At 39.1% G+C, this 288,358-nt stretch overlaps 1 protein-coding gene and 1 long non-coding RNA gene across 6 annotated transcripts; one reads left to right on the top strand and one right to left on the bottom strand.

The window, feature by feature from the left end:
* Positions 1-74,611: 74,611 nt before the first annotated feature.
* Positions 74,612-155,464, bottom strand: LOC129560684 (uncharacterized). 4 transcript variants are annotated; one of them, XR_016038393.1, is made up of 4 exons: positions 155,114-155,464; positions 144,717-144,770; positions 103,919-104,014; positions 103,256-103,350 (listed from the first exon to the last, which is right to left on the bottom strand). It is a non-coding gene; the product is annotated as an uncharacterized LOC129560684 (long non-coding RNA). The 4 variants fall into 4 exon arrangements; XR_016038395.1 differs by lacking the exon at positions 155,114-155,464 and adding an exon at positions 154,769-155,038; XR_016038392.1 differs by lacking the exons at positions 103,256-103,350; positions 103,919-104,014 and adding an exon at positions 74,612-83,270.
* Positions 153,879-250,762, top strand: RSPO3 (R-spondin 3). 2 transcript variants are annotated; one of them, XM_055432783.2, is made up of 6 exons: positions 153,879-154,341; positions 192,503-192,694; positions 194,440-194,586; positions 200,431-200,628; positions 247,654-247,817; positions 249,238-250,762. In XM_055432783.2, the coding sequence occupies exons 1-6, from the start codon at positions 154,245-154,247 to the stop codon at positions 249,349-249,351; spliced, it is 912 nt and encodes a 303-aa protein (XP_055288758.1). In that variant the 5' UTR covers positions 153,879-154,244; the 3' UTR covers positions 249,352-250,762. The 2 variants fall into 2 exon arrangements, with proteins under 2 accessions (XP_055288758.1, XP_055288759.1); XM_055432784.2 differs by lacking the exon at positions 249,238-250,762 and having other exon boundaries at positions 153,880-154,341; positions 247,654-249,212.
* Positions 250,763-288,358: the final 37,596 nt, after the last annotated feature.

The following is a 288,358-nucleotide window of genomic DNA, read 5'->3' as shown; positions in this document are numbered from 1 at the left end:
TTGGGATACAAATTTTTTGGTTTTAGTTTTTCTGTGTATAAAATACACCCACTTTTTACATAAACAAGATCATGATGTGTATATTGATTTATAACTGACTCTTCACGCTTCTGGAAGAGCCAGGAGCTCAGGTGTGGGGCTTGTGCATGTTGAAGATTATAACCAAAAGAAGTAACATCTTTGAGAGGTCTGCCTGGATTCTTTTTTCCGACCAGGAGGCAGAACAGGACTTCAGTTTGAAAAGTCACTTGTCTAGGTGGTTTCTCTGGTGGCTCAGATGGTTAAGAATATGACTGCAATGTGGGAGATCTGGGTTCGCTCCCTGGATTGAGAAGATCCGCTGGAGAAGGGAATGGCAACCCACTCCAGTATTCTTGTCTGGAGGATTCCATGGACAGAGGAGCCTGGAGGGCTACAGTCCATGGGGTCGCACAGAGTCGGACATGACTGAGCGACTAACACATTAACACACCAACACACCTTCAGTTATTAATATATTATGAATATTTCTTATATGATTAAATTTGAGCTTTGAGTATATGAAGTCATATGTAATGACCACATGGGGTTTTTAATTTCACTTCAAATTGTGAAAGGACACTGGACCACAACTCAAACTTAAATGAAGAAATAAAGAGTACAAGCAAACTAGTGAACATAGCAACAACTAAAAAGGATTATGCAACATGACCAAACTGGATCTACCCTAGGGATGCAAGGCTAGTTCATATAATGAAAATCATTCAGTGTAATATGCCATGTGACTAGAATAAAAGTAGAAAAACCATGGTCATCTCAAGAGGTAGTTTGACAAAACGCAATACTCTTTGATGATTTTTTTTAAAAAGTTCATTAAGATACACATAGTGTATAAGTTTTGAATTTCTTTTTTTTAAATTTATTCATAGAAAAGCTATAAAACGTTGTTGAAAGAAATTAAAGAAGATCTAAATACATGGAACAACATTCTGTGCTCTTAAATTGGGAAGCTTAACATTGTTAAGGCCATGACACTCTCCAAATCAGTTTTCAGATTCAAAGACCCCTTTCAAAATGTCACTGCTTTTCTAGAATTCACGTTACTGAGTCCAAGCTTGCTCTGCTCACTGCACCACAGGCCCATGACTCCAAGAGACAAGGTGTTGAGGCAAGGAATACAACTTTACTTGAAAAGCTGGCTGACTGAGAAAATGGTAAAGTCTCAAAGTAACCATCTTTTTGGGGCCTGGATGCCAGGGATTTTTTATAGCATCAGAAAGAGAGAGAGAGGCAATGAGGAACAGAAGTCAAAACGCAGAATAGAGAGGGAGAGGCAGTGAGGAAGTAAAGTAAAATAGGGTCTTCAGTCTTTCAAAACATCTCCTGGAAGGGTCATCTCTGGAAGGAGTGTGTTAATCTCGTCTGTTCACAGGTGAGCGGAGTCAGATCCCCTGGTTGCTCAGACAGTAAAGAATCTGCCTGCAATGCGGGAGACCTGGATTTGATCCATGGGTTGGGAAGATCCCCTGGAAGAGGGCATGGCAACCCACTCCAGTATTCTTGCCTGGAGAATCCCCACGGATAGTGGTGCCTGGTGGGCTACAGTCTGTGGAGTTGCAGAGTTGGACAAGATTGAATGACTAAGCACAGTTATGAGCTGAACAAAGGTACTTTGTATTAGTTTACAATCAGACAGAGGGACAGGGTCCTCTGAGGCAGGCTATTATGTATGATTATAATAACAAAACCAATGAAATGCAAGTCAAAGAAACAGTTTCCAACATGGAGTCAGGATTGGCTTCTTCTCTGCAACGTTCATACAGAAATACACGGTACCCAGAATAGACAAAATAATCTTGGAAATGAACAAAACTGAAGAACCCACAATTCCTAATTTCAAACTATTAAAAATCTATAGCAATCAAGAAAGTGTGATACTGGCATAAAGCTGAACAATATAGGTCAATGTTATAGAATTGAGAGACCAGAAATAAACCTGCTGTCTATGGTCAAATGATTTTCAATGAGGGTACCAAGATTATTTGGGGGCAGAGGGAGAATCATCTTTCAACAAATGGTACTGTGACAACTGCATGTCCCCATGAAAAAGTAATAAATTTCAACCCTTAACTCATATCATATATAAAAATTAACTCAAAATTAATCAAAGGCTTAAATGTAAAAGTTAAAACATAAAACTCTTAGAAAAAGGCAGATACAAATCTTTGCAACCTAGGATTAGGAAATGAATTCTTAGATATGACATCAATAAAGCTTTCCAAATATAAAATAGATAAGCTAGACTTCACCAAAACTAAAAACTCTTTGTGTTAAAGGATGAGATATGATAAGGAAAGTGAAAATACAACCCACAAATTAGAAGCTTGTAATTGCTAATCATATATCTGATAAAGAATTATTAGCCAGAATATATAAAGAACTTTAGAATTCAACAACAAAATGTCAAACAGCCGAATTAAAAAACAGGCAAATGATTTAAATAGATATTTCTCCAAAGATATACAAAAGACCAATAAGCACACACACACAAAAAAATGGTCAACATCATTAGTCATTAGAGAAATGCAAAGCAAAATTATGAGATACACTTCACACTCACTAGGATGACAATTTTTCAAAAGGAAGGAAGGAAAGAAGAAAGGAGGGAAGGAAGAGAAACCTTGACAAGAATGCGAAGAAACTGAAACTTTTATACACTGCTAGTAAAAATGTAAAATGTTGCGCTTGTAGTAGAAAACAATTTAGCATTTATTCAAAAGTTAAATGTAGAATTACCACGTTGTTTTTGTTTAGTCACTCAGTTGCATCCAACTTTTTGTGACCCCCGTGGACTGCAGCACACCAGGTTTCCCTGTCCTTCACTATCTCCCAGTGTTTGCTCAAACTCATGTCCATTGAGTCAATGGAGTCATCCAACCATCTCTGATCAGCAATTCTTCTAGGTACATACCTAAGAAAACTTAAAACTTAAGTTCATATAAAAACTGGCACACAAATATTGAAAGTAGCATTATTCATAATAGCTAAAAAATGAAACAACCCAAATGTCCAACTAGTGAATAACTGAAATGGATAAACACAATGTGGTATATCCATATAATGAAACATTGCATACATGCATGCTAAGTCACTTCAGTTGTGTCCGACTCTTTGCATCCCTCCGGACTATAGCCCGCTAGGCTCTTCTGTCCACGGGATTCTCCAGGCAAGAATACTGGAGGGGGTTACCATTTCCTTCTCCAGGGGATTTTCCTCACCTAGGGATCTAACCCAAGCCTCTTAAGTGTCCTGCATTGGTCCGTTGGTTCTTTACCGCGAGTGCCACCTGGGAAGCCCAGAGAAATATTATTCACCCATTAAAAGGAATGAAGTAGTGATAAATGCTACAAAATGGATGAACCTTGAAAACAGTATGTTAATTGAAAAAGGCCAGACACAAAGGCCACATACTGTATGATTACATTTATATGAAGTGTTCAGGATAGGCAAATCCACAGCATCAGAGAGGAGATTAACGGTTGCCAGGGCCTGGTTGCTAACGTGTTCATGATTTCTTTCTGGATAATGAAAATGCCCTTGAATTAAATAGTGGTAATGGTTGCACAACTTTGCAAATATTCTAAAAGCCAATGAGTTATATGCTTAAAAGCAGTAAATTTTGTTGCATATGAATTATATCTAAATTATTAAAAATTGAGATTAGAAGACATTTGTAAACATCTTAGAAGTACATGGCTTACTGCAACAAGGTAGAAAGCAGAAGAATGTGTGGAAATACCATAAAGACAGGAAAATAAAATGCATGAAACAATACATTTTCTTAAAGAAAAAAGATCACAGATAATAATGAGGTAACACTTTGGCCACCTTATGCAAAGAGCTGACCCATTGGAAAAGACCCTGATGCTGGGAAGGATTGAAAACAAGAGGAGAAGGGGGCTGCAGAGGATGGGATGATTAAATAGCATCACTGACCAACCTAGACAGCATATTAAAAAGCAGAGACATTACTTTGCCAACAAAGGTCCATCTAGTCAAGGCTATGGTTTTTCCCGTGGTCATGTATGGATGTGAGAGTTGGACTGTGAAGAAAGCTGATCACCGAAGAATTGATGCTTTTGAACTGTGGTGTTGGAGAAGACTCTTGAGAGTCCCTTGGACTGCAAGGAGATCCAACCAGTCCATTCTAAAGGAGATCAATCCTGGGTGTTCATTGGAAGGACTGATGCTGAGGCTGAAACTGCAATCCTTTGGCCACCTCATGCGACGAGTTGACTCATTGGAAAAGACTCTGATGCTGGGAGGGATTGAGGGCGGGAGGAGAAGGGGACAACAGAGAATGAGCTGGCTGGATGGCATCACCAACTCAATGGACATGAGTTTGAGTGAACTCCAGGAGTTGGTGATGGACAGGGAGGCCTGGCGTACTGTGATTCATGGGATCTCAAAGAGTCGGACACAACTGAGTGACTGAACTGAACTGAACTGAACTCAATGGACTTGAAATTTGAGCAAACTCTGGGAGATAGTAAAGGACAGGGAAGCCTGGTGTGCTGTAGTCCAGGGGGTCACAAAGAGTTGGACATGACTTAATGACCAAGCAGCAACACAATTAAGCCAAATGGAAAAAAATCCTTTGTGTTGTCAATGCATTTTGCCCACTGACAGAATATACCTGCGAGGGTATCCATTTGTGTGTGTGAGTATTAGCAAAACATAAGGCATGAATACACATTGTTTTTTGTTTTGTTTTGGTGACTTTCACTTTTTATAGGTAGGGAAACTGAGGCACCAAAAGTTTAATGTTGACATCACACATCTAGTAAGTGATAGAGCCAGGCTCAACCCTAGAGCCTCTGCCTCTAGAGCCCCTCCTCTGAACCCCACATAACAGCACCACTCAAACCTATCTTTGAAGGCTAGACAGTCTCTGAAGGCTATACAATCCACTCTGTGTATTGTTACTTTCTGATTAAGCTCACAATGTTTCTCTGCAAAAGTAATAAAGTGATAACTTGGGAATATTGAGGGACCAATTGCTTAAGTAGTAAATGAACTGCTACGTATGCCACAGCAAGAGCATTTTGAATAGCTTTAAAATTTGCTCCTCCATCTAGTCTGCTGAAGTTTCTGATCAGGGTAAGGAACTCCACTATTTGTACATGATTTTACCACAGGACACAGAACAGTGTCCCTATTTTGGAAAATTAAGGATACTGCAAGGAGATCCAACCAGTCCATTCTAAGGGAGATCAATCCTGGATGTTCATTGGAGGGACTGATGCTAAAGCTGAAACTGCAATACTTTGGCCACCTCATGCGACGAGTTGACTCACTGGAAAAGACTCTGATGCTGGGAAAGGTTGGGGGCGGGAGGAGAAGGGGACAACGGAGAATGAGATGGCTGGATGGCATCACCGACTCTGTGGACATGAGTTTGAGTGTACTCCGGGAGTTGGTGATGTACAGGGAGGCCTGGCGTGCTGTGATTCATGGGGTCGTGGAGAGTCGGACACGACTGAGCGACTGAACTGAACTGAACTGAACTGAACTGAAGGATAGCTATATCCATAGTTATTAAATATTAGACACATCTTCTATACTCACTTCTCTCTCCCTGACATTTTGTTTAAGTCCTTGAACTATGAGGATATACACAGTGCTTCCATTTAAGGTTCTCTGTTGCCAGGAATATTATTCATTTCTGTTGCACTTCAGTAACTTGTGACAAAATTTAACACACAGCAGAATTATAGTACACATTAAATACAAGAAAAAAGGAAGGAGAAAGTAATGGAGAGGAGGGAAGGAAGAAGAGTAAGAGATGGAAAAGAGAGAAAGAAAAAGAAAGTTTAGTTGGTTTATAGACTGAGTAGTAGTACATTGAGGTCTTTACTCTCTGCAGAGTTTAGGGCAGTGGTCCTCAAACCTATAATGCCCCCTTTAAAAAGTAAATGTGTAGTATCATAGTATCCTCTTTTCTACCCTGAAAAGTAATTCTGAGATACTATAACATTTAAACAAATATCTTCAGGAAAATATAATATGAAATCTTATTTTAAAAGGAATTTTAGCAAATGAATGTAGGGTTCAATATGCAGCAAATGCTCAGGCATAACTATACTACAAGGCAAAATGAGTTCATCAGGTGCTTCACCTGCTTGTAATGAATATGTTTGTACTTAAAGAACAAGAGAGATCAGAAGTCATTCCATAAAAGAAGTAAAGGAAAATGAAATGCTGATGCTATTGGTGACATTAGATTAAAAATCAGTGTTAGGAAAAGTATTGACAAACCAGACTTGTGCATTTATAAGAAAGAGGAAGAAATGCTAAACAGGTAGCATTGCTACCTAGTTGCTAAATGGGAGGAATTGCTAATAGACCAAATTACATCTTGTGAAAATAGAAAAAGAAGGAGATCCAACCAGTCCATTCTAAAGGAGATCAATCCTGGGTGTTCATTGGAAGGACTGATGCTAAAGCTGAAACTCCAATACCTTGGCCACCTCATGCGACGAGTTGACTCACTGGAAAAGACTCTGATGCTGGGAGGGATTGGGAGCAGGAGGAGAAGGGCACGACAGAGAATGAGATGGCTGGATGGCATCACCGACTCGATGGAAGTGAGTTTGAATGAACTCCGGGAGTTGCTGATGGACAGGGAGGCCTGGCGTGCTGTGATTCATTGGGTCGCAGAGTCGGACACGACTGAGCGACTGAACTGAACTGAACTGAGTACAATATACCTTCGTTAACTTGCCACTGTCTTTCTTTGTAAAATGTTCATTTGGTTCTCTTGGTTTTACTACTTGCTTCTACTTTTCAACTGTGAGCATAATTATAAAGCTCAATTACAAATATTCAACTGAATGTTCTCAGTATTTTTCTTTTGTCATAAAAAAAAAAAACTCTAAGTAAATGTGTGTCTGTATGTGTGTGCATGCACATGCGTAACTATGAGAATTACCATGAATGTGAGAAAAACTGATAAGAATATGTGGTACCAAAAACTCAAATACCAAAGTGGCACTGCCATTGGTGATTTGATTTTCCAAATTAAATAAATTTTAAATTTGATAAATTTTTTAAAAATCTTATTCCAATTTATATTTTTGGATTTCTGAGAAAATTCAGTGCATGTAAATATGTTCCAAACTTCTTGTAGTTATATACTAGATAACTGTATTAAGGCTCGGATATTTGCAAACTGGTTTTTCAGTCATGTGTTTGTCTCCTAGAGTTCTCAAAATCCACGCAGGATGGGAGCCAATTCTCTTTTGTGTGGGATTGCCCCACTTATTGAAAGACATCAAACATCCCTGTCTCCTGTTAAGTAAATGTAAATGGCAATAAATACAAAGATGTGGTTTGTATTTGTTTGCCGGCTTCTTGAGGAGATCAATGAAATATGATTCTGGAAACACAGTTTCTAGCATAAATTGATCTGAAACATTTGTAGGGCTGCTGATGTCTCAGATTAAAATCTCATTAACTTAAGATAAAAAGGCTTAAACACAGGATTTTAAATTTAATAGCGCACTGTTATTGATGAGTAGTAGCTGAAGAATAACAGCTGCTTACCAATACTAACTTAATTACAATTTATTGTAATCAGTTCTGGCACTAGTGGCTTATGAAACCTTCTATTGACAACTTTTAAGAACAATGAAAATCCCAAAGGGCCTCATTTCTCCTTAAATCAAATTGGCGAAGGTGAAAACTGGACTAGAGTGAAAGGTATACCTAATATGGAAATGCTTTATTTCTTCCCACAACTATTTTACTTTTCCCCCCAAACTATTTGAAAGGTAAATAAAAATCTGTAGCCAGCATTATGGTTTCCCAGTGTTCTTTAAAATATTAGGAGAGTCGATGTTGGCTTGGAGGAGATTGGAACCCAGTAATGGAATTTACTGTATTTTAATTTTTGGAAAGAATGTTTCTTGTTATTTGGAAAAGACAATATTAGTGCAGTTCTTAACATTGACAAAGAAATCGCAATTCTTTTGGTGTCAACATCTTAATAGAAAAATCTACCAAAAACATTTGAGTGAAATAACCCATTGACTCATAGGAAGATTTACCTGTTTTAAATCAACGATACAAGAACTATCAGAAGGCCTTATATCTACTTGATTTCTACTCAAACTGTGACGTAATAAGAGGAGCATGACTGTGAAGGGAATCTGATAATCAGGAAAAAATTTTACTCAGTATAGGGATTGAGCCTAATGCAGATGACTCAGAAAACTTTAGGGGGTGATGGAAATGTTATGAATCTTTTTTGCATGTTGCTCACACAACTATACACATCTGGAAAAATCATAAAACTACATATACTTCTAAAAAGGGGAAGATTCTGTTGTTGTTTGTTTTACACATAATTTATTTTATTAAAATAACATAATAGAGAAACAATTGCATAACTGTATTTTGTCAGGCACAATGAAAACAAAAGTAACACTCAAATCATCCAGAAAACTTCTGTTCCTAGTTTCCTTTCATACATAAGATATGATGTAGAGGCAAAATAATCCTGTGGACCCACCCCATAGGGGCAGCTATAAAAAGAAGGAGTTTTACTTTACACAATTCTAACTTTAAAAAATAATTTGGGGGAAGGATGTAGTTACTGGTGTTTGTTCAGCGACTCAACACTATCAGGACCAGTGTTGTGTTATGATTTCATTTTGTTATCATTCAATAGAAGTTCCATACAATTTATGAGATGCATCTAAAGCAATGTTTTGGGAGAAATATAAAGCCCCAAATGTGTCCTTAAAAGAAGAAATACTGAAAATTAACTTAGCAAGAAATTGAAAAAATAATAGCAAAATAAATGTAAAACTAGTAGAAAGAAATAGTAAAGAGAGTGATCAAAAGAATTAGCAGAGCCAAAAGTTGGTTATTTGAAAACAAAAATAAAACTGATAAACTACTATTGAGATTAATTTTGTTTAGAAAATGATGGTGCAAATACCTAATATTAGATTCTCCAAACATTATAAACAACTTTAGGCCAGCAATTTTGAAAGTTTAGAAGAAATGGATAAATTCCTAAACCTATCAAAACTGATAGAAGATGAAACAGAAAAACTGAAAAGGCTTAAAGAAATTTTTAGTAATTGTTATTAAATCTTTACAATTTTACTGAAACAATCTGAGTATTTAAAACATTCCCACAAGGAGACCTCTGAGCCCATATAGATAAAATCCTACCAAACAAAAAAGAATTAATGTCAATACTATGCAAATTTTTATAGAGATTAACAAAAGTGAGAATATTAGCTCTATCAATCAGGAAGGCTAGTTCCTGACTAAGTTGTTGACAATAAACAACCTCAGAAATTTCAGTAAAATATATAGCATTATTTTATACATACCATATATACATATAATATTTATACATATACATGTTTTATATGCTACCATATTATATTATACATACTATAATTATATTATGTTATATTATATTATTAATATGGGACTTTCCAGGTGGCTCAATGGGTAAAGAATCCAACTGCAATGCAGGAGATACAGGAGACACGGGTTCAGTTCCTGGGTTGGGAAAATCCCCTGGAGGAGGGCACGGCCACCACTCCAGCATTCTTTCCTGGAGAATCCCATGGACAAGAAGAGCCTGGCAGATGATAGTCCATAGGGTTGCAAAGAGTCAGACATGACTAAAGCAACTGAGCACATATGCACGCATACTATAATAATATGTGAACCACAGAAATCCAAATATATAGTACCATCAATACTATATACTATATACACTGTATGTTGTTCAGTCGCCCAGTCATGTCTGACTCTTTGAGACCCCATGGACTGCAGCATGCCAGGCTTCTCTGTCCCTCACCATCTCCCAAAGTTTGCCCAAGTTCATGTCCATTGATTGCATTGGCGATGCCATCCAGTCATCTTATCCTCAGATGCCCTCTTCTCCTTCTGCGCTCAATCTTTCCCAGCATCAGGGAATTTTCCAATGAGTCAGCTGTTCACATCAGATGACCATATATATACTATAAGCTACTATTCAAAAAGTATTATTAATATATTGTAGTATAATAAAACATATATTAAGTATTTTTTAAGAATACTTAATATACAAATAAGTGAAATTTATAAGTAACACAAGTAAGTGAAAATTATAAGAGATGCACCAAGATTATTCTATAAAAATTTCTTGTATACAATATGTGTTAGAGTATATTACTGTTACTCAGTATTTTTTTTCCTTATTTGGGAAAGATTACATTTTCCTGCATAATTGAAGTTAGGCTTTACTTCAATTCAACAGTGATTTGTGTTGGCTAATAAAAAAAATGGGTTATAATGTTCCCTGTGACTTCCAGGCTGAAGCCTTACTCTCTTCTCCCTCTACCACTGATAGGAAGTCCTCTAGCTAGAAGCTACTTTTCCAGCCTGGGTTCTAGACTGAGGACAATGGCAATGTAAGTTGCAATGGACTTGAAACATGAACAAGAAATAAACCTTTGGTGTTTTAACCCAGAGAGAATGTGGTTGCCATTACAGCATTACTTAATTTGTTCTACACAGCACGTTAAAATGATAGACTACCCAAGTCCTTGGGCATTCAGAGACACAAACAGGGATTTGATTTAGAAGGCTGTATATTGTCACCCCGCTTATTGAACTTATATGCAGAGTACATCATGAGAAATGCTGGGCTGGATGAAGCACAAGCTGGAATCAAGATTGCCAAGAGAAATATCAATAACCTCAGACATGCAGATGACACCACCCTTATGGCAGAAAGTGAAGAAGAACTAAAGAAACTCTTGATGAAAGTGAAAGAGGAGAGTGGAAAAAGTTGGCTTAAAACTCAACATTCAAAAAACTAAGATTATGGCATCTGGTCCCATCACTTCATGGCAAATAGATGTGGAAACAGTGACCAACTTTATCTTTTTAGGCTCGAAAATCACAGCACATGGTAACTGCAGCCATGACATTAAAAGACGCTGCTCCTTGGAAGAAAAATGATGACCAACCTAGACAGCATATTAAAAAGCAGAGACGTTAGTTTGCTGACAAAGCTATGGTTTTTCCAGTAGTCATGTATGGATGTGAGAGTTGGACTATAAAGAAAGCTGAGTGCCGCAGAATTAATGCTTTTGAACTGTGGTGTTGGAGAAGACTTTTGAGAGTCCCTTGGACTCAACATCTGACTGATGTTGAAGCTGAAACTCCAATACTTTGGCCACCTGATGCGAAGAACTGACTCATTTGAAAAGACCCTGATGCTGGGAAAGATTGAAGGCAGGAGGAGAAGGGGATGACAGAGGATGAGATGGTTGGATCGCATCACCGACTCAATGGACACGAATTTGAGTAAACTCCGGGAGTTGGCGATGGACAGGGGGGCCTGGCGTGCTGCAGTCCATGGGGTCACAAAGAGATGGACACAACTGAGTGACTGAACTGAACTGATACCTCCTCATAGTTTAACCATCCAATTGCTGTTTCCTTTCATCCTTTCAGAAGTCTATACAGATTGTTATCAAAGAACTTATATTAAACATTTCTCATATTGGCTTCCTCGACTGGGTCATGAGCTTCCTGAGCTCAAGGATTCTGTCCCTTCCATCTTTGTATCCACAATGCCTGTTGCTCAGCAGGTCTTCAATTATCAAGAACCAAATCATCACACATGAATGGATGTGTGGATATTAGAAGGGCAGACGAGTGGAAAAACAAATATTTAAGTGCTAAAGCAATCTAGGTTCATAATCTCCCTCTAAATTTGGGTAAACAAATTTCTTAAGTAATTTAAATTAAAATTTCTCTTTTGACAGTAAATACACATTTCCTAAAATTATTTACCTTATTACTGATATAAGACATTGACTAGGTCTTAATTTGCTACAAGCTAAATTTTGCCATTAACCTCAAAGCACAGATAAAAGAGGGCCTTAAAGGAAATATAAATGGGAAACAAAGACTAAAGCATACTACCATCCTCCCTCACCCCAGAAAGAGGAGCTGGGGTAAGAATAAAAGCAGTTGGGTGGAAAAGCCCACGGACAGCATCTGCCAGTAGGGTTTCAAAGAGTGAAGAGGGCACTTACTGTGTGTGCTATTGCCAAAGCCCCCCAAAACACATCAATGGAGTGCTGTTTGTTTTTTTCTATAGTCAATAGATCAAAAGCCTGAGCGGTGGTGCGATCTGCTCTTTGTAAGGAAAAAAGGTCTATGCAGAGAAATGGGGGAAAACATCTGGAAATATCTGTCTATGAAGCTGCTTGAAAAATCACCATCTAGCAGCAATAGGAGAAACATCTGTGCAGTGTACACCAGCCTGGCATAGGAGGGGAGCTGCTGGGAAGAGAACCATATAATCAAGACAAAGATCAGGGTGGAGACAGGCACCTCTTGAATGACAGAGCTTCCCAGATCTCATTTGTAGCCACATGTAATCAATAAGAACAGTTTTCCCTTCCAAAGAATTTAGATTAGCAGCACCTGCTCCAGGCATAGCTGGGCAAAGGCACAATACAATATGTTAAGGCAATTTCTCAAAGACATTGTCAAATGTCATTAAAGAGCAGGATCTGTGTGTTATGTGTTCACTGTGAAGTTCTAAACAATAATGAATTATTTTAGAATGATGTTTTGAAGCAGCTCATAAGCACGAATGTTGAACCCCAGGTACCTTCAACACAGTTTTCTTACACAAATTATGTGCATCAGTTTTTTAATAGAAGGTATTTTGAAAACACTATTTTTCATCAAAGCTAATACAAATTCAACAATTTTCTTAAAACAAATGTTTGCTTTGTTACATTTTGAACTAATACCATCACGTAAGTTTTTAAAAATAAATATGCAAGTAATAAATACTCAGTTACATGCTCTTTAAAATACAAATTCATGAAATTGTTTCCTATATACCTGGGGGTATCTCTATCATCTTTTGATAAATTAAATTATCTCTGTTATTCAATTAAAATATAAAGTTAGAGAAAATCTCTAGAGATGAAAACTTAATTTACATCTACATTTTAAAAATACTGTACAGCTGTGAAACTAAAGTACATTCAATGTTTTTGTTATTTATAAAATTTGGTCTGCAAACGTGGTGTTCCCAATATTGGTGTTACTTAGCAAGTTGTCACTTTGTATTAAACTGGAGTTGTGTAATGCTTTTGTTGCATCTTGAAACGGTGTTTACATGCCCCATGAAATTATTTCGTTAGAATACTGTTCAATTCTTTTCATTTTTCTCAGTCCATGCTCCCATAATTTATTAGCATAGCCCTCACAGTCAACAAAAGAGTCTGAAATGCAATACTTGGGTGCAATCTCAAAAACGACAGAATTATCTCTGTTCATTTCCAGGGCAAACCATTCAGTGTCACAGTAATCCAAGTCTATGGGCCAAGCACTAATGCTGAAAAAAAGATGAAGCTGACTGGTTTCATGAAGACCTACAAGACCTTCTAGAGCTAACACCAAAAACAAAGATGTCCTTTACATCATAGGGGACTGGAATGCAAAAGTAGGAAGTCAAGAGATACAGTAATAGGCAAGTCAAGTAATAGGCAAGTTTGGCCTTGGAGTACAAAATGAAGCAGGGCAAAGGCAAACAGAATTCTACCAAGAGAATACACTGATCATAGAAACACCGTTTTTCAATAATACAAGAGATGACTTTATACATGGACATCACCAAATGGTCAATACCAAAATCAGATTTATTACATTCTTTATAGGCAAAGATGGAGAAACTGTAAGCAGTCAGCAAAAACAAGACCTGGAACTGATTGTGACTCAGATCATCAGCTCTCGAAGCAAAATTCAGGCTTAAACTAAAAAGAGCAGGGAAAACCACTAGGCCAGCAAGGTATGACTTAAATCAAATCCCTTATGAATATATAGTAGAGGTGATGAATAGATTCAAGGGATTAGAGCTAATAAACAGAATGCGTGAAGAACTATGGACAGAGGTCTGTAATATTGTACGGGAGGCAGTCACCAAAACCATCCCAAAGAAAAATAAAGGCAAGAAGGCAAGGTGGTTGCCTGAGGAGGCTTTACAAATATCTGAAGAAAGAAGAGACGCAAAAAGCAGGGGAGAAAAGAAAAGATACACCCAACTAAATGTAGAGTTCAGAGAATAACAAAGAGAGACAAGAAGGCCTTCTTCAATGAAGAATGCAAAGAAATAAAAGGAAAGCAACTGAAAGGGAAAGACTAGAGATCTCTTCAAGAAAACTGGAAATATCAAAGGAATATTTCACCCAAAGATGGGCGCAATAGAGGACAGAAATGGTAAAGACCTAATAGAAGCAGAAGAGATCACAAAAGAGACGGAAAGAATACACAGAACTGTACAAAAAGATCTTCATGACCCAGATAACCACAATGCTGTGGTCACTTACCCAGAGCCAGACATTCTGGAGTGTGAAGTCAAGTGGGCCTTAGGAAGAACTGCTTTCAATAAAGCTCACGGAGGTGATGGAATTCTAGCTGGGCTATTTCAAATCCTAAAAAATGATGCTACCAAAGTGCTGGACTCAATATGTCAGCAAATTTGAAAAACCAAGCAGTGACTACAGGACTGGAAAATGTCAATCCTCATCCCAATTGTCAAGAAGGGCAGTACTAAAGAATGTTCAAGCCACTAGACAATTGCACTCATCTCCTATGCTAGTAAGGTTATGCTCAAAATCCTGCATGCTAGGCTTCAGCATTTTGTGAACCAAGAACTTCTAGATGTCCAAGCTAGTTTTAAAATAGAGGAACCAGAAACCAAATTTCCGACATTTGCTGGATCATAGAGAAAGCAAGAGAATTCCAGAAAACCTTATACTTCTGTTTCATTGATTATGGTAAAGCCTTTGACTGTGTGGATCACAACAAACTGTGGAAAACTCTTAAAGAGATGGGAATACAAGACTATCTTACCTGTCTCCTGAGAAACCTGCATGCTGGTTAAGAAGCAACAGTTATACCCGGGGCAGATTCATGTCAATGTATGGCAAAACCAATACAATATTGTAAAGTAATTAGCCTCTAGTTAAAATAAATAAATTTTTAAAAAAGAAAAAAAAAGAATAAAGGAAAAAAGAAGCAACAGTTAGAACCTTGTATGAAACAACTGACTGGTTCAGGATTGAGAAAGGAGTATGACAAGGCTGTTTATTGTCACCTGTTTATTTAACTTATACCCAGAACACATCATGAGGAATGCCAGGCTCGATGAGTTACAAGCTAGAATCAAGATTGCTGGGAGAAATATCAACAACCTCAGTTATGCAGATGATACCACTCTAATGGCTGAAAGCAAAGAGGAACTAAAGAACCTCTTGATGCAGGTGAAAGAGGAGAGTGAAAAAGTCGGTTTAAAACTCGATATTAAAAAACCAATATCATGGCATCCAGTTTCATCACTTCATGGTAAATAGAAGGGGAAAAGATAGAAGTAGTGTCAGATTTCCTCTCTTCTTGGGCTCTAAAATCACTGAGGATGATAACTGTAGCCATGAAATTAGAAGATGAGTGCTTCTTGGCAGGAAAGCTATGACAAACCTAGACAGTGTTTTAAAAGCAAAGACATCACTTTGCTGACAAAGGTCCATATAGTCATGGCTATTGTCTTTCCAATAGTCGTGTATGGATGTGAGAGCTGAATCAAAAAGAAGGCAGAGCACCAAAGAATTGATGCCTTCAAACTGTGGTGCTGGAGGAAACTCTTGAGAGTCCCTTGGACTGCAAAGAGATCAAACCAGTCAGTCTTAAAGGAAATCAACCCTGAATACTCATTGGAAGGCCTGATGCTGAAGCTCCAATCTTCTGGCCACCTGATGCAAACAGCTGACTCATTGGAAAAGACTCTGCTGCTGGGAAAGACTGAAGGCAGGAGAAGAGGGCAACAGAGCATGAGATGGTTGGATGACATCACCAATGCAATGGACATGAACTTGGACAAACTCTGGGAAATGGATGTTTATAATAACTTGATTCACAATTGCCAAAACTTGGAAGCAACAAGGTGTTCCTTAGTAGGTGAATGAATAAATTATGGCAATACAGACAATGTAATATTATTAAGCCATGAAAAGACATTGAGGAACCTTAAATGCACATTACTAAGTGAAAGAAGCCAATCTAAAAAGGCTGCATACTATATGATTCCAATTATTAATACATGAAATTCTGGAAAAGATAAAACTATGGGAGAGAAGAAGGGATGAATCAGCAGAGCATAGAGAATTTTTAGAGCAGTGAAAACATTCTGTCTGATCCTGTAATGGTATATATATAATATTATGCATTTGTCAAAAACCATACAAAGAAGTACACAAAGTATGAACCATAAAGTAAATATGCATTCAGTTAATTATAATGTATTAATATTATTTCATCAGTTCTAAAAAATTCACTACTCTAATGCAAGATGTTAATATTATGGAAGACTATATGTCAAGAAGGAGTGAGTACATGTGACCTCTGTCTTTTCTGCTTAATTTTTTTGTAAACCTGAAACTACTCTAAAAAATAAATCCTGTTAATAGTGTTTTAAAATGCTATCAGAGCTCAGGGGGAAAAATTGTTTCCAGTCAGAAAAAGCAGGGAAAATAAAACTACTCAGAAGAGATGATATTCCAAATAGACATTGACAGATGACTGAGATTTAGATAATACTATATCCTTGTATAGGATAAGGACATTCTGGTAGGAAAAAAAAGAGAATGGGTAAAGACAGAGGTAACATTCTCAACACAGCAATTAAGTAAATGTGCAAATCAATTCATTTGTGGCTCCTCAGTTCATTATAAACCAGTAACCTTTACTTCTTAACCTATGTGAGCTTCCATTTCTTTACTACTAACGTAGGGATAGTTGTATATCACAAGTTTGTTCTTATCATTGTATTATATAATATGCATACAGTCACTATATAACATGAGCATGGCATAGCCCTATCCTCACTACTATTCCCATTATTAGTAGGAAAATATTCAGTGGGTATAGGTTACAGTGGATACTGTGATGTCCATCCCTCTGAGATGGACTTAGAGGGATTATAAGAACAGTTGAGAGAAAGGATTGATAAAATTTTGTAAAAACAATTGTCAGAACATTTGAATTAGACTTTGGACAATATTCTATTTTTCAGGAAGAGAATGGAGATTCTACTTTGGTCAATATCATAACATTTGCGATGCATCTAGCTCTGTACCTGTCACATAGTAGATGTTAAGGATGACAGAATGTTAAGGGAGCCTATAAAGGAAAGAATTCCAATGACATGATATTTTCAACATTATCAAATACTCAGAGGTGTTGAGGAATCTGAGGAAGAGTCAAAGCCATTGGATCTGTCAACCAGTTGATTATATGTGACTTTTGAGAAAATGATTTTTACAGAGCGGTTGGAGCAATAGACCAAACAATGGTTTTTAAGATGTAGAAAAGAACTAGAAAAAGCAATGAAAACAACTTTTTCTAGAAGTTTAGTTGGAAAAGGAAGGCGAGACCTAGGAGAATAACTCAACAGGGTAGCAAAAAAGAAAAGCCTGTTTTTAGGATGCAGAATATTTCAACATGCACACTAGTATAGAATTTTTCAATATTAAAGATGCAAAAGAAAGGATAGATAGAGGGTATACAATCAAAGCACATAGGATAGGTAGATAGAGAATCATGGTGGTGGTGGTGGTGGTTTTGTCGCTAAGTTTTGTCTGATTCTTGCGACATCATAGACTGTAACCCGCCAGGCTCCTCTGTCCATGGGATTTCCCAGGCAAGAATACTGGAGTGGGTTGCCGTTTCCTTCTCCAGGGAGACAGAGAGTAGTAGGGAGAAAAGACTCATTTTGAAGGAAAGGAAGAACGAAGGAAAGAGGAGTAACTGAAGAAACAGAGATATTTTGAAGTTTAGAGGGTAGAAGTTGAAGCACCTCCTTCATTCAACAAATATTTTTCTGCATCAAAGTTTCTAACATGGGCAAGGGAGCAAGAACAGATGCATAAAAGGCATATAATTCCAGGATGGAACAGGAAATTCTGTGATAGAAGGGCATGTGAAATGTCACTGGAGTCAGGGGAGACTCCACAAGATAAGGCAATATTTCAACAATGTCTTTTAAGTTACAAGTAGAGCAGTCAGGGAAAGGCATTTCAGACAGAAGAGACAATGTGTAAAATTTAATACTATAGAGCAAATTAAGAAAATCATATTAGATAGTCCTTTGTAGGTAATAAAGTCTTGTTTCCTGGCTACTATAATAACTGACGGGACTTTGTTTCCTTCTAAGCAAATGTGTGTAGACAGTGGAGATCATAGTACATAATTCCAATGTCATTCCTTCAACCTCACAGAGAAGATGGCTATTTTACTGGTCCGTAAGTACATACAATAAGCAGAGGCTGGACAGGGAGGCACCAGTTGCATCATCGGTCCTTAGGGTAAGGACCAGGCCTGAATGCCCTGAGGACTATCTAAGGGAGCTAACTTGAGATAGCAACCCAAACTGTGGGATCGCCAGAGAGAAAAAAAAAAAGAGAACTTTCCTGCGAAAGGCAAAAAAAAAAAAGCAGATAAGCACAAAACAAATTCTCCCTTTGCTTATAATTAGTAATACCATTTTCCCTACACCCACTTCAGCTTTTTTTTTTTTTTGGTCTCTTCACTCTGTCGCTAATAGAGTGTATCACTCTATTAGCGAAAAATACTCTAAATTAATTCTTCATAGAGTTTTTCATTTTTTTAAGTTTCTACATCCACTGACCAGGTTTTAATCGAAGCCATCATTAGATCACACCTAAATTCTTACAACAACTTTCTTAGTTTATATCTATAATTCCTTACTTTTCAAAACTATCCTTTACCCAGCTGCCAAGCACTTATCTTACCAAGCACTACCTTCCCTAGGCTGTCTGCTAGATCAGACCCCTAGGTGATCCCCGGCTACTGAAGATGGAACCTCTAGCCACATAGAGGTTCCTTCACAACCTAATCAGTACTCAGTTTTTACCACTTAGCTTCTGCCTGCCACACTAAATGCTAGCAAGTATATGGAGCAAGCAGAACTCTCACACATTTTTAATGGAAACTGAGAAGAGATATGTCAATTTCTAAGAAAAAGGCAAAACAAATCTATGGTCAAGAAACATCAGACCAGTGGGGCAGCAGCTACAAAAACTAACCAACAACAGAAACAAGATAATGGTTTGAAATGATGGTAATATTTTGTATCTTGGTAAGAGATCTACTTGACCATTTTCATTTTTTCTCACCTCTTGTACCTTTAACCTACAAATACCTCCTTTACCGTCCTTCATACTCAAACCCAAACATCCAATCTATAGGCCGTCCTCTACAAAACTTTTGGTGACTGAGTCCATCTAAAATGACATCTCTCTCTTAAAATGAAGTTTAATTAATTCAATGCTTTTCACTGTACTTAAAATATAAACTGTGATAAATATTCTATCAGAGTGTTATAGCATAGGCCAGACTCTAGAGAAAAAACACCTAGTTTTAATCCCAGCTCCATAATTTATTAAAACATGTAGTCTTGAGATATCTCACTCCTAAAACCAGAAAACTTTTATCTCTCTTAGATATTATTGTGAGGAAAAGATATTTTAGTGTTAGTATCTTCTGCCTGATACATAAAGCTTAATGTATTTTAACAAGTATTGTCTGTTTGACATAGACACACTGTTTTCACTGCGTTCTTCTGCAAAAAGGTACCATATAATAAAGGTAAAGCCACTAAGAAAAATATCTTATTAATGAATGAGTGACAAAATTTCAAAAATTAGTCTGTTTTACTAGGGTGCTATGCTGTCTCCATCTGACCATCCTTTCCAGAATTATAGCTTTAACTGATCTCTTCCAAGCAGCATGTAACAAAATTACTAACAAATGAAAGACTGTTTGTTAATTTAATGCATATTCTTCACTGTTGTTTTAGAAGTACATCTATGTTTTGACTGCTTTTAGAATCATGAAAAGAAATATTTGGTATGGACTGCTACTTTGCTAGTGTTTTCTTACATACTAAGATCCAATTAGCCATTCATCTTCTAGAATTCTGGAGTTCCGGAGATGCTCAACTTTGAAAGCTTGTAACACAGAACAGAATCAAACAAACATGAGCTTTATGTCTTTGCTGTTTCTTTAGAGAAATATTAAAACATTGCTGGAAACTAATTTTATGACTTCAAAAAGCTAAAGGAAACCAAACATCTTACAGGATCATAGTAAGACTAAGCCTTATTCATCAGTACCACAGCAATGATAACATAATTATTTTTCTGGGATATAGAAGTATAAAAACTTATGAACAACTGAGAGAGAAAATTAGCAAGTTGGAAGGTCATCAGTTCAGTTCAGTCACTCAGTGGTGTCCGACTCTTTGCGACCCCATGAATCACAGCACGCCAGGCCTCCCTGTCTATCACCAACTCCCAGAGGTCACTCAAACTCATGTCCATCGAGTCAGTGATGCCATCCAGCCATCTCATCCTCTGTCGTCCCCTTCTCCTCCCGGCCCCAATCCCTCCCAGTATCATCAGTTCAGTTCAGTTCAGTTCAGTTCAGTCGCTCAGTCGTGTCCGACTCTCTGCGACCCCATGAATCACAGCACGCCAGGCCTCCCTGTCCATCACCAACTCCCAGAGTTCACTCAAACTCATGTCCACAGAGTCAGTGATGCCATCCAGCCATCTCATTCTCTGTCGTCCCCTTCTCCTCCCGCCCCCAACCTTTCCTAGCATCAGAGTCTTTTCCAGTGAGTCAGCTTGTCGCATGAGGTAGCCAAAGTATTGCAGTTACAGTTTTAGCATCAGTCCTTCCAATGAACACCCAGGACTGATCTCCTTTAAAATGGACTGGTTGGATCTCCTTGCAGTCCAAGGGACTCTCAAGAGTCTTCTCCAGCACCACAGTTCAAAAGCATCAATTCTTCGGCGATCAGCTTTCTTCACAGTCCAACTCTCACATCCATACATGACCACGGGAAAAACCATAGCCTTGACTAGATGGACCTTGGTTGACAAAGTAATGTCTCTGCTTTTCAATATACTATCTAGGTTGGTCATAACTTTCCTTCCAAGGAGCAGGCGTCTTTTAATTTCATGGCTGCAATCAGCATCTGCAGTGATTTTGGAGCCCCAAAAAATAAAGTCTGACACTGTTTCCACTGTTTTTCCATCTATTTCCCATGAAGCGATGGGACCAGATGCCATGATCTTTGTTTTCTGAATGTTGAGCTTCAGGCCAACCTTTTCACTCTCCTCTTTCACTTTCATCAAGAGGCTTTTGAGTTCCTCTTCACTTTCTGCCATGAGGGTAGTGTCATCTGCATATCTGAGGTTATTGATATTTCTCCCGGCTATCTTGATTCCAGCTTGTGCTTCTTCCAGCCCAGCGTTCCTCATGATGTACTCTGCATATAAGTTAAATAAGCAAGGTGACAATATACAGCCTTGACGTACTCCTTTTCCTGTTTGGAACCAGTCTGTTGCTCCATGTACAGTTCTTACTCTTGCTTCCTGACCTGCATACATATCTTACCACAAATGCAGAGAGTCCTGATAGAAATTATATGCAAATATAAAGACTTCAGGAAGTCTATCACATGATGAGTTTCCATCTCAAAAACTTTTCTCAGAATTCCAGAACTATGGAGTAATTGGAAATCATAAATGCCTATGTGTGAACAGTCTACTTTTTATATGCCATAATGAGAATTCAAAGCTTATGCACAGATGGCTTTAAAATGTCAATATAATTATTATGTTCTTTCTACTACCTGGAACTTCTAGAGGAGCTCTCACATCTATACTTTATACAGAAATCCTGGCTAGAACTGGATTCTAAAGAAAGTCCAGTGTCTTTGTTTTGATTTAAGGCTAAGGCCAGGTACTCCAGACCGGCCTCTTGGAAAGAATGTTCTGAGTCATGGAAAAAAACTCATAAGAATGTAGAGGTATCCACAAACATACCACTGGAATAGCTCAAATTAAAGAGATTACAAAGGCCTGTGGGCAAGTAAAAGGATGTATTTGGTGGGGAGGGGTTCTCTTCTGGTGCTCATAAACTAACTGGGCACATCTAGCAAGCAGCAGAAATTTCTTGTTCTTCCATCAGAGGAAGAAGGCAGGCCTGAGTTGAAGTGAGGTCTCCAAGGGTTGATGCTTCAAGGTTCACCAACACAGAGGTTCTCCATCCAGGGGAGTCTTTTGCTATTAACAAGTGCCTCCTACACGGGGTCCTGGTTTTCATGGGTATTTACCAGTTATTTACCTATGTGAGGCAAGCACAGCTCATTGCATGCAAAGACTGGATGGCTTGCATAGGAAGTTAATACCAACATTAGCATTAACTTATAATTATCATATTTCACTTAACAGGTAAGCTCCCTAGTCCACTTCCCCATCACCCCAGTCACACCTAATTGCCTAACCACACTAAGAAGTCTGTTCCCTGAATAATCCCAATTATTTGCCCTCAATTTCATTGTTTGCCCTCAGAGTGATACACTCAAACTCAATCTCATCCTTTCATCTCTCAACTTTTACAGGCTGGAGTTGTTCTTTATGGTGATTTGGCCTTTCAAAAGTTTCTCTCTGATTTCCCTGGTGGCTTAGTGGTAAAGAATCTGCCTGCTAATGCAGGAGACACGGGTTCAATCCCTGATCCGGGAAAATCCCACATGCAGCAGAGCAGCTAAGCCCGTGTGCCACAAATATTGAGCCTGCGCTCTGGAGCCCAGGAGTCACAACTGCTGAGCCCACGTGCCACCACTACTGAAGTCCAAGTACCTGGAGCCCATGGTGCCCAAGACAAACCATCACAAGGAGAAGCCTGTGCACCGCAACCAGAGCACAGCCCCAGTCACCAACTAGAAAAAAGCCCGAGCAGCAATGAGGACCCAGCACAGCCAAAAAGAAATTTTAAAAATTATATTTAAAAAATTCCTCTCATCCCTTAAGGTTTATAAAACCCCTGCAGATTTCAACCACAGGAAATAGCTGGTAATCCTGATAGAAACCCAGAAACACTTGGCAATGAGCAGTTTTAAGAACATCAAATACCAAATCTTAAAAGGGTACATTTCCCTTTTTGTTTCCTGTGGCTACTGTAGCAACCTATGACAAACATGGTGGCTTTGAACAATGAAAATGGATTCTGTCACAGTTCTAGGAGCCAGAACTCCAACATCAGTGTCACTGTGCCAAGATCAAAGGCTCATCAGCTCTGCCTTCCCTCTGAAGGCTCTAGGGGAGAACGGGCCTCTCCCAGTTTCTGGTGGTGCTGGGTGTGTTTCTTCTTCTGTGTGTATATCTCCCCTGTGTGTATCTTCTTCTTCATTATCTGCATCAAACCCCGCTCTGCTTCTCTCTTATAAGATATTACATTTAGTGTCCATCCTGATTATTCAGGATAATCTGCCTAACTCAAAATTCTCAACTTAATCACATCTATTGTACATAGATCTTTTCTTTCCCATTATAAGGCAACACTTACAAGTTTCAGAGACCAGGAACTGATATCTCTGGGGGGCATTATTCAGCTTGTCCCACCCTCCAATGACCCCTCCCCCCATTCTGGGTGCTTTCTATAAATATCAGGGGATCATTTTGCTACTATTACTCTATAAATGGAGAAGGAAATGGCAACCCACTCCAGTATTCCTACCTGGAAAATTCCATGGACAAAGGAGCCTGGCGGGCTACGGTTCATGATATTGCAAAGAGTTGGGCATTACTAAATGTTTGAGCATGCAAGCACTCTGTAAATACCATTCTTATTATAATGAATTGTATTTAAATATGTTTATATACTCAGGTGTAAGAGCCAAGCTCATCCACTATGTATGGGGAAAGGGCTAATCAGATAGATGAAGTCATTTCTAGTACTACTTAGACAAAGCAAACATGCAAATTTTTTTAAAAAAAAAAGAACAACTCAGAAACCAAAGTGCAGTCTTCCAGAAACTGAGGAAACGCATCAGAGTACCTTTGCCTCAATCATGGGCATATTAGGTCACCATAGAGAAGAGTATTTAAGCCATCCCCTAGGGTAGTTTTAAGAGGGTACTAAGTGAAACCATCTAAGAAGTAAGTCATAAGAGCCCAGGCAAAGTTGTGAGGGCCCCTTGGGGTCACCTGACTCAAACTGGAGAATGAGATGAGTCAAGTTCATGAGCCCAGCGGCAGGACTGCCAACACAACTCTAGAAACTATTTACTTCTTTGATTGCACTGTTTTTACATCTCCTGAACTATCTATGCTTTCCCCATTCAGCTATTCCTTTTCCCTATTATTCACAGTCCACAAATATTGATTGAATGCCCAATATATGCCAGGCACAGCATAATGACCCCACAATGCAACCCTTAACAAAACAGACCCAGTCTCTATCCTTCTCGGGCTCACAGTGTGTGAGTGTAGCTCCTTGGTGTGCAGTAGCAGAAGATCCCTGCCTTAGTTCTGTGAAGAGAAGCCCAGGGCCAGTGGCTTAATAGGAGTACATCATGAAGGTGGGAGGGCTTCCCCTAGACGTAGGTTTGATCCCTGGATGGGGAAGAGCCCCTGGAGAAGGAAATGGCAACCCACTCCAGTATACTTACCAGGATAATCCCATTGACAGAGGAGCCTGGCGGGCTAGGGTCCATAGGGTCGTGAAAGAGTCAGACATGATTGAACATGCACACACACATATGAAGCTGAAATGAGGCTAAATTGAATGTGAAACTGAAGGAAGCAGAGACAGAGAAACTCAATAAGCTGTGCTTCTTCATCTGGAGATTCCCCTTCCAGGGAAAACCCACGGTGTTCCAGAATTTTATTTTAATAAGAAAGTCTGAATTGATATAGAGCAAAGGGCTTCAGAGCGCTCGGAGAAGTGAGACAGCAATGGGATGAGCCCCCTCAAGCGCCTTCTTCAAACAGAGCAGCTCTGTTTTCATCTGGTTTACATTTTAGGCGTTTAAACAAAGGGTTCTGCAACCAGAACAATGAAGATTGAAAACTCCTGCTTCGAGGAGCAGGCCCCACAGTGACCAACGAACTGCATTGTGGCATGCATGGGAAACAGCTCAAAACGTATGCACCGGGAATGGTGCGTCAGGCATCGGCTTCTCTTATGAAGGATATGCTATTTAACCAGTGACAGGAACCAGTGTAGATGACAATAACCTGACTTTTCCTGGTGTTTCATTTTCCCTTTATGTGACGGGAAAAATAACCAGGAAGGGAATGAAAAAAGGCAAATTTGTTCTCACAGTGCTTGCCACCTATCAAGTGATAATTTCCCTGCTCATGTTCCAAACATTCTCTATCTCGTTTGAAGGACTTTACATCTTTATGAATTTCTGAAGAGCTGGATCTTGGAATTACATGAGTTACTTTTTTAAAAAGGAATTGAGTTAACATCTGAAAGTTTGATGAAAATCTCCCCTTATCGATTATTTATGTATCATTTTTATTACCTTATAAATTTTTGGAAAGATGTGTGTGTGTGCTAAGTCACTTCAGTCTTGTCCGACTCTGCAACCCTGTGGCCTGTTGCCTGCCAGGCTCCTCTGTCCATGCGATTTAGAAAGAAGAGTGAAACATATTTCACAGACTACACTAGCCTCTGAGTGAGATAAGGCAATAACAACAATAATCATCAATTTGGTCTGGCTCTCCTGCTGCCTGATCTAGCCTGCAAAAAATTCTTCCCAAATGGTTCTGAGTTTTCTTAGGTGGAATCTTACACTTGGCACCTAATATTACCAGGCTCTTTCATTCTTGCTTGCAGTCACAATTTCTTTAGTCACCTTTAATGTCAAAAGTGGCATCATATCATAACGATCACAGTCACTTAAAATGAACTGGTTTAGAGTTCTAGCACTTTAACGAGTCCTGATCAAATCTCAGGTGTGCCAGAATCTGAAGGCACCCTACAGACAGAAGCGAAGATAGTTCAGAGATGTCTGTAAGCTCTAAGGGCCAGATGGGACAGTGGGTTCAGGGTTGCATAAATAGACAAACACTAAGAACCAGATTGCTGAATCCTCCTTTGCAGTCTGAGCTCCACCTGCTCCAATGTTTCAGAATGCAAATATAACCTGGGGAACAGATATAGAGTGTATTGAGAATATTGTCTCTACCACCACAGGAATCATGTTCAGGTAGACAATAAAGTTTTATGTTCTAATCACCCAAATTCATTAACTGATAGCTCTTTCCCTTTATGTAAAATGATTAATCATGCTCAATTAATTATTCATTAAATCTAAATATGAAATTATAATACATTATAATAATAAAGTTAATGTTATGCATAATATCTTTAAAATACTAATAACATATATAACTGAATTTTATGTTTTCCTATGCTATTCTTTTGGAATAGTTGCTTAACCAATATTCCCCCAAATATTTTTTCCAATTTTTCAGCATTTGATGCTTTATAAATTGTTTATTAAGCCAACTGGGCCCCTACACTTGATATTTTTGGAGAAAGAACTTATATTCTGTTCCTACGAGCCAAGAACACCAGGGCCTCAGTAAGAAGAGTCTCAGATGTGCACATAACTTGAAAACTGCCCTTTCTTATGCATTCTCCTATTTTACTCAAAGAAGTTTCTTGCAAATCCCTTTATATATAACTGTAAATCATATCTTCGTTTGCTAAGTTTCCGTTAGGGAACTTAAAATTGTATTACTATTTAATGGAACTAGGACAGCACCCTTCCACCTCTCCAACAATCATTGTACCTGAAAATTCCAGCCAGGTAGGGGAGAATGAGCAAAAGAGTATTGTTTTAAGAGAACAATAGATCTTATAGATTCACTGGAGACATGAGCAACAAAGCAACTACTGAAAAGTCTGGTAAATCTTTGCATGCATCTGGAATTGATAGGAGGAAATGACATAGGACAATTATTTGTCTTCTGTGAACTCAAAAAGTCAGCTTGTTGAGCACTGTATTTTTTTTTTCCTAAGAATATTTGTACTTCAACATAGTATAGTCTTTCTTGTACACAGATGTACATGATGGATGAATAGAACAAGGCCCATGGTTTCAATGTTCTCACCCTCCAAAACTGAATTATACCAAGATGCTGCTAATTACACAATAGTTCTAAATGAAAGCTCACAGCAACAAAACTCACAGTGGGGGGTTTTAATGGATAGTATTGAATAATTGAATCTTTAGCCCCTGAAGAGGTCCTCAGCTTTTAAAGTTAAAGGCAACCAGGTCTGGCATGGGAGGGAGCCGTATAATTAATACAGAGAAAAAAATAGTACTAGGAACCAAAATAATTTCCTCTTTACCACATTTCCTCCTCTACACATATTTTGTACATTTATTACCAAAGAGCATTACTTGTTTACCATCTCATCAAGACAAGTATTATTGTCCCCTTTTATAATGTCTGTTTTATAAAAGACATTGAATAGAATATCAATTGGATGCAGATAATTGAGTTTCTTTATTCTTACTCTGAATAATTACATTATTATTAACATTAATAATAATAATTATTATTATTATTTAGCTATTATTTTTCATGCACCAAGATGCTGTGGTAAGACTTATGCATTAAACTAATTTTTCAACAACCTATGTAATACAGTAACACTCCTTCTACAGATAGAAAACTCTAGGTTCAGGAGTAAGCACATTGGCTAAGATTATACGGACTATAAGTGCTGCAGAGGAATTCAAAGACAGGGCTTTCTAAATCTTTTATGATATGGGGGATTTTCACTAAATGGTTGTTGTTGGTGGTGGTGTCCAACTTTTCACAACCCCATGGACTGCAGCATGCCAGGCTTCCCTCCCTCACCGTCTCTGGGGGTTTGCCCAAGTTAATATCCATTGAATTAATGATGCCATCCACCCATTTCACCCTTTGTCATCCTCTTCTTCTGCCTTCAGTTTTTCCCAGCATCAGGTTCTTTTCCAGAGTCGATTCTGCATCAGGTGGCCAAAGTATTCAGTTTCAGTAGTGGTCCTTCCAAGGTTGACTTTCTTTAGGATTGATTGGTTTGATCTCCTTGCAGTCCAAGGGACTCTCAAGAGTCTTCTCCAACACACAGTTCGAAAGCATCAATTCTTCGGTGCTCTGCCTTCTTTATGGTCCAGCTCTCACAGTCATACATGACTACTGGAAAGACCATAGCCTTAACTATATGGACCTTTGTCAGCAAAGTGATGTCTTTGCTTTTTAATACACTGTATAGGTTTGTCATAGCTTTCGGGCCAAGAAGTAATTGTCTTCTAATTTCATGGCTGAAAGAAAGTGAAAGTGAAGTCGCCCAGTCATGTCCGGCTCTTTGCTACCCCACGGACTGTAGACTACCAAGCTCCTCCATCCATGGGATTTTCCAAACAAGAGTACTGGAGTGGGTTGCCATATCCTTCTCCAGGGGATCTTCCCAACCCAGGAATCGAAGCCAGGTCTCTTGCATTGTAGGCAGATGCCTTACCGTCTGAGCCACTAGGGAAGTCCAATTTCATGGCTAAGTACCACTAAATTGTACTTACCTCTCAAATGCATTCTCTCTCCCCTCGTTGGACTGGGATTGTAAGAAATGCTCAAAGCCCTTAACAGATTCTGGGTCTAGATTTCCTATTAAGATCTTAAGTTCTTAGATAAGATTAATTGTCCCCTTTTATAATGAGGGCCTGGTGTCTCAGGCAAATAATAAAGAGCCATATTTTCTTTCACATACAATCTCTTTGGGCAAAAAGGCATAGTGCCTTTAGATTACTTCCTGGCTATTGAGGCAAACATTGGGGCAGTTCTAAATCTAACTGGCTTTTCAGGTTTGGCTTTGGGGGGTGAAACAAATCTTTGTGATGCTAATTATCTCATATATTAGCAGACATTTGCATCTCTGGCTGCCACCCACCAAATAGCAATGGTGCCACAAGGCCCCCACACCAATCCAAACCCCACTAGGGGTGATACTGCCCCTAGTTAAAAATCACTGAGCACATGCTTGCAATGTTCCGCAGTCAGCAAGCAGCTGCTATATAGATGCAAAAATGAGTCCTGGACTTTCCCTGCAGGGTTACATCATTTTGATCCTAGTCCAAGAATGTTAGGAGCAGATCACATGCTGCCATAGGCAGATTTGTACTAAGCCACTGCTCTAGGACAAAACTGTATTAGATCAAGTGTGCGGGGAGTGCTAGGGAGGCAGATCAGAACGCGTGGAAGTGAAAAGTTGGTCAGTCGCCATCCTGAGTCATCATCCTGAGCAGGAAGGAAAGGAAAGAGAAAACACATTAGGAGGTGCATGTCTCCAGTTTACTGGAAGTAAAGAGCAGTAGTAAAGCCTGGTTTAGTCTCCATCTGACTGGTTGCCAGCTTCCCACACACTACTGGCTCATGACATGAAAATTCTCTGTCTGGAACCCCTTCTGCCTTTACAATCACTCCTCAATCACCTAGTAACTACTTTTAGACCCCATAGAAGACAGGCCAACTGTCTACTTTCATGTCTGCTGTAACTTATTCTGGAAGTATGTCACTCTGAAGACTAAAAAGCTTGTTGCCCCGTTCAGCACATTTTGAGTTGTATTTTTGTAAGAGGATGTTTGGGCAATGACACACAAATTACATGCACAAAGCCAAATTAATTATTTGCAGATATGTAGCATAATTATATGGGTTTATGCTATCCATCTGTGAACCTTAGTCTCCCCGGGTGCAAGTACTGCTTACAATAAAAAGGGTTTAATAGCTTTAAGAAGAATTTATTATGCTTACATTTGCACGAGAGTTAAGTCTTCATTACTGGATGGCATTCATGGGATCCTGTGGGTGGAGAGGACCTTGATGGGCCAACTGGTCCATTTTCCGGCATTCAAGAGACAGCGTTGTTAAATTTGGAAAGACAGTATTGAGGAACTGTCACAGCCACTCGGATGAAACATTTCATTATTTAGTATCTTTTACCCTCAAGACATGTTTCTAGTATTCTATCTACACTTCCTATGGAAATTTACACTATCCCCGCTCATCTGGTGCTCACTGACTCCAGAAAATGCCCAGTTGTGTCCTCTATGTTAAACCACGTTGCAACTAAGAATTGTTATTGAGTGATTTCTACTTCCTATTTAGATTGACTAATATCAGTACAATTAGCCTTTCCTCAGAGGTTTTGTTTTATAAAGAATCATAATTTTCAGTCCATCCCATACAAATTTGCCATACTCATTTTTAACAGTGAAGACAATCAGACAACAAGGTTGGTCAGTGCATAATTGCACAGAAATGAGAAGATCATTTCAGAGGTCCTTTTATGCATTTTTCTTTATTTGTATTGGTATCATGTCAGCTTTTAAGAACATTATATGACTGACTGTGTATCCTCCAAGCCCAAGTGCCTCATTCTTATGACATAGTGACATAACAGCTGGTTTAGCAATTGGACAAGACATTGAAAGAGGTTTTAAAAAGAGAATAGAGTGTTTACCTTTGCCTTGGGTGTCAGGGGGTGCTTTGCAGAAGTGCCCTGCAGTTTCATCTTCTAGAATGAGAAGCAACTCTCCAGCAGGAAAGAGAAAGTTACTCTTAGAGAGAATATTATATGACAAAAATGGCTGGGATCAAAAAAACAGATTCGAGGTATTTCATGCATACCAGCATGCTGACATATAAGGTAAAGGGAATTCAGTGAGTGAAGGAGGAAAGGTGCTGAATGCATCACATACATGGTTCCATTTAATCTTCACCATGGTTATATACACTGACCAATATTTTACCCATGAAACACCCAAAGTCCAGAGAGTTTATTACTTTGCCCACAGACAAACAGACAGTGAGTGGCAGAGCCAGGATGAGAATTTGGGACTGGCTTGATGGTAAAGGACATGCTCTGTGTTTATCATATTACTCTTATTCCAAAACTAGTAGATCAACAGCAGTCAGATCAGGAGGGCTTTGACTGTACCACTGTTAATACAAAATTTGTCATTTCTTTACAGACTCAAAAAGAGTTGGAAGAGTTTTTCTAATTTTATTATATAGAAAAAAATGATAGAGATGATTCTTGTGATAGCGTGGATCTGAAATTTAAAGTAACAGAAATGTTCGTCAGAGGCTGTCAGAGGCTAAGGTAACACCCAGTGAAGACCTAATCTAAGGCAGTAGCAATGAGGATGACATGGAGCAGACAGATTCATGAGCTCCTCCAAAGGTTTTATCTCCAGGGCTTGGTGACTGCTTTGATGTGGAAATGAAGGTCCATGAGGAGTCTGGGATCATTCCCAGGTTACCAGCTCAGCAGAGGGTGCGGTGTGGTGAATAATGGTACAATAAATCAAGATAGTAAATGCCAGAAGAAGTAGTCAGTTTGGAAGCAAAAGATGAAGAGTTCAGCTTTGGGACATGTTGAATTTGAAATAAAGATGTCCTGTAGGTAAGGAGTTCTCTGGGATTTGAGTTCATAATTGCTGAGAGTTGGCAGAGAAAAGAAAACTTATCCTGGGAAAGACATAGAGTCAAGAAAGCATGGACTGAGGAGTAAACCCCAAAGGTCATTAATTTTTTTTTTTTTTTAAGAAGCTGGGTATAGAAGAAGGAATGTGTATCAAAGATTCCAAGGACCAATTCGGGAAGTGGAAAGAGAACCAAGAAGTTTGGTGTCATAGAATCTGAGGCAGGAAAGTATTAAAAATAAATAGTGGTGAGCACAGACACTGCAGAGAAAAAAAGTGATATGGAGACTTAGGAGAGTCTTACCAGTTTGCACAGCTGTCATATTAGTGGTAAAGACTAATGGCGGGGTGTGAGAAATGAAGACGTAGAAATGGTGGAATAAAGTGCATTTTAAGAGCTCGGAGTATAATCAGTGACTTTAATGTGCAGAAATCTTAAGATACATTCATGAAATTAATTTTATTATCTCTTTAAACATCTTCAGTGAGGATAATCCTTCCATGCTGGGGCTGGTGCTCAGTTGCTAAGTCTTTGCGACCCCATGCACTGTAGCCCACCAGGCTTCTTCTCTCCATGGGATTCTCCAGGCAAGAACACTGGAGTTGGTGGCCACTTCCTACGCCAATGGATCTTCCTGGCCCAGGGACTGAATCCACATCTCCTGCATTACAGGTGGATTCTTTACTACTGAACCACCAGGTAAACCCAATCCTTATTTGCCCCTGGATAAAAATTAGGCAGAATCCATGACTCTGCTTTCAGTAAAAATTCTCATAGGTATTTCAAGTCACAATTTCAGCCTCATCTCAATGAGTAAAATTGTCCAGGCAACATAATGAATGAATTTTCAAGGCTTGTTCAAAAATAAATATTTGTTCCTTCTTTCTCCGGGAAGAGAGGCATTTCAGAAAAACACCTCACCTCATCTGCCCCAACTTCATCTTTCCAAGGGCAGCCTTCGAGACCTTCACTCTTGCCTCATCTCCTGATACTGTGTGAGCTTTCTCAGCTTCTTCATATAAGCCATGGGGTAGTTACACCATTCTGCACTTAATCTCATCTAACTGGACCTGTTGAGACACTGACTCTCCTCCCACATCCACGTTCATGGAGAAGTCATGCACTGCAAAGCACAAGGTCTGGCTTTCCTAGCAGCTTTCTAGAGGGGCCTGAAAACACAAACTGGGTCAAGGGTCAAAAGTAAGGAAGTTAATGCCTCAGAAGTTGAACTTGAGATGACAAGGGACAAGAAATAAGAAAACAAAACCAGCAGATCAATGTCTCTCCATTACTTCCACTGAGAGAATATTCTAAAGAATTATGGCTCCACAAAACCTGTGTGGAAGAAGTGACCTGCTTGTGCATGCTCACTCACTTCAGTGTCGTGTCCGACTCGTTGTGACCCTATGGACTTAGCCTGCCAGGTTCCTCTGTCCATGGGGTTTTCCAGGCAAGAATACTGGAGTGGTTGCCATGCCCTCTTCCAGGGGATCTTCTTGACCCAGGGATCAAATCAGCATCTCCTGTGTCTCCTGCATTGCAGGCAGATTCTTTGCCGCTGAGCCACTGGGAAGCCCAAGAGGTGCCCTCAGTTCAGTTCAGTTCAGTTCAGTCGCTCAGTCGTGTCCGACTCTGCGCGACCCCATGAATCACAGCACGCCAGGCCTCCCTGTCCATCACCAACTCCCAGAGTTCACTCAAACTCACTTTCATCGAGTCGGTGATGCCATCCAGCCATCTCATTCTCTGTCGTCCCCGTCTCCTCTCACCCCCAATCCCTCCCAGCATCAGAGTCTTTTCCAGTGAGCCAACTCGTCGCATGAGATGGCCAAAGTATTGGAGTTTCAGCTTTAGCATCAGTCCTTCCAATGAACACCCAGGATTGATCTCCTTTAGAATGGACTGGTTGGATCTCCTTGCAGTCCAAGGGACTCTCAAGAGTCTTCTCCAGCACCACAGTTCAAAAGCATCAATTCTTTGGCGATCAGCTTTCTTCACAGTCCAACTCTCACATCCATACATGACCACGGGAAAAAACCATAGCCTTGACTAGACGGACTTTGGCTGGCAAAGTAATGTCTCTGCTTTTAAATATTCTACCAGAGTTGGTCATAACTTTCCTTCCAAGGAGTAAGCGTCTTTTAATTTCATGGCTGCAATCAGCATCTGCAGTGATTTTGGAGCCCAGAAAAATAAAGTCTGACACTGCTTCCACTGTTTCCCCATCTATTTCCCATGAAGTAATGGGACCAGATGCCATGATCTTTTTTTTCTGAATGTTGAGCTTCAAGCCAATCTTTTCACTCTCCTCTTTCACTTTCATCAAGAGGTTTTTTAGTTCCTCTTCACTTTCTGCCATAAGGGTGGTGTCATCTAGGAACAATCAATTAGCTCTGAGTTCTGGTGAAGCTATTAGCATGCTCAGTGATGTGCCACCTGCTAAAGGCACTCGCTTTTTCCCTGCCTGATTCACTTCCTTTTCCCTTTGACTTTGCATATTGACATGACATTTTGCTATATAGTCTCAGAATATAAGCTTTCAATAGGACTTTCTTCAGGGAAGCAGGCCAAGATAGAAGTGGTTGTCTTCTCTTCTTTCCACTTAACAGCAGTTTTTTTTTCTTCCTAAAGTCTTGAGAGCAGGTCTTGACTGATTCTGCTACACCCTGTATGACTCTATACTCAGTTAACATTGACTCTTTCCCTGGGGGTCTTGGAGAGACTCCTGGGTGGACCCTCTGACAACAACTCCCTTGACCCAGGCAGTGCTCCCTTTTTGGCTGCTTATTGCAAATCCCCCAACTATCTGTCTCCAGTAACACAACTCACAGCCTCTTTCTGCTGGACAACACCACTAGCAGGTCACACTTTCTCAGGTCTGAATCCATCACAAGCTCACAATTTCCCCCAATTTTAGAAAATATACTAATATACACTTACAAATACACTTTTATATTATATATGCATGCATATTATGAATCATTCTTATATATATATACACATATATGCTCAGTTGATCAGTCATGTTCGAGTCTTCAGGACCCCCTGGACTGTAGCCTGCCAGGCTCCTCTGTCCATGGAATTTTCCAGGCAAGAACACTGGAGTGGGTTGCCAATGTCTACTTCAGGAGATCGTCCCGACCCAGGGATGGAACCCACGGCGCTTGCCTCTCCTGCTTTGGTAGGCAGATTATTTACCACTGTGCCACCTAAGGAGCCCACACATATCTATATACATACATATCAGATTCCTTCAGTGGTCCTATTAAGCCCCTTGGAAAAGATGTAAAGTTAAGAAGTTGCTTTGTAGAGACGTGGATGAACCTAGAGACGGTCATACTGAGTGAAGTAAGTCAGAAAGAGAAAAACAAAGGTTATATATTAACACATATAAGTGGAGTCTAGAAAAGTGGTATAGATGTACATTTTTGCAAAATAGAAATAGAGACACCGACATAGAGAACAAATGTATAGACATTCATCACATCCCTCTGGGATGAATTGAGAGATTGGGATTGACATATATACACTATTGATGCTTTGTATAAAATAGGTAACTAATGAAAAACTTTTTTCTATTTTTTTTATTTTTTCTATTTTTTTCTATTGACTATGCAAAAGCCTTTGACTGTGGGGATCACAATAAACTGTGGAAAATTCTGAAAGAGATGGGAATACCAGACCACCTGACCTGCCTCTTGAGAAACCTGTATGCAGGTCAGGAAGCAACAGTTAGAACTGGTCATGGAACAACAGACTGGTTCCAAATAGGAAAAGGAATATGTCAAGGTTGTATATTGTCACCTTACTTATTTAATTTATATGCAGAGTACATCATGAGGAACGCTGGGCTGGAAGAAGCACAAGCTGGAATCAAGATTGCTGGGAGAAATATCAATAACTTCAGATATGCAGATGACACTACCCTCATGGCAGAAAGTGAAGAGGAACTCAAAGGCCTCTTGATGAAAGTGAAAGAGGAGAGTGAAAAGGTTGGCTTGAAGCTCAACATTCAGAGAACAAAGATCGTGGCATCTGGTCCCATCACTTCATGGGAAATAGATGGGGAAACAGTGGAAACCGTGTCAGACTTTATTTTTGGGGGCTCCAAAATCACTGCAGATGCTGATTGCAGCCATGAAATTAAAAGACGCTTACTCCTTGGAAGGAAAGTTATGATCAACCTTGATAGTATATTAAAAAGCAGAGACATTACTTTGCCAACCAAGGTCCGTCTAATCAAGGCTATGGTTTTTCCCGTGGTCATGTATGGATGTGAGAGTTGGACTGTGAAGAAGGCTGATCGCCGAAGAATTGATGCTTTTGAACTGTGGTGTTGGAGAAGACTCTTGAGAGTCCCTTGGACTGCAAGGAGATCCAAACAGTCCATTCTAAAGGAGATCAATCCTGGGTGTTCATTGGAAGGACTGATGCTAAAGCTGAAACTCCAATATTTTGGCCACCTCATGCGACGAGTTGACTCACTGGAAAAGACTCTGATGCTGGGAAAGGTTGGGGGTGGGAGGAGAAGGGGACGACAGAGAATGAGATGGCTGGATGGCATCACCGACTCTGTGGACATGAGTTTGAGTGAACTCCGGGAGTTGGTGATGGACAGGGAGGCCTGGTGTGCTGTGATTCATGGGGTCGTGCAGAGTCGGACACGACTGAGTGACTGAACTGAACTGAACTGAATGAAAACCTACTGTATAGCTCAGGGAACTCTACTCAAATACTCTGTGGTGACCTAAGGAAAAGAAAAGCAAAAAAGAGGGGATATATGTATAGGTATAGCTTATTTATTTTACTGAACAGTAGAAACTAACTCAACATTCAGTTCAGTTCAGTTCAGTCACTCAGTCGTGTCTGACTCTTTGCAACCCCATGAACCGCAGCACACCAGGCCTCCCTGTTCATCACCAACTCCCAGAGTCCACCCAAAACCATGTCCATTGAGTCTGTGGTGCCATCCAACCATCTCATCCTCTGTCGTCCCCTTCTCCTCCTGCCCTCAATCTTTCCCAGCATCAGGGTCTTTTTAAATGAGTCAGCTCTTCACATCAGGTGGCCAAAGTATTGGAGTTTCAGCTTCAACATCAGTCATTCCAATGAACACTCAGGACTGATCTCCTTTAGAATGGACTGGTTGGATCTCCTTGCAGTACAAGGAACTCTCAAGTCTTCTCCAACAACACAGGTCGAAAGCATCAATTCTTTGGCACTCAGCTTTCTTTATAGTCCAAATCTCACATCCATACATGACCATGGGAAAAACCATAGCCTTGACTAGACAGACCTTGGCTGGCAAAGTAATGTCTCTGCTTTTTAATATGCTATCTAGGTTGGTCATAACATTCCTTTCAAGGAGTAAGCGTCTTTTAATGTCATGACAGCAATCACCATCTGCAGTCATTTTGGAGCCCAGAAAAATAAAGTCAGCCACTGTTCCACTGTTCCCCATCTATTTCCCATGAAGTGATGGGACCGGATGCCATGATCTTAGTTTTCTGAATGTTGAGCTTCAAGCCAACTTTTTCACTCTCCTGTTTCACTTTCATCAAGAGGCTCTTTAGTTCTTCACTTTCTGCCATAAGGGTAGTGTCATCTTCATATCTGAGATTATTTATATTTCTCCCAGCAATCTTGATTCCCACTTGTGCTTCCTCCAGTCCAGCATTTCTCATGATGTACTGTGCAAATAAGTTAAATAAGCAGGGTGACAATACACAGACTTGATGTACTCCTTTTCCTATTTGGAACCAGTCTGTTGTTCCATGTCCAGTTCTAACTGTTGCTTCCTGACCAGCATACAGATTTCTCAGGAGGCAGGTCAGGTGGTCTGGGATTCCCATCGCTTTCAGAATTTTCTACAGTTTATGGTGATCCACACAGTCAAAGGCTTTGGCATAGTCAATAAAGCAGAAATAGATGTTTTTTTCTGGAACTCTCTTGCTTTTTCAATGATCCAACGGATGTTGGCAATTTGATCTCTGGTTCCTCTGCCTTTTCTAAAATCAGCTTGAACATCTGGAATTTCACAGTTCACGTATTGCTAAAGCCTGGCTTGGAGAATTTTGAGCATGACTTTACTAGCGTGTGAGATGAGTGCAATTGTGCGGTAGTTTGAGCATTCTTTGGCATTCCCTTTCTTTGGGATTGGAATGAAGACTGACTTTTTCCAGTCCTGTGGCCACTGCTGAGTTTTCCAAATTTGCTGGCATATTGAGTGCAGCACTTTCACAGCATCATCTTTCAGGTTTTTAGATAGCTCAACTGGAATTCCATCACCTCCACTAGCTTTGTTCATAGTGATGCTTCCTAAGGCCCACTTGACTTCACATTCCAGGATGTCTGGCTCTAGGTGAGTGATCACACCATCGTGATTATCTGGGTCGTGAAGATCTTTTTTGTACAGTTCTGCTCTGTATTCTTGCCACCTCTTCTTAATATCTTCTGCTTCAGTTAGGTCCCTACTATTTCTATCATTTATTGAGCCCATCTTTGCATGAAATATTCCCTTGGTATCCCTAATTTTCTTGAAGAGATCTCGTCTTTCCCATTCTATTGTTTTCCTCTACTTCTTTGCATTGATCGCTGAGGAAGGCTTTCTTATCTCTCCTTGCAATTCTTTGGAATTCTGCATTCAAATGGGTATATCTTTCCTTTTCCCCTTTGCTTTTCATTTCCCTTCTTTTCACAGCTATTTGTAAGGACTAGAATTGGTGAATTTAACTCAGATGACCATTATATCTACTACTGTGGGCTGGAATCCCTTAGAAGAAATGGAGTAGCCATCATGGTCAACAAAGAGTCTGAAATGCAGTACTTGGATGCAATCTCAAAAACAACAGAATGGTCTCTGTTTGTTTCCAAGGCAAACCATTCAATATCACTGTAATCCAAGCATATGCCCTGACCAGTAACGCTGAAGAAGCTGAAATTGAAAAGTTCTATGAAGACCTACAAGACTTTCTAGAACTAACACCCCAAAAAATGTCCTTTTCATTATAGGGGACTGGAATGCAAAAGTAGGAAGTCAAGAAACACCTGGAGTGACAGGAAAATTTGGCTTTGGAGTACAGAATGAAGCAAGGCAAAGGCTAATAGAGTTCTTTCAAGAGAACGCACTGGTCATAGCAAACACCCTTTTCTAACAACACAAGAGAAGACTCTAGCTATGGACATCACCAGATGGTCAACACTGAAATCAGATTGATTATATTCTTTGCAGCCAAAGATAGAGAAGCTCTATACAGTCAGCAAAAACAAGACTGGGAGCTGACTGTGGCTTGGATCATGAACTCCCTATTGCCAAATTCAGACTGAAATTGAAGAAAGTGGAGAAAACCACTAGACCATTCAGGTATAACCTAAATCAAACACAACATTATAAGGCAACTATACTCCCCCCAAAATTAATTAATTAATTACAATGAAGTTGCACCCTCATTCCTCTGGGCAGAGGGAAAGGACGAGATAGGCTCACAGTGCTCAAAAAGTTCTCTGAAACATCTGTCTCAAAAAATATTCTCCTTTATTTATAACCCGGATAATTTTATATTCTTAATACATGAGCTGTTCAAAAATCAAGTAACACATCTTTGATTATCTACTTTGAAATTTCACATAAAATCTAGTATCGCCTCTGATTGTTTCGTCTAGACAAAATCCACTCTTACTGTCTTTATAATGAAAATGGTAAGAAGTAATATATAGCTAAAGAGAGTCAAAGAGTTTAAGTAGTACTTTCAAATTATATTTTGTTTTGATGGAAATAGAGAAAGTTTTACTATACAGGTTCAAAATGGACTTAGCAAAGAAGAAAAGATTTTAAATCTACATTAACAAAAGGGTATTATTTTCACTTGGTTAGTTTTCTTACCCACAGAGTGGAGCTAATAATACCTACTAATATAGAGAGATTGTGAATATTAAATGCAATAAAAATGTTAAAGGTGTTAGGTATACCTGGCCTAGAGTAAAAGCATAAAAATCTGGAATCTATTAAGCTGAAAATTTTTTTAGATTTTTCTAGAATCGTGATGTAGATCTCTGTTTTTAAGTCTACTATGAATCTATCAGTTTTCAGTGTTTCAGTAACCTGGTTGAGAGTAATGTGAGAGGATTTATTCTTTATAAATATAAAATATCTCTCTTTTCAAGGGGTCTGTGAAATTGACTTTAGTATAAATCTTTGTCTTTTAGTCCCTATAATTTTCAATATTATTCATATATATATGTGAATACATATTATATTATATGACATTATATAAGTGTGAGTGCTAAGTCACTTCATTTGTGTCTGACTCTTAGCAACCCTATGGACTACAGTCTGCCAGGTTCCTCTGTCCATGGGATTCTCCAAGAAAGAATACTGGATGGAGTTGCCATTTCCTCCTCCAGGGGATCTTCCCAACCCAGGGATGGAACCCACCTCTCTTTCATCTCCTGCACGGGCAGGTGGGTTCTTTACCACTAGTACCACCTGGGAAGCCATTATTATATTAGCCCAAATTTTCTCCCTTTTTAGGAATACTCTGATCTTTTATGTGGTTTTATAATAACTGGTGTCTTTGGACTGATTTGACCTCGTTGTTTTATTAAACTTCAAGAAAGTCATCCAGGTCTGCTCATTTCACTTTTATATTGAGGCAACTTTAATCTTTAACAAATTGATAATAATAGAAAAATTCAGAGAAACTGAGTGCCTCATGTAAGGTACTGTATTAAGGAGGTTACTTGCATTAATACATCAAAGATCTTATGAGACAGATAGTTTTACTATCCCCATTCATGGTTTTTTTTTAAAATGAGGCTTAGAGAAGTTAAGTTTTCAAAATGATTCTAAGATTTGCTAATATCTTAAAAGCAGCACATTTCCCATAAGGATGAGAGTCTTATTAAGGAGATTGAGAGAAGTGACCTTGTACACTGTGGGCTCTAGCTCTTTGCCCAAATATGGTGGCCTCCCATGGGGCAGCCTCTGCCCTCACTTCGACTCTGCCCACCTCAGAAACATACCTCAATCATAATGAATTACCACAAATAGAGTTTTTGTTGAATAATTCATGATACAGAAGAATATCTTCCTTGAAAAATTGCATGAGGTTGGAAGAACAAGATAGCAGAGGAGTAGATGGGTGTGGAGTACATCTCTCTCCACAGATGCATCAGGAATACACCTTCAGACACAGAAGTGCATGCAGAACACCAGCTGAAAGCAGACAGGAGTACCTGACCAGTGGAAAAGAATAATAGAACCATGCAAAACTCAGTAGGATGAAGGAACTAGGGGGGAAAACAGGAGTGTTAGTAGGACTGGACCTGCCCTCAACAGGCAAGGGAACTGAAGCAGGGGTCCAATCCCCAGAACGGGGCAATTTTCTGAGTCAGAGGAGAAACATTTAAGGCTGAGAGTGAAAGAGTTCATCTGTCACAGCCTAAATGGAATGAGAATCAGAAAGTCCTTGCCGCAGCCATACATACCCAGGACAGGAACGCTAGTCTTCTAGAAGGGGCAGCGGCTGGGAGCTGGAGTTTAGGGATTGTGGAGCAATCCCAGGGTGAGGGATGATGCTGACTGCTTAACGATGGATTGAGGGGATATGAGGGATGAGATTGTGGTGGGAAATGCCAGTGGAGGAAAGCCAGGCAGCCATGGAAGCAAGGCAATGCTACTGACTCACACACAGGGGCTGGTGCCATCACCATAGCCTCTCTCTCCCCACACACCAGCATTGGCAGCTGAACAACAGAGAGGCTGGCCCATCAAACGCTTGAGGAACTGAACTACAGAGTAGGACCCTACCCAGTGTGCCCCTTAAAGTGCCTGATGTGCCAGTCTACAGAGTAGGACCCCAGCCAAGGGGTCCTCCTCTATGTGCCTGATGTGCAGAACAACAGAGAAAGACCCCAAGCAAAGGCGCCTGTAAGTGCCTGAAAGGGCAGATTTATGGAGAAAGACTGGCCAAAGAGGCCTTCTGATGGCCAGCTACAAGAGGCTTGAAAAAAGACTCTGATAGGCCATAATTCCTGCAGCAGAAGCAGTTCATGTTCCTGCGCACTTGGTGCTGCCAGGGTCCCCACAAGCCAAGCAGCTGTGCCACCTTCACGCTCAACTCTCACTGGGGAACTTCCACAAGCAAAAAAAGTCTTGCATCTATGCGTGCAGGGTCACTTCAGTCATGTCTGACTCTTTGTGACCCTGTAGACTGTGGTCTGCCAGGCTTCTCTGTCAGGGAGAGGGGTTCTCCAGGCAAGAATACTGGAGTGTATTGGCCAATACTGGTTGCCATACCCTTCTAGAGCACTATATTTCCTTCTGCCCTAGTTGTCAACCCCCCTGAGTACCTGGTGCTGCCAGAACCCCTGCAACACAAGCAGCTGCACCACCTCCACCCCTGGTCCTCACTGGGGAAAACCCAAGCCCTCAAAGGCAGCCTCAAGAGCTAAACCCCAGTGGACGACCAACATGTAGAGGTGGAAATAAAACCACAATTGAAAGCCAGGGGCAGTGTGGCTAAGGAAGAAGACCCAAAACCTTCCCACCAGATGTGCAAGCTGCAGATGAAATCCACATGATCAACTAGGCAGACTCTGTGCCTGTGGGATATATAAAAGGCCATTGAGAGCTCCCACAAAAGAAAATGCACTAGTTCTGATAGCTGTGGACATTGGAGGCAAGAACACAGAGGAGTAGGACCAGATTAGAATCTGAGATGCCCCCAGAGGAGGTCCAGAGATCAGCACAGTGTTAGAGGTCATCTTAGGGAGGTACGGTGGACTGTGACTCCCAGTGAGGGAAAGGACTCTGACGGCAGTGACTCAAGAAAAACGTTTATTATTCTTATTTTTGACTTGTTCTTTAGATTCTTTTGGACTTTTCTTTTCTTTTCTTTTTTTTTTCCTTTTCTCCACCCTCTGTTGTAGATGTCTATTTTATTGGCACTAAGAAATCCAGATAAGCTTTTGAGCTTTTTCTTTTCCTCAGTCACATTTTCTATTGTTGTCATAAACCTCTGCCTCTACATTGGGCTTTTGCAGTTCTGTGAAGTTTTCCTCTTTTTATTTTTTCTTTTCTCTTTATTTAAATTTAAATTTGTAATTTTTTAAAACCTATTATTATTTTTTCTACATTTATTCCTTTGCCTTTCCTACTGTTCTTTCTGCCTTGCAGTTAATCTTTGATGTGTATAAATCTTTTTCATCTACCTCTATTTAACTTTGCATGTCTATTCTTTCTTTTCTTTCCTCTCAACATATTTGTTAGTTTTGTTTTCCTTGCTTCATTCGCCACTTGGCATCTTGTTTAGTTTTCTTTTCTAGTTTGTGCTTAAGTTAGTTTTGATCTTAACTGGTAAATATAATTTTTGATTTCCTTTGATCGCCAGGTCAATCTACTGTATTTTACTTGTGTTGGACTGTTTTCACTTTGCTCATGGGTGTATATGCATAACTGTATATTCCATTATTTTAATTACTATTTGCCTGATATTGTAACTGCCATTTGTCTGGGGTTCTTCTTTGGTTTCTTATTTTGGGATATTTGTTTTAATTTCACTTAATGTCATAACAAACCACTTGTGGAAACTTCATTCCTAACCAGAAATCAAACCCTGAGTCTTTGCAGTGCGAGCACAGACTCCAAGATGGTAGACTACCAGAGAATGAAACCTCAGTTCAGTTCAGTCGCTTAGTAGTGTCCAACTCTTTGTGACCCCATGAACCACAGCACGCCAGGCCTCCCTGTCCATCACCAACTCCAGGAGTTCACTCAAACTCAGGTCCATCAAGTCGGTGATGCCATCCAGCCATCTCATTCTCTGTTGTCCCCGTCTCCTCCTACCCCCAATTCCTCCTAGCATCAGACTCTTTTCCAGTGAGTCAGCTCTTCGCATGATGTGGCCAAAGTATTGGCGTTTCAGCTTTAGCATCAGTCCTTCCAATGAACACCCAGGATTGATCTCCTTTAGAATGGACTGGTTGGATTTCCTTGCAGTCCAAAGGACTCTCAAGAGTCTTCTCCAGCACCACAATTCAAAAGCATCAATTCTTTGGCAATCAGCTTTCTTCACAGTCCAACTCTCACATCCATACATGACCACGGGAAAAACCATAGCCTTAACTAGACGGACCTTGGTCGGCAAAGTAATGTCTCTGCTTTTTAATATGCTATCTAAGTTGGTCATAACTTTCCTTCCAAGGAGTAAGAGTCTTTTAATTTCATGGCTGCAATCAGCATCTGCAGTGATTTTGGAGTCCAAAAAAATAAAGTCTGACACTGTTTCCACTGTTTTTCCATCTATTTCCCATGAAGTGATGGGACCAGATGCCATGATCTTTGTTTTCTGAATGTTGAGCTTCAAGCCAACATTTTCACTCTCCTCTTTCATTTTCATCAAGAGGCCTTTGAGTTCCTCTACACTTTCTGCCATAAGGGTGGTGTCATCTGCATAGCTGAGGTTATTGATATTTCTCCCGTCAATCTTGATTCCAGCTTGTGCTTCTTCCAGCCCAGCATTCCTCATGATGTACTCTGCATATAAGTTAAATAAGCAGGGTGACAATATACAGCCTTGACTTACTCCTTTTCCTATTTGGAACCAGTCTGTTGTTCCATGTCCAGTTCTAACTGTTGCTCCCTGACCTGCATAGAGGTTTCTCAAGAGGCAGGTCAGGTGGGCTGGTATTCCCACCTCTTTCAGAATGTTCCACAATTTATTGTGATCCACACAGTCAAAGGCTTTGGCATAGTCAATGAAGCAGAAATAGATGCTTTTCTGGAACTCTCTTGCTTTCTCCATGATCCAGCGGATGTTGGCAATTTGATCTCTGGTTCCTCTGCCTTTTCTAAAACCTGCTTGAATTTCTGGAAGTTTACGATTCACATATTGCTGAAGCCTAGCTTAGAGAATTTTGAGCATGACTTTACTAGCTTGTGAGATGAGTGCAATTGTGCGGTAGTTTGAGCATTCTTTGGCATTCCCTTTCTTTGGGATTGGAATGAAGACTGACTTTTTCCAGTCCTGTGGCCACTGCTGAGTTTTCCAAATTTGCTGGCATATTGAGTGCAGCACTTTCACAGCATCATCTTTCAAGATTTGAAATAGCTCACCTGGAATTCCATCACCTCCACTAGCTTTGTTAGTAGTGATGCTTTCTAAGGCCCACTTGACTTCACATTCCAAGATGTCTGGTTCTAGGTCAGTGATCACGTTATCGTGACTATCTTGGTTGTGAAGATCTTTTTTGTACAGTTCTTCTGTGTATTCCTGCCACCTCTTCTTAATATCTTCTGCTTCTGTTAGGTCCATACCATTTCTGTCCTTTATCGAGCTCATCTTTGCATGAAATGTTCCCTTGGAATCTCTAATTTTCTTGAAGAGATCTCTTGTTTTTCCTATTCTGTTGTTTTCCTCTATTTCTTGCATTGATTGCTGAGGAAGGCTTTCTTATCTCTCCTTGCTATTCTTTGGAACTCTGCATTCAGATGCTTATATCTTTCCTTTCCTCCTTTGCTTTTCGCTTCTCTTCTTTTCACAGCTATTTGTAAGGCCTCCTCAGACAGCCATTTTGCTTGTTTGCATTTCTTTTCCATGGGGATGGTCTTGGTCCCTGTCTCCTGTACAATGTCACGAACCTCCGTCCAGAGTTCATCAGGCACTCTATCTATCAGATCTAGTCCCTTAAATCTATTTCTTACTTCCACTGTATAATCATAAGGGATTTGATTTAGGTCATATCTGAAAGGTCTAGTGGTTTTCCCTACTTTCTTCAATTTAAGTCTGAATTTGGCAATAAGGAGTTCATGATCGGAGCCACAGTCAGCTCCTGGTCTTGTTTTTGCTGACTGTACAGAGCTTCTCCATCTTTGGCTGCACGGAATATAATCAATCTGATTTCGGTGTTGACCATCTGGTGATGTCCATGTGTAGAGTCTTCTCTTGAGTTGTTGGAAGAGGGTGTTTGCTATGACCAGTGCGTTCTTTTGGCAAAACTCTATTAGCCTTGGCCCTGCTTCATTCCATGCTCCAAGGCCAAATTTGCCTGTTACTCCAGGTGTTTCTTGACTTCCTACTTTTGCATTCCAGTCCCCTCTAATGAAAAAGACATCTTTTTTGGGTGTTAGTTCTAAAAGGTCTTGTAGGTCTTCATAGAACTGTTCAACTTTGGCTTCTTCAGCATTACTGGTTGGGGCATAGACTTGGATTACTGTAATATTGAATGGTTTGCCTTGGAAACGAACAGAAATCATTCTGTCGTTTTTAAGATTGCATCCAAGTACTGCATTTTGGACTCTTTTGTTGACCATGATGGCTACTCCATTTCTTCTAAGGGATTCCTGTCCACAGTAGTAGATATAATGGTCATCTGAGTTAAATTCACCCATTCCACTCCATTTTAGTTCACTGATTCCTAGAATGTCGACGTTCACTCTTGCCATCTCCTGTTTGACCACTTCCAATTTGCCTTGATTCATGTCCAAACCAACCTTAAGAGGGCAGAAATCAAAAGGAAGAAAGAATTTAACCTTCCTCAAAGAAAGAATTCAACTTTCCTTGAAGCCTGAGAAAAGGAGACCTCAAACACAGTAACTTTAAAAAATAATAATGAAAAGGCAGAGAAATACTGCACAAATGAAGGAACAAACTAGAAACACAGAAATCCAAATATATGAAGAGGAAATAGACAAACTACCTGAAAAAAGAATTCAGAATAATGATAGCAAAGATGATCAAGAACATTGAAAACAAAATGGAGAAAATGCAAGAATCAATTAAGAAAGACCTAGAAGATTAAAGAATAAACATGCAGAGACAAACAACACAATTACTGAAATTAAAAATACTCTAGAAGGAATCAATAGCAGACTATCTGAAGCAGAAGAATGAATCAGTAGAAGATAAAATGTTGGAAATAACTTCTGAAGAGCAGAACAAAATAAAAAGAATGAAAAGAGCTGAAGAAAATCTCAGAGACCTCTGGGGCTATATCAAAAGCACCATTTGAATTATAGGGATCCCAGAAGAAGAAGAGAAAAAGAAAGGGTATGAGAAAATTTTTGAAGAGATTATAGTTGAAAATTTCCCCAACATGGAAAAGTAAATTGTCAATCAATTCCAAGAGGCACAAAGAGTCCTATGCAGGATAAACCCAAGAAGAAACACGCCAAGACACATGTTAGTCAAACTAACACAGACTAAGCACAAAGAAAGAATGTTAAAAGTGGCAAGGGAGAAGCAACAAATAATATACAAGGGAAATGCCATAAGCTTAACAGCTGATCTTTCAGCAGAAACTCTGCAGGCCAGAAGGAAATGGCAGGATATCTTTAAAGTACTGAAAGGAAAAATTCTACAAGCAAAATTCAGTTCAGTTCAGTCGCTCAATCGTGTCCGACTCTTTGCGACCCCATGAATCACAGTACGCCAAGCCTCCCTATCCATCATCAACTCCCAGAGTTCACTCAAACTCATGTCCATCGAGTCGGTGATGCCATCCAGCCATCTCACTCTCTGTCATCCCCTTCTCCTCCTGCACCCAATCCTTCCCAGCATCAGAGTCTTTTCCAGTGACTCAACTCTTCGCATGAGGTGGCCAAAGTATTGGAGTTTCAGCTTTAGCATCAGACCTTCCAATGAACAGCCAGCAAAGATCTCATTCAAAACTGATGGAGAAATAAAAAGCTTTTCAGACAAGCAAAAGTTAAAAGAATTCAGTACTACAAAACCAGGTTTACAACAAATATTAAAGGGACTTATATAGTCAAGAAATACAACAGAAGAAAAAAGATCTACAAAATCAACCCTAAACAATTAAGAAAAGGGCAATAGGAATATATAGAACAATAATTACTTTAAATGGATTAAATGCTCCAACCAAAAGACACAGACTGGCTGAATGGATATAAGAACAAGACCCATATATATGCTGTCTATTAGAAACCCACTTCAGACCTCAAGACACATATAGACTGAAAGTGAGAGGATGGAAAAATATATTCCATGCAAATGGGAAGGAAAAGAAAGCTGGAGTAACAATCCTCATATCAGACAAAATAAACCTTAAAATAAAGATGATTTCAAGAGATAAGGAAGGACACTACATAATGATCAAGGGATCAATCCAAGAGAAAGACATAGCAATTATAAATATCTATGCACCAACATAGGAGCACCTCAATACATAAGACAAACACTAAGACATAAAAGAAGAAATTGACAGTAACACAATAATAGTAGGAGATTTTAACACCCCACTCACACCAATGGACAGATCATCAAAACAGAAAATTAATAAGGAAACACAAGTCTTAAATGATACATTAGATGAGATGGATCTCATTTATATCTTCAGGACATTCCATCCAAATGCAGAAAAGTACACCTTATTCTCAACTGCATGGAACATTCTCCAGGATAGACCACATCTTGGGTCACAAATCAAACCTCAATAAATTAAAAAAAATTGAAATCATATCAAGCATCTTCTCTGACCACAATACTATGAGACTAGATATCAATTACAAGAAAAAAAGTGTAAGAAACACAAACACATGGAGATTAAACAACACATTTATAAATAACCAACAGGTTACTGAAGAAATCAAGGGAAATAAAAAAATTTCTAGAAACAAATGACAATGAAAACATGACAACTCAAAACCTATGGGATACAGCAAAAACAGTTCTAAGAGGGAAGTTTATAGCAATACAATCCTACCTCAAGAAACAAGAAAAACATCCAATACACAACCTAACTTTACACCTAAAACAACTGGGAAAAGAAAAGAAAAAAAACCCAACATTAGTAGAAGGAAAGAAATCATAAAGATCCAAGCAGAAATAAATGAAAAAGAAATGAAAGAAATAATAGTAAAGATTAATAAAACTAAAAGCTAGTTCTTTGAGAAGAGAAATAAAACTGACCAACCTTTAGCCAGACTCAGCAAGAAAAAAAGAAGAATCAAATCAACAAAATTAGAAATGAAAAAGAAGAGGTTTCAACAGACAAGGCAGAAATACAAAAGATTATGAGACTATTATGAACAACTATACAGCAATAAAATAGATAACCTGGAAGAAATGAACAGATTCTTGGAAAAGTTCAATCTCGTAAGACTGAACCAGGAAGAAATAGAAATTATGAACAACCCAATTACAAGCACTGAAATTGAAGCTGTGATTTAAAAATAAAAAACCTCCCAAAACACAAAAGCCCAGGACAAGATGGCTTCACAGGAGAATTCTATCAAACATTTAGAGAAAAGCTAACGCCTATCCTTCTAAAACTCTTTCAAAAAATTGCAGAGGAAATAACACTTTCAAACTCATTGTACGAGGCCACCATCCTCCTGAAACCAAAACCAGACACACAAAACATGAAAAGAGAAAACTACAGGCCAATATCATTGATGAACATAGATGCAAACCTCCTCAACAAAATATTAGCAAACAGAATTCAGCAACACATCAAAAAGCTCATATACCATGATCAATTTGGGTTTATTCCAGGGATGCAAAGATTCTTCAATATACAGAAATCAAACAGTGTGATACTCCATATTAACAAATTGAAAGATAAAAACCATATAATCATTTCAATAGATGCAGAAAAAGCCTTTGACAAAATTCAGTACCCATTTATGATTAAAATTCTCCAAAAAATGGGCATAGAAGGAACCTACCTCAACAGAGTAAAGGCCATATGTGATAAACCTACAGCAAATATTATTCTCAATGGTGAAAACTGAAAGCATTCCCCATAAGATCCAGAACAAGACAAGGGTGTCTAGTTTTGCCACTATTATTCAACATAGTTCTGAAAGTCATAGCTACAGCAATCAGAGAAGAAAAAGAATAAAAGGAATCAGGATCAGAAAAGAAGAAGTAAAATTCTGTTTGCAGATGATGTGATACTATACATAGAAAACCCTAAAGATAGTAACAGAAAATTACTAGAGCTAATCAGTGAATTTAGCAAAGTTGCAGGGTACAAAAGCATAGAAATCAGAAAATCAGAAATCACTTGCATTTCTATATACTAACAATGAAAAATCAGAAAGAGAAATTAAGGAATCAAACCCATTCACCATTGCAACAAAAAGAATTAAATATCTAGGAATGAACATACCTAAGGAGACAAAAAACTGTACACAGAAAATTACAAGACGCTAAAGAAAGAAATCAAAGATGACATAAACATATGGAGACATATTCCATGATCCTGAGTAGGAAGAATCAATACTGTGAAAATGACTATACTACCAAACACAATCTACAGATTCAATGTGATCCCTATCAAATTACCAATGGAATTTTTTACAAAACTAAAACACAAAATTTTCACAATTCATGAGGAAAAAGAAAAGACCCCAAATAGTCAAAGCAGTCTTGAGAAAGAAGAATGGAGCTGGAGCAAACAACCTTCTTGACTTCAGATTATGCTACAAAGAAAGCTACAGTCTTCAAGAGAGTATGGTACTGGCACAAAAACAGAAATATAGACCAATGGAACAAGATAGAAAGCCCAGAAATAAACCCATGCACCTATGGGTACCTTATTTTTGACAAAGGACACAAGAATATACAATTGGACAAAGACAGCCTCTTCAATAAATGATGCTGGGAAAACGGGACAGCTACATGTAAAATAATGAAATCAAATTACTTCCTGACACCATCAGTTCAGTTCAGTTCAGTTGCTCAGTCGTGTCCGACTCTTTGCGACCCCATGAATCACAGCATGCCAGGCCACCCTATCCATCACCAACTCCCGGAGTTCACTCAAACTCATGTCCATCGAGTTGGTGATGCCATCCGCCATCTCATTCTCTGTCGTCCCCGTCTCCTCCCACACCCAATTCCTCCTAGCATCAGACTCTTTTCCAGTAGTCAACACGTCGCAGGAGTTGGCCAAAGTATTGGAGTTTCAGCTTTAGCATCTGTCCTTCCAATGAACACCCAGGATCGATCTCCTCTAGAATGGACTGGTTGGATCTCCCTGCAGTCCAAGGGACTCTCAAGAGTCTTCTCCAGCACCACAGTTCAAAAGCATCAATTCTTCGGTGATCAGCTTTCTTCACAGTCCAACTTTCACATCCATACATGACCACGGGAAAAACCACAGCCTTGACTAGACGGACCTTGGTTGGCAGAGTAATGTTTCTCCTTTTTAATATGCTATCTAGGTTGGTCATAACTTTCCTTCCAAGGAGTAAGCCTCTTTTAATTTCATGGCTGCAATCAGCATCTACAGTGATTTTGGAGCCCAAAAAAATACAGTCTGACACTGTTTCCACTGTTTCCCCATCTATTTCCCATGAAGTGATGGGACCAGATGCCATGATCTTTGTTTTCTGAATGTTGAGCTTCAAGCCAACCTTTTCACTCTCCTCTTTCACTTTTATCAAGAGGCTTTTGAGTTCCTCTTCACTTTCTGCCATGAGGGTGGTGTTATCTGCATATCTGAAGTTATTGATATTTCTCCCGGCAATCTTGATTCCAGCTTGTGCTTCTGCCAGCCCAGCGTTCCTCATGATGTACTCTGCATATAAGTTAAATAAGCAGGGTGACAATATACAACCTTGATGTACTCCTTTTCCTATTTGGAACCAGTCTGTTGTTCCATGACCAGTTCTAACTGTTGCTTCCTGACCTGCATACAGGTTTCTCAAGAGGCAGGTCAGGTGGGCTGGTATTCTCATCTCTTGAAGAATGTTCCACAGTTTATTGTGATCCACACAGTCCAAGGCTTTGGCATAGTCAATGAAGCAGAAATAGATGCTCTTCTGGAACTCTCTTGCTTTCTCCATGATCCAGTGGATGTTGGCAATTTGATCTCTGGTGCCTCTGCCTTTTCTAAAACCTGCTGGAACATCTGGAAGTTCACGGTTCACATATTGCTGAAGCCTGGCTTGGAGAATTTTGAGCATGACTTTACTAGCGTGTGAGATGAGTACAACTGTGCGGTAGTTTGAGCATTCTTTGGCATTCCCTTTCTTTGGGATTGGAATGAAGACTGACCTTTTCCAGTCCTGTGGCCACTGCTGAGTTTTCCAAATTTGCTGGCATATTGAGTGCAGCACTTTCACAGCATCATCTTTCAGGATTTGAAATAGCTCAATTGGAATTCCATCACCTCCACTAGCTTTGTTCGTAGTGATGCTCTCTAAGGCCCACTTGACTTCACATTCCAAGTTTTCTGGTTCCAGGTGAGTGATCACGCCATCGTGATTATCTTGGTTGTCAAGATCTTTTTTGTACAGTTCTTCTGTGTATTCTTGCCACCTCTTCTTAATATCTTCTGCTTCTGTTAGGTCCATACCATTTCTGTCCTTTATCGAGCCCATCTTTGCATGAAATGTTCCCTTGATATCTTTAATTTTCTTGAAGAGATCTCTTGTTTTTCCTATTCTGTTGTTTTCCTCTATTTCTTTGCATTGATCGCTGAGGAAGGCTTTCTTATCTCTCCTTGCTATTCTTTGGAACTCTGCATTCAGATGCTTATATCTTTCCTTTTCTCCTTTGCTTTTCACTTCTCTTCTTTTCACAGCTATTTGTAAGGCCTCCTCAGACAGCCATTTTGCTTTTTTGCATTTTTTTTCCATGGGGATGATCTTGGTCCCTGTCTCCTGTACAATGTCACAAACCTCCATCCAGAGTTCATCAGGCACTCTATCTATCAGATCTAGTCCCTTAAATCTATTTCTTACTTCCACTGTATAATCATAAGGGATTTGATTTAGGTCATATCTGAATGGTCTAGTGGTTTTCCCTACTTTCTTCAATTTCAGTCTGAATTTGGCAATAAGGAGTTCATGATTGGAGCCACAGTCAGCTCCTGGTCTTGTTTTTGCTGACTGTATAGAGCTTCTCCATCTTTGGCTGCAAAGAATATAATCAATCTGATTTCGGTGTTGACCATCTGATGATGTCCATGTGTAGAGTCTTCTCTTGAGTTGTTGGAAGAGGGTGTTTGCTATGACCAGTGCGTTCTTTTGGCAAAACTCTATTAGCCTTTGTCCTGCATCATTCCGTGCTCCAAGGCCAAATTTGCCTGTTACTCCAGGTGTTTCTTGACTTCCTACTTTTGCATTCACAAAGATAAACTCAAAATGGACTAAAGACCTAAACGTAAGACTGGAAACTATAAAACTCTTAGAGGAAGACATAGAACACTCGATGACATAAATCAAAGCAAGATCCTCTATGAACCACCTCCTAGAGTAATAGAAATAAAAACAAAATAAACAAGTCGGACTTGATTAAACATAAAAGCTTTTGCACAGCAAAGGAAACTATAAGCAACTTGAAAAGACAAACACTCAGAATGGGAGATAATAATAGCAAATGAAACAAATGACACAGAATTAATTTCCAAAATATACAAGCAGCTCATACAACTCAATACCACAAAAAGAAACAACCCAATCAAAAAGTGGGAAAAAGACCTAAACAGACATTTCCCCAAGGAAGGCATACAGATGGCTAACAAACACACGAAAAGATGCTCAGCATCGCTCATTGTTAGAGAAAAACAAATCAAAACTACAATGAGATAGCACCTCACATCAGTCAGAATGCTGCTGCTGCTAAGTCACTTCAGTCATGTCCGACTCCGTGTGACCCCACAGACGGAAGCCCACCAGGCTCCCCCATCCCTGGGATTCTCCAGGCAAAAACCTTGGAGTGGACTGCCATTTCCCTCTCCAATGTGTGAAAGTGAAAAGTGAAAGTGAAGTCGCTCAGTCATGTCTGACCCTTAGCGACCCCATGGACTGCAGCCTACCAGGCTCCTCCATCCATGGGAGTTTCCAGGCAATAGTACTGGAGTGGCTTGCCATTGCCTTCTCTGTCAGTCAGAATGGCCATCATCAAAAAGTCTACAAAGAATAAATGCTGGACAGGGTGTGGGGAATAGGGAATACTCTTGCACTGTTGATGAGAATGTAAATTAATACAACCACTATGGAAGACAGTACGGAGATTCTTTTAAATACTAGGAATAAAAGCACCATATGACCCAGCAATCCCACTCCTAGTCATATGCCCTGAGGAAACCAAAATTGAAAGAGACACTTGTACCCCATTTTTCATTGCAGCACTATTTACAATAGCTAGGATATGGAAGGAATCTAGATGTCCATTGGCGGATGAATGGATTAAGAAGTTGTGGTACATATGTATAATGGAATATTACTCCGCCATGAAAAAGGAAGACATTTGAGTCAGTTCTGATGAGGTGGATGAACCTAGAACCTAATACACAGAGTGAAGTGAGTCAGAAAGAGAAAGACAAATACCATAATCTAATGCATACATACAGAATTAGAAAAATAGTAATGAAAAATTTATTTACAGGGCAGCAATGGAGAAACAGACATAGAGAATAGACTTACAGACATGGGGAGAGGGGAGGAGAGGGTGAGATGTATGGAAAGAGTAACATTGAAACTTACATTACCATATGTAAAATAGATAGCCAATGGGAATTTGCTGTATGCCCCAGGAAATTCAAACAGGGGCTCCGTATCAACATAGAGGGATGGGATGGGGAGGGAGATGAGTGGGAGGTTCAAAAGGGAGTGGATATATGTATACCTATGGCTGATTCATGTTGAGGCTTGACAGAAAACAACAAAATTCTGTAAAAAAATTATTCTTCAATAGAAAATAAATAAAATTTTTTAAAAAGACAGACACACACACAAAGTTCACATTGTTTCAACTCTACTTCAATTAAAAACACATTACATTGTATACTTTAAATATATAAATTTTCATCAAATATAGTCAAGGCTATGGTTTTTCCTGTGGTCATGTACGGACGTGAGAGTTGGACTGTGAAGAAAGCTGAGCGCCGAAGAATTGGTGTTTTTGAACTGTGGTGCTGGAGAAGACTCTTGAGAGTCCCTTGGATTGCAAGGAGATCCAACCAGTCCATCCTAAAGGAGATCAGTCCTGGGTGTTCATTGGAAGGACTGATGCTAAAGCTGAAGCTCCAATACTTTGGCCACCTCATGCGATGAGCTGACTCACTGGAAAAGAGTCTGATGCTGGGAAGGATTGGGGGCGGGAGGAGAAGGGGATGACAGAGAATGAGATGGCTGGATGACATCACTGACTCAACGGCGGTGAGTGTGAGTGAACTCCGGGAGTTGGTGATGGACAGGGAGGCCTGGCGTGCTATGATTCATGGGGTCGCAAAGACTCAGACATGACTGAGCGACTGAACTGAACTGAACTGAAAGCTGAAAAAACATAATATTTTATGGAAAACAAGCAAATCTTAGTGATCTTAAAAGGCAAATCCAACAAACTAATTTGATCAAACAACCAGAAATTGGAGAAAAAAATACATAAGTTGTAAGTGATTCATAAGTTCTCTAGTGATTGAGCAATACCTCCTCTTTTCTTAATAACACAGGCCAGAAAAAAAAAAATTGTCTAAAATCACTTCCCCTAAACCAGGCATTTCATCTCCCTCCTCTTTCTTCCCTTTATCTCTTAAGGAAGGACATCACTGAACAAGCAAAAGCTACACTGATAATTCAGGGAGAATCAACTGCTACTTAAGCCTGCTCCTTCAATTGGGTGGGGGTAGAGCTATCTCACCTACCCATCCCCAAGAGACCATGCAATTTATTCACTATTTCAGTCAGTTTAGTTGCTCAGTTGTGTCCGACTCTTTGAGATCCCATGGACTGCAGCACACCAGTTTTCCCTTCCATCACCAATTCCCAGAGCTTGCTCAAACTCATGTCCATTGAGTCTGTGATGACATCCAACCATCTTATCCTCTGTCATCCCGTTTTCCTCCTGCCTTCAATCTTTCACAGCATTAGGGTCTTTTGCAGTGAGTCAGCTCTTCACATCAGGTGGCCAAAGATTGGAGTTTCTACTTCAGCATCAGTCCTTCCAATGAATATTCAGGACTGATTTCCTTTAGGATAGACTGGTTGGATCTCCTTGCAGTCCAAGGGACGCTCAAGAGTCTTCTCCAACACCACAGTTCAGAAGCATCAATTCTTTGGCACTCAGCTTTCATTATGGTCCAACTCTCACATTTATACATGACTACTGGGAAAACCGTAGCTTTGACTAGATGGACCTCAGCAAAGTCTCTGCTTTTTAATATGCTGTCTAGGTTGGTCATAGCTTTTCTTCCAAGAAGCAAGCATCTTTTAATTTCGTGGCTGCAATCATCATCTGCAGTGATTTTGGAGCCCAAAAAATAAAGTCTCTCTCTGTTTCCATTGTTTCCCCATCTATTTGCAATGAATTGATGGGACTGGATGCTATAATCGTAGTTTTCAGAATGTTGAGTTTTAAGCCAACTTTTTCACTCTCCTCTTTCACTTTCACCAAGAGGCTCTTTAGTTCTTCACTTTCTGTAATAGGGTGGTGTCATCTGCATATCTGAGGTTATTGACATTTCTCTTGACAATCCTGATTCCAGCTTGTGCTTCTTCCAGCCCAGCGTTTCTCATGATGTACTCTGCATATAAGTTAAACAAGCAGAGTGACAGTATACAGCCTTGACATACTCCTTTCCCGATTTGGAACCATCCTGTTGTTCCATGTCCAGTTCTTACTGTTGCTTCTTGACCTTCATACAGATTTCTCAGGAAGCAGGTCAAGTGATCTGGTATTCCCATCTCTTTAAGAATTTTCCAGTTTGTTTCGATATTCACCATGTAGGTAAAGCTTATTAAAAATGGGAAGTGGCAAGGCAGGTTTTGATACAAAGAAGAGAATTGTCCCATCAGTCCTTTGTGGACTGGGACAGAATCAATTCCCTGACAACAGTGGACCAAAACTTAGAATAGAGAATAGGATGGACACACCCTCTTTAATGATCAGAATAGATGATACCAAACATCTCTGTGAGTGCTATGTGTTATTCAATGTTTTAACTGATCTTTGTGAACCAAATGTAGAATTCTGAAATTTGATAAGTCTTTTAATATCAACCATCACTGACATACTTAGAAATAAGTTACTATAGAAAACTATAGAAACAGGGTAAAAGCAGAGGCAAGGAGAAAAATGATGCTGACCATTTCTGCTATGTTGTCCTGAAGGAGAAACTCAACAGCTTCTTATTCAGGATAAAAGAAGAAAATAAAGGGCATAAAGAAAGAAGAGGCAATGATTAAATAATTTCAGAAATGTAAATTTTTCTTTACCAAATTGTGTTTTCTAGGACACGAACATGTTCAAGTTTTCTTGGTCTTTGACTTAGACAGAGATTTTCCTTACAACAGATATTTTAGAGAGGGTGTGAAAGTAATCTCATTTGGTAAGTTTTACTTTGGTATTAAATTTTGAAAACATAAATGATGTTTTCTCATGTCTAAATATATATCACTATTAACGATGGCATAATCACCAACTTCTCTTCAATTTCCATACAAAGATTCTTTCCCTGTGTTAGAACTTATTGACTTGCAGTTTAAAGCATAAAATCCGTTTTTAAAAAAAGTAGTCAGCATTTCTAAGTATGAACGATATTTTGACCAGGTAAAGCCAACTCCAAAACAAAGAAATGTTTTTTGGTTTGTAAATTTAATCTTTATCTTCCTTTTATAGTAAGGGATATTTTTGTAATTTATACTTATTTCCTTGCAAGTTCAGTTTTATGTGGAATAGTTAAGGTCAATCTATTATATTTCCCTTTTTTGAATTATAAAGACTATATATTATTGCAAACACCCAGAAGAAAAAAATCAACAAGTAATGTCCACAAAAAATATAGATGCTACAGCGTTGAATCAATTTTCACTGAGATATTATAGGATAATGTATTTCAAATCAAAAATTATATATTATGTTTTTTATGACTTTGAGGATAGGCTATAATTAGTTTATTAAATCAACATCCCCTGTTATTTTTTATTCTCTGTTTAAATTTCTCTCATTGTTATCTCCTTATTCAGTATCTCTTATAAGACTATTTTATTTACATCAGTTATAAAAATGCTGTCTTTTTGGCATCACAAAATTTAAATTCTTGGAAAATCCATACAACTTGTATATCCAAACTGCAGTTAATTCTTATCTATTTCACTATAAGTAAAAAAATTCCATTAAAAATCAATACTCTTCAGTAAGTCAACATTCACTGGTGAAAATAGATATAATAATCATCTCCTTTCCCTTTTTTTCTTTATCTGAAAACTAGCATATCCTTCAGATTCCAGATTTATTTCAGGGTTCTAGATCAAATAAGAATCAGTCACAATAATTTGGATGCCAGCAACGAGAATTCACAGTAATCCAATCCACACTTTACCATAGTTAATACCTATAGCACCCTTTGAATACTCAGAGGACAGTCAGGGCACTCCTCAGTCCTGCCTGGGAACTGGCAGTTGCCAAAAGTAAGGCATTTTTCTATCCATTTGACCACACAGTATATTCAATTTTTTACACAAAGATAAATTGCCCTTCTTTTCAAATTATCTGTTTCAATAATTTTGAGAGCTTGAGAGCCTTATTAAGAATTCTTTAATCAGGTTCACTCTGAACCATTTAACAGGAGTTCAGAGCTTAAACTCTGGCAGACCCTCTGTTTCATGCAAGAAGCTGAGAGGTTCTAGGAAAAAAGGGAATGGTGAAACAAGGTTCACCATGCATTCCAAGTTTATTTTACCATGTTTCTCCCAGATTTTAATTCTCTTATTTTCCATCCAGTCTTATTTACTGATTGTTGTTCTGTGCTGATTAATGGGAAAACTTGGGCCAGAACTTACGCTAGGAAGAGATACTTCTGATGTAGAGACCTAAGAAAGAGGTGAGTCCAAGGGATTCAAGATCATGCAGGTATAAAGCACACTGAAGAAAAAAATCTCCAACATGAACCATTTCCTTACTTCTTTTCTTGGAAAACACAAAACTTCATCAGGCTTCAACCCAGAGAACGTAATTAAGAATTAAGACAAAAAGTTTCCATAAATGTGTTCCTAGTTATTATTCCTATCTTAAAAATAATAATAATAACAAAAATAATTTAAAATTTCCTTAATAAAAAGAAATTCCCCATGTTATATAAGATTATTAATAAGACATATTCTTTGGTAAATTAGCAAAAAAAATTACTGGATTATCTACAATAAAATTGATAATATTACAAGTTTGAAGTTCTAAAGTTCATTTTTTTATTTTTTTATTGAAGGATAATTACTGTACAAATTTTGCTGCTTTCTGTCAAACATCAACATGAATCAGCCGTCAGTTCAGTTCATTTCAGTTCAGTCGCTCAGTCGTGTCCGACTCCTTGCGACCCCATGAACCACAGCACACCAGGCCTCCCTGTCCATCACCAACTCCCAGAGTTCACTCAAACTCACCCCCATCGAGTCGGTGATGCCATCCAGCCATCTCATTCTCTGTCGTCCCCATCTCCTCCCGCCCTCAATCCCTCCCAGCATCAGAGTCTTTTCCAGTGAGTCAACTCGTGGCATGAGGTGGCCAAAGTATTGGAGCTTCAGCTTTAACATCAGTCCTTCCAATGAACACCCAGGATTGATCTCCTTTAGAATGGACTGGTTGGATCTCCTTGCAGTCCAAGGGACTCTCAAGAGTCTTCTCCAGCACCACAGTTCAAAAGCATCAATTCTTCGGCGCTCAGCTTTCACAGTCCAACTCTCACATCCATATATGACCACGAGAAAAACCATAGCCTTGACTAGGCAGACCTTGGTTGGTAAAGTAATGTCTCTGGTGTACATATATCTCCTCCCTTTTGAACCTCCCACCCATCTCCCTCTCCATCCCACCCTTCTAGGTTGATACAGAGCCCCTGTTTGTTTCCTGAGACCTACAGCAAATTCCTGTTGGCTATCTATTTTACATATGGTGATGTAAGTTTCCAAGTTACTCTTTCCATACATCCCACCTTCTCCTCTCTCTCCATGTCCATAAGTCTATTCTGTATGTCTGAACATGTAAGATAGCATATATGTGTTAAAATACAATATTTATCTTTCTTTTTCAAACTCACTTCACTCTGTATAATAGATTCTAGATTCATCCACCTCATCAGAACTGACTCAAATGTCTTCCTTTTTCGTGGCTGAGTAACATTCCATTGTGCATATGTACCACAACTTCTTAATCCATTCATCTGTCGATGGACATCTAGGTTCTTTCCATGTTCTAGATATTGTAAATAGGGCTGCAATGAAAAATGGGATACATGTGTCTCTTTCAATTTTGGTTTCCTCAGGGTATATGCCTAGGAGTGGGATTACTGGGTCATATGGTGCTATTATCCCTAGTTTTTAAAGGAATCTCCATACTGTCTTCCAAAGTGGCTGTATTAATTTACATTCCCACCAACAGTGCAAGAGCATTCCCTTTCCTCCACACCCTGTCCAGCACTGTTTGTTTGTAGACTTTTGATGATGGCCATTCTGACCAGTGTGAGGTGTTATCTCTTTGTAGTTTTGATTTGCTTTTTTCTAATAATGAGCGATATTGAGCATCTTTTCATGTGTTTGTTAGCCATCTGTATACCTTCTTTGGAGAAATTTCTGTTTAGGTCTTTTTCCCACTTTTGATTGGGTTGTTTCTTTTTGTGGTATTGAGTTGTATGAGCTGCTTGTATATTTTGGAAATTAATCCTTTGTCAGTTGTTTCATTTGCTATTATTATCTCCCATTCTGAGTGTCTTTTCACATTGCTTATAGTTTACTTTGCTGTGCAAAAGGTTTTACGTTTAATAAGGTCCCATTTGTTTACTTTTGTTTTTATTTCCATTACTCTAGGAGGTGGGTCATAGAGGATCTTGCTTTGATTTATGTCATCGAGTGTTCTCTCTATGTCTTCCTCTAAGAGTTTTATAGTTTCTGGTCTTACATTTACGTCTTTAATCCATTTTGAGTTTATCTTTGTGTATGTTGTCAGGAAGTAATTTGATTTCATTCTTTTACATGTAGCTATCCAGTTTTCCCAGCATCATTTATTGAAGAGGCTGTCTTTGTCCAATTGTATATTCTCGTGTCCTTTGTCAAAAATAAGGTACCCATAGGTGCATGGGTTTATTTCTGGGCTTTCTATCTTGTTCCGTTGGTCTATATTTCTGTTTTTGTGCCAGTACCATACTGTCTTGATGACTGTAGCTTTCTTTGTAGTATAATCTGAAGTCAAGAAGGTTGATTGCCCCAGCTCCATTCTTCTTTCTCAAGACTGCTTTGGCTATTCAGGGTCTTTTGTGTTTCCATATGAATTGTGAAATTTTTTGTTCTAGTTTTGTGAAAAATGACATTGGTAGTTTGATAGGGATCACATTGAATCTGTAGATTGCATTGGGTAAAATTATCATTTTCACAATATTGATTCTTCCTACTCAGGAACATGGAATAAAATCTCTATCTGTTTATGTTGTCTTTGATTTCTTTCACTGGTGTCTTATACATGTGTATAAAGCTTATACATGTGTATAAAGCTATACATGTGTATAAAGCTTATATATGTGTACAAAGCTTATACATGTATATAAAGCTCTAAAGCTCATTGTTTTGATCCAATGAGAGAGAAAAGTGAATCATAGCATATATCTATATAAAAGTATATATGTATATAAGTACATATACTCATACTTTATATATATATATATATATATGTGTGTGTGTGTGTATGTTCCCTGGTGATTCAGATGATAAAGAATGTGCCTGCAATGAGGGACACCTGGGTTCAATCCCTGGGTTAGGAAGATCCCTGGAGAAGGCAACCCACGCCAGTATTTTTGCCTGGAAAAAACCATAGACAGGAGCCTGGTGAGCTACAATTCATGGGGCCACAAAGAGTCAGACAGGACTGAGCAACTAACACTTTCACTTCCATGAGTGTGTTTGTGTGTGTTTATACGTCCTTTTCATTTTTTTTTCATTTTATTAAGGAGGTAGAACCTGTGCCATACTACAGTTGTGCACATACTACTTAGCATAGCTACAGGAATGACATGAGAGCTCAAAAATATTAATCAGTTAGCTTGCCAACCAAGATCTGTCTAGTCAAGGCTATGGTTTTTCCAGTGATCATGTATGGATGTGAGAGTTGGACTGAAGAAAGCTGATCACCGAAGAATTGATGCTTTTGAACTGTGGTGTTGGAGAAGACTCTTGAGAGTCCCTTGGACTGCAAGGAAATCCAAGCAGTCCATTCTAAAGTAGTGGGTGTTCATTGGAAGGACTGATGCTAAAGCTGAAGCTCCAATACTTTGGCCCCCTCATGCGAAGAGTTGACTCACTGGAAAAGATTCTGATGCTGGGAGGGATTGGGGGCGGGAGGAGAAGGGGACAACAGAGAATGAGATGGCTGGATGGCATCACCGACTCGATGGGGGTGAGTTTGAGTGAACTCCGGGAGTTGGTGATGGACAGGGAGGCCTGGCGTGCTGTGATTCATGGGGTCACAAAGAGTTGGACACGACTGAGTGACCGAACTGAACTGAACTGAACCTCTACTGCGGAGAAGGCAATGGCACCCCACTCCAGTACTCTTGCCTGGAAAATCCCATGGATGGAGGAGCCTGGTAGGCTGCAGTCCATGGGGTCGCTAAGGGTTGGACATGACTGAGTGACTCCACTTTCACTTTTCACTTTCATGCATTGGAGAAGGAAATGGCAACCCACTCCAGTGTTCTTGCCTGGCGAATCCCAGGGACAGAGGAGCCTGGTGGGCTGCCGTCTATGGGGTCGCACAGAGTCGGACACGACTGAAGCGACTTAGCAGCAGCAGCAACCTCTACTGCATTCCTAGTCTGTGCCTAAAACTACCCTACACACTGGCAACTAAAATTGAGATATTGCCCATCGTCTTTGAAGGGCTTACAACTAAATAGGAAAGACAAGACCTCCTACACAAAGCTATTAAGAGTCCCATTAGAGAATAAATATCTTGAGATAACAATGCAAGATGATAAATACATGGTTAGGTGTGAACAACTGCACTTAATAGCAGAATCAGACAATGGTGTTATATTTCACAAACTGTAGCATCAGAACAGTTCCCTTCCTCTTGTATCCAAAACAGAGGTGTCCATATTACACAGCTATTAGTGGAGATAGGGCAATTCTAACCTTGAAGTAGAGATGACCAAGCCTCCCCTCCAGCCCAACATGCTTCTTTGCTAATGATACCTAAAGTCTTGATTGAGGCTAACAGGTGTCACAGTACTTATTTAGTGACTGTCTGCTTCATCTATGAGGCTAAAATGCCTTTTGATATCTTTAATACTGACATAATAGCTAATAATATAAGCAAACTGAAAGACTATCCCATTGTCCTTGCATGGTATTGAGCAGAATTTAGTGAGCCATACAACTGGCCATAAAAGCCTTTTTCCAAGAGAGGGGGGAAAGTTCTAGAAAGCAGATAATACAAAAAGAAATTATACAACTTTCATGAGAAGTTTTATGAAAAAAAAATAAAGAACACATTTATTTGAAATTTGGTAAAACCACAAGTAATTAAAGATAAAATAAGCACAGACTAGAGCATGGTGAATATAATTTTTATATTCAAATAAAATTGCTTTCTGTCCAAAGCAGTTCTGTTAAAAGCAGACTGCATTGAAGATTCCCTTTTGTTTAATCTAAACCAGTAGTTTTCCATAGAAGCCTATGGAGAAGCTTCAAGAGTCACACAAATGTTTGATAGAATATAATTTCTAAATATTTTTGACTAATGTGAAGACTAGAAAATGTATAAAACAATATATATCATATTTTAATACATGAGAATCTGTGGTACTCATCTTGACTTCTAGGTTAAATTGCTTTTATGCAGATTTTGGAAATATAGCCTGCTTTGCCATCTCTCTATATATTTAACCTTCTTACAAATGTGAAATTCATGAGGAAGTTTTAACTTTGTACTGGTCTTTTAAGCTCCAGGCCTCTGCATGTCCACTTTTGTAGTATTGCACAAGTGAAGGGAGTACCATGGAGAATTTTGATATTGTACAAAATCAAAATGGTATTCAAATAAATAAGCTGTCAACTTGAAAGAAAACAGTGACCATTCATTTGGACCACAAGTTCAAATTTGAAATTTTTTTATCTTTAAGGTAGCCTTATTCTTCTTGTGTATTTTTTGTGTAAGTTCTATAAATTCAAATTTCTAAAATAAATTTATAGACATATTTGTATCCCTTATTTACAAATGTTATCATTTATGAAATACATTTATACTAGTAAACACACATTAGACTTTTATTTATTTCCCTTTCTAAAGGGCTTTCTTATTGTTGTTAATAATCTTGAGTAGCATAATACTATTAAGCATTTGCCAAAACCAAATCTCATTCTTTATTCATTTCAGTTTCATTATTCACTCCAGTGAAACTGCCGTATACAAGATCAATAATGCCCTTAATAAAATGAGTTGTTTTCACTGAGCGCATGTTCTCTGGCTGCATATACTGTCCCGTCAATATCTTGCTCTTCAGTAGCAGTGTTTGCTAATTTAAATCTGCTCTCTCCAACCATTCTGTTTCTTTCTCTAACACCTGGAGTACTTTTCCATTGACGATTAATACTGGTATCGCTCAACCTCAGTCCTTGCCTTTTGTCTTCTCTAAGCTTCACCCTCAGGAACCTCACTTGTTCACCTGATTTGGTTCTACACCTCCAAGCTTTTAGAGTATCATGCCAAGTGGATGGTATCTGTGACAGAACTCTGCCACTGCATTGTCTACCTACGCCAAAACTACACAACAGCATACAACAACCATTTTGTTTAACTTGTGATTTGGGGCTAAGGTGCCTAAGAAGGACTCAACTTGATGTTCCATCTTGATATTCATGATATCAGTTTGATAGCTAGGGTAGCTGGAGAACAGACAGTCCTCAAAGGGTTCTTCACTGACATTTTGCACCAGTGTGCTCCTTGTGTGTGTTATGTTTCTCTCTCCTTCTCTCAGGGCCTCTCCATGTGGTTTTGACTTCTTAGAGCATGGGTTTCTGGGTAGATGCAGTTCTGACAAGGCAGGCTATTCAAAGGCCTGGCAGAGTATCACTTCCTCCATAAACCAGTGTATTACCACCTCACTGGGAGATCATGTGCTCATTTTTATTCCCCTGACTTAGAATACCTTCCTTCTGCTCCTCCTAGTCATGCCTCTTGCTTCCTTTAGAAAACATTCTCTCATGATTTCCTTCCAGATTAACTCCCTATCTCTGAGTTCCTGTCCCTGAGAACTTAGACACCATCTTCATATATTATGTATAATGGACATTTCTTGCTGGTTGGCTGTTCATTATTGAGCACGTCCCTTCTTATTGGTAATCCAAATTTATTTGAGTAATTACTTTTTGTAGAAATCTATGGAGGTTTTATCCACCTCCTTCAAAATAAGCTGTATTAGTTCTACTCCAAAGAAGTAGAACCAAAAGGCTGTGTGTGAGAGAGAGTGAGAGAGAGGGAGATTTATTTTAAGGAATTGGCTCTCATTATCATGTGGTCTGATGCATCCAAAATCTAATGGAGTAAGCCGGTAGCCTGGAGACACAGGAAAAAGTTCAGTTCAAGTCCAAAGGCTGTCTGCTGGCAGAATTCACTTTTACTGGGAGATCAGTCTTTGTTCTTGAAAGGTCTTCAGTTAATTGCATAAGACTATGGAGGGTAATCTGTGATACTCAAAAGTTCACTGATGTAAATGTTCATCTCACCCCCCCCCAAAAAAGGTCTTCATAAAAGCATACAAAATAGTATTTGTCCAAATATCTGGGCACTGTGGTCTGGCCAAATTGACACATAAAATTAACCATCACCTAAGCCAAACTGCAAGGAGATCCAACCAGTCCATTCTAAAGGAGATCAATCCTGCGGGTGTTCATTGGAGGGACTGATGCTAAAGCTGAAACTGCAATACTTTGGCCACCTCATGCGACGAGTTGACTCACTGGAAAAGACTCTGATGCTGGGAAAGGTTGGGGGCGGGAGGAGAAGGGGATGACGGAGAATGAGATGGCTGGATGGCATCACCGACTCTGTAGACATGAGTTTGAGTGAACTCCGGGAGTTGGTGATGGACAGGGAGGCCTGGTGTGCTGTGATTCACGGGGTCGCGGAGAGTTGGACACGACTGAGCGACTGAACTGAACTGAACTGAAGCCAAACAGCGGAGAAGGCAATGGCACCCCACTCCAGTACTCTTGCCTGGAAAATCCCATGAATGGAGGAGCCTGGTAGGCTGCAGTCCATGGGGTCGCCAAGAGTCGGACATGACTGAGCGACTTCACTTTCACTTTTCACGTTCATGCATTGGAGAAGGAAATGGCAACCCACTCCAGTGTTTTTGCCTGGAGAATCCCAGGGATGGGGGAGGCTGGTGGGCTGCCCTCTATGGGGTCGTACAGAGTCGGACACGACTGAAGTGACTTAGCAGCAAGCCAAACAGACTTGTTCCTCCCTTGCTTCTCCACACCGTGTGCACCTAATGTAAGTTCAATACGTCAGATGCTCTTTTCATGGTTGTTGAATCTTAAGCAATTAACACAATGGTATCAGAAAAGCAGGTGGTCATATTCGTTACAGCAGCAGTAACAGCAATAGCATGTCATCAGATTGCAACAGTATGACTACCACTGTTTCTGCAGTCCAGTGTTCCAGTCAAGAATCCTAATCTGGAGCCTCTAGATACTCCCAATAGATACCCTGTTTTCTGCAGATAAATAGGATTGATTTCTGCTGCTTAGAACAAAGTTGCACTTAATACTATATTATGTTACTTACATTCATAAGTTATACTGAGAATAAATGCATTGTTAAATGAAATGTATACTGAACAAACCTAGCATAGGAGGGTGATCAATAAATTATATTAGTATGCTTTTCATGTTTATTTTATTCTTCCTAACCTTCCTAATTATTATTAATATTATAATAACTATTATTGACTTTTCTATATATGTTTTAAACAAGAAATAAGATTCCTAGCTAAACACTCTGGACAATGCAGCACCCAGCTCAATTCTTTAGACTGATAGGCTCATATCTGACAAGACTAAAATTTTGAGTCTTAAGGAACCTTAGTAGTTCATATAATAAGCTGTACAGTTCAGTGCTGAACTCTCTAAACTCTGCTATATTTTACTACATACTTAAAATATTTTGGTTATCTACAGAAAAGAATCTTAATAGCATGGAAATTGGAGATGAAAAAATATCAAAGTTGATTTTTCAGAACTAAAAATGAACCTTTACTCAAACTGGAAATTAGAAAGAAGGTATCAGTTCTCCAAAATTTCTATCAATAAATCCCACAAAAGACTGCTAATGGGTACAGAATTTCTTTTTGAGGTGATGAAAGTTCTGGGATTAGATAGAAATGATGGTTGCATGTTTTATTAATATATTAAAAACTACCTAAGTTATATAATTTAAAAGTATAAATTTTTGTGGTAAGTGAATTATATATCAATAAAAAAGTTTTAAAGCAGCTAACCATGCTTTAAATATCTGATTAGTGATTTAAATTATAGATGTCTTTTTTTAGAAGTTCATTATTTACTGCACAGCCAGGATTCCTGTATTATTGGAGGAAATTTCTAAATCACTGTTATTTATTTCTTGGGCAGTTTTTAAACCTGTCAACCTATGTTTTCACTTTAAATAAAAACTTCATCATTCAGATTTCAGGTGGAATCTAGTTGTGGAATTCAGTCATTCCTAATGGACACATATTTTATTATATCTGGAGATTTATCTGGCAGCTACTTAGTAAAGTAAGGAGATGGATTGATTCCAACAATATTTGAAGTTGTGTGGTGGGTCAGCACATCCAAAGCATATGAATAAATCAATGACACCTTTCCATTTCTTTGTCATGGCTCAAACATTCAACTATGCTTTGGAGTGCTTACATCTAAACATGTTTAACATGGAACATTCATTGTTCTTTTGTGTTACTTCCAGGCACATAACTGGGGACAAATAAAGGTTACATGATAACACCACTGATGGCTACAAATAGCACAGGAATACACTGCCTCTACATTATTTGCCTAAACTGCTTTGAGAAAGAGAGGGAAATATTTCAAAGTCCTCAAACACAACTTTAAGAAGAAACATTTTATACTAATTCACCTGCTTCCATTCCAGGAGTCTGATGTCTCTCCCTGGACAATTCTTTAAGGGAGGATATATCTTCAGTCTCACTGCAGCATGACAAGAAGGCAGATGAGAGGAGGAGGAGAAGAAGGAAGAGGAAAAGGAAGAAGAAGAAGAAATAGTTGCTAAAACTGGCAGTGTTCCAAGTTTCAGATTCAGTACTCCACTGCATAAAATGGAATCGGGCCATTTTATCTCGTGAGTCTTTCTCTGTCTCTCTGTGGCTGTCTCTGTCTCCCCCTCTCTCAAGCAATCCACTTATCATTGTGCCCAGGCTTGATTAGATTTATAGTTTGTTTATCTGAGAGCTCAATGCTTTATTGCATCCAGAAGCCAAAATATGTGCACCTCCACAACCCAGCTGAATAAAACAAACTCATTTTGATCTTTGTGTACAAAGCCATCAGCACTGGTTCAAAGTGTAGCGCAGCCAGTTCTGGACGGCAGATGCAGAGTTCAGCTCTTCTCCTGGGCCCTTGGTTTCAATTAGGCCGTCTGCCAAGTGGCCCATGTGCCTCTGTGTGCTGAAATATTTCTTTGAGGCAGATTTTTTAAATTAGGAAATAAAGACTTCCCATGTGATTTGCTATATATACAATTTATGACAATTGATTTTTATAGTTAAAATACATACATTTTTAACATATTTCTCTTTCTGCAAAATAGCAGCTTTCTGACAAGAGAAGAAAATTAGCAAAATGTAAATACTGCATTTCATTTACTCTTCCAACTCTAAAATATACTCAAACATGCATAAAAATTATATTAAAGGCCATTAGCTTGCAAAAATAAATAACTTCTTTGTCTTAAAATATTTTTTTTAAAAAAGGGACAGTGGGATCCAAGCGTTTTCTGACTTCTAGGAACTGTAAATTGGGAACAAAATAAATATGAACATAAAAGAAGCTATAATTTCTTGAGATTGGTCAGTTAGTTCCTCAACCTGAGTAGATATTTTCTTTACTTTCACTACCATTTGGGCCTTTTAACTCCTGAACTAACCAACACAACCTTGTGACCTGGCAGCAGATATAACAAATTCCAAAAGCCAACTTCCAATGTCTAGCTGATTCCTAGTAGATCCATAAGGTACATGCACAGCAGATGTCTGTGCTCCACAGCCCTGGATGCACACACATGTGTGTCAATACAGTTCTCACCAAAGACAGCCTCGTGTGGCAAAAAATCTAGAAAATCTTGAAAGCAGTTATCTCATTGTCCCCAAGCTATTAACAATACCCTCCTGTTGCTTCTTAGAGAAAAGGGCAGCCAAGTCCTAAGACACCTCCATGGACAGCAACTATCCCATAAGGAAGGTCCAGGCCGTGTCAAAGCCAGGAAATCGTGATACTTTCAAACTTCTTGAAAGCCTTCAGGTCAACTTTGAAGAAGCACCCACACAGGCCTAGATTATGCCTTACAGTGAATTCAGGGGCATTTAAACCCTAAAAACCTGGGCCCACAAATTGAGCCATCACTTAGATGTGAGCCACTGCCAGAGCCAAGCCAGACTGAAAATAACTGGGCACCAACACTACCAACTAAATGGTAACCAGCTGTCAGTGGTGAGTTTAAGCAGGCCCCATCCCATGATAGGCCACTCACACAGCAGGGACACATAAGTGTGGCATACAGGTTTTTCGTTTTTGTTTTTAGTAACCAGATGGTTTTATTGAGTCATTTGCCTGTTTTCCATAAAGCTGAATTACTACATTCCTAAAAATCTCTATTTCTAAATTAGTACATTGTCTATTGCCATGGTGCTTAATGTTGAAGATACTGAAAATGACAGTGCTATGCTTTCTTGATGCAGGAAATTTCAATAACAGAGAAAGGGACAACTGAAAAACATAAACTTCTTAAGAAATTTTTGGAAAAAAATTTCTTAATCAAAGATATAAATAATATGATTCATGTCAGAGATAAAAATGTTTTTATTTTTTTGCCTTTCTCAGGCAACATGACAATTAGAAGTTTATAAATTATCTATATATATCTTGCTATACTCAACGTAGTACAGAGTAGATGAGATAATCTTTCTAGCACTTATCATAAAACATACACACACAATGCACCTGAATTAACACTTAACAGATACCTACAGTATTTGCCTTTTTTCTTCTACCTTTTGACTCCCTTCACTTATTTCTCTTACATTCAACCCCTCACCTCTGGCAATCATCAGTTTGTTCTCTGTATATCTGAACTTGGTTTTTTGGTTTTGCTTTTTTTTTTAGATTTCACATGTAAGATAGATTATACAGTATTTATCATTCTCTGACTTACTTCACTTAGTATAATGCCCCTAAGCTCCATACATGTTGTCACAAATGGCAAGATTTCATTTTTTATGGCTGAATGACATATATAGTAATATGCGTGTGTGTGTGTGTGTGTGTATCACAATTTCTTTATCCATTCATTTGTCAATCACACTTGATATTTCTATATCTTGGATATTGTAAATAATGCTGCAATGAATATGGGTGTGCATATATCTTTTTGAATTGGTATATTCATTTCTTTAGATAAACATCCAGAGTGGAATTGCTAAATATTGTGGTAGTTCTCTTTCTAGTTTTTTGAAGTGCCTCCATACCTTTTTCCATAGTGGCTGAACCAATTTATATTCCCACAAATAGTGCACAGGGTTTTCCTTTTCAACACATCCTATCTAACAGCTGTTATCTCTTTCCTTCTTCATAAACATTCAAGTGAAGCTTTATTGTGATTTTGATTTGCATTTCTCTAGTCAAGGCTATGGTTTTTCCCGTGGTCATTATGGATGTGAGAGTTGGACTGTGAAGAAAGCTGATCACCGAAGAATTGATGCTTTTGAACTGTGGTGCTGGAGAAGACTCTTGAGGGTCCCTTGGACTGCAAGGAGATCCAATCAGTCCATTCTAAAGGAGATCAGTCCTGGGTGTTCATTGGGGGGACTGATGCTAAAGCTGAAGCTCCAATACTTTGGCCACCTCATGTGACGAGTTGACTCACTGGAAAAGACCCTGATGCTGGGAAGGATTGGGGGCAGGACGAGAAGGGGACGACAGAGAATGAGATGGCTGGATGGCATCACCGACTCGATGGATGTGAGTGTGACTGAACTCCGGGAGTTGGTGATGGACAGGGAGGCCTGGCGTGCTGTGATTCATGGGGTTGCAAAGAGTCGGACACGACTGAGCGACTGAACTGTACTGAACTGAATGATTAATGATACTGAATATCTTTTCATGTACCCATTGGCTATCTGTATGTCTTCTATGAAAAAATGTCTCTTCAGATCTTCAACCCATCCTTTAATTGGCTTGTTTTCCATTGATTTGCAGGAGTTCTTTATATACTTTGTTTATTAGCTCCTTATCAGATGATGCACAAACATTTTCTCTCATACAAAGGTTACTTTTACTTTTGCTAATACTTTCCTTTGTTATGCAGAAGCTTTTTGGTACAGTGCTGACAAATTTATTTATTTTTGCTTTTGTTTCTACTTTTGGTGTCAGCTTCAAAATAGTCACCACCAAGATCTATGTCAAGAAGCTTACCAGTTATGTTTTCTTCTAGGAGTTCTATGGTTTCAAGTCTTACATCCATTTTGAGTTATTTTTGTATGTGGTGTAAGATGGAAGTAGATTTTCTTTTCTCTTTTTTTTTTTTTTGCATCTAGCTATTGCTTCCCCAGTACATTTATTGAAGAGACTGTCCTTTCCCCATTGTATATGCTTGGCTGCTTTGCTATAAATTAATTGAACATATATGCATGTGTTTATTTCTGGGCTCTCTATTCTGTTCTGTTGATCTGTGTCTGCTTTTATGCCAATAGCATACTATTTTGATTACTATAGCTTGTAATGTAGTTTGAAATCAGGAAACATGATAACCTCCAGTTTTGTTGTTCTTTCTCAAGATAATCTTGGCTGTTCAGGATCTTTTGTAGCCCCACACAAATTTGGGGATTATTTGTCCTATTTTTGGGAAAAATGCCATTGGAATTTTGATAAGGACTGCACTGAATCTATAGATTGCTTTGAGTAGTATGGACATCTTAACAATATTGATTCTTCCAATCCATGAGCATGTGCTATCTTTCCATTTATTTGTGTCATCTTCAGTTTTGTTCATTAATGTCATGGTTTCCATGTATAGGACTTTTATTTCCTCAGTTAAATTTTTTCCTAGATATTTTCTTTTTTTGATGCAGTTGTAAACAGGATTGCTTCCTTTCTCTTTCTGGTAGTTCATTATTAGTATATAGAAATGCAACAGATTTTTGTATATTGATTCTGCATCCTTCAACTTTACTGAATTTGTTAGTTCTAAGTTTCTTAATGAAATCCTTAAGATTTTTCTATATGAGTATCATGTTATCTGCAAATAGAGACAGTTCTATGTCTTCCTTTCCAACTTGGATGCTGTTAATTTCTTTCTCCTGTCTAATTGCTCTGGCTAGGACTTCCAAAACTATGTCGCATAAAAGTGACAAGAGAGCACATCCTTTTAGGTCTTTTTATATTTCCTTTATATACTGAGGTACTCCTGTGCTGGATGCATAAAGATTTACAAATGTTATATCCTCTTATTATTGACCTCTTCACTGTTATGTAATGCCTATCTGTGTCTCTTATTACAGTCTTTGTTTTAAAGTCCATTTTGTCTGATATATGTATAGTTACTTCAGTTTTCTTTTGGTTTCCATTTGCGTGGAATATCTTTTTCTATCCTTTTATTTTCAGTTCTTTGTAGGTAACATATTGATGTGTCCATTCTACCACTGTAATGTCTTTGAATCAGTGAATTTAACTAATTTTTATTTAAAGCAATGATAAATAGGTTAATGCTTACTGTTCTTTTGTTCATTTTTTTTATGGTTGTTTTTGTAGTTCTTTTCTGTTCCTTTCTTCTTCTCTTGCTCTTTTTCTTTGTGATTTAAAGACTTTCTTTAGTGATACGCTTATACCCCTTTCTCTATTTTTTGTGTATTTACTATAAGATTTTGCTTTGTGGTTATGATAAGAGTTACATATAACAACTTGTATCTACAATAGTTTAAGTTGATAACAATGTAAGTTTAATCCCATTTTAATTTAAAGTTCAAGATTTTTACTGTCCTCCCCTAATATTTTACATTTTTGATGGCACATTTTACATCTTTTTATCTTATGTATTCATTAAATAATTAATATAATCATAGTTTTTATTACTACTTTTGCCTTTTAACTTTTTACTAGCTTTATAAGTGATTAACCACTAAATTCACTTTTACATTTACCTTCTCAGTGAGATTTACTCTTTGTTTTCTTGTTACTAATTAGTGCCCTTTCTTTTCAACCTAATGAAGTCCCTTTATCATTTCTCATAAGGCTGCTTTAGTGGTAATGATCTCCTTTAGTTTTTGCTTGCCTGGAAACCTCTTTATCTCTCCTTCAATTCTGAATGTTAACTTTACGGGGTAGTACATTCCTGGTTGGAAGCTTTTCTTTTTCCTTTGTGCCACTCTCTTTTAGCCTGCAATGTTTCTGCTGAAAAAATCTGTTAATAGTCTTATGGGGGTTCCTTTGTACATAACAAGTTGCTTTTCTCTTGCTGCTTTTAATATTCTGTTCTTGTCTTTAACTTTGATATTTTAAGTATAATGTGTCTTGATGGTCTCTTTGGAGTCATCTTATTTGGAATTGTCTGGGTTTAACAGATCTGGATGTCTATTTCCTTATCTGGATTGATAAAGGTTTAAGCCATTATTTCTTCAAACAAGATTTCTGCCCCTTTCTTATTCTTTTGGGACCCCAATAATGTGAACATTATTTAGTTTGATGTCCATAAGCCCTTAAGCTATTTTCACTTTTTTTCATTCTTTTCTCTTTTGGCTGCTCTGATTGAATGAATTAGACTGCCTTTTCTTCAAATTGACTAGTTCCTTTCCTATGCTTTATTTTTTTCTACCCCTCTATGTGAACCCCTCTAGTGCATTTTTCTCTTAGTTATTATTTTCTTCAGCTCTGTGACTCCTATTTGTTTCCAGTTCAAGATAGTGACATGGGAATATCCTGAAATTACCTTCTCCCATGGATACTCTGAGTCTACAGCTACATATGGAACAATTTCTTCTTAAAGGAAACCTAAAGCTGGCTGAGTGATGACTTCACTTTGGGAAAACAAGAACAAAACCACACTGAAGTGCATAGAAGACAGTCTGACCATAAACCCCATGCCTACAACCAGGAGAAAACTCAAAAGCCAGAGCTTCTCCCTAAGGAGAAAATAGCTTAAACTCCACATCAGGCACTTCAACTTTTAGAATTTGTACCAAAGAGAAAAGACCCCAAAACATCCAACTATAAAAATTAACAAGGTTTGTGTCCTGAGATCCATAAAATTGCAGCAAACTGAGAGACAGCTCTTAAAGGACCCAAGCTCAGACTTACCCACTTCTGAATCCAGCTCAGACACAGCAAATTTCTCCCATACTTAGAGTAAAGAAGGATAATTTGCTTATAATAAGCATTTCCCTGATGGGCAGGCATCTAATTTAACATATTCTAGAAGCCTCCTGGAGCACTCTCCAGGGACAGAGACTGCAAGGCTCTCTGTTCCTTTGTCATGCTTTACAGTACCAGTATCTTTGAGAAGGGAAATTTTTTTATGTGTCTGGTGCCTTGATCTCTGCAGCTGCTACCCAGGGGACATTTCCTGGCTGCCTGGCTCTGGAGGCCAGGGAAGCTTGTGTTTTTGGTCCCATGAGGCCATAATAATTGGGGTCCCACAAAGGACTTGGGGTCCCACAAAGGACTTCATATCTGTCTGGCACCCTGATTATTGTGGCTCTGGTGACTAGTAGGACCTACACTTGTGGTTCTCATGAGACTATAAACCATGAAGAAAGAATTCTTAAACAAATACCACCCCCAGGTCACAAGAGGCAACAGGCCCAGGATCTCAGTCTTTCTGTGAAAGAGACCTATTAGTTAATCATCAGGGCTGCAGTCTGAAGGTCAGGTTTCTAATTAAGCAGTCCTTAATTAGGAGCTGACAGCAGTCCTTTCCAGGGATCACAGAGAATAGGTGCTGTCTTCATATTCTCCCTCTGCCATGCCCAGACCACCAGTGTCTACCAAAAAGGAGCTTTATATGCAGTTGGTGCCCTGGTTTTCACATCTGATTTTCACCCCAATTTTTGCAGCTATAACCCAAGCCCCTTGATTGCCTAGCTCTTGCACCCAGGTAAACTTGCATGGTTAAGTCCCACAGGACCATGATAATCAGAAAGATGGTTCTTGGCAAGCTGCCACAACTAGGGCCCTGTGCAGACAGCGATTGAGTCACAACCCATAGTCTTTCTGTGAAAGAGACCTCTTTGCTTGTCTCAGTTTGGCTTCAGGTTTGGCACACTTCTAGTGTCAAAACATAAATATAAGAACACCAGTTAAAGGAGTGACTCATTATTAGCTGCTCCCTTTGGCTCAAATATCCACATGGAATCTAACTTAGCTTGTAAGTTAGGCTGAACTACATAGAGCTACATGTCAATTGCTGATCAGTTGCTAAGTCATGTCTGACTCTTTGTGACCCCATGGACTGCAGCACACCAGGCTCCTCTGTCCTCCACTATCTCTCAATTTGCTCACATTCATACCCATTGAGTTAGTAATGCTATCTAATCATCTCATCCTCTGTCGCCCCCCTTCTCCTTTTGCCTTCAATCTTTCCCAGCATCAGGGTCTTTTCTAATGAATCAGCTCTTCACATCAGGTGGCCAAAGGATTGGAGCTTCAGCTTCAGCATCAGTCCTTCCAAAGAATATTCAAGGTTGATTTCCTTTAGGATTGACTGGTTTGATCTCCTTGCAGTCCAAGGGACTCCCAAGAGTCTTCTCCAGCACCACAATTTAAAAGCATCAGTTCTTTGGAGCTCAGCCTTCTTTATGGTTCAACTCTCACATCCATATGACTTCCAAAAAAACTATAGCTTTGACTATATGGACTCTTTGTTGGCAAAGTGCCTCTGCCTTTTAATACACTGTCTAGATTTGTCATAGTTTTCCTTCCAACGAGCAAGTGTCTTAATTTTCTCAAGTATCATGGTTACAGTCACCATCCATATTGATTTTAGAGCCTGAGAAAATAAAATCTATCACTGCTTTCACTTTTTACCCTTCTATTTGCCATGAAGTAATGGGACCAGCTGCCATGATCTTAGTGTTTTTTGAGTTTCAAGCCAGCTTTTTCACTGTCCTCATTTACCTTCATCAAGAGGCTCTTTAGTTTCTCTTTGCTTTCTGCCATTAGAGTGATATCACCTGCATATCTGAGGTTATTGATATTTCTTCTGGAAATCTTGATTCCAGTTTGTGAGTCATCCAGCCTGGCATTTGGCATGATATACCCTGCATAGAAGTTAAATAAGTAAGGGGATAATATATAGCCTTGTTGTACTCAAGTTGTTCCATGTCCAGTTCTAAATATTTCTCCTTGACCTGCATACAGGTTTCTCAGGATGAAAGTAAGGTGGTCTTGTATTCCCATCTATTTAAGAATTTTCCACAGTTTGTTGTGATCCACACAGTCAAAGGCTTTAACGTAGTCAATGAAGAAATAGATGTTTTTCTGTAATTCCCTCACTTTTTCTAAGATCCAGTGAATGTTGGCAATCAGATCTCTGGTTCTTCTGACTTTTCTAAATCCAGTTTGTACATCTTGAATTTCTCAGTTCACGAACTGCTGAAGCCTAGTTTGAAAGATTTTGAGCATAACTTTGCTAGCATGTGATATGAGTGCATTTGTACAGTAGTTTGAACATTCTTTGGTATTACCCTTCTTTGGGACTGGAATGAAAACTGACCTTTTCCAGTCCTGTGGCCACTACATAGGCCTAAAACCAGGACTCCAGCTTTCTCTGTGCCTTTCTACTACTGCCAAGGTCACATCTCTATCTGTTAACATGGGAAATTTAATTCAAGGTGAGGCAAGCAAAGGAAAGGCTATTCTATTCAACCTACCTCAAGCTTCCTACGAGTAGTGCTGTTCCCTTCCAAGAACAACCATAAACCTTTTCTTCACAGCCACACTGGAAGGAGACAACTATCCTAATAGAAAATAACCAAATAAAGGACTTCCCCACCCCATGAAATAGTGTCCTTGTTCTGGATTCATCCATGTCTATGGCCAACACCATAACATGAGGTAGACTGAAAGTATGAAGGACCAGCAGAGTCTGAATCATGGTACATTTGTGGAGATAATTGAATTTAGTTATAGAGGCTTGTTTGTGTATAAAGTTAAGACCATTGTTAATCTGGAATTTCCTAGCAACTGCCAATGGTAGCAGCTGAGTTTCCAGTCTCCATAGACTACAGTACCCATAAAGGAATTTTACACCTGACCCATAAGAATTTCTGGATCCCAGAGAGTCCCTTCTAAGAGGTTCAAAAGGAAAAGATCAGGGACCTGAAGAAACTACATGAAAATCACAGCAAAATGAGTCACAAAGTAGAGTGTGGACACTTAGAAGGGAAGTTGAGTTTTTACTTTCAAAAACGTTTCTGTGGAAAGAAAATGTCAAAGCCCAATAGGATTTAGTTACTTGCCATTATTTATGTGAAGAGAAAATTAAATAATATTAGTGAATACAAACTAAATGTATAACTGCAAAAGCCAAACATACATGACATAACCAAGGATAAATGCAGAGAATAATATGGTGGCAGTTTGTAAAACAAAAGACAAATAACTAGAGATAGTAATGTCTGGACTAATCTAGGTGTTTTAGGAAATCAACTATTAGCTGAACTTTCCAGGTAGCTAAGTGTATTTCTTTCAAAATCCAAAAATATTTCACTTTAATCATTTTCTCTAAATCATTTATGCAATTTCTTGACTTTTTAAGTGATAGTAACTCACATGATGCAATCTTTTATTTTAATTCACTTTACCTAATTCAAAATTACCTAACTCACTTTACCTAATTCAAAATTTACCTAACACAAAATTCCCCTTTAATCTCATCTAGCACACCAGGCTCCTTTGTCCATGGGATTTCCCAGGCAAGAATACTGGAGTGAGTCGCCATTTCCTTCTCCAAGGGATCTTCTTGACCCAGGGATCAAATTCACTTCTTCTGCATTGCAGGCAGATCCTTTACCATTGCACCATCTGGGAAGCCCCTTTAATCTCAGCAATATAATATAATTATTTTTAAAAGTTTTATCAACATATGTAGTAATTTTATGTTCCAGGCATTATTCTTAGTGTTTTTCACATATACTATATGCTTAATCCTTATAAAAGAATACAAAGATAATCTGTCCTTGTTTATCAGATGACTAAACTAAGACACTTGGGTTTAGTTTCATAATTTGCTCAAAGTAGGGCAACTAAAAAGCAACAAATCTGGAACCCAAACTCAGGAAACCTGTTTCCAAGTTTGTGAACATGGCTTCATGGCCTCTATGTTCTGTGTTTCCATTTCTTTTATTTCATTCCAATCTTTATTGACAAATAAGCTTCTTTTAAATAGCAGTGATCAATCAAATGTCTGTGTAATTCTATGATCACTTCTTCACTTAACACTGTTAACATTCCATATCTTTATATAGTTCTCATGAGTATAGTTTAAATGATTCAATAACATTCTATTGGGTTGATAGACCATCTTTCAGTAAACCTTTTCTTATTGTGGGACACAGATTTCTTCAGTTGTTATGGTATCACTTGTATTTGTTTGAAAGATTTTTGTGTCAAATTTCATGAATTTTTTGACCTCAAAGAAGATAATATTTGCCTGAAAAAGTTTTTTGTGTGTGTGTACTCCAAAATGTCATTAAAGAAACAGAAATTAAAATTATTTAACTTATTCTAGAAGACTCAAAGCCATTATTGCAAATTCCAATTATTTAACTATGATGTACCAGTGTTACCTTGGGAACTACTGAAAGGTGCAGGTTATCTTACATATACAAATTAAACAAAACACACACTGCTGTTCAAGTTTTGTCTGTTTTATGTAGATTCATTTTAGTCTCTTCTTTTGATACAAAGCTGACAGGACTCAATTTTATTTTTAGAGCACCTACGGTGGCTCAGAGGTTAAAGCGTCTGCCTCCAATGCGGGAGACCCGGGTTCGATCCCTGGGTCAGGAATATCCCCTGGAGAAGGAAACGGTAACCCACTCCAGTATTCTTGCCTGGAGAATCCCATGGACGGAGAAGCCTGGTAGGCTACAGTCCACGGGGTCACAGAGTCGGACACGACTGAGCGGTGGAACGAACGGATACTTCCTATATATGTTGCACATATAATATTTAATATTGTATAAACAATGACTAAGTGAGATCTGAGTGAAGGTAGTGCTCTTTTAGGATTGCAGTTTTGGATGTTGTCAAAAATATTTCAGCCACTTATAGTCTTTCAACAAATTTCTCTCCTTTGTTTCACACAGGCTAGAGTATTAGACTTCAGATCTACCCAAAGGGAGCTACTACCAAATTTCAGTAGTGGGAGAACAGACAAAATGGCATGGAGATAGGAGAAGATAAAAGAGTGAATTCACCGAGAGCTATGTTGATGTATAAAACATGCAAGTAAATAAAGATCCATTACCTAAAGGGTTTTCTCTTTAGGAATTTATAATTTAACTTTCGTTTGAGACTTGTGGTTAACTCCATAAACTAATGCATAAGAATACCATACTAACTAATAATAGCAACTATATTCAAGATGTACTTAAATATTTTTATTATTAGAATCCATTGTTTGCTGAACTATACAAGGTGGGGATATAAGCATATAGATGATGTATGTAACATGAAACCTGCTTTTGAAAATCCAAGTGTTTAGGTATAGCATGTGAAGCAATGTAAGGAAGCCTACAGATATCAATTAATAACTGTAATGATATGATTTCCAATGAGAAGACAATGTTAGTGACTTAATGTTAGTGATATGCTTATTACTATTATAGTTACATATTTATATTGAAATGTGACTCTCTGTAAGTTACTTTTGCATGTACAGTAGATCCTCTCTGAGGTTAAAAAAAAAGAAAAAAGTATGGAGTTTCTTAAATGTATAGAACACAGAAAATCTCAGTGAAGAAAAGAATGCTCATAATTCTCTGGGAACCCAGCAGATTTTTAAAGTCTGGGCCATGATGGATTACATTAGAATGTGGGGAGAGAAATACCATGCATTGTTGTGTAGTATTTTTCTTTTAACTATTCCTTTCCCATTTCTTTAATGTTCACCTTATATTAATAGTGACTAATATGATATAATCAACAGACTTGTAAATCCAAAGAGAAATTTGCAATGAATTTAAAGATTTGACTTCATCTGTAATTTCAGCAGATAAATAGAAAAGAGCTAGAGAATTGGGATAAAATTAAAGAAATATTGAAGTCAAATTTTATGCATTATGTCTTTACAGTTTTGCTGAAATATGAAAATATATACAAAAATACAAAAAACTTTGCTGTCAGCAAGAATGGATTAGCAAAAGAGAAACAACAAATTATTATAATCATCATCATCAAGATTCATGTGTTAAGTTCATATATTTTTATTGCATTGGTTTGGATGTGTTAAAAGCAAATTAAATAGGCATGGTCCCTATCCTACAGAAACTTGGGATTTAAGACAGGCTCCATTACCAAGACAAATGTAAGAGAAAAATAGACAAGCATATACATCTTAGAGAAAGGCATACATTAAGTAGATGAAAGAATAAATAAACTGAATCCTTCCTTTTGCTTGTAAGTTTGAGAGAAAGGAAAATGACACATTCTCAGATTTGAAGTTTAACCACCAGTTGTCACAGGAGTAACTCTGAGGATATACTTTTGCAGTAATGGCAGAAAATGACCTGAAAATACTGGTCTATGTCAGTCTATTATTCCTGGTCTATTCTGGTCGATTCCAGTCTATATCAGTCTATTTCAGTCTACTCCGGTCTGCTCCACTCTAAACTGGTCTAAACCAACATGGTCTATTCCAATCTAAACCAGTCTATTCTGATAAAAACCAATTTGATACAGTTTAAACTGCCCTGAGCCAGTTGGAACCAATCTGAATCAGATTTAACCATCTCCTCAAAGATGGTTTGAACCAGCCTGAATCTGTTTGAACTAGGCCAAACCAGTTTGAACTGGTCTGAGCTAGTCCAAACCAGTTTGAACCAGTCTAAATTGGTCTGAGCCAGTTTAAACTGGTCAGAACCTGTTTGAACTGGTCTGAGCTAGTTTGAGCCAGTCTGAACCAGTCTGAGCCACTTTGAACCAGTCTAAACCAATTTGAACTGGTCTGAACTGGTTTGAACCGGTCTGAGCAATTTTGTGGGTGTTCATTGGAAGGACTTATGTTGAAGCTGAAACTCCAATACTTTGGCCACCTGATGTGAAGAGCTGACTCATTTGAAAAGACCCTGATGCTGGGAAAGATTGAGGGTAAGAGGAGAAGGGGACGACAGAGGATGAGATGGTTGGATGGCATCACCGACTCAATGGACATCAATTTGGGTAAACTGTGGGAGTTGGTGATGGACCAGGAGGCCTGGTGTGCTGCGGTTCATGGGGTCGCAAAGGGTCGGATATGACTGAGCAACTGAACTGAACTGAGCCGGTTTGAACTGGTTTTGCCCAGTCTGAACTAGTTTAAATCAGTGTTCATTCAAAATCCATACTATTCTGATCCAACCAAGTTAAATTTTCAGAACAGACCATTCTAATAATTAAGTTAAAATTTCAATCATCCTCAAAGTTCCTTTTTTTATTTAAAATGCCTTCAGTAATAAAAAGACTGAATCTGGAAAATACAAGCATTCATAATTTAATATCCTTAAGTCAATTATTTAAAAAGTAGAAAGAAATAGCATAAATAATATGGCTCATTAATATATTAGCAATACAAAAAGTAGTTATAGTAGTTGAACAATGTTAAAATTTTTTAAAACACCCTTGGTGCTATTCACTGCTTCTTAGTGAAACACATTTGTATTGTTTATTTTTTTAATTTGCTTTTCATTCCCTGCTTTACAATTGAACATATGTTTGCAATTGTATTTAGCAAAATTCATGATCTTAACATTGTACACCAAAATCAATGTGCCTTTCTGGCACACAATACCCCATATTCAAACACTTTTCTAATGTTTGGGGTTTCTGTCTCAATTGACAATACTGAAAAATATGTATTAGCCAAGCAAACCCACTATCTCAAAGCCATGCTGAAAATTACCCCATGCTGTCAAAGCCAATTGAAATTCCCTCCTAGCCCAATTCTTAGCTTCACTTTGTATGTGAAATAGGAAAAGTTGGATTTGATTATAACCACATGCAGAAGGAATCAAGGAATCATATATAACTTATATATTTAATACCATAGATGATTTCCCTTTTAAAGAATTTGTCTTTCTTTTTCCATCATTTATCCCATCTCACCTCTTCCAAATAAGTCATTCATCAATACATGAGTAATTTAATCAGAGTTGTATGACACATTTTAAAAATCCTTGCTGCACCACATCATTCTCACCTTGGAGATAGAATAACCCTAATGGAAGAAATCTAAATCTCTTGCAGATCCAGTAATTTGAGGTTTTGCTCAATATCAGCCTATTTTCTATGATTTATTATGTTTATATACCAACTACAGTGGTCTTCTAACTATGGTACACAGTGGCTGTTAATACAGTTCTAACAAAAGGGCATGATTCCATCCTTGAAGTTCACTATAAAAGTAAATTTTCTTCTTTAAGAAAAAAATCAATGTTATTTCACACCAGAATGCAGAAGGGCTAAAACAAGGTTATAGACAAGATGAAGAAACATTACTAAAATATTACCCTGCCCCACTACTGATGGTGAGCACTACAAACTGCTGTTTAAAAGTTAGAGCCCATAAAAATCCCTGGCAAAACTTAAGAGACCAACAAAAAACAAAATAATGGCATTGGGGAAAATAAAGGCAGGTTGCTTGGAATAAACAACATGATTTCCATCTATGAAATCACTCGAGTCCACTGCATTTAACATTTATGAGCATCATCTAAAGGAGAAAACAGACTGTGTTCAAAGACGTCTAAGAGACCAATATAAGCTGTGCATCTCAGTTCACTGTTATTTACTGATGAAATATTCTAGAATTTTCATCAAGGCTTTGATGTAACTATTTCTTCCTAATTTTAGCTAGTGTGATTGAGACTCTGGTAGAATAAATGATGCATTCAGATAAGTCAGCACATTATTGTCAAGGAAGGAAATACATTGGGAGCTAATTTTCAGGCACTAGAATGACTTGAGATACTCAGCCATTCGGGGTGAGTAAAGTTTTGAATTCTAGTTTGAAGTACTTAGGCTTTTCATCATTTATACTTGCTTATTTGGAGAAGGAAATGGCAACCCACTCCAGTGTTCTTGCCTGGAGAATTCCAGAGACGGGGGAGCCTGGTGGGTTGCCATTTATGGGGTTGCATAGAGTCGGACACTACTGAAGCGACTTAGTAGCAGCAGCAGCAGCATGGGTGAAATATAAATTCAAGGGATAAAAGTACCTGTAAGACTGAGCAGACTCTCTCTTCCACTGCCACAACAATTGTGGAAAGAATTGTTAAGGAAGTGCCACATGATCAAGTTAGCCTGTGCTCCCAACCAGGGGGGTGGTTCTATGCTCCCACATGGAAGACAGCTGCCCTGGAAAGCTGCCTGTACCCTCAGCAGACCTTAAGAGAGAGAAAATAAATAAACCATTGTATATCAAGCCACTGGGATTTCAGTTTTTCTTGTTTCCAAACTATAATGTAACCTATCTTGACTGATATATCAACCACAGTTACAAAACTGTTCATACACTTCCATTAGCTTTCCAGTATTATTTTAGATTATATATATATATATATGTATATGTATGTATATATATATATATCATGTTTTCCATGTTATTTTGTAAATTATTCTCTACATATATAATAAATGAACATCTATATAATATATAATGAATATTTTCCAAGTTACTAAATATATTTTCCAAAACACTATTTTCAAGTTACAGAGCACTGAACTAATACCATACCATATTTTATCTAACCTTTCACTAATATTGAACAATTTTGCTAAATAGTGTTTTACTAGCTAACCTATTCCCAGCATTTTGTGTATATTTCTGACTATCTTCCTGGGATAATGTTTCCAAAATGGTAACACTGAATCAAAGCTTATTCATCTTAAAGGCTTTTGATACACATTGCCAAATTGCCCTTCAAAGTTTTTGTATGAATTTATAATTTTTCTGAGTATGCAATATATCATTGTCACTCCGCCCTTGATGACTCTGAAAATTATAGTTTCAAAAGTTGAAAACTTAGTATATAAAAACTATCTCACTTCTTATTTTAATTTGAAGGCAAAGTTATTACAAGTAGCTGATGTCAAAGAGAAGACCAGGAATTCAGGTCTTTTGAGAATGGAAGCATTTAATGCTATATATTTGACTCTCTATGTCTTTTGTCTCATTCTGAAAATGCTACTATGTGACCTTTCATCATCATTATTTTATAAGGGTCCTATAATCAAGATTGCTGGGAGAAATATCAATAACCTCAGATATGCAGATGACACTACCCTTATGGCAGAAAGTGAAGAGGAACTCAAAAGCCTCTTGATGAAAGTGAAAGAGGAGAGTGAAAAGGTTGGCTTGAAGCTCAACATTCAGAAAACAAAGATCATGGCATCTGGTCCCATCACTTCATGGGAAATAGATGGGGAAACAGAGGAAACAGTGTCAGACTTTATTTTTTTGAGTTCCAAAATCACCGCGGATGCTGATTGCAGCCATGAAATTAAAAGACGCTTACTCCTTGGAAGGAAAGTTATGACCAACCTTGATAGTATATTAAAAAGCAGAGACATTACTTTGCCAACAAAGGTCCATCTAGTCAAGGCTATGGTTTTTCCCATGGTCATATATGGATGTGAGAGTTGGACTGTGAAGAAGGCTGATCACCGAAAAATTGATGCTTTTGCACTGTGGTGCTGGAGAAGACTCTTGAGAGTCCCTTGGACTGCAAGGAGATCCAACCAGTCCATTCTAAAGGAGATCAATCCTGGGTGTTCACTGGAAGGACTGATGCTAAGGCCGAAACTCCAAATCTTTGGCCACCTCATGCGATGAGTTGACTCACTGGAAAAGACTCTGATGCTGGGAAGGATTGGGGGCAGGAGGAGACGGGGACGACAGAGAATGAGATGGCTGGATGGCATCACCGTCTCGATGGACATGAGTTTGAGTGAACTCCGGGAGCTGGTGATGGACAGGGAGGCCTGGCGTGCTGTGATTCATGGGGTCACAAAGAGTCGGACACGACTGAGCGACTGAACTGAACTGATAGATTCAATTTCATACTTGATCCCCAAATTTCATAGGACAGTTTCTAATTCTAACCTTTGAGGTTCTTTTTATTTGCTTTGTTGTTGTTGCTCAGGCCTTCAGTTTAGTTCAGTTCAGTTCAGTCGCTCAGTCGAGTCCGACTCTTTGCAACCCATGCTCAGGCCTTAAGTCATGTTCAACTCTCTGCAATCCCATGAACAGCAGCATGCCAGGCTTTCCTGTCCTTCACTATCTCCCAGAATTTGCTCACATTCATATCCATTGAGTGAGTGATGCTATCTAACCACCTTATCCTCTGCCGCCCCCTTCTCCTGCCTTCATTCTTTCTCAGCATCACAGTCTTGTCCAATGAGCCAGCTTTTTGCATCAGGTGGCCAAAAGATTGGAGCTTCAGCTTCAACATCAGTCCTCCAATGAATGTGCAAGGTTGCTTTCCTTTAGAGTTGACTGGTTTGATCTGCTTGCAATCCAAGGGACTCTCAAGCATCTTCTCCAACACCACAATTCAAAGGTATCAATTCTTTGGCTTGTATCCATATTATAGATTACCAGTTTTAGTAATTCATGGTCTGAGACTGATTTGCATAATTCAGTTTAATACTCTTGCCTAGAAAATCCCATGGATGGAGGAGCCTGGTAGGCTGCAGTCCGTGGGGTCGCTAAGGGTCGGACACGACTGAGCGACTTCACTTTCACTTTTCACTTTCACACATTGGAGAAGGAAATGGCAACCCACTCCAGTGTTCTTGCCTGGAGAATCCCAGGGACGGGGGAGCCTGGTGGGCTTCCATCTATGGGGTCACACAGAGTCGGACACGACTGAAGTGACTTAGCAGCAGCAGCAGCATTAATATATATATTTTTTGATTCAAATACACACTCATTATTTTCAAAGTTTTGTTTTCGTCTCACAAATGTGGTAGACATGATCAATCTGGCACAAAGTAGCCATTCTCTCTATTTTCTAAAGAGATTTTTGGAACTACAAAAGCTGGAAAGCTAAAATCCGTATTTCCAAGGTTAACTGGCAATTTCAAATGTAGATGTGAAATAGATCACACTGAAAATGTAAGATCCTTGATCCAAACTTCAAGATTGGGAAGGTGCAGGTAAAGCAGGGGACTTCTTATTTTGTCTCTTGCAGCTGGCAAGTAAGGACAAAGATGGTATTGCCTCGGTGCCAGGTCACTAAGCTTACAAGCACTTGCAATGGAGGCACGAGCAGCAGTCTCCTGACGCTGGATTACAACTCCAGGGTTGTTTTCTTGAACTTGACAGTTCAGGTGGAGTTTGCATTATTACCCACTTCTCTGATCACGGCAAAGGTAGCAGCAACCCTGCAGGTCCATTGAGCAGTGTGATTCTGGGAACCATAGCCCAGTTCCCTTCTCTTTCCAGCATTTTGTGTGAACTAAATTATCTGAGTCAAATGTCTTTTTGCTTTAAATAGCTAGACTTGGGAATTCCCTGGCTGTCCAGTGCCTAGGACACTGGGCTTCCAGTGCAGGAGGCATGGGTTTGATCCATGGTCCAAGAACTAAGATCCTGCATGCTACACCATCAAAAAAATAAATAGATAAATAAAATTAAATAATAATTTTTAAAATAAATAATTCTATATATAGTAATATGTATATGTCAATCCCAGTGTCCCAATTTATCCCTCCCCCTCTGTTTGTTTTCTATATCCGTAATTGTATTTCTGTTTTGTAGATAAATTTATCTGTACTCTCTTTTTAGTTTCACATATAAGTGATATCATGATATTTGTCTTCCTTTGTCTGACTAACTTAACCTATTTGTTTTTAAATAATTAGAAAGTATTGTATTGTATTGAAGTCTTCTTCAACAGTTGCAGGATTTTTTTTTATTTTCTCCTTGATTTATAATGTATTTTCTTTCATGGATTTTGATATTCTACTTGCTTTGTAAAAGTTTCATTTTGTTAGAATTTCATTGTATTTTGGTGTCTTTCACCTACTAAAAAATAACCACTTTGTTCACTTTAATGTTCTTCTTTTTCTTTAAACTCTTTCTCATCTGATACCTCTGGAGAAGGAAATGGCAACCCACTACAGTACTCTTTTTTTTTTTAATTGTAGGTTAATTACTTTACATTATTGGGAGAATCCCATGGGTGGAGGAGCCTGGTGGGCTGCAGTCCATGGGATCACTAAGAGTCGGACACGACTGAGCAACTTCACTTTCACTTTTCACTTTCTTGCATCGGAGAAGGAAATGACAACCCACTCCACTGTTCTTGCCTGGAGAATCCCAGGGACAGAGGAGCCTGGTAGGCTGCCGTCTATGGGCTCGCACAGAGTCGGACATGACTGAAGCTACTTAGCAGCAGCAGCAGCATCTGATACCAATATTTAGACTTGGAGCATCATTTTTATTGCATTTATTTGATATAAATTTGTTCATTTTTAATTTTAACCTCTGTACATGACTTTGATTTTATACATATATCAGTCTATTTCCAATGAAGAATTCATTGACTATCTGAGGTGAGCTGATAATGTATGAAGAAAATAAAAAGCAGGAACTTCAAATGGGTCCAACTTACAACCAGTTTAACTATTACTCAACCTTGAAAATATCAATCTAATCTAAGACAGAATCATTTAAGTAAATTGTCAAAGTATTATTATCAACATGTAACTTCTGTCTTTTGCCATGACATAAAATCTAACTCTGCCTTAAGACACAAAGTGCTGGTCACACTTAGTAAGGAAAAATAATCACGGCCCATGACAGGTAAACTTCCACATAAACAATGACTTTTTATATCAATGCAATTTCATAAAACTAACTTTATGAAGATATTTAAGCAACAATTAAGGACATATTGTGCTCATTTCACATTTTAGTAAAGTTATGCTCAAAATAGTTCAAGATAGGTTTCAGCAATGTGTGAACCAAGAACTTCCAGATATAAAACCTGGATTTAGAAAAGGCAGAGGAATCAGAGATCAAATTGCCAACATTTGCTAGATCATAGAGAAAGCAAGGGAATTCCAGAAAAACATCTACTTCTGCTTCATTGACTATGCCAAAGCCTTTGACTGTGTGGATCACAACTGTGGAAAATTCTTAAAGAGATGGGAATACCAGACCACTTTATCTATCTCCTGAGAAACCTGTATGCGGGTCAAGAAGCAACAGTTAGAACTGGACATGGAACAACAGACCAGTTCCAAATTGGGAAAAGAGTATGTCAAGCCTGTATATTGTCACCCTGCTTATCTAACTTGTATGCAGATTTCATCATGAGAAATATGCTAGGTTGGATGAATCACAAGCTGAAATTAAGATTGCCAGAAGAAATATCAACAACCTCAACTATGCAGATGATACTACTCTCAATAGCATAAAGTGAAGAGGAACCAAGGAGCCTCTTGATGTGGGTGAAAGAGAAGAGTGAAAAAGCTGGCTTGAAACTCAACATTCAGAAAATTAAGATCATGGCATCTGGTTCCATCACTTCACGGCAAATAGAAGGGGACAAAGTGGAAGCAGTGACAGATTTTATTTTCTTGGGCTCCAAAATCACTGCAGATTGTGACTGCAGCCATGAAATTAAAAGATGCTTGCTCCTTGGAAAGAAAGCTATGACAAACCTAGGCAGAGTATTAAAAACTAGAGACTAGAGAAATCAATTTGCTAACAAAGGTCCATACAGTCAAAGTTATGGTTTTTCAGTAGCCACGTATGTTGTGAGAGTTGGACCATAAAGAATGCTGAGAGCTGAAGAACTAATGCTTTTGAGTTGTGATGCTGGAGAAGACTCTAGAGAGTCCCTCAGACTGCAAGAAGACCAAATCAGTCAATCCTAAAGGAAATCAACCCTGAATATTGATTGGAAAGGTTGATGCTGAAGCTCCAATCCTTGCGCCACTTGATGCAAAGAACTGACTCATTGGACAAGACCTTGACGCTGGGAAAGATTGAAGGCAAAAGGAGAAGGAGTTGGCAGAGGATTAGATGGTTAGATAGCATCACCAACGAACATGAGTTTTCACAAACTCTGGGAGTGACAAGGAAGCCTGGTGTGTTGCAGTACATCGGGTAGCATAGTTGGACACAACTTAGCGACAGAACAACAGCAAGGAATTTTTAAAACATTATATCTGAATTTAGAAAATACACACATATAAATGTAGAAGTGACTCTGATAAGCAGCACTTACAGAATGTTGCCTTAACATAAGGTAAATCAGCTTTGATTAGCCAAGTTTCCATTACAATTATTGTCTTAATTGCCCATTTTGAGATTAATCATGTAGGGCACTCTTGCTCCTAGTTAATCTATGCCTGAAAAGGAGTGAAAAGAATATAGAAAAGGAACTCAGATCATGTTAGTTTTCTATTGCTGCAAACAAATTACCACAATCTTAGAGACTTAAGACAACACCCACTTACTGTCTCACAGTATCTGTAGGTCAGAAGTCCAGGCACAATGCAGCTGGGGTCTCTGCTGGGGTCTAACACGGATGTAACCAAGATTTTGGCCTAGGCTGTGTTCCCATCTGGGGCTCAGAGTCCTCTTCCAAGCTCATTCAGGTTGTTGGCAGAACTTGGTCTCTTGCAGCTGTAAGACTGGGGTCCCCAGGGACTGATCTCAGATTTTAGAGGCAACCCTCAGATCCTAGCCACGTGGCCCTGTCACAATACGGCAGCTTCTTTAAAGCCAGCAGGAAAATGTCCCTCCACACAGCACAACCTAATCAAGGGAGTAAAAACCCATCATATTCATAGGTCTTCTCCATTCTCCAGGTCGTGCAGGTTGTGTGTGCCAACAGAAGGAAATTAGGGGGCCACCTTAGATTCTGCCTACCCCACGACGGTTACAGGGAGATTTTTCATGCAGTGTCAAAAGCATGGCCTATTGTGTATCAAATGAATGTGTAGAAGACAAGTCTATGACCTGAAGAACAGGAATTGAGTCCTTAACAAAAATAGATATGAAACAACTCAGGAAAAATACACAAAGGAATCAAGCATTTTAAAGTAGAATTTAGCTACAAGGTAATAGGATAGATTTTTTTTTCTTAAAATTGGGAAATTAGCATTTAAACAATTGTTTTATTATTTTTGAAGTGAAATTGTAATGTTATTGATTATAAATATACCGCTCAGTGATACCACAAACAGTCAATGTGGAATGCTCTGTGACACACCAGATGGGGAATACAATTCAGACCATCTCCTCATCTTCAGGTTCCTATCCTCAACAAAGACCTGAGACTGGTTGAAATGACCTGAAAGACCATAGTTTTAAACTATGCTGCAAAGTGAAATATTAACAGTAATCCACTAACAACTCAACTCAGTAAACAGTAAATATCTTGAGAGAGAAACAACTCATTACACTCAGTTAAATAATTTTAAATGATTGTTTTATAAGTCTAATTTGTTTCCTTTGTTTCACTTGCTTTTTTTTTTTATTTTAAAGTGAATCGAGAGACTGGGATTGACATATATACACTACTGTATATAAAATGGGCTTTCCTAGTGGCTCAGTGGTAGAGAATCCACTTGCCAAAGCCAGACACATGGGTTTGATCCCTGGGGTCAAGAAAATGCCCTGGAGAAGGAAATGGCAACCCACTCCAGTATTCTTGCCTAGGAAATCCTATGGACAGAGGAGCTTGGCAGACTACAGTCCATGGGGTTGCAATAGAGTCAGACATGACTTAGAGACTAAAAGCCAGTAACAACATAGAAAATAAGTAACTAATAAGAACTTACTGTATAGCACTGGGAACTGTACTCAGTACTCTGTGGTGACCTAAATTGGGAAGGAAATCTAAAAAGAGTGGACATATATATATATATATATATATATATATAGGTATAACTGATTCACTTTGCTATTTAGCAGAAACTAACACAACATATGGAGAAGGCACTGGCACCCCACTCCAGTACTCTTGCCTGGAAAATCCCATGGATGGAGGAGCCTGGTGGGCTGCAATCCATGGGGTCGCTAAGAGTCGGACTGAGCGACTTCACTTTCACTTTTCACTTTCATGCATTGGAGAAGGAAATGGCAACCCACTCCAGTGTTCTTGACTGGAGAATCCCAGGGACAGCGAAGCCTGATGGGCTGCCGTCTATGGGGTCGCACACAGTTGGACATGACTGAAGCAACTTAGCAGCCTCAGCAGCAGCAACACAACATATTAAAACACCTATACTACAATAAAATTTAATTTGCAAAGGTAAAATATCATAGGTTGTTACCCTGATTCCTATATTACCATAACGTATTTTCAATAAAACCCTGAAGGTTAAAGATCATTTTGTCTCTTAAACAACATCACAATCTCTTTTTGGATGACATAATCTTTATAATAATTTAAATATTTTCTAGGTAATTATTAATTTCCAATATTTAGACTTTGCTTTCTAATTTCTAGATATGGGAAAGTGTGTTCTAAAGCATAATTTGCTTTAATCGTCTTTTCCCATATACTCTATTTGCTAAAACCATAAAACCAAAATATTTTTAAAAGCTGAAAGAAATTCCCTACATTTGACAGTGTATTAGCATATCAAATGACTTCTGCTTTTATTAAAAGAAAATTAAGACATTGAAATACAGAGTAATATAAAACTGAACATATGCACAAAATTTCCACCAGAAAGGATATAAAACAAAATGTTAAATCTGTATGTATAATATGGTATGTTATGCTTCAGTTTCCATAGCAACTTCTTTGACAGATGTTAACAGGGATATTGCTGTGAAATATAAAATAGCATAAAACAAAGTTATGCACATTTTCAATCAGTGCTTAGCTTACTACACACAGAAGAGCAGAAGCTAAACCACATGATATTACTATTCTAAACAAAGATGGTGACAGGTCTGAGAGGTTTACACTACAGCATTAACAAGCTCTATATTGGAGATAAATCATTCAAATATCCAATTGCATAGCTCTTATAAAGGCATTAATAATCAGGACAAGGAATTTTGATGAAAAAACAATTCTTTCTATAAGCAGAGTATTGTCTACACTGTAGTCCTGTAAGGATATTTTTTCCTATGAGCACAGCATCACTGTCACTGTTAAATGGGTAATTAGCTTAATATCTTGCTCTGTTTGGTACAGATGAACCTATTTCCAGGGCAGGAATAGAGACCCAGAAGTAGAAAACAGACATGTGGACGTGAGTGTGGGGGAAGGGAAGGTGGGATGAATTAGGAGATTAGGATTGAATATATACGCTACCATGTGTAAAATAGACAGCTAGTGGGAACATGCTCTAAAGCACAGGATGCTCAGCTCAGTGCTCTGTGATGACCTAGATGGGTGGGGGAAGGGGGAAGTGGAAGGGAGGCCCAAGAAGAAGGGGATGTTTGTATACACACAGGGGATTCACTTTGCTGTACGGCAGAAACTAACACAACAGTGTAAAGCGATTATACTCCAATAAAAAATTGAGCTCCTTTTGCTATAACAAGATAGAAATCCAATTCAAAACGACTTCAATACAAAGGAATATTTTCTTAACTAGAAAATCTAAAAAACAGGACTGTCTTTAAGTTTCTCTTTTATTTTCTCTTGGACGTTCATTGCTCAACATATCTCACTCTATTAAGGTCACAGACGATCTTCACATTGCAAGCCAATAACAAATTTTTGGCTTTATATTATGTCACGTATCAGCACCATTTGTCCTAATCATTCATTACAGCTTGAATCCCTTTCTTTGCTTATCTGCCTAGATACTGGTACAGCAAATTAGTTTTTTTTTGTTTTGTCTTCCAAAATATTCAGATTATTTAACACATTGGACCAAATCTTCTAAACGTTTTCCATGTCACTCAGAACAAAAGAATGAGCCTTCAAGCCCTCTGTACACATTCAGGTCATTATGACAGAAACAATTTCAGTGTGGATGAAGGCAAAGCGAAGTTCAAGGAAGATTTACTGGGATGAAAGGGAAATAAACTAAATAATGCTTTCAAATAGTTATCATAGAGAAAGAAACAATTTAGGATTTTAAAAATATTTTATGTAATGTTTTTATATACATATAAGATGATGTATAAACATAGCCTAAATAAGTACCCTACATTAAATTTAACTTATTCCTTAAATAGATAATATTTTGTATAATACAAAGCCATAAACCTTTTTAAAAAGCATTCAGTTATACAGAATTTTATTATGCATAATCCTTGGTTTTAGACATATTCTTGCCACTGATCTATTTAATAAATTAGTCCTTTTCCCCTAAATTCTTAAATTTATGAGTGTATTCCCTCATTATGATTTTAATGGCTTCAGGATCTATAGTAAATAACACCCATGTCATTCTTGATATTATTTTCATTTTCTCTCTTTCAATCCTTGTCAGTCTCTCGAGAGGTTTATCAATTATGCTGCTTTTCTTCAGAGTCAGCTTTCTGTTTTATTGACTTTTCTCTGTCATTTTCCTATTTTCAATAGATTTCTGCTCTTTTCTTTATTATTCAGTAATAAAGAGTCAGTATTTCACCATTAAGCATAACATTAAGCTGTAAGTTTTTCATAGATAATCTTTATCAAATTGAAACTGTTCAATTCCAAATTTTTAAGTGCATTATCAGGAATGGATGTTGAACTTTTCAAATACTTTTTATGTCTCTCCTGATATGATCATATTTCTTTTCCTCTTTTGTTTGTTAATGTTGTGCATTACTTTAGCACAAACAAATCAAAACCTCAGGCCTGTCTTCAAACTAGCGTATTCTTTTCAGAGTCTTCAAAATTGAGTGGTGTAAATTTAGATTAGGATCTCCTTTCCCTGTATCATTTCCTCAGAGCATTTAGAGACATTCTCATAAGTGTTTTTTTTTAATTCCTTTAAGTATTTCCATGTATCTGACACTTGGCAAGGTGACACTGGTAGGTAGGAAGGCTATGAAAGGGACCAGTGACGATAAAGAAAGATGGTTCTATTTTGAGTGTCATTTTTCTTAAGCTTTAAAGCACTATTATTTAGTTAGAGCAAAAGGAGTACTGATGAGATTCAAATTAAGTTTGTGAAATAGGCAAAATAACTAAAGCAGTATCACATATGATATAAAAAATACCATCGTATAGATTCATGTGTGTTGAACTTTGGTTTCTCTGAAATGGGTAAATGTTTTTGATGCTGAATATAAGAGTTTTTCAAAAGGAATGATCAGAGGACATAAGCTGCTTCAGGAGTAATTTAGTTTTTCTGATGTGATCTTAATAGTCAAATAATTATATGTTGAAAATGTTAAACAAATTGTCTTTTAGCATGAAAGATCCCACAAAATGGTTATCTTTGATAGACAAATAAGTAAAAGATAAAATTAATTCAATGATATACTTAAATTCCACATATACACACCTACTCAAAAATATCAAATATAATATGATAAACAACTGAAGTGTATATTGTGTGATTTAGGTAGTTTTAAATCTATAACTAGTAGCCAAATAATGTAAGTGTTTTCATTAATCTATATTTCTAAGTTTACTTTGGAATTTGTTTGCCTTTGTTGTTATGTATTTGGGGAGCCAATGAAGTCTTAGAAGAGTATTGATACCTTATCTGTTCTCTTCAGTAGCAATAGACAATTTTTTTCATGCACAAGTGACAGACTGGAATTGCTTCTCTTTAGGTTATTATTGTTCTACTCAGATTTTCTTTTTCAACAAGCCCATATTACCTGCAGAAGAAAGACCAAAATGATGAATTCTATATCTAAGGCCCCTCAGAATCTGCTACTAAACAACATTTCCTATCCTAATTTTCAAGTTTTTTCAGTTAATAACTCAACATTCTAGCCAAATTGGAAGACATTGAATCTTTTGAGAACTTTAAATTTTCACAGCTTGGTGACCTTGATCCTGTGTTCTCTCTTCCTGGAAATCATTTATGCTCATTATTTTATGCCAAAACTCTATCTAGATTGCAGATAATAGCTCAAACAACACATCATCCAAAAACCTTCAAATTGTAGAACCAAATAAAGTCTAATATTTAAAGAAATTCTGAATAACTCTCTGAGTGATAGGTTAATTTTCATACTTAAGTAGGCACTTGAGAAATCTGTATGCAGGTAAGGAAGCAACAGTTAGAAGTGGATATGGTCCACAGTCTGGTTCCAAATAGGAAAAGGAGTACATCAAGGCTGTATATTGGCACCCTCCTTATTGAACTTATATGCAGAGTACATCGTGAGAAACACTGGGCTGGATGAAGCACAAACTGGAATCAAGATTGCCGGGAGAAATATCAATAACCTCAGATATGCAGATAACACCACCTTTACGGTGGAAAGTGAAGAACTAAGGATCCTCTTGATGAAGGTGAAAGAGGAGATTTTGGCTTAAAGCTCAACATTCAGAAAACTAAGATCATGGCATCTGGTCCCATCACTTCATGGCAAATAGATGGGGAAACAATGGAAACGGTGGCAGACTTTATTTGGAGGGGCTCCAAAATCAGTGTAGATGGTGACTGCAGCCATGAAATGAAAAGACACTTGCTCCTTGGAAGGAAAGTTATGACCAACCTAGATAGCATATTAAAAAGCAGAGATATTACTTTGCCAACAAAGGTCCGTCTAATCAAAGCTATGGTTTTTCCAGTAGTCATGTATGGACGTGAGAGTTGGACTATAAAGAAAGCTGAGCACTGAAGAATTGATCCTTTTGAACTGGGTGTTGGAGAAGACTCTTGAGAGTCCCTTGGATAGCAAGGAGATCCAACCAGTCCATCCTAGAGGAAATCAGTCCTGAATATTCATTGGAAGGACTGATGCTGAAACTGAAATGCCAATACTTTGGCCACCTGATGCGAAGAACTGACTTGTTGAAAAAGACCCTGATGCTGGGAAAGATTGAAGGTGGGAAGAGAAGGGGATGACAGAGGATGAGATGGCTGGATGGCATCACCAACTCAATGGACATGAGTTTGAGTAAACTCCGGGAGTTGGTGATGGACAGGGAGGCCTGGCGTGCTGCAGTCTGCGGAGTCTCAAAGAATTGGACACGACTGAGTGACTGAACTGAACTGAACTGACTGATGATTCTGTGTGGTCATGATTATAGTATTAATTGATGAGGCCCTGATTTTGCTATAGTGTGCTTTCTAGTAAAAGATACATACTCAAGCTTTGTCAGGAAGATTACAGACACACACATTGATAGATGTAGAGTGAAAATTTAAATTTTCTCATTTTCAGTATAGTTTAAATGAATAATTAAGAATATATTTTCCTTGCTTATATGATTTTATGTGATATTAGATGGTCTATCTTAGAACATAGGTTTTAGTGTCATTCTTTTGGAGGGTCTAGCAAGAAAGCCTATGTCTACATCTGCAGTATAAATACCTTACTGCCATTTTCACAGCTGATTTTTCCAGATACCATGGACATCACAATTTAGGCAACCAAGCTTTAGAAAAGGCTAAGTTTTACTCTAATTACTCCTGTGTGCCTGTGACAGGCATGGGTTGATTCTGGTGATACTGCACCTTGAAACAACACAGAGGCTTTCACTTTCACCAACATGGGTGATAATATCAACCTTAGTGTTTTCTTGAGACACAAATGTTACAACAATCTTATCACTAATTGGTATTCTAATAGTAAAAATTATATCTGATCTCAGCTTCCCAAATGTAGACTTTCTAAAGCACAAAATATCAAGCTTATTCAAACTTGAAATTCTAAATTTTTTCCATATTAATATGTCTTTGATATATATCACAAAAAAGATGAATTCATTTCATATTCATACAATTTGCTGCATTCTATTATTAAGGACTTTCCAAGTGGCTCAGTGGTAAAAGACTCCATCTGCCAAAGCAGGAGATGCAGGAGGAGCAGGTTTGATCCCTGGTTGGGAAGATCCTCTGGAGAAAGAAATGGCAACCCTCCCCAGTATTCTTGTCTGGAAAATCCCATGGACAGAGGAGCCTGGCAATCTATAGTCCATAGGATCTCCAAGAGTCAGAAACAACTGAGCACATCACACACACAGTTATTATTAAATGAGTCTAGTAATGCTAGTTAGGGCTTCCCAGGTGGCATCAGTGATAAAGATCCTACCTGCCAATGCAGGAGATGCAAGAGAGGCATCTTCGATCCCTGGGTCAGGAAGATCCCCCGGAGGAGGGCATGACAACCCGCTCTAGTATTCTTGCCTGGAGAATCCCATGAAAAAAGGAGCCTGGGGGACACAGCCCATAGGGTAGCAAAGAGTCAGACACAACTGAAGTGACTTAGCATGCAATGCTAATTATGTCATCTGACCAGAATTTCTGAAAGTTTGATTTATATACAGTGAGGAACTATTTAAGTAAAGTTTGGTAGAAAGGATCTTCAGACACATATAGTTCAATAGTCAGGGAGTAGTCAGATACAACTGATTAAAATTTAAGTCACTGTCATCCAAAATAAACCATAATTAGTACTTTGATAATACAAGTATCTTTGATATAGCACTAATTTGTTCTGTACATGATACTGCATCCTATTGCCTACTTGGCAAAGTCTTTGCATCTTGGTATTTTCATACCTAAACTTTTTGTAAGCTTTCCTCGATTATGCATGTATGCACACAGACACACACAAATGCATATACTTCATTTGGGGATATTTCTCTTCAATTTCATATCTGGTATATAACTCTATCCATCCAGTTACTCCACTGACAGATAACCCTAGTTAGATATTTACATCCCACATGCTCCTTTATGCTGCTTATCATTGTGTTGCCAGTATCTTCTACCTCCGTGTCTGATACACAATAGATGATAAACTCTTAGCAAATGAGAGAATCTGTCCCTTTTACGTTATTTTTTTCTTTTTTTAAATAATTCACCATGTCACCACTAGTAACTTACCACCTCGGTGCAAAACGAAAGCCTACTCTAACCACTGAAACCTCAAGTCTTTTGTCCTTTTTCACCTTATTCATACTGGCAAATACTCATTTTAAGTTGACAGTACTAACCACCACCTAGTGGCTAGGATGGGGAACTCTATGGTTTGATGTATGCTACCTGGCACCTTTTAAGAGATTGGGGAGGTCCACAGACTTGGAAATAGAGGTTATCAATGACAGCAAAAACAGCAAGTAAAGCCCAGCAGAATCCAACCTAGGCTCTGGATAGCCTTGCTCCTCGACCCTCTTGTCCTGGGTTTAGACCATTTAATCCTCCTTTACGATGTCTGCATACAACAGTGAGGGACCCAATACCAGACTTCCCAGGTTCAAGTCTTATATCTCCCATTTCCCCTCTGAATGATCTTAGACAGCTATTTAATCTCCCTATGTAATAGTTGTCTTATCTATAAAACTGGGATAATAATATTATTATATGGGTCTTCATGATGGTTCTATCCACACTGAGGTTCTTTGACAAATAGCTACAATAACTCATGTGAAGAAATGAACACAGTGCCTGGCACTTAATTACAGCTCAATATTGAGTATGGCTTTTTTTGAGCTAGTTCATCTTCCTGGCTGGAACTGAAACCACCCTTGATTATACTCATTATACTCAGTGCAGTTTCTCTCCAGTTCAGGTTCTGGTTTCCATTTTCTTCTTTGTCTGCGCTGGTATCTGCTTCTGTCTTCCTGGCCCCATCCCTTTGTAAGTCCAACGCTTGACTCCTCATGGTGATGCTGAAAAACAGGCCCATGCTCAGTCATGTCCGACTCTTTGAGACCCCCATGGACTATAGCCTGCTAGGTTCCTCTGTCCATGGAATTTTCCAGGCAGGAGTACTAGAGTGGGTTGCCATTGCCTTCTCTAGGGGATCTTCCTGACCCAAGAATAGAAACTGTGTCTCCTGCACTGCAGGCAGATTCTTCTCCACTGAGCCAAAGACAAACATCTCCTCCCCAAAATCTACTTCTTTGCTGAGAAGATGTGTGCCTTCAGTGAAGTTGAAGTTCTTCAGTTCTTGTATTTTCATTTATATGACAATAGAGATAATTGCATCTTGGATAACTTTCCTTGTTTGTTAATTTCATTTTGATCACTTTTCCATTTTTATATATCTCCCATTGCATACTCTGTTTCTTCAGAGGGAAAAAAAAATCATCATCTCTTTCTTCTACTCTTTTCTTCTGTGGTATTGTCACGAGGAATAACACAGATGTGGATCTGTGGAACATTACAGGAACCAAGGAAAGAGAAAAGTCAAAAATTTTAAAGCAGACTTTCCTAACAGTCCAGTAATTAAGACTCTGTTCTTCTACTGCAAAGGGTACAGGTTTGATCCCTGGTTGGGGAACTAAGATCCCACATACCACGAGGTACAGTCAAAAAATACCAAAACAAACTTCCTTAAAAAAAAGTTTTTACATAAAATTAGGCTTAAATCATATGAATGCTATTAATCTCTAAAGACCTTGAAAATGTCCATAAATCCACCTAAAAACCTGCACAAACTTGCCATTTTCTAGCTTCTCATCTGACTGAAATACACTTTTCTTCAAGCTCCAATCTATGAAGAAATATTTTTAAACATTTCCTATATAATTTTATTGTGACAAACTGAAAACATTTTCTATAAATGTTTATACTTCAAGCATATGTTTTATTTTATAAAGTGGGCATTTGTACTAATCCTGAAAACCTAACCACCACCATGAATACTGGTATCATAGGATAATGTAGACCAAATGAATTTATGGTACTCAATTCATTTCGAAGTTAGGAACTGGATATAAGAAGAAAGAATATGATATCCAAGTTGAATTATTCTGCTTGGCATGTCCTCCTGTTATCTAAGTTATTGAGTAATTTGATCTTAGTTGTTTTTTTTCTTCTCCTTGGTGAAACAACTATGCTTTGAAATTTAAAATAATCAGAACAGTATAATCAGATACATTTTACTCAGATTCCATCAAATATATCCTAAATATATTACCTGGTGATGACAGTCTTTTGTTCAGTGGGCTGTTAACAGTATGTTGAACAGTGGAAACATCACTCGTGGTGATATTATATTTCTCAGTAACAGGTCAGATGGTGGGAATTTCCTGGTTTGTTACCCTCACTCAAGTAAGATAACTTGTTCTCAAATATTTGGATGAAGGTGCAATCTCTTTTGATAACAGCAGCTGTACAGATATAAGGTCTCATTCAGTTGGTTCCATTCTCAAACTGGACATTCTTCTACAAATTAGGTTAAAAGATGAAAGAATAGATGCCAGTCCCATTTCCTTCTGATTTTGGTCTGTCATGGTTCCCTATTTTCCCCTGGTTTACTCAGAATGCACTGGCAAGTGACCCCAGAGTAGACACAGAGAAATCAGTCAGAGGTCTGCTCAGATTGCAATAGATAAGACTTGCCGACTTACAATCCAGGCTTCTTGGCTTATGACTCTTACTTTTTAATATAATATAGAATCTGAAATTTTTATTTTGTGATTTAGATTTATTTATTATTTGATCCTAGATAAATTGCTAAAATCATGAAAGGAAAGAAATCCTCAATGCTAGAACTAACAGAATCTTTGTATTATACAAGATGGCTATCAGAAATGGGTTTTAGTTATAAGGTTTCTGTGATGTTAGATATTTTTAAGTGTCAGAATTTTGCATCCAAGGTCCATACTGTAGAAATGTAAGAAGGAATCTGACATTTAAGTGACTATTCTTTTAATATCTAGTGTGGGGGGGGGGATCTTTTCTGAAGTGCTGGTTCTAGGTTCTCCAGATTCTATCAGGTCTTATTAATTCACTGCCTAAAATTTGAAGATTTATTAAAAATGTTATTCTTTCCTAAAATTACAAAAGGAAATGAGTTGATTTACCTGGAGATCTCTCATTACTCTTGGGGGAAAAAAATCCATTAAATTTACACCTGCTTTAGAAATATTCAAGTTCATACATTCATGACACATGTGTTCATTCAAAACAATTTTTTTCTAATTGTCTGTCAAACTGTGCAAGTGTTAAAAGTAGGCTGAGTCTCACTCACAAGGAGGGAAATAACACAAAAACATGTGATGGAACCAGACAATTATAAATCAACACAGATGTAAGAATAGGATAATATAAAGCAGTAATCTCAACACAGTATTCATTTCCAGAAAACAAACTACAGAAGGAAAGTTAAGCTGTATCCAGGTCAACATTGGACCATGTGAGAATTTAAGGAAGCTGGCAAAGGGGATATAAGAAAAGGAGGTCATGAATTGTATGACAATGCAACGAGTGCGTGAAATACAAAACCAACATGCTATATGCACGACAAAAATGAAAGAGTAGTTAAAGTAAGAGTCCATTAATTAATACAGAGTCCCTCAAAATGAAGTCCCATTTGTCTCAGAACAACTAGAGATGTTTTCATTATAATCAAGAGAGAAAATATTTCATTACCTTGAATGTTATAGATTACTTCTTACAATATAATATAAAAAAATTTTAATCTGGTGAATGTTCTGAAAAACTTAGGTAGGTGAGGGTTCTTTACTATGCTATATAAAATCTAATACTTAAAAAAAAAGACACAAATAGTTAATCCTGGAGATTAAATTTTAAGACATAAAACTAAATGCAAGAGAAATATTTTAGAACATTGTGAAAGTTAAGGGAGCAATAAAGAGCAATAATGAATCAAACAAATAGAACTCCTACCAAGATGAAGCACACTGCCATTACTTTTTTGGGTGTGATAGTATTAACTGACTAACTTAAAATAGTTCTAAACAGCTGATGAAAAAGTTACTTGGGATTCAGAGTTTTCCAGAACAGAAGTTAGTAAAAACTCTGTTTCAATAGAAAGCGATGTAAACATCCAGAGGAGCCGTTCTCATTAGAGCCCAGGGAAATGCAACATGTCATAGGAAAGTTCCCTAATTCTTCATTTGATTTAAAGTGCCACTATTTAAAATATTGATTTCTCAACAAAAGTTGTTATTTCCATTTATTTTTTTGTAGAAGGCTCCCTTGAAGACATTTAATCCCCATCACCCTCATCATCCAACACCTAAAAGAGCAATTACTTCATCTTTGCTCCACCTTGAATCTATTCCTGTCATAACAATATTACCCATTATTACATAGGAACAACTAACAAATAACACTGGTAACGAATGGGGAGCTCCTTAGGACCAATGTTCATTATATTCCTATAGGCTCTTACACTGCCAGGCGTCTATGAGGGATGTAAAAACTATTCATAAATAAAAGTAGAAGTTTAAACTTTTCTTAGAATTAACATTAGCTGTTTGGAGAAAGTATATTATATTCCTTTGTAGCATTTTGAACTTTTTCTTCTTATCCCTTACTATATTTGTCATGAAATAATTACCAATGAAAATAATTTTTAATGATTGCCTTCTCATCATATTAAGATGCACAAGAGCAGTGATGTAATCTGTCACGTCCATAGGTGTGAATCTCCAGTTTCTAGGACAGCTTAATAGGAGCACAATAAATGAGTGAAGGTTTGAATAAAGGAAAGAACGAAGACACGAATGCACATAATTGTTTAAACTACCTGCTGGCTTCCTTAGTCGACTCTGATATGTATCAGTTCAGTTCAGTTCAGTTCATTTCAGTCGCTCAGTCGTGTCCGACTCTCTGCGACCCCATGAATCACAGCACGCCAGGCCTCCCTGTCCATCACCAACTCCCGGAGTTCACTCAAACTCATGTCCATCGAGTTGGTGATGCCATCCAGCCATCTCATTCTCGGTCGTCCCCTTCTCCTCCCGCCCCCAATCCCTCCCAGCATCAGAGTCTTTTCCAGTGAGTCAACTCGTCGCATGAGGTGGCCAAAGTATTGGAGTTTCAGCTTTAGCATCAGTCCTTCCAATGAACACCCAGGATTGATCTCCTCTAGAATGGACTGGTTGGATCTCCTTGCAGTCCAAGGGACTCTCAAGAGTCTTCTCCAACACCACAGTTCAAAAGCATCAATTCTTCAGTGATCAGCTTTCTTCACAGTCCAACTCTCACATCCATACATGACCACAGGAAAAGCCATAGCCTTGACTAGAAGGACCTTGGTTGGCAAAGTAATGTCTCTGCTTTTTAATATGCTATCTAGGCTGGTCATAACTTTCCTTCCAAGGAGTAAGCGTCTTTTAATTTCATGGCTGCAATCAGCATCTGCAGTGATTTTGGAGCCCAAAAAAATAAAGTCTGACACTGTTTCCACTGTTTTTCCATCTATTTCCCATGAAGTGATGGGACCAGATGCCATGATCTTCGTTTTCTGAATGTTGAGCTTCAAGCCAACATTTTCACTCTCCTCTTTCACTTTCATCAAGAGGCTTTTGAGTTCCTCTTCACTTTCTGCCATAAGGGTGGTGTCATCTGCATATCTGAGGTTATTGATATTTCTCCCGGCAATCTTGATTCCAGCTTGTGCTTCTTCCAGCCCAGCGGTCTTCATGATGTACTCTGCATATAAGTTAAATAAGCAGGGTGACAATATACAACCTGATATGTATACATGTGTATATATAAATAAATAAAATAGATTATGTTGCCTGGGCCAATGACATAATTAGAGGGCTCAGCACAACATGTAAATGTGAAGTCCTTTCTTCATAAAGTGGGGGGAAAATTCCATAAATCATTAAAAGGGAAAGCTTTTTCCTTTCTTCTGAAGTCTCTTAAATTGTCATGGTGTTTTTATTTCCTATTTAATGTCATTCTAAGTAAAGAAACAATTTAAATTAAATTGTTATCCTAAATATTACCGTAATTTTATATTGTGCAGTGTCAGTTTTAAAGGCAAATCTAAAAAAACTAACTCATGCAGAATCATTGAAATTACACAATTTCAGTTTTGTAACTTGTACATGCATATGTATTTTGATGTTGTCAGCACAAAGGATATTCTGCATAAAACTAACTCAACTGTTTTATTTCAGTTTTTGATATACATACTCTTCCATGCTCTCTATTTGTGACTTACCCATGAGCAATGAAGGTCAGAGAAAAAAAGAAATGTGGGTTACCCTACCTTTCCTTTCCCTTCTGTAACAACAACTTTCATTGCATGCTTGTCTTGTATCTGCTGTGTTTCTGAACTCCAACACACTGTGAATCCAATGGAAGTCTGCATGGATGAGACATCAGGTAAGCTTTAAGCAAATGGGATGGTGAGAAGAGTGCCCACACTTATTGCTCACAGCTTCTCTGCTCATGAGCATGCTTTACTGTCCCATCAAACTCCACTTACAAACGCAAGTTCTCAGATAAAAAGAGTAAGAACTGAAGATGCACAAGACGGCATTAATCCAAACACAGGGCATTTCTGATGCCAAAGCCTCGTGTGACCTGCACAGGTCATATGCCCATGAAGCCAGCCCTGTCTGGTATCCCAGTTCACCTTTCGACAGCAACTCAACCATCAAAATTGGCCTAGAATTGTCACTAGCATCAGAAGGCAGGTGACTTAAGTTTTGCTGTATCTGGATAGTTGATTAGTTTGCATCCAAAAACAATGTTATCTTTTAGACTATGAACAGGAAAGCTAATAGAAAGAAAGAAAGTGAAGTTGCTTAGTCATGTCTGACTCTTTGTCACCCCATGGACTGTAGCCTACCAGGCTCCTTTGCCCATGGGATTTTCCAGGCAAGAGTACTGGAGTGGGTTGCCATTTCCTTCTCCAGGGATCTTCCCAACCCAGGGATCGAACCCAGGTCTCCCACATTGCAGGCAGACGCTTTTACCATCTAAGCCACCAGGGAAACCAAAGCTAATAGAGTGATTGACCAAAATTTCATGAATTTTATTTAAACTTACATAGAAACTGTTTGTGGGAATATAGTCAGACAAAAGCCTCTGTTACAGAGATGCTACATATCTGAAGTAAAAAATGATTTTCAAGCCATGAGATGACCCTCCACTAGTGGATCTTAAAATCAAATTACTGGATTTTAAAGACAATTTTTTAAAATAATGAAACAGACTAGACAAGAGTAGAAAAGATTAAACAGCTGCAAATATGGCAAATATATGGATAATTTTATAAAAATTTTATTTCATATATATATAATACATGCTATATATATATACATATATATATGAATGAAAGTAATAGATTGCAAAATAAGTTATTTCTTATTGTGGGTCATCATTAAAAAAAGCCGTTGTCCTAAAATCTGTGTTCTCCAATGAAGTCTATGGTTTCTAAACTCTCCAACCATCTTTCCATATTATAAAAAATTTAATTTCAAAAGAGAAAAAGCAAGCACATAAAAGAAATCTGAAAATTACTTTCTACAAAATGTTGTCTTTTCAAGCTTAGATTTTTGTAAATGATTATGTTCTCAAGGATTTGTTTTTTTTTTATGAGTAGATAATTTCTTATTTTATTTTTTTAATTTCTATATTTTAATTGGAGGCTACTTACTTTACAATATTGTATTGGTTTTGCCATACATTGACATGAATCACGCCGAGTGTACATGTGTCCCCCATATAGACAATGTACCTAGCCATTCTAGCCCTTGCAACATCCATCAAAGACTAGGTGTTCAGAAGTAAAGAAAGAAAAAAACATACTTATTCACTTTAATTATGTGCTTTAATTCTCAGAGTCATCTCTAAAGTGAACACTACCACCCTGTTTTATAGGTGGGGAAGGTGAAACTCTGAGCATTTAAGGAATTTTCCCAGTCACATATCTTATTAGTGGCAAAATGAGACTTGGAACCTAGGCTCTCTATGTCAAAGTCCAGCATTTAAGTCTCCTGAGGTGCTATAATCTTATAAAAAATGTTGAAAAATTCAAATTAAAAAGGGAAATAATGTAACCGATGCACAAAAATCAAGGTTTGATTGTGTCACAGTCTAGTGAAGCATAATTTAATTTTGGACTCTATTTTCCCACTGAACCATACCGTAACTAATAGGTAATATTCTTTTGTGAATCAGAGTCTCAGCATTTGCATTTTCTTGTGGTTACATTATAAGAAATAATGTGCAATGTTTTGATTTCTTTGTACCCACAATCTAAGCTATTCAAAAACAACAAAATTCCACAAAGAAGGAGGAAAAAATAAATTTTAGAGAATTTTGGAAAGAACAGTATCAACTTTTTATAGCAATCATAAGAAAATCATCTACATTCGTATCAAATATCAGATTTCCAGCTCAGGAAAAGAAAACTGCAGTACCTGCCATTTTAAATTACTCCTTGTCATGTTTTTATTTCTCCTCCTCCCCTGGGATGTTAATGTCTTGAAGAAATATGTGTGCACTCTGAAAATATTTCCTGAAGTCAGTGGAATCCATATGTTCCTAAGGAAACAAATTATTCACTCCATGGGTCATTCCTAGTGACATTCAACTCTTCTAATCAGTACATTTAGGCCCTATGTACTTTGTATTTTCAGAGCTCTCTAATGTAGACCTACATAGAACTTAAGAAATATTCTTGACTCAAATACTCCCTTAACCTAAAAGAACACACATGAAACACACACATACACTCTTTTTCATACACTTATACACACAAGCACATATGCAAAGCTGCACAAATATATATTGTCTATAGTTCAACAATAATAGATATTGGAGTTTTTGGATAATGGTTTTTGAAAATTAAAACAGCTATTGGGACTTACCTGGTGGTCCAGGGACTAAGACTTTGCACTCCCAATGCCGGGGTCCCGGGTTCGATCCCCGGTCAGGGAACTGGATCCCATATGCTACAACTAAAGACCCCACATGCTGTAGCTAAGACCAAGTGCAGCCAAATGAATAAATATTTTTTAAAAAACACCTATTAATATTTTGAACTAAAATAAATGATAATCCCAAATGCAAAGTTAGAAATATACAAGAAAATATACTCAATATCTTCAGTTCATAAATAAAATTGATCATAGAGAAGAAGACAAAAATGATGAATTACAAGAGACTAATTTTGTTTGATTTGTGGGACTTTTCAATTTTTTGTTTTGTTTTTTACAAAATAAAGAGCAAGAATTGGAGTGTGACTTTTGCTTTCCTTTGAATGACAACAAGAGGTGTTGTTCTTGAAATACTTTCTTCATTTGGTTTCAGGGCACTGCTATCTTTCTGGTCTCAAAAATCTATGACTGTTCTTTTCTGACTTTAATGTTAGAACTTCCCCAGAGTATTTTATTGGTCCTCTTCTTTGCCATCCCTAGAAAGTTCAATACTATCTCAGGCTTCCACTGTCATCAGTATGCCAAGAACTCCCAAATACATACCTTATTCATTTATTGTGCATATATTTGTTGATTGCTTATATATCCCAGAAAGCTGTATTATTTAGTTGGAACAAAATAGTCATTGCCATCTTGCAACTTAACATCAAGTACTGAAGACATTTATTTAATATGCGAATACCTACAAAATGTAATCAAAGAACCATACATAATACCGGGAAGGAAAAAAAAAGGGCAAAAAGTAAGAGAATAACATAGGAGGAGAAAGGTCATGAGGTAGTCACAATTAAGTTGAGATCTAAAGAAGAAAATCTAGTCTAGCAAAGAGCTAAGAGGAAACTGTTCAAGGGTTTCTGGCGTGGAACCCCTCATATCCTGATTTCTCTCTGAGCTGTGAACACACTCCAAAATTTGCCCAATAAACAAACATTGGCATATGTAACTTCCTTGATTTTAAGATGTATATAAATGAACTCTCTAATTTCCATGCAAATTCAGTTGTTTCTCCTCCCAGCTATTTCTGTCTTGGTTAATGGCACAACCATTCACCCAAGCTGAACACCGCACAAGAATCTTTCTTGTACTTCATGTTTTACATAAATCATTCATCAAATTTTATAAATTTCACTCCACACAGAAGGTGCTTGACAAGTATTTTTTTTGTAAATACATGAATGAATCAGTAAACCAATGACTAAAAATCTTTGGGCTTCTGCCTACTGATGAGAAATTTTAAGTGCCACCACTTAAACTATCTTAATCACCAAGTGCCTGCTTCTTCTTCATTTAGAATGTATACTCTATCTTTCAAAGGAACTTTCAAACTACTTTTTGTTGAACATATCACATTACTGCAACACTGGGGAGAGAAACTAGTTCCTATCTTGCCACTGATCTCACTCAGTCTAAAATCAGTTCTTGATAAAAAGGATTTTCTTTATATTAGGAAGTATTGTTCTTGGGGAAGAGCATCAAAAAAGGGGGAAATAATGCTCATCTTTTGGGGATTCCCTCGTGGCTCAGACAGTAAAGCATCTGCCTGCAATGTGGGAGACCATGGTTCAATCCATGGGTTGGGAATATCCCCTCAAAGAGGAAATGGCAACCCACTCCAGTACTCTTGCCTGGAAAATTCCATGGACTGAGGAGCCTGGTAGGCTGCAGTCCATGGGGTGGCAAAGAGTCAGACACGACTTCACTTCCACTTTCTTTTCTTCATCTTTTACTATTTATACAGACAGCTCACATATTTATATTTCTGCCCATGCCTCTTCTCTGAATTACTCATCCTTAGACATATATTCAACCGCCTACTTGCAATTTCTACTTAGATGTCCAAATAATTTCCTGAACATATATATCTGAAATGAACCCCTGATATTCCTCCTCAAACTCTGCTTCTCCACCAGTCTTCATTATCTGTGTTGATAACAACTCCATCCTTCCAGTTGCTCAAGACAAAAACTTTCTTGACCCATCATTCTTAACCCTCCACTTTTCTAATATCCCACACTCAGTCTTTCTGAAAATCTTGTTGGCTGTACCTTCTAAGCAGATCCAGAATCTGAACATTTATCACCACCCTCACCCGTACAGCTGCCCTAAATCAACACTGTCTCTCTTTGATTATTGCAAATCTTCCCAAAGGGTTTCTCTTCTTACACTTGCTTCCCTACAGTACTTTCTCAAAACAGCAGTCAGAATAATATATTTTGCTCAACACTCTTGAATGGTGCCATCTTACCTGGAAAAAAGAAAAAATGGGGTAGGGGGGGAGATTTTTCCTTTGTCCTAATTTGTGTCTGTTTTCACTATTCTTGATTTGGCTGAAACATTTTAATCTGTTGGTCAACTTCTTCCTGAAACAAACTCCCTTGTTTTTTAAAAGACTGCATCATCTCATTTCTATTCCTTTCCTTCATCATGGTACTTTCTTGATCTCCTTTGGAAGGATCATGATTTGAAGAAAGAGAGGGAGAGAGAAGGGGAAGAAAGAGGCAAGGAAAAGCTTCTAAATCAGAAAACCCTCTTTCAAATAAGACTCTACTTCTTGGTACAAGGCCTTATACCAGTTATTACCTTGTTTTTAACTTTCTTCATCTGTATATTTATACTGAAAATATGGAACTAATAAGATTCTTGTGAGTATTAAATAGATAATATAACTGATTATCTATATCCCCTATGACATGACCAGGTTGAATGTCACAATGTCCTGCATTCTGGTTTAACTCAGTCACCACTGGCAGACCAGCCTCCCTCTACTTCCCTGGCAGCGCTAGACTAGACTTATCAACTAGACTTATCTCCCAATTTGGAACTTTACATCCTTTAAGTCTAACTCAAGCTTCCACATCTTGTCAACACTCTCCACTCTAGCACTGTGCCCCCCAGAATTCATGATTTGTCATCATCAGTGAACCCAGTTCTCAACCTCTTCTATACCAATCCTCTTTATCATCAGATTCAGTCTACCTTGCATATTCCCCCACATTCCTTGCATTTTCTTCCACCCACAGGAATGAGGTAGATGTTCCCTCTGCCTTTTATTGCCACTTCTAACTTCCAAAAAAGCTTCCAGCCACTTCCAAGTACATGCTATCAGACTCTGATCTGTGATACACCTTCCTTGTTTCAGATGCCTATCATCATCCAGATTGCTTCCTCTCCTTCATCTTTCTCCTTACCACCAGCTCTGCATTAATATTCCGGGAGTTTCAATCCCTGTCTAACACGTGGTGACTTGGTTCATTGACATCGCACTCATCCTATGCTGTTCTTCTACCACAGCCTTAAACCAAGCTAAACTATGTAATGTTTCCCAAATATGCCCTGTGTTTTCCAGTCAAGGAATAATTGCCTAAGCTCTTTGTGTCTGCAATGGAGCACTATCCTTTTCTTTTTCTATCTAGAAATTTTCTACTCATCGTTCACTGCCTACTCTTAATGACATTTTCCTCATGCAGCTTTTCTTAATCATTTGGTTGTGAATTCTCTTTTCTTAAAATCTTGTGTCATTTTTATTAAAGTTAGTTTTTAATTATACTCTTTTGTATTCTTGCCTTATCTCCCTATGTCTTATACAGATGTTTGCTTTACAGTAAGCCCTTAGATGGGGCTTCCCAGGCAGTGCTAGTGATAAAGAAGCTGCTTATCAATGCAGGAGACAAGAGATGTGGGTTTGATCCCTGGGTTCAGGAAGAGTCCCTGAAGGAGGGCAGGGCAATCCACTCCAGTATTCTTGCCTGGAGAATTCCATGGACAGAGGAGCCCGATGGGCTACAGCCCACAGAGTCACAAAGAGTCAAATACAACTGAAGCAACTTAGCACACACTCTTGCAAGCCCTTAGATAGCAGGAATTAGTTCTTACCCATGGTGGCATTACTTGATACATCTAATTCAAACATTTTCCTAAGTATATGTTCAAGAACTCTTATTTAATTGGAGAATTACAGTTTATTCATGATATTAATAACTTAAACATTTTTTATCTTAATAAGCTGCTGGTTTATATAAAGAAGATAGTCAAGAAAAGGCTAGAGTAGCATCTTTTTCAGATTCTGGTTGCCTACAACAATGCTTTTATATTAAAACAATTTTTGCTAAATAAATGAATTGTTCTGTTTTCATAGGTCATGTTTTCCCATGCACAATAAGCAAAACAGACCCATGCAAGAGGCAAACAATCTGCAAAAGTCTTGCAAGAAAAACAATAAACCTGAGTGAAAGTAGTGGCAATTCTCTAAAATTATAATTCAAAACTTGATCAGTTACAAGAATCATCTTCAGAATATGTAAATGTCTACCAAAATGTAAATGTCTAAGCCCCAGACATACTAATTAAAATCTTAGCAAGTGAAACCACTGTTCAAATAACTTACAATCTGGGGCTGAGACAATTTGGGAAACATCTCCTGTAGGAGACATGACTGATAGCTGGTTCCATTTCCTACCAGTAGATAAAATCTCTACACTCCATCCAAAGTTATTATATATAACATATTTTTCAAAAACATGAACGTTTGTAATCTGTGCATTGAATAAACATTTAGGAAATACAATTGAGGATTCTCCAGGCCAGAATACTAGAGTGGGTAGCCTTTCCCTCCTCCAGCGGATCTTCCAGACCCAGGAAGTGAACTGGGGTTCTCCTGCATTGCAGGAGGATTCTTTACCAACTGAGCTATGAGAAAAGCCCAATTATATGTAACATCCTTTAAAAAATCTGAGTGTTTGTAATCTGTGCATTAAATAAACATTTAGGAAATACAATTGAGGCAGAAATAATTAAATTTGCAGGTCAGTGATAATTACAAGTAAATAATTCAAAAATGAAAAATTTAATGTGGTTCTGCTTCATTTAAAATAGATTTAGATAATATTTAAAATGCTGGATGTGCCTGGTAGTTCAGAATCTGCCTACCAATGAAGGGGCAAAGCTTTGATTCCTGGTCTGGGAAGATCCCACATGCCATGGAGCAACTAAGCCCATGCATCACAACTACTGAGCCTATGCTCCAGATCCAGCGAGCTGCAACTACTGAGCCCATGTGCCACCACTCCTGAAACCCGAGCACCCCAGAGCCTGTGCTCCACAAAAAGAGACGCCCATGCACCTCAACTAGAGAGTAGCCCCCACTCGCTGCTGCTAGGGAAAGCCAAGCACAGCAACCAAGATCCACTGCAGGCAAAAATAAATAAATATTTTTAAAAATGCAAATTTGGTATATGAGAAAAGATTTCCAACCTAGTGTTTTTCCGGAGGTTTTCTGAATACAAAAAGACTAGGAAATGTTAGTTAGTATGTATTTTACATTGTCTTTTCTTGCCTTGTCACGTATAATTGTGTCATATGAACAAGTCCAAGCCAAGCAGAGATAATTTAGCAATGTCAAAGTAACATGACAGCTAAGGAAGATTATGTACAGTTATGTAAGAGAGCCAGTTGGAATTTCTGTTTTTCATTCGTGGAACTAATCACAGTGGAATAACACTAACTTTTACTTAGCTAATCCACATCTCCTCTATTTTCAGAGAAAACTGAGCACCACACCTTGTTCTCAGAAAAGATTTAATAACTGAGAACTGAAGTGAGGTTGAAATGTCAAGTTGTATTTCTCATATTAAAATTAAAACTGGTTGGCAAGGAGCAAAAACACTGGACATTGTTGACTCAACTGATCTAAGTTCTTGTGCTAATTCTACCCTTGAATTGCCACAGGGAAAATGAAAGCTGTTTCAAATACTGCCGATATATTTTTATTTAAATAGCAATTAATAATGATAATAAAGACAAAAGTAAAACTTTGTTTCATATGTGATAGACATAGGAAACTCTGACCTACAAAGATAGAACAGAAGTCATTCATTCAACAAAAATAATTTGAGCATTAAATGGTTGCAGTAGACACTCAGAAGGCAAATAAAAAATTAAAACGATGGCCCTCCAGCCCTTTGGATTCATGGTCTAACAGAGAAGAGATAAGCAATGAATATTTTATTAAACATCTATTGTACAGTCATCTAACATGGGAGGAGTTGTTGGTAGGCTTTTGTAACCATAAAAAACTTGGAAGGAAGAGAGCAAATTTAGCTAGGTTTGAATATTAAATGAAAAGATAATGAGGTATCAGAAAGTATTACAAAAAATGTTCTGAAGTAATAAACACCATATTTGCAATCATAAGACTTTGAGTTCATTGAAGCCATGTGATTCTTAAAAGCCACTTAGCCTTTCTAAAACTCAGGTTTCTCCTGTTAGAAGTGGAGAAAATAATATCTACCTATCTCTCATGATTATTGGAAGGATTAATAATACCTGCAGAAGTGCTTTGAAAGATGCAAAGAGCCATGAATATGCTTTGGATGCTTTTAGTTGGGGAAATGATGTGACTGGAAAACCCAAATTCCCTGGGAGCCAAATGTTTGGAAGATGGAGACTGATAGTAAGAAACTCAACTTGGTTGAAGTGAAGACTTTTTGGAAGGAATGTAAAGTCAAGTCAGATAGCCAGAATTAGGGTCGAATGATTTTGTTTGCAATCTTGAAAAGCTGTCTGGAGTTGTTTTAGTAAGCAGTATTAAAGCACTCTAAGCTCTTGAAGTTGAGGGGAAAGGGGGCAAGTCCAACCTGAATTATTTTCTGACAAAGCTATGCAGATGGCTCAAAAGAGAGAAAACATATCAAATAGTGAAAAGCTGCCACATTTTAGAAATGATTTCCTAGTAATCTGTGCTAGAACATCACCTCTGATAATGGAAAAGAAGAGCTGTGTGATGACAGAATCAACTTGGCAGAGTAGCCGACATGTTGTGAAAGTGTGATATTCCAATAGGATACCCAAGATTCCACACTGTTGTTGGGTCATGAATACAAATGGAATATAGAAAAATAAAATCACTTTCAATGTTTAAGGGAGTAGAGAAGCAGAGAGTCAGGGGACTGCCAAAATGACAAAGTTTGTTTTAATCACACTGATATACTGTTAAAAATGAATGCAAAACTTGAGTGTAATAGGAATATGGAAATCACGAGTATAGAATTGATAATGGAAATGATAAGAAATTTGATTCATACGTATGAGGGAGAAGAACATAACATATTCATATGTATAAGGGAGTTGGCAAAAATGAGAATGCTTAAGAACTAACAAGAAACAAGAGACAGCAAGTAAAGGTTACAACTCTTTTAGTTATTTTAGCAATTTAAAAATTTTAATATTAAAATTGTAATACTATTGAGCATATTTGTAGACAAAGCGAAAACAGGAAATTAAAGAAAGGAGTTCCCAAGAGGGACTGCAAGATGAGACCAATTTTTTCATTTTGTTTAAGATATAAACACTTCCTAGTCCTTTCTCTCTTTCCTACTAAGTAATGTTTATTTTTTCATAATGGTACCTCAAAGTATGAGGGGGCATTTGAGGAAGGAAAAAAACAGGCACTGCCACCCTCTTTAGCAGAGGGGGACAAATCTCCAATAAGCTTGGGAGCATTGCTGATTGTGGAGGTCAGAAGACCTGAGGAACTTCGTGAGGTGGAACTCTGAACTTTTTATAGAGGATGAGGCAGTTAAGTAGGAAGGGAACTAATTTTTGAACTTTTTATAGAGGATGAGGCAGTTAAGTAGGAAGGGAACTAATTTTTACAGAATGTTTATTAGATAGCCAGAATCATTCTAGCTGTTTTCCATATTCTTGGGCTTCCCTTGTGGTTTAGCTGGTAAAGAATCTGCCTGCAATGCAGGAGACCTGGGTTCAATCCCTGGGTTGGGAAGATCCCCTGGAGAAGAGAAAGGCTACCCACTCCAGTATTCTGGCCTGGAGAGTTCCATGGGCTGTGTAGTCCACAGGGTCACAAAGTGTCGGACACGACTGAGGGACCTTCACTTTCACTGAGCCAGACAGTGTTATTCTCACTCACAGAACAGCCTCACAGAAGTCAATTTTCCAAAAACCAAATATCGAGTAAGTAGCAAGCGTAGGGATTTGAATGTGATTAAGTCTGACTCCAAAGCTTGTTATCACTCTCTCTATCCCACTTTATCTGTAAAATGAAATTACTGGACTAGATATTGTCTAAGACCCCTTCCAGTTCTAACACTGTCCACATCTCCATCGTGTAACCACTTCACTGGACAATTCACTTTATTTTTTCCTTGCTGTCAAAGCAAGGTTTTAAAATGAGTCCTTTGACTGATACTATGACAGCGTGAGGGCTTCCCAGGTGGCTCTAGTGATAAAGAACCCTCCTGCCAATGCAGGAAACATAAGAGACATGGGTTTGATCCCTGCATCAGGAAGATCCCCTGGAAGAGGGCACAGCAACTCACTCCAATATTCTTGCCTGAGAATTCCATGGACAGAGCAGCTTGACAGGCTACAGTCCATAGGGTGCCAAAAAGTCAGACAGGACTAAAGAGACTTAGCACACATGCCTGAGTGCCTGATCTTCCTTAACTTGCGTTTCTTTCATTTAAAAATGCATCCTTTATTTAGTATATGAAAGTGAAAGAAAGTGTTAGTCATTTCCAACTCTTTGTGACCCCATAGACTGTAGCCTGCCAGGTTCCTCTGTCCTTGGAATTCTCCAGGCAAGAATATTGGAGTGGATTCCCATTCCCTTCTCCAGGGGATCTTCCTGACTCAGGGATCGAATGCAGGTCTTCTGCATTGCAGGCAGATTCTTTACCACCCAAGTCACCAGGGAAGCCCTATTTAGTATATATGTCATATTTAATTTTGTAAAAATTCCCTGTCTGAATCTTTGCCTGTTCTTTGAAAAGTATTAGCAGGTTAGACATTAAATGAGAAATAATTCAGATGGTAACGAATATATGTTGGGAAATTCAGGTGATATTTTCTCTTTTATTTACTCCATTGGTGTAGACTACTCAAAGTGTGCTGTAAGAGTTCTGCATTCTGCAGCAAAATTTCTAAAACATCTACAGAAATGTGGAGTTTGAATAAAGTGGAGATTCTGCCTTAATCATTTCACTTTATAGGTGGAATAACCAAGGCCCAAAAACATAAAAGCAATAGAGTACTCAGTAAACACATGGGCTTCAGAATGACACAGCTAAGACTAAATCTTGGCTCCTAAGAGCAATGGTTTCTCGGATTCAGTCTTGGTCTGATTCTCAGAAATTATCTGTAAAATGAGGATAATTTTAGTATCTACCTGACAGAGTAGTTGAGATGATTACATAATTCAACATATGCAAAGCCATAGTGCCTAGGATAACTGCTCAATTAAAAGTTTTTGTTATTCCTACTATCACCTTCATCATCAACAATATTGTCAATATCAGCAGCAGCAGCCTTGTTATTCAGGGCTGCTGCTGCTGCTGCTAAGTCGCTTCAGTCGTGTCCGACTCTGTGCGACCCCACAGACGGAAGCCCACCAGGAGCCCCCGTCCCTGGGGTTCTCCAGGCGAGAACACTGGAGCGGGCTGCCAGAGGCAAAGCTCGAACCCAGGTCTCCTGAGTCCTATCTCAGTATTCTTTCACTCGAGTTTCAAGGTACTCCACAGAATTCTAAGTTAATAATGTTGCACAAAACTGCTTTTAAAATGCCTTCTTGGATACCTCTCTCAACACTGGCAATTCTGTTTCAGTAAACATCACCATATATGTACTTTTCCCATCCCTGCCCTGACCATGGCCAGTTAGGATGAAGGTCCTGATAGAAAGCAATAACAAATAAATCTTCACCACAAATGCAAACAGCAATATTAGAGAGCTGAGACACTGAAATGCATAATCACTGTGTGACAACCTGAAGTTGACATTTTTCATCAGTCTGGCTGTCTGTGGCACAACTATTCTCTAATTGTCCCACATTCTTCAGATGGTAGAATCTTTGCATAGAGCTATATAGTTTTTAGAAAAGTTTTCAACTCATGTTTTCCCATTTGAGTCTCATTATTCCATTTTACAAATGAGAATGGTGAAACTAAGAAGTGACTTGTTGTATATGTGAAATAGATCACCAGTCCAAGTTCGATGCATGAAACAGGGCACTCAAAGCTGGTGCACTGGGATGACCCTGAGGGATGGGATGGGGAGGGAGGTGAGAGGTGGGTTCAGGATGGGGAACACATGTACACCCATGGCTGATTCATGTCAGTGTATGACAAAAACCACTACAATATTGTAAAGTAATTAGCCTCCAATTAAATAAATTTTTTAAAAAAAGAAGTGACTTGCTCTAGGTGATCCAGTTGGTAAGCAGCTGAACCTTCACTGAAACCCTGAAATTCTGACCACAAGTGCATATATGCCCTTCAATTAGAAAGTACTGTCCCTTTAGCTTGATTTCTTACATAGACAATTGTATACCCAACTATCAAAACGAGAGGCTTCCCCAGCGGCACAGCAGTAAAGAATCTGCTGGCAATGCAGGAGACACGGGTGTGATCCTTGTGTTGGGAAGACTCCCTGGAGAAGGAAATGGCAACCCACTCCAGTATTCTTGCCTGGAGAATCCCATGGACAGAGGAGCCTGGGAGGCTACAGTCACTGGGGTCTCAAAGAGTTGAACATGACTGAAGCAACTTAGCATGCACACAAAATGGGATTTCTATTTTCAGACCAGGTCTCAAGTACAGAGTTACCAAGTGTATTCTTAGAGTAACTGAAAAATACTAGCATCCTACAAAATAAGTTAGTCTTAGACAGAAATATTAGTATGGTTTTCTGAGGGGTTCATAGCTGTACTCCTTCCAGACAGAATTAGATACCTGTGAAGATAAAGCTATGAATCTTTCTTTAAAGCCTGGAAACATACATAGTAACCTCTCCAATGGAAAAAAAAAAGAAACAACAGAGCAAGCAAGCAATGGCCATCTTTCTAAGTTGTTATCAAGACTTCTGTGCAACCTCTGATTCTGCACTCTGTCATTGCTTAAAGCCAAGAAGTAAAGAGACTGTGGGAGTCAAGTCCTTTGTAGAAATTAGTGGAGCTGTTGGGGGCTTTGTTCCCTTCCTTCTGCCAAATGGGATGGGACTCTGGCAGCAAAACTTTATAAATCGCGAAAACAGTTCTAAGGGCCAAGAAATTACTTCATAAGGGAGAGGGAAGGCGATACAGAAGGAGGTGCTGGATCCCTGGAGCAATCAACTTACGTGCTGCGATATGAAGTTTGATTATCTTTATCTGATTTTTATTACTTCCAATGCTATTGGTCACCAAATACCTTGCATTTTTAGGATCTCTGATTCACTTTTTAACCTGGTGACCTGTCTCTACATCCTGGGTATGTGTTCAATTTTTCCCAAGCAATTCAGTTTGCAATACCTCCACACTCCCTGAGGGTATTATCTTGTCTTTTGTTAACTGGCATTGGTTTTCATTTTTTATTCTTTGATTCTAATTCATTTTTCAATATGAAGCTAAAATAATCACAGAAGGTTATCATGGGGAAAATGCTGAATTTAATGTAGGGAGACTTGAATTGAGGCCCTGGTTTTGTCATTAATTGTATGACTGTGTTAAGCTTAATTGTATCAAGCTATCTTTAACCCTCAGGAGCTCAGTTTTCTCCATTCAGAAAAAAAAAAAAAAAGTTTCTTTCTAATTTCTAAGGCATTAGTACATTCTATAATTCTACAGATTTCTGAGTTCCAAACAATCCATAGAAATTTCTATGTAGCCAAACACTGATGCAGTATTTCTAAGTAAAATACACTCTACTCCCACTCCAGTAGGAGATTAGAATTTATAGGCTACAGCACATATAGCTAAGGCCACATTTTATTCCAAAATATTTCTGTCCAGGTAAATTAAATAAGCAGATACAAAAGCAGTTAATATTTTATGTATTTGTTCATATCTTGTTTTAATTTGTAGCTTTAAAATATATATAATAATATGGAAATATTAACACTGAAAAATTAAAATAAGGAAAATTCAAGTTGAATAGAAGATCAAGACCAAAATGGTAGACAGAAAACAGTGTGTGTGGATTGACAAGGTCTTTACTTGTTATTAACATTGATCTTCATGTCAATCCTCACACTATGTTTTCCCCTTGCTTAAAGATCACAAACTTTTGTATGGGGCAACGAAGTTAACGTCTATTATTTCTGAAGTCAAACATATTTAAATATTTATGGTCTTTCCTTACAAAATATCTATCTCATTCTTAAAAAAAACTCTGTCTCACACCATATTTGATAGGTCCCAGATCATATCTGAAGCACTCAGGAATGGACAATTTTACATGTCTTATGAAAAGAATGTGTTCTCTATGCTTTTTATAGCATATATATCTGATCCATAATTAAATAGATTTTAAATCCAAGGTCTGTATCTTTATTGAAATGGTTTTCAAGATATATCTCCCAGTTATATATTACTATTTGATTCTTTCAACCCCACTGTCAACCCAGAAGATACACACGAAGTAAAAGCTTGATGACCATCTGGTGGGGATCTTACAAAGAGTGTTCAGGTTTAGGGCAGAGTCTGGCTTCTTTTCATAAAAGCTGGTGAAAACTGGGTGTGGACTTCAAGCCTGTGGACCAGTTCTCAGGAATGAGATAGAATCTTGGAGGCCTGGCTAGAAGAGATCTGTTTTGCAGAGTACTGGACAGCAGATGCAAACCAAAGAGTAAGCAGTTGTTTTATCACAAGGATTATCAGTCACTCTTGGAAGAATTTTATTAAACAGAAGATCCAAGAAACAAATGTAAAGACATAGACAGGAAATAAGGCAAAACTCAGGACCTAAAGAGATCGTGAGCAAGTCAGAAATCAGAGTGGATACTGGCAAATAGTGAAATGTTTATGATAAATGCTATCTTGTCCACAAACAAATGAAGCAAGGCTGCCAGGACCTTTTTTGGGAGGGAGAGTGGCACAGGGGATGTTGAATGGTTATCAGATTAGTCATCTTAAAAGAGCATTATGTTGGATATATAAGTCCACCTCCCCCAACTCCCCACAGCTACCCAGTAGAGAAGACAAAAGTGTCAAACTCTCTTCAAACATTCTGGACCCTCCGCAGCCACCTTAGCACCATTGCCCTGGCAAACTAAATTTAATAGGCCTCTCAGATCACTCAATAGTTTAAGTGCAAGATATCTAGAGGATAAGCATGTTTTTGTCAAATTTTGTTTGAGGAGAGAGTTCTCCATGAGCCTCTTCCATTCTTCCACATCTTGGGAGCAGAGGCACTTTCTATCGTTCTTACAGACTATCTTTTCAAGGATATTTGTATAACAAAGAGCCTTTGGAAAATAAAGACAGGTTACACACCAGAGCAAAGGGCAGGTCTGTCTTTTGTCCCGTATAATAAAAAATGTGTCCCTTTTCAGAGTAAAGAGCAGGAATGGTTACTGTCCATTATAAAAGATTCGGGTTTCCTAATCTCAGGACCTTTCTCCTTTAATACAACTCACTGCATGGACAGGTATTACCTAATCTTTTGTACTGTCCAATAAGAATGAGGTGTGGGGGAACAGCACATGAAAATGCTTGAAACTCTGTCTTTGGTATTGTTGATAATAAGGTCCTTTGTCTCAGAAGCAGGAATCCTGTTCTGCCAGCATCTATGAAAGTAAGGCAGGTTAGCTTAATTTGTAAGGAGTACAAAATCTCAAACAGAATAAAGATTAATTTAAAATAACTTCCTTATAAAAGAATTATCTCTGTTAACTGCCTCCAGGTGAAAAGTGATTCTTTACCATAAGCTCTGAAGAGTTTGAAAGCTTAAACTAACCACTGTATGTACTTTATGTGATAGTTATCTATTATATTTTATACACCAAAAATACTGGCTTTATATAACTTTACTTCAAGAGGCCTATGCATAACTACTGAAAAGAAACCCATTTATACCTAAAGAAACATTGAGTACATTCTCTGTAACATACTAAACAAGATTTCCTCTTAATCGATAAAACCTGGATTTAGAAAGGGGCTTCCTTGGTGGCTCAGATGGTAAAGAATCAGCCTGCAATGCAGGAGACCTGGGTTCAATCTCTGGGTTGGGAAGATCCCCTGGAGAAGAGAATGGCAACCTACTCCAGTATTCTTGCTTAGAGAATTCCATGGAAAGAAGAGCCCAAACCCTATGACTTCTCCTCTTTGAGTTTCACCTCAGTTATTCTTGATCTCTATTCCAATTCACACTGAATCTGTACTTATGTCTTTAATATATTCAGTACATTTGCAAGGCTCAAATGGTAATCATTTATAATTATACCACCCTGTTGTTTTCCAGTTATCACATCTGCAACATTTATTGATCCAGGTCAGTCCTGTAAGCCTTTCATTAAAAACTGAAGGAAAAAATGAACTATATCTATGTGGTACATTTTTTTTTTTAACATGGTACTCTTTACAAAGGTCCCTTGTAATTTTTTAACTCATTTTTTAAATGTTGTTGGCATTACGGCTAGATTGGGTCAGTCATCCTGGAACATAGTTTGAGAAAGATGCAATGCAACCAGAGAGAATGAAGGATCATACTATACAAATACAAAGGAAGAAACAAAATGTAGGGAATTACATTGACTTTTAGTCAAAGAGGTCAGTAAATTCAAAAGGAGTCCGGGAGGGGAGGAGATGGAAGGAACAGAGGTGACGGGACAGGTTGTAACCCGAGGCAAACATGCTAGCACATCCCAAGCTTAGATTCTTTCGTTTTATCACTTCCTGTCCCAAACAATTCCATCCACACAAATGTACCACCCTATTCACTTCAGCAAAGCTTGCCAACACTCAGTAAGTTTCAATTTAAACACATCACACAGATGTTTACATTCAGCAGAGAAATTTGAGAATTTTCATCAGGATATACAAAAATTGAGTCTGGAAGTCTGTGGTCTAACACGTCCTCCTACTTAAAGGCATGATGGCTAAAAAGTCTGTTGACGAGGGGACAGAAGGACTGAGAGGTTTTGCAGACAATGGGAAATATCACACTCATCCCAACTAATTTGTGTTATGAATCAAGTCATCTTTCTGGCCACACCAAATTATCCAACACCAGATTTCTGTGTTTCCTCGATTTAGTGTCATAAAAAAAGAGGAACTGTTTGTTTCAAACACTACACAATGGAATTCATGGTTTGGGTTTTTCAGGAATGCCTGCTAGGACCCTGAGTAAGCAGGTCTCTTATTTCTATCAATGGAAGTTTTCCCCTAGAACATAAGTTCTGAATTGTCATTTCCCTTTGTGCTTCTCATTTTTCACTTTCTGCTATTTATGCAATAAGTCATTGATGACCTACTATATTTAAAGCATTTCACTCAGCACGGAGTACCCAATGATGAATAAAACAAAATCTTTGCCCTTAAGGAACTTAAAGTAGACAGTTATCTTTGGAAACAGACCATCATAGAAACAAACACATAAGGCCAGGCCAACAAAAATATTTAGGATATGAGTTGGTTTAACTTGCCACATTTATTAAGTGATTTCACCTATCAGAATAAAGTACTTTATATTACATATGTTTACATGTATATAAAATTGTTACTATTATAAAGTTGGAAGTGATGCAAAATCACAAGTGGCTAGGCTCATTCTTGTCATGCATTTCTATTAAATAGTAAGGTAGTAGAAATATAAAAACTAGCTTGAATTAAAATATAGTAACAATAATGACGTGGTTTTTTATAACCACTACACTCCCCATTCTCCAGTCATGCATCCAGCACTTGGTCACTCTTTTTCACCTGTGTAAAGGAGCAGCTGGGTTATTCTTATCTTATTGTGAATTCACTGCCATCATGAGGTTTGCTTTTTTTTAAGTATGTCCAAAGAAAGTAATCCAAGGAAAGTTTCAGATAGCATGGTCAGGACAGAGATAATACAGGCATTGAAGACCCATCCTATAGCCATCAATCAGCATCACATAGTCATCTGATAAACTGACTTTGGGTTTAGCCTTTCAGCAGTCACCTCTGCTTTTGCACACAAGACAATTGTTACATTGACATCTATGGGCTTCCCAGGTGACTCAGAGCTAAAAAATCCATTTGCCAATGCAGGAAATGCAGGTTCAATCCTAGGGTCAGAAAGATCCCCTGGAGGAAGAAATGGCAACCCATTCCAGTATTCTGGCCTGGAGAATCCCATGGACAGAGGAGCCTGGTGTGCTGCTGTCCATAGAGTCACAAAGAGTTGGACACAACTGAGAGACTCACCACACACACAGAGGGTGTACAGAAACTGCAGCTAAGAAATCTGTATCAGATCTATTAGGAAACAAGGACAAAAACTGAATAATCATTTTTTCCAGTGTTCTTCTATCTTAACACCCTCTGCATCAGAGAGCAAAGCCACCTTATGTTCAGTCATATATGGTCTGCACTTAATATCTGAAGCAGCAGCCCTAGAGGAGAAGAGAATAAGCAAATAAAATCTAAATACAAACATCTGCATTATTGATACTATGCACAAAATAGGTAACTAATGACAACCTACTGTATAGTTAGGGAACCCTACTCAATGCTCTGTGGTGACTTAAAAGGGAAGGAAATCCAAAGAAGAGGGGTAATATACATATAGCTGATCCACTTTGCTGTACAGTAGAAATTTAACAAAGGCTTCCCCACTGACTCAGTGGTTAAGAATCCACCTGCAACACACAGCCCTCTTCTCTGTAATCCTCTTATGAATGTTCAAGTTTTGTCATTTTGGGTTAAAACTGGTAAATGTATCCTACTAGCTCTTCTTTCTTCCTCAACCTCACTTCCCATCAATGCTCCTGCCATGGTGATACCAGGGCAATTTTTCTAAAACACACATAGGTTAATTCAGTATGAAACAGCTAGAAGTCTGATAAACCATCTCACCATTCACCACCTAAAAGAAAAGTTGACATACACTGGGGATTAAGACTGACAATGAACTAACACCAGACTTTAAGAAGCATTGGGGAAGAATCTTAAAAGGAAAGAAGATGACACTGCCCACCACAAGGAGAGAAAAGAATACTTATTTGTTGAGTACCTAAGTTCAGTTCAGTTTAGTCTCTCAGTTGTGCCCTACTCTTTGCAACCCCATGGATTGCAGCACGCCACGCCTCCCTGCCCATCACCAACTCCCGGAGTTTACTCAAACTCATGTCCATCGAGTCGGTGATGCCATCTGACCATCTCATCCTCTGTCGTCCCCTTTTCCTCCTGCCTTTCCCAGCATCAGGGTTTTTTCCAGTGAGTCACTTCTTCACATTAGGTGGCCAAAGTATTGAAGTTTCAGCTTCAGCATCCTTCTAATGAATATTCTGGACTGATTTCCTTTAGGATGGACTGGTTGGATTTCCTTGCAGTCCAAGGGACTCTCAAGAGTCTTCTCCAGCACCACAGTTCAAAAGCATCAATTCTTTGGCGATCAGCTTTCTTTACAGTGTAAGTAGTCGTAATTCAAATTGCCAAGTCATGTGGTACTGGCAAAAATCCAGTACTCAGTTCAGTTCAGTCGCTCAGTCCTGTCCGTCTCTTTGCGACCCCATGAATCACAGCACGCCAGGCCTCCCTGTCCATCACCAACTCCCGAAGTTCACTCAAACTCATGTCCATTGAGTCGGTGATGCCCTCCAGCCATCTCATTCTCTGCTGTCCCCTTCTCCTCCCGCCCCCAATCCCTCCCAGCATCAGAGTCTTTTCCAGTGAGTCAACTCGTCGCATGAGGTGGCCAAAGTATTGCAGTTTCAGCTTTAGCATCAGTCCTTCCAATGAACACCCAGGATTGATCTCCTTTAGAATGGACTGGTTGGATCTCCTTGCAGTCCAAGAGACACTCAAGAGTCTTCTCCAACACCAACATTCAAAAACATCAATTCTTCAGCGCTCAGCTTTCCTTATAGTCCAACTCTCACATCCATACACAACTACTGGAAAAACTATAGCTTTGACTAGCCAGACCTTTGTCGGCAATGTCTCTGCTTTTTAATGTGCTGTCTAGGTTGGTCATAACTTTTCTTCCAAGGAGCAAGCATCTTTTAATTTCATGGCTGCAGTCACCATCTCCAGTGATTTTGGAGCCCAAACAAATAAAGCCTTTCACTGTTTCCATTGTTTCCCAATCTATTTGCCATGAAGTGATGGGATTGGATGCCATGATCTTCATTTTTTGAATGTTGAGTTTTAAGCCAACTTTCACTCTCCTCTTTCACTTTCATCAAGAAGCTCTTCAGTTCCTCTTTACTTTCTGCCATAAAGGTGGTGTCATCTGCATATCTGAGGTTATTGATATTTCTCCCAGCAATCTTGATTCCAGCTTGTGCTTCATCCATCCTGCATTTTGCATGATGTACTCTTCATATAAGTTAAATAAGCAGGGTGACAATATGTAGCCTTGCCATACTCCTTTCCCGATTTGGAACCAGTCTGTTGTTTCATGTCCAGTTCTAACTGTTGGTTCTTGACCTACATACAGATTTCTCATGCTTTCTCATACAGATTTCTTATGTTGAGTACCTCCCATGTGTCAAATCATCTAGTGGGTCTTTAGACAGGAATTTAATTCATCACAATCCACTGGATTCGAAGTATATCATCCAGAAGACAGACCTGAATATCCCTGGTGGTGTGTGCTAAGTTGCTTCAGTCCTATTCGACTCTTTGCAACCCCCTGGACTGTAGACTGCCAGGCTCCTCTGTCCATGCCATTCTCCAGGCAAGAATACTGAAATGGGTTGCTGTGCCCTCCTCCAGGGGATCTTTCTGACCCAGGAATCAAAACTGTATCTCTTATGTCTCCTGGAAGGGAGGTTCTTTACCACTAGCCCCACCTGGGAAGCCCATCGCTGGTGGTAGGTGCAGGTTTTTGAAGCAGGCAAGGGGCTTCTTCCCACTTCCACTTCCCAAACCACTGGAGACCTCCCTTTCTACATCTTGATCTAATCCTGAAAACTCTCAAAAAGCTGGGTAGGGATAGAATGTGAACACAGTAGTAATGGCATATTTATTTCTAGAAAAGATAATTCTTACAAACAAGATATTCTTACATTTTAAACATAGGTACAGACAAGAGCATATTAAAAAGCAGAGACATTACTTTGTCAACAAAGGTCCATCTAGTCAAGGCTATGGTTTTTCCAGCAGTGACTATAAAGAAAGCTGAACACCAAAGAATTGATGCTTTCGAACTGTGGTGCTGGAGAAGACTCTTGAGAATCCCTTGGACTGCAAGGAGATCCAACTTGTCCATCCTAAAGGAGATCAGTCCTGGGTGTTCTTTGGAAAGATTGATGTTGAAGCTGAAACTCCAATACTTTGGCCATCTGTCAGCAAAGAGCTGACTCATTGGAAAAGACCCTGATGCTGGGAAAGATTGAGGGCAGGAGGAAAAGGGGACAACAGAGGATGAGATGGTTGGATGGCATCACCGACTCAATGGACATGGGTTTGGGTAGACTCTGGCAGTTGGTGATGGACAGGGAGGCCTGGCGTGCTGCAGCTCATGGGGTCACAAAGAGTTGGATGTGACTGAGCAACTGAACAACGGAACAGCCAAGATTTGTGGAGTATATTGAAGACTGCAGTTTTTAATGTCCTTATGTGTTCAAAATGACATATAGCAGGCAGTGGAATATAAAGATAGATCAAATTTTTTATAGAAACACTAGATAAACAGTTGCAGTTAGTGAAAATTGAGAAAGAATTCCCTGTACTAACCAGCCAATAAGGTCAGAAGTCCAAGAAGTAGACTTAACCATCACTAAAGTAAATAGATTCTGAAGCCCAAGGGCAGTCCAGACAGCCAGTGTGTTAGAAAATACCAAGAGTAAATAAATAGAAAAATAAAAAAAAATAAAGAAAGCAAGCTGGACTTCTGGAGAAAAATATAAAGCAACGGCAACCTGAGAGAAGTTACATCAAGTTTAAGGCCCAGTGAAAGAAAGAGAACTTTGAAAAAAATATATTTAAGATGTACATATTTGGTATTTTATTTAAGACCCAAGGACTTAGAACATTTATGAAATGGAGGAGAAAGCCATAAGGGAGAGATGGAAAACCAGCAGAATATGAAAAACAAGGAAATAGGTAAGAAGAGATGCTTTCTTAAACTAAAATGTAATAACCGAATTTAAATTCACATTGGAAGACATAAATTATGATATTTGCACTGTGAGAAATCAAATCAGTGATGTAATATACATACCTGAAGCAGTCTTCCAAAATACTTTGAAAAAAGAAAAGACTAAATTTTGGTATGTAGACAAAGTAACAAATATCTAAACATGCAGCAACTTTCAAAGCACTTTACGTGCATTACACTTTCTCAGCTCTCTCAATAATCCATTCCATATTTATAGATTTAGCAACTGAGGGAAACAATGACTAGCCCAAGATCACGAAGCAAATAGGGAAAGACTTAGGTCTTTCAACTGAGGTCATTTGACATCAAAGTCTGCTGTTTATTAGTTGGTATGCCATAATATTCAGGGGGAAAATGTCACATAAAAAAGAGAATTTAACTGATAAGGGATTTGAAAAGTTATGTGTGGATTTATTACCCATAAAGATAAACCTAGACAAGAAATTTACATGATGACTATAAAGAAAAGGAATAGCTGATATAAATTTTTTTCTGTAACAATAATTGGCAAAACGATCTAAGGGAAAACTTCTTGTCCCAATAATTTAATATTCAGACAAGTTAGTATTCATCTGTGAAGGCAACTGAAGACATTCAAAGGTTCAGAAGCATACCTTCCTTGTAACACTTATCAAAAAATATATTGACAAGTTTAAGAAATGTTTACATCATACAATTGTGGCAAAAGTAAATTATAAAATAACAGGTATTATATGTCATTTTTAAATATATATATATCATTATAGACATATTCACTGAAAATATCTTAAGAGTTATATAACAAAATATTAACATATATGAAAGTGTTTTTTATCCCTATGAATTTCCATATTTGTAGTTTGTAATTGCTTATGTCAAAATAATAATAAAATTTGAAGTTTAAAAAGATTTCTGAAAGCTAAAAGAAAAATCAAAACTTCATAAGTATTCCTATTATTTAGAAAGATTGTAAGTGCTGGACTCTGTTAAGGATAGGCTAGCTGAGAGCAACAAGAGTTGGCCCCTTCAGCTAACTATCCAAGAGCTACCTAATCCCACCAAGCAATTTGCAAGCCCCACCCTTAACATGCCCTTGCCAGTACTCCAAAAATAGTCAGAGGAGGCATAAAAACCACCCCCAACATCTTCACTGGCAGGACTTTCCCTACTCTAGCACATGCAAACCTCACACTGCTCTGTACTAAAGTAACCTTTGGGTGGCCATTGGACTCATTAACTGCTCATAATTATTCCATGAGTACATACATCTAATTATAACAGACTGAATTATGGGAAGGACATCCACAGTAGAGCATCTTGTTATATAACCTGCAGAGGTCAATCAAAGCTGTCAATCAACAACCCCCTGGATTATGCAAATAACCTTGCCTTAAAAACTCTGTACCCCAGCGCCATTTGACTCCCTTGGCATGTCCGCCTCTCTCTTGTAATGTTCTCTTTGTTCTTTCTCTGTGTCTGCTCAGTCACTTGGTCCTGTCCAACTCTTTGCAACCTGTTCTTTTTTTCCTTATTGTTAATGAACTTACTTGCAAGGGCTAAGACCTTAGATTCTTCTTTGTGTCCTAAACAAGAACCAGTGCTGGCAGGAGGAAGAGTCTTCAGACTCTCCTTCTGCTAAAAGAATCAAACTGAAATATTTGATAATAAAACCTATTGAGAAACTACATGAAAAAATAATTATTTGCTAATAATCTTACATAAAAGTCAATAATTATGAAAAATAAGTACCTCAGTAGCAGGAAAGGCTGAAGAGTGAAATATTCCATAGCAGTTCATAACACATGTGGGCCCAAAAGCTATCATGAGGAAAGAATAAAAGCAGGCCCTTTTAGAAGAAGCAATTTTAGTGGCTGGGAAAACATGGGAAGCTATTTGTCTTCTTTAATTAGGCAAATATAAATTAAAACAACAATGAAATTTTTTTCACATATGGGCTTGGCATAAAGATTTATGTTATCCAGTGCTGTTGAGTCTGAAAACTGTTGAAGTTGATCACAGTAAAAATATGTGCAGATGATGGAAGATGAGGGATTTCGGAGTAACAAGTAAAATTTATAATGTGCATGACATTCATCTCTAGCAATCTCACTCAGAACTTCTGTATCCCAGAGAAATACGTGAACATGGACACACAGCACATAGAAGCACCTTCAAAAATATCTATTGCAACATTATGTGTAACAGCAAAAAAATTGGAAGCATGTGAAGCTCCAATACTTTGGCCACCTCATGCGATGAGTTGACTCACTGGAAAAGAGTCTGATGCTAGGAGGGATTGGGGGTGGGAGGAGACGGGGACGACAGAGAATGAGATGGCTGGATGGCATCACCGACTCAATGGACATGAGTTTGAGTGAACTCCGGGAGTTGGTGATGGACAGGGAGGCCTGGCGTGCTGTGATTCATGGGGTGGCAGAGAGTCGGACACGACTGAGCGACTGAACTGAACTGAACTGAAACATAAGTTGAAAGGGAATGGCTTAGACCATTATGGTTCATCCATACTGTGGAATACTGTGTTTAAAAGAATGATATAGAACACTATGTACTGGCATATAACAATGTCCAAAAATCATAGCTTTATGAAAAGCCCAAATCTCAGGGAAATGTATACAAAATTTCATTTCTTACAAAACTCCACAGAGAGAAAATATATATATATACATGTATATGTATATATGTATTACCATCTGTCCTAAGTATATGAAAATGTTTACTAAAAATCTGGAAAAGAGGGGCTTCCTTGATGGCTCAGTGGTAAAGAATCCACCTGCCAATGCAGGAGACACCAAGCGGATCCCTGATCTGGGATGATCCCACATGCCTCTGCGTAACTAAGCCCCAGCACCATAACTACTGAGCCTGTGCTCTAGAGCCCATGAATGGCTGCTCCTGAGGCCACACATGGCAACTGCTGAAGCCCACGCGCCCTAGAGCTCATGCTCCACTACAGGGGAGACAACCACAGCGAGAAGGCCCACAGCAAAGCCAGAGAGCGGCCCCTGCTCACCACAGCTAGACCAAAGCCTGCACCGCAACAAAGACTCAGGACAGACAAAAACGAGTAAATAAGTAAACAAAATTTTTTTTTTAAAACTAAATGTTAAAAAAAGAAAGAACTCTTACAACTCAATAATAAATAGCCCAATTTTTTTTAATCTAGAAAATGGAAAAAAAATAGGAATTATTTTTTTAATTCCTATATTTTTATATTTCAATATAGGAAATATTTAAAATAAATATATATCTGTCAAAACCAAGATTTCCTAGAAACAGAGGCTAAGTTAAAGATTAAATCTTAATAGCTTCACTTGGGAAAAGAATGCAATCGGTGGCTCCAAGAATGAATGAGAGGAACCAGCAGATGAGACAAGGAAGCACGGGGGCAGAAACGACATGGGACTGGCACAGCTTCACAGGAAAGCGTGGTTGGGGCCATGTCCTGGCAGGCCACACGGAACATCCGTTCGCACGCTGAAATAGTTGGGGATGAGATGGGAGCGAGCTAGAGAATCAGCCCTCTCTCATCTCCTATTCCTCACTGGTCAACTATCCCTTCACAAGTTAACCCCTCTGTCCTTCTGGGTTGTATTAGTCATCACATCTGAAGAGTCTTTGGGAAAGTCATATCTCATGCCAATGCTCAGAGCTCAGTGGAAAGCAGAATCAGTGGGAAGAGAAAAAATTGTCATGCATTTAGTCGAGTTGAGCCTGCTTTACATGCTGCTGTAGTTCTCCCCCCATCAGGTGCAATAAAATCTGCCACCTTGCCAGGGGAATCTGAGACAACAAGTCATATTTGGGAACGAGGCAACACTATAGTGCTATGGTCAAAGATCTCCACTGAGCAAATAGCCAAGACCCCGGAAGCACATGGCCTCAAGTGAATGTGAGAAGATGCATGAATGTTTAATTCTACCACAGATGTATTAATTATGTAAATATACTAATTACAGAAATAAAAATAAGTAACCTAATGATCTATTAATATATTTTTACCGTCAATATAAGAGACACTAATAAACTAAAATAAATATGAGACACTAATAAACTAATAAATAAACTAAAAATCAATATATTTTTACCTTCAATATAAGAGACACTAATAAACTAAACTAGCTTAAAATAAACTAGTTAAGCAGGAATAAAATTTTAAATGGGATGCTAAATTCCTAGACAAGTCAAAACCAAAATATAACTCATCACTAGTAAAAGGAGACTGCAAGGGAGCACAAAAGTCAGGAAACATCAAACAAAATAATAAAAAAGAAAGATTTAAATTATGCTAAATGGTCAACCTCCCTATTAAAAGGCAAAAGTACACAGTATTAAAGTAAACAAATCAATATCCAAATATTTACTGGAAAAACATTCCTCATCAGTTCTGAGACCTCTCAGAGCACATAAATTAAAAGATACTAATTTTATTTAATGCAAAACATCTCCAACTGTCAATAGAAAAAGTTAGCCCCCAAACGAGTAGATGAATACAGATGTCTAAGCACAAAATCTAATGGCCAGAACTAATTCAGAAGTTTGAATCTAAATGCTTTACTTATTTCTAATGGAATGTATCTTGTCTATAGTAGTAGAAACATGATTATATTTCCTTGTTTTCTAATATGAAGAAAAATGATCATTTTATAAATCATGGAAACCACAGTGGCATTGAGATGTTTTGATGGGGTGAGGAGAGACAAAGCACAGGAAGAGTGTGAATCCTCAGGCTTACAGAGAAGATTCTTTGAGAGCTTTACTTCTCTATATGTTTTGCATTTTTAAAAGTCTTGGCATGAAACTGAACAGAAGGATAAAGGCAACAAGAGCAGTCTACCAGTAATAATTCAGATAAGATTTTTAAGAGTGTTCATTATGATTAAGATAAGTTCCTTATTTCTGTGCCTCTGCTCCCACAAAGCTTTTTTTCCCTATAAACATTTTACATATTTTTCTGCATTATTGTAAATGAAACTTAATCTTTTTTTCTTCTCTACTTCAAAGACTTTTAGTGGGTTTCCCAAAGCCATATCTAAATGTTTGAGATAATTGTTGCACTACAGAAATTTACACGTGTTGTTGAAGTCCTTACCGTTTACCCTCAGGAAATTTTGCAGTTAAAAGATAGTTTTTTCAGTGTCATCATTGCTATCTTTGATATAAGCTGCACCCCAAAACATAAAATATGAAGGATAAAAAATATATATATGCAGGATAAAAGCAAAAACTTATGACTCTAAGTAATGCATAGGTTACTATGAAAACTACACTTCTGACACTAATTTTTTTCCCAAGGAATGATCTTGGCACTGCCTCTTTATATATCTTTATAGATAAACACATTAGCTATGATGTGTTTAGTTCTAGATTCTGAACATTTTTATGATATTAGTGTCTTTCTTCCAAGATATTCAAGCACTAGCTTTATCAGTCATTCATTTTAAGAGTGTCAGAAAAGACCTGGATCCAGTACACATGAACACATCAGTTTGTCAGTTACTCTATACTTTTCAGCCATTAAAAAGAAATGACGAAGGAATAAAAGAAAGAAGGGAGATGATGACACAAATCTAAAATCCTGAAATACTGAGAGCAGTTCAATTCTACGAAAACATCATAAAATTACATTCACTTTATCAATATTGGCCATATATACGTTATACTTTACCAGCAACTTATATCATTATCAAAGCATGAAGTGCCAGCCTGAAATCCAAGGCAGCTCTGAAACCAAGGGAAGAGAACGATACCACCTTATGAGGGCAGAGAACCAGCTGCTCCTTAGTTGAGTCACAATGGCTTTAACACTCAAAATATCCTCTATCGTTTAAAGGCACACCTTAAACAGCAAATGGAATCATCAAAGAAGACACAGAAACTAAGCCTCTAAAATCATAGATGATACTCTCTCTATTATGAAATTCTGTTCAGAGTTTTGATATAAAGGATAAAAATATGTTTTGTTGTCTGCCATATCAATAGTTTGATTTTTAAATGAAAACATCTTCCTTCTACAAGAAAGACCTAGAAATTTGGAATATAAGTTATCACAAAGCCTCTGCAATCTATGTTAGACATTACACACTCCATACTGCTCAGCCTTCTGGAATGCCAAAAGAAATCAGTTGAATGAAACATCAATCTAAGGGACAGAATTCAACTACAGAGTGCCATGAACTCCTACCAGAGCTCATCTTTGCAAATGGCATTTATCCCTCTTTAATACTGTTTCAACCTGGCCTTTAACATCAATCTTTTTGACACTTCTGATTCTAGTATTACCATTAATATAAGATCTAATTTTCTAATACATATTTAAATGGAGATTAAGTTTTCTCACCCTGGTCATCACACCAGTCCAGAAGAGGCACAAAGAACTGTGGCAGAAGGATGGGACAGGAGTTAAAAAGAATGGATAAGAACTCTGCCTTCAGCCCTGCACTGAGCTCAGAGGTGAGGAGGCCTACGTGAAAGAGATTCAACATCAGGGTAGAAGGAAGAACACTCTGCCACTCCCACTGATAAAGCCATAAATGTTCATGGTATGATAACATAAAGGACATGATGATGCACAAGGCCCTCAGGTCCAGAAATATCAGCCCTGCCACTCAATATTTTATCATCAGAGATTTATGCCTTTGCAATTACCAAGGGAGGGGATCCCACAGTGTAAGCTGATGGCCAACAGGAGTGAAATGGTAGGCACTTGAAGAAAGAAATACAGAAGAGCTAAAATACAGGATGAAAAGTTTGTGATGAAAAAGGCCACTGAGAGGGCAGGTAATATTTCAAGTTACAAAAAAAAAAGATAAATTCCACATGCATCACTTGTTTCCCTGGATAAAATTCCACTCCCTAGTAGAGGAAAATGACCAGTAAGAGTGAAAACAAATAAAACATGTATTGAACACCTAGCATATAAATGTCTTGTCATAGCTGTGGGCTCTAAGGAAGAAACAAAATGTGGAAATCAAAACAGGAAGAAAAGAAGGAGGCATAATAACAGAAATCAAAGTTGCAATGATTAAGAAACTGTGAAATAAAAGTCTATACACATTTTGTACTAAATATAAGAATTTCTAATTTCACGTCCAGTTCTACTTGGAGATGTGATCCTGTTGTGATATGGAAATAAACTGGTATCTGATGATGAAAATGCTGGCTACTCCTCATCCCCAAGGGCTACATCTACAAGAATGAACTATATGAAAATGTTTTGCAGCTCTTAAAAGCATTCACTCAAAATCTGCTTTGAGTAATACCAACTTATAGCTGCCAGAAAATAAAATCGAAACTATAATTTCTTAGAAATAAATATGTAAAGTACACTAGAAAAAGATATTCAAAATAATTTTTCCTCCCTTGATCCCTGAAGAAAATTTCCTAAAACTATTTCCTCAAAAAATATAGGAGCTGTCTCAGCATTCAAGGAGGAAGCATGAAGAATTGCAATTAGTGATACTAAAATGGACTCCATGTCTCCTTAAATAAGTTTCTAAAACTAGGTGTTTTTTTTAAATTCAGTAGCATTCTTTTATTCATGTTTGAATAAATATTTGAGCATTTCCTATGAGCAAGTCATGCTGCTTAAAATGAAGAATATAATCAGATCTACACTTAAAGATCTACACTTAAGTACACTCCAGTACTCTTGCCTAGAAAATCGCATGGACAGCGGAGCCTGATGGGCTGCAGTCCATGGGGTCGCTACTAGTCGGACATGACTGAGCAACTTCACTTTCACTTTTCACTTTCACTTTGGAGAAGGAAATGGCAACCCACTCCAGTGTTCTTGCCTGGAGAATCCCTGGGATGGCAGAGCCTGGTGGGCTGCCGTCTATGGGGTCACACAGAGTCGGACACGACTGAAGTGACTTAGCAGCAACACTTAAAGAGCTTTAAGATGTGTTGAAGATCCCTGGGTTGGGAAGATCCCATGGACTAGGAAATGGCACCCTACCCCGGAATTCTTGCCTGGAAAATCCCATGGACAGAGGAGCCTGGTGGGCTACAGCCCATGTATCCACAAAGAGTCAGACACGACTGAGCATGAAGAGGTAAGCCATGTCCAAAAAACAATTATGAGGCAAGATAAAAAATGATAATGCTAGAAGAAAAATGAAAGCAAAATGCCAAGAAAGTTCAGAGGAGGCAGAAATTATCCCCATAATGTTGGAAGGTACAAGGTGTTTTTCATGGAGCACACATCAACTGAGTAGGGCCTTGAAGAACACGTAGGATTTCTATAGTTGCAGAGAGCAGCTGGAGGAATTCCAGATGGAAAAAAAAAAAAGTGCCATAAAAGGAGCAAAAAGCCCAATAAGTGTTTAGGAGAAGAACATGTAGTCCAGTTATGCATGTTCAGTGATGGTCCAAGTATTTTAAGAACAAAACACTAGACATCCACAATTTATCTAGAAGTTCCTGACTCATTCTCAGATTTTCAAGGCAGGCTTTTATACAAACGGTAAACTATCTTCTGTTGAAATAATATCATAAAATGTAGATCTGGGTCTTTCTAACTCAATGCTCTATTTTAGCAGAATTGAAAAACTGACTTTCGAAGAGGATAATGGCATTTCCAACTTCAGACAACTAATTAATGGCAATGTTAAGACTCACAGTGGAGCTTTATTTTGATCTGGAAGGAAGAATTTCCCTGATTCATAAATACTTTCTCACTCCACTCTTTACCTCCTCATTCATGCCAAAACATGCATCGGTTCACAGGCTGACCCAGGCAGTCTGTAACGAAGGACAGGATATTTTCTCTGTAAGATGCTACCTGGTTCGTGTAGGGAGTCTGTCCCCACTTTGGCCTCATTAGCTCCAGGTTCTCATCACTTCCTGGACTGGACTTTTATTAACTAAGAGGGCCAAACAACGATGTCACCAAGAAAAGGAATTTCTAAAAAGAACCAATAGCAGTTGAAATGCAGGAAGTATAACTTTCTTAGATTTGACTCCCTCTAGAGTATGTTGGAGGAAAAGACTTGATCCAGTGAATTCTTTTTCAGTACACATTTTAAAACAGGAAAAGCTCTTGATACAATATTCCTCTTCCTCCACAAAATCTACAAAGTTTCTTAAAGAAAAAAAGGCATAACAGTTCCATTATTCTTAATGGATAGAGCTAAAATGTTTCTGCTGAGTAAACTATTGATTTATATCTCTAACCTGCTGGTACCAGGACAAGAGATCTCTAAAGTCAAGTCATTAAATACTGGCTTTGTGATTTATAGTATGAAAATTCCAAATTCCCAATAATAGCTTTAGTGTGAGGCAGCTAGTGGTTTTTTCCAATGGACTAGCATTTAATAAATGCTATCAAATAAACCTACCATGAAGCCTTTATTTCTACAAATTAAAGTTCACTAACCATTCTAAGGGAGATCAATCCTGGATGTTCATTGGAGGGACTGATGCTAAAGCTGAAACTGCAATACTTTGGCCACCTCATGCGACGAGTTGACTCACTGGAAAAGACTCTGATGCTGGGAAAGGTTGGGAGTGGGAGGAGAAGGGGACGATGGAGAATGAGATGGCTGGATGGCATCACCGACTCTGTGGACATGAGTTTGAGTATACTCCGGGAGTTGGTGATGGACAGGGAGGCCTGGCGTGCTGTGATTCATGGGGTTGCGGAGAGTCGGACACGACTGAGCGACTGAACTGAACTGAACCAAATTCAAATATATTCAGCTTTTTCACATGTATAATGAACATACAGTTACTTGTAAATGTGAAAATGTTATGCATTTTATTACAGCAAGATATGTATGTATTAGTTCCATACTGCAAAAACAAAAATCAGGGGCTTGCTTAATTCTCCTAATATCTTAACATTTGGATACCTTTAAGAGATTTCTTTCACCTGTTTTGCATTTTCAATCTCAAGTAAGCTTATTATACAGAAAAATTTTCTCAAGATTATTGAAACATTAAGTATCATACATTGATAACAATCGACGTAACAATGAAATCACTCAAAGGAATAATACTTATGTCAGGATAATCAAATTACATCTAACCATTTTTGTTCTTTCTAGCAGGAAACCTACATAAAGTACATCTGTATATGTGTGCATGCGTGCTTAGTCCCTTTAGTCATATCTGAATCTTTGTGACCATATGGACTGTAGCCCACCAGGCTCCTCTGTCCATGGGATTCTCCAGGTAAGAATACTGGAGTGGTTGCCATTTCCTTTTCCAGGGGATCTTCCCAATTCAGGGATTGAACCCAGTCTCCTGCATTGCCAGACTGATTCTTTAACACTGAGCCACCAAGGAAGCCCGTTTACGGATATAGATAGATATTTTAGTGACCTGTTTAGTGAACTTCTGCTATTCTAGGTTGGTAAATCCTATTTCAATGTTATTATCTGCCATCCCAAAATTTACATAGTGCATTTGAGGGGGCGGGGGACGAGGAGCGTGTTTGCAGCTTGCCAGATCTTAGTTCCCGGACAAGGGATAAAACCCAGGCCCTGGTAGTGAAAGCATGGAGTCCCAAGCACTGGACTGCCAAGGAATTCCTGAAGAAACCATAAAATCTTAATTTGAAAATGCCTTAATACTCATCCGAATTTACATAGGAATTCTACTCTGCAGGAAAACGTATTCCACTTTAGGCAACTCTCATGGTCCAAAGCAACCCTTATGTTCTCTCTCAACAAAGCCCCTATCAGTAAAGAAATCTCTCTTTAGACCTTGGGTCTCTGGCTACTTGATTAGTAAAGTACTTTGGCCTGTCAACTAATATTAATAATTAACTTGATTGATTAATATACATTAAAGAGGCAGAGGAAAGCCATGCTGGTGGGAACCTGTTTGAATTGGTTATTTATTTGAACACTACGGTACATTAAGAGCTCATTTTTACTTCATTGAATACTGCAAAGCAGATAACTACTCACTTTCTGCAGGATTTAGAGGGGGAAAAACACTTTTTCATAAGTTGCAAAATGTAGTGACTAATCGTTATTATATTGTATTACACAGTTGTATGATCATTCCTGATGTCAATAGACCATTTCCCATTCCACAGACTGGACTCACTTGACTTTCTGTTTATTTAAGTGACACTTTTGTTTGAAATTTTGTGTGCTTCTTATCCCTTTGAGTCACACACCCTGGTCTGGGAGCCTCTGCTCTGGCACTTTTAGCACCTCATTAATTACTAATTGTAGCAAAGTCCTGCTGTTTTGCAACTCCTCTGCCTTTGTTGGGAAATCACAACCCCTTGCTAGAAGGAGAAGGCAGGACAATAGTTATCTGCCAAATGTCCAGTTTGGAAGCATATTACAAAAGCTAATTATCTTAAGGTCTTATAACTTCCCTAGATATTCAAGCTTAGCAAGATAACTCATTGTGTCTCTGAAGTACCTTTAAACTTAGCACCAGGGACACACCCAAGAAACCTTTGCATTGAGCTAACTGTTTTTAAGAGAAGTTAAATAATTATTAAAGCTCTAAGTGAGAAAAAGTGATGAAATAGAAGAAATCTCCGAGTTCACACAGACATCTTTTAGAGGGAGAAGCCCAAAGCATAATATCCACAAGCGTAAGAGAACCCCCAGCTTCTTTAGAACTTGTCTGAATCTCCCATTTGGCTTTTAATATGTGCTATGCTTCACAGTTGTTTATGTTTTTGTGTATACAAGTTCTGACCATCCCACAGCCCCACTTACAATAAATTTTAAGCCCTTCAGAGGCAGGGGTGGTATCCTTTAATAGTCTTTTCATCTGCAGCACCTAGCGGAGTACTCCACACATTTCTCTATGGAGGTATTTAAAATACACAGTATTTTCCTACTACAAAAATAAAACAAAATCTAAATAGTTCTATAAATGGGTGCAAGGTCTTGAATGACAACTAACAATTTTAGGAAGTATTCATCTTAGGTGTTCTACGTCAAGATGGTTGATGTATTGAACGGATGCAAGGATCATATCCACACCAGTATTAGAAAAGTGTTGTTGCCCTTTGTGTCAGCAATAAAAAGACCACACATTTTTGAAATCAGTATTCCTCAACTTGGGAACAAAAGAGTAAAAGAAATCCACAGAATGGCTTTCCACAGTACTGAAGAACGCCTACTCATTCCTTTCCTATTGAATCCAAAGACTCTCAATCACATTATCCATTCTCATTTGCTCTCTGTCTTCCCCTAAATATTCTGGTTATCTTCTCTGAAATGTTACCTTTCAGCACCACCCCTTTCCCAAACAAAGAGATTCAGAGTTGTTGAAAATCATTCACTGATCTAGGTGCAGCAATGACTCTTGATTAAGATAAGGGGATGCAAACTTATTTGAGCCCCAGCCACCTCCACCTCTGCTTCAGTTCAGTTCAGTTCAGTCGCTCAGTCCTGTTCAACTCTTTGCAACCCCATGGACTGCAGCATGCCAGGCCTCCCTGTCCATCACCAAATCCCAGAGCTTGCTCAAACTCATGTCCACTGAGTTGGTGATGCCATCCAACGACCTCATCCTCTGTCGTCCCCTTCTCCTGCCTTCAATCTTTCCCAGCATCAGGGTCTTTTCCAGTGAGTCAGTTCTTTGCATCAGGTGACCAAATTATTAGAGTTTCAGCTTCAATATCAGTCCTTCCAATGACTATTCAGGACTGATTTCCTTTAGGATGGACTGGTTGGATCTTCTTGCAGTCCAAGGGACTTTCAAGAGTCTTCTCCAACACCACAGTTCAAAAGCATCAGTTCTTCGGTGCTCAGCTTTCTTTATAGTCCAACTCTCACATTCATTCATGACTACTGGAAAAACCATAGCTTTGACTAGATGGACCTTTGTTGGCAAAGTAATATCTCTGGTTTATAATAGGCTGTCTAGGTTGGTCATAGCTTTTCTTCCAAGGAGCAAGCGTCTTTTAATTTCATGGCTGGAGTCACCATCTGCAGTGATTTTGGAGCCCAAGAAAATAAAGTCTCTCACTGTTTCCATTGTTTCCCCATCTATTTGCCATGAAGTAGTGGGACTGAATGCCATGATCTTAGTTTTTTGAATGTTGAGCTTTAAGCCAGCTTTTTCACTCTCTTTCACTTTCATCAAGAGTTTCTTTAGTTCTTCTTCACTTTCTGCCATAAGGGTGGTGTCATCTGCATATCTGAGGTTATTGATATTTCTCCCAGCAATCTTTATTCCAGCTTGTCCTTCCAGCCCGACATGTTGCATGATGTACTTTGAGTATAAGTTAAATAAGCAGGGCGACAGTATATAGCCTTGACCAACTCCTTCCCCAATTTGGAAACAGCCTGTTGTCCCACATACAGTACTAACTGTTGCTTCTTGACATGCATACAGAATTCTCAGGAGGCAGGTCAGGTGGTCTGGTATTCCCAACTCTTGAAGAATTTTCCACAGTTTGTTGTAATCCACACAGTCAGAGGCTTTGGCATAGTCAATAAAGCAAAAGTAGATGTTTTTCTGGAACTCTCTTGCTTTTTCTATGATTGAACAGATGTTGGCAATTTGATCTCTGGTTCCTCTGCCTTTTCTAAATCTAGCTTGAACATCTGGAAGTTCACGGTTCACATACTGCTGAAGACTGGTTCAGAGAATTTTGAGCATTACTTTGCTAGCATGTGAGATGAGTTCAATTGTGTGGTAGTTTGAACATTCTTTGGCATTGCCTTTCTTTGGGATTGGAATGAAAATTGACCTTTTCTAGTCCTGTGGTCACCGCTGAGTTTTCCAAATTTGCTGGCATAGTGAGTGCAGCACTTTCACAGCATCATCTTTTAGGATTTGAAATAGCTCAACTGGAATTCCATCACCTCCACTAGCTTTGTTAGTAGTGATGCTTCCTAAGGCCCACTTGATTTCGCATTCCAGGATATCTGGATCTAGGTGAGCTGATCACACCATCATGGTTTTCTGGGTCATGAAGATCTTTTTTGTATACCTCTGCTTAGACCCTATCATATATTTTGAAACATATATCTTATCCCATATTCTCTCTTTCCCATGTTTACCTCTCTGCATTGTGGGTCTATTCTGTCTTGTCATCTGGTAAAAGGATATAGGGGCTCTGACTAGAAGGAGGACAATGCCAAAGAATGTTTGAATCACCACACAATTGCACTCATTTCACATGCTAGCAAGGTTATGCTCTAAATCCTTCAAGCTAAGCTTCAGCAGTACATGAACCAAGAACTTACAGATGTAGCAGCTAGGTTTAGAAAAGGCAGAGGAACCAGAGATCAAATTGCCAACATTTGTTGGATCCTGGAGAAAGCAAGGGAATTCCAGAAAAACACCCTCTTGTGCTTTATTGACCACACAAAAGCCTTTGACTGTTCGGATCACAAAAACTTCAGAAAATTCTTAAAGAGATAGGAATACCAGATCACCTTACCTGTCTCCAGTCAGGTGTTCCATATCCGGTTCTAACTGTATACAGATCAAGAAGCAACAGTTAGAACTGGACATGGAACAACTAACTGGTTCCAAATTGGGAAAGGAGTACAACAAAGCTGTAGATTGTTACCCAGCTTGTTTAACTTCTATGCAGAATACATCATGCGAAATGTTGGGCTGAATGAAGCTGGAATCAAGATTGCCAAGAGAATATCAGCAACCTCAGATATGCAGATGATACCACTCTAATGGCAGAAAGTGAAGAGGAACTGAAGAACTTCTTGAAGACAGTGAAAGAGGAGGATGAAAAAGTTGACTTAAAACTAAACATTCAAAAAACTAAGAACTCAGGTCTCCTGGATTGCAGGCTGATTCTTTACTGTCTGAGCCACCAGGGAAGTACCTTGAAAAGCTCCCTTAAATGACTATATTGTGAAGCAGCTTCTCAACCCTGAATGTGCATACAAATCACCCAGGAAAATGGTTGAACTGATTCAGTAGACTGATTCAGCAGATCTCGGGTGGGGCCTGAGATTCAGCATTTCTAATAAGGTGGTCTCTGGGGTGCTGCTCTGTGGACCACATGTGAGCAGCAAGGCCTATTAAACTGACATCTTCGGGAACGGAGCCAGAGCTAGAGCTCAGGGGCGTAGTCACCCGCCTCTCCTTCCCTCCTCCCTCTCCCCTACACACATCACTTATATATTTTAGATTCCAGTGGTGAGTAAGACTAATAGCATGGAGGGGAAGATTGAGAATAACCTGCCAACCTGCCTCGATGGAAAAACAATTAGGTGAACGAATGTGACAACATGCCAGAGCGCTTTACATAGTCGGTGGAACTGAGCTCTCAGGAACTGCTGCTGAAAGGGAACCTGAACACTCCGAAGGAGCAAGTGCACAGACTGGGTCATTCAGTGAGTCTCAAAGGAGAGAGAGAGAAATTCGAGCCCAAGTGTTTCCTCTGAACAGTGAGAACTTCAGCACCTGAACTACCCTCTCCTTATATCTTCAGATCTGCTTCAAAATCTGGCTTAACACCCAGATCTTCAAACACTGACACCTTGACTGACTGACCTAGTTCTTCTCATTTCTCTGTAGTCTAAGGAGTAACCTTTTTCTAGGGATAAGAATATATCCAAAGCATAAGATTTTCATGGTTCTTATATTCTTTATGTCTTCTTCATAACTAAATTATGAGTTCCTGGGGACCTATGTCCATCATTTCTTTGGTATAATTTTCACAAGAGTAATAAATTCATGTTTATTGCTCACATGGCAGACACAGTATTCTCACTGATCAGCAGTGGGGAAGCAGAATCCAAGTGACTTTTTTATACATGGAACTAATTTGAAAATAAATGACAATTTCATCAGCACAAGTATAGGGTGATACATGGAATAAACACATGGCCTTATTTAACTGAGGAAGTTATAATTTTTTTTTTCTTAAGTGCAACTGAAAAAACAGGGCCACTTGTATAGCAAATTCATATTGGAATCCTATATTACAAAAATAAATATGGGCCTCAGGAAAATAAAAACAGAAATATTAGATCTCCCTTCTATTATATTCGGAATTCATCTGACCCTAGATTTTGCAAAAACAAGTAAATGAAAGTCTATGAGGAATTATTCAAAGAATCAGAATTAAAGTGTTAAACCCAAGGAAATTGGTACATTCGTACTATTTTCTGTATGAAGAGTTCTTCCTTTGAAAGTGGTAATGAGGATCAATACAATGCCCAAAGAAGGTAGTAAAGGAGTGTTGGATAAATGGGAGTACACAAAAGAATGAACAAGTTAATAAATGCACTGCTCTGACCCTATTGATGTGAAACAAAAGGATACAAATTTCTAAACTAGTGATGAACACTGAATGCTGAATGAAACTACATGCAAAATCTTGGTGTGGGTCAAAAATATCCTAGAAATGAGAGGGACTGGGCTTTAGTCTCAGCTTTGCCAGTGTGATTTTGGGCAGGTCATCTAATCTTTCAGGTCTCAGTTTCCTCATCTACAAAACAAAATAATATATACTGCTGCTGCTGCTGCTGCTGCTAAGTCGCTTCAGTCGTGTCCGACTCTGTGCGACCCCATAGACGGCAGCCCACCAGGCTCCCCCGTCCCTGGGATTCTCCAGGCAAGAACACTGGAGTGGGTTGCCATTTCCTTCTCCAATGCGTGAAAGTGAAAAGTGAAAGTGAGGTCGCTCAGCCGTGTCCGACTGAGTGAATCCATGGACTGCAGCCTACCAGGCTCCTCCATCCATGGGATTTTCTAGGCAAGAGTACTGGAGTGGCTTGCCATTGCCTGCTCCTAGGTGATCTCTAAGAGCACGTCCAGTTCTAGAACTCCATGAATTTTGCAAGCCAAATTAAGCTAAAACTTTCATTAAGAACTGTAAGTTTTACCAGCTTTTGGGCAGTTTGTGGTTTGTTTTTGAATTTCAATTCAGGACAGAACCCTTATGCTGGCATAAGTGGCATTAGTGTTAGTTGCTCAGTCGTATCCGACTCTGTGCCACCCCATGGACCGCAGCCCTCCAGGCTCCCCTATCCATGGGATTTTCCAGGCAAGAATTCTCGAGCAGGTTGCCATTTCCTCCTCCAGGGGATCATTCCAACGCAGGGATCTAACTCACCTCTCTTGTGTTTCCTACACTAAGAGGTGGATTCTTTACCACTAGCACCACCTGGGAAGCCCATAAGCTGCATTAGAGTGAAATAAAATTTGTTCTGTACTTTTTTAAGCTTGCAAAGAAGACTGGAAATCCCTCCCCGCAAGGTCTTTAACAACAGTGCAGTCTCAGGGATTCCTTAAGTATTCTGCCTCAGGTTCTAGTGCCAACAGTTTTCCCTGTTGTATTCCAGCTCCCGTCTAATGGCAATCACAGCATGGAGCCCTGCATACACAATCATCCTGAACCCCTTAGGGCTTGGTGTTCCAAAGTGCCACAGTCACAGCCAATGAGAGCACCTCAGAGGGCGGGAGTTGTAGCATCAGAGTGAAAAATTAGAGTAACTACCAGACCCTTCACATTCTCTAAAACGTGTATACAGCACACATATCCTACTCCAGGGAATCAGCTATGCAATCTTTCAGTCAATTTTGCCCATTATCAGTAAGAAACTATTGAATCTTACCTTGTAAATGATCCAGTATTATTATTATTTTTATGGAAATTGTCTATTTTAATTCTCTAATTTATTCTCCTTCTGCGCACTTATTTTCATTCACATATGCTAGGACCTATGCTGACTGAAGGAATCAAAATCTGACTTTAGGGAAATCGTAGTAGCCCACTAACTACAAAGTTTTGTTTCTCACTCCTGCTGCGTGTCCAACACAGCAATCAACAAGTAGGGAGTAAGAGGGCTGGCCACCACAGTCCCCCAGGGACCTAGTCTGATGAAGGCTTCATTTTGTCAAAATTATTTTTAGGACCATCCATTGTTTAATCTTTGACACAATCTTCTCCTGTGGTAAGGGAATTGCAAGAAGGTGTCTAACTTAAATTTTCATTAACGCTTCATTTGCTCACCTCTAGAAAACTAAGTTCATCCTTGAAACAGTCACATCTCCCCTTCTGCTGCTTTTTCTTGCAGCTTCTGTTTCTGACCTTACTTTTCAACCTTCCATAGTCACTGAGCCTCCTTATCAGACACGTCTCCCACATACTCACATTTCATAATGCCCTGCACACGGTGATCTTCTTCCCTTGCCACATATCAGAGATCTGTTAAGAAAAAACAACCTCATTAAAATAGTTTAATTTTTAACTATGATGATTTCAAGTAGTATACATAATGCTGTGAACAATTTCAGCAATGGGATTAAACAGGTGAAAAATATACATAGTTATGAGCCCACATAAAGGAAAAGGTAAAGCAAGCTGTATATACTAATATAATTACTTGGGGGAGACATCCTCAGGTTATCACTTATCTATTAGAAGCTGCTGCTGCTGCTGCTAAGTCACTTCAGTCGTGTCCGACTCTGTGTGACCCCATAGACAGAAGCCCACCAGGCTCCCCCGTCCCTGGGATTCTCCAGGCAAGAACACTGGTTGCCATTTCCTTCTCCAATGTGTGAAAGTGAAAAGTGAAAGTGAAGTCGCTCAGTCGTGTCCGACCCATAGCAACCCCACAGACTGCAGCCTACCAGGCTCCTCCATCCATGGGATTTTCTAGGCATGAGTACTGGAGTGGCTTGCCATTGCCTTCTCCGATTAGAAGCTGAGATGGTATCAAATTTCTAACTACTATACCACATGTCTTTAACAAAAACATGAAAGACACCATATTTTACATAAATTATGATGCTACTAAAAATATTAATTCTTATGACCACCAATGATGAAAATTCACCATAAAGTCAGGCAAAATCACTGTGCCATTCTTAAGTCAGAGAATCAATGAACACCAAGGTCATAAAGATAGTGGCTTCATCTTATTAAATTCCTTATGTTCCTGCGCACGAAAATGATAAGTCCATTTGTCAGTGTTAGTAGGCAAAAGGAAGGCTCTCAGGAAGAAGGCATTTAAACAGTGGTTCTTTTTAATGAAGAGCTCTCTATGCTGTATTCACAAATCTTAAGTCACACTTATTTTAGCCCATGAGACAAGAAAGAAAGGAAGGAAAATAACAGGCTCGAGTTACCTCCATATAGGGAAGCTCTTATGACTCCTCCCAAGACTACAATGCCCCAGCAAGTTTTTCCTCCATGAATTCCAAATGATAACAGCTCTCTACGTATAGACTTAAGTCCAAAATTTTGTCCTACAAGTGTCCTGGAGCTGTGTTGCTGTTGTTCAGTGGCTAGGTCATGCCCAAACTCACTGCAACCCCATGGACTGCACCATGCCAGGCTTCCCTGTCCTCCACCATCTCCCCCACCTGCCAAATGGGAAAAAGTCTAGCAGGCTAGCATCCACATGCCAGAACCACCAGCAAACCTCATACTTTTTTATTCCTCATACAGGTTGTAAAATCCCTGTATCTGGGGCATACCCCCCAGACCAATGTGAAATCAAAATATGTTTCTAGAAAGAAAGGCTTCTATGAGGGAAGAAAAGAAGGAGACAGTGGCAGAGCTAAGTCAATCCTTTATCACTATTGTGTGAATTAGACTTCCCTGGTGGCTCAGAGGTTAAAGCGTCTGCCTCCAATGCGGTAGACCCGGGTTCGATCCCTGGGTTGGGAAGATCCCCTGGAGAAGGAAATGGTAACCCACTCCAGTATTCTTGCCTGGAGAATCCCATGGACAGAGAAGCCTGGTAGGCTACAGTCCATAGGGTCGCAAAGAGTCGGATACGACTGAGCGACTTCACTTCACTTCACTTCAGAGTAGGGCACTTCTAAAGCAGGGGAGGGTTACGTCAACCACTGGATGAGACTCAGCTGGGGACGTTTGGGCAAGTTTGGGTGGCCGAAACACTGTCTGAGAGAACATATTGTAAAGAAATACTTGAACATGTATGGAATGGAGGACATGGGAGTGGGGCAGGAGAATGAGAGCAGCCGGACACCAAAGGAAGACTGACTTTCATTTTCTGTTGCTGTTGGTTATTATACATATATTCAAAATACTTATAAGAAACTGGAGAAACAAAATCACATTTTTCTCACATGAGTGGAATCCACCCACAGAGCAGCTGTAATAAACTGGTCAGATCATTAACCCACAAAGACCCCTGCATAGGTATCAGCCATTAACAACACTCCTACATAGTCAATACTGAGCCACATTGAATTGCTGAAAGAGGAGGAGGCCTGATACCACTCCAGGAGTATGGCCTCCTCCCTAGCCAGCAGGCAGCCAACCTTGACCACTGACCTTCACAGAGCAAAATAGGAGAGCTTATCCCTCCACCTCTGAGTTGGGGTCAGTCTAAGCAAGGGAAGGAATCCTTCCTTATCTGCATTAAGATTCACTATTAGTCCTTTAAATGTTGCCCATCTTAGCCACAGAGCTTATCACGCCCCACCTTCCCCCAAAGCATTGTTTCTCTTTCCTCTTCCCACAACATGCCACCAGCCTTATCACACAGCATTTATCTCCTGGAAGCTTTCATGGTTTATGCTGCTCTCTCCCTCACTGAGGGGCTTCCTGGTGGCTCAGTAGAAAAGAATCTGCCTGCAAAGCAGGGAATTGCAGGCGACAGCGGCTCGAGTTTGATCCCTGGGTCAGGAAGATCCCCTGGAAAAAGGCATGGCAACCCACTCCAGTACTCTTGCCTGGAGAATCCCATGGGCAGAGGAGCCTGGCGGGCTACAGTCCCTGGGGTCGCAAAGAGTCAGACACAACTGAAGCAACTTAGCACACACGCTCCCTCACTGAGTGTTCTCTACTTGAGGGCAAGGTCCTACTCTTCAGACTTTTGTATCTCTAGAGCCTAGCATGGTGCTTACCATATGTTCAGTGAGTACTGAAAGAAGGGTGACCAGTTGACCAAAACCAGCTACCTAAATATATTGGTTAACAATCAGTGTAAACTGGAAGCAACAGGTAAATATATAGATGGGAGAGAGATTGTTTTTGTTCTGTTGTTTTGCTTTTTAATTGAGCTGCTTGGATGAGATATTTCCTTAAAGCTTGTTGAACATGCCCTTATGTGTCTCTCCATGCCATTTTATTTCTGTCAGAAACCATTACATTGTTTTTAACCAGAACGCCAATACAACCTACACAGCCATCACTTCCACATTCTTGTCTTAAAGACCATGCGTGAATCTCTGTCTCCTTGTCCAGCCTGGTGTCCTTCACAGGAGGCGCCATCAACATACACTTGCGGAACAAATGGGTACCTGATTTACCTTTCCTGTGTAATCACCTTATTTCTGATGCCCGGTATAATTTTGTACATGAATTTCACTTTGCTCATTGCCATTCTGATTCTAGTTATTCACTCTGGTTTAACCCACAGCTTTGCTCCAAAAATCTGTTGTATGTCTGCTTGTTTACATCAGAAGCCTTCCTGGCTTGGAACTCTGCAACGTCCCCTATTATCTGCCCCTTCAGCCATCTCAGTTTTAATCAGAGTACATTCCTTTGGATAGGGCTGATGACATGGTAGAAATAGCACTGACTAAGTCAGATGACCTAGTTTCCAGTCTCAGCTCTAACACTTATGTGTCACTTAGGGAGGGACCTCGCAAGAATTTTTGAATAGGTGGTGTTTTTGTTTTTTGTTTCTTTTTTAAAAAATAAGGATTATTTATTTGGCTGCACCGGGTCTTGGTCATGGCATGCAGGAGCTTTGAGTCACATCAGGTGAACTCTTAGTTGCAGTATGTGGGATCTAGTTCCCTGACCAGGGATCGAACCTTGGCCCCCTGCATTGGGAGCACAGAGTCTCAACCACTGGACCACCAGGGAAGTCTGGAACCCCACAAGAATTTTTGGAACATACTTTTACAAAAAGGACTATTCATGATAGCACAAAGTGAAGGGAAACAACAGGAGCTATTAAGGTACCCAGAAACTAGCCATTTTCACTTCTAGGTAAAGAGGCAGGGAGAGTCAATGGTGTTATTGAAACCTGGTTAAGAACTAGGGCCATAGAAACAGGGCTGCTTGACAGAGCTGTGGGCACCCCTATGGATACAGCCACTTCTAGAATGATGCTGAAGCTGAGAAGGAGCAGAATCACTCTTTCCTCCCACATTCTGATCTCCTCCTGGTGGTCCCATTGACCGAACTGAATCAGGAACCAGAGGAAGAAAGTTCTGGTGATTAGTCCATAGAAATCAACAACTTGGGGGTCAGGGAGAGCAGAGAACATAGCTCTTGAGGGTGACATAACCAAAGAATGCCTATATAAGTTTAAGCAAACAACTTTATCTTTCTGACTTATGTTATCTCATCTATGAAATCATGTGCTTTGAGGCTGTTTTGAGATAACATATGCAAGAGAAACTGCACAAAAGTTGTTCATTAAAATTATCATGTAATCTTGTCCACGACATCTTATAGGATTTGAATGTCATCGACAGTAATCCTTCCACCTAAATCTGTGACCACAGCCACTCAAGCTTCACCACTGACTTCCTGGAGCACTTCCTGGGACAAAAGAGACACGGATATAAGTCCTCATCCAAAGACAGGAGTAAGAAAAAGAAAGGAATAACACAGAATAAAAGGAAAGACCACACACTCAGTGAAATCCATGTGCCTTCCCCACTTACAATTCCTAAAAACAAAAAGAGATGGAGTAGTATCTCCATGAGGCGCAGAAGTCCTTTTCCCTAATCTCTCTGGGCTTGTGCCCAGAATCCAGGATTAAAGTTTGTTCCTCTTTGTCCCCAAGTCTAGAGACATCTAGACAGATGAAACTAGTCCTGGATCTGACTTGCCAGGCCAGTCATCTAGGATTCTTGTAAGAGCTTAGGCATTTCCAGAAAATCAACACATTTACAGGCAGATTTCTAAATCTGGACCTATTCAGTTAAACATAATTCTGTAAGTGAAAGCTGTGATGTCACATAACTAGAAATAGCGTTGACATTTGCAATTACAAGCATGTCTTTCTTTTCTGGATATATTGCCCTTATTTTCAGAGCTAAAAGCGACTCTGCAGATGATTGGATTCGCTCATTTTTCAGATAAAGAAACCTGAAACACAAGAACAAATTCAGAACAAGGACTCACCTTGATTGCTAGTTTTCTTGCCCTTCTTATCACAACACACAGCCTCTTTCAATATTCTGTAGTCAAACAAAATTTTCTGAGGTAGTAAATAATTTATATTAAGTACTACCAGACATTCACTATTTAAACAAGCCCAGTAACCAACTGATTTGTGAAAGGTTTTTAAAAACAGGCACACCAGACAGTGCGTGTGCACTCAATTGTGTCTGATTCTTTGCGGCCCCAGGGGACTGTTTCCCACCGGCCTCCACTGTCCATGGAATTTTCCAGGCAAGAATACTGGAGGAGCATTGCCATTTCCTACCCCAGGGGATCTTTCTCACCCAGGGGTTGAACTAGAGTCTCTAGCACCTCTTGCATTGGCAGGCAGGTTCTTTACCACTGTGCCACCTGGGAAGCCCTTACACCAGATGGTGCTCACCACAACTTTCTAAGTGTCCCATAACTTCATCTGGGAGGAAAAACATTCTTTCTCATTGACAGAAAGTAATTCATCATGGGTCTTGATTTTCTCATGTTCTTAACGCTATATAACCATTTAATCATATTTTAAATTGCTATAATAATTCTGTCTCCTCTGTTTCTCTCTCTAAAAATAGTCATTTCCTTCATCTACTCATTTCAATGGCTTTTAAATACTGCTGTCTGCTGTTTCAGGAGTGACTTCCAGCTGCATCAGTTACACAGACCCCACCCGCAGTACCCTGCTTGACTTAACTCACTCAGATGCCTCCAGATCTGAGTAACTGGAGAGCTGAGCACTTTCAGGGTCTGCATGTTAGCTCTGTGGTATAATGACTGATGTCAGCCCGAACTTTGCCAAACATCTTTCATCACTACCAGTGATGTCCCATTCCAAACTCTTGGGCTTGCTCTCTCTTTCTGGAGCACGCCTCCACCACCACCACCCCCCCCCATCCCCCCTTCACATATTTGATTCAACAATATGACAATCATTTTCTTTCCTTAAAGTGCCACTGCTGCAAAGGACAAAGATAACTTGTTACTGTTGTCACTGCCTGGTGGGGGAAGTAAAGAAAGGGGAGATGAGAAGTTGCAGTAACTAGTCTGGATGTGTATAACCCTCTATCTTTGTCCAAAACTCTTCTGTCCTCATGGTCTGACTCAAACTCCTGGTTATCTACACTCCCTGGAACTTTAATGTTTTCTGGAGAAAAACAGACAGCAAGCAAAAGTTGACTTCCAGGCTAAGCCTAAGGCTTTTAACTTGCTTTAGGCTTGGGCCATAGAATCCATCAGCAGCCACATTCTTCTGCGAGCATCGTTTTCTTGATTTAAAAAAATAAAAAGGACTATGTTGCACAAAATAGGCCATGGCAAGCTTTCCATAAGCTGCAAGGACAGTGGAGGGGACGTAAGACTCAGCCAGGCAAGAAAATACACATTTAATAGTATGATAACATGGATCAGGAAAAAGTTATTCTAACGCATAGTGTCAAGAGAGAAAGAATACACTCGCCATTTATTTAATGTTTTCCTTATGTTTCCTCAGAGCAGCACTTACTCCTTGACAAGCTTTTCCTGCCCACTGCATCTTTCCTGGGATGGCTCAGGAACTGTAGCTTCTCACTGTGTTTGTTTATTTATTGACAGGGCCATTCCTGCCCTCACCCAAATGAATGTATGTCTGCACAACACACAGTGAAAAGTAAATGTCTTTCTTCGTGTTTATTTCCCTGAACTTGTTCGCCAAATTGCTTTTTTACATCCCCTTTTTGCAACCTCACCCCATCCGGCTCAAGTATCTAGGATTAGAAAAGCCCTCTCTGGAGTCCTTTTCAAAGGGAGCCTCCCACAGCCTTTAAATCCCCACGTTTTATGGTGCAGATATTCAGGATCGGAGGCATTAAAGAAGAAGGAAAGCAAAGCTGGCTGAGAGAGGCACAGAATACTAGAGGAGCTTCTTCCTTGGACAATCAGTGTTGGAATTGTCCTGTTATCTGCAACTTTTCTGGTTCAAAGTAATAGACTCAGTCATTTGGAACAGGACATTATGCAACAGATTAAGGAAGGGAGTGTGTGTGTGTGATGTATAGAAAATACAGCTCCGCCATAGAAAGAGAAATGTTGCAAATGACAATCTTTAAAATAAGCCCCAAAGGACAATCTTGATAGGCTGTTGTTTTCTGCAGAATAAAGAATCTAAAGAAAACTGTTTCTACCTTCAAAATTCCCATACAGGTATGCAAAGTAATAGATGATATTTAATTAAGGTATTCACAAAGAAAGGCCAGTCTCTCAGATTCTAATTTTTAGCACCTTCACAGAAGTGTTTATTTCATGTTCCCTTCCTTTTGCTTCCAGGCCATTTCATCTCCTCACTTTGGGAATGAATAACAGCTACATCTTCATAGACACACAACAATTTGAATGAAGCATTGCAAGCTTGCAAAATGGGATGGATAGAAGCAATCACTTTTTTTTTCTCCTCTCATTCATCAACATATAAATTAAGGCAATCCAGTGAGGATTACAAATGGATAAAAGAGGGGAAAAGACAGATCTTACTGTTTTTCTGCAAGGCTTGAGCTATTTTCTAAACCTAAATTTTTGAGCATAAGCATTAGCAAGGTATCTTTGAATCAGGGACTTTTTCAAAGCCACCTCTAAGAAACCTGGGGCTGTGTAAAGTTGTAAGGCCATAGAGCAGAACCCTGGAGAAAAGTCTGAGTAATACAGCACAGAGGACAAATTTACATTAAAATCACTTTGGCGGCTTGTGACTTTCAGTTTCTTCAGTAAGTACTGGAAGCTCTTCCGACTTGTGGTACTGGAGAAAAGAGATGGGAAGGTACCACTGATTAATAAGAGCCTGGGTGTACCCTGCTCTGAAGGGCCAGCCCTCAACTTTCCCACCTCGGGTGGAGGGGGCGCGTGGGAGAGGGGCGAAGGAGCGGGAGAACAACGAACCTTATTTTCGGCTGCCAAGGACCCCTCCTTGTACTGGGAACAGGAATAGAGGACCTTCTCCTCCTCCCCCCGCCCAAGCCGGGAAAAATCTTTCCCAAGATCATTCCCAGTCTCCCAGATGAGAAACCAAATTGCACACGAGATCTTCTCGAGAAGATTGAGAGAGAGAGAGCGGCGCAGAGCGAGGGCGAGCTGACTGCGGAGGGAACTGCCCGAGGGGAGGAGGAACCTTCCAGAGCCCCGGCAGAGACTCCCTTTGGGAGAAAGTCGCAGCACAGTTGAACTTCCAAACGGTGTGTGAGAGCACACACCTCTGAGTCCGACCAGCGTCGGGCAGGTAACGGGCGGTCAGGCTGAGCGCGAGCGTCCACCGAAATTCCTCCGGACCACCCGCCCTGCGCCGGACCAACTGCAGCGACTTTTATTGAAAAGAAAGAAAGGAAAGCAGAGAAGCAACAGAGGAGGGGGCTCGAGAAGACGGGGAAGCAGTCCGTAGCCAGAAACCCTCCAGCGATCTGCCCCGGAGGGCGAGGAGCGAGCCGCCGTGGGGCCGGGGTTGCGCGCGGGCGCCGGGAGCCGGGACGCTCGGGCCCCGGGCGGAGCGGAGCGCGCCGGGCCTCTGGCGGCGGAGACCCGCCCAACTCGGGAGTCGGGCCCGGGGCGGGGGGCGCGGGGAGGGGGCACGAGGGGCGGCGTGGCCTCGCGGCCGCCGGACCCTCCACCTCCACGCTCGCGGCCGCAGCGCGCCACCTCTCCCCGCGAGAGCCGCCCTGCGGAGGGGTTCCGCGGCGCTCGCAGTGCCTGCTCGGCTCCCCCCGCCCCGGGCTCTCGCTCTCCCGCCTTCTTCGCCGCGTCCAGAGATGCTCCGCCGCAGACCCGGGACCCCTTAGGCGCCTCTTCCCGTGCCTCTGCCAAATCGCGACGCCTGTACTTTTCCAGCTCCCTCTTTCACTCTTGAAATTGAAAGTTATTGAGGTCGCTCGGGGTTGTTGCTCCAGCAGTTTCCATCCCCGCCCCCGAGCTCCCCCGCCCCCCGCAGCCGCCCCCTCCCCCTCCCCCGCCCTGTCCCTCCCTCGCGGCCTCCCTCCTTCCCTCCCTCCACCAGTGGAGCCGCTCCCGCTTGCGAACGGCAGAAGCAGCTCGGGGTCTCTCCGCCGCCCCTTGGCCATGGCCGCGGTGCCCACGGCGCCCGCTCCCCTCCGCTCCCGGGACCCCCGCCGCTGCCGCCGCCACCTCTAAAGCCCGAGGGGCCGCCACCGTCGCCACCGCCCGCCCGGATCCCGCGCAGCCGCGGCGCACCATGCTACCTGCGGCCACCCTGGCGAGGCCGCTCGCTGCTTCTGGAACCCTCACTCGCGGCATTGACAGCCACCGCACGGGAGCCCCCGCAGCTCAGGGCTCGGACAGTTTGAAAGTACAATAGTTGGTTTCCCTGACCACCCGACCCCGCTGCGTTTGCCATCCCGGCTCGCCTGTGGCATCTGAGTGGAGAAGTTGTCCGCAGCTGGGGTTAGCGCTTGCTCTCTCCATACGCCTAACACCTACGTGTATTTCTGAAACAGTCAATCTTAATTAACAATCAAAAGAAAAAAAAAAGGAGCAAAGGAAGGGAAACATTATTGGGTTACTATGCACTTGCGACTGATTTCTTGGTTTTTTATCATTTTGAACTTTATGGAATACATCGGCAGCCAAAACGCCTCCCGGGGAAGGCGCCAGCGAAGAAGTAAGTGCAGGCTTTTTTACGCATTTGCTCCCTCCCGCCGCGTTCACCTGTCGGGTCGCTTTTCCTTAACTTGAGTCGGCTCGCAGCGGCGGCAGTCCTCCCACCCACACCCCACGCCTGGAGAGGAGGTAACAGTTTAGGCTCCGGTGTTTCACGCCTTCCTCTCGGCGGCTCCTCTCTTACCCCCCATCTTCCTGGGTGCCATAGTCCGGCGGACCCGGCGCTCCTGTGCCTCCCGCGCCCCCGTAACCGCAGGTTAGCGGAAAAGTTCGCTCCTTCGTTAAGACCAGCTCAGGGGATGTGTGCTTTCCTCCCAAGACTGGGACCGGAGCCTCCAGCCCCCAGGCATCGCGGACGCCCGGCTGGCGGAATGCCCCTGACCCACTGAGTGCCCACCGGGGGAGGCGCGGCCGTGGAGCCCGCTCACCTTGCGTCGCCGCCTCGTGTGGGGAGACCTCGCGGGGTCCTCCCTCGGCTCAGGGGTCGCGAAGAGCTCTCCCGCCCCTCGGGGAACGGAGAGCCAGCGCCTGCGCTGCCGCTACCCTCAGCCACGCGCGAGTGGAACGGTAGGGCGCGCCGGGCGCTCTGGGTTCGCTTGCCTGCGCGCTGGCGGAGCCGCTCGGCGTACCCCTCGGGGGATCGCGAGGGCTGCGGAGCCAGCCGCTGGGAGCCAAGGGTGCCAAGTTTCCAGTGACAATCTTGCCTGTCACCCGGGAGGGCTTTTTACCGTCTCAGGCCCTTTCAAGTGGGTCCCCTGGGGGCAGACACATACCGAGGGTGGGGTTCCCCTAAAGACTCTGGCTCGCCTCCTCGCTTCCCCTTATCCTGACGCCAGTTATTCGGAAGGTTGGCTGGTGTAGCCTTCCTAGGACTGTGCCGTAGCTGGGATGAAACGGGTACCCCTAAGGGCACCCTCATCGCGGCTTGGTCTGTTTCAAGGTGGAGGCTTCCATAGGTGAGGAGACAAACCCGAGAAAGGCACCTCTACTTGCTCCCGGGAAGCCTGGCGCGCTGGGCGCTCTGGCTTCTGTGCAGAAGTGGGGAGTCCCTTCTTCTTCGCAGATAGAGCCGGAGCGACCCGGGCTCCAATGTAGGGAGCGCTGGCGGGGACCCGGAGGGAGAAAGCTTCCCGGGGCGCAGAGAACGATGCTATTGCCTTGACCAACTCAGACCGCCGCCCGGGAGCCAATGACGCTTGGCGGCGCCTGCTCCAGCGCACAGAGCCAGCTCCCAGCGCTAGCCCGCGAAGCCCCTCGGGGTAAGCGAGGGTAACAGCGCAGAAGACACAGCATGGGCTTGTGTGAGATGGAGATTTAGTAATCGCTTCTCCGCCGCTATTTGTGCCCTGTCCCTGGACGTGAGGGTCCCCTGAAAGCCCCCTTTGTGCCGCTTGCCTAAGGCAGACAAGGTCTGATTCACCTGAAAATTGTCTTTGAAAAACATAGCTGAGCCAAAGCGCCAGGGGCTCCTGCCCAGCCTCACTGCCTCTAGGATCGCGTAGCAAGGGGCAGGAGGGCCTAATCTAAACATGTCAGGGCATCCAATTTATTTTTCTTGGCCTCTGAATGGTTGTAGTCTTCGAAACTCTTCCACCTACCCTTTCACTCGAGCCTTGCGGCTGCCTCACAAAACAAATGGATTGGGACTCGAGCCTTGCCCTGGTTCCTGACAGTCCCCAGATCCCCTTCTTGCAGAGTCCGGCTCGAGGGCACTGAGTCTGTCCCGCAGGTCGATGACGAGAGAGATGCTAGGCACAAGTGCAGCCTCCTGTCTTCCCATCCCATCTTCCAGCCAGTACCCCACCCGGCGCCCATGGCTCACACCCTCTTTCACCCTACCGAGGATCCCAGGGCCAGGAGCCCCACAATTGCAGGGCAAGGACAGGGTCTCGCGTGTCAGTGTTAGAGTTGTCTCCGATTCCGGGGTGGGGGTGAGGGGGGGTGTTTGTGGTGAAAGACACCGGCAAGAAAGCTGACCACCCATTGGTTCTCACTTCCCCAGCGAGGACTGCGGTGCAGGAAGCTGCCCAGTGGTGCTGCCCCAGGTCTTCTGGGAGCTGAGGGGGATGATGCACCTCTGGGCTTGGACTGGAGAGGATTTACAAAGTCTAAAGCTGCTTTTTGATCTGCCTTCATCGTCTCAAGGCCAAGTTAAAGGCGCCCTCTTGTTGTGCAGAGGGGATGAGAGACGGAGTGGGTGGAACTGTGTTGAAATTCTGATTGTGCTGTCGGTGTGGGACCGGGAGAGAATTACCCTAGCAGGGGATGCTCCTTGCTCCTTCACGCTTGAGTCTTGCCTGTGCTACCGGAGTTTGCTGGTGCAATTATGGGAGAGGGGCGACCCCTTGCGTTCTCTGAGGAGACAGATTCTCTTGGCAGGTGTAGCATGGGGCTTGTTCCTTGGTTTTGAGAATGGGGAAGGGGTAAGAGGGTAAAGAGAGAGATTTGTTCAAAAATCCAGAAATTCAAGGTCAGATTGCATGTTCACATACTCATTATTTGGGAAATCTCTGGGGGGGGGGGAGTTTTCTCAAATAGGGACTGGGGAAAAGTTGTTTAAGTGAAAAATAAGGTAGTAGAAGTATTCTAGAAAGAAACAGTCTTTCCTCTTTATTCTTCAAGAGACAATTAAAGTATTTAAGGGTATCCATTTTGTCCTTAAATAGCTTCACTATCCTAAACTTTAAAATCTTAACTAATGATAGAAAACTGAGGTGCAAGAAGTATTTTTCAAAAATTTTAAAGCAGTCTCTTGAATGTTTTGGTGGAAAAGTTTCTTCGAAAAATAAAAAATTCATTTGCAGTGTTAAATATTATCAAGTATAAGGAGCCATGACTAATCTTCAGATAAAGGAGATAAAGCTATATCAGTAAACCTGGTTTCCCTCAGGCAACTGGTATCCTTTTATCTCTACTTTGTTAAAAACTAGTTTCTTGTTTCCTTTTATAAAACAACATTTTAAACAGGAGTTTGATACTTTAAAAAATACTTATTGGGTTATGGATAAGGATCTGCCTGCAGTGCAGGAGATGTGGGTTCGATCAAGGGTCAGGAAGGTCCCCTGAAGAATGAAATGGCAACCCACTCCAGTATTCTTGCCTGGAGAATCCCATACACAGAGGAGCCCGGCGGGCTACCGTCCATAACGTGACAAGAGTCAGACACAACTTAGCAACTGAACCACCACCACCATGGCATTATGGATGGAAAAATACCCAATAACTTTATTATCTACTTGGATTCATATACAGCTCCTAGAGTTGACTAAGTTGAATTTACTTAAGATAAACATGGAATGCAATCCTCATTCAACAGTCCTCAACCAGAAATGTTTCCAGAGGATGTTACATAAAGAATCTTCAATCCAGTTTTAAAATCATTTCCCGCTCAGCCTTTGCTACTTGATAGAGTTAGCTTCTGAATTCTAGATTATCTGCTAATACAAGTAAAGGTTGTGTTTGCCATAATAACCACAGTATCTTACAATTGCACCGCACTTTAACTTGAGTTATTTGCTAGGGACCCTATGTAGCCACTTGAGGTATAAAGGCCGGTATTAATATACCCATTTTACAGGGAAAGAACCCAAGAAACAGAGGCTAAGTGATCTATACAAAGCTGTAAGATACTGAATGGAACTTGTCTCCTGCTATTTATGCTATATGCTAATCCATGCCTGAGAGCAGCTGTCAGAAGAATTTCCCTGGTGGCTCAGAGGTTAAAGCGTCTGCCTCCAATGCAGGAGACTCGGGTTCGATCCCTGGGTCGGGAAGATCCCCTGGAGAAGGAAACGGTAACCCACTCCAGTATTCTTGCCTGGAGAATCCCATGGACGGAGAAGCCTGGTAGGCTACAGTCCACGGGGTCGCAAAGAGTCGGACACGACTGAGCGACGGAACGGATGATTGTCTCCCAACCATCATTTATCCTGTGTTTGGAGAATAAGCTCTTATGGTTGACTGGACGATTTTGAACTGTTCTTTCTATGTATTATACATTAATGACCGGTGTCAAAGAGTTAAATACCTGATAGTTTGCTAAGTATATTATTTGGTTGTTAGCAAGACACTATAGGTTCATATTATGCCGGAATACTATTGTGAGAAACATCAGATGCCATTATGGTATCCTTTTTATTTGATGCCATATATTAATTCGTTTTTAATTGCTTAGATTCCAGAAAGATCCAGGTTTTGACAAGCCATTATATGCATAATTATTACCAAGCTCCCATTGCACAATCTATAAAATTTTTTGAAATATTTCATAAAGATGTTTGAAATAAAGGAGTAAGAGCACAAGATAAATCATTTTAATGGTGACAAACTGAAAAATGATTAATACAGTGGCCATTGCTCATGATATCTTGGTTGCTGAACCATTCTCTGAAATTATGATACACTCTTGATGATTACATAACTAATTTGGAAAATAGCAGGTTAACTGTAAGACAGAGAAATCGTTCATTCTACTATACATTTTGTAATATTAATTTCAAATGAAAGTGTGTCTGGTTTGGATATTGACTACAGTGCATTTTGTTCACTTGTCTACTTTTGTCACCAGTTTTGTTTTTGAGAGAAACACTGTTTAATGGATGGAGATATGAGTAAAATTTGCTAGAGAAAATATACTCTGCAACATATCATATGATATCTTCATGAATCAAAGCCCCAAATTCAGACTCTTAAGTAAGCAGTGATGGCAACATCTAAATATAAGCAAAGATCTATTTTTGTGAATTCTAATTTAATCATTATTACACTATCAAAATTGTTTCTTAAAAATATCTCTTTGTCATACTATTTTAATCCTTTATCACTTCAATAGAATGATTTTACTAAGAGCATTAAGAATGATAGTTTTTAAATATTGTCTTTTTAGTCCCAAGTTATTCTATGTAAAGTCATTGACAATATAATAGGCATAAAATTGATCAATGTCATTACTTCAGTATTTTTTAAGCATGAAATATGAACGGCCTTTTAGCTTGCAAGTAAATAAGTTTTGTTCAATCGTTTCTCCATTAAATATTTCCTGAAACTTAATATTCTACAAATTAGGTCCCCAGAAAGTGATGAATGGGGAATTATAACATGCAGTTAATTTTGATTTTCAAATTATGGCGAAACTTGCGCCATATTACTGCAAAACAAGTTTATTAGTCATCTGATCACTTGAGGTTATTTTAATCTGAACAGAGATCTCCAGATTGCTACTATTTCAAATATTTTCTAGTTAAATGGTTAACCTTTTTTTAAAAAAAATGCAATCGTTCTTTTAAATTCTATGTATTATTGATAGAATACTGTGCGCTGTCAGATCCCTATGTAGAGTTAAGACGACGTGATCCCTCTGCAATTACAAGAATAAACTATCAAAAAATAAAACTATTCCACATAGAACAGTTTTCTAAATCACCTTCCCCCTGCTTTATCTCTATCCAAATGTTTCATTTTGGACTTTGTCCTAACCTCTCTTCCCACTTCCTCACTATTCACTCTCCCCAGCCCCCAAAACATTTTTTTCCAAGTAGTGAATTCTTGAAATGCCATCAGAGTGGGTATTATGTTTCATGAAATGTAAGAATCAACTTTGGTTACCATTAGGAAAACATCATTCAGTTTTGAGAGCATGGTAAGGATCATGTAAGACAGTGTGTTGAAATTATATGTTTTACTTGGTTAGGACTTTTTCTTCCCTGAACAGCACATTATACACTGGCATTCTTTTGAGAATGATCATTTGTAAAAGTGTTACATCATAAATTATATAGATTTTTTTTTGCCTTGCTTTTGATTTTGAGGAAAGATGTAGGTTGCTTTCTTGATTGTGACTCTTTTCGTAAGGTTTAAAATGATTGGATTATCTTAAATTTACCATATGTTGGCCAACCTAGTAAGTTTGAAATGCTTTGTAGCTATATCTTAGCAAACATATGGCATATAAACATATAAAGTATAAAATACATATCTGTAAAAGATGCTGTCCATTTTTTCTATTTATTTAGTTCTGTCCATCAGATCTTTCCATTCAGGATTATTACTAGTATTCTGATTAAAGTACTTATCCAACACTGGTGAAAAGAATAAAATGTTCCATTCTCAAGGATTGTAGGGGTGCTGATGTTACCATTGAGTATTAAGAAATCCCACTTTATGCTCCGAAGGTGTTTCAACAACATGAAACTTTTAAGCCAAAGACCTGAATTCTTTTTACCTAACTTCTCTTCCCATTTCCTCACTATTCACAATTATTCAAACCATTAAAAGTTTGAATAATTTCAAAAACTCATTTTAAAAAAGACATGTTTTCAGGTGCCTCTTATCTGATAAGCATGTTTCTGCCTTATTTGTAATCTTGGCAAGAGAGCTAGTTACCATCTGCTGTCACTAAAATTCTTCTGGAAGTTTTTAAAGGAAATTTAATGGTACTAAAGGATATGATTGCCAATTAAATACATATTTAATAGGCTTTAACTCTCTTGATGCTTTATGTCTTATGCAAGTGTCCAACCCAGTCTTCAAATTATTACCTTATTAGGCTTCCCTCTGACCTTAATCGGAGAAGGCAACGGCAAGCCACTCCAGTACTCTTGCCTAGAAAATCCCATGGACGGAGGAGCCTGGTAGGCTGCAGTCCATGCGGTTGCTACGAGTCAGACATGACTGAGCGACTTCACTTTCCCTTTTCACTTTCACACATTGGAGAAGGAAATGGCAACCCACTCCAGTGTTCTTGCCTGGAGAATCCCAGGGACGGGGGAGCCTGATGGGCTGCATTCTATGGGGTCACACAGAGTCGGACACGACTGAAGTGACTTAGCAGTAGCAGCTGACCTTAATAATTTGATGGATAACAGCAAACATACGTGAATCCATGGTAGAGACTGAGACCTAAGACATCACGAGGGAGGATTCCAAGTGTGTTTTGGGAGAAGTAGCCTGAGAAGTAGAGGACCTGGGTTCTAGGTCCAGAGCTGCTCGTAATATCTGAATAACCCAGACAAGCCCCTCTACCACACAAAACTTCAGTTCCTCCTCTGCTAAGTGAGGCGGTTGGTTAAAAATTTACATCTAAATGATTCTTATAGTCTCTTCAACCTTTACTCTTTTGTTGTAAGCACATGAAGCATGAGCAGAAGTGGGGAGTTATTTCTTCTAAACTTAACCATCTTATTTAACTAAGTTTAGTGGGGGCGGGAGGAGACGGGGACGACAGAGAATGAGATGGCTGGATGGCATCACCGACTCGGTGGACATGAGTTTGAGTGAACTCCGGGAGTTGGTGATGGACAGGGAGGCCTGGCGTGCTGTGATTCATGGGGTCGCAAAGAGTTGGTCACGACTGAGCAACTGAACTAACCGACCTGAACTGAGTGGATGAAGAATATAACTGAATATAAGAAGTATTCATTTATTGTAAGTAAAATGTAAATTCATCACATAAAGATTAATAAGTAACTTATCAGCATAGAGACTGAATTAATTATGATATCCCACACACACACCCCCATCACAATTTCTATTGCCAGAAGACCATAGCCATAGCATCAGTCCAAACACTCCATCTTCAGCAAGTTCATTTTGTCCTTAGACCTAAGAGTCACAGGGAACTGGTTTGGAATCCCAACCAGAGAGATGCTTCAGAGAGATGCCTCACATGACAGGCTTTTAGAAATGGCCTGTGCTGGGGGTGGAAGTGGCAATTACAGTGACCCAAGTTTAAGTTATAAGACCCTGTGTTATGACAGTGACTGAGCAGGAGAGTGCATATGAAGGGAAAAGAGGAAGACAGCCGTATTTGTCACCACACTTTGGAGTATAAGGACTCAGGTATGGTGAAAAACAAGGCACTTCATCTGGGCTTCCGTCATGGCTCAGCCGGTAAAGAATCTGCCTGCAGTGTGGGAAACCTGGGTTCGATTCATGGGTTGGGAAGACCCCCTGGATATGGGAATACTACCCACTTCAGTATTCTGGCCTGGAGAATTCCATGGACTGTATAGTCCATGGAGTTGCAAAGAGTCAGACGACTGAGCAATTTTCACTTCACTTCACTTCACTTCATCTGTTTTAAGGAACCTAATGTATCGTTCTCAACTGTGGTTTCTCATTTTTATAGCCCTTTTTGTGCACATAAGAGAGTGGTCACTGGTATCAGGAACTTTACTTTTACATTGCCTAAACTTCCAACTGAAGATCATACTTGAAAGTCTCATCAACTGTGGAAATGTATTAGTTTGCCACAGATCTTAGGAGACCTAAAAATGTTTATAGCAAGGAAAGATGTTTCCTTAAAGTGTAAAAGTGATTTTTTATATCATTCCAGTTGCATCTAGCATCTACTCATAGCATTCTACTTTCAAGAAGATTTTTCAAAGTACACTCTCTTAAAATAAGAAATTCTCCAGTGGAGAAGACTGGAGGGAAGGATAGTTAGGGACTTTGGGATGGTCATGTACACACTGCTATATTTAAGATGGATAATCAACAAGGACGTACTGTATAGCACATGGAATTCGGCTCAATGTTACGTGGCAGCCTAGATGGGAGGCGAGTCTGGGGGGAAATGGATACATGTATACGTATGGCTGAATTCCTTCACTGTTCACCTGAAACTATCACAGCAGTGTTAATCGATTATATCCCAATGTAAAGTTTAAAAATAAAATAAAAAACCACAGAATCTCAGAATGGATTGAAGCTTGAAGGAATTCAGTCCATCTGTATAGAACATGAACTACTTCTGCAACATTCCCACCGAGTAATTGTCTAACCTCAGTAACAACCAGTTAGGGCTTCTCTGGTAGCTCAGACAGTAAAGAATCTGCCTGCAATGCAGGAGACCTGGATTCAATCCTTGGATTGGGAAGATCCCCTAGAGAAGGGAATGGCAACCCACTCCAGTGTTCTTGCCTGGAGAATCCCAAGGACAGAGGAGCTTGGTTGGCTACAGTCCATGGGGTTGCAGAGTCAGACATGACTGAGTGACTTATACTACTACTCAGTAACAACCAGGTCCCATGCCTTTGCTTGCTTCTCCTAGTCAAGTTGGGTCTTCTGTATCAGGAAGCAGGGTATATTTTCTAGCATGCCTGTTCTTCTTCTGAGGAATTGACAGGGGCATGAGATTGAGATTTAGTTACCTTAAAACTTCTTTCTAAAATGAATACACAATAATTCAATGCACCATATTCACTCCCAAAAATGGCCCTTAGAAAACTAGCTGGTAAGCACATTTATAATTATACCCCAATACAAAGCACATTCCTGAGAGTAAGTGGTAAAGCAGCCCCCATTTTATAACCACATAATACAAGCCACCACCACACAATATAAAATGACATAATTTGTGAAATGCTTATTTTAGAACACCATTTTCTTAACATATGCTTGATTAGCTGGTAAGAAAAAGAGCAGCTATTTTCCCATTGTTATGTACCCTCATACAATGGGACCGCACATATGTGAACACGGTCATCTCATCAAAGGCTGTCCTGTAAGAAGAGGCAGCGCCAGTCATACTGAGATGATAAGAAAGAGGTGAAATGTTATGACAAAGTGTGATACCTCGTGACAGCTATAGTTTTATAGTTCTCAGAACCACTGTTATATTCCCATGCATTCTATCCGAATGTGCATTTGTATTTATTTATTAAAATGAGTAATGTGATGAGGATGATTTATTAGGTGCTGGGTTTTAATCACCCATGGGTGGCAGACTCTGTCCTTGATGTTTTTGCAAATATTATCTCACTGAGTGCTCACACTTAACCTGTAAGACAGGTGCCAATAGTCTCATTATCAGTTGCCTGAGGTCACTTGAGTAAGGTGTGGTACCCGGGATTCCAGCCCAGGACTGACTTCAAAACTCATGGTGGAACTTCCTTGATTTTTTCATGTCACTTCAACTGTTGGGATTGGAGTACTTGAAGTGGGAATGGGACGGGGGCTCTCAAACCCTACCCTACTTTTTCTCTTTCCCTTACTCTCATTGCTGAGGATCTCTTCCTGCTCATTTAACAAACCACAAGCCTTCTTCAGACTTTTACTCCAGAGGTTGCCTCTGGTATTCTGATACTCTTTCCCACATGTCTTTCCTTTCTTGGTTGTTTTTCCTCTCCTTTCTTAAACCTGCCCTGCTGATAGTTTTTAAACATAGAGAGTTGCTTAGAAGCAATAGAATAGCACAGTTTACATGAAGTACTTGAAAATTATTCTTCCCATCTATGGTGTGCAATTCAAGAGAAGACTAAGGCATGAGAATGTGGGCAAAGTCTGTAATTTTGCAGTTAAATATCAAAATCCTTCTATGTAATTTATAACCACAATAGATGTCTCACTGGCTAGTGTTTGTTATCCAGAAAAGTTATCTTTATGGTGCTTCATAAAATCTCTTATTTATATTCCTTTTACCATGAGCATTAACAGTTACCTCCACCCTGAATTCTTGCTTTATGGGTCTTGGTACAGTGATTTTCAACCCTGACTTCAAATTAGAATCACCTGGGATCTTAAAAAAAAAAAAGTCAGGCTCCACCCTAGACCATATACAACCATCTCTGGGGATGGGACCTGGACATCTGCACTTTCAAAAGCAATCCTGGTGATGCTAAGATGCAGTCAAAACTGAGAAGTTCTATTGAAACCTTCATCTAAGGATAACACTGACAGCTGAACAATTTGAAAACAATGCCAGTTTCATGAGCGTTCCGTTCAGTTCAGTTCAGTCGCTCAGTCATGTCCGACTCTTTGCAACCCTGTGAATCACAGCATGCCAGGCCTCCCTGTCCATCACCAACTCCCGGAGTTCACTCAAACTCATGTCCATCGAGTCGGTGATACCATCCAGCCATCTCATTCTCTCCTCCCCTTCTCCTCCCGCCCCCAATCCCTCCCAGCATCAGGGTCTTTTCCAGTGAGTCAACTCATCGCATGAAGTGGCCAAAGTATTGGAGTTTCAGCTTTACATCAGTCCTTCCAGTGAACACCCAGGATTGAGCTCCTTTAGAATGGACTGGTTGGATCTCCTTGCAGTCCAAGAGACTCCCAAGAGTCTTCTCCAGCACCACAGTTCAAAAGCATCAATTTTTCGGCGATCAGCTTTCTTCACAGTCCAACTCTCACATCCATACATGACCGACCACTGGAAAAACCATAGCCTTGATTAGACGGACCTTTGTTGGCAAAGTAAGGTCTCTGCTTTTTAATATACTATCTAGGTTGGTCATAACTTTTCTTCCAAGGAGTAAGCGTCTTTTAATTTCATGGCTGCAATCAGCATCCACAGTGATTTTGGAGCCCCCAAAAATAAAGTCTGACACTGTTTCCACTGTTTCCCCATCTATTTCCCATGAAGTGATGGGACAGATGCCATGATCTTAGTTTTCTGAATGAGAGTTAGACAAACAAAATAGATTTGTGGGGATTATGATAAGAGATGAGATCTGTGTCACTGAACAGATAGTCGTTTAAAATGTAAAGCATTTATTTATCTGATAACCCCAGATTGTTAATCAGTTGAGTCCTGTTTAAACTTGTGGCACTGACTGGTGCAGCCAAGATCATGTGATTTAGAACTGTTTTGTTCAGAGAGTCTAAGGAGAGATAGCAAAGTGCACACAGCAGGACATGTTGGAGAGTGTAACAGATACTGCTGTTGGTTTCCCTGACAGGAACCAAGAGAAGTGGATTCTCCTTGCTGCCAGGAGAAGTGGATTCAGGAGTCAGAGTGCTTGCTGTTGAACTACAGCAGGGGTGAGGGAGGCAGTAAATAGGATGGAAGATGAGGTTATCAGCCACACCAAAGATACTTTTTCAGAGCTACGTAATCATAAACAACTATTTTCATGTATTACCGGATGATTGTGCCCTAGAGTCCTCTTTGTTTTCAGGAAAAGCGAAATGGTTAGGAAATAAGCTCTAATAAGAAATGAACATCTTTTTCTTTTATGATTTCTACAATTCCTGACTAACTTTAGATTGACTACTGGTGATCAATGAAACTACTATAAACAGCAAAGTTTTAACTCTATCTTAATGGGTGAAGTAGGTTGTTTATTCTTAAGCTTACTGTTCTTACTTCCCTCCTAATTTGCTCTTCTTTAAGTGGTTATCTTCATTAAATCTTTTTTATTATTCTTTTCTAGCCCACAAACGATGTTCAGGCCTTGCCATAAACCAGGGAAAACTCCATGTAAAAGTGAAGTGGAAGTCTGAGCTTCCTGTCAGACTTAATTCTGCTTGTTAAGGGGGGTCCTTGGGAGAATTTGGGTTCCAGGGAGTCACTAGGCCAAATCCCAATAACCACAATTGCCAAAAGCAATTAGACTGAGGAAAGCCAGGCTTTGGGGGCAGAGGGTCATCACGGCACGCTTGAGCCATTACTCCGTGGTCAGACCTAGTTACTTGTCCCTAGGGATTGGGAGCAATCGTGAGTTACAGACAGCAGGAAACCCACCAGAAAACAATGCTTTTCCACCAATTTTTTTCCTCAATAGGTTATTCACCCTACGCTTGCACGAGATGGAAACATGCCGCCAGTATACGTGCCCAGTGCAAATCACGGTCATCTTATAAACCACCTTGTCTGTCTGCATGAGGGCAAACCACACATACAGAGTTCCAGCTGTCACCACTGCAAGCTCTCCTCCTCCCTTCCTGAGTAGATAAAAAGAACTCAAGGAATGCAGCCTGAGTCTTTGTACAAGAGGTGTCCGATTAGGATGGGAAGGGAAGGGAAAGGATCTTTGTAAACATCCTAAGGTCAATTTAGATATAATATTACTGAAGTAATATTTGGAAATAAGAAAATAGAAGTACATTACACAGGATAGGAGCTCTAAAACTTCTAGAGCTAGGAAAAGACCAAGAGCAAACTTAGGATTTCTTTTACTGAAAACAATACCATTTTGAGGTGTGGTGCTGTCAGTAGCTAAATCAAAATTATTAAGAGCTAAGTGGTGCTCTGATTCTAAACTCTCAATATGTTAGAAAGTAGAAGCTCTAGGGGTAAAGAACCCTCCTGCCAATGCAGAAGATGTAAGAGAAGTTGGTTCGATCCCTGGGTCGGGAAGATCCCCTGGAGGAGGACATGGAAACCCACTCCAGTATTCCCGCCTGGAGAATCCCATGAACAAAGGAGCCTGGAGGGCTAGAGTCCACAGGGTCACAAAGAGTCAGGCATGCCTGAAGCAACTTAGCATGGGAGAAGATTGTTAAACCTTTCTATATGAAAATATTCAAGTAGCACATATATATCTATCCTTAATAATCTCAGTGAAAATTCACCTTTGAAACTATGGGCGTTGCCTCAAATACCCACAAAGGTTACTCTGTCACCTCAAGTGTTGGATCTTTAATTGAACAAAGACACTGAGTCCCCACTGATCAGTGTCCTAAATATGGTGAGTCTGACATTCTTTTATGATTCAGAATGACGTCAGTATATTTCAGTACTCCTATGATCTTAAACCTTAGACTCCTGTGACCTGAGTCTCTCTTTGTTTAAACATGTGGATGGGTGATATTGCTTTTTTTAAATCCACAGAAAGGCAGGAAGTCAGATTCTTATTCTTGCCAACCTTCTGTGGCAACTGGCAACCTCCAGGTAACACTGGGCAAGTAAACTGTGACCTCATGCCCTTTGCCAAAGAGTTATCATGATCTGCTATCAATATGATATCAGTTTAGTGAAATCATGTATTTGATTTTCTTTCGTCTTAAATTTGACCATGAGCTGATTTAAGAATGGAAGAACCTTAACTTTTGGAAATTTAGCAGCAAAATGTGCTTACTGTGTCATACCTTTTGATGACATGTAGTTTCTGCCATGAAATACAAAAGATATAGAGACTAATGTTGCCTGACTCTTGAGAGTCTTGAGAGACTCTTGAGAGTCCCTTGGACTGCAAGGAGATCCAACCAGTCCATCCTAGAGGAGATCAGTCCTGAATATTCATTAGAAGGACTGATGTTGAAGCTGAAACTCCAATACTTTGGTCACCTGATGCGAAGAGCTGACTCATTTGAAAAGACCCTGATGCTGGGAAAGATTGAAGGCAGGAGGAGAAGGGGACAACAGAGGATGAGATGGTTGGATGGCATCACTGACTCAATGGACATGAGTTTGAGTAAACTCCGGGAGTTGGTGATGGACAGGGAGGCCTGGAGTGCTGCAGTCCATGGGGTCGCAGAGAGTTGGACAGGACTGAGCGACTGAACTGAAACTGAACCTGAACCTGAATGTTGCCTGGCCACAAACTAAAGGACCACATGTTGAGCCGCTCCCCTGGTGGCTCAGACAGTAAAGAATCTGCCTTCAATGTGGGAGACTTGGGTTCAGTCCCTAGGATGAGAAGACCCCCTAGAGAAGGGGATGGCCACCTACTCCAGTATTCTTGCCTGGAGAACCCCATGGACAGAGGAGCCTGGTAGGCTACAGTCCATGGGGTCGCAAAGGGTCAGACACAACTGAGCAACTAACAGTTTGACTTTTCATTGAGTCCCTAAAGATTTGTCTCTTACAGATTTCAGTCTTATTTTCCAATGTAAGACCAATTTGTTGATCTAAGTTTAAAAGGACCCTCATTACTTTATTAGGTAACAAGAAGTAAAGCCCAAAGGTAGTATCCTTAAGCCCCTCTGGTCTCAATTCACACACTTATTTGATGCCAATATTAAGATGTTAACTTGTAGCCCCCTCTACAAAGACTAATGTAATTTAAAATGGGCAGTGTCTCCTGTAGCATATTTCTAAGACATCCATCCGGCATTCCAGTTCCGTCCAGAGCTTGATGTAAATCCAAGCTTTTAACATAGATCAGTGGTATTCTCTTGGAAGCCAGCTAGACTTGCAGGATCATGTCGATGCATTCTTGGCCCTAGTACAATCAATAGCATGTGCCATTCTACCGAGCATGGAGCCTCCAGGAGCCAGCCCTAATTTGTATGTGTTTTCAGACTTGTGAGCATTATGTGCCAATACCTCAATGTTTAATTTCTAATAGAATAAGGGAGATTTCCAGCAAAAGTAGCTCTAGACCATTTCAGGCTGCTTCTACTGTTTTCAGTACCCACGTGGACATCTCATTGACTTTCTCAAATTCATTGTCAACTGTTTGCCTTTGAACTTAATAAACTGCCCATACTATAATGGAGTGCTTACAAACCCAGAAACCTTTGTGGAATCATTTTTTAACCAAACTACTTCATTCATAGACTTTGGGGGCAGAAGTACCATCGTTCATCAGATAAAAAGACATTTCAAGTGAAAATTGGCGAGATTTTCCAGTGCAGGATATTTTCTCTGCCCTTTCTAGCCCAAACTTACTTCCTCATCCACTCCTCAAATTCTAAACCATTACTAAGATGAGTCGGATAGCCTTAATTTTAGGCTCTTCCAAAGAAAAAACAAACACACAGACAGCATAGTTAATTTATAAAACACTGCTACATTTATCTTGGCATTTATCCTGGCAGGTTTCACTTCTCTCCTGTCTAACTCTTGCATGGTGACTCTCTTGCTTAGCAATTCATGGAGGGAACAAGACATTTCTATATATTAAAGCACCTTGAGGGCCATTGCATAAAATGATTTCAGTGTTTCTTCATACTTCCTGTACGAGATTCTTTCCTCATGTACAATTTGTTTGCTGGGTCTCTGAAACCTAAACCGTCCCTTTTACTTTAAACCTAAAGCCAATGGAGAGCCATTTTTATAAGAGCAATAAATGAAAGTGGCTGTTCAGATACTTCACTTGAGTTGGTCTACACACTGAAGTACCTATTTGTTAATACAAACCCCTCATGTTCCAGCAAGAAGCTTCCTGAAAATCTAGGACTGCTTAAGATTAGACAACCAGGGACCAGGAATCCCCCCTCCCCCCAACACCAGCTCCCTGCTCCTGGGAGTATGCCAGCAATTTTGCAGGATTCATTCTGACAACTGTTCTGGTGTAAATATTTAGAGAAATCTTTTCCATTAGAGATGAAACAAAGTGTAAGTGTTCCCAAATGATAGATCTTATTAATGTTTGCAACAACAAGCCTTATGCTATCTGATGCACAGATTCCGATATGGGACACTAGAGAAAAAGATGAAGGGGAAAAAAAATCAAGACAAGAGTTAGATTGAACTCTATGTAACCTGAGCTGCAAAATATTATTTTAAGTTATCACCAGAGAGATGACATGTTTTAATGTACACAGAATGTAGGGGAAAGAAGTTCGATTAAATTGAGAATAGTAAAACATAGACGGCAGCCCACCAGGCTCCCCCGTCCCTGGGATTCTCCAGTGTTCTTGCCTGGAGAATCCCAGGGATGGGGGAGCCTGGTGGGCTGCCGTCTATGGGGTCACACAGAGTCGGACACGACTGAAGCGATGCAGCAGCAGCAGTAAAACTTGGCTACTGGTGTTTTTAATGATTTAATAAAAAGTGAGGGGCAATTACAGATTTTTTTTTATCAACCCTGCCAGTCAAATGCAGTTCTTAGCTATTTCTCCATATTCCCAACAAAATGAAGTCATACACCTGAGATCCTATCTGATGTAAGTTCTCATTTCTATATTATTCAAGGACTACTAAAAAGGATAATGGCTAAGCTCTAATGCTTATATCAAATATTACTTGTTAAAACAGGGTGGTACCCTAGCCTCAGTGGGTGGAAGAGCACTAGTCCACTTTTGTGATTTCCTATTTGCATGGCATGTTCAAGTGTTTTATATACTAGGGGATTACCCAGCTAAGTAATTTAAAGCACTGGAGGCTTCACTGACTGAATTTTAAATCAATTCCACTATATTGATGATTACTGTGACACTTGATTAGAAAAGGTATTCATCCTTTACACCAATTATTGTTTCCTCCTTCCCTTGATGATTTAAGGCCTACATTAAAATATAAAAAGCAAAGAATTTTCATTCAGTTTCTATATTGATAAGTCACAATCTAAGATTTATTAGTATATGTAATTTTTTCTTCTTTATAGGAGTAGGATTTTTCTTCACTTTCCGTAAGATTTTTTTTTTCTGCTGAAAATCATTTTAGAAAAACAATGCTCTATAAAGAATGTTATTAAAATATCTACAATGAGATTTTACTTCTCCTTGTTTTGAGTCTAACTTATTATGACAACCATTTGATGCTGAGTCTCCAGTTGGATCCCACTTGAATCCTGTATTTGTTGATGATTTAGCAAAGAAAATAAAAAGAGGTTTAAGGAAGATGAAATGGAAACTTGATAAACTTAATTGAAGGAGAATATCTTTTTCCTTGGCTTTTTAGAATCTTGATCTTTGTGAGTTTGGACTATGGTTAGAGAAATGCCACACTAGAGGGTGGGTGAATTGATTTCTGATTAACACTCTGATGTATAATTTAGACAAATCATTTAGTCTGTGATTCAGTTGCAGCCATTATGAAATCTAATTTTTAATCTTTCTTTTATTTGAAAGCAGGAGACTGATCTTGAAGTCCCTGCAACAGTAAGATCAAAGAACTTTCCCTTTCCTCCTTGTAACATTCTCTAAACTTGACAACTATTCATCAAAACTTCAAGAATATGGAGTTAGGGCTTGAATGCAGCATAAGTTTCTCTTTGTACTTTCATGGGGTTTTTTAGATCATATTTTTAAAAACTAACAAATGGAAAAGAAGTTCTTTTGGGGGAAAAGTTGAATTAAACTTAGCCCTTATTAAAACAGCATAAATTTATTCAGTCAACAGTTATTTATTGAATGTTTAGTATGTGCTGAGGTTACAAAAGTGAGCAAAGCACACGTGAAACCTGCCTTAGTAGCACATCACAATGGTTAAGGAAAAAAGAAACATGAAACCAGAATTAAACAATATTTGGCTTGCAATAAATGAGAACTGTTAAGCACTCTAAGCCGTATAACTTTTCTTTTTAAAGGCTTGCATAAATGTAACTGGAAATCAAATTGTTTACAAATAAGCCTGATTAACAAGACACTCTAACCTATATAGCTTTTCTTTTTTAGGGCTTGTTTAAATAGAACTGGAAATCAAATTGTTTACAAATAAGCCTAATGAACATCCAGGTTTTTCTCTGGAAAATAAGGATAGCAGACATACTGTAAGGAAAACACAGGAAAGTAGAAGACAGATCAACAGAAAACACTGGAATTTATTGAGTCTCCTGGTATTTTCTTGTTTGAAAATTTATGACCGATGAACAGGAGTCATCATTTAGCATGACCTTTGTGACAATCATAGGAAGTTTGCCATGCAAGCCATAAAAGTGGTTGGCATTGTTAGGTAAAGCTTGTAATGGAGCAGCATGGTTTAGCTGAGTGAATTTCTTTTTTTGGCACTGAACAATTTCTATAGTTGAACTTACACACTGGTTCATTAACTGGAATTACTTTTATCAAACAAACATTAAAATATTGTGTGTTTAAACATAGTGCATTTTTGCTCTTATCTCAGAGGCATTTTCCAAACCTTTTATGGTAACCTTTGACCACTACATGAAAGATACAATCAGATCTATTAATACTTAAAGCACCAGTTTGGCAAATGCATGTCAGCAAGTTATTTGGATTTCTATGTAAGTCTGTTAGTGATCTTTCCTAACATCAATTGATAGCTTGAAGTCTATCAGTTGCTAGAATTCAGATTCCTGAAAATCACATGACCCACTTCTTTTCTGTGTGTTATTACTAACTTGTGAAGGGTTTTGCGTAAAGAGAGGTGACCCTCAGGCGTTTTATATGTGTTATCTCATGTAACCTTCACCCCAGTCTTGTGCAATATCAATATAGAGTTAACTGTTTTAGAAATGAAGAAACTGAGGCTTAAACTAATTAGGAAACAAATCAAAATGACATAGTCAGCAAGGGTAGAACTAAGTGTGTTCCCAGATCTTCTAGCCTGAAGCACTATTTTCTCCATTACACTCTGCTTTTCATTAAGTCCATTAACCAAGAAGGCCAGAGGAGGTTTAACTGAGGGAAATTCTCTTTCTGCTACTGAGACAGAATTACTAATGCCTTCTTAGACAAGTGAGGTTGAAAGAGTAAACTGGGCTAACTGGCAGAAATGGTTACTTGGGAAGTAGAATAGAAGCCTTTCAACTGTTGTTACAGCAGGGGCCTGATAAGATCACAGCTACTGTTCTGAAAAGTCCACTGTCACTGCTCAACAGGAGTAGAAGTGGTGGTAGGAAATGGGAAGATGTGAGCTCTGTTCATAGCAAAGGGACTGGAGATAAGAATGGGGAGGGCGCTTGGCTCTCTGGCTCTAGCCAATGGGTGGTACCATTTACTGAAATTGAGAATACTAGAGAAAGAGCCATGTGGATTAGGTGTACAACATGTTTTAATAGCTAGGAAGATTGGGGGAAATTATGTCTGTGGTATAATTCCCTTATGTAACTTAAGAGGAAAAAGAGAGGCCAGAGAAGTGAATTACTTGACCAAACTCACTCTGCAGTGGAGCCAAGAGTAGAAACAACTCCTGTGGCCATTCTGTAACACCAAACACCGCACAGCAGATGGTTCCAAGGACTGATATTCCAGAGAAGTGCTCTGTGGATCTTCCAGCAATCTGATTTCCTATTTGTTTAATTAAGGTCATTTCAAAGAAAATTATGTGTTCACTGGCTATTTATTTCACAATCTCTTCATTTTCTTACAACAAGATCTAAACCTTAAAAAGTCCCTAGTGTAACAAGACTCACAAGAGGACACAATTTTAAAAAAAACTCAATTATACATATTCCCATAAAATAAATTTGTCAGTTTTCTCGTCAAATGTATTCTTATTCTATTCCTGGGAATGGTAAGTTCAAATCTGGCTCTGAGATGGTAGATTACCATCATGCCCATTATTAACAACAACATATCAATATATTAGCTTGGCCAAAAGTTTCACTCAGGTTTTTCCATAAGATACTCTGGAACATCTTACATCTTATGGAAAAACCCAGATGAATTTTGGCCAACCTAATAATTTTGTATAACTTATAAGCACTTTTTCATATTTCTCTTGATTTTTTCAATACTCTATGAAATGAGGAGAGCAGGTTTTACCATCCTCACTTTACAGATAACGCTCAAAGATGTTAAGTGATTTGTAAAAACATCATAAAGGTGGTAAGTGGCAAACCTCAGCCTCAGGTTTCTTACAGGGGAATATGTCTTTTGTTTTACTACAAGTTTATAGCCTTTCCTGCATTGGCAGAATCTTCTTTTATCTTCCTGTGAAATTACAGCTATTAATAAAATTTTCTTTGAGTCTGACAACAAAGGCATATAAATTAGGGGAAATCTTTGTTATGGATGAGATTACTCTTACTGATTGAAAAGGTGAATTGGTGGTTCTTTAAGGACCTTTCCCGTTGTAATACCCAAGCGTGAGCTCATCCTGGGAGGTGGGATGTGGGGAAATTCTGAGGGAAAAGGGCACCCCAACAGGGGGACCATTTTAAAGAATGAACAGAAATGCTTTTAAATCTAAGAATAAAATTCTAAACCCATGACTCCCTCAATAGTCCTTATAAGCTAAAAGAAACTAAAAATAAAGATTCATAGTAATATATTAATTTATAAAATTATTCATGTCAATGTATGGCAAAACCAACCAATATAATATTGTAAAATAATTAGCCTCCAATAAAAAATAAATAAAAATAAAAAATAAAATTATTAAAGATAAAATACTTTCCCATTTTGTTATTTCATTGTCTATAATCCTTTACTTTTGTTATATATAAGGTCATGAATTAGGACCTTGAAATTAGCTTCCTGATTAAAACTGACTGAGAGCTTTCTGATGATACAGTATCCAAAGTAACATGCTTATTGGGGGCATGATGGAAGATGAACCAATTTGGATCTCTTTTTATTACTAAAGATTTTGGCTCTATAGTCTCAGTGGAGAGTGATCACTTGTCATGGACCACAGGAACATTTCTTTCATCCAATGAGGAAGATAGAATATCAGAGGTATAACAGTCAAGTGTCTGTGCTCCTACTCTGGGCAATATTAATGACTAACTTTCCAAGACCTGTCTCCACAATGACTAATCACAGGGAAATGAACATCAGGGAATGATCTCAAACACTGGAAAGTGTAATGGGATATTGATCCTGTAAGAAATTACACTTAGTGTCAGCATTTTAGCTCTCTTTGGTTTTGGAGAACTCTTAGATTCCATTCCTAAGTTCTCACATGCTCAGGTGTAATGATTAAACTGCTGGATCACAAGCACTGTGATTCCCAGCTTTGTGTTCTGAACTCATATAATGCAAGAACAACTTTTCCTGAAGTCCCATCACCTTTCAAAACCATGATGTATCCTTGTTATCGTCATGGTCAACTCCTTGGCCTGCTTCCTATGTTTAGTCTTAACTTTCTTTCCCCTCTATTTTTCTCCACAAATTTTACATTCCAGTCAAACCAAAAAAAAAAAAAAAACAAACCCTGAAGAGTGCCACTAATGCTAGGAGATCCTTGTCAAGGCACCAAACTCCATAAACCTCAGCTTTTGCTTTTTGGGGTTTGAATTTTCTTTTTAATAAAATGAAGGGAGTTAGGGTACTATTCTTTATGGTGTTGTGAACCTGTTAATATGCCTGTGCTATGGCTTTGGGATACACAAAGAGAAATAAAACAAGTCCAAGCCCCAGGACCTCAAAATAAAACAGTCATTTTTACCTACTCTTCTCCCTCCCTCACCACCTGTCCTTCTAGCTTGATATCTGAATTCCCTTATCTCAGTTACCACATCGTTTCATGACTGGTCTCCCAAGTTAGAAACCCCCAACTCAACATGTATTACTCCTTCATTTGCCCATTGAAAACTAATTGTCAAATCCTGTCAGTCCGGCCCATCTTCTTTGGAAATAACTTTAAGATCTGTGCTTTCTTTTTAACATCCTATTAATGCTGTACTAATTGAGCTGACACTAGTGCCAGGTACAGAACAGAACATCCTACTGACTCCCTCAACTTTGGTCTCCCTTCTCCAGTGCATCTCTTCTTCACCATCAAAGAGGAGTCACTCAAAACCAAGTTAGACCATGTCTTGGATTTGTCCATAAACAGTCCGTCCAGATTACATTTAAGATTAAATTCAAACCCCCCACCCAGTTTCTCCTTATTTCTCACAATCCAGCTCAAATGTAAGGTCTGCCACCTAGGTGTTTACTTTCTACCTGGTTTGTACACAGAGTTTACCACGCTGGCTTAACCTAGTTTATAATCGCTAGCCATACTTGACACCCCTAGGTATTATCTATCTTTCCATCCTAGGCACCAGGTATTGTCTGACAAACTGTCTTTTTTTTTTTTTGACAAACTGTCTTAAGGAAAACAGAAAGCATATTGAGTGTGGTCTATGATATTAGGTTGGTGCAAAAGTAATTTTGGTTTTGTATTGTTGAACTTTGCCATTTGATATTGGAATACATTCTTAAAATGTGGTTATGTTCTGCATCATTTTAATGTGAATTTCTTGCTTTATGTTTTTCACTAATGAATTATTACTTGCTGTTTATTTCATATGTATTTTAGACTATGGAAATGATGTTAGACAAAGCAAATTCAAGCCGTTTTCTTATTTGAGTTCAAAATGGATTCATAAAGCAGCAGAGACAACTTGCAACATCAGCAACTCCTTTGGCCCAAAAACTGCTACTGAACATACAGTGCAGAGGTGGGTCAAGTTTTGTGAAGGAGATTAGAGCCTTGAAGATGAGGACTGCAGTGGCCGGCCATTGAAAGTTGATAAAGACCAACTGAGAGGATCATCGAAGCTGATCCTCTTAAAACTACATCAGAAATTGCCAAAGAACTCAATGTCGACTATTCTACAGTTCTTTAGCATTTGAAGCAGATTGGAAAGGTGAAAAACCTCAAGAAGTGGGTGCCTCATGAGCTGACCACAAATCAAAACAGTAGTTGTTTTGAGGTGTCATCTTCTCTTATTCTACACAACAACAATGAACCATTTCTCAGTTGGATTGTGACATGTGACAAAAAGTGAATTTTATATGACAACTGTTGATGGCCAGTTCAGTGGTTGGACTGAGAAGAAGCTCTAAAGCACTTCTTAAAGCCAAACTTGCACCAAAAAAGTTCATGGTCACTGTTAGGTAGTCTGCTGCCTTTCTGATCCACTACAGCTTTCTGAATCCCAGTGAAACCATTACATCTGAGAAGTATGCTCAGCAAATCAACGAGATGCACTGAAAACTGCAATACCTGAGTTTGGCATTGGTCAACAGAAAGGGCCCAATTCTTCTCCACAACAACGGCTGACTGCATGTCACACAACCAATGGTTCAAAAGTTGAATGAATTGGGCTATGAAGTTTTACCTCCTCCACCATATTCACCTGACCTCTTGCCAACTGACTACCACTTCAAGCATCTCGACAATTTTTTTGCAGGGAAAATGCTTCCACAACCAACAGGACTCAGAAAATAATTTCCAAGAGTTCACCAAATCCCAAAGCATGGATTTTTATGCTATAGGAATAAACAAACTTATTTCTCATTGGCAAAAATGTCTTGATTGTAATGGTTACTATTTTGATTAATAAAAATGTGTTTGAGCCTAGTTATAATGATTTAAAATTCAGGGTCCAAAACCATAATTACTTTTGCTCCAACCTATTAGTATGCTTCAAAGGACCCCTCAGTTCAGTTCAGTTCAGTCGCTCAGTCGTGTCCAACTCTGCGACCCCATGAATCACAGCACGCCAGGCCTCCCTGTCCGTCACCAACTCCCGGAGTTCACTCAAACTCATGTCCATCGAGTCCCTGATGCCATCCAGCCATCTCATTGTCTGTCGTCCCCATCTCCTCCCACCCCCAATTCTTCCTAGCATTAGAGTCTTTTCCAGTGAGTCAACTCGTCGCATGAGGTGGCCAAAGTATTGGAGTTTCAGCTTTAGCATCAGTCCTTCCAATGAACACCCAGGATTGATCTCCTTTAGAATGGACTGGTTGGATCTCCTTGCAGTCCAAGGGACTCAAGAGTCTTCTCCAACACCACAGTTCAAAAGCATCAATTCTTCGGCGCTCAGCTTTCTTTACAGTCCAACTCTCACATCCATACATGACCATGGGAAAAACCATAGCCTTGACTAGACGGACCTTGGTTGGCAAAGTAATGTCTCTGCTTTTTAATATGCTATCTAGGTTGGTCATAACTTTCCTTCCAAGGAGTAAGCATCTTTTAATTTCATGGCTGCAACCAGCATCTGCAGTGATTTTGGAGCCCCCAAAAATAAAGTCTGACACTGTTTCCACTGTTTCCCCATCTATTTCCCATGAAGTGATGGGACCAGACGCCATGATCTTTGTTTTTAAAACACCCCAAAGAAAGATATTTAACTAATTAAGTTCATTTGGTATGTTGGATTACTTGGGAAGTATTGTCAAATGAGGGCTTCCCTGGTGGCTCAGATGGTAAAGAATCTGCCTGCAATGCAGGATACCCAGCTTCAATCCCTGATTCAGGAAGACCCTCTGGAGAAGAGAATGACAACCCACTCCAGTATTCTTTCTGGGAAAATCCTATGGACAGAGGAGCCTGGTGGGCTATAGTCCATGGAGTCACAAAGAGCTGGGCACTACTGAGCGACTAAACACATGAACTTTGTGAAAGACAGATTTACGTTCACTGTGAGGAGACGTTTTAATATGTTCAGTATGATGGGATGCTGTAAAATTATTATATTGTTTGCCCCCAGATATCATAAGATTTGTTTTACTAAACATGATTAAATAGACTGTTCTGGGGAAACTGTTTGAACTAAATCCCTCTAAAGTTCCAAAGGTTTATGATTCTATCAGCTGGAAGCTGGTTAACTTTATGGATGTCAGTGTTCTCATTTGAAATTTAAGAAAGAAGGAAGAGCTCTAAGATCCCTTAAAATTCCACAGCTTTATATTCACCATTGTCCCAAATATTCTTTTTATATTCGTGTTATGAACATTCCTGTTCATAACATTCCTTCTCTTTCCATTTGTCTAAGTTCTTCTCTTCCGTCAAGTCCCATAACTATTCCTAATTGCTCTCTGCAATCTTCAAATACCTCAACCATCAGTAATTGCGCCTACCTTTTAATGTCTGCTGTACTTCATTTCTAAACTATATATTTACAGCCCTCAGTATATAAACAGACTATTTTACTATGGTATTATAGAATTCTTGAGCCAGGGACCATGTTTTGTCTCTCGGTCCCTAGTAGAGAATTTCCAGTAATCACTGAATAAGAACCTAGTTGGGAGGATGGCCATGATATTATACTGAGAGTATGATGTGAGTATCATCTGCGTCACACTTGTTATAAATGGAGCCACCTAAACCTGCCTCTTCACTCCCAAAATCAAAGAGTTTTGGCGTGAAACCTGTGCATCTGCATTATTAACAAGTACTGCAGGTCGTTTTCACACATAGCGAAGTTTAGTCTAGACATTAGTCTGGACATACTCTAGAACCTTCAAGTTCTCTGCTATCATTCTGGTACCATTTCCATGGCATGCCTGACCTCTTTCCATCTGTTTAAGTAGGTTCTTGTCTTCAGTGGGTTGCTAGAGTCCCAGAGGACTTCTTGCTCAAAATGTTGTGTAAGACCATCTTGGATATTCATTAAAAGCTGTGTCTGCAGTCCTTATAGCCCCTATAGCTAGTCCCATAGCCCCTCTCTATGACTGCTAGTGAGTCCTTGGCTCTTCAGGGTTCCCCAAATCTCCTGTCTCCTTCTTGGAGGCTTTTGAAGAGTTATTATTGACCAAAGCTCCCAGCCGCCTTGAATAAGAGTGGACATAATACAACCATGTGGTTGGTACTTCTGAGGTAAAACAAAATGTCTTACACTTACTGATCTGTAACAAGTACCTAGAAGAGTGGGCTTCCCGGGTGGCACTAGTGGTAAAGAAACTGTCTGCCAGTGTAGGAGACATAAGAGACATGGATTCAATGGCTGGGTCGGGAAGGTACCCTGGAGGAGGGAATGACAACTCACTCCAGTTTTCTTGCCTGGAGAAACCCATGGACAGAGGAACCTGGTGGGCTACAGTCCATAGGGTCACACAGAGTCGGACATATGCACACACACCTGTAATAGTGCTGCTGCTGCTGCTGCTAAGTCGCCCCAGTCGTATCCGACTCTGTGCGACCCCATAGACGGCAGCCCACCAGGCTCCCCCGTCCCTGGGATTCTCCAGGCAAGAACACTGGAGTGGGTTGCCATTTCCTCCTCCAATGCATGAAAGTGAAAAGTGAAAGTGAGTCACTTCGGTTGTGTCCGACTCTGTGCAACCTCACAGACGGCAGCCCACCAGGCTCCTCCATCCATGGGATTTTCCAGGCAAGAGCAGTGGAGTGGGGTGCCGCTAGGTGCTTCCAAATGCTCTCACTAATTCCCTTCCCCCACCCCCACCATGTCTATCAGGTAGATATTCTCAGGTTGCAGATAAAGAAGCTTAGGTTCAGAGAGGTTACACATCTGTTGTCTAAATAAATATCAGACTGTGAACTCTTCAACATAGATTATTGGTTTTATTCACCTTTGAATGTTCACCAACTCACCCCATGTCTGGATGTTTAGAAAACGCAATTATCTAAATGAATAACTAGATGAAGAGGTACATCCTGGTTTTCCAGCTAGTAAATGTCAGAACTCTGTTTAAGTCCGAAGCCAGTTCTCCTCCTCCCAGCCCCTGTGCTCCTCTAGGAAGTGTGGAAACCCCATTTCTGACCAAGGCAGGGCCGCAGAGAGGAGTTCACTTAAGTACAAAAACACATCCTACTCACAAAGGTGCGTGTCTGCACCTTCTGTTGTGTCAGCAATTTTGTGAACCTAGGGAAAAAAATCCACTTTTTTTTTTCTTTCTGCTCAGGATTTCAGATGTCACGCATAAAGCTGGATTTATTTAATGGTATACCCAACTATTTGCACATCTTCTTGTGCCTGTTAAAATACCACAAGTCCCTTGCCTGCTGTTTGCTTATGCTAAGACTTCAGCATGAGATATGCTACTTGAGCATGCTATGTGGTGAGAAGATCCAAGTTTATTCCTAATATAACAAAGTGGAGTTTGTTTTTAGCACAAACTGAAGTTTGTTTCATTCAAGAATGCAAACTTGCTAGTTATGGAATCACACCCATGCAGATTCATTACCATTAAACTATCACATTTTCTGTTTATGTTGATTTCTAATTAATTCTCTCCTAAAAAAAAAAAGGAATGGCTCAGCCAGACCAGAGCACATAATGATTCCCACTGTTGGATGAACACTGTTGGATCTGTCTCATGAAAAACGCTGCTATTACCACCCACTAACTCATCAACAGGTCCTGGCTCTCTACAGAATCTGGGTCTCCGTTACCCCCATCCAGGCCTTCTTGTCCTCTAGTCACCTCCACTTGGGAACATAGCCACTTGGAGAAGGGGAAGCTCTCCCGCTCTTACCAACAGCTGGAGATGTTGATTCAGTACCTTATGTATTACACCCATAGCAGAGTGCATTAACTTTATGATAGATTTTCTGCTTGTAGTTAAGGGGGAAAAATCCACTATTTTTGATTCTACAAATGCTTTTTGTTGCAATTTCAGCATCAACTACAGCTATTGGTAGGTCACATGAAAACTAATTTGGTTTTCACTGCATTTGAAGAATCAACTTTGGAATTACCCTTAGGTTATTTAATTCATTTAATGGGAGAAAAAGGAACATAATAGTGGGATTCTAAAAGGAAGGTTAGATCATAAGTGAAAACGATAATGTTGTTGTTCGAAATTAGACTGTGTCAGTATGTGTCACTAATGGCAAGATTCAGAAAAATACAAAAAAAAGATTATACACAAGATTGCAGAATGTTTTACTTTTTTAGAGTTTGTTCTTATGACATCTTATGTATTTCATAACGTTTTTGTTTCTCCTCACCACTACCAAGGCCCCCTCCCCTCCCCCTGACACACACTCCAGTACAATAGAATGAAAATTTTAAACCCCAAAGAAAACTAAAATTACTGCTACAGAGAGATGGGAGAAACAAAAATGAAATAACATCTTCCCAAGAGCAAAGTACAGGTAGAATAATGTACAGTCTCTTTGGAGATTGGAATCTGAATGTAAATTCCTAAGTTATGTCTAGTTAGAGCATTAAAAACTTAATAAAACCTGTGTGGAATACAAGATGTTGGTTCTGTTCTATAACCTATAAAATTAGCAAAAATTAAAGTGGATGACTAAGTCAGGCAAAAATGTGTTCTTTCCTTCTGATGTCTACTTAGCAATGCAGAGTCTAAAGGGTCTTGGTAGACAATGACCCTTTGGTCATTAAGGATCTGTAGGATCTGGCTTTAACCTCCTTTCCTAACCTCGTCTCATACCAGTCACAGCGCTGCAGTCTCATTGGTTCCCCTTGGCTATTCCTTGTGCCCTGTTCTTTCCCACAGTCTTTGTACTGACTGAGGCTCCACCTGGAGTACTGGCCCTCAGGTTTTCATGGCTGAGTCCTTCTCATCCTCCTGGTCTCAACTAAAGGGTAAACTTCTTAAAGGGGCCTTTCCTGACCACCGTATTTAAAGTAGATTCCCAGAGTTATTTTCTGCTTTATCCATCTGTTAACTTCCTTCACAACACTCATCACAATCTTTGATCATTTCATTTCTTTGTTGACTTGCTTATTAACTGATTAACATCATGAGATTGGGAACCAGATGTCTTATTCACTCCTGTGTTTTCTGCACCATGTGTAGTGTTGGGCACATAGAATTTATCTGAAATTTTTGTTAAAAACCTTAGCACTGATCTCTACTATATACATGTGTATATAATAGCATATATATGTATATATTATATATAATAACACATACATATGATATATAATGTATATATAGCATATGTAATATTTTATGAAGTACATATGTATTACATATAATACTATATATACATATATACACATGACGCAACCCACTTTCATCTTTCACTTCTAGTTCTGATTCTATAGCCTGTGGATAGACAAAGCACAGTCATTGGCCACCAACTTGGCACCTAGTTCCAAATATTCATCATATCTTAGATTTCAGGAAATCTATATCTGCCATCACTTGCTAGCCATGTTCTTAATATTTTGAGCTGGCTTGATTTTAGTGGAAAGTCTAGCTAATTGCTACTTAATGTTAGGTCTGTTTTATTGCTGTGGTTTTATTTTAAAGTATTTATAGAATATAAATATTAGACTCCCTTCAGGAAATTATTATTCAGTAAGAGAAAGAGAAAGATCTTCCAAGTTTTCAAAGAAATAGTTTCCATTAAAAACAGTATGTTTCCCACATAATAATGGTGGAGTCCTAACTGGGCTATATTCAGCAGCTGGTGAATACATTCTTCTCTGAGATTGCTAGGAATTTTGTGAACCCATTGGTCTGGGCATAGACTTTCAGAGTATCAAAAGTTGATTCGCTGGGATAAAAGATGTGGTGGACTCGATTATTTTAACTGCTTCATGTCAGTTAATGTTTGTAATATTGATTTAATAAAAGACCAAATACGATGTGTGAGTGTCATGTGTATAACACAAAAACATGTGTACATTTGTGTATTTACATAGCATAGGTGAATTTTAATTCATTTAATGATTAAAACATTGGTATACAAAAACATTAAAATCATCAGATGATACACAGTATTTCAACAATAGAACATATATGTATGTATATATAAACATGTCACTCTTTCAACAAATTATTAGTCAAAAATAATAATGGATGACTATGCTAGACCTTGGAGAAGGAAATGGCAACCCACTCCAGTGTTCTTTCCTGGAGAATCCCAGGGACGGGGGAGCCTGGTGGGCTTCCGTCTATGGGGTGGCACAGAGTCGGACATGACTGAAGTGACTTAGCAGTAGCATGCTAGACCTCTGTTCATCCAGATATCATTATTTAATAATGTATACAAGTACGTATGCAAATATTATATGTAAACAAGTATTGTACTTATATATACAATAAGTAATCATATTTGTTCAAGCAACTTTTGATATTTTGATGTTATACCTAATAGTCCCAAGTTGCCCAGATGGTTCTAGAGATCTTAACTATAGTCACTTCTCCCCTAAAAGATTTAACTTAGAAGTAAATAAGAAACATTGACTCTCAATATTTTCTGGGGTTGAATCAATAAAATTTGAAAGATACTGCCAAGTTATTCAAATTTTTAGTATTAGATTTTTCTTAAAGTGAATATTGCCAAACATTCCAGAGGAACCATGGAACATCTTTTTCTGTGACCAAAACATTGCATTAAACTTAAAAATGATTCTATAACAACCAAGTCTCAAGATATGATAGAAATTTGCTGTTATTACTTAGGCAGGAAAAAAGTCTACATTTTCTCTAAGTGAATTGATAACTGAAGTAAATGGCGCCTAAGAAACTTTGTGTGTGTGTGTGTGTGTGTGTGACTGAGCCTTGCAGCATGCCAGATCCTAGTTTCCCAACTGGGGATGAAACCCATGCCCACTGCATTGGGAATGCCAAGTCTTAAGCAGCAGACCACCAGGGAAGTCCCCTAGGGAAGCTTTTATTATATTATTTTGAATGATTTATTTCATAATTAATGAAGCATCCTCAGAATGTATGTGATATAAAATCTGATTTCTTTACTATATGTTCATAGATGCAATTCATTTAAAATCAATTATTGGGCTTCCCTAGTGGCTCAGATGGTAAAGAATCTGCCTGCAATGCAGGACACCGGGCTTCAATCCCTGGGTTGGGAAGATCCCCTGGAAAAGGGCAAGGCAACCCTCTCCAGGCTTCAGCAGCATGTGAACTGAGAACTTCCAGATGTACAAGCTGGATTTAGAAATGGCAGAGAAACCAGAGATCAAATTGCCAACATCTGTTGGATCATAAAAAAGCAAGAGAATTCCAGAAAAATATTGGCTTCATTGACTATGCCAAAGTATTTGACTGTGTGGATCACAACAAACTATGGAAAATTCTTAAAGAGATGGAAATACCAAACCACCTTACCTACCCCCTGAGAAACCTGTATGAAGATCAAGAAAAAAACAGAACCAAACATGGAAAACAGACTGGTTCAAAATTGGGAAAGGAGTGCACCAAGGATGTATATTGTCACTCTGCTTATTTAACTTAAATGCAGAGTACATCATATGAAATGCCGGGCTGGATGACTCACAAACTGGAATCAAGATTGCTGGGAGAAATATCAATAACCTCAGATATGCAGATGAGACCACCCTTATGGCGGAAAGTTAAGAGGAACTAAAGAGCCTCTTGATGAAGGTAAAAAAGGAGAGGGAAAATGCTGGCTTAAAACTCAGCATTCAAAAAATGAAGATCATGGCCTCTGGTTCCATTATTTCATGGCATATCAGTTTAGTTCAGTTCAGTCGCTCAGTCGTGTCCGACTCTTTGTGACCCCATGGACTGCAGCACACCAGGCCTCCCTGTCCATCACCAACTCCCGGAGTTTACACAAACTCATGTCCATTGAGTCTGTGATGCCATCCAACCATCTCATCCTCTGTCGTCCCCTTCTCCTCCAGCCTTCAATCTTTCCCAGCATCAGGGTCTTTTCAAATGAGTCAGCTCTTCTCATCAGGTGGCCAAAGTTTTGGAATTTCAGCTTTAACATCAGTCCTTCCAATGAATATTCAGGACTGATTTCCTTTAGGATGGACTGGTTGGATTTCCTTGCAGTCCAAGGGACTCTTAAGAGTCTTCCCCAACACCACAGTTCAAAAACATCAATTGTTTGGTGCTCAGCTTTCTTTATAGTCCAACTATAAAGTAACATCCATACATATATAGTAACATCCATACATGACACTGGAAAAACCACACCTTTGACTAGATGGACCTTTGTTAGCAAAGTAATGTCTCTGCTTTTTAATATGCTATCTACGTTGGTCATAGCTTTTCTTTCAAGGAGTAAACATCTTTTAATTTCATGGCTGTAGTCACCATCTGCAGTGATTTTGGAGCCCTCATGGCATATAGAGGGCAAAAAAACAGAAACAGTGAAAGACTGCTTTCTTGGGCTCCAAAATCACTATGGATGGTTACTGCAATCATGAAATTCAGATGCTTGCTCCTTGGAGGAAAGGCTATGACAAACCTTGACAGCATATTAAAAAACAGAGACATTACTTTACCAACAAAGTTCTGTCTAGTCAAAGGTATGGTTTTTCCAGTAATCATGTATGGATGTGAGAGCTGGACCATAAAGAAGGCTGAGCACTGAAGAACTGATTCTTTCCAACTGTGGTGTTGGAGAAGACTCTTGAGAGTCCCTTGGACCTCAAGGAGATCCAACCAGTCCATCCTAAAGGAAATCAACTCTGAGTATTCATTGGAAGGACTGATGCTGAAGCTCCAATACTTCGACCACTTTACACAAAAAGCCTACTCATTGGAAAAGACCCTGATGCTGCAAAAGATAGAAGGCAGGAGGAGAAGGGGATGACAGAGGACCAGATGGTTGGATAACATCACCAACTCAGTGAACATGAGTTTGAGCAAGCTCTGGGAGATGGTGAAGGACAGGAAAACCTGGCATGCTGCAGTCCATGGGGTTGCAAAGAGTCAGACACAACCGAGTAACTGAACATGAACAAAAACAATAATGGATTCCTTCTGCATAACAATTACAGTAGATGTTAGTATTTGCATTTGGGCTTTAGAGGAGAATTAAAGTAAGGCAAGGGCTTCCATGGTGGCTCAGCAGTAAATAATCCACCTGCAATGAAGGAGTTGCAAAAGACACAGGTTCGGATCCCTGGGTTGGGAAGATCCCAACCTGGAGGAAGCCATGGCAACTCATTCCAGTATTCTTGCCTGGCTGCAGTCTATAGGGTCACGAAAAGTTGGGCACAACTAATGCTATAAACACACAAAGTTGTGGAAATTGTTGACTTACACTTAAATGGTTAAAGAAACAAACTTAGATTCCAATGCCACAGTTGGTTTTTTATATCTTAAACGCTAATATAAAGATTGTGTATTTTTCAAATGCACAGTACCATTTAAAACTCCATGTTCTGGATATTTTATTTAAAAAGTTGAATTACCTTTCATGACAAGAGCCTTTAGGAATGGTTGCATCAGTTATGCATCATAAGTTTATCAAACAGAGAAACAGTAGGAAGGTTTGTTTAATAGCTAGAGAAATTGAAGTCACTTATACAGATAGTGTTGACAGTTTCAGACACTGAAAATTGGTCTAAGTTATACATTAAGATATATTCTTCATACTTAACTTTCATATACAAGTTAAGGAAAGCTACTTTCTTCTTTCCCAATTTTAGGAAAAGTCATACAAATTTCACCATGTATTTGATGCTTTGTAACCAGAAGGTCCCAATTTAGAGTTTCCATGAATTCTGCCCATTTTTCACTTTATATTTATCCATGTTACACATTTAAGTTTACTTATATGTAAATAGGTTGGTTTACTGTTGTTTAGTCTCTAAGTCATGTCCAACTCTTTTGCAACCACATGGACTATAGCCCACAGGCTTCTCTGTCCATGGGATTTCCCCAGACAAAAATACTAGAGTGGGTTACCATTTCACTTCTCCGGGGGATATTCCCAACCTGGGGATCGAACCCACATCTCTTGTGTCTCCTGCATTAGCAAGTAGATTCTTCACCACTGTGCCACCTGGGAAGTCCTAAATAGATTGGTGTCAGGTATCAAAGATCTAAGTTCTACTCTTAGATCTAAACTCAATATTTGTCCGGTAGCTTACAGCATTTCGTTGAGTCCTAGTCTGGGGTTCCAAAATAAGTAATTGTGATAACTTCTGTCCTTACTAAGAGTAATTTCCATGCTTATTTTATTTGTTTATTTACTGATTGCACTGGCTGTTTGTTGCAGTGTCCAGGCTTCTCTAGTTGTGGTGTGTGGGCTCAGTAGTTGCAGTGTGGGATCTTAGTTCCTTGACCAGTGATCAAACTCAAGTCCCTTGCTTTGGAAGGCAGATTCTTAACCACTGGACCAGCAGGGGAGTCCCTCCATGGCTAATTTAACCTTCTGAGATGCATGTTTGAAAGCAAAAGTGATATAGAAATACAAACTATTACTGAAATTGTTGTTGTTTAGTAGCTAAGTTGTGTCCAACTCTTTGCAATCCCATGAACTATAGCCCACCAGGCTTGTCTGTCCGTGGGATTTCCCAGGCAAGAATAATGGAGTGGGTTGCTATTTCCTCCTCCAGGGGATCTTCCTGACCCAGGGATTGAATCCACATCTCCTGTATTGACAGGCAGATTCTTTTCCACTGAGCCACCAGGGAATCCCTATAACTACAATTAGCTGATTATACATCTTTTCTCTTCCTTATTTGGACTACTATTCCTTCTTTTGGCATCTTTGGCAACCTCCCCCTTTTGAGATGTCTTCTCTAATTAAATGACTCCCACATTCATCTCTGGGAACCATCACAACATTAAGCTCCATCTACTAAGCATCACTTTTTGGATATTTCACAAAATCTGCGAAATCAAAGACCCCAACCATGTTTATATTTGTAGACCTTCTTATTCTATGTACCTTGCCCTTCCCTCCAACTGCAGGCTTTTATTTAGCAGTCCCTTTCCATTCTGTTTACTGGCCAAAATGCAAAACACAAGTTATTTTATGTATTCAGTCCACATTCTGTGGGTCAACATATTTGATTGATCCCACCTCCCAAGCATCCTTGGAATATGCATCCCCCCCAACTACATTACACTACTTCTGCTGTATTTTAAGCTTTCATCTGTCTTTTTACCTCGATCACTGCTTTAGTCTTCTAGTTTCCATGCCTGCCATGCTGCCAGGAAAATTTCCCCTCTATAATAATACAGATGTGGTTATATCACTCACCAGGTTTAAGTCCTCCAAGTCTACAGAATAATTTCCTTGGGAGAGCCCACAAGGGGTTTTGTAATCTAGATCTATCCTGTGCTTCAAATTTTTCTTGATATGCCTTATACCTCCATTCACTACTAGTTCGGCATCAGTTGCATGGAACTCGTGCCAGTCTCCTTGATGGGAATGAATGTGGTGTTCCCACCTCCGGCCTCACCATGGCCTTTTACATACTGCTGACTTTGATACATTTTCTAAGATTAAGTTCAAACGTTAGATATTCTATGAGACTTCCCCACCACCAATCCCTCCAATGCTCATATAAAATAATAATACAAAACATTGTTTGAAAAGAAATGCTTCAGAAATAGAAAATGAAGATATTACTAGAGTTGGGGGGCGGGGAGGAACAGCATGACAAGTAGAGTTCTATTTTCTCTCTTAGTATTATAAGATTTTAAGGCTGAAAGTGTTGTTACAGTCAATCCAGACCAAAGTTTTCTGTGGTTTCCATATAAAAAGTAAAAACTCTTCCCTTAAGATGAAGTTTGGGAAATTTGTATCCAGTTGTGTAATACCAACTGCATAACTTGAGTGATCCTTATACAGGGTTCAAGAAAGCAAAATGTCATGATACGCAACTATAAAAGAATCTAGAATCATAGAATCTGAACTTTGTAGTCTCGATTTTTTTCTTGCTTCCCTCAGCATAATACTTAACCCTTCCTGAATAAATAATGTTTGCCATTATTTGTAGCTGCCCATGTTCAAAATTCTCTGATTAAAAACAAACAGGTATTTTCTTCGCCAGTAAGAACAATTACATCTTTAATTTTTCAAAACTATGTCGTCAGAACCTTGAAAAAGCAGATCAAAGTTGTAGGTGTTAAACCTCATAATTAGAAAATATCCTAAATGGCTATGCCAAAGTAATTAACACAGTGTGATAGTGGAATGAAGAAAATTAGGGGAAAGAATGCTATTTTTGTCAAAAGCTTTTGTCTCAAAAAGCAAAATATGGGGGGAAAAAAGAGTAATTGTAGTACCATGTGTGAATTGAATGTGCTACATTTCATCAGTAAAAGTTTTAAAGAGGGGGTTGAGCGAGATCACTTTAGCACATTTCATAATTTGGGGAAAGATTGTTAATCCTGGGATGCATACAGAGGTCTCTTGCAGAAGTCTCCAGACATTCAAAACCCAAATTTTTAAATAAAATTTATTTCAACGTATATCCATTTTTGAGGCTCAGAACATGTAAATCATGTTTATTTTTGTAACTAATCTTTTTAACCTTATAATTGACAAAAGTTTCAAGGGGTTTAAACTTACACTTCTGTTCCTTCCAGCAACTGTGTCTCAGAGACAGAGAGACACATTGATGTGGACCAATCCAGTCCATCTTCATTTCAATTCGGTCACTTGCTTCCCAGAGCTTGGAATGACTTTCTTTCAAACTGAGGTCTATTTTTCCATGGATAATATTTATGAAAGGTTTTACAGGTTTTGACCTACAATTATCACTTTTTGAAATGGATCAATTTGATTCCAAACACATGGAGTTTTCACCCCCTTTCCTTTTTTAGGGTCTTTCCCTGATTAAAATATGTACATATTTTCTGTAAGTCTCCAATAGTGGAGTTACTGGCATGAAAAATGACTCTGTTCCTTGGAAGGCAGTATTCGCTTACAAGTCCCCCAGGTCCTGTAATGTCTAAACCTCCTGTGCCACTTTATATGTCCGCCCCACCCCATGGAGGAGCATGTACAGGAAAAGCAGGCTTCCCTTCCCCCACACATTTCCTCAGTTTATTTACAAAATGTCTTGGAATGAGAATGAGCTGCTTGTGGTTCCTGTGGCTGATTCAGGGATGGTTTCCTCCAAGCAGAGGATGCTGGTCAACTGAATGACCTCTCAGCAGCTAACCCGTGTGCCCCTGTGGTAAGGCTGATTGGGTTTATGTGTACCCTTTCTAACTAAGCCTGATGGGATTTGTTTTTGCAGTAAAGGTCTTTGCAATAATCAAACATCACTGTGAAGACAGACTTAATAATTGAAGGTCCCTCCCACCAACAAAAGAGAGAGAGACACAGGGATGCCTTTGCCCTCTTGTGCATCAGCCCTACTTCTCTTAGGGTCAGGATGATTCCCATCTGCACTCCTAAAGGGACAATAAAGATGTTAATATTGTATTTGAATAGAGAATACATTAGAAGAAAAAAATCATCCCAAACACTAGCTACATGAGAGATGCCCCTCAGTCAGCAAATTTCATCTGCTCACACACAAGCGTCTATAACTAGTTAATAGTCATTAGAAAAAGGTTTAAAGTTATGAAGATCTCAAGTAAACATGAATCTTCCAAATACTTGTTTATATTTCCTCAGACTTGCTAATGAATAGTCTCACCATGCATGTTGGTGACTCTCAGAAATCTTGGAACTCTCAGGAACATGTGTAGTAGCAGCCCTTAGAATGGACTGGTCATGTCCTCACCAAATGTAGATTTCACTTAAGTAAATGAAAGATGAGGGCACAAAAACAAAGACTTCTCTCCTAACAGATCAAATATTGAACACAACTTATAATAAATGTTATTCAATATTATAAATACTTAGTATAATCCACTTGGAACTACTGGTAAGGTAAATCACATTTTCACCATTATGTAAATTTCAACTGGTAAATATCATGTGAGCAGAAATGATTCAGCAAAGCATTGGCAAGGAGTGAGGTGTCAAATAGCTACAGAGCTTCAGAGTCAATTTGCTTTGAATCAAAGAGTATAATTGTTTTCTAATACACCAGAGTTTGAAAAAGATATCCTAGAAAGTAATGTTCCTTCTCCAATAAGTCCCAGTCTATGCTGTCATCCTTATTTGAAGACATTAGATACATCCGCCACATACATGAAAAGCAAAACTAACATGTACTGATTTCAATGAAAGAGCACAAAATTCTCATCTCTAATCTACTGGGACACTAGTTCAGTAAAGATACTTCCACTCGATTTATATTATCTATAAATATTTTGAGGCAGTATATTCTTATTTTTCAAATGCTCACATTTTAAAAACTTTGAAAGTAGAAACAATGTACGTATCTATTCAAGGGAAACACCAGATCACAGAAAAGAGAGGGAAAAATTCTGAACTCATTCACCCATTACCACCAAATTGCAAGCTAATAAAAGAACATGTGTATCCTACCCAGAGAACATCATTGAACTTCTATATTTATGATTTAACTGTTATTTTTGTCTTTCTACATTTGTCCCCCCAGTGCATCCTAACGTCAGTCAAGGCTGCCAAGGAGGCTGTGCAACGTGTTCAGATTACAATGGATGTTTGTCATGTAAGCCCAAACTATTTTTTGTTCTGGAAAGAATTGGCATGAAGCAGATTGGAGTGTGTCTCTCTTCATGTCCAAGTGGATATTATGGAACTCGATATCCAGATATAAATAAGTGTACAAGTAAGTGCCTAAACAAAATTATGTTTTTATCTCATCCTTGGGGGATGGCATCACTGACTCGATGGACATGAGTTTGAGTAAGCTCCGGGAGTTGGTGATGGACAGGGAAGCCTGGTGTGCTGCAGTCCACAGGGTCGCAAAGAGTCAAACAGGGCTGAGCTACTGAACTGAACTGACTGGGGGTACTTTCCAGATATGAAATGGCCTCTAGCATTTTTGTAGTATTCAATGTTAGGTAAATAATAGTCTTTTCCTGACAATTAGACTAAACCATACTTGAACTTAGCCCCCAGGACAGGAAAATTTTCACTACTCTAAAAAATATTCCAATTATGAGAGGTGTTTTTTGTTTTGTTTTGTTTTGTTTTCATTGTAAAAAACAAAACTGAGAATGTGATGATTATTCATTGAACCTGTAGAAGAATATGGCAAGCACCAATGCCATCTGGGTTCCCACTGCTATTACGGGATCCAAGTATTTAATGACTGAAGGAAGTAATTCAGCTATTCTTGCTTCAAGAATGATTCCATTACAACAACTGAAATATTGACTTATCAGTTGGAATTAAATGTTGGAAACACTCTCAGATCACTTCTCATGTAGACCCTGAAAGTCTTCTCTCCACACTGTAGACTGAGGAACCTTTCAAAACATGAATTAGCACACAGCACTTCTCCACCATACACCACATGTGGCCCTGCTTTCCTCTCCAAATTCCCTCCTGTGACTGCCCCTCGACCACTCTGCACAAACTTCACCGGCCTGCTTGCAGGATCTCCTAACCTCAAGGCTTTTGAAATCATTGTTCTACACTCTCCGTCTGGTAGTTGGGAAAGCTCTTTGCCCACACCTTCACTTGGCTGGCTCTCTCCCTTTGTTTAAGATGCTGCTTAGATGTCATCTTCTGAGAGAGATTCCAGGACTATCTTATCCAAAATAATCAACCTCTTCCCCTTACCTGTCATTTTTCATATCTTTTTCCTACCTTTGATGTTTGTCTTAATTATTTTCTAGAGCACTTGTCACTCTGGAATAAGTCTGAAACAGACTGTCTAGTTTCAAAGACCACTCTGTTCCATGGTCTTGAGTTAATTACACAATCTTTTTGAGCCATAGTTCCCTTATCTGTAAAATGAGAGATAACGGGGGCTACCTCACTGGGTTGTTGTAAGGTTGAAATGACTTAATCTTGTAAAATACTTGTTGCAGTGTGTGACCCACGGTAATCACCATGTGAGGGTGAACTATCATTATTGATCACATCTCCCTTCTTAGAATATAAGCACCATGAAGTATAGACTTTATCTCTATTTCGTTTGCTGCTGGCAACCTGTATCTAGTAGCATGGTGCTTGGCACACAGTGGGCAATCACATATTTGGTGAATGAATGAAGAAATCTCAAGAGCAGCACAAAGGCAGTATCATAGTACATTTCATGAAAGTTCTAATAAAACATTTTTACTGTCATTTAGTAGAAGTAGACATGCAGTCTTATAAACATTCTTGTCAAAATTTTTTTCACAAGGCGATAAGAACAACAATTTTGAAATCAGTGACTGATGTACATCAACTAAATGATTATGGAGGAATCTTGAATTCTGTTTGGCAAAATAGTTTTGAGGCTGTGTGTTAAACACACAAGTTGCAGGTGCCAGTGTTGTAAGCATACAGAACTGGACCCACAAAAAATAGTTAACTCACAATAATGGAAGTATATTTCTCTTTTCTTTTTTTTGTTTTCAGAATGCAAAGCTGACTGTGATACCTGTTTCAACAAAAATTTCTGCACAAAGTGTAAAAGTGGATTTTACTTACACCTTGGAAAGTGCCTTGACAATTGCCCAGAAGGGTTGGAAGCCAATAACCACACCATGGAGTGCGTCAGTATTGGTGAGTACTTAGGAGATTTGAGAAACATCAGAGCTTATAACGTCAGTCTCCGTGGAAGTGCTGCTCAGAGTCCTGCCTCACAAGAACCTGAGGGGTTCCTCTTAGAGGCTCACTCCCTCCTTTACAAAGATAACATCTTAATGGGCCTTACTCAATGTATATTACAGTAAATTTAACACCTTGTGGTTACCCCATTATTTCTTAGGAACTGTTGATAATTCTTTCAACTATTATGATATAGACTTATATTGTATCATTATTTAATGAAATTTTACTTATAGCAATTTATAGGTATACACACACATACTTCCATATATATGTGTGTGTGTGTGTGTGTGTGTTACAAAGTTAATCTTGAACTACATTTCCACCTTAGGTTAAGAGTTTCCACCTAGGTCTAATGTCAACCAGTGACCAAAGTTATTTTCCAAAAAGAGGAAACATATTCTCTGGATCCAGCCCATTAATACTCAGTAAATGGATCAAAGATTTAAAGAACTGGATATGATAAATGTTTTTTTAAAAATCACACTTTTTTCTCTCACACTACTTTGCTGAAATTCTCTGCTTGCACAGGTATTCAGAGACAAGAAGAGGATTTTGGACTTACTCAAACTGACAGAAGGACACAGTCCCAGGGTCTGATTAATTGCAGACTGAGTTTCCTGGAGGGGAGGTTCCTCAGACAAGTTGTTTGTCTAAATAACGGATCACTGTCAGGCTATATTTTCCCTCTTTTAAATGGTGTGCAGCTACTACAGCTACAAGTTTGATGAACAGTTGGGGAGCAGATGCTCAACCAAATGGGGAAACAGCATACTAAATCTCAAAATCCCCTGGGCAAGGGCTGCAAGAACCTTTGATGCTGCAGTGATGTTGGCATATGCACACAAATGTCCCCTTGATTCAGTACAAGATAGTCTCCAGGACACCCCTGGGGTCCCCACAGACAGATCCATTAGAATCTAAAGTACTGGAGTAATAACTTTAAAGTGGTGCTTTAACCATTTCAGATCCACATGAGACTTTTATTTCTAAACAAAGTTTGTGTAAGAATGAAACAAATAGATAATATTTTAAAGATAATTTCAGAAGCATCTGGGAAACAACTTTCCTGAAACAGCTCATGGCTCAGTTTGGTTGAGTCTTTATTTTTTTTCCCTCTAGTCAATAAAAACAGAAAAATAACTTAGAAATAGAGTAAAAGGTACATGAGAAAGCACTTCACATTCATGTCTCTGTAGGTCCTGAGGGCTGATGATTAGAGGTAATAACTTCCAAACTGTGGAGAAAATAGGAAACAGTCTGTGGAATATTCAAGGACAGAAATTCAGAATGAGTTGCAGAAAGTTAGTGGTGTTGCTCTACCTAGGAAAGGGGTGAATGTTTAGACTTTATCAGTTGTAGAAGGTGTAGCATCAGTCCTTCAAAGGCCATTTATCTTAAATGTGTCAATGCTTTCCTATCAGAGAGAGAATTTAACATCTGAAACTGTGAGATTAGCTGTTAAAGCTTCCTGGTAATTTGTGCAAAGTAATTTACATAAAGATTGGTAGCACAATTAAATTTAAGAAATGTATATATTTTAGAATAGGGGTTAGCAATCTAAAAGCCATTTAGTGAATCTGGCTCCTTGAATAGATCAGTGTAAATCAGGGGTCCCCAATTTCTGGGATCTAATGCCTGATGATCTGAAGTGGCGCTGATGTAATAATAATAAGAATGAAGTTCAAAAAAAAAAAAGTAATGCACTTGAATCATCCCAAAACCATCCCCTAACCCCTGGTCCATGGGAAAATTGTCTTTCGTGAAATAGATCCCTGGTGCCAAAAAGGTTGGGGACTGCTAGACTTGACCTCTGACATAGGAATAGGCAAATCAACTGCTTTAGTTCTCAGCTGGCTTTTGTTGCTTACTCCCTAAGGGATGCCTCCCATTGCATGGTATCTGGCCTACAAGCAGTGTGTTGGCCGTGCCTCAGAATTTCATGAAAAATGGTGACCTGCTTGATGATCACAAAGAACTGTTAGAGGCTGTTCCTTTAACAAATCTGAAAACTAGAACCCAGTGAGCTGAAACAGTGATCCCAAGGACACAATGTGAGTTACTGTCAGTGCTATAATTAGTACCTCAACTCTAGCTCTCTAGGACAGAGGTTAAAGGATGTCTCTTCCTTTGCTAAAATCTATACTGTATGACTTGTGTCTTACCCAGATTTTAAGTTGAGAGAGCATGTCTTAAACCGAGAAAACACTATCCTCATACAGAGCTAGGGTGAAAGACTTATGTCATAGCATATCCACTTCTCATGGTTTGCAGGTCAAATTAAGCAACAATGTCAAATGAACCCAATTTTTTAGTAGACCTATTACTTACACTTTGTGCTCCAAATACTTGCCTCCTTTCTGCACTGTCATTCTGCCATTGTCATTGCTCTCCTTAGAGAGCTGGTGTTCAAGTAGTCATAGAAGGAAAGTACCTAGCTCCAAACAGTGAGTAGCGAAGTATGTGGCCTTGCTACAGTCCCTCTGGAGCTATGCGGTTAGACAGCAAGAGTGAGAAGTGAATAATGTTGTGAGACCATTACTAGTGAAACATTCAAATTGAACTTTTCTCCATTTCAAGAATCCCTTTTACAGCATTCCAGGCTGATGATCAACCACACCATGACCACATCTGGGGACAAGGAGCTAATTACATTTTTGAGACACTTGTTTTATTAGTGAACAGCTTCCCTGGTGGCTCAGAGGTTAAAGCGTCTGCCCACAATGTGGGAGACTCAGGTTCAATCCCTGGGTCAGGAAGATCCCCTGGAAAAGGAAATGGCAACTCACTCCAGTATTCTTGCCTGGAGAATCCCAAGGAGGGAGGAACCTGGTAGGCTACAGTCCATGGGGTCACAAAGAGTCGGACACAACTGAGTGACTTCACAAACGTTTCCAATATTAAGATTATTCTTAATGCAGAAGATAGAAGAAAGGCAGAGTTGAGCAGTCCTGTTTTTTTTCTTTAATTACCTCTTAACCAAATAGTGCCCCAGATCTACACTGTTCATTTAATGACCTGAATATTTCTTAAATCACCTTTTTTGTTGTCTTTACATGTTCAACGAAGTTGCCATTTTTTTTACAAAAATACTTTTTGCACGCAAACATTAAAGGCTCATTTGTTATTCTCTCAATACTTCTTAACTATCTTGTATTAGAGCCCTTTATTGTCTGAACTGGTTAGTTTTGAATATTTTTCCTCCTTCAATGGAATAATATAAGGCTGTCAGTAAAATTTCATTTTTAGAACCATTCATCATTTGACTGAAGCTACCTATGTTGTAATTTTTAAAATCTGTTTCTCTGAAGTCTAGATATGCTTTTTCCTAGAGCATATTTGCTCTTATAAAAAAGCACTAAAGTTTGTGTCATTTCCTCATCATATAATTTTTTTTCTAATTTAGTACTCATAGTTCTGGTATTAAATGAATACTGGACAAAGTTACAGCTCACAAACTGGATTTTTTTTCCATTTACTTTCTTGGAGGTATTTTTATTGGTGTGTACTAAAGCTCCCCTACGTTTTAATGACTAATATTGGGATCAGAGATATGACCTTAACTGGCAAGAGATTATGATGTCATTAAGTGATTTGGTTGCTCTATTCTTTAGCCAATATTATAGTATAGCTGAGCATGAAGTCTCTTTTGAAAGTGGCTTGGTAAAGTTCACTGAAGTTCATAGAAACTTAAATTCACATCCATTTCCACTCAACTCTGTTTTGCACTCAGATACCTGAAAGTAACTGGAAAAAGCATGTGAAAAAAAAATGTATTATGAATGGTTTTAAATTTCTAAAACATTTAAGTTATATTTCTTGAGATTGTAGGAAAAATAGTATTCTGCTGTAAAATGAGGATTCTTTACATCAGAAGCCAGCAAAAAAGGTTACTTGGAATTTGTTTTTGTAGAAAGAGAGTCTTATATCATCTGAAAGGGTTACTGTTGCAAGTCATTTCAGTTGTTGTAAGTCAGGAAGTTTTATGAACATAAATATAAGAATATCACCTTGCAGGTACATATTTTTATAAGTGCGAAAATCTGTTATAGGAAAGACCTTGGAAAGCCAAGATTGAAAAGATTGATACATACAGAAAAAGGGAAAAAATTCTACAAAAGAAGCTTTAGAAAAAGGGTATCAATTCATCCTAGAAACAAGCCAGTCAAGTGAATTTTAGAAGCAGTTTATCAGCTGAAATTGACCTGGAATTCACTTAAAATAGACACTGCTATGCTTTATCTATACCAGTTAATAGTTGGCAATATTACATTACCCAACAGTACATGAAGTAGCAAAGGCAGTGAGTTGTAGGCCAAAGATCTAGATTTATCTTTTGCTTAACCGTTGTTTCATACAGAAGTTCTCAAAGTGTATTCTCAGTACCTGCAAATCTGTATCACCTATATCATAAAAAAAGCAAATTCCCAGGCCCCACCCAAGGCAACTGAATCAGAAACTCTGGGTTGGGACAGGTCCAACATTGTTTGTTTTAGCAAGCCCTCACTGAAGGTGATCCTGTTGCACAATGAACTTTGAGAATCAGTTCTTGATGACTAACCTAGCAAGATGTGGTCCGTCAGTTCAGTTCAGTTCTCAGTCGCGTCTGACTCTGCGACCCCATGGACTGCAGCACGCCAGGCTTCCCTGTCCATCACCAACTCCCGGAGTTTACTCAAACTCATGTCCATCGCGTCAGTGATGCCATCCAACCATCTAATCCTCTGTCATCCCCTTCTCCTGCCTTCAATCTTTCCCAGCATCAGAGTCTTTTCCAAGTAGTCAGTTCTTCTCATCAGGTGGCCAAAGTATTGGAGCTTCAGCTTCAGCATCAGTCCTTCCAATGAATATTAAGGGTTGATTTCCTTTGGTCCTTGCAGTCCAAGGGACCCTCGAGAGTTTTCTCCAACACCACAGTTTAAAAGCATCAATTCTTTGGTGCTCAGCTTTCTTTATAGTCCAACTCTCACATCCATACATGACTACTGAAAAAAATCATAGCTTTGACTAGACAGACCTTTGTTGGCAAAGTAATGTCTCTGCTTTTTAATATGCTTTCTAGGTTGATCATGGCTTTTTTTCCAAGGAGCAAGGATCTTTTAATTTCTTGGCTGCAGTCATCATCTGGTCAGGATCAATCAATAGTTGTAGCAGGGCTTCTCTGGTTACTCAGTGGTAAAGAATCTTCCTGCCAATGCAGGAGACGCAGGTTTGATCCCTGACCAAGGAAGATCCCATGTACCACGGAGCAACTAAATCCATTTGTCACAACTATTGAGCCTGTATCCTAGAGCCGGGAGCTGCAATTACTGAGTCCTCATGCCACAACTACTGAAGCCCGTGTGCCCTTAGAGCCCATGCTCCACAGCAAGAGAAGTCACTCCAATGAGAAGCCCATGCACCACACCTAGAGTAGCTCCAGCTTGCCGAAACACGAGAAAGTCCCCAAGCATCAACAAGACCCAGCATAGCCATAAACAAATAAATAAATTGTAGCAGTGGTCTAGAAATTATAAAACATTGGTTACTTGTAATTACATTAGTGCCTGAGTTAAAATCTCCAGTGAAAAGTAAACCCAATGCAAGAGTGAGTTTACCTGATAATATGAGGATTAAAAAGGGGAAAACATTCTATTCCTGCCTTTCCCTTTTTCCTTAAGTCATCTTGCCCGATTTCATTCTGCAGGATTTCTGCTCAGAATTTAGGCAAGTACTGAAGGAAGCAAGCCTTTTTGTTTATTTAACAATTGTGAAACTATGTGTGAGTGAACTGAGGCTGTTTCTGGTGTTCCGTTTCAGTGCACTGTGAGACCAGTGAATGGAGCCCTTGGAGTGCATGCACAAAGAAAGGAAAAACATGCGGCTTCAAAAGAGGAACTGAAACACGGGTCCGAGAAATAATACAGCATCCGTCAGCAAAGGGTAACCTGTGTCCCCCCACCAGTGAGGCAAGGAAGTGTACAGTGCAAAGGAAGAAATGTCCAAAGGGAGAACGAGGTACAGTCATACTAACAACATGTGCTCGGTTGGATCCACATGATTTGATGCAAATTTCACTATTTCCTAGGAAACATTTAGTATGATCACTCATGTCTAAAAAAAGAATATGTGTACCAAAGAATATGTTGGCTGTAACGTACAGAATCTTGAGGTGGTGATTCTTAAAAATGGAGCTTGATATCAGAACTTTACACACAAGTGTGCTAAATGAATCCTGGAGGAGGAGCTGCATTATAATGCATCTGTGTCTGTATCTTCCTTTGGGGACATTGTCTTTCCTATCATCATCTTCCTAGTACCTGACAAACTCATGGGAAGCCTCAGAAATGCAAAGCCTAACAGCATTTGGTACACACATGAGAATGGTGAATAGCAGTCATCAACTTACTGCTTTTTTCATTTCCTACAAATCAAAGTAGTGCAATTAGGTGTTAAGCTTTTATAGCGAAACATGTTTTAAAAGTTATATATTTTATTAGCATAATACAAGCATTAATGACAATTTATCCCCAGATTTTTTTCATATTACACTAACTTTATATATCAGATTATAGAGCCTACCAAATCAATATTAAATAACTCTGTGTAAGGGCTTGTTCTGAAGTCTTGTTAGGGCCAAAGAAAACTCGTTTATCATTTAATATGATGCTTTCTGGTGATTAAACATCTATCTAGAAGATTTTCAGTTGTTGACTTTTAAAATATATTTTCCATCTTTCTTGCTTATCCCCAGCACCACTGCCTACAAATATGCTATGTACCTATTGGCAGTAATCTACTGAGTCTATAAATGGTCATTTCAGTTAATTAATTGAAAAAATTAATTCAGCCAAGCTATAGCTTGGCTGACTCTATAGTTGAACTTCCTTTGCTTATTTCATTCATTCATCATTTTTTTGAATTTTTACTTTATAGCCACACATAGTGCTAAGCACTTGGAATTCTCAACAAAATAGGGTACCATCTCTATTCTGAAGTTACACTCAGAGTCCGGTGGAGGGTTGAGATAAGTTTAAGCAGATAATCATAGTATCACATATGAAGGGAGACTTGGTGTGTGAAAAAACTCAATGGAAACACAGAAGAGAGTGCTGTGAAACTTTAACTTTGCTCATACAAGAAAGAACTTGGGTCACCCATCCTTTGCAGTGTCTTTACTGTACCAAAAGACCAAGTTGACCATCATCAGGATGGGTACAGCCTGCCGTGGCCATTAGTAATCAAGTAGTTAATGTGACAAACTTCTTGAATACATGGATTATTTTAAAGGAAATTTCAAACTTTTGTAAATTTATAGGAGGTTTTGATTAAAATTAGGTTTAAGGAATGAAAGTTGGCTAGTGAAAAAGGTCTTTCTGACATTTGTTACCAATTAATTTAAAACATCTTAGATTTTAAAAGTTGGATTTGGAAATCAAATATTTCATCACTCTTACTTGTTGGTAAGCTCCCATAGTCGTACATTTACTTATGTTTACTAAATTTTCTTGAAATTTAATGATTCACAGGTGGTCTTCGTTCATATTATTCTTTCCACAAAGATTCTGCATTACTAATCAGTATTTAGTGTACTTTGCTTTTAAAATACAAGTGAAGAAAATCTCATCCAATAGATAAATTATCATACTAATTACATTTTATTTCTTTTATTTGAGAAAGTAGTCTTCTAATATATTTTGCTAGCACTGACTTAAACATTAACATTGAAAAATGTTAGGTTTTAGACTAGCAGCAAGTAAAATAAATGCCATAAGAAGTTTAAAATAATAACCTGTAACATAAGCTCGACTTACAGTTTCTTTCTGGTCTTTTTGTTCCCTTCTAAGTAGGATACAATGACATTTTATGTTTACAATGAAAACTTTATACAACTAGAAAATTTTAGGTGCTTTATTCTTTTCCAAATTTGATAATCAATAGACTACCGAGTAGGAAGTGTGGATTACATGTAGAATTAAATTCAAGATTCAGTTCCATTTTTATTTAATTTTCACTCATCTTTTTATATGTCTGTCAAAAGTATTTTCTCAAGTAGCCTATCTAGAAATTTAAGATAGGAAGGAAACCACTTTTCTCTTCTTTCCTTAACGTCTCTAATCTATTGATTTTCTTAACTTCTCTTAATAAAAACTCAAATGTCAAATAAGTATCTATTTGAATATGAAGAAACCAAATAGAAAAATAATTGTGACTTCTGAACTTGCCACTCTAGCAAATATCACATCAAAATCATACAACTTCCCAGAGTCTTTTCATTTATATTGTATATCTTAGAGCTATACAATAAAGTGATAAATATAAACACAATGAAGTGATAAAGATATGATTTATCCTATTGCTAGAATAGCTGTTACTTGAGCTGAACCTAAATGCTTGTAGATTTACAAAATAATATCTTCTAGGTTCATGGCTGAGCATTTCCATATGAGTAAGCTAAAAGATAAGGTTTTATAAAACAAAATTTAGCCTGAAAATCTTGAATTTAAATTTACATCTATCATCCCTGCCTAAGAGGTTAACAATAGACAGAGGTAGATAATTCTTATTTGGAAAAGGTATGGAGCATGTGTTCAGGATTTTTTCTGCTGTGTTGTAATTGCCAAAGGCAAGGTCTCCAGGGAAGAATGATAAGATCCAGAAATGACTTTTCAAAATGTACACAAAGAAGAAGCTAAATAAGAAGAACTAGATTTTAGTAACAGAATGGATTACTCTGGTTGTGAGATGGATATTTATATACATGAAATTTTCACACATATATATATGAAAAGTTGGTTGCAAAATCTTACACATACACACATTTTTCTTACTGATATTCTTCTCATGCTTAGAATAATTATCATAAGTTAATCCGAGACGATAAATGTCTTTTCTGTAGCCCCAAATCTAAACTTTGGTCTGATATACTACTTGTTTGCACATTTAGGATTATTTCCTTTTACCTGACATGCAGCATTTTAATCACTCTTAACTTCTCCATCAATTGTAATCTTTTATAAGGAGTTATTACTATTGTAATAGTTTCTAGTTGAGTATATCTCAATCGAATTATATATATCTGAAATATCACAGATAAGTAACATGTATTTTAAGAGATTATGAGGGCTAACACATATACTAGTATCATATGCCTTAAAACAATATATTTGAAATAGAAATAAGCAAGGAGAAAATGCACTTTTAATGGTTTCCAAATTATACTTATTAACTCTTTTGATATACTGGGTGTAATCATCTTAGATAAGGGGAAGTGAAACAGAGCAGGGAAGTATATATATGTCTGCATTTGATGCAAAAGAGTGTTTTTTTGTTTGTTTGGAGTGGAAGGTACATGCAAAGAAGGGAAGATCACCAAAATGTTTCTCATTCATATGAAGATTCCTTTAATTAACTGAAGAGAATTTCCGATAGATACTGGGACAAATTTGCAAAGAATGAAAGAAATTTTGTCCTTTGGTGAATTGCAAGAACAAGATCCCAATTAATTACATGTAGTACACGATCGAAATGGCAACCCACTCCCGTGTTCTTGCCTGGAGAATCCCAGGGACGGGGGAGCCTGGTGGGCTGCCGTCTATGGGGTCACACAGAGTCGGACACGACTGAAGTGACTTAGCAGCACACGATCTTCGGATAGAAAGGAGAGAGAAGAACAAAGTCATGGAAAAACTGGGGACAGGGTCTACTTTCCTGGTGTAAAGAAAGAAATAGCATTCTTCTTGGCAGAGAAGGAGAAAAGGAATCCATTAAAATATAAATAAATGAAAATATCCAGACATTTCCAGGGAAGAAACAAGCATGAGAATTACTGCATTATTTGAACATACGGTAGGTCACCTTATGTGCCTTCCCAAAATTAAGTCCAGTTGTAAAATTCTACTAGGTTTTACATAGAAGAAAAGTGTTGTATGTTAACTTACAAATTGTTATTAATCATGTTTTTAAATACCAGTATTATACACATGCATTATATTTATCATGAGCGCTATATTTAAAATTACAGCAAATTTAGTTTTTAAAAAAGGAAGCAAATAAAAAGTGAATCTACTTTGTTCCCAGGTTTGCACCTCTGTCCTCTGGTTTACTTCTTAAAATATTTGTAACAACCACTCCAGTGATGAAGAGTTGAGTTTTCTACAGGAAGGATTCATATTAAAAGTTCATTCAAATTCAAAACAAGACATTTAGCCAAAATTTTTGGAACCGTTCTCAAAATCCAAATAGAAGGCTTCATTAGCTCAAAATTGTAGGATGCCAACTGGCTTAGAGAATTTCGGTGATGTCCTCTCACCACCTTCACCTCATGGAGGAAGACCAGCTGGCCTGCAGACACTCATCCTGTTTAAGCATTGGAGGGTGGGTGCTCTCCGCTCTTTCCTGCACACAGTCGGTACACTGGCCCTTTGACATGTCAGAGAAAATTCCACAAAATAGAGAGCTAAGAATGGCATTGAAGACTGGTTTACAGCCAGTCGTGAGTCTGCTCCCCAGCGTATACATCTTCTTGTCACAGTTAGAGGAGGATGCTACAGGCGTCTAGTGGGGCAAGGCTGCTAAATATCTCACAATGCACAAGACAGCCCCCCACATCAAAAATTATCTGCCAGTTTAGTCCATCCTAAAGGAGATCAGTCCTGGGTGTTCATTGGAAGGACTGATGTTGAAGCTGAAACTCCAATACTTTGGCCACCTGATGTGAAGAGCTGACTCATTAGAAAGACCCTGATGCTGGAAAAGATTGAGGGCAGGAGGAGAAGGGGACGACAGAGGATAAGCTGGTTGGATGACATCACTGACTCAATGGACATGGGTTTGGGTGGACTCTGGGTGTTGGTGACGGACAGGGAGGCCTGGTGTGCTGCTATTCATGGGGTCACAAAGAGTTGGACATGACTGAGCGGCTGAAATGAACTGAACTGAACTGTGCCAAAGAGGAGAAACCCTGGTGTAAACTCAACAGTTTCTCTTTGTGATCCTTCTTTAGGGTCTAGTCAGCCCCTTACCTAAATGGTTTTTTGTTGAGATTCTGTGAAGAACCAATGTAAGGTTTCAATCGACCAAGGCAAGGTTTCATTGCCACCAATGGAAACCTGTGCATGGTACAAACCTTTGGTAACAAGAACAATTTGGTGGAACAGAGGGGAAATTTTTGCCACCCAATTTCCCTGGTGGCTCAGACAATAAAGAATCCGCCTGCAATGCAGAAGAGCCAGGTTCAATCCCTGGATTTTGAAGAGCCCCTGGAAAAGGGAATGGCAACCCACTCCAGTATTCTTGCCTGGAGAATTCCATAGACAGAAGAGCCTGGTGGGCTACAAGTCCATGGGGTTGCAAAGAGTCCAACACTACTGAGCAACTTTCACTTTGAATTTAAAATATTCCGGTACCATACAAAAATATTTAGTTATATTTAAAGCCTATAATGCCTTTCACTCTGAGATATGGTCCTTAATATAAATGTGTGGCCTTTCTCGTAAAGGCTAAACCCAGCTTTTCATTTAATGTCCCCAGTGGAGAGGCCTGTCATTTGTTTAGTAAATGTTTAGCTCATTTTTTTTTTTTGCCTGCACTGGGTCTTTGCTGCTACACACGGCTTTCTCTAGTGGCGGCAAGCGGGGGCTACCGTCTAGTTGCAGTGCACTGGCTTCCTGTTGTGGCGGCTTCTCTTCTCGCAGAGAACAGGCTCTAGGTGCACAGGCTTCAGTGGTTGCAGCATGTGGGCTCTAGAGCTCCAGCTCAGTCATTGTGGTACACGAGCTCAGGTGCCCCACAACATGTGGGATCCTCCCAACCCAGGGATCAAACTCGTGTCCTCTGCACTGTTAGAAGGATTCCCAACCACTGGACCACTAGTAAAGCCCCATAGCTGTCTCTTCACCAAGACTCATTATGTGACTATAGTCATCTCTGTTTTTTAATACTTTCCTGTCTATTCGGTTAAACCATATGAAACTGCCATTTTCTTGAGTTTAAATGTGTGTGTGTTAGTCGTGTCCGATTCTTTGCAACCCCATGGACTATAGCCTGCCAGGCTTTTCTGTCCATGGGCTTCTCCAGGCAAGAATACTGGAGTGGGTTGCCATTCCCTTTTCCAAGGGATCTTCCAGACCCAGGGATCAAACCCGGGTCTCCTGCATTGGAGGCAGATTCTTTACCATCTAAGCCACCAGGGACTAGCTCTTACTTTGCTTGTCAGTAGTCGAATATTAACAATTTTCATGGGCTTCCCTAGTGGTTCAGTTGGTAAAGAATCTGCCTGCAACGCAGGAAACCTGGGTTCAATTCCCAGTCAGGAAAATCCCCTGGAGAAGGAAATGGCAACCCACTCCAGTACTCTTGCCTGGAGAATTCCATGGACAGAGGAGCCAGACAGGCTGCAGTCCATGGGATTGCAAAGAGTCGGACATGACTGTGCAACTTTCACTTTCACTAGAGTTCAACCTAATACTTCAAATTTTTATCTCTAAATTCTATAAATACTCAAACTAGACTTAGAGTACCCTTGTCACTGATGAAAAGATTACAGTTTGTATATGATATCATCAAATACAAATTTTGGGCTTTTAATATTAACCCAGGTGTGTTGCTGTTACTGATCTCTAAAGACCCCATAAAAACATGGCTCATCTTCCAGTCCATTTCAGTCACGTTCACTCATGGCCTATGCACTGATTTGATTATGTATTTTTTCCTTCACTATGTTACACAACTCTTACTCCTCTTTGTTTCTTTCCTGCCAATTGCAACCTAATCTTTGAAGCATCAAATCAGCTTGCCAATTCCACAGCCATGTGTCCAAATTTATTGTCCATATGGTTAAAAGAGTGTTATTGCCTCTGTGATAGGCCCCAGTTTCTCTCATTGATTCCTCTGGCATTGACATTACAATGGCAGGATCTTTGCAGGCATTCTCTGTTGCCCAGGTTTGTGGGGTGAAGACCATGCTAAGCTCCTTTATATATGAGGATATATACTCATATATAAAGCTCTGTAATAATGGAACGAAAGAGTCACATCCAGCACCCAGACAGATTTTGGAAAAAAGTGAAATGACAGTTATTAGGTTTCTTGCTTTGAACGCAATTCCATTGTATATTCCTAAACTCTGTTAATGAAAAAGTTCTGTTAATGAAAAAGTTGAATACAATTCCATTGTATATGCTTAAACTTCTGTTAATGAAAAAGTTCTGCAGAAGGTAAGATGCCTTTCATTTCATGTTTTGCAATCCCAGGTACTATACTATTTTTTATAATTTAGCCAATAGTTATTATCTCATTAAAATTAATACCAAGTTTGTACCATTCCATTTTTGTAGGTTCTCTAAGATTTGAGGGCTATTCATAGTGGTCAAAATTCACAATGGACATTATTCACAGTGTGAAATACTTAAGTATTACTATTATCTGTGCAGTCTCTGCTGGTAGAAGAATCATTTTTAGGCTTCACCAGTGTGTTGGAACATACACTTCAGCATCTCTATTCTAAAATAGCTTTTATGTTAACTCTTTATAACAAATTATTTTTGCAAATGCCTATATTTTCTGAGATTTCTCTTTTGTGATTTTTATAAATATCTAATGCTTTCAACCCATTGATGTGTGAAACATAGTGCACATTGGTCAGGATGTTGAATCAAGTAGTAGCTGTAGTATACAAAGCATTCTTCAGCCCCTAACCAGGCAATGATCTTGCCATTGTTTACATCCTGTGTGTTGGGATGAAACTGTTTCAGTTCGGTTTTGCTGCATAAGAAATAACCCCCAAACATACAGGCTTAAAACAATAAATGTGGATGGGCAGTGTGGGCTGGGAGCCACTGTGCAATTCTGGCTGGTTCCCTAATGTGGTAGACTGGTTGAGCACAGAAGAAACTGCTATTTCTATCATCCTCAAGGTGGCCAGGAATTCTATAATGATCTAAGAGGAAGAGAAGCAGTCTTATTGAGTATGTGCTGAGAACTGGGGCAATTTGATTTCCACCATGTTTTGTTAGTCTATGCAAGTTACAAGGCCAATCCTGATTCAAGAGTTAAAGAAATAGATAACCCCTCTTGCAGGGAGAAGTCCCCAGAGTTACTTTGCGATTTGGTATGCATATACAGGGATGAGTGGAGAGCTGTAACCGTTTTTTTCCATCTACCACAGAGGTCGTTCTCTTGTTTGTAGTTAGATGAGTGTGACTGCTCTTTTATTCAGCATTCTCTTCCTGTCTAAGGCAACGTCTCTTCCTTTGTAAAAACACACTCAACAGTTGATACAGGAGACAGTGTATAGGAGATTATTTCTATTGTACTTTCCAATTTGTAAAGGGAAGAGTTCAGTTCAGTTCAGTCACTCAGTCGTGTCCGACTCTTTGCGACCCCATGAATCACAGCACGCCAGGCCTCCCTGTCCATCACCAACTCCCGGAGTTCACTCAAACTCATGTCCATCGAGTCGGTGATGCCATCCAGCCATCTCATTCTCTGTCCTCCCCGTCTCCTCCTGCCCCCAAGCCCTCCCAGCATCAGAGTCTTTTCCAGGAGTCAACTCTTCACATGAGGTGGCCAAAAGGGAAGAGTAGGAATATTAATAATAATTTTTAAAAAGGTCAGTCAAGAAACCCTCATACATTCAACACATATCTATTAAAGCACCAGCTTTATGCTAAGCACTTTAAGCACTTTTGGAGCTGGCCAAAACGTTCGTTCAGGTTTTTCCACTCACTCTTACAGAAAAACCCGAACGAACGTTTTGGCCAACCCAGTAACAGTGGACAGAAAAGACAGAAGTCCTGGTTATCATGAATCTCTTATTCTATTAAGTGTGTTTATGCGTGTGTTCTAAATTGCTTCATTTGTGTCCGACTCTTTGCGACCCCATGGACTGTAGCCCGCCAGGCTCCTCTGCCCATGGGATTCTCCAGGCAAGAATACTGGAGTCGGTTGCCATTTCCTCCTCCAGGGGATCTTCCCACCCAGGGATCAAACCCATGTCTCTTAATGTTTCCTCCACAGGAAGGTAGGGGGTTATTTACCACTGAACCACTGGGGAAGCCCGTCATGGTTTATATCAGGCCACAGAGCAAAGACCATCAATGATCAGCTCGCTTGTAGCATCCACTTGTGTGGACAGTTTTCATCGTGATTTGTTCTGTCAGCAGCTGCAGTTTCATTAGTTTGCATTTACAAAAACACTTGTTTATGCTGGCAACAATGAACTCTCTCTGTCTGCTTTTCTTTTTGGTCTCCAGGCAAATCTTTTTCTCTGTGACCACCATGTCAATGTGCTAATGTGTGTTTGTGAGATGACTGAGTAGGGTTAAAGGTACAGCTTGTAGCTGTGGAACAGAGCTGAGTTAACGGACCCTTTGGAGAAATGACCCTGAGACCTTGGCTTCGTGTGCAGCCTGTTCCAGCCAGCTGAGATCCCTGCCAATGAGGAGGGTTCCCTAGAGAGAGCCTCAGAGAGCATCAGCATAAATTTAAATTCTGGACCCCCAAATATAGTTTCCAAAAGGGCCTTCTTGTCCTTTGCTAATTACAAAGTAAACATTTCTCCACGAAAAAAACACTTCCTCCTTTCATGCTCCTATCCCCCTTCCCACCTCCCAAACACAGTCACTCCTTGAAACTGCTGGTGTTGCTGAAACCTCTTTGGCAAAGAAATCACCTCACATTTGAAGGCACAAAAGAATTATTCTTTCCATAGATTATTATCTTGTTCTCTTTTTTTATCTACTGTAACTTCTTCATAGAAGCGTTACAGACTAACTTTGTAGATTTTTAACAGCCTGACAGAAAAGACTAGTTACCTCCATCCACCTGCCTCCCAAGAGGCCAATACAACCAAGGTTACAACACCAAGCCAATACAACCAGGTTACAATGAAATTCCCTGACCTCACTGAAACAGAAACATTCTCAAACTTGTTTACATTAAGACCCTATCATTTTTAGCATCATGGAAGGGAAAGATCACTTGAATGGTTTCATTCTCGTACATTGCTGTCAAAGCAGACTCCAAGGAGATTATGGTGTACTTTTGTACAAGTGGACAAACCCAAGCATAAAATTTCTAGCGCAGTGGCTGGCACTGGTGGGCTATTATCAGTAACATGTGCAAAATGAGTATAAATCCTTGAAAACCCATTATTCTACTAAGTTTCTGCTCTCCTTCACATGTTCTTCACTTTCCATTTTATTTTCTATTCTATTCATTTTTCCTTCTGCTTAAAGCGCCTCATTCTTCATGTCCTAAACCGGAAATGTTTTCTATCACTTTTCTTACTGTTTTTAAGTTTCTTTAAGAAATTATTTGCAAATGTTGTAATTATTAACAGTAACACAGTTTATGTCAGAGTATCTATCCTTCATTGATAGTCCTTTCTCACCAAACTCACTGTTCCCCTCTGTGTACTCACTAGGATATTTAAAAATGACAGATTTCAAATTAACTTAAGCCCAAAGGAACCTATTGGCTGAAAACACAGCTTGCTCTGAGTGCTCAAACGATATCATTGGATACATCTTCTTTCCTCCTTCTTGCCATTTCAATTCCTCCTGCCTCTGTTTGTGTTTGTTTATTGGCATTGTTCTCCCCTGCTGCAGGGAGTCTGTCTCTACTCACAGGGAAAGCTTGGCTGGGGAAGCCCTAAGTCTATATCCAGGTTGCTCCCAGTCCAAAGGGATAGTAAGCTCTCTCTTTCAGCGTCCATTCATCCAATCACATGGAAGATGCAAATTGACCCTGCTTGACTGTGTGTCTAACCTTGAACCTATCACCATGGCGGAGGAAATGGAGTGCTGTGATTGGTCCGCCTCAGTCATATGCCCACTGTTGAAGCCAAGGGACACATGGGCCGTTTTGAGTGGCAGTTCTATGTAGAAATAAGAGTGCTAGGGTGAAGAAACAACAGATGCACATGATACTCTTCCAGAAAAAAAAGCTCAAAATTAAGAAGCTTTTTACTCTTCTACAGGGTAAAAAAAAAATTAGTCGCTCAGCCATGTCTGACTCTTTGCAACCCAGTGGACTGTAGCCCTCCAGGCTCCTCTGCCCATGGAATTCTCCAGGCAAGACTACTGGAGTGGGTAGCCATTCCCTTCTCCAAGGGATCTTCCTGACCCAGGGATCAAACCCAGATCTCTTACACTGCAAGGAGATTCTTAACCATCTGAGCAACCAAGGAAGCCCAAAATTAAAAAGCTTGTACCCTTCTATAGGGTAATCCCTATTATTTACTGAAAAAATAAAAATGTTTAAGTAAAAAAAGTGTAACCAAAGCTTTACTTCATCTGTTTTAAACTAGACAGGTGGGTCCAGCATAATGCTAATATTTTAACTGATTTTTTTTTTCTGATTTTTCTGATTTGCTATAAACCTTTCTTTGTGAGTAAATGGGTTCTCAAATGAATAGAAATAGAATCCACTATTCATATGAATGGTTTCTGGGATTGATTTGTGCAGGCTAAAGTAAAGACATGTCCATTTCCATTTCTAGCAGCTGAATGTTCTGGGTGAAATGTACCAGTATGGGTAATGACCTTTTGCTTGATTATGCACCAGGCCACTGGAACTTTAAGATTAACTCAAAGCTAATTACTGAACTCTTGTGTTTATACTGTGTATACACCACCCGGTCATAGCTCTATCCTTTGTGAGTCTAAGCTGCCATAATTGAAAAATATGTTTTGTAAAAGCTTGTTTTGTTTATTTGTTGTTTCTGCTGGAAAAGCCAACTTTTGTAATTTTTGCAAGAGATCAAATTTAGGAAATGGTTTGTGAACAGAGCCCAATTATGTTTTCTATCTCAATGCAAAATGTATGTTTTTAAATGAGATATCCCTTTTATTCTTGTCTCATGTGAAAACTAATGTCAGGAAACACGGTGGCACTCATTTTTTGTTGATTTTTTTTAAAGTAATTAATTTTTTATTTATTTTTGGCTACCCTGGGTCTTCATTGCTGCAGGCAATGAATTTTTCTAGTTGCAGAGACTAGGGGTTACTCTCTAGTTGTGATGCGTGGGCGTCTCATTGCAGTGGCTTCTCTTGTTAAAGAACACAGGCTCTCGGTGCCTGGGCTTCAGTAGCTGCAGTTCTTGGGCTCTAAAGTTCAGGCTCAGTAATTGTGGTGTGCAGACTTATTTTCCCAGCAACAAGTGGAATCTTCCCAGACCAGGGATCAAACCCATGTCCCCTGCCTTAGCAGGCAGATACTTAACGACTGGACCACCAGGAAATAGCTTGCTGATTTTTTTCTTTCAAATAATGTCACATTTTAGGCAAGAAAATATCAGTATACTGAATTCACACTTGGAAAATATGAGTAATTGCTAATTCTGAGAATGAGTCATAGAAATGTATACATATCTAATTAATTACAACCTGTGAACAAAAAGTATCATCCTAATTTATAGGAGAATTCTAATTAGATAGCTAATTATTTTTTTATGGACTGTAGACATATGAACGGAGAAGGCAATGGCAAACCACTCCAGTACTCTTGCCTAGAAAATCCCATGGACGGAGGAGCCTGGTAGGCTGCAGTCCATGGGGTCGCTACGAGTCAGACATGACTGAGCGACTTCACTTTCACTTTTCACTTTCACACATTGGAGAAGGAAATGGCAACCCACTCCAGTGTTCTTGCCTGGAGAATCCCAGGGATGGGGGAGCCTGGTGGGCTGCCGTCTATGGGGTCACACAGAGTCGGACACGACTGAAGTGACTTAGCAGCAGCAGCAGCAGCAGCAGACATATGAAATAGTGAAACATTCCTCAAAGTAATTAGTTCAGTTCAGTTGCTCAGTCGTGTCCGACTCTCCACGACCCCATGAATCACAGCACGCCAGGCCTCCCTGTCCATCACCAACTCCCGGAGTTCACCCAAACTCATGTCCACAGAGTCGGTGATGCCATCCAGCCATCTCATTCTCTGTCGTCCCCTTCTCTCCTGCCCCCAACCTTTCCTAGCATCAGAGTCTTTTCCAGTGAGTCAACTCGTCGCATGAGGTAGCCAAAGTATTGCAGTTTCAGCTTTAGCATCAGTCCCTCCAGTGAACACCCAGGACTGATCTTTAGAATGGACTGGTTGGATCTCCTTGCAGTACAAGGGACTCTCAAGTACAAACTGTTAATCTCTGATATTATGTGCCTCTGGTTTCCAACCAACACTAAACTCATCGAGGAATTTTGTTTTGTTTCAGATTGGTTTGTTTCAATAGTTAAGATGCACTTGACTAAAGTATTTCTTGGACAAACTGGAGGTGGATGCACACTTGTCCAGTTTTTCTAATTTTCCTTTGAAATGTGTAGGAGAAGGGAGTTTTCCTATTTAATTTCTCTCCCTAGGACCTTTGGCTTCCTGCCATCTTTCATGCCCTTAGTGTCCCTCCTCTTGCTTTGTGTCCTGCCTTATGACCCTTTCTTTCCATTCATGCAAGTTTCTTCCATTTTCAAAGGATTATCTGTTCATAGAATCATCATTTCTTCTTGTATTCACAGTTGTCAAAGTACTTGAATACACTCAGTGTCAACCTACTTATGTAAAAGAGCGCTGAACTAGTTTGACAACTAAAACATCTCAGTTCAACTCTGGATGTGCTGTTTCTTTATTGTCTTTGGTTAATTTTCATAAAAGGATTATTTTTTAATATCAGTAATTGTATACCTGATATGGCATGTATAGATACCAGAATGGCATACTACCAATATACCATAATAGTACACATTGATAGCAAAATGTTTTCCTCTCTTTTGCTCTTCGTACGACAACAAAAATCTCTATAGTGTTAATGAACTGATGCACTCATTTTCTACCAGAGGTTAAAGAGGTGATCAGTTCAGTGCAGTCACTCAGTCATGTCCGACTCTTTGCGACCCCATGCGCTGCAGCACATCAGGATTCCCTGTCCATCACAAACTCCTGGAGCTTACTCAAACACATGTCCATGAAGTCAGTGATGCCATCCAACCATCTCATCCTCTGTTGTCCCCTTCTCCTCCCCGCTTCAATCTTTCCCAGCATCAGGGTCTTTTCAAATGAATCAGTTCTTCCCATCAGGTGGCCAAAGTATTGGAGCTTCAGCTTCAGCATTAGTCCTTCCAATGAATATTCAGGACTGATTGCCTTTAGGATGGACTGGTTGGATCTCCTTGCAGTCAAGGGACTCTTAAGAGTCTTCTCCAACACTACAGTTCAAAAGCATCAGTTCTTCAGTGCTCAGCTTTCTTTACAGTCCAACTCTCACATCCATACATGACTACTGGGAAAACAATAGCTTTGACTACGTGGACATTTGTCAGCAAAGTAATGTCTCTGCTTCTTAATGTGCTGTCTAGGTTGATCATAGTTTTTCTTCCAAGGAGCAAGTATCTTTTAATTTCATGGCTGCAGCCACCATCTGCAGTGATTTTGGAGCCCGAAAAGATGAAGTCTCTCACTGTTTCCACTGTTTCCCTATCTATTTGCCATGAAGTGATGGGACCAGATGCCATGATCTTAGTTTTCTGAATGTTGAGTTTTAAACCAACTTTTTCACTCTCCTCTTTCACTTTCATCAAGAGGCTCTTTAGTTCTTCTTCGCATTCTGCCATAAGGGTGGTGTAATCTGCATATCTGAGGTTATTGATATTTCTCCTGGCATTCTTGATTCCAGCTTGTCCTTCAACCAGCCCAGCATTTCGCATGATGTACTCTGCATATAAGTTAAATCAGTAGGGTGACAATATACAGCTTTGACGTACTCCTTTCCCAATTTGGAACCAGTCTGTTTTTCCACGTACAGTTCTAACTGTTGCTTCTTGACATGCATACAGATTTCTCAGGAGGCAGGTCAGGTGGTCTCGTACTCCCATCTCTTTCAGAATTTTCCTGATTGTTGTGATCCACACAGTCAAAGGCTTTGGCATAGTCCATAAAGCAGAGATAGATGCTTTTCTGGAACTCTCTTGGTTTCTCCATGATCCAGCGGATTTTAGCAATTTGATCTCTGGTTCCTATGCTTGTTCTAAATCCAGCTTGAACATCTGGAAGTTCACGATTCACGTACTGTTGAAGTGTGGCTTGGAGAATTTTGAGCATTACTTTGCTACCATGTGAGATTAGAGCAATTGCACGACAGTTTGAATACTTTTTGACATTGGCTTTCTTTGGGATTAGAATGAAAACTGACCTTTTCCAGTCCTGTGGTCACTGCCAAGTTTTCCAGATTTCCTGGCATATTGAGTGCAGCACTTTCACAGCATCATCTTTTAGGATTTGAAATTGCTCAACTGGAATTCCATCACCTTCACTAGCTTTGTTTGTAATGATGCTTCCTAAGGCCCACTTGACTTCGCATTTCAGGATGTCTGACTCTAGGTGAGTGATCACCCCATCGTGATTATCTGTGTCGTAAATATCTTTTTTGTACAGTTCTTCTGTGTATTCTTGCCACCTCTTCTTAATATCTTCTGCTTCTGTTAGGTCCATACCATTTCTGTCCTTTATCGAGCCCATCTTTGCATGAAATACCCTTGGTATCTCTAATTTTCTTGAAGAGATCTCTAGTCTTTCCAATTATCTCTCCTTGCTATTCTTTGGAACTCTGCATTCAAATGGGTATATCTTTCCTTTTCTCCTTTGCTTTTCACTCCTCTTCTTTTCACAACTATTTGTAAAGCCTCCTCAGACAACCATTTTGCCTTTTTGCATTCCTTTTTCTTGGGGATGGTCATTATTCCTATTTTGTTTGTACAATGTCACAAACCTCTGTCCATAGTTCTTGAGGCACTCTGTCCATCAGATCTAATCCCTTGAATCTATTTGCCAGTTCTCCTGAATAATCATAAAGGATTTGATTCAGGTCACACCTGAATGGTCTAGTTGTTTTCCCTACTTTCTTCAATTTCAGTCTGAATTTGGCAATAAGGAGTTCATGATCTGGGTCACAGTCAGCTCCCAGTCTTGTTTTTGCTGACTGTATAGAGCTTCTCCATCTTTGGCTGCAAAGAATATAATCAGTCTGATTTTGGTGTTGACCATCTGGTGATTTCCATGTGTAGAGTCTTCTCTCGTGTTGTTGAAAGAGGGTGTTTGCTATGACCACTTATTTGTCCCTTGTTATATGTCCCGGGACATATTCTTGTTATTTGTTCCACCTAATCCCCTAGCACAATGCTTTTTTTCAGGATTTTTGTCATTTATTTTTCCCTTTTTTAAGTGCTAGATGCAGAATTGAAAACACTAGGTTACAAACCAGCTTTAAATTGGCTAGGAGCTTAGGAGAACTACTCTGAACACTTTTTATATAAACTCTAAGGAGGTCAGATGTAGAAAAATCTCAGCTGCTGTACTTGGATCCCATGAGCCACTGACCATTTATAATTAATATTAATAAATGGCAGATGACAGATGTTTATTGCTTAACTAAAAATGTGTGTGCAATACTAAATTTAAAAAAATAAGTTAGTTTAAGACCCAAAGGACTTGAATATATATATTTGGAATATTGAAAAGAATAAAACTACCAACACGTGATCCAGAATCTTCTAACTGCAAAAACCCAAAGTTTCATAGGAAACATAAAACTGTCTTTAATTCATGATATTAGATATTGGATTTGCCATGAAACTCTGTTCCTTTAAATTAAAAGGCCTGTTTCACAAACCTACATTTCTCTTGAAAGGAGGCTTATGAATCATTAATAAACCCTTAATTATTTATATTACAGTCTAAAACCAGATTGTTTAACATATTTAGCTTTTATAGTTGATTTTTTATTAAAAAAATTCAAATTCTGAGTTGGTTTAAATCTTGATATTCCATGGAGCCCCACTAAATTGCACAACAACTGGAAGAGAATTTCCTCACTGCTGGACACTAAGGGGTAAGGTGGAGTAGTTCCGTTTCCTAGTTTCATTATTCCTGGGAACTTGATAAAATGATTAAAATGGAGATGAGACTTCTAGTTATTAAAGAAGAGGTAATAATGGTTTTCCAGGGTAATTATAGTGGGCCTCAAATTAACTTTTTCAAAAAGCCAAAGAAAATAATTTGCTTGGGTTGTATATTCTTGCCTGCATGCATGCTAAGTCATTTCAGTCATCCAACTCTTTGAGACCCTAAGGACTATGACCCACCAGGCTCCTCTGTCCATGGATTCTCCAGGCAAGAAAGCTAGAAAATAATTTGGTTAGGTTGTATATCCTTGCTGTATATCCTTTACTCAAACCCAATAACCATATCCATTGACATATATTCTTTCTGATGGGGTTGTGATTTAACAATATGATTTGTCTAAATCTTGGCAGTTTTGCATACTTATCTCATGTAGTTCTTTTAACTATTTCAGGTATCTCTGCATTTCTATTATCAACTCCATTTTAAAAATGAGGAAATTGAGACTTTGCATTTGAGTGCTTAGTCACTCAGTCATGTCTGACTCTTTTTGACCCTTTGGACTGTAGCCCACCAGGCTCCTCTGTCCGTGGGATTTTTCAGGCAAGAATACTGGAGTGGTTGCATTTCCTTCTCCAGGGGATCTTCCCAATCCAGGGACTGAATTTCCTGAATCCCCTGCATTGCAGCAGATTGTTTACCCACTGAGCCACCTGGGTGCATGTGAGTAGGCGACTATAAATCACACATAGTAAGCTACAGTCATAGAACTCAAACTCAGACGTGACTCCAAGATCAGTGAGATTTTAAGTAACTGAGGCTGAAAATAGTTTATAACAACCTTAAGAGTGTTAGCTAGTAAATAGCTATGTGGATATTTTGTCTGTTAATCCAGTCTTCTTTCTATGCTATATCTTTCAACATTTTTGCCACATGTTCAAGATGACCATTTATCTATATTTTTCCGACCTTTTAAAAGTATACACACCATACATGTAATTGGCATTAGCTGTTATTTCTAATGTCATTTTATTGCTGGTAAAATTGAGAACCTTCTATTTCTACCACGAAATCTGCTAAATCTTTCCTGTTTTACAATCATTCTGTTGTTCAAAGAACAAACTTGAACTTAATGAGCAAATTGGCCTTTTGCCTCAAATCACACTGCTGTTTGAAAGCCAAATGGTTTTCACAAATTGCTAACATCATATTCAAATTGAGTAAATGGTTATGTTAGCAGCATCACCCTGTCTAAACAAAGACACTGTCTGTCAATAGTCTGTGACCTTCAGGCTCTAAGTGCCTTAGATGCAGTTTTCACAGGGTTATGTTTAAATATGGAACCTGATAAAGATCCTCATTTGGGTTTTTAAAAGGTTATGAAAAATAATACCTCATCCAACTACTTTAAAATAACAAGACAAAATGAAATTCACAAAAACAAAAATGTATTTCAGAGGTTCAGATTTGCAACTCGGTTTACAAAATATATATGTCTCCTAAGTGTCCTGTGAATCAGTGAATATGCCAGACATGGAGCAAAGTTCCCAGCCCAGGAGGCTTCCAAGCCTGAAGCAAGCTGTAAGAGGATAGAGTTCCAAGAGAGAACACAATGTGCATGTAGGAATAAAGCAGATGCAGCATGACTTTTGGTTTGTTCTCTGGGAACTCACGATTGTATGGAAAAATCACACGATGCTCTCAATTGCTCTAGACATCTGCTGAAGGCACGTGAGATTGAGGGTAGGGCTATGGTGTAAAATTCCTCCTAGAATATAGTAGCTTAACTTTGAAACTGACTGTTACAGAAGAGTTTATTTCTAACATTATAAATATATATATAGCATGTTCCTCCAGGTAGGGAAAGAGAGGGCAGGAAGCTGTTTGTTTGCAAAAAGATGGGAGCATATATTTCCTCTAGTAGTTTTATTAGGTATCTATTTACAGACTTTAGTTTGGGCTGTCAAAAACCAGCCCACTTCTAATGGTGTGCATGTTTGTGATACCTTGCTCTTGGCAAAAGCTTAACAATTTAAAGAGGCTTTTAAATATTTTTTAAGACATGAAATTGAGCTCACAAAATAAGCTTAATGGCAAGTTAGTCAGAAACACATGGGTATATTTCCTTTAAATCATATACAGATTTTCAGAATTAAGATGTGGTAAAACCTACTAGTGATCTATTAAGCCTTCTAGAGCACATGAAACATAATTAGACATCTTCGAATTCAAGGATGGCCTCATGGAAATAAGAACAAATTGGTGCTTGCCATTTTGGCTTTGCCCGTGTGTTTTTACAAACACTTCATTTAATCTCATTTTTTATGCTCCCATCAGGAAAAGAATAAGAGGTGTGAAGACAGCAAAAGAAACATGGGATGTTAAAAAATCAGGGTAATAGGTACATTATGAAACTGCTTCTTTGCTGGATTTTATTTTGTTGCTACTGTCCTATGGGAACATGAAGACCATGGCTTTACAAGTTGACCTCACTCCCACCATAGGGCTTCCCAGGTAATGCCAGTGGTAAAGAGCCTGCCCGTCAATGCAGGAGATGCAAGTTTGATCCCTGGGTGGGGAAGATGCCCTGGAGAAGGAAATGGCATCCCACTCCAGTATTCTTGCCTGGAGAATCCCATGGACCGAGGAGTCAGGCAGGCTACAGTCCATAGGGCCACAAAGAGTTGGACGCAACTTAGTGCTCACACTCATAAACACACACACACACACACACACGCCACCATGTTCTCTGGCACCATTAGAATGTAACTAGTCTTACTTCATTCTCCTCAAAAGTTAAGTACGCATGTGCTAAAAAGTAATTAATACATGTGGAGTCAAGAGAACTGCAAACGTAGTCACCAACTACATTTTTTTTTAAACGAAGTCCATTGTATGATCTTTTTGTATTTATTATCAGCCATACAATAAAGTTCCTCTTGAAGTACTCAGTAAAATTTTCCTAGACCAATTTGGAAGAACGTCTGATAGAAATAGTGTTTAGATTTACAAAGAAGCTTGCTACCCTTGGGCAAATTTATCTTAACGCGTTAAACTAGCCAGGGAATCATTATGAGTAACTCCTTTGTATCCCTGACTTTAGGTACAATTGCATGAAACTTTATTCAATTTTAAAACTCTTACAGTTCAGTTCAGTTCAGTTCAGTCGCTCAGTCGTGACCAACTCTTCACAACCCCATGAATCACAGCACGCCAGGCCTCCCTGTCCATCACCAACTCCCGGAGTTTACTCAAACTCATGTCCATCGAGTCGGTGATGCCATCCAGCCATCTCATTCATCTAAATACGAAAAGTAGTAATTTTCCCAGCTTACTGAAATTGCCTCACTCTCATTATGTTCTTTAATTCATTTTTCCTCTAGCATTTATTTTCCTAATATGAGTTATTTGTTGATTCGTGGTTTTATCCTTATAATTGACAGTGTCTCTTATCTTTGGGTATGCCCATTTGTTTTGGTTTGTTCATCTGTCTGACTTATAAAATTGAGTCCTTTCACTGAAGAGAAAGTCCCAAAGCATGGTATTTAGTTTTGTAGAGGTTAGTGGGGGGTGGGGCAGAGGTTGCATCTGCTAAATATTGAAAACGCAGAAAATCCAAAGAAATAGCTTTCCTGGTGTGAATTGCAGAACGTGTTTGAACTACATGCAGTTGTGACACTTTCCTCAAATGCATTTGATTGACCTGTTGTAGTCAAGTGGAAAATTGGTTAGGAGAGCTGCTTCAGTTACCAAATAATACTTCCTGGTAACATGAATTTTTTTTTTTTTGTAAATGATATAAAAGACTGGAAAAGTTTACATTTTTGATAATTTAAACACTTCTAAAACAGCCATTTGTTTCAGTATTAATTTGCTTAATGAATCCTCTTTCTCCCTGATGATATTGCAAAGGTCAATTTCAGCATATTTATCATAGTTTGTTCTGAACATAGATTCCAAATTCACATACTTAAGCTGAATTTTTTTTTATTACTTAATTTCTTTTATCTCCATACTGTTCTCAATCTGAAAACTAGCAGGAATAGATCTAGTATTAAACCCTGAATATTAGTAAATACCATATTATTAAGACTGGCTTACCAAATTTTCTAATACTGGTAAGTGAAGACACTTCATTTTGAATGAGGGTATTATTAGCCATATTCCCTCAAAGATTCATCTTAAATTTTTTGTTTTAAGCAGTATGTATTTATAATCAAAAAGATCACTATTATTTTAAAACGCAAAGTGCCCATTTGAAAATGATATGCTGTTGGATGCTTCGTAATGTTAAACAGATGCAGACATAAAGACAAAAGCAAATTCCAGAGTATTTTTGCAGCCATGAAACCACCATAAAAAGAGTGTTTGTGACCCCAATGTTACCTTAACATTGTCTTCAGCATTTCATATTTAATTATAATAGATTACTCACCAATATAATAAATATAGATTTATGAGATACTTTAATGTTCTTAAAACAAATGAAAAACCACCCAAGAGGAGACTCACCAACCCTGAGGTTGTCCAGATTGCATTGGCTAAGATTAAGTAGAAGACCATTCATCTCCAAGGGTCATGCAATTAATCTCAGAGTGGGAGTTAGAGCAATGACTAAGCAGAAAAAGAAGCTGAAGTGCAAGCCTGTAACAGAAGGAATTGATGCTCCAATGTCAAGGAACTTGTTATTTCCTTTTTGTGTGTGTGAATAGACCTAAATGCTCACTCCTAACTATCAGCTTCTTTGAGTCCTAAAATCCCACTTGTTTTATTTTAGGTCAGCTATTTTTCATGACTGTTCTTAATATGGCCAAACACATGGAGGGAATAAGCCTTTAAAAGAACATAATGTGTTTTAATATCTAGGAAGGGGGGTAAAAAGCACTTCATCTTAGGAATCACCAGAAAGTAATTAGGATGAATTTATAATAATCCAGCGTTTGGACAGTGAAAAACCTCAAGGTATGTTATAAAAGAAGAAATATATATTTAATTTCAAATAAAAGTCAAAGTTTCAGTTCAGTTCTGTAGCTCAGTAGTGTCCAACTCTTTGCAACCCCATGGAATGCAGCATGCAAAAAAAATGTTCAAGTTTATCTTCATTTAACTCAGGTGACACTCGTTACAAGATATGAATTCCTTGTTGCTGAATTACAATACTCTTGATAATCCCTATGATTCTCCATGGCAGCAAATTTTTGCTTCTAATAAACACTACCTGTTTCCACCCCCCTCCACCTTATTAAGATTCTCAAACCTTACTTCTTTTGAACTTGTTCTTAATGGTAGAGCCTTTCTCTAACTGGCCTTGGGGGGGTTTAATGTGATATGCCACGGCTGATGGCTCACAAAAGTGACTGCTAAGTCTGCTGCTCACGTCAGTGTTCCCACTGGATATTTTGCTCATTCTTTGGGAATTTAGAAGAATAACAAATAACCAACAAATCATCAAAAGCTATAACATGTTACCCAATTCTTGGGAATAAGCCAGTGAGACTAAAATCTGCTTAAATTATCACGAATGTGAATTCCCAGCCTTTCCAGCTACCAGATTGTACCAAATGCTCACCATCAACAATTCCATATCTCAGCTGTACAGAAGAGACACATTCATCTGGTATCTATCAACCATGAAGTCCTGCCTCCTTCTTAAACCCAGCTGGCCATCCAGCAGGCAGGACCTGTATATTTGCTCCGAGCAGAAGACAGTGCCCTGTCAAAAAGAGGACGTGGATACAAACGTAATCTGAAATTAGTTTATGGTTGGCACCAAATATTCCATGCCAGTAATAAGTTCTGATCACAAGAACTGAACTCTCTATTCTATTAGAATTTCTGATAAGGTGTGACTAGTAAGTCAGGAACTATAAAGATGAATAATCAGAGTTGGGTGAACAACTAAACTGGTTAAACAGGAACTGAAAAGAAGTTTTTAAAATGTAATTTTAAAAGATTTGCATCTACTTTCTCTTTTTATTAATAACTTGAGTAAGATAGATGAAAGACAAAGGGAGAAAGGACTCACAGGAAGCCAAACTTTTTACAAATGTGTTTGTTTTTCCTCAAAAGTCAATTATTTAATGGCTGTCCAGGGAAAGGAGTGAAAGACAGCCAAATAGTGGTCTTAAAGTTTTGTTTTTGTTTCTTGGGGTTTTGCTGAGTTTTTTTCAATGAATAGAATAATAAGTTTCATTTCACTGGTATTAGTCTCATACTGTGGGTTACAGTCCTTTGACTCATTTCTGAAATAGAATGAAGTGTTTAATGAATCTGGCATTCATAGAATATTAATAGGTATTTACCTAACTGTTTCTCTAGGACTTTACATTCTGTGAAAGAGTCTATCGTTATCTTTAATTCAAATATTGAAATGTTAACTAATTTTATTTCACTGTATATATTATTAAATAGTAGATTATACATTAAGTTGACAAGTAGTAACATTGTGTAGAATTTGGGTTGAACAACAACTTCAAATGTTACAAAAACTCCTTGAGATTCTCTAAGATATATACACATGCTTAGTTACTAAACTCAAAACAGAATATATGTCTTAAGGCAGCTTAAATTTGAGTCCTGTTTTCTCACATAATAATAAAAATGAAAAACAAGTAACATGTTTAAATTTTGGGCAACTTAGTTTTTAAGTACCTCTTCAAAGATTTTCCTAAAATGATTGGAAGCCTAATAAATTAAGAATATTCTCCATGCTATAAATATGCTCAACTGTAAGTCAGAATAGGCTTCCCTGGTGGCTCAAATGGTAAAGAATCTGTCTACAATGCAGGAGACCCAGGTTCAATCCCTGGATCAGGAAGATCCCCTGGAGAAGAGAATGACTACCCACTCCAGTATTCTTGCCTAGAAAATTTCATGGACAGAAGAGCCTGGTGGGCTAGAGTCCATGGGGTCACAAAGAGTCGGACATGACTGAGTGACTAACACTTCACATAAGTCAGAATAAATAATAGAATATCTATTTCCTATGAATTTTCAAAGAAAGACATGCTGGGTTAAGGGTCAACATCAACATGAAACAACATTTATTGCCTTGCATTACATATTATATATGATATAATAATATTATTATATAATCTTAGACATTTCCAAAAGATATTTATCTTTAGTTATATAAATCAATAAAATATGTGGATATACTAAATAGATATTGTTCTAGATTGCAACTATATTTTTTCATAGTATATTTCAAAAGTATGAAAATATTGCTGGGAAAGGAACATCTGTGTCTTTTCACATCTAACTTTTCTTGATTATTTCTCAGAAAGCAGACTAAACATGCAGTTCTGACATAATGCAGCATCCCATTTTGATTTCTGGTTAGCTCAGAAGCCTTCACTGGCTGAAAAAAGTCTCTGAAAAGGGCAAAACTTTCTGACCTCAGGAGGTTCTGATAGGAAGAAGTAAAGCAATGAACACTGTGAGTTCAGAAAACATTGGAATAAATTCCCTGAAGCTCTATAACCACACTGGTGTGGGTGCTTGGAGGAAGGCATAATTTCATTCTTAAAGAATCTCCTGTTTTTACATTCTTTCATTTCTCTTAAAGCTGATCTTGCAGATGATATACTCCAGATGAATTTCTGCTTAATAGGAATCCTTGTTCACAAATTGATACATAAAATATATTCACCATACATGTAAAAATAAGATGGAAAGGACCCATCTTGTTTTACAACTTTGTCTTAAAATTAATCAGATCATTTTCAGGAAAAGCAAATTTTTGGTTCTCACAAGAACTGGATAAATATTAGAGGTTATGAACTTTTTAAGAAATTAGTATTTCTGACATTTGGCTGCTTTTGATCTACTATTTTTCACTTGATCATCAGTAAATTCAGTTTCTCCAAATGTCCAGGAAGAAAGTTGCCAGAAAGAAATTTATGGTGCTTGTGTTCTAAAAGTCTGTGTAGACAAGTGAGATGTTATTCAGAATCAAGATGATCCATTCAAGTTTCCTAGAGCATTTAAATAGCAAAACAATGGCCTTCAAAACCATTTTGGCATATGAACTGAAATATAAGAAAACCATTACAAAGTCTGGGCTCATATTAGATTTCTATCACTGCCAAAATTTAGTGTCTTAAACAACACAAAGTTATCATCTTACAATTCTCTTATGTCAGAAGACCAATACATGCCTAATCAGTTTAAAATCAGGGTATCCAAGGGACAGTATCTCTTTCTAGAAGTGCTAAGGGAGAATTCATTTTCTTGCCTTTCCCAGCTTGAATAGATTGCCCACATTTCTTGACTCATGGCCTCTTCCGCCATCTACAAAGCCACAAATGGCAGGTTGAGTCTTTAACCATACCATATCTCTGACTCTCTCTTCTGCCTCTTCCTTTGAAGTTCTTTTAAGGACTCATGAGGCCTTCCCCAGTGGCTCAGCAGTAAAGAATCCATCTGCAAAGCAGGAGATCCAGGTTCAATCCCTGGGTTGGGAAGATCCCCTGGAGAAGGGCATGGTAACCCACTCTAGTATTCTTGCCTGGAGAATCCCATGGACAGCGAAGACTGGCAGGCTACATCCTTGAGGTCACAAAGAATCGGACATGACTGAAGCAACTGAACATGCATACATAAGGACTCGTGAAATTAGACGAGGCTTACCTAGATAATCCCAGATATTCTATCCATCTCAAAGTCACCTGAATAGCAACCTTAATTCCATCTACCTTGTAAAGCAGCATATTCATACGCCCCAGAATTAGGACATGGACAACTTTGGGAGGCTCTTATTCTGCCTGCCACTGAGCTGCCTGCCAGCAAAACAAGCCATGCTACTTATAAATTTGAAGGGCCCCCCCCAATTTACATAATGCTCTCTGAAGGAGCCCTGGATAAATGATTACCAAGCCCAGGACCAAACATTAAATGGCATTGCTCCTTTTTATGAAGTGAAGACTCACAGTGATGATTTCCTCCATAAGAAATTGTTGACAGATTCAGCTGTCTGCCCAGTACTTTCATTACTCTATGTGTCCCCTCTGACTATCCTCACTGATTTAAAAAAGAAGTTAATCCTTCTCATAAACAGACTGTAGAAAATATGACTAAATCCATCATCTCTAACTCATCAGGCATGTGTTGTGCATATTAATCAGGACAAACTGAAGCCTAGAAAATTGAAAGCTGGATGTAATGGTACCATGAGTAAGCCTTGCATCCTCACTGCTTCCAGCTGGAGTGACGTGATGATGCCATTCCTCATATAGAACAGTTTTATTTACAGGATCACACCATCACCAAAAACAAAGATTCCTTTACTAAAAAGAATGTAAAGAAACTGACAAAGCAGTATCATTGTGACAAAGGCAAAGTAAGTCTAAAAGATAAACTTGATGCCCTATAAGAAAATCTGTTTTCATGAATAGAATTGTCAAACTCTTCTGTTGATTAAGTTTTATGGTATTACCGCTTGCCCAGCTTTGCATGATTCTGGCATTGAACACTCTATTTATCCTTTCATTTGATTCTATGAGTTGAGTAACTACTGTATTCCAGAAACCATCCTAGATGCAAGAAGCAGAAATGACAAGGAGGATACATAAATCTGTATGAGACTCACTTGAGAGTTTGCAATTTCATGTGAGAGTTGGTTGTAAACAAATAATGGTAAAATAGACAGATGGGTTGGGTGTTCTGGAAACAGAGGGGGTAAAGTATAATTGGTTCTTGCAGAACAAGTAGAATTTTTCTAGCTAAAGAAGCTTTCTATTAAGGACCAGCATCTAAGGCAAAAGCAAGAAAGAGTATGATGTGATCAGATAATCATGACACATGTGGATTTAGCTAAATCAAAGGCGAATTGGGGAAAGAAATGACACCCTATAAAATAGACTGCAGGCAGATTCTGAAGGACCTTCTAAGCCACATGCCCCCAACTTTGGAAGTACAGGAACCAGGGAGATTAAAAAAATAAGAGACCAACAGGAAGGGCAGAGCAGCCCTCTGTGCTCTGAGAAGGTAACCTGACAGCAAGGTAGGAAACATCTGGAAGCAAAAAAGAAAAAATGCAGTGTCCCTAGCAGTACAAAATTATACTCTAGAGATGGTAAGAGGCTTGAGCTAAATGAGAATGAAGAGACTGTAACATGTTTGAGAGACATATAAGAAGTAAGCTTTTTTTTAAAATTTTACTAAAGCACATGGACTTGAGTCATAGTCCTAGACAGCATATTAAAAGGCAGAGACATCACTTTGCTGACAAGGTCAATATAGTCAAAGCTATGGTTTTTCCAGTAGTCATATACAGATGTGAGAGTTGGACCATAAAGATGAGTGCTAAAGAATTGATGCTTTTGAACTGTGATGATGTATAAGACTCTTGGGAGTTCCCTGGACAGCAAGGAGATCCAACCAGTCAATCCTAAAGGAAATCAGTCCTGAATATTCATTGGAAGGACTGATGCTGAAGCTGAAACTCCAATACTGCAGCTATCTGATGCAAAGAGCTGACTCATTGGAAAAGACCCTGATGCTTGGAAAGATCGAGGGGAGGAGAAGGGGCTGACAGAGGATGAGGTGGTTGGATGGCCTCACCGACTCAATGGACATGAATTTGAGCATACTCCAGGAGACAGTGAAGGACGGGGAAGACTGATGTGCTGCCATGCGTGGGGTCGCAGCGCCACACACAACTGAAGGACTGAGCAACAACATAGAATTGAGTGGGTTAAGGACTTCCACCAAAAGTCGTAAAAAGTTAAGTGCCCTGAAGTTTTATTTTAGTCATATTAGAGCTTTTCTATTTTCAAAGGAGACTTGGTTTACTCCATTCTTCTGTAGTTTCATAGAGAGCACCACCATCATCATCATCATCATATTTTAGGAGTTATAACTATAAATAACATATATAATTATAATTTTTTCAATTTTCTAAGTACTTGTTCCTCACCCCTATCCCAGCTAGTGAGAAGAAGAGGAATTATATGTTCATGTTTATAAGTGAGGCAACTAAAGGGCAGACAGTGCTTCACTTAAGGTCACATAGCTGCTAAGGAACATAGCCAAATATAAAATGCACATTTTCTGATACCCATTTCACATGTTTGACATTTAATTTAATGCCACACATATTTTTAAGCTCATACATATTTTTAAATGAGGTCTTGAGAGTTTAAGTAACATCCCCCAAGGATAGACAATGACTAAATAGTTTGGCAGGGAATCAGACTCAGATCTGTCTAACTTCAAAGTCCAAGGTCATACAAGCTAAACTTTACTGCATCCCTACTCACCTCCTGGAGAATAACTAGGGACGACTTCATGGACAAAGCAACCTTTGAAATGTATCTTGAAGGATGTCTATAGGCAAGGAGTGATTTTCAAAACATTTAACAACTAGTACAGTAAAATATGTGATTAATCCACGTGTGAATCAAAAATGTTAAATATATTAGCATACCTAAAGAACACAAGTAGTTATTATGTGTTGTAAGCAATAGGGAAAATCTTCTATTAGAGCATTTGGTGAACTCTGAAATATTTGCTGATTTTTAGAAATCACTGGTATTGTTTTCTGTTAGGACAGAATCATCACCCACACCCAGACCTGTTTATACTCAGGGAAGGCTGCCCACAAGACAGCCTTTTGTGCTTCACTCCTCAAGGCTTCTGGAGCTAAAAGGGCCAATGAAGTTTGCAGGATCCAAAAATGTGCTTGATTAAGGACACCCCGGGCTTCCCTGGTGGCTCAGCGGTAAAGAATCTGCCTGCCAATGCGGAAGACATGGATTCAGTCCCTGGATTGGGAAGATCTCCTGGAGAAGGAAATTGGCAACTGACTCAGTATTCTTGCCTGGAGAATCCCATGGACTAAGGAACCTGGTGGGCCACAGTCCATGGGGTCACAAAAGAGTCAGACACATCTTAGTGACTAAACAACAACAAAAGGATGGCCAGGGTGTGATGGAAAAGGAAGGATTCTCCTTCCTGTCCCTCCAGGCCCTAGCCCAGCAGAGACAAATCTGCCAGTCTTACTCCTGCCTTCCTTAAATATTTTTACTCCTCAGCATTTTAAAAATTAGTTTTAATATTTTATTAACATTATTAATACTTATTAATATTTATTATTGATAACTGCGCTGGGTCTTCTTTGCTGTATGCAGCTTTCTCTAGCTGCGGTGAGCAGGGGCTAATCTCTAGTTGTGGTGCTCAGATTTCTCATTGCAGTGGCTTCTCTTGTTGCGGCACACAGGCTTTAGGCACTCAGTCTTCAGCAGTTGTGATGCGTGGGCTTGTTGCTCTGCAGCATGTGGAAATTTCCCAGAGCAAGGATTGAACCCATGTCCCCTGCATCAGCAGGCAAACTCCTTATCACAGGACCACCAGGGAAGTCTGTATTCCTTAGTGTTTTCAATCATCTCCTGACTACTACCCTTTTTCCTAAAAATCCGCTGGAGATAAGGCAAAGTTTTATATCAATCATTAGTCACATATTCCCCTTTCTACTTTCAAGTGGTCTTTAGGGATACAGGAAGATTCTGTATTTTTCTCAGAAAATAAAAAACCGAAACATGAGATATTAAAAACTGTTTATTCCTTTAAAATATTTTTTGCTATTTCAGTCAGCCTTTTTATTTCCGAGACCTTCTTATTTGATTCTTAAATACTCAATTAAACAATATTCATTTTCACAGAGATTGAGTAAGAGGGCGATCGTTCCTTCAGAAACTGTCACAGTTTCTTTCATTTTCGGCTCATTTGGCTCAAGTCTTTCCAGGACTTTCTCTGGTTAATTGCATTACACGTGCCATTTGCTGCCCTTGCTACACCCTCTTCAAATGACAGTTTCATCATATTATCAAATGGCCCCTCATTATAGTGGAATTCCACTGAATGCAGAATTCGGTGGATTATAAGAGCCACAGTCGTTCAAAACTCAGGAGGAAATCAAGCTTCTGAGACTGTGTAGTACCAGTTCAAAAGATTGGGCCCAAGACTGGGCCAAGAAAAGTCAGGGTCATTTTTCATTATTTTAGAAGAAGACTACATTCCCACCTCCACCAAATAACACATCATTTATACCTGCTCTAGAAGATAATTTGAAGAAAAAGTTATTTTGCCATCTTTCAACTTTTCACAGTCAGTCAATTCCCTTCCCTTCCTCCTCTGTTTCCCTTCTCTATCTCTTTCCTTAACCACCTCTTATTCTCCAGCCTCAGAAAAAAAATTTTTAGGCCCCATTTCCCAGTTTGGTGCTGAGAGTTGGTTCACATTCCGAGTTTCAGTGAAATCTTAGAGTCTTTGAATCCCTAAAACTGTTCTGGAATATAAATTCCTCCTCACAATAGAAGACAGTCGGATCCTCTGTAATCTCTCTGTGCACGCTGGACTTCTAAGGTCTCTTCTGAAGCAGCCTTGTGGATCCTGCAGTTATTCATCATTGGTTTGGTCCCAAAGATGATCTTCTAGAGCATGACAAATCAAAATTAGTTCCCTGCGACCATGATGGAGCTCTCTGGAGTAGGTTGTAGTCACTTGAAAACAATACTGAAATGGAAGTGGCTAACTGGCAGAAAAGTGACAGCGTTAGTCACTCAGTCATGCCTGACTCTTTGGGACCTCATGAGCCGCAGCCTGCCAGGCTCCTCTGTCCATGGAATTTTCCAGGCAAGGATTCTAGAATGATTTACCATTTGCTTCTACAGAGGATCTTCCCAACCCAGGGGTCAAACCCAAGTCTCCTGCACTGCAAGCGGATTCTTTACTGACTAAGCTACCAGGGAAGCCCCTAACTGGCAGAGGACTCCAAAATGTCATTCATTAAGACAAGTTATTCAAAATATTGGGTAATCACAGCATGCTTTGGAGAAGGAAATGGCAACCCACTCCGGTATTCTTGCCTGGAAAATCCCATGGACGGAGGAGCCTGGCAGGCTTATAGTCCATGGGGTCACAAAGAGTCGGACACAACTGAGTGACTTCACTCACTCACTCACAGCACGCTTGCATGTGAGAATAACACCAAAAGTATCTCTGTGCATGCCTGCCCTTCCCCATCTCTCCCTCAATAGAATGACAGGCATTAAATCAAGAAAAAAAAGAGCACTTTTTTTTCACTTAGTTTTTCAACAAATATGTATTGAGTCACTACCATGTACAGGAGGCTTGTGACAAAGAGCAAGGCAAAACTACCACATTCTTCGGAGCAATGGTAGCAGCGCTTACCTGTGTTCCCAAGTATGGAGGCCTCCCTATGCCTCCAGGTTCTCTGTGCACAAAATTATGCAAATGAACCAGGAACCCACTACTGGAAACCCCAACATTACCCACCCCGCCCGAAATAACCCATTCTGTGACTTGTATTTCATTTTCAAATATTTTTATAGGGAAGCAGAATTAAGGTTGAGTTTCTACAAAGGTAAGTCCATCATATTTTCAGTTATTACTACTACAAAAAATAGAAATATAATTTTATATATATTATATATAAAATATAACTACTTTAAAAAAAATAGAAATATAATTCAGTATCATCATGATGTATTACAAAAGGGCCTAGAAATATATAGGTCAGAATTCATTAGATTATATATATATATATAATACATATAATGTACACTTAGAAAAGCGATCAAAACAATGGAAGGAAATGAACTAGTTAGTCTTGAAGAAAGAAGAGGGAAATTGGGCTTCTCATGATAACGTCAACATTAGGAGAGAAAGTCCACATGTAAAAGAGTATTTGAAGAATGAATATAATTCTTTAAATTTTCCTGCATTAATCAGATGAATATTAGGGCCCCACATTCTATTTTTCCTAAAACATTTTGAAAGTTTGCAAAGAAAAAAAGAAAGGGTGCAAGTTAATTTAAGTTTAATTTAACATATGGAAAATGTTTGATAAGAAAAACGTCACGTATAATCTAGCAGAGTCTCTTAATTTTAAAGGTTTGAGTTTCTGAAGGACTCTTTTAATTGGCTAAATCCCCTTTTAGACGTACTGAAAATTCAATTGGAAAACAGGCTTTCTGTCTTGAATTGGTATTTTTAAATCCATCAGAAAAATAGAACTTTTCCATCTGTGGTGGGAAAGGACCTATAAATAAATATGTGCATATATATTTATATTTATACACAAACATACACACACATTTGTTGCACATGTGTCTACCCTCCCGACTCTTTCCCTACCCTAACATGCATCAGTACAGTGAAAAAGGAAGCACAACGAAAAACTGTAAAGTGAGATATGGTGAAATATTACTGTGAGTGAGTGAGTGTTAGTCGTTCAGTCGTGTCCAACTCTTTGCAACCCCACGGACTGTAGCCCGTCAGGCTCCCCTGTCCATGAGATTCTCTAGGCAAGAATACTGGAGTGGGTTGCCATTTCCTTCTCCAGGGGATCTTCCCAACCCAGTGATCAAACCCAGGTCTCAAATCTTGCTTAATTATCGGATTGATATTTCTAGATTAGTGAACACACAACTGTTAAAAACTTAAATAAATTGTTTGTATTCCATTCAAGTATATGTAACCGCTGTCGATGAAATAATTACAAGGTGCTATCTTGTTGGTTATGAAAATGAATGTGAAAAGTATTTCTAATCAAAAACATATTTGCACCAACAGTGAGAGAAAAAGAACCAAAACAGCTTGTGTTATCTGCTAAAGGTGAAATATGCCTTATATGATCTTATTTGCATGAATGAAGAAAATTTATTTCTTACACATTTTAATATAGTAAAGGCTACATGGGATCTTCTATGTTTTCCAAGCTAGTTAAGAAGTCAAGAGTTTAGGATCAAGTCTATAACAAAAAAGAAAAGTGAAAATATTTGAGGATGAACTGAAGGTGCATTAAAAAATTAGCTTTATGTAAATAATCAATAAATTTCTGAAAACAGTAAATCATGACTATAAAAGAGTGTGACATCTTTACTAAAAACGTGGAGTAACGCATGCTAAATGAGACACTTGGTAGTTGTTTTTTCTCCTGTGATGTAATTCCAGATTAGAGTTACATTTTTTCCCCCATAGAGCAGTAAAAAGCTTCAAAGGAAGGAAAGAGTGGGATGTGGTAGAAAGAGAATTAGACAGTACAGTCAGCTGGTACATAAAATGATGAAAGAGACTAGAATAATATCAACATCTTGTGTAATCAATCACTGCAAATGTGTCACCAAGTACGAGGCCATCTCCAACTGTCAATACAACCGTGCAGACAATCCGGGTAAGGGAGGAAGTACAGCACAGTCAAACATGCCTATCAACACTTCTTTTTTTGTCTCAGAAGAACAAAATTCTGAGACGAGACAAGTTCTTGGAGCAAATGGAAATTTATCCAAATGAAAATCAAACGATAAATGCCAAGAGAATATTCTTTCTTTGGATTTATTTCAGTTCTTTAATTTAACCAGCTGGAATGAATTTTCAAGTAGCATTCTGTTCAGCCTTTTGAAATGGAGGACTTTCCTGTTAATTGGAAAGTTATATTTCATCAAAGATGAAGACAGTGCTCTTGGCTTAGAGATTCTCTTAAAAAAAAAAAAAAGCATTTGGTGGATATTTACCATAAAAAGATTTCAGAACCTGTATTTCAAGTATGAAAAACTGAACTGTGAGCCTACACACCTAGCTGAAGGAAAAGAGGAAAATTCAAATACCAGTGTTAGCCTAAGCGCTATACAAAAATACACTCTCACTGTGTTCTCTCTCGAGAGGAATATGCAAAGATGTAAAACAGTTTAAAAATCAAGTGTTAATTTTCAGAATCAAATGTTGATATAACTGAGGTTTCTGATCTTCTAAGGTAAATGAATTAGGTAAGTCAACATATTGAAGCATTTTTAATTGTTACTTTAACATGTTTTATGGGGACTGGAATAACATGATTGTCAACTCAGAAAGGTTTAAAGCAAGAAAATGAAAATTCACTAGGAAAAAACATGTTTAAGGCTCAGATTTTCAAAGTGATCTACACTTTGAGCAGTATTCTCAACTTATTGTTGATTAGTGATATATTAAAATTGTTACATTTAAAATTTTAATTGACACAAACTAGGAAAACTATCACAAAAGTGAAAATTTTTTTAAAATAATGAAGTATTAAAAAAAATTGACACAAGGAAAACTATCACAAAAGTGAAAATTTTTTTTAAATAATGAAGTATTAAAGAAGTAATTGTTCATACTTCTTAAAGGAATCAGTCAAAATATTGTCTGAATGATAATTGTTTGTCATGCTCTAAGATAATTTTGCAAGAAATCCTATCTGTAATACTATCTTACAAACTTTAGGTTTAGCAATATGCATATGGTAGTAATTTTCCAAGAGGCTATTCTACTGGGTGTTTTTTTAAATATTTAAATGGCTGCAATCGGTTTTTTTAAGGATGATATGAAAAAAAATTGATGAAAACATTCCATAGATTCACATATATTCTCTACCTTGCTATCTAAGGTGGTAGCCTGTAGAGCAGCCACCATGAGTTGAGGGTGGGCCATTAGGAAGGAACCAGGTAGAGAATGAGTGCCACAACAAAGATAAACACGTCAACTCATTCCTGAGATAGTCATTAATACTTTGAGAAGACTGATCTCAACTGAAAATTTCAGAGAGGACGCTTGACAATGCTGCAAGGCCAGCTTCAACAGTTTTTGAAATAGCGGTACTAGTCACATCACTATCTAAATTTCTGAAGATAAGCAATATACACAGATACTCATAAATTCACAAACAGTATGTTAAACAATCAAAAACTCATATGCAGAGTCCATGTTTTCTAAGGAGAGCCGTAATAGTAATTTTACAAACTAGTCATGAATTTCATGGTAGAAGTAATGAACCAAATTTAATTGATTTAAAGCTGAAATTTACCAACACATTCTTTGACAGCAAATTAAAATCAGAATGTTTACATGCTTATCCAATAGATAAAATTATATAAGACCCAAGATCTAGTTCAAAACACACTATGCAAACGTGCTTAGATCAAGAAACTTTCGACACATAAATTGTACGTGATTTAGTTTCCAAGAATTTTGTAATCTAACCTAATGTGCTGGGTAGAATTTCAAAGTCAAGTTAAGAAATTTTGCACTTATGACAACATACGTGTTTCAATGCCATTCTCCCAAATTACGTATGTTGTCATATGTGAAACGAATCACTAGTTCAGGGTCAATGCATGTTATAGGATGCTCGGGGCTGGCATGTGGGGATGACCCAGAGGGAGGATAAAGGGAGGAGGGAGGTGGGAGGGGGGTTCAGGAGGGGGAACTTATGTAAACCCGGGGCAAATTCATATCAATGTATGGCAAAACCAACCAATATAATATTGTAAAATAATTTGCCTCCAATAAAAAATAAATTAATTACCTAAAAAAAAAAAAAGAAATTTTGCACTTAAAAAAAAATGTACACTGAAATTATTAATTTCAAATGAACTTTCAAACAAAAGTAGTTGATTCAAAAGAAATCAGCCCACATAAAAGAATATTAAATTTAAAATAGTTATATAATATAAATTGTAATGCCCTGTTATATTTTTTAAATATTGTAATATAAAAAACAGGATGCACTTTACTTTTATAATGGGTAAATTGTGCATATTGCAAATAGTAACACATTTGAAGGTCCTTTTTTCTCCTTGTACTTTTTAACTATTTTAATACTGATGACTTACAACAAGAGGGCATCGTAGTATGCATTATTTAATATGTTTAACAGTCCCCTTTGGGCTCTAAGTTAATGCCCCTTTTGAGTGCAAAAAGTCTACAGGGTAGTATTCTGGGCAACAGAGGCACTATGATAGCCTGGAGTTACCTTGGGAGCAAAGCTTATGAAAAGTTCAGTTGCGACATGGAGCCAGAATTCAAAATTTCAGATCGTATATCTTCAGTGAATAATGAAACTACTTAAACAACTGAACGAGAGGGAAAAATCCATAAAGACCTAATGACAACAATCAATAAGAAATGTATTTGCTTTGGCGAAAGCAAGTTCATTATGCTAAGATATTATGGAAATATATATTCTAAAAAGTTGTTATTATTGCTATTTATGATGTCTGCCATAAAATGAAGTTATTGATAACAGAACTGCCTTCAAACCTCAGTGGGATTTTGAAATTTGAGTTCATAGTTTTTCTTCCTCTTTATCTGATATTAAACGTTAGATAAATATAAAAATCTCTGATAAACTCTATTAGAATGGTAAAAGTATAATAGTAGTTTTAAAGGTCAAAATGAAGTTTCTAAGTTACATATGAATGATGAAATATATAAATGATTTCCAAATTACATGTGTACAATATGTCACCTCCGTATGATGGTGAGAGGGGTGGAAATAATGAAAATTGACTTGTAGCAGTGAAACAGAAGCCTGTAACACATGATGTAAATGAATGGTGCTGACAAAAAACATCTATTGCAAAGTACTCTTAGGTTCTGAAGAGCAACTGGGTGCTCAGGAAACTGGAATTTCAAGAGGTCAAGGAAGTATATTCTCATCTTTCCAAAACCTGTATGTTTTCTTGTGTTAGTTCACACCCAGACACTGTCTTTTTTTTGTTGTTTTTTTGTCCTCATCAGTTTCAGTGTAAATAAAACAAGAATACAAGGATGTCATGTCACATTGTGCTCTGTCAAAATAAAATGTGAAGGCAGAGAAGTGCAGTGGTTTTCCTCAACTTTTTCCCCATCTGAAAAAGATGTTTTCCTCATCTCTCCATGGAGGTGATAACAGAACTTACAGACACAGTACTTACTCTTAGAAGTATGGCTGGCACTTGGAAGTGTTCATTAAATTTTAGTCATCTATCATTACTCTATTTCTAAAAATTGTTATTGTTTTGTTCAGTCGCTAAGTGGTGTTCAACTCTTGGAGACACTATGGACTGCAGAATGCCAGGCTTCCCTGTCCTTCAGTATCTCCCGGAGTTTGCAGTTTTCATGTCTGTTGAGTCAATGATGCCATCCAACCATCTCATCCTCTGTTGCCCCCTTCTCCTCCTGCCCTCAGTCTTTCCCAGGATCAGGGTCTTTTAGAAAAAGCAAGGAACTTGCAGAAAAACATCTACTTCTGTTTCATTGACTACGCTAAAGCGTTTGACTGTGTGGATCACAACAAACAGTGGAAAATTCTTCAAGAGATGGGAATACCAAACCACCTTACCTGCCTCCTGTGAAACTTATATGCAGGTCAAGAAGCAACAGTTAAAACCAGACAGGGAACAACAGACTGGTTCAAAATTGGGAAAGGAGTACATCAAAGCTGTATATTGTCACTCTGCTTATTTAACTTATATGCAGAGTGTATCATGTGAAATGCCGACTGGATGAATCACAAGCTGGAACCAAGATTGCCAGGAACAGTGAAGAGGAACTAAAGAGCCCCTTGATGAAGGTGAAAAAGGATAGTGAAAAAGGTGGCTTAAAACTCAACATTCAAAAAACTAAGATCATGGCATGCGGTCCCATCACTTCATGGCAAATAGATAGTCAAAAAGTAGAAAGAGTGGCAGATTGTATTTCTAAAAATAGACAGCCTAAGTCATCTTCATCTTGATTATTACAACAGTATTACTAATTGGGAGTTTAAGGAGCAAAGAGAGGAGAGACATAATTAATCCAGCCTAGGAAAAGGTTACAAGAATGGGGAAGATTTTTCTGAAGGTGTGACATGCAAGCACTTAAGTCTGAGTTAGATCCAGGGATACTAGAGAATGCATTCTAGGGAAATGCATCAGTGGGATTTGTAAGCATTGTGGGTTATGGTGAGTGATGTGCAGGGGTGACTAGGAAGAGCAGGATGAGGACTTCCAAGTTGATGACTACATAAGCAGGGGCCAGGTCACAGAGGATAAGCGCCCTGGGTGCCATGGTAGGAGGCTTGGGTTTATCTTCTTTAACCTCTGAAAATTTACACTCAGTACCTTATAGTCAAGACAATATTGTTTCAGAATCCCCAAAAGAATGGGACATAAATAGATTTGTTGTTGTTGTTGTTTAGTCACTAAGTCATGTCCGACTCTTTCTGAACCCATGAACTGCAGCACGGAAGACTCTTCTGCCCTCCTCTATCTCCTGGAGTTTGCTCAAATTCTTGTCCATTGAGTTATTGATGCTATTTATCTCATCCTCTGCCACCCTCTTCTCCTTTTGCCTTCAATCTTTCCCAGCATCAGGGTCTTTTCCAGTGAGTCAGCTCTTCACATCAGGTGGCCAAATGATTGGAACTTCAGCTTCATCATCAGTCCTTCCAGTGAATATTCAGGACTGATTTCCTTTAGGATTGACTGGTTTGATCTCCTTGCAGTCCAAGGGACTCTCAAATCTTCTTCAGCACCACAGTTCTAAAGCATCAGTTCTTTGGCAGTCAGCTTTATAGTCCAACTCTCACATCTGTACATGACTACTGCAAAAACCATAGCTTTGGCAGACAGACCTTTGTTGGCAAAGTGATGTCTCTCTCTGCTTTTTAAGATGCTATCTAGGTTCATCTTAGATTTCCTTCCAAGGAGCAGTGTCTTTCAATTTCATGACTGCAGTCACTGTCTGCAGTAATTTTGGAGCCCAAGAAAAAAACATGTCACTGCTTCCACTTTTTCCCATTTGCCACAAAATGATGGATGTCATCATCTTAGTTTTTTGAATGTTGAGTTCCAAGCCATTTTTTTTTTCACTCTCCTCTTTCACTCTCATCAAGAGGCTCTTTAGTTTCTCTTCACTTTCTGCTATTAACAATAGATGAACACCTCTTATATTAACCCTTTACAATTGGTAGCCAAAATGCTGTTTGAGTCTTAATATTTTTGCAAAAATGGGCTCAAGATAATTTCCCAAATTACAGCATTTAGCAGAGCATGTAATGATATATCAAATTATTTTTCTGCAAATAATTTCTCAGAAGCATCTTGGAAGTTAAATGGAAATACAGTTGAACTAATTCATGTATTAAACAATGGTTGACCCTTATACAACTTCAGAGGGTTAATCCAAGTATAATTTATAGTTACCCTCCATGTCTGTGGTCCCCTGCATCTGGAGATTTAACCAACCGGAAGCTGTAGTACTGTAGTATTATTGTTGAAAAATATCCATGTATAAATGGATCTGTGCAGTTCAAACCTGTGCTACTCAAGGATCAACTATACAGAATAGATAAAACAGGTAGCTTAAATTTCCATTTGGAGACATTGTCTGCCTATTTTGTTTTAAGTATCCATTATACCATATTTGCACTGTATTTGAAATAAATTCCTAGGTTAAAATAACAGAAAGAAAATAAGTATTTCTGTTCTGTTAAACAACAAAAACCCAAAAGGTTTTAATGCATTTCTCAAGTCAATTCTACTTGGTAAAAATATGGCTGAGAAGGAATTTAGCCTTGCTGACTTTCAGCTCTGTTCTGCACCACTAGGTCAAGCTGTCCTGTGTTTATAGAGCCCACAATTCAAAGACCTTTAAATATGTATTTACACAGTAGATCATATTTGCTGAAGAAGTCATACTGTAGCAATTTCCCCTTCTTTGCGAAATTTCTTCAGTGATGTCTTCACAAAAAAGGAAAAAAATTGGAATTTTCATCCTCTAAACAAAATTCAAGTCCAACTCTAGATCCAAATATAATCAGATTAACTCCTTTTTCACATCATTTGTGCTCTTTTGAAAGTATAAAGTCTTGGCTTCTCAAATGAATTTCCTGCCATACCCAATAAAGAGAAATACCTAACAATGAATTTCATACTTTTAATGAGATACTCATTTAACTGGCTTGATCGTAGACTCTGATATTCATAGAGTGTGGGATACATTTTTAGCTTTCTGAGAAAACTTGTCTTGGAAGTTGAGTTACTTAAAGCTCAATAGCTCCCCTTAGTGGTACCTTGCAAGAAATTCACCAAGAAGCAGCTTTTATAATGAATGATCTATACACAAATTTCTAAACATCCTGAAAATTGTGAACTGATATTCCTAATTTGAGTAATTCTCAACAAACAAATTCTATTCGTGATTCTAACTAGAATGATTATTTTATTCATAACCCTATTACATTTAAAAAGATAACTGAACATTTTCTATGGTTTATATTTTTACTTGGAACTTAAAATATGTAATACATAATTTAGGAAGTATTATTCAAGATCACTTATTTTGTTCTTATATTTATTCTTTTCAGTTCATACTTCTGTTTGAACATATTTTAAAAAGACAATCTGCAACTAATTTTTATTTTGTATATAGGTGCCTGTTCCAAATGTACCTAATTAGAAAACTTGACTTAAAAATTAATAGCTACAGTAAGTAAAAAAACATACTGGATATCCATGGGGAAAGTATAAGAAATTAAATGATCAATGCTGTGATATGAAATAAACTTTTTGAAAGCACAGGTTTGAGAAAATTAGACTTCTATTGATCTCTATTTATGGTTCTTAAATGTAGCTGCACAGAATAAACTGGGAATGAACATGTTATTCGGAGAAGGCAATGGCAAGCCACTCCAGTACTCTTGCCTAGAAAATCCCATGGATGGAGGAGACTGGTAGGCTGCAGTCCGTGGGGTCGCTAAGGGTCGGACACAACTGAGAGACTTCACTTTCACTTTTCACTTTCCACTTTCACACATTGGAGAAGGAAATGGCAACCCACTCCAGTGTTCTTGCCTGGAGAATCCCAGGGACAGGGGAGCCTGGTGGGCTTCCGTCTATGGGGTCGCACAGGGTCAGACACGACTGAAGTGACTTAGCAGCAGTAGCAGAACATGTTATTAACTCCTGGGCCCATCATTAAACTACTGACTCATCATCTCCAGGAGTGGTACTAGGAATCTATTTTTCAAAGTCATCTGTACTTGGAAACCCGGTTTGCAGAAGGCCCTAGGAGATCTTTACATAAGTGACAATACACTATTGTATTCATGGGCTTCCCTGGTTGTCTCAGACAGTAAAGAATCCGCCTGCAATGCAGGTGACCTGGGGTTAGATCCCTGGGTTGGGTAGATCTCCTGGAGGAGGGCATGGAAACCCACTCCAGTATTGTATTCATAGAAAATAACTTCAGAATCTCAAAAATGTCAGTCGCCTACTCAATTATGATTTGCAAAAATAATAATAAAACTTGAATAATATGTGGCTATATGGTCTTCACAGAGATTTTGGCTAAATTTTAGCTACTCTTTTAAAAATCAAGGCTCAAAAATAAATACCAGTCATCACCATACTCAGTTTATGGGTTCTTATTACTTTTAGAAGTGTTTCTGAAACAGAAAATAGCCTTTTCTAAACTAGTCACAGAAACACCCAAATTCTGCTTTGCTCTCAGATTCTGACACTTGCCCTTCTCCAGTTTTCAGTACCACTGGTCCTCAGAACAAACTCCCAAAATGGCAATCAAGTCCTGTCTGTCGTTCCAGCTTCTCTGGGTAATATACTATATATAGACTCTGATCAAACCAAGGAAGTCTACTTCAGTTCCCCAGATTCACCATGTCCTTGCATGCCTTCATGCCACTGACATATTGTTCACTGCCTGCTGTGCCCTTTTTCCCTCATCAGCCTGGCAGACTCTCATTAATTCTTTAAAGCTCAGCTTAAACATCACCCCATCTGGGGAGTCTTTTTCAATCTCCATTGGCAGAGTTCAATGCTTTCCTTGCTCTGCAACCAATAGATCTTGTACATGCTACTATTTTTGCATTAGTGTGCGGCTTTATTTATTGTATCTGTCTCCATATCTCACTTGTATCTCCAGGTTTTAACACACTCCTTGGCAGGGATAGAGGCTTAATTCCTGTTTGTGTAATGAGTTAATAACATTAGCCTTCATTTCTCCCATGATTAATGTGTGCCATGTACTATGCTAAGTGTTTTACAAGCATCCTTAAAAAGTTTAGCAAGTGGTAATGATTATCCCCATTTTAAATATCAGACAATTAATCCCAAGAGATATCAACTTGTCAAAAGTCACATAACTATCTGGTGGCAGATCTAGAATCTGAGCACCATGTTTTTCAGACTAATGTAATGTTTAATGTTCTTAAACGTTACACTTTTCTATGAAAGGACTAATTTCCTTTTGATGGTTTCTCTCCAAACACTGCCCTCATAGCTGGGACATGGAAACATGACGAACATTCTTTTAATCATTGGAGCACTCTGCAACCAAATTCTGGTGTGCGTGTGTGCATGCACACACATAATCAGTGAATGACAAAGCACAAATGTATATGTAAGTCTGTGATAACTGGAATGCATAGTTTACAAAGTCACCAAAAAATGTATAAAATAACTCCTGCCCACATCAATGAAAAGTCAGCAGAACAGAAAAAGAAATCCCCTTTAATGAAAACCTGACAGAGTTTCCCAAATTGCATGTGATTTTTAATGGACTAGAGACACTCTTCTGCATTTTTATTTCTTGGACAAGAGGAAAATATATTACTTATGCAAGATAGTTAGCATTTCCAACCACTAACACATGGCCTGTAAAAAATAATAATCTCATTTTTTTATTGTGCAATAGCCCTCTGTTAGGCAACAACAACGTACAACGTGCTAGTTTCCTGTTACTTTAGTAGAGCCTCCCCTTTCACTCACCGCCCAGACTAAATAGTTATTCCTTGGATAATAAAACTCTAATACTGAGTTTCAAGCTACTTCCAAGAATGTTTCTGCCTGTATTAAGAAATAATCACATCAGTTTGCTAATAAACAGAAATGCACTGTAAGTTGAATATGTTGTCACATGTAGCTAGCAAACATATAAATCAATCCATGACCAAGAAAGAAACAATATATTTTTTATGGTTGGGATCACAGCTGTAAAATGTTGGACCATCATCAAGAGAACAATGTCAAACACTGAACTTTTGGATGATTTCCATAAAAATAACATTTTGTTTAGGGTCAGTAGTTTTTATGGAACTTTGGAATGATTTTCACTGACTATATTTTTAGGGTTGAACTTGAACACCTCCAAAATGCTCTTCAAATGGAGATATTATGTAATCTAACCTTTTCAGCCATGTTCTTTGGAAAATCAAGCACATACCACAAAAACCAGCATCTATCTCTTTCAGTTTGTACAGATTTATGAAAATTAAATGATAGTACACATGCAAGGCAATAAATTAACTTTTCGGTTTTCTCTTAGTTACTAAGTTCATGTCAGCACTGAAAATGTGTAAAGCCAACATGAAAAAAAAGAAAACACCCTGAATTTCTTCTATAGAAATCTCATCAATCCAGCAATAGTCTTTTAAGTGAAAAGAATACTGGAATTCATGAATCTGGATATGACTAGTCAGATCTAGACGTAATAGTCAACTCTAATATTTTTTGTTCTCTACATATCCCAAATAATTTGCCTGATATTTGATTTACATGGTCTGAATTCTTATTTTTGTTTACTCTCCTTTAAAGTCCAAAATTTTATGTTGAGCCCAACAAGGCAAGTTTTCACAAAGTAACTGGAAGACTTTATAAATATAGTCTCAGACAAAGCTAGTTGTGGCATAAAATCGAAGCAGACTGTGTTGGCTGAGCATACATATACAGTATTAATAATGTTGGTTCCTAGAATTCCATAACCAGAGCTCAAGAAAAGGAAAGCCAAACCACTGAATTCAATATTTGCAGCCTATTTCAGGATGTGAAAATATTTTGGTTCTCCCATGCAAATAATTTCTCGAAAATACTTTTGTTCAAAATGACTTTTTGTAGACTGAAACTAATTTCAGATTCTACATGACTCAATATGTAGGGATACGCCCAATCAGAATTTCTTCCACACCCAGGTATACTTGGTTCTTAGTTTTCACTTACTGTATTGATTTGAATGAGTAATTTCTCACTGGGATATGTTTGCTAATAGAGATTGCTAAACCATGCCCTGAAAATTACTTTACAATGTAGGTTGTATGTGTAAAATGTTAACATAATAATAAAATATAGCTAATATACTAATTTGAAATTTAAAAACAATTCATCTAATTTGGTGCCAGACTCATGCACTTTGATCAAATTGCGTGCTGAGTCATATCAGTCGTGTCTGACTCTTTGTGACCCTGTGGACCATAGCCTGACAGGCTTCTCTGTCCATGGAATTCTCCAGGCAAGAATACTGGAGTGGGTTGCCAGGCCATCCTCAGGGGATCTTCCTGACCCAGGGATCAAACCTGCATCTCTTATGTCTCCTGCATTGGCAGGCAGGTTCTTTACCATTAGCACCACCTGGGAAGCCCATTGATCAAATTACTCTCTCCTAAAATTGTTAATGGTTACCCAAGGCCAATAGAATGAAATTCATTTCTTCGTCCTGGCCCCAGTCTTTCTTTCACTATGCTTCCTACATCAAAACCTTTAAGTTGTATTGATTCCACTTTTTAAAATGTTTCACACTGTGTATCTGAATAAATCTGTGCTTCAAACCCTGTTCAAGGTCAAGATTCTCATGGAATCCAGTATATTTCAATAAATATCTACTTATTTGGTTGAGAGAGATAAAGTTCCTGCCCTTGCGGCTAATACCATAGGGTTGTTGATAAGTCATAGTCACAGGTACCCCTGCATGTAGAGAATTTTCAATAAAAATTATTTTCAACATATAAATATTCATATTAAAATATAATTATCCTCAACCTTATTTGCATATTATGCAAATTAATTTTCTTCTAGTAGATGACATGCAGATGTATCAGTTCAGTTCAGTCACTCAGTCGTGTCCGACTCTGCGACCCTGTGCACTGCAGCACACCAGGCTTCCCTGTTCTTCACCAACTCACAGAGCTTGCTCAAACTCATGTCCATCCAGTCAGTGATGCCATCCAACCATCTCATCCTCTGTCGTCCCCTTCTCCTCCTGCCTTCAGTCTTTCCCAGTGTCAGAGTCTTTTCCAATGAGCTAGTTCTTCCCATCAGGTGGCCAAAGTATTGGAGCTTCAGCTTCAGCATCAGTCCTTCCAATGAATATTCAGGACGGATTTCCTTTAGGATGGACTGGTTGGACCTCCTTGCAGTCCAAGGAACTCTCAAGAGTCTTGTCCAACACCACAGTTCAAAAGCATCAATTCTTCAGTGCTCAGCTTTCTTTATCGTCCAACTCGCACATCCATACATGACTGCTGGAAAAACCGTAGCCTTGACTAGACAGACCTTTGTTGGCAAAGTAACGTCTCTGCTTTTTAATATGCTGTCCAGGTTGGTCATAACTTTTCTTCCAAGGAGCAAGCGTCTTTTAATTTCGTGGCTGCACTCATCATCTGCAGTGATTTTGGAGCCCAAAAAAAAATAAAGTCTCTCTCTGTTTCCCTTGTTTCCCCATCTATCTGCCATGAAGTAATGGGACTAGATGCTATCATCTTAGTTTTTTGAATGTTGAGCTTTAAGCCTGCTTTTTCACTCTCCTCTTTCACTTTCACCAAGAGGCTCTTTAGTTCTTCTTCACTTTCTGCCATAAGGGTGATGTCTTCTGCATATGAGGTTATTAATATTTCTCCCTGCAATCTTGACTCCAGCTTGTGCTTCACCCAGCCTAGCATTTCTCATGATGTACTTTGCATATAAGTTAAATAAACAGGATTACAATATACAGCTTTGACGTACTCCTTTCCCGATTTGGAACCAGTTTGTTGTTCCATATCTGGTTTTAACTGTTGCTTCTTGACCTGCATAAAGATTTCTCAGGAGGCAGATCAGGTGGTCTGGTATTCCCATCTCTTGAAGAATTTTCCACGGTTTGTTGTGATCCACACAGTCAAAGGCTTTGGTGTAGTCAATAAAGCAAAAGTAGATGTTTTTCCTGGAACTTTCTTGCTTTTTCAATGATCCAACGGATGCTGGCAATTTGATCTCTGCCCTTTCTAAATCCAGCTTGAACATCTGGAAGTTCATGGTTCATGTACTGTTGAAGCGTGGCTTGGAGAATTTTGAGCATTACTTTGCTAGCATGTGAGAAGAGTGCAACAGTGCAGTAGTTTTAACCTTCTTTGACATTGCCTTTCTTTGGGACAGAATGCAAATAGGTAACTGCTACTTGGAAAAATTTGAAAACAAAATAGAACCTTTTGTAGGAGTCAAGTAACATATACACATTAGTAAGTTTCTTGAAAGTATTAATTTCTCAGTCTTGTCTGACTCTTTGCAACCCCATAGAGTGTAGTCTGCCGTGCTCTTCTATCCATGGAATTCTCCAGGCAAGAATTCTGGAGTGGGTTGCCATTCCTTTCTCCCCAGGATCTTCCTGACCTAGGGATTGAACCTGGGTCTTCTGCATTGCAGGCAGATTCTTTCCCATCTGAGCCACCAGAAATCTATTTGAAAATTTATATTATCCATCAATAGCTATCATGTAAAATTATACTCATACCAAACTTATAGCAATAGAACCTTCTGGAATTCAGAACTATCAGATATTAATTACTTCATCATATGTTGCCTGTGTTTCATGTTTGCATTGCTTAAAGTATAGCACAACAGCCTTCATAAAACTAATTGAATATGGAGAAGGAAATGGCAACCCACTCCAGTGTTCTTGCCTGTAGGATCCCAGGGACGGCGGAGCCTGGTGGACTGCCTTCTATGGGGTCTCACAAAGTCAGACACGACTGAAGTGACTTAGCAGTAGCAGCAGCAGCAAGGAGTTCTTGACATGTGTACTCAAGGAAATGGGCACAAAAAGTTCATTGCAGTAAAATGTTTTTAGTTGTAAAAGCCTGGAACCAATGTCCATTAGAAGAATGAATAAATAAATTGTAGTTTGTAGAATTTGGCTGTTAAAATGAATAAATATAAGGTATGCGTATTAACTTTACACCTCAAAAAAAAGACTTAAAAATGGCCAACTGATATGTATTGTGTGAGATTTAGTAGTTTGAGAACATGAAAACAAAGTTTGATGTATATACATATTAAAAACCTGTATGAGAATGATAAACCCCCAAATCTGGCTTGTTTCCCTCTGGAGAGGTAAGAGGAAAATGGATTGAATATCTATAACTTGTTACCTCATTAAAAAAACGTCAAACTTGAAAAAAAAAACTAATTGAATGAACGATTTAAATAGTAGATAATTTCGTATCTATGGGCATGGTATGCAACCTAAGAGAAATTCAACTTGCCTTTAAAAACTTTGAAAAATGAAATTGAACATGACTGAATGCTTTTTAAAATGTGTCTCCTTTCATTTCAGGAAGAAAAGGAAGGGAGAGAAAAAGAAAAAAACCTAATAAAGAAGAAAGTAAAGATGCAATACCTGATAACAAAGGTCTGGAGCCCAGCAGGGAAACTCCAGAGCAACGAGAAAACAAACAGCAGCAGAAGAAACGAAAGGTCCAGGATAAACAACAGAAATCGGTATCCGTCAGCACTGTACACTAGAGGGTCCCATGAGATTGCCGTAAACTCGTAATGCTGCTATCTCCACCAGATGCCCAGGACAGGTGCTCTAGCCATTAGGACCACAAATGGACAATGTGTCAGTTACTGCTCAGTCTAAACAACATTCCAGATAGTTGCTATATTCTTCATACAAGCATAGTTAACAACAAAGAGCCAAAAGTCCAAAGAAGGGATGCTTTTGAATGGTTATCTTATGTGCTTCTGTGCATTTTTAAGAGACAAGAAATTTTGTACATAATCATCAATAGGCTAGAAGCTGTAACAACCTAATGATGACAGCTGGAGAAGCAACATCTTCTCCCTATAAAAACATGTTTTCAAGCTATTGTTTAAAGAAGCAAATGATAGTTCTGCAAACTCAAAGATGCTGTGTCCCTTCAAAAGAAACCAGAGATCAGAGGAGAGAAACACCTTTCAAAAGACAGTGTTGTTTTGTGCAGGAAATCTAGGGAGTGCTCAGATATTAGGGCCTGGCATTTGGAATCATAGGAATTATCACCACGGAAACAATTGTTCTAAGCTTGGTTCTCTTGCCCTCATTTGTCCTTCTGCAAGAAGCATGAGAGTGCACATATTTTCAGAATTAATATACTGTATGGGATTGGAGGAAGGCAAAATGTGGAAGCAACCATAGAGCTGGAGATGATTTTGTGCTTTACAGAACTGTGAAGGGTTGTGGTTGCCTGGAACAGGTCTCCAGCCTATGTCCGCACTGTGTGGTTCAGCCTCTGCTACCCCTTGGGTTATATGTCTGTAAACATGTACCTGTAACTTACTTCCAAAAACAAAATCATACTTATTAGAAGAAAATTCTGATTTCATAGAAAACAAAAACTAGAGCAAGGAAAATATAACATGTTTGCAAAGTCGTGTGTTTTCTTTCTCTTTCAACTGGGAGGGGGAAAAACAATCTTATTACCTGCTTAATTGTCCACATGGAACTAAAAGGGATACTACTTTCTAACAAAGTGTATCTAATAGGGGGGAAAGCCACCACAATAAATATATTTGTTGATAGTTTTTAAAGTTTTGTTCATTTTATTGTTTGTTTTATTAAAAAGTTTTTACTCTTAGAGATTCCTGAATTGGGAAAGAGGATTGTGGATCCTATGGAATTCAGAACATATTACAATTCTCAGTGTTTGCTTTTGGAGTCCAGCCTTATCTGAGCTGATGGAAATTTACTTATAATGTATTAGAAGATATTTATCCCATTTTTCTTATTGTGATTAAAAAATTCTAGTTATAGCTACAGGGGCCTCCCTAAATGATTTCATTACTCCCTCTTCTTTGTTTCGAAATTTGTATCTTTTCTTGTATGTCAGTTCCTCCGGCATCTTGAACATTTGGCCTTTTCTTCTGCGTGTTTTTTCAGTCTCTGGATCTCTTTGGGGAACTGAAGTCACCCTATCTGGAGGCTTCACCAGTATTTCAGAGAGGCCACAGCCAGCCTGGGGCAAGAGGAGACAGGTGCCACAGAATCTCATGACCCACCATAACCTTCCTGTTGCAATGGAAGGACACACAGCTTCCCTGTTCACCAGTCTTCCTAGCCCTCTAAAGAGCACTGCTTTCTGAAGAGCTGACAATGAATCTGGTTTCTAGCTGCCAATTTCTGGTCATTCTTTCTCCACAAACTGTACTCTTCATGTGGACTTCTTGCCTTATTTCTCTTTTCCTCTCCCAAGATATAAAATTTTTGAGTGATACGTTCCTGTTTCTTATTCTGTATTTTCTTTTCTTGTCCACGTGAAATGTGTTACGTATAAAAATAATCCAATCTTCAACTACAAAATTTCACCAAGGAGAAACATACATTTTCCTTACAGAGTTGTGTTAGGTGGAAGCATAGTCCCATCTTCTAGACCTTAAGAGGCGATTTCTATTTGTCCTCAATCTTACCTAGTCAAGCCTATGTGGCCAAATGATTTTTGTGTATTTTCTATGTTTATCATTGTCTTCATCCTTTCAACAAGCGATGACAGAGAAGGTCTACACCTGCATATGCAACGCTGAAAAAGGTTAAATAAACCAAGACACAACAACTGTGGTAAAGGATTATCATATCTTCCCAGGTATTTTGACTCCAGACTATTACCCTGTGGTCCCCCAGACTTTGGCAGATAATCTAAATCCCTGACGCAGCGCATAATTACAAGTAGCATTATTACAAAGGAAAAAGAAATGAAAACCAGCATTATAGTCACATATTGGGTGAAATATAAGTGAAGACAAAGAAAACATCAACTTTAACTGCAGTTCTTAATCCACTTTTAATTAGATCTTAAAGCACATGAAATCATTATCATCTTCAAACTAGCAACCTACTCAAATTTGTGAAAATCTCCTGTTTGACTTCTGATAAAATTCGTCACTGAAGGCATTAACTTTCTGCTGTGATTCTGTCTCTGAGATCTGGTAAATTGTTAATGGTGGCAGATGGCTGGTAAAGTCTAGATACAAAGAAAATCAAGGGAATGCAGCAATGTAAATCTGTGTTTGATCCACACACCTGTTCTGGTCTCCAAATTCTACTTTATAAGAGAAAGGAGGTCTTTTTTCTATCCAATCATAGGTAGCTGGCACTACTTAACAACTGGCAAACTACTTAACTGCTCTGAGTCCCCATTTCTTATGTGCAGCGTGAAAGAGGTAGTCTGGAGATGGCCACTGGCAGGGCAGCCTGTGTCCTTTGTGTTAGTTCCAGGTCACGTCCCTAATAACTCCTCAGTAATGACAGTGTCCTTCTGGGTTCCCCAACTTTGCTTTCCCAAAAAGTGGAAATGTACAGGCTCTTAAATGAGAATTAGAAGTTTCACCACTCAATATAGTAATTATTCTATATGTAATACATATCAAGAAAAATAACTAATCCCACAAGCCACATATAAATCAATTTTTATCTTGATTAATATGTGATATTATCCATATAAGTGTGCTTAGTCCTTGAAATTATTACATTAACTTCTTATTCCTTGAAATTATTACATTAATTTCAAGGAATAAGTAATTCCTTGATGTAATAATTTCAAGGAATAAGTATATCTGTGGGATTCAGTGGAAATGAAATGTATATTAGTAACCAAAATGTAAACACAGGTTTTGTCTTGGATCTTGTTAAAATTAAGAAATCACGTATTCTTAAAAGTATGCATTTTTTAAAATAAATGAGCATAAAGACACTGAGGAACTAACTAGACTCTATCTCAGTACAACTGCAACTATTTCTGGGCAAATTAGTGGGAGACAAGGCCTCTTTCTAAAGCTGATATGTTACTTCTTGTAACACAGAGTTAGTCTGGAAGCCAATATACATTCATCCTCCACTAAAGAATAAGATTACATAAAGATGGTGGTTGGATCAGCTGAGACTTTTTCTATTGCGAACAATAACATTTCACCTGTTTTTTAACCTATTTATTTTTAACTGAAGCATAATTGCTTAACAGTACTGTGTTGGTTTCTACCAAACATCAGCATGAATCAGCCATAGGTTTCCCCATGTCCCCTTCTACTTGAAGGTCCCTCTCACCTCCTGCCCCGACTAGGTTGTTACCAACCTAGTTACCAACCCCTCCAGGTTGTTCCCAAGCCACTAACTTAGTAGATGTGTTATCATTTTTATTATATTCTTACTTTTGGATTTATTAGAAACAAGAAACAAAACCCCCAAATTGTCTGTAACTCCTTCATACTCACCAGTTATCCTTTGACTAAACTATATTATGTAATTATCTCCAAAGCACAGTGAGCAGGTTATTGATATATTTGTTGTTATAATGAGGAAGCTAGAGCACAGAGAAGCACCCAAAGTCACAGAAGCAGAAATCAATAAGCCTGGAAGTCACTTCAGCTCTGCCCTTGCTCCTTCCCCTACCTCATAACTCTTTGGAATTCCCTGGTGATACAGTGGTTAAGACTCCATGCTTCCACTGCTGAAGGCATGTGTTTGATCCCTAATCAGGGAAGTTGCACATGCTGTACAGTGTGACCAAAAAAAAAAAAAATCGTGTTTATCCTTATTTCCAAAAAAGTCCATAAACGTATTATAAGAGTAGTTTCTTGTGATCTGAACTAGTAGCTCATAAAGAAGAAGCAGAGAAGTCAAATCACAGAAGCCTTAGCCCAGGATAAGACTCAACTCTGAATCTGAACTCAAATGTGACTATTTGTATGAGTGTGTGTTGGGAGCGGGGGTGGGATGGGGGCTCCAAAGGGTCTATGGGCTGTCTAGTAGGAGACTTGATGGTAGGATTCAAGTGTGCTCAGAGGGAAATGGAAAAAATGAGAATTATGTGCCCTCAGAAAAAGACCAGCACTCATATACAAAAGGAATGGCAAGTATGGCTCCTTGGGAAAGTCCTGGATTGCTATAGCCATTCTTTATTACTGTATAAAGTGAAAGTGAAGTCGCTCAGTCGTGTCCGACTCTTCGCGACCCCATGGACTGCAGCCTACCAGGCTCCTCTCCTCATGGGATTTTCCAGGCAAGAGTACTGGAGTGGGGTGCCATTGCCTTAATGACTCTCAATTTGGTTCTCTTTCGTGTAAGCAGGATATTGGCCAATTCTATCCTTGAGTCCTTGTCAAGGGTTAAAATGACATGGGAAGAAGCATCAGCAGATCTTTTTCACTACTGGAACTGCCAAAACAACTTCCTTCAGATAATGCCTCACTTTCTCCTAGCTACTTCAGACATTCAGTATTAGTGTTTCACTTGTCACACGTCTTTTCTTGCCCATCCTGTCTCTCCAGTAGTTCAAAGAGCAGCATATCCATCATATAAGCAGGTTTTAAGAAATGAAGAAAAGAAATGAATGGAGGGAAGTAAAGACAGAGGCAAAAAGAGTAACCATAGCTTTATTCATAGTCATTATTTATTTATTTGGCTGCACCAAGTCTGCTGCATGGAGGATCTAGTCACCTGACCAGGGATCAAACCCAGGTCCCCTGCACTGAGAGCACAGAGTCTTAGACACTGGACCACCAGGGAATTCCCCATAGTCGTGAAAATACACTTGTAAGAGAATCTCAACCAGTAAGAATATGTTATTAGCTGGAAAACTGGCAGCATGATAATTTCAGAAGACTGAATTTCATGACCATAAATAGCCTGAAAAATACCTTACGCTTCTATATCTACAGTCTGAGCAATGAAAAATATTGTTCAAAATGATATTGAGACAATCAAAAATATTGAATAGTCTACTAAAGACTACGTTTTACTTTTAAAAATAGAAAATTAGCAAATCTTTATTGGAAAAGTTTTTGTACCATTAACATCAGTTACTATTTTAGTTATCCCTATCAAACTTCCATATCACGAGTAGATTTTAAGCAAGAGATAGAGTTTTTCAACCCACTTAACAACCCATTAAAATTTTTGCAGAGATGCCTACTTTTATAATAAGATAAGTGCTTTGAAATTACAAAGCACAGGAAATATACAAGCTACTATTGTTGCTAGCCAGTCACTAGCTAAAGCTACAGATTGCCTTTCTCCCTTCCTCACACTGTTGAGACACTGGAGACTATTTTTAGAGGAAATTATCCATATCCCTCCCAAGAAGGGATTAATAAACGCACTCATTCCTGAGGTGACAGACCCCATATTTGAGAATGCAGCACGCAGTCTTTCCTTCTGGCTTATTTTTCTGTTGGGGCTTCCCTGGTAGCTCAGTCGGTAAAACAATGCCTGCTGTGCAGGAGACCCCCATTGTATCCCTGGGTCGAGAAGATCCCCTGAAGAAGGAAATGGCAAACCACGCCAGTATCCTTGCCCAGAAATATCCGATGGAAAGAGGAGCCTGGTGGGCTGCAGTCCGTGGAGTCACAGAGAGTCTGATACTACTGAGCAACTTTCACTCTATTTTTCTTATAGCTGCTGTCATTGGAGGTACATCAAAAATGGGGAAGGGGACACCACTTCATTTTGTAGATTTTGTGGTGCCTGAACACAGTAACATAAGTTCCCACTAAACCTTAATTTTATACTGGAGATGTTTTTGAGTGCGTTGATGCTACCACGTGTTCTCTCTGTCCCTGGATCATCCACACTCTTGCCGAGTTCCAACCTCCCAAGAGGCAGAAAGTTCTATGACAGCTCAGTCAACCATCTGGCCATGACAGTCTCAAGGTTTGAAAAAAAGAAAATAGAAGAAAACTTTTGATTCCAAAAGAATGGGGACCCTTAGCTTTACTCACTGACAGTTATGTACTGCCTCACTGCTTCTCCCCAAGTGAAAGCGAAAGTCGCTCAGTTGTGTCTGAGTCTTTGCGACCCCATGGACTATACAGTCCATGGAATTCTCCAGGCCAGAATACTGGAGTGGGTAGCCTATCCCTTCCCCAGTGGATCTTCCCAATCCAGGAGTCAAACCGGGGTCTCTTGCATTGCAGGTAGATTCTTTACCAACTGAGCTATCGGGGAAGCCCTGCTTCTCCCCAAGAAAGTTATCCAATAAAAAAGAAAAGGCCACATTCCTAGCCTTAGGGCATGGGACACTGGGCTCTTCCTGATGGCAATGTCAGTCATCCTGGACTGTAGCCTCTCCCCTTGCTTTGGTCCTATACTTTGCTTGATTGTGTTTGGTTTTTTTTTTTTTTTTTGGTTGGCTAATTTGAGAAGGGGAAAAAAATGACCTAATGATTTAAAAACTAGTCTTGGAATAATTTGGAGAAGAAACAGTTTAATAAGTTCCTCTACTCAATGTAAAACTAAGGAAAGACATTATTTTACACTTCTTAAAGCAGTTCAGTTCAGTCACTCAGTCGTGTCCGACTTTTTGCAACCCCATGAATCACAGCATGCCAGGCCTCCCTGTCCATCACCAACTCCTGGAATTCACTCAAACTCATGTCCATCGAGTCGGTGATGCCATCCAGCCATCTCATTCTCTGTCGTCCCCGTGTCCTCCCACCCCCAATCCCTCCTAGATAGCATATTATAAAGCAGAGACATTACCTTGCCAACCAAGGTCCGTCTAGTCAAGGCTATGGTTTTTCCTGTGGTCATGTATGGATGTGAGAGTTGGACTGTGAAGAAAGCTGATCGCCGAAGAATTGATGCTTTTGCACTGTGGTGCTGGAGAAGACTCTTGAGAGTCCCTTGGACAACAAGGAGATCCAACCAGTCCATTCTAAAGCAGATCAATCCTGGGTGTTCATTGGAAGGCCTGATGCTAAAGCTGAAACTCCAATACTTTGGCCACCTCAGGGGACGAGTTGACTCACTGGAAAAGAGTCTTAAAGCAGTAGTTTAATAAAATCAAAAGGAAACTAGGACTTCCCTGGCAGCCCAGTGGGGTTATGACTTCGTGCTTCCACTGCAAGGGGCTTGGATTGGATCCCCAGTTGGGGAATATCTTACATGCCATGAGTCAAAAAGACAGTACAAAAATAAAAACTAGAAAAAGCAAAAATAAAAACACTTGGTATTTAACATCCTAGGGATTGTCTTTATGAGATAACTATTTAGAAACAGATCCTATTTATCACATAGTTTGCCCCTACTCATCTTTTTCCCATAGAAAAGAATGGTTATGACTCATAACAAGAACACACCACACACTACAGGAAAACAGATCACAGTTTTATCCAAACCAGCAGTGAGAATAATTTATGATTCCAAAAAAGACATAGACAAGCAGAGTCAGTTTAGAAAAGTGAATCATTTTCATGCAAATGAATCTTAACTTTCTTGATTGCCATCCTAGTCTCCTTTAAATGTTGACATTTTTAGGGTGGGAGGGGGGAAATGAATTATTGTGGTAAACCAATATTTCCACTTGTTGACTGTGAAATATTTAAAGCACAGCTTAATATGCAACATGTGAAAGAAAGGGTCAAGAGAATAGAGCTTAATTGGAATCCATATGATCCAATCAAACCCAAAATGCTACTATTTTTAGAAAGGAAGAGACCATTAGAATGTGCTATTCCATGTCTCCAGATTTTTCAAGTTTATTATGAAAATTATCCTTTCCACATCATCAAAATAGATTGTTTGGTCATAGCCATTGCTCCAGGCTGAAGCAATATGAAATTCAGGACCAATATCAATTTTCTTGCCTCCACCCTTTCCACCCCTCAAAACAACCAGCCAATTAGATAATTTATAAGCAATTAAATTAACAACGAATAATTAAAAATTAGTAAGTTTAAAGAGAAATGACTGTAGAAAAGCATCAGTTGTTTCAGGTTTGATATAGTCACCTGTGGGATAGTTCTATAAAACTAATCAGTAGATGTATTTCCTATCTGTCTTAGTCCATTTGGACTGCCATAACAAAATAACTAAGTCTGGTAGCTTATAAATAACAGTTCTGAAGTTTAGAAACTCAAGATGAAGGCACCAGAAGATCTGATATCTAGTTAGGGCCCACTTAGGGCTTCCCTGGTAGCTCAGCTGGTAAAGAATCTGCCTGCAATGCAGGAAACCCCAATTCGATTCCCGGGTCAGAAAGATCCACTGGAGAAGGGATAGGCTACCCACTCCAGTACTCTTGGGCTTCCCTGGTGGCTCAGCTAGTAAAGAATCTTCAGCAATGCAGAAGATCTGTGGTTGACCCCTGGATTAAGAAGATCCCCTGGAGAAGGGAATGGCTACCCATTCCAGTATTTTGGCCTGGAGAATTCCAGGGACTGTATGTATAGTCCATGGGGTCGCAAAGGGCATGACTGAGCGACTTTCACCTCACCTTTGAGGGCCCACTTTCTGGTTAATAGATGGCACCTTCTTGTTGGGTCCTCTTGTGGTAAAACAGGGTAAGGATCTCTCTGGACCCTCTTTTACAAGGGCACTAATTCCAATCATGAGGGCTACATCCACATGACATAATAACCCTATCTCCTAATACCATTACAACAGGCATTAGGATTTCAAGATATTAATTTGGAATGGGACATGTTCAGACCATAGCACCATCTACTTATGAGTCATCATTTAAATGAATAAACAATCAAAAGATAGATTCTTCCATCCTTATTATAAAGCTAACAGCAACAGTGCCTTGAGGGACCAATAGGGCTACCCAATTAGATTTAGTATTTCCATGTGTATAAGTTACATATTCTCTTCAAACTTTTTATCATCTCCAGATAGAAAGAAGTTAAAACTTTATATTATTTTGCAATAATTGCTCTACCATTCCTGGCATCTGTTGTAAATATTAATGTTTTCCAGCCTGTAAAAATGATAAGAAAACACTATTGCCTTTGTAGTTGTATAACTTTATAAGTTTTGATACCAAAAAAACAAGAAAATTTGAATATACAGAAGTCTAACTTTGCAAAGAATCAGACTGATTTAAGTTCTGAAGGAAAATTCTTTATCTATAAAAATCACAACTGAACTACTGAACTAACTAACGTAACGAAGTACTATTTAAGCAGTGCTTCAAAGGGTTGAAAAAAATAAAATATACCTTTGAGTAGCATTTCAAATGGAGAAGTAACCCTGTGTAAGATTATTTTAGACCCTCAAAGAAAAGTAGCATATTGTCTTGCTTTTCCCTGTGTCACTTGAAACACTGTATAACACTCACATATTAAGTTAAAAGTGAATTGAGATAAATTCATTGCTAAGTTGCTTCTTAAAGCTTGGAAAGACACATACTGCTAAAGTAGAGGAAAATGATTAAAAGTGAAATTCCTTATACATTCTAATTTGCAAGACAAAGCTTCAGTCTTACTACAAAGTGCTGCCTTATGGTTCTAAAGACACTACACCAGCCCTAATCCATGACTGTCCTCAGCGCTTCCCCAGATTTCATTGGGTACCACACTCCCAGCTTGCACTTGGCACTGCCCTCAGCTTGCACTCCCACAAACTCTGGCAGTAGATGCATTTCCTATCTAGACTTCCCAATGGAAAGTCTAAGGAACTCAGGAAAGTAGAGGTAAGGAAAAGCAATCTTTGGGGGAAAAATTGCTGTTTACATTACAAAAAAAAATTTTGTAATGTCATTCAATATTGTCAAAGTGTCAGTGAAGTAATCACAATGAGAAAAATGAGAGCTTTGTTGAACTTTCTCACCCTGGTTTTGCAATTTAATATTATTTTATTTTGCAACACATAAAGGGAAAGGATTACAGCATAGTTCAGCACAGGAAACCTCCACAACCTTGATCCAGTCCTACTGCACCCTCATAACCACCTACTGCCCACCCCCCAGTCCTGAGCCTGGTTCGAGAAGCACCAGCGATGCTATCCAAACAGACAAACTGCCCTCCAACCTGGGTGCCTTGGGAAAATCTCCAGCTCCTCCAGTTTCACCCTGGACTGGAGCCAGATTGTAAGCAAATGTGTGAAGGCCCAGCCACCCCTTCTGTCTTGTGTTTCTTTCATTTCCTGTGCAGGATAACAGCTCCAGGAACTCAGCTTTTCCTCCCAGGGTAAATCACGTAAAACCTACGGGACTGAAAAAAATAGAGAGAAAGGAAAACTCCAGAACCCCCATAATGAAAGGAATGACAGAGAACATACTGGAGGAAACCAGCCGTCTCCATTCTTTCTAGCACTGTGTAGCTTTAACCCACACCCACGTGAATTGTCTTGACTTAAAGAAGCTGTCTCTCTATAAATAAACTGACCAATGTATCTTTAAAACATAAACGGCTTGGACTGTCATAATAAACACTGCAAAATAAATACCAAATAACATCTGGAGGCAAAGCTTTGGAGGGAATGGGGTGGGAGAGAGTGCTAACTTTCCTTAGTTCTATTACTTAAGTATGGACTTCATTTTTAAAATTTAGGACATGATTTCCATTATTAACCAAACACAAACCAAAGATGTACTGATTTTACTTTAAAATCTCAGATAAGGGAATACTGTCTGTAACTGTGTCTTTGAGATAATCTTAGCGACATTTTAACTCTCTTGTTTTCTACTATTTGAAACAGTGTTCACTTATTAAGCCACTTCATTTAAATATGAAAGTAGTTGGTATTTAGCTCAAATTATTATTGGTACTGTTAGACAAGTATCCCCTTTTGCCTCAGGAAACTAAAATCTGCAATGTACTATACTAGGAAAATGCAACATTTTCATCCTAAAGTGTCATTACATTAAATTATTTCTCCTTGCAATGACAAGCAAAAAGACCATGTTCCATCTGCTTCTCATCTGCATCCAATTTGTGGGTAGTGATTCAATTCAGTTAATATTTATAGAGATAGCAACTGGTCAGACACTCTTCCTATGCAAAATCATTACAAAGAATACTTGAGTCTCTCCTAGTGAATTTAAGGATTGCTGTGTGCACACTTGCTCCAGAGTCACCTGGCTTATTTTGTGTAATGCTCTCATAAAATTTTTGTAGGTGACATAGTAAGCATGGTACATCCAATGCCAAAGAAAGAAAAGCACTGGAAATATGTAATTTGTAAGTAAAATTTTATATCTCAAAAAAATCATCATGCCTATTTTATAGTAAATAATAATAATCAGTTCAATTATTGCAAGCTTATATACTCTCAATTATTTTTTCTTCCTAGTTCACAAATGTTGATTTTTCCTTTAAATAATGAAACAAACCTGTTCATTACTAATAAGATGGTAAATATTTCTCAAATAAATATGTAAGGATGTTTAATCTCATGTAAGTGTTTTTCAAAAGTACATTTGCTTCTCTTTTCATAGGGAGTAGAGTTTGGCAAAGGATGTTGCTGAGATAGGGTCTGAGGCATCATCTCATCTGCTAACAGTCTGGTCCTGATGACACATATTTATTCCATTTTTCACATGTGGCTGAAACTATACCAGCAAAATGGGGAACTCAGTTTTCCTATTTTAAAAAAAGATACCATTTGACTGCATCACGAAACAATCCAAATGTACTTCAGAAGAAACAGCCAAGATGGATAGTTACATGGAATTGCTGGAGAACACTGGGAAATAAGTCATCAGACATTTCATTGCTTTTTTTTCTTTCTTCTTTTTCTGATTAACCAAAATGCCAGTTCTAGCCAGGCTGCATGAAGGATATTTTACATTCCAGTCTTTTCTATCAGAAACTGATAAATGTGGGCAGTAGGTCAAATTTACCGAGGCTACAAGTTGTAATACATTTAAGAGACTCTTACTCAGTTTTGATGATTAACCATTCCCTCTCTTTCAACAAACAAAAATACAGCAAACAAAATAAAGATGCATTCATATTGCAAGTTCCAAAAAGAGCATTTGCTTTCCATTCTACAAGATTTTGAATGTCACAAAGTCAAGCATATTTAAGCAAAAACAAATATCCTGTAGCTCAACAGAAAGGAAGAGGACATACAAACATGGCTTCAGGGGTCGGGTGGGGTGGGGTGGGCACAGTGTTCGCCATTTTTCCGTCTCCTTTCCTCCAGTTCCCTTGACTGACCTGCTGATTGCTGTTTCTCTCCCAGTCAGTAGACCCCCATTTGGCAGCATCATGAAGCACAGAATACAAACGTGCTGCAGAAGAAAAAGCCAAGATGACTAGTTAGATGGAATCATTGGAGGACACTGGGAAATAAGTCTGAGGTTACTTGATGGAGTGAAATGTTGTGGAAAGGGCACAGTCTTTGGAGACTCAAAGAGCTGCAATTTAATCCCTTTCTGGCAGACTGTGCAATCTTGGAAAAATAATTGAAGTTCTTTGATTCTCAGTATCTTCCTGTATAAAATGAGTATATTATTCCAGACTATGCAGAATTGTTGTCAGGATTAAAGGAAACATATTATATGGATTGCAGAATAAATTAATTAAAATAAAAGTTTTTAAAAGTATATGACTTGCCAGGCACATGGTGCGTACTCTGTAAGTTGTTCCTGTCATCATCAGATCTTTTATGTGCTTTGTTTAAAACACTTAGAATTTCCAAATCACTCTGAAATATAAATTCTTATATACAAGCATATTTTCTTGAACTTTACTTCATGGCATTTCACAGATAATGTGGTTTTGACAAGCAAGGTTTGTGACCACTTTGCTTTGTCAGGTGATGGTTAGCATTTTTTAGCAATAAGATTTTTTGTTTTGTTTTGTAGAGTTCAGCAATGTGTTTCTAAATATTCTTTTTTACCTTTTTTTTTGAAGGATAGTTGATTTACAATGTTGTATTTTCAGATGTACAAGAAAGTGACTCAGTTATACATATATATATCTATTCTTTTTTAGATTCTTTTCCCTTATGGATTATTACTAAATACTAGATACGTTTTGCTCTGCTATACAGTAGGTACTTGTTGGTCATCTATTTCATATATAGTGGTATGTATATATTCATCCTAAACAATCAATCCCTCCCCCACTTTCTTCTTTGGCAACCATGTTTGTTTTCTGTGTCTGAGGTTTATTTCTGTTTTATATGTAAGTTCATTTGTCTCATTTATTTTTTAAGATTCCACACATAAGTGATATCATATGATATTTGTGCTTGTATTCAAGTCACCCTCATTTTACTTAATAACAGCCCCACAACACAAGAGTAGTGATGCTGGCCATTCAGATACACCAAAGAGAAGCTGAAAGATGCTTCCTTCAAGTGAAAAGGTGAAAGTTCTCAATAAGGAAAGGAAAAAAAATTGTATGCTGAGGTTGCTAAGTTCTATGGTAAGAACAAGTTTTCTATCTATGAAATTGTGAAGAAGGAAAAAGAAATTCATGCTACTTTTGCTGTCACACCTCAAATTGCAAAAGTTACAGGCACAGTGAGTGATAAGTACTCAGATAAGATTTTAAAAAGGTATCAAGTTTGTACAATAAGACATTCAGAGAGAAAGAGCAAGATCATATTCATTTAATTTTTATCACAGTATATTGTTATAATTATTTAATTCTATTATAAGTTATCATGGTTAATCTCTTACGGGGCCTAATGTATAAATTAAACTTTATCATAGGTATGTATGTGTAGGAAAAAAAAATAGTATATATAGGATTTGATACTATCTGTGGTTTCAGGCATACTCTTGCCTGGAAAATCCCCTGGACAGAGGAGCCTGGTAGGCTGCAGTCCATGGGGTCACCAAGAGTTGGACACGACTGAATGACTTCACTTTTCACTTTCATGTACTGGAGAAGGAAATTGCAACCCACTCCAGTGTTCTTGCCTGGAGAACCCCAGGGATGGGGGAGCCTGGTGGGCTGCTGTCTATGGGGTCGTTCAGAGTCAGGCATGACTGAAGTGAGTTGGCAGCAGCAGCAACGGTTTCAGGCGTCCACTGGAGGTCTTGAGATGCACCCTCTATGAATAAGGGGAGAATACTGTAGTTCTTTGACAGTGAAACAATATAGGAAGTCATAGGCCATGAGAAGACTCTGGCATAAAAGAGCATACATATGATGTTTGCAGAACTCCAAGTAGCTATTGTGTTCTCTGGCAAGAGATTTGGTACGTGTGTGGACAGGGAACAGATGACAAATGGCCTTATATGCTATGTGAAAGACTTGGAACTTTATCTTGAAAAGTGAGTCTGGGAAAGGTTGTGAGAAGGACAATGGAATCACTCTATTTACCTTACAAAGATGACTTTGGTGACAAAGAAAGGACAGAATTTTTAAAAAGAACGAACAAAAGAAACCTCAGACGAGCAGTTCAATCTCTGAGTCAGGAAGATCCCCTGGAGTAGAAATGGCAAGCCACTCCAGTATTCTTGCCTAGAAAATTCCATGGACAGAGGAGCCTGGGGGACTAGAGTCCATGAAGTCACATAGTCACATATTACTGAGTGACTGATTACGTGCAATAAAATTGTATTACTGAACTCAAAAATACACAGAACCTGAATCAATGCACAGAGAAGGTGAAGGAGAGGAGAGAATAGATATGAGAGCCACAAGAGGAAGCTGGCAAGTGAAGTGAATCCATGTGTCTCTTGGTGTGTCTGAGGTTAGTGGTATCGCTACAGAGAACTGACCATAGGCACAAGTGGATTGCCTGCTTGCCTTGTTGATGTTGAAATGTGTGAGGCACTCAATGGGAATGAGCTCAAGGGAGTCTGAAACACAAGTCTGTCCCTTTTAGTGTGTATAAAATGAAACATCAAATTAGGAGTAATCATCTAATAAATAAATCAGAGGGCATAGGTGAGTGGATCTGAGCAGAATATGCTAAAATAAAAGGAAAAAGATTGAACACACTTAGCAATATTTAAAGAGATCCCCTAGAGGAGCAAATGGCAACCCACTCAAGTATTCTTGCCTGGAGAATCCCATGGACAGAGGAGCCTGACAGGTTGTGGTCCATAGGGTCACAAAGAGTTGGACAATACTGAAGGGACTTAGCACGCGTGCCCAGAGAAAGTCAGACTGAGAGGTAAATAAAGAACAAAGAAAGTGACAACACAGAAAAGTTACAGGCGGGAATCAAAAGAAGGTGTGATGATATAAAAAACTACAACAGAATAAATTAATCTAAAGACCCTGTTTGCCAGGATTTGCCAGAACTTGTTTCCTCAGAATTATACAAACAGAATTTAAACCTCAGTATGTTTTTTAAATTTTTATTTTTATTTTTTTTGCCACAGGGCTTGGTATGGGAGAGCTTAGCTCCTCAACCAAGGATAGAACCCATGCCCCTGTAGTAGAAGCCAGGAGTGTTAACCACAGGACCACCAGGGAAGCCCCAGATCTCAGTGTGTTGAGAACAGAATGGGAGGTAGGGAACTGCAGATGGAAAAGGGACAGAGGCAAAGCAGTGGAAAAGCTCTCCTCTAGTAGATGAGAAGGAACTCAGACCAGGACCCACACAAAGTCAAGTCATCTTTTCCTTGGATCTGCTTTCCAAGAAAGAAATTAGACTAGAGCATGTTCACCTGCTAAAGCAAAGGAGAAAAAGGCATTTCCTGACTTAACAGACAAAAAGTAGAATTATTAACTAACCTGTAATAAAAGTAAAAGTGCAACTTTAAATATTGTTTTTTGTTCGTTTGCTTTTAATTTTTATTTAATAAATGGTACAAAGCACAATGCCAAAAACATTAACAGTTAAAATCTCACCAAATGAAAAAATACTATAGAATACACAGTTGTAAAAAGCTACATTAAGTTATTTTACAACTGCCTCAGGCTGCAAAAAGAAAAAAACCCAATACCATACCTAAGTTATCCCTCTCTCAAAGTAATGCCATTTATGTTATAAACCATGAGCACCCCATCAAAAGACGGGAACTGCTTTTGTTAATTCATATATATATATATATATATAAAACTGTATCACTTTGCTATACACCTGAAACAAACACAACACTGTAAATAAAATATAGTACAATATAAAATAAAAATAAGTAACAGACCCTTGGGGCTTTACACCAAGTTAGAGTTCCTATCAGAGGGATAACAGCACCACAGTCATACTGAATCCACATGAAGGAGGCACACGAATGACTGGATTACAAGAGCTACAGGAATGAGAGCTGCTCACGTCCCAGAAACTACAGCTCACAGAAAACCAACAAAGGCACGAGATACAGACCATTCACTTATGAATGTGTAAAACTCAAGAAAGTCCACATGATTCCTACAACATGTTGAAAGTGCTTCAGAATTCACACAATACTAATTTTGTTATTGTTCTGGTTAAATTATATATACCAATTTATCACAAATGGTAAAATCTGTAACTCTGTTCAAAGTTTTAAAAGATTACTTAATAGTTTCTTGTATTTCTATGCCACCTTTATAGTTCTGGTTTCTCATTTCTTAATTAGTAAATTCAGCGTGCAGGTTCTATCCCAGGCTAATTTATACACTTCCGGAAGGAACGGCCTCTTAAATCCACAGAGTGTTGAGGTGAGGAACCCCCAATCACGTCAGATTCATTTCACATATGATAATATATATGTTTCAATCCATTCTAATTATCCCACCCTCGCCCTCTCCCACAGAGTCCGAAAGACTGCTCCACACATCCGAGTCTCTGCTGTTGTCTCGTATACAGGGTTATAGTTATCCTCTTGCTATATTCCATATATATGTGTTAATATACTGTATTGGTGTTTTTCTTTCTGGCTTACTTCACTCTGTATAATAGGCTCCAGTTTCATCCACCTCATTAGAACTAATTCAAATGTATTCTTTTTAATTGCTGAGTAGTACTCCATTGTGTAAATGTACCACAGCTTTCTTATCCATTCGTCTGCAGATGGACATCTAGGTTGCTTCCATGTCCTGGCTATAATAAACAGTGCTGCAATGAATATTGGAGTACATGTGTCTCTTTCAATTATGGTTTCATCGGGGAGTATGCTCCGGAGTGCAATTGTTGGGTCGTATGGCATTTCTATTTCCGGTTTTTTAAGGAATCTCCACACTGTTCTCCATAGTGGTTGTACTAGTTTGCTTTCCCACCAACAGTGTAAGAGGTTCCCTTTTCTCCACACCCTCTCCAGCATTTATTGCTTGTAGACTTTTGGATAGCAGCCATTCTGACTGGCGTGAAATGGTGCCTCATTGTGGTTTTAATTTGCATTTCTCTGATCATGAGTGATGTTGAGGATCTTTTCATGTGTTTGTTAGCGATCTGTATATCTTCTTTGGAGAAATGTCTGTTTAGTTCTTTGGTCCATTTTTTGATTGGGTCATTTATTTTTCTGGAATTGAGCTGCAGGAGTTGCTTGTATATTTTTGAGATTAATCCTTTATCAGTTGCTTCATTTGCTATTATTTTCTCCCATTCTGAAGGCTGTCTTTTCACCTTGCTTATAGTTTCCTTTGCTGTGCAGAAGCTTTTAATTTTAATTAGGTTTATGGACCTAACAGAAGCAGATTATATTAAGAAGAGGTGGCAAGAATACACAGAAGAACTGTACAAAAAAGTTCTTCACGACCAAGATAATCACGATGGCGTGATCACTCACCTGGAACCAGACATCTTGGAATGTGAAGTCAAGTAGGCCTTAGAGAGCATCACAACAAACAAAGCTAGTGGAGGTGATGGAATTCCAATTGAGCTATTTCAAGTCTTGAAAGATGATGCTGTGAAAGTGCTGCACTCAATATGCCAGCAAATTTGGAAAACTCAGCAATGGCCACAAGACTGGAAAAGGTCAGTCTTCATTCCAATCCCAAAGAAAGGGAATGCCAAAGATTGTTCAAACTACCGCACAATTGCACTCATCTCACACGCTAGTAAAGTCATGCTCAAAATTCTCCAAGCCAGGCTTCAGCAATATGTGAATCATGAACTTCCAGATGTTCAATCAGGTTTTAGAAAAGGCAGAGGAACCAGAGATCAAACTGCCAACATCCGCTGGATCATGGAGAAAGCAAGAGAGTTTCAGAAAAACATCTATTTCTGCTTCATTGACTATGTCAAAGCCTTTGACTGTGTGGATCACAATCAAGTGTGGAAAATTCTGAAAGAGATGGGAATCCCAGACCACCTGACCTGCCTCTTGAGAAACCTGTATGCAGGTCAGGAAGCAACAGTTAGAACTGGACATGGAACAACAGACTGGTTCCAAATAAGAAAAGGAGTACATCAAGGTTGTATATTGTCACCCTGCTTATTTAACTTATATGCAGAGTACATCATGAGGAACGCTGGGCTAGAAGAAGCACAAGCTGGAATCAAGATTGCCGGGAGAAATATCAATAACCTCAGATATGCAGATGACACCACCCTTATGGCAGAAAGTGAAGAGGAACTCAAAGGCCTCTTGATGAAAGTGAAAGAGGAGAGTGAAAAGGTTGGCTTGAAGCTCAACATTCAGAAAACAAAGATCATGGCATCTGGTCCCATCACTTCATGGGAAATAGATGGGGAAACAGTGGAAACAGTGTCAGACTTTATTTTTTGGGGCTCCAAAATCACTGCGGATGCTGATTGCAGCCATGAAATTAAAAGACGCTTACTCCTTGGAAGGAAAGTTATGACCAACCTAGATAGCATATTAAAAAGCAGAGACATTACTTTGCCAACCAAGGTCCGTCTAGTCAAGGCTATGGTTTTTCCGGGGTCATGTATGGATGTGAGAGTTGGACTGTGAAGAAAGCTGATTGCCGAAGAATTGATGCTTTTGCACTGTGGTGCTGGAGAAGATTCTTGAGAGTCCCTTGGACTGCAAGGAGATCCAACCAGTCCATTCTAAAGGAGATCAGTCCTGGGTGTTCATTGGAAGGACTGAAGCTAAAGCTGAAACTCCAATATTTTGGCCACCTCATGCAATGAGTTGACTCACTGGAAAAGAGTCTGATGCTGGGAGGGATTGGGGGTAGAAGGAGACGGGGACGACAGAGAATGAGATGGCTGGATGGCATCACCGACTCGATGGACATGAGTTTGAGTGAACTCCGGGAGTTGGTGATGGCCAGGAAAGCCTGGCATGCTGTGATTCATGGGGTCTCAAAGAGTCGGACACGACTGAGTGACTGAACTGAACTGACCGAGGTCCCATTTATTTATTTTTGCTTTTATTTCCAATATTCTGGTAGGTGGGTCATGGAGGATCCTGCTGTGATTTATGTCGAAGAGTGTTTTGCCTATGTTCTCCTCTAGGAGTTTTATAGTTTCTGGTGTTACATGTAGATCTTTAATCCATTTTGAGTTAATTTTTGTGTATGGTGTTAGGGAGTGTTCTAATTTCATTCTTTTACAAGTGGTTGACCAGTTTTCCCAACACCACTTGTTAAAGAGATTGTCTTTTCTCCATTGAATATTCTTGCCTCCCTTTTCAAAGATAAGGTGTCCATCAGTTCAGTTCAGTCGCTCAGTCGTGTCCGACTCTCTAGGTGCGTGGATTTATCTCTGGGCTTTCTATTTTGTTCCATTGATCTATATTTCTGTCTTTATGCCAGCACCATACTGTCTTGATGACTGTGTCTTTGTAGTAGAGCCTGAAGTCTGGCAGGTTGATTCCCCCAGTTCCATTCTTCTTTCTCAAGATTGCTTTGGCTATGTGAGGTTTTTTTGTATTTCCATACAAATTGTGAAATTATTTGTTCTAGCTCTGTGACAAACACCGTTGGTAGCTTGATAGGAATTGCATTGAACTTATAAATTACTTTGGGTAATATATTCATTTTCACAATATTTATTCTTCCAATCCATGAACATGTTATATTTCTCCATCTATTAGTGTCCTCTCTAATTTCTTACACCAATGTTTTATAGTTTTCTATATATAGGTCTTTTGTTTCTTTAGGTAAATATATTCCTAAGTATTTTATTCTTTTCGTTGCAACAGTGACTGGAATTGTTTCCTTAGTTTCTCTTTCTATTTTCTCATTATTAGTGTATAGGAATGCAAGGGATTTCTGTGTGTTGATTTTATATCCTGCAACTTTACTGTATTCATTGAGTAGCTCTAGTAATTTTCTGGTAGAGTCTCTAGGGTTTTCTGTGTAGAGGATCATGTCATCTGCAAACAGTGAGAGTATACTTCTTCTTTTCCAATTTGAATTCCTTTTATGTCTTTTTCTGCTCTGATTGCTGTGGCCAAAACTTCCAAAACTATGTTGAATAGTAGTGATGAGAGTGGGCACCCTTGTCTTGTTCCTGACTTTAGGGGAAACGCTTTCAATTTTTCACCATTGAGGATAATGTTTGCTGTGGGTTTGTCACATATAGCTTTTATTACGTTGAGGAATGTTCCTTCTATTCCCGCTTTCTGGAGGGTTTTGATCATAAATGGATGTTGAATTTTGTCAAAGGCTTTCTCTGCATCTATTGAAACAATCATATGGTTTTTATTTTTCAATTTGTTAATGTGGTGTATTACATTGATTGATTTGCGGATATTGAAGAATCCTTGCATCCCTGGGATAAAGCCCACTTGGTCATGATGTATGATCTTTTTAATGTGTTGTTGGATTCTGATTGCTAGAATTTTGTTAAGGATTTTTGCATCTATGTTCATCGGTGATATTGGCCTGAAGTTCTCTTTTTTTGTGGCATCTTTGTCAGGTTTTGGTGTTAGGGTAATGGTGGCCTCATAGAATGAGTTAGGAAGTTTGCCTTCCACTGCAATTTTCTGGAAGAGTTTGAGTAGGATAGGTGTTGTCTCTTCTCTAAATTTTTGGTAGAATTCAGCTGTGAAGCCATCTGGACCTGGGCTTTTGTTTGCTGGAAGATTTCTGATTACAGTTTCAATTTCCATGCTTGTGGTGGGTCTGTTAAGATTTTCTATATCTTCCTGGTTCAGTTTTGGAAAGTTATACTTTCTAAGAATTTGTCCATTTCTTGCCAGTTGTCCATTTTATTGGCATATAATTGCTGATAATAGTCTCTTATGATCCTTTGTATTTCTGTGTTGTCTGTTGTGATCTCTCCCTTTTCATTTCTAATTTTATTGATTTGGTTTTTCTCCCTTTGTTTCCTGATCAGTCTGGCTAGTGGTTTGTCAATTTTATTTATCCACTCAAAGAACCAGCTTTTGGCTTTGTTGATTTTTGCTATGGTCTCTTTTGTTTCTTTTGTATTTATTTCTGCCCTAATTTTTAAGTTCTCTTTCCTTCTACTGACCCTAGGGTTCTTCATTTCTTCCTTTTCTAGTTGCTTTAGGTGTAGAGTTAGGTTATTTAGTTGGCTTTTTTCTTGTTTCTTGAGGTATGCCTGTACTGCTACGAACCTTCCCCTTAGCACTGCTTTTGTAGTGTCCCAGAGGTTTTGGGTTGTTGTGTTTTCATTTTCATTCGTTTCTATGCATATTTTGATTTCTTCAATGATTTGTTCGTTATTCAGCAACGTGTTGTTCAGTCTCCATATGTTGGAATTTTTAATAGTTTTTCTCCTGTAATTGAGATCTAGTATTACTGCATTGTGGTCAGAAAAGATGCTTGGAATGATTTCAATTTTTTTGAATTTACCAAGGCTAGATTTATGGCCCAGGATGTGATCTATCCTGGAGAAGATTCCATGTGCGCTTGAGAAGAAGGCGAAATTCATTATTTTGCGGTGAAATGTCCTACAGATATCTATTAGGTCTAACTGGTCTATTGTATTGTTTAACTTTTGTGTTTCCTTGTTAATTTTCTGTTTAGTTGATCTATCCATAGGTGTGAGTGGGGTATTAAAGTCTCCCACTATTACTGTGTTATTGTTAATTTCCCCTTTCATACTTGTTAGTATTAGTCTCACATATTGCGGTGCTCCTATGTTGGGTGCATAAATATTTATAATTGTTATATCTTCTTCTTGGATTGAGCCTTTGATCATTATGTAGTGTCCTTCGTTGTCTCTTTTCACAGCCTTTGTCTTAAAGTCTATTTTATCTGATATGAGTATTGCTACTCCTGCTTTCTTTTGGTCTCTATTTGCGTGGAATATCTTTCTCCAGCCCTTCACTAGCAGTCTGTATGTGTCCCTCGTTTCAAGGTGGACAGCATATATGGGGGTCTTGTTTTTGTATCCATTCAGCCAGCCTTTGTCTTTTGGTTGGGGCGTTCAACCCATTTACATTTAAGGTGATTATTGATAAGTATGATCCCGCTGCCATTTTCTTTATTGTTTTGGTCCGATTTTATACACTTATTCTGTGTTTCCTGTCTAGAGAAGGTCCTTTAGCATTTGTTGGAGAGCTGGTTTGGTGATGTTGAATTCTCTCAGCTTTTGCCTGTCTGTAAAGCTTTTGATTTTGCCTTTATATTTGAATGAGATCCTTGCTGGGTACAGTAATCTGGGCTGTAGGTTATTTTCTGTCATCACTTTAAGTATGCCCTGCCATTCCCTCCTGGCCTGAAAAGTTTCTATTGAAAGGTCAGCTGTTATCCTTATGGGGATCACCTTGTGTGTTATTTGTTGCTTTTCCCTTGCTGCTTTTAATATTTGTTCTTTGTGTTTGATCTGTTAATTTGATTAATATGTGTCTTGGGGTATTTCGCCTTGGGTTTATCCTGTTTGGGACTCTCTGGGATTCTTGGACTTGGGTGATTATTTCCTTCCCCATTTTAGGGAAATTTTCAACTATTATCTCCTCAAGTATTTTCTCATGGGCTTTCTTCTTGTCTTCTTCTTCTGGGACTCCTATGATTCGGATGTTGGGGCATTTAAAATTGTCCCAGAGATCTCTGAGATTGTCCTCATTTCTTTTAATTCATTTTTCTTTTTCCCTCTCTGCTTCATTTATTACTACCATTCTATCTTCTAACTCACTTATTCTATCTTCTGCCTCTGCTATTCTACTGTTGGTTCCCTCCAGAGTGTTTTTGATCTCATCTATTGCATTATTCATTGTATTTTGACTCTTTTTTATTTCTTCTAGATCTTTATTAAACCTTTCTTGCATCTTCTCAATCCTCATCTCCAGATTATTTATCTGTAACTCAAATTTGCTTTCAAGATTTTGGATCAATTTCACTATCATTATTTGGAATTCTTTATCAGGTAGATTTCCTATCTCTTCCTCTTTTGTTTGGGTTGGTGGGCATTTATCCTGTTCCTTTATTTGCTGGGTATTTCTCTGCCTCTTCATCTTGCTTATATTGCTGTATTTGGGGTGGCCTTTCTGTCTTCTGGCAGTTTGTGGATTTCTCTTTATTGTGGAGTTTCCTTACTATGGGTGAGGTTGGACCAGTGGCTTGTCAAGGTTCCCTGGTTAGGGAAGCTTGTGTCAGTGTTCTAGTGGGTAGAGCTGGATTTCTTCTCTCTGGAGTGCAATGAAGTGACTAGTAATGAGTTATGAGATGTCAATAGGTTTGGAGTGACTTTGGACAACCTGTATAGTCACTTCCAAGGTGGTTCCCTCTGTTTTAACTTCTGTTTGCTGGTCTCTTCAATGTCTAATTTCCACCCTGACACTAGGGGTTGGTGGTGGACACATTTTAAGGCTCACTTGTTCAGTCTTGTTCTGGGAAGGGAGGAACACTGCAGAGAAATATCTCTGGCGTCTGTGGGGAGTGCTCGCAGTGTCCCGGCCACACTGGGTTTGCCCCCGTTCATGGCATGTGTGCTGTCCCAGTCTACACTGCACAGACTCTAAGTTGCTCTGCCGATAACTGTCTGAGGCTGGCACTGGGTTGCATGCACGTCCCAGGTCTAAGCCACTCAGGTTCAGGTACTCGGGTACTCCACAAAGGCGCAGATTTGGTTGGCCCTGCGTTTTGTGCCTTCCCCGGGCAGAGCAGCTCAAGTGACCAGGTATTTGGCGAGTGCAGTCGCTGCAACTTATCACTTCCCCGGTCCCTCCTGCTCGGTTTTCTGTGTATACAACCGGCGCACCTTCTCAGGCGGATGTTAACCAGCCAGAAACTCAAAAAGTCTTGGTTAACACTGAAGCCTGCCTGCAGTTTGGTATCGGATGCCTCTCTGGGGCCGCGATTGCCCCCTTCCGGCTCTGGCTGCCCTCCCCTGCCTGTCTCAGGGGAGGATGGGCCGTCCGCAGCCAGCTAGCTCTGCTCAGTCTTTTGTTCTCTGAGCGGGGCTGGCAGAGTCTGAAGTTAGGGCTTTTCGCCTTTTTGCGGGATAGCTACCCCACAGTCTGCTCTGCTATCTCCAGTCAGCTCCCCCAGACTGCCCTCACAGCATTCAGGCCCGGTCCTCTCTCTAAACAGTTCAGCTGGCTCCTCCCTGCCCAGGCCCCGCTTGTTAATGGTGGATGCGGGTGTCTGCTCTGCTTCTCTGCTGGGAGTTACCGTTGGACTCGTAAGCTGTGAGATTTAATTATTTATTTCTTTTTCTCCCGGTTGTGTTGCCCTCTGAGGTTCCAAGGCTCGTCACAGGCTCACCTGTGAAAGTGTTTCCTGGTGTTCGGAAACTTCTCACTTTTTTTATGCCTTCCTTCCTGCGATAGAGCTCCGTCCCTACTTCTTTTGTCTCTCTTTTTATCTTTTATGTTTTTTCCTACCTCCTTCTGAAGACAATGAGCTGCTTTTCTGGGTGCCTGATGTCCTCTGCCAGCACTCAGAAGTTGTTTTATGGACTGTACTCAGTGTTCAAATATTCTTTTGATGAATTTGTGGGGGAGAAAGTGGTCTCGCCGTCCTATTCCTCCACCATCTTGTTTCAGCCTTCCCTGAATTTTACAGTCATGTGACAGCTTTAAATATTGTAATAACCACAGTGGACAAATAGAAAAGTAAACAGCATTTCCAGTTTAACATTCTTCTCCCAAAGCATCTTCCAACTCTCTCTCAAATCTCCATATCACTTCATAATTCTAAGCAAGATTTTTTTTTTTTTGGTCTTCTCCTTTGTCTCTTTTCCCTTAAAAGAATGCATTTGGTAATGCTATTTCATTTTTACTGATTTTGCTATCCAAAAATCAATCTGTATTACTGCCCTCCTTAACACTTACGTCAAGCTTCTCAATTTTTAGGCAATATTGCCTACTCAACATTTTGACCAAAACTTGCATACCCTATATTAACTTCTACTTTTTTGTATGTTACTTTATAAGTGAATTACAAGTAAAATCGAAACTGGATGTGAGTCCTTTTAAAGATATTAAAGACTGTAAAATATGAAGTTTAATAGTAAAGTATAATGTGTCATTAACATCACTTTAAGGTTGACTTATCTCCTCCACTCCAGTACTCTTGCCTGGAAGATCCCATGGACGGAGGAGCCTGGTAGGCTGCAGTCCCTGGGGTCGCTAAGAGTCAGACACGACTGAGCGACTTCACTTTCACTTTTCCTTTCATGCATTGGAGAAGGAAATGGCAACCCACTCCAGTGTTCTTGCCTGGAGAATCCCAGGGACGGCGGAGCCTGGTGGGCTGCTGTCTATGGGGTCGCACAGAGTCAGACACGACTGAAGCGACATAGCAGCAGCAGCAGCATCTCCTCTTTAATCATAAGTCAGTATTTGAATCATGTGGTTGAATCAAGTGGCTGGCAAGAAAAAATAAAAACTGTTCAAGTCAACTTATCACTACCTAGGAGAAAATCTTTACAAGGAAATATTTAGTAGGCATACTTTCTATGAAGCATAAATTTTTGGTTCCATAACTGTTTTCCTGTTTTCAGATATAGTCAGCAGCAACACAATGTGTACAGTTCTGTTTAATGAAACCAGTTTTATTTTGTTGCAGTTTATAACTCTTTCACATATTGACAAAGTTTCATCTATTCAATTAAAAATTAGATGTTTTATTAATGTGTTTATTTGCTGATAGGAAGCATCTTGTGCTCAGTATATTCAGCAAAATATCAGGCTAAATTGTCTCCATTAACTTATTTGATGTCTAAAAACAGAAACATAATGTAATGTTTATTCTATAGATCCAATGATAAATATAGAATTCTGGTTTTCTGCCTGATAGAAACTCAGATAGCCAGTAAAAATCACATATCTTCACAGTTCCTCCTAAATAAAAAAAGAGAAAAGCGTGCTTTCAAGTCTGATTTAAAATCTTTTCTTAAATGTTGTATATTCTTTTGAAAAACAACATCAATTATATTTTATCACATCTTCAAGACCACTCATTTTTAAACATATTATTTTTCAAAACATATTTTCTGCCATGAGGAACAAATGTAGAATCTGAAGACTACACTGCAGTCATGCATTTATATCTAAATGAATTCTAAAACTAATATCAAGCTACTGACACAGAAGCAAGAAGGCCAGACACCACACTCAGGGGAGACTGTACAGGCCACCATGGAGTCACCACAGCTCTCAGACCTCAGGCTCTGCCTTACAAAACACACTTTCCCTTTCCTGTGCTGTTTCAAGATTTAGGAGACGTGTTTGCTTTTTGTTTGTTCACTGTATGCTTTGTCTTTTAGAGTCTTTAATAAATTGGGGAAATTTCATACACTGTATCTTGAATTTCAACAGAGTTTCTCTGGATATTTTCATGAATAATTTTACAGCTGTGCTGTGTGCTGAGCTCAGTCACCTCCAACCTTTTGTGAACCCTTGGACTCTGGCCCCCCAGGCCCCTCTGTCCATGGAATTTTCCAAGCAAGAATACTGGAGTGGGTAGCCATGTTCAACTTCAAGGGATCTTCCCAAACCAGGGATCGAACCTGGGTATCTTGGGTATCTGACATTGGTAGGTGAATTCTTTACCACTGTGCCACCTGGGAAGCCCATACATTTACAGAAGTGGCTACAATGAGATGGCTCCCTATGTAGCTGAGCAGCTTCGTGGAAGGAATGTTGATAAAATTTTCTGTGTCAACCCACAGGTTCTACAATTGAGCACTGAAGTCTATGTCCTTATCTTTTATTGTTATTTCATCTCAATAGTTTGAATGAAGCTAAAGAAAGCATGCTCCTCTAAATCTAAAAGAGAGAGGGAATGCTGAGAGATATAAATGATGATTTGGATGAAAAAATAAACATCGCAAAACAGTCAAACTGGAATGACAGGCTGGGACCAAAAAGATAAAATCGAGAAGAAAAGAAAGCCTAGACCTACATTCAAGTAAAGCAAACAACAAAGGAGCAAGGGAATTAATAGCCACTGGCATGGAAAAAAAGTCAACCCATAGAAGTTTCAGTTGACCACAAGCTTCAAAGGGATTAAGAGTCTGATATGGTACAGAAGGGAGCTAATAAAGGATGGTGCTGTGGACCAGCCACCCTCGGGGCTGCTGCTATTTTTACCTAAAGGGCAGGTCCTGGGAATTAGCTAAACTTAGTGTCTGCATACCTGGGCTAGAATGTCTTCAGAGACCTGCGGTTAAATCCCATTATCAGTTAGTTAGGAATCTAGAAAAGTGACAGGTCACTTGTGCTCTCAAGCCACTGCCTGCTCAAGTTTACCCCTAACCTCAATGGGAAAACAGAAAGCCAGTGAACCCCAGAACACAGGTGGGGTTTTCTCAGAAGGGATCAAATCTGTACCCTCTCCATAACTGCTGGACTGCCTGGGAAGTCCCTCCTGTTCCTGTTTTTAAGCTTTAACTGTTACCAGTCCAAGCTCACGCTGCTCACTGCATGACAGGCCAATGAATTTGAGAGACGTCGTGTAAGGCCAGGGAAAAGGACTTTATTCGGAAAGCAGCTGACTGAGAGGGTGGCAGGCTAGCACCTCAAAATAACCATCTTAGAGGGGTCTGGATGCCAGGCTCTTTTGTAGAGTCAGAGGAAAAGCAATGAGGAACTAAATTCGAAAGGCAGAAAAGAGAGGGAGAGTCAGTGGCGTGGTAAAGTACTGAAAGGTCTTCAGTCTTGCAAAACATCTCCAAGAGAACGGCCAGCCTTTGAAATGGGTGCATTAGTCTCTTCTGTTCACAGGTGGGTAGGGACAAATTACGCCTCTGTGAGCTGAACAAAGACACTTTGTAGTCAAGCAGATGGCCTGGGTCCTCTGAGGCAGGCTATTAAGTATGATTATACAAAAGCATAATCATAGTAAGTATGACTATACAAAAGTCAGTGGTAGCATCACCAACTCAATGGACATGAGTTTGAGCAAGCTCCGGGAGTTGGTGATGGACAGGGAAGCCTGGCATACTGCAGTCCATGGAGCCCCAAAGAAACAGACATGACTGAGTGACTGAACTAAACTGAACCGATACAAAAGTAAGGAAAAGTAAGTCAAAGAAACAGTTTTCAACATGGAGTCAGAACTGGCTTCCTCCCTGCGACATAACTTCTTAAAACCCAGGACCTTGAGCATAATCATACTTCACACAAGCAATTGCCATTTTCTGATTCCAACTTACTCTCCATGTGCTTACCAAAGGCTTGAGCTTATCAGTCTTAAGGTAAGATTTTTGCCCCCATTTCTACTGCATCTTGGATGACTGACAATTCTGTGTAGACAGTATACCTTACACTCCAAACCCACTATCTATGTAGCTCTTTATGGACATCCTGGACCATATACCATCTAGAACTCTTTACACTCTATGGTGATGTATAGTTTCTGCTCCTTCAGCTTGTTAGTCCACAAAAACTATTCTTAGATCTCAATAAGAACTCTAATCCTTGGTCCATCAAGTAATCTTAATCTTTAATCCTTCTCCTGGCTTCATTAAATTATTCATCTGAGCTTTATTTTCCTCATTTGTAAATGAGAATAGTAATGACTATGCCAAAGCCTTTGACTGTGTGGATCACAATAAACTGTGGAAAATTCTGAAAGATATGGGAATACCAGACCACCTGACCTGCCTCTTGAGAAACCTGTATGCAGGCCAGGAAGCAACAGTCAGAACTGTACATGGAACAACAGACTGGTTCCAAATAGGAAAAGGAGTACGGCAAGGTTGTATATTGTCACCCTGCTTATTTAACTTATATGCAGAGTATATCATGAGGAACGCTGGGCTGGAAGAAGCACAAGCTGGAATCAAGATTGCTGGGAGAAATATCAATAACCTCAGATATGCAGATGACAACACCCTTATAGCAGAAAGTGAAGAGGAACTCAAAAGCCTCTTGATGAAAGTGAAAGAGGAGAGTGAAAAGGTTGGCTTGAAGCTCAACATTCAGAAAACAAAGATCATGGCATCTGGTCCCATCACTTCATGGGAAATAGATGGAAAAACAGTGGAAACAGTGTCAGACTTTATTTTTTTGGGCTCCAAAATCACTGCAGGTGCTGATTGCAGCCATGAAATTAAAAGACGCTTACTCCTTGGAAGGAAAGTTATGACCACCCTAGATAACATATTAAAAAGCAGAGACATTACTTTGCCAACCAAGGTCCGTCTAGTCAAGGCTATGGTTTTTCCCATGGTCATGTATGGATGTGAAAGTTGGACTGTGAAGAAAGCTGATTGCCGAAGAATTGATGCTTTTGCACTGTGGTGCTGGAGAAGACTCTTGAGAGTCCCTTGGACTGCAAGGAGACCCAACCAGTCCATTCTAGAGGAGATCACTCCTGGGTGTTCATTGGAAGGACTGATGCTAAAGCTGAAAATAATACTTTGGCCACCTCATGCAAAGAGTTGACTCACTGGAAAAGACTCTGATGCTGGGAAGGATTTGGGGGCGGGAGGAGAAGGGGACGACAGAGAATGAGATGGCTGGATGGCATCACCGACTCGATGGACATGAGTTTGAGTGAACTCCGGGAGTTGGTGATGGACAGGGAGACCTGGCGTGCTGTGAATCATGGGGTCACAAACAGTAGGACACAACTGAGCGACTGAACTGAACTGAACTGAACATATCTAAACTTCCTAATTTATTACTTAAAAGCTCTCTTGCCGAAACTATCAGTGCCTTTGCCCCTTATCCTTCTTCTGCACCTAATTAGCAAAACTCTAGCCCAGGATCAACCAGTCACTCTTTTCTTGTCTCTGGCTGCTGAGCACTGCTTAAAACAAATGCTACAACCACATGGATTGATGCCATTACAAATTCATGGTCTCCCACATCAGTCTAGCTATTAACACTACACAATAAAAATCTCTACCTCTAGTCCACTTCCTCTCTCATTCCCCACAACAGTATTTTCAAACCTTCAACACTCTGATCTTTCCCATCACTCTAAGTAATTGAACCCTCCTTTAGAGGGAAAAATAGAGACCACCACATAAGACCATTCTCCACTCCCTGTGTCTCCCCACAACACAACCAAATGTAAATATATGTAAATATTGTTAACACAACCCTTACCCTTTTCTTTACATTTTAGCTAAGTGGTTGACCTTCTGCCTTTCAAATCCTTCCATGTGTTCTTTGAATCACATATTTCCATTTCTTTGGGAACCTTACTTAAATCAAGTGTACTTCCTTTCTGCTGTACTTTTGACTTCTCTTTTTCTTCCAACATGTCCTATCTCTTTATCTGCTTCTAATGATCACTTGCTGTGGTTCATGGAGTCGCAAAGAGTCGGACACGACTGAGCAACTGAACTGAACTGAACTGAACTTTACTTTTTGTGGCTCAACTGGTAAAGAATCCGCCTGCAATACAGGAGACCTGGGTTCAATCCCTGGGTTGGGAAGATACCCTGGAGAAAAGAAAGGCTACCCACTCCAGTATTCCAGCCTGGAGAATTCCACAGACTGTATAGTCCATGGGGTCACAAAGAGTCAGACGTGACTGAGTGACTTTTATTTTTCCTCTTAGAGCCAAGTTTCTCCAAAGAGCAATATGTATTTACCACCACCTTCTCACTTCCTAGGACTGTCTAAATCACTGTATAGATGCTTATTCATCTTCACTAAATACAGTCTTACAAATATCTTGCTAAAAACAAAAAACATTTCAATCTTTAATTTACAGGACTTCTATACTACTCTTGATGCTATTTATCAACTTTCTCTTCCAAATTCTTTCCTCATATGATTGGTATGACATCATTGACTCTTGATTTTCCTCCTCTATCTCCTGTCAACTAAAAAAAATGCACAACTTGAGAGTTGTGAGTTAAGTTTTATCTGAGGCAAAATGAGGATTGCAGCCCAGGAGGCAACACCTTAGATGGCTCTGAGAGATTGCTCCAAAGCCTCCGTGGGAATAGGTCAACATATAAGGTTTTGGTGAAGGAGGAATTCAATACCAATAAGCACTCATTTTACAAAAGGTTTTTTTGCTAGTCATGAGGAGCTGACAGTCACCATGAAGGGATTTACTTCTTCTCTAGATATGAGGAGATACAAAGATTGAGATCATAAAATCTGTCCCTAAAAACATCTAACTGACTAAAGACCTGTCCCACCAGATTCCCTGGAGCACAGAGTGCCTCACTCCACCCTGAACTCCCTCAGGGGTTGTTGAAGGTCAACAGCTATAGCAGCTTCTGGGTTCAATCTCAGCAGAGGCAGATGGCAAATGCCTTTGTTGTTTGGTAGTTGGCAATGCTCTTGGCAAGTGCCAATTTGTACTTGACACTCCCTTAGAGAAAATCTCATTTATTTACAGGATTTTAACTACCATTTAACACTGATAGCCAGCATCTTTTCCAACCCTGATTCCCTCCAGATCCATGTAGCTAAGGAAATGGCAACCCACTCCAGTATTCTTGCCCGGAGAATCCCATGGACGAAGGAGACCAGTAGGCTACAGTCCACGGGATCGCAAAGAGTCGGACATGATTGAACGACTTCACTTCACTTCAATGAATAACTCAAGAAAAACAAACAAACAAGCAAGCAAGCAAACCAAATATCTTGACTTGGATGTCCTATATCACCTCAAAGTACCCACTCATTTTCTCAAGTCAGAAACTGCATTCCACCTTCACATTTATCTGATGATTAAATCCTCTCAATTTTTCCCCTTAATATTCCTTAAAACCATAACTTTGTTATGATTATTAGTCCATGATCACTATCAAACACTTGGCATTCTATGTGGTTTTCTGCGAGGTGTTCCTCATTGTGTCTGCCAAGTCACTGGAGTCACATTCAAATAAATATTCCTCTCATCTAAAAAGAGACGCACAACGTGCGAGTGCAAGTTAAGTTTTATTTGGGACACAATGAGGACTGCAGCCTGGGAGACAGCACCTCAGATAGCTTGGAGACACTGCACCAAAAAGACAGTGGGGGGAGGTCAGTATATGTGATTTTTGGTGAAGAGGGAGTTCAATGCAATCAAGAACTTATCTTGCAAAAGGTTTTCTGCTAGTCATGAGGAGCTGATGTCACCATGAAGGGATTAGCATTTTTCTAGATATGAGGAGATGCAAGGATTGGGATTATGAAATCAGTTCCTGAGAATATCCAACTGTCTAAAGACCTGTTCCACCAGTTTCTTTGGAGCACAAAGGGCCCCACTCTCCACCCTGAACTCCCTTCAGGCATGTCAAAGGTCAGCACAGGATTCAGTCTTCACAGAGGCAGATGGCAAATGCCCTTGGCAAGAGCCAGTTTGTAGTTGACTTTGCTATTCATTCTTTCTTACTTTCGTATGTAAGTACTTATGGGTCCCTTTGCCTCTGAACAGTCTAGAGAGACTTCCCTGTTATACAACTCTGTCCACGCATGGCCAGTGAAGCGTGCTCTGTGTTACTGTCTCTCCTGGGCATATTTTTTCCTTGATGAGCCCCAGATCATCTAACCTGGGCAGTAGCCATGCTATACTTTTTTTAGGATAAAACCCAATCTTTTTATCAGAGCATGTCAGAGAATTCATCATCTGGTTTGTTTCTCCAGCCTCACTTCTTGCAGATTCTTTTCTTAGTACCTGCTACAATCCAACGGTAATTTACTAATTGCATTTCTTCAAATGGCCATATTCTGTCTCATGTTGGTCCTATGATAGCTTCTTTATTGGGGTAATAAAATAATACTCAAATATGAGTAGAAAAACTTAAATCAACCGAGGTTAATAACAGGTTGAAAGTGAAGTGAAGTCGCTCAGTCGTGTCCGACTCTTTGCAACCCCATGGACTGTAGCCTACCAGGCACCTCCGTCCATGGGATTTTGCAGCAAGAATACTGGAGTGGGTTGCCATTTCCTTCTCCAGGGGATCTTCCCAACCCAGTGATTGAACCTGGGTCTCCCACATTGTAGGCAGATGCTTTACCATCTGAGCCGCCAGGGAAGTCAATAACAGGTTGCTACTGCTGCTAAGTCACATCAGTCGTGTCCGACTCTGTGCGACCCCATAGACAGCAGCCCACCAGGCTCCCCCGTCCTTGGGATTCTCCAAGCAAAGAACACTGGAGTGGGTTGCCAGTGCCTTCTCCAATGCATGAAAGTGAAAAGTGAAAGTGAAGTCGCTCAGTCGTGTCCGACTCTTTGCGACCCCATGGACTGCAGCCTACCAGGCTCCTCCATCCACAGGAGTTTCCAGGCAAGAGTACTGGAGTGGGTCGCCAGTGCCTTCTCCTCAATAACAGGTTAGTTAACTGTTAATACATTTGATCTTAGCCAAAAGGCAGGAAATGGCAACCCACCCCAGTATTCTTGCCTGGAGAATCCCATGGACAGAGAAGCCTGGCAGACTATAGTCCATGGGGTTGCAAGGAGTCAGACCTGACTGAGCAAATAACAGTATCTGTTTATGCTGTAAACATAAAGGTTTAAGTCAACAAGCATTCATTTATTTCTTCAACAAATGGTTAGCACATACATACTGTGTGTTTGGCATTATTCTAGGTACTCTGGGTAGATCAGTGAATAAAGTGGACATGCACACCTGTACCTGTGAAACTTCATTCCAGAGGGGTTGTGATGGCAGTTGGTGATTTCAAATAGATTTCAGAGAAGATTTCAGGGAGGTGATCCTCGAATGAGTTTGAGATTTTACTCTGGGATGAATGGGGAGCCACTGGAGAGATTGAGCAGAGGAGTGTCTTGATCTGACCAATATTTCAATGGAATCACTCTAACTTCTAGGCTGAGAATAGATTTGGACAAAAAGCAAGGGAAGCAGCTGATAAACAGTGGTGTTTTAGAACAGGGTGATAGCTGTGGAGCTGGTGATAGTGTTTTGAAGACAGAGCTAGGAGATTTGGTCATAGGTTATAAGTGGGGTGTGAAAGAAACAGAGCAGTTCGAATGACTCCAATATGTTTTGTTCTCAGTATGTAGCAAGATGGAGTTGTTGCTAACTGTGATAGGAAATACTGAAGGTAGGGTCTTAGCATTTATTCTTTCTTTTCAAGTTTAACCTTTCTCCTCAACGAACAGTAATTGTTACTGCATACAAGAGCTTTGAAAACATACCTTGTTCCCTGAACAGAAAAATAATCCTAACAAAGCAATCCCATCTCAAATGGTACTGTGAGATAATGACAAACTGTGTGGATCAGTGTGTTCTAGATACTCTGATATTCCATATGGTCTAAAGCACACTACAATCCAAACTGCATCCATAATAAATGAGTCACAAACAGGAAACATTTAGGACTTGGAAAAAATACAATATAAATACCAGAGTGGATTTTAAGATTTATAATGAAAAACTGATTTTTCTTTAGCTCTGTTTTATAACGTTTTTCCTCTTCACTCTCTCTTCCATTACCTTCTATTTACTTTGCTATTCTTTTCTCCTTTCTAAAATTGCATTTTTTTCTTGCTTTCTCTTTGATCTGTTAAATTTTCAAGACATTGGTTTTACCCTTAAGTTAAAATGTGATTTTGACGCATGTGTGGATGAAACTCATCCAAATTCATCACGTCTTATTTTCATCAGTCTGTTTCTATTAGTGATACAAAAGACCCAAATCTACTACAAAACCTAACTGGTAACAGAGAGGCACTGATAATTCTTTTCACTGAGAGTAGGTGAAATAGGTATTTGCCTTATTTGCTCAAGCAAAGTACACACACTCTTTTAAAAACAGAAAGTCCCAGGATAAGGATAATCAAATATTTATGTCAGCCTGAAAAAAAAAAAAAAAAGAAAGTATAAATTTTAAAGCCAGAAGACTTGGGAACTACACATTATAGTTTGTAAACTGAATTTGGGAAAATCAATCTGTCATATGAGTTGTAAGGCATCATTCTGTAGTTTTTGCCTTTCTTTTCTTCATGTTTTTCTTACTTTTCTCCTCCCTTTCATCTTTACTTTCTTCCACTTCCTCTTTCTACCTCTTCTTCTCTCTCTTTTCCTTCTTTCCTCCCTTCTTTCTTCCTTTCCTCCTTCTTCCTATTTTACTTCATGCCATGTAGAATTTAAGGCAGATTTCAAAACCAACATACTGAGTAAAAAATAGAAAAATGAAAATAGGAGTAAGAAGTCAGGAGTAAAATAAGTAGCCTAAAAAGTACTGACAGAGCTGTAATAATTTGCGACCCCACAGGCTGCAACACGCCAGGCTTCCCTGTCCTTCATTATCTCCTGAAGTTTGCTCAAACTCATATCCATTGAATCAGTGATGCCATCCAACCATCTCATCCTCTGTCATCCCCTTCTCCTCCCTGCCCTCAGTCTTTCCCAGCATCAGGGTCTTTTTTCAATGAGTTGGCTCTTTGCCTCAGGTAACCAAAGTATTAGAGTTTCAACATCAGTCTTCCCAATAAAAGTTGAAAAGATTTGGCTTAGTTTCAGTTCAGTTCAGTCGCTCAGTCGTGTCCGACTCTCCGCGACCCCATGAATCACAGCATGCCAGGCCTCCCTGTCCATCACCAACTCCCGGAGTTCACTCAAACTCATGTCCACAGAGTCGGTGATGCCATCCAGCCATCTCATTCTCTGTCGTCCCCTTCTCCTCCCGCCCCCAATCCTTCCCAGCATCAGAGTCTTTTCCAGTGAGTCAACTCGTCGCATGAGGTGGCCAAAGTATTGGAGTTTCAGCTTTAGCATCGGTCCTTCCAATGAACACCCAGGATCGATCTCCCTTAGAATGGACTGGTTGGATCTCCGTGCGGTACAAGTGACTCAAGAGTCTTCTCCAACACCACACTTCAAAAGCATCAATTCTTCAGTGCTCAGCTTTCTTCACAGTCCAACTCTCACATCCATACATGAGCACGGGAAAAACAATAGCCTTGACTAGACAGACCTTGGTTGGCAAAGTAATGTCTCTGCTTTTTAATATATTATCAAGGTTGGTCATAACTTTCCTTCCAAGGAGTAAGCGTCTTTTAATTTCATGGCTGCAATCAGCATCTGCAGTGATTTTGGAGCCCAAAAAAATAAAGTCTGACACTGTTTCCACTGTTTTTCCATCTATTTCCCATGAAGTGATGGGACCAGATGCCATGATCTTTGTTTTCTGAATGTTGAGCTTCAAGCCAACCTTTTCACTATCCTCTTTCACTTTCATCAAGAGGCTTTTGAGTTCCTCTTCACTTTCTGCCATAAGGGTAGTGTCATCAGCATATCTGAGATTATTGATATTTCTCCCAGCAATCTTGATTCCAGCTTGTGCTTCTTCCAGCCCAGCGTTCCTCATGATGTACTCTGCATAGAAGTTCAATAAGCAAGGTGACAATATACAACCTTGCCGTACTCCTTTTCCTATTTGGAACCAGTCTGTTGTTCCATGTACAGTTCTGACTGTCACTTCCTGACCTACATACAGCTTTCTCAAGAGGCAGGTCAGGTGGTCTGGTATTCCCATCTCTTTCAGAATTTTCCACAGTTTATTGTGATCCACACAGTCAAAAGCTTTGGCATAGTCAATGAAGCAGAAATAGATGCTCTTCTGGAACTCTCTTGCTTTCTCCAAGATCCAGCGGATGTTGGCAATTTGATCTCTGGTGCCTCTGCCTTCTCTAAAACCTGCTTGAACATCTGGGAGTTCACGGTTCACATATTGCTGAAGCCTGGCTTGGAGAATTTTGAGCATGACTTTACTAGCGTGTGAGATGAGTGCAATTGTGCGGTAGTTTGAGCATTCTTTGGCATTCCCTTTCTTTGGGATTGGAATGAAGACTGACCTCTTCCAGTCCTGTGGCCACTGCTGAGTTTTCCAAATTTGCTGGCATATTGAGTGCAGCACTTTCACAGCATCATCTTTCAGGATTTGAAATAGCTCAACTGGAATTCCATCACCACCACTAGCTTTGTTCATAGTGATGTTTTCTAAGGCCCACTTGACTTCACATTCCAAGATGTCTGGCTCTAGGTCAGTGATCACGTTATCGTGACTATGCTATAATTAGAATAAAGATATTCAATCAACACTGTCATCTGCATAGAAGCAATTTTACCATTTTATGGGGGTGCTTGCAGCCTCAGTTCTCAGTCTACTCCATCACTTGCACACATGCATACACGACGGGGGTATTTCCACCTCTAACATGATCTTTCTATTAAACTCTCCCCATCCTTCCATATACTTACTAGGTTGGCAAACACTGACCAGTTGTTTAACCTCTCTGAAGTCAGTTTCATTATCTATAAACACTAAAGTAAAAACATAAATCTGTTCATCTCCCTGAGAATGAAGTAATATACATAAAAGTGTTTGTCATAGTTCTTTATTATTATATACAATATTGTCATATACCTAAAGGCTTAAAACGACACAAATGTATTATTTCAAATTCCCCAGGATTAATTGTCTGGGTATAGCTTAACTGGATCCACTGCTCAGGGTCTCATAAAACTACAATCAAGGTGCTGGTCTTGATGATATTCTCCTTTGGAGCTCAGACTTCTCTTCCAAACTTAGTCATTTATGGGAGAACTCAGTTCCTTACAGTTGTAGGAATGAGGTACCCATTTTCTTTCTAGCTATTGACTGGTGATCAAAAGTCATTCAAAGATCCTTGTCATGTGTCTCCTGTAATGAGTCCACAGTACCAAAGTTTGCTTTCTTCTAGTATATCTTCTGACGTTTCTTACATCTTTTAAGAGCTCACTCAATTAGGTCAAGCTCACTGAGGATGTCAACTAAAAAATATAGTCACAACCTGAAAGTAGAGAGTTATTTTATTTGGTGGGAATGTTAAGGACCCTGAGGCAAGGAGATAGCATCTCAGTAGCCCTGAGAAAACTGCTCCAAGGAGGAAGGAGGGGGAATCAGTCTATATACAAGTTTGCAACAAAGGGAACAGAACATCAAAAATTATTGTGAGGTAAGAAAACTCAGATATCAAGTTAAACAATTTAGCATTCTGTGTATGAGAAGTTCAAGCCTGTGGGTTCACTGAATTCCTTCCTTCCATATGTATCTCAGCTGTGTGCTGTGCTGTGCTAAGTTGCTTCAGTTGTGTCTGACTCTGTGGGACCTTATGGATTGTAGCCAGCCAGGCTCCTCTATCCATGGATTTTCCAGGCAAGAATACTGAAAATGTTGCCATTTCTTCCTCAAGAGGATCTTCTGGACCCAGGAAAGGAACCCGCTTCTCTTATGTCTCTTGCATTGGCAGGTAGGTTTTTTACCACTAGCACCACCTGGGAAGCCCCATGCACCTCAGCTGTCTTGGGCCAAATCCTGTTTCCTTTTTCACCTTGAGGAGTGGCAGGAGGCTGCTTCTTGCATTCCCCCAGCTCCTCAGCAATCACTGTGAGGGTGGCAGCATCTGCTGGATCACAGTTTGGGAGCCCTCATTTACATTTGGAGGCCAGAAGTCACTGATGGCTGTGATAATTCTTATTTATTGATATGGCAGGAGATATTTTCATTTCACAAAGATAATCTCCATCTTGAGATTGGTCAGTCAACTAGTTAGTAACCCAGTCATAAGAGTGATACCCCACCATATTCACAGTTTTACCCACACTCAAAGGGTGGGGGCCATACAAGGTCATGGATCCTTAGGTATTAGTCTACAATCCTGCCTATTTATGTAGCATATCATTACACCCACTCCTCACATATAAACAATTAGAGCAAAGTTTTATAAAAAGTACAACTTTGTTTAATCTTTTGGCACACCAGATCTTGACTGGTTCACTCTGTATAATGATAGAATGATGTTACCTAAAGGATTTCTCATATTCATGAATTTTTGCTTTCTTCATTCATCTGTAATTCATTTAGTAAATATTTGTTGACTATTTACTATATACTAGGCACAATGCAAGGCACTGGTGACATATGCTAGGCATTGGTGACATAATAACATAGGCATAGCTCAGCCTTCACTGAGCTTATAGTTAGTCCTGAGAGAATAAAACAAACAAAAACCCCAAACAAATAGAAACAATCTTTGCTAATTATGCTAAGAGCTTTCAGTCATTAAAGGGCTTTTAGTAGAATGGTGATATTACTCAGATGGCATTTTTGAAAATAACACTGAACATTATGAAGAGATTAATGTTTGTTGAGATTGATTCGACTTATTCATGAAATGTGAATTTGGGACTCTACCACATGTAAACATAAATACATTGCCTTTGGGAGGACTCAAGTGTTTCTCATAGTTCGGTTCAGTTCAGTTTAGTCGCTCAGTCGTGTCCGACTCTCCGCAACCCCATGAATCACAGCACGCCAGGCCTCCCTACCCTTCACCAACTCCTGGAGTTCACTCAAACTCATGTCCACAGAGTCGGTGATGCCATCCAGCCATCTCATTCTCGGTCGTCCCCTTCCCTCCCTCCCCCAACCTTTCCCAGCATCAGAGTCTTTTCCAGTGAGTCAACTCGTCACATGAGGTGGCCAAAGTATTGCAGTTTCAGCTTTAGCATCAGTCCTTCCAAGGAACACCCAGGATCAATCTCCCTTAGAATGGACTGGTTGGATCTCCTTGCAGTCCAAGGGACTCTCAAGAGTCTTCTCCAACACCACAGTTCAAAAGCATCAATTCTTCGGCGATCAGCTTTCTTCACAGTCCAACTCTCACATCCACACATGGCCATGGGAAAAACCATAGCCTTGACTAGATGGACCTTTAGTTGGCAAAGTAATGTCTCTGCTTTTTAATATGCTATCTAGGGTGGTCATAACTTTCCTTCCAAGGAGCAAGTGTCTTTTAATTTCCTGGCTGCAATTAGCATCTGCAGTGATTTTGGAGCCCCAAAAAATAAAGTCTGACACTGTTTCCACTGTTTTCCCATCTATTTCCCATGAAGTGATGGGACCAGATGCCATGATCTTTGTTTTCTGAATGTTGAGCTTCAAGCCAACCTTTTCACTCTCCTCTTTCACTTTCATCAAGAGGCTTTTGAGTTCCTCTTCACTTTCTGCCATAAGGGTAGTGTCATCAGCATATCTGAGATTATTGATATTTCTCCCAGCAATCTTGATTCCAGCTTGTGCTTCTTCCAGCCCAGCGTTCCTCATGATGTACTCTGCATAGAAGTTCAATAAGCAAGGTGACAATATACAGCCTTGACGTACTCCTTTTCCTATTTGGAACCAGTCTGTTGTTCCATGTCCAGTTCT

The sequence above is a fragment of the Moschus berezovskii genome, chromosome 10, assembly GCF_049115385.1.
Source record: "Moschus berezovskii isolate FMDL1 chromosome 10, NW_MosBer_1.0, whole genome shotgun sequence".
Classification (NCBI taxonomy): domain Eukaryota; kingdom Metazoa; phylum Chordata; class Mammalia; order Artiodactyla; family Moschidae; genus Moschus; species Moschus berezovskii.
This window is presented reverse-complemented; position numbering and strand designations above follow the sequence as displayed.

Coding starts and splice junctions, on each gene's coding strand:
- RSPO3 (XM_055432783.2), top strand. CDS start 154,245: ATGCACTTGCGACTGATTTCTTGGTTTTTTATCATTTTGAACTTTATG. Junction 192,695..194,439: donor AGATATAAATAAGTGTACAA/GTAAGTGCCTAA, acceptor TTTTGTTTTCAG/AATGCAAAGCTGACTGTGAT. Junction 200,629..247,653: donor ATGTCCAAAGGGAGAACGAG/GTACAGTCATAC, acceptor CTTTCATTTCAG/GAAGAAAAGGAAGGGAGAGA.